Here is a 246234-nt window from a genome sequence, read left to right on the forward strand (position 1 = left end):
CAGGGAAATGGTCATGTTGTTTACACCTGATCAGGATCAAAGTGGTTTATTTATTTATTATTGACAAGTAAGTGATGAGCAACCACTGAAGCACATGTCTAGGACCAGTATCAGCAATACAACTGGCAAACCTCAGCACTGAAACAATGTAGATGAGCAGCTACACATTCCTGAAAACCCTTCCATCACAAATCCCAGGACATTTCAGTCCCTCACCATCACACAGTCTCCTTGGTGGTCCCCTAGGTGCATTAGGTGCATAGAATGCTTTCTTTATTTCAGTCTTTGCTTCAAGAACTCCCTCCCAGGACTCCTCAACCCTGGAGGGAGGAGAAAGAGTCTGGGAAGGGGAGGTCTCTCCCCTTGTTGACAAGGGAGTGGTTTGGGAGCGTCTGAGTGGGCTCAACGCACACAAATCCATGGGTCCTGATTGGATGCATCCACGTGTACTAAGGGAGTTGGCAGAGGTGATTGCCGAACCACTCTCTATCATCTTTGAAAGGTCCTGGAGAATAGGAGAGGTGCCTGAAGATTGGAGGATAGCCAATGTCACTTCTGTCTTCAAGAAGGGCAAGAAAGAGGATCCGGGAAATGACAGGCCAGTCAGTCTCACCTCTGTCCCTGGAAAGGTGTTGGAATAGCTTGTTCTGGATGCCATCTCCAAGCAATTGGAAGAGACGAAGGTTATGAAGAGTAGTCAGCATGGATTCTCCAAGGGGAAGTCGTGCTTGACCAACCTTATTGCCTTCTGTGATGGCATCACAAGCTGGGTAGATAAGGGGAGAGTAGTGCTTGTCTTTAGCAAGGCTTTCAATACTGTCTCCCATGACATCCTGATAGCAAAGCTAAGAAAGCGTGGGATAGAGAAGTGGACAGTAAGGTGGGTTGAGAACTGGCTGATTGGCCGAGCTCAGAGGGTGGTGATCGGCGGTGCAGAGTCAGTCTGGAGACCTGTGACTAGCGGTGTTCCCCAGGGGTCAGTGCTGGGTCCAGTCTTGTTCAACATCTTCATCGATGACCTTGATGAGGGAATAGTGTCTGCCCTCAGCAAGTACACTGATGACACATAGCTGGGAGGAGTGGCTGACACGCCAAAAGGCTGTGCTGCCATTCAGCGAGACCTGGACATGCTGGAGAGATGGGCAGGAAGAAACCAAGTGAGGTTTAATAAGATCAAGTGTAGAGTCCTGCACCTGGGAAGGAACAACCACATGTACCCGTACAGGCTGGGGGATGACCTGCTGGAGAGGAGCTCTGAGAAGAAGGACCTGGGGGTCCTGGTGGACGACAGGTTGACCATGAGCCAGCACTGTGCCCTTGTGGTCAAGAGGGCTAATGGGATCCTGGCGTGCATTAAAAGGAGTGTGGCCAGCAGGTCAAGGGAGGTGATCCTCCCCCTCTACTCTGCCCTGGTCAGGCCTCACCTGGAGTACTATGTCCAGTTCTGGGCTCCCTGGTACACGAAAGACAGGGATGTCCTGGAAAGAGTCCAGCAGATGGCTACAAAGATGATACGGGGCCTGGAGCATCTTCCTTATGAGGAAAGGCTGAAAGACCTGAATCTGTTCAGCCTGAAGAAAAGAAGACTGAGAGGGGATCTCCTCAATGTATATAAACACCTGAGGTGTGGGAGACAGAGGGATTTGGCCAACCTCTTTTCAGTGGTTTGCAGGGACAGGACAAAGGGGTAATGGTCACAAGATAGAGCACAGGAAGTTCCGCACCAACATGCGAAAGAACTTCTTCATGGTGAAGGTGACGGAGCACTGGGACAGGCTGCCCAGGGAGGTTGTGGAGTCTCCTTCTCTGGAGATATTCAAGGTCTGTCTGTATGCCTACTGGGGCAGCCTGCTGTAAGGAACCTGCTTTGGCAGGGGTGTTGGAGCCGATGACCCTTTGAAATCCCTTCCAACACCTTCAATTCTGTGATTCTGTGATCCCAGACCTGAGGGTAGCCCTGCTGCCCCCCTCAGCTTGCCCAGCTACAGAGGGAGCCCAAACTTCCCTGAGCAGCATTTTGGAAATGGCATTTCAACCCAGGGGATATCACATCTGAAGAGCCATTCGCCCCCTCCTGTTGGACAGGCTCGGCCTGACATAACCCCCGTGCAGTGCGGGGACATCTGATGTGCCCAAGTTCATATCCAGGCTTGGAAGCACAGCAGTTGAAAAGGCTGGCTTGGCCTCTCATTTTTCAGGAGGAATGTAAACTGCTCGAACTTCTATTTTTAATTGAATTTGTTCAGGATTTAGCTACTGCAGCTACAACAAAAGGCTTTTCCAGAACTGTCCTCTTCTGAGACTCGGAAATATTTGTCTAATTACCATCCTAAACATGTTCACAGCCACTTTCTACCCACTGGCTCTTGGACCAGTGACATTCATTACTCTGAATAACTGCTATTTTGCAGGCGGCAGCACAGGAGGCCTGGTAGGGAGCCCCCAAAACAAGACAGACTTGCGGGCATCCCAAATCCATTTTTCAAGGAACTCTTCAAGGATGGGGGAATGGCTGGGTAAGAGAGCTGCATGGAAGCCAGGCTCTCAGCTGGTGGAGAAAACTAGCAACAGTAGGAAAGATTTCTGGATGAAAACCAATAAATGCATTATTATACAGGATTTTACATGCAGTGGGACCCAGTTAGCTTCACTTGGGAGTGTAAGACTGATTTTCCTTGGCCATTATCATGTCTCCCACACCTGATGTAAGATGGTTTCCAAGGGAAGAAAGAAAATCTCCAGGAAAAAGTGGATTCTTCATCTGCAGATTTAAATAACAGTAACTTAGCATTAAAAAAAAAAAAAAGGGAGAAAGGAAGAAAGGAAGAAAGGAAGAAAAAGGAAGACAGAAAGAGAGAGAGAAAGAGAGAGAGAAAGGAAGGAAGGAAGGAAGGAAGGAAGGAAGGAAGGAAGGAAGGAAGGAAGGAAGGAAGGAAGGAAGGAAGGAAAGAAAGGGAGAAAGCTTATCACTTCATCTTGCATGCAAGAATTCTTAACTCAGCAAATTAGAAGCTAAATTCCCCCACAAGCACATTGCCTTCTCACTTGTCTTAATATATTCATCAGTTCTTAGCTGATGGAAAAATCTGATTTCCATGCATGGCCAGAATACAGTTGTTGGGCTTCTGGAGAGATATTTTCTTCCTTTTCATGACGTGTGGCTAAACTAAGTCTTCAGAGGCTTCCCTGGCACAAACAGTATTGAAACTAATGGTAACAACAATCTCTGATTTAATTGCCCCAACCTAAGGATACCATCTTGTTCAGGTATCTCCAAAATTTAGCGTAAGAATTCAAAATTAAGACACCATTTCTTATTATCACCCCCAGAGCTGTTGCTGCTCCTTCCAAACAACATAAACCTGGAGGTGCCTTCACAGATACGCCCTCCCCTCCCCATCTTGGACTCACAGTTTTTGTGTCCTATATTTCTGCTCATAGCATCTAATTTTGCCTGTATTTAACTACTTAACAAGTGGGTATTCTTCAACAGTTTTTCTACCTATACTCAGGCTAGTAAGTCATCTCTCTCTCTCTGACCTGGAGGGTAAAATTGTTTCCATAGTTTTTCAGCTTTCCAAAGCACATCAATAAACTATTTTGAAGATTGTTTTACTAAGTTTGTATAAAGTGCAAACACTCACGTCTAGTTTTGTTTTTAAGAATCGTCTTCTCAGAGTTTACTGATGATTTTCAGATACTTGGGAGCATGTTATGCCTCTGGCAGACTTCCTGGGAAATTTACGAGTGCAACAAGCCTCCAGTTCTTCAGGGGACTTTGAATAAACTTATACATCAGCAAAACAAGGACGAGCAGCAAGCTGCTGCTGGTAGTCACGGACATTAGAAGACTGCCCAGAGACAGGAGGTTTAGGAAATTAATAACCTTTACACTTTAAGTTCTGCTTTTAAAATGTAGAGGAGATGAAATGGTTGTTTGTGGATATGAAACCAGATCAAAAAGACTGAGCAGAACTCTTGGAAAAATATTTATTTGTATGGGTCATTTATCAGCTTGGGCAAAGCAAGTGAGCTGGATAATAAATAGTTTTACTTAAGTGCATACAGCAAAGTTAAGAGATGTTCCTGTTGAAGGCTGACTCCTACCATTTCAGATTCATATGGCAGGACTTGTGGTGCCAGGACTTTGTCTTAGAGGAATGGACCACTTGAGCTGGAAGGCCAGTTTTAAGAACAGAGATTTTATGCACATCTGAAGGCATGTCTCTTTCCAAAGTTCAGGAGCTGACTAATCTGTTATGTTTCAGGTTGCTGCATGTCACTGGTGGACATACTACAAGATGACCCATGCTGCTGGTGTATATTCTGTGTGCCAGATGGAGCCCGTGGCTGGACTTGCACTGGGAGTCATACATCCATGTGGGGTCGTATGATAAGGGTCTGACTGTGTGCTGTTGCTTTAAGGGGGAGGCAACATCACATTAGGCTGTTATTGAGAGCTAGGGTCTGAGATGAACTTGTTTTGAACACAGGGCTGTGCCAAAGACCCCAGACACTTCTGTGTATGGAATGACATAGCGAGGAAGCCTGGAACACAGCAGGAGGCAGAGCCCTTGTGGCGTAGTCACATGAAGTAGGAAGCACCTAGTCAACCCTCCCACTTGGCAGTGGCACCTGGCAAGCCTGGTACGAGGTGACCCCAAGACACCATGCTGCATCATGTGCAGTCCCATAAACCCCATTCTACAAAGGAGCAACACACAGCCATTATACAGACAGAGCCATATGCCTCCAGCCTCCCCTAAATTAAATCTTTTCCCAGCCTTGTCACTTTTCATAACACAGGAGCCAACAGGTATCACTGGGTTATGGGCATCTCCAGCACTGCTCTGTGGGGGAGGCTTTGGCAAGCACATTTCCAAATGTCCATGTACACCAGGATTTTCAAAAACACTCACTTCCTGCTGGAGATGAGGCTCTCCATGCCCACAACAGTGTGGCCTCAGGCTTTTCTCTGCAAGACCTTAAAGATTCTAGACTCGAAAGTCCTTCAGGCAATAACTGCCTTTTTGTGCATATTTTTATAACACCAAGGAGACCTGAGCTTAGTGGAAGCCATCAAATGGAAAGTACTGCTTTGGTATGGCTCACAAATAAAGAACAAAGGAAGACTCTTGGAGAGGAAGACTTCATCTGAAAACACGAAGATACTAAAATAATTATTATTTGGAGCCCAGGAAACTTGGATTTGCAAAGTTGGGGGTCATTTTAAAGTAAACTTACTTTAAAGTTTGTTTTAACTGTTTTTTTTTTTTTTTTTTTTTTTTTTTTTTTTTTTTTTTAACCATTCATCTCAGCAAAAGAACAGGTGGTCAGGGCTTTCATGTTTGGTAGTTCATATTGCATTTATGCTTACGTGCCCTGCAGTGCCCCACTTCAGAAGGAAACAGCACGGTAAAATAACAACAACAAAAAAAAAGAAACGTAAGCCTGCTTTTATGTTGCATTGCTGTTTTGACTATTGTTGCTAGCAGAGATTCACAGGAGAAGAGTAGCAATTAAAAACCGTTGGAGTGACTTCGGGTCATTTTTAATTATTTGTGACACTAGCAATGAAATGATAGTTCCAAGTCAGTGCAGCTAAGGCTTACCATCCCTGCAGAAACTCCTGCTAGCAGACTTCCAGCGATGTTATCACAGATCACAGAAATGGCACACTTTGTTGCTTCTGGGAAACTTAACACCCAAGGGGACACGATCAATGAAGGGGTGACTCGGACAATTGCACGTATGAAAGGAGAGGAAGCTTGGGCAAAGCAGGAGGCAGAACTGGACTTGGAGGGAATTGCATGGTAATGATCTGTAGGACACACCAGATTTGAAGATGGTGGGGAAGGATGAACAAGGGTCCATATCTGTTGATGGTGGCCTGGAGAGAGTCACTGTACATAATGTACAAGGGAGATGTAAGACCTTCTGAGCCCAACCAAAGGCAAGGAGAGACTTCTCACTGCTCCTCTGTCCGATGATGAGCTATTCACACTCCAAATCACCAAACTGGCTTCTAAAAAATTGCAAAGCAAATTGTGAAAAGGGAAGGGAAAAAATGTTTCTGAAATCCAGAGGCCATGCATTCAGTTCCTGAATAGACCTTGTCAAAGGTCCCTGGGTGCAGTGTAGTACTTTTAGGCCATTTGCTTTATTTTTAGATCAGACAGGTTTCTACCAGTTTGACCCATTCTTTATTCTACCTGATCAAAGTTAAAAGGCAAAAAGCTTTTCCCCTTCATGCCACGCAATGTGAGAGCTTTTATTCACCACAGCACAACTAACAGTATCAGAAAAGGGTTTTCTTCTACTTTGTAAAGTATTAAATATATAAAAAATATACTTATGTTAAATATTGTCATTACATGGAATAGAAATAACAATAATGGAAGTAGAAAACAAATACTTCTAACAAGAACATATTGATCAACACTGACAGATCTTGCTTGTATTGCTTAATACTCCAAGAGCCTAACAAAAAGACACAAACACTATTAAAGGATTTTTTCACTCAAGTATTTTAAAGTTTTCCTTGTAGCTGCTGCTGCAGATTTGACCATAAAAACAGAAGATTTACTATGCTGAGCCAAGCTAGGGATCCAATATCCTGTCTTTGGCAGAGAGCAATAACAGATGCTTAGAGAAAAAATGTAAGAAATAGTGCATTTATGGAGTGATCTTTCCCCTGGTATGCACTCGCCATTTCCAGCAATAACCATTTAAGAGTTTCCCAAGCCGGCTGTGGCATCCAAACCATCACGTTTAATGAAGGAGTCTTCTTGCTGGGCTGTCACCAGGTTGTTGTAATTAGGTACCAGGTAATTCTGTGCCAGCTGGAGCTGGGCAGCATCCAGACAGCTCCCAAAAAGGGCTCTGAGGGACAGTCCCAGGGGCAAACTTCCCACCTGGCACCCTTCCTCCCACAAACAGGGGGCCTGCCACTCCTCTGCGTGCGGCCTCACAGCCACCGGCACAGCATCCCTTGGATTCACCCCTGTGCAGGTGCCCTGGTCAGCGGTGGTGTTCCTGGGGGTGAAATGACAATTAAAAGAAAAAAGAAAGAAACATGGGCACTTTCAGAAGCCCTCACGGTAACTTTTGCTGCTAGAAAGCTGTAATTTTGTGTATGTTTCAGGAAAAAAGAAGTAAAGCCTGTACACACTTCCCCATGGTTTACTGAAGTAGTTTCCCAGTAACTGAGCATCCTTCTTTATGAATGTTTCAAATGACTAAATGACTGAGTCCTCCCTTAGGTCTAGGACACTACTTTCTAGAAGAAATTCAATAAATCCAATTTCAATAAATCCAAGTGTTCTTCTCCCCTCCCATTATTTTTCTCTCTGTGCTCAGACCTGCTAACAGCCTCGCTATATTTGCTTGTGAAAGTCCTCGCTACTCACTAAGGGTGTTATGGGTCCATTTAACCACTCACGTCCCAGAAATCCACTAGGGGTGTTGATCAGCTTTGATCTGAACATGGCATTGCTGGGTGCACTTGGACTATGCCCCTGTCCCCAGGAAAAAAAAAAAAAAAAAAAAAAAAAAAAAAAAAAAAGAGAGAGATCCAAAAAAAAAAACAGAGAAAAAAAGACAATGTCCCAAACAATTTACAAAAATATTTGTATTTTGGAGCCACGGACAAGCTGTATTTCACCTAAACAGCCTCTGGTCAGCCCCCATGGCAGCCTGTTACCGAGATATGCCTTTTTAAATTCAGTTTTTCCACTAGCTCGGACACACCATGCAACTCTGGGACAACACACCTCTCCACTCCTACTTTGTGTGATCCAGGATTTGTGAACTTGATCGCATCTGGTGGCCGTTGTTGCAGTAAATTTGCAAACTCTCACTCAGTTATTAGCTAGAAGCCTTAGAGTCCTGCATTACAGCAAAAAATATATCCATATAGATGCTGATGGGCCCAGTGCTTACAAACTGCATTTTGGGGAATGTCTAATTGTTTCAAGTGCAAGAGCCAAACAAAGCAGACACAGCTGGTGAGACCTTACTGGTCCCTCCTATCCCAGGTCTCAAACAACAGGCTGGTTCGGCCTAAGAAAGAAGCCCAACTGCAGTGGGGGTCACTTTGGTGAAGGGCTGGCTGTGTGACTGATGAGGTGTCTCAGACACCCCAGATAAGTTACTGTGCTGGATGCTGGTTGGTCACAAATGCAGCCTTGGGGGTTAGAAGCACATGAAGGGCAGAGCATTTGGAAATGTAATTTACATATAGACAAGTGCTCAGTGTCATAGAGTCATGGAAAAGTTTGGGTTGGAAGAAACCTTAAACTAGTTCCAAGCCCCCTGCCATGGGCAGGGACACCTCCCACCAGAGCAGGTCACCCAAAGCCCCATCCAGCCTGGCCTTGAACACCTCCAGAGATGGGGCATTCACAGCTTCTCTGGGCAACCTGCTCCAGTGCCTCACCACCCTCAGAGTGAAGAATTTCTTCCTTATATCTAATCTAAACCTTTCTTCTTTTAGTTTAAAGCCACTCACCCTTGACTTGTCACTACACTCCCTGACTGAGTCCCTCCCCAGCTTTCCTGTAGCCCCCTTTAGGTACTGGAAGGCTCCTGTAAAGTCTTCCTGGACCCTCCTCTTCTCCAGGCTGAACAATCCCAACTTTCTCAGCCTGTCTTCAAAGGAGAGGTGCTCCAGCCCTCTGATCATCTTCCTGACCCTCATCTGGACCCGACCTAACAGTTCCATGTTCATCTTGTGATGGGAGCCCCAGAAATGAATGCAGTGCTCCAGGTGGGGTCTCATGAGAGTAGCATAGAGAATAACCTCCTTTGGTCACAATCACCTGTGAAAATTTGCACAAAGGCAGACCATGGAAAATGGAAGGATTTGGAAGATCCTTCTTGGTCCTACTTTCAGGGCTAAGCAGGGAAAGCCACAGCAGGAAGCATACATGACAGCTACACAGGGAAGCTGTAAGTACTTTAGGTTAGGAAGCTGTCATATTAATGATTTTTTTTTTAATGATTTTTTTTTTTAATGATTTTTTTTTTTTTTTCCTGCTGCTTATGTTTTTAACAACTCCTTCTACCCACTGCTCAACAGAGAGCACTTTACCAGAAACCAGCCTCCTTCTTTTTACACTACCACAAAATGTCCTGGACTTCTCTTCTGCAGTGCTTGTGAACTGCTCCTCATCTGCCTGACCTTTCTTGACAGCAAGCTTGCAGAGCTTCAGCCAGGAGAGCACTTTTACCAAAGAGGCTGAAATAAAGCAGGGTGTCATTGTTCCAACTCTTGTTTTTATTAATGTCCTTGGCTTTGAAGCAGCCTGAGATACCATGCTACACCATCATTTGCAAGATATTTTTTTTTCTCTGTGAGCTCTGAGGAATTCCTTCTCCCTTTGACTATTAATTTTACAGTGTACTATACACGCACTTGCAGGTGTTAGTAGAGATAATTTTTGTGCCAATTAAAGGTCTGATTTGGCACAGAGATCATACAGCTTTGCAAGCTGCTTTTCTCCTGCTTGGAGAATTTGTTTCCTTCTTATTTCTACACCTCAGCTTTGGGGACAGTTCTGTACTAAACAGTGGCACAACCTGCCTTCCTGGGCTGCTCAGCATGATTTTGTACGGAATCTGCTGGCGACACATCTGAGACCACTACTGTCCCTGATTTCTCAGCCTTGCTAAGCTGATGTGGTGAACCTGCTCTTCATACTGAGAGTGTCCTTGCTGCCCCGAGGCTCTACTGACTGCATGATTCCAAGTCTGCAGCAGCCTACTTGTAGTTATTAGCAGGATGATGACAGAAATTGCCAGAATTTACTCCCTTAATTCCTTCCCACCCAACTAAATGTTGGGGTAAGATGGAAAAGAGCAATGGAAGGATTTTACTTTGATTTGTACCCTGATAGCATTATCCCACAGCACACAGGAAAGAAAATCTCTCTCTCTTGCATCCCCTGTCTTAGCACACAGAAGCTGAGCAGTGCAAGAGACATTTAACCATGAAGCTAAATGCCATATGCAGTCACCATAGTGAATGGCAACCATGCCCTCGCTGCAAGACAGCAGCAGTACGCTGTGTGCTCACAGGCTGTGTCAGTTCCCGAACATCACTTTGCAGTGCACATGCAGCGAATTTCAGATGTTGTGCATTGTGCAGTGGTGAATTTTTTTAACTAATTCATGTGCAGTTCGAGTCAGTTAATCCCTTGGTAAGACAGCTTACCTGGCAAATATTTCAACATGGCATAAAATCCTGTGGTTTGTGTTAGATGAATCCTTGAGGTAGAAGCCCTAAATAGCATAATTAGTAATGTTAAGCAAAGATGTGGGCACATAACCAAATGTGGGTGAACCACAGCTGATCAAATCAGTGCACGCAGCTGAGTATGCATGTGGGCATGTGTGTAGCCAGCCTGAAACTGTGAAATAAATCACATTAGCTTCAAGGGCCCATTAAGGAGAGGCACCACAGGATCATTGCAGCCATAGGGAAACTTCATGCTGGCTTCAATGGACATTGCATATAACCCTGTGCTTTTTCATTCCCTTTCCCTCTTGATGTAAAAACTGTTATGAAAAAATAACACCATTCTCTGTTTTTCACGTTAAAGCACAGAAAGAAAGCAGTGCTTCAAAATGTTTCTCCAAATGATTAACTATTAGTCAACAAATGTCATCTGTAATGGTATTTCTCATCCAACCTGTATTGGGTTTATGTGGTAAGGTTTTGGTAGCAGAGGGGCTGCAGGGGTGGCCTCTGTGAGCAGAGCCCAGCAGCTGCCCCATATCAGATCAGAGCCAGCTCCAGCTGGCTCCAAAAGGGGACCCACTGCTGGCCAGAGCAGAGACAATATGGGATATTGTTTGCACCTCTGGGAGAGCAGACTGAAGAAAGGGAAAACAACAACAACAAAATCCTGTTGTGTTACAGCAGCTGGGAGAGGGGAGTGAGAAGCAGCCCTGCAGCCCCCCAGGCCAGTGCAGTAGGAGGGCAGGAGGTGCTCCAGGTATGCAGCACCAGTTCCCCTGCGGCCTGTGGAGAGGCCCCTGGTGGAGCAGGCTGTCCCCCTGCAGCCCATGGATCCCACATGGAGCAGATCTCAACGCTGCGGCCCATGGAGAGCCCCCGCAGGAGCAGGCCCTGGGCTGGAGCTGCAGCCCATGGAGAGGAGCCCACGCAGGAGCAGGGGGTCTGGGAGGATCTGCCGCTCACCTGTGGGGGACCCGTGCTGGAGCAGTTTGCTCCTGGGGGATGGATGGACCCCATGGTACAGAGCTGTGTGGGAGCAGTTCTTGAAGAGCTGCTGCTTGTGGGCAGGCCAGGGGCTGAGAGTGGTCATGAAGGAGAGGTGGAGATGAAGCGTCAGGGAGTGACCACAGCCCCCATTACCCGTTCCCCGGCAATCAGGGGGAGGAGGTAGGAGTGGGTGGATGGGGGGAAGGTATTTTTAATTCTCTTTTAGTTTCTCACTGCTCTAGTCTGCTAGTGATAGGCAATAAATTATATTAATCTCCCTATGCTGAGTCTGTTTTGCCCATTACGATAATTGTTGAGTGATCTCCCTGCCCTTATCTCACCTCTTGAGCCCTTTCCATCGTATTTTCTCCCACTTTCCCTTTGAGGAGGGGGAGTGAGAGAGAGGTTGTGGTGGAGTTCAGCTGCCCAGCTGGGTAAAACCACCACATAACCATAGCTTGTAAATGAACATATGCTTAGAGTCAAGGAAAAAAAAAAAAAAAAAAAAAAAAAAAAAAAAAAAAAAAAGGACTTTCAGACATGGAAATCAGACATCATAAAAAGCAGGTGTCACAGTTCAAATTATTGAGCATAATTTGTCTCAAAAAGAAAAAAAAGAAAAAAGAAAAAAAAAAGTGTATTTAATTAATGGCATAAGATTTCTGACAGCTACTTGTTTCTTCAACTTGAGGTGCTAGATTTTGAAAATTATGTCACTCCTGAATTTTCCTTGGAGTCGAAATACGAAGATAAGCTCCACTTCAACCGACATGCAAATATTGCAATCACTGGAGACAGAAAAAATTAAATGCTATTGCTAATGCAATCTTCTATTACAAATTCCTTGCATATCATATACAGGTGGGAATGCAAACGTCATTAAGTTTCCCAAAAAGTCATGCTTCCACAAAAAACAAAAATAAAAGCATTTTTTTTCAGTATGTAACACAAGGTTAGTGAAAGATCCCTTGTTCTATAATCATGCTGAAAATTCCTTGGCATTGTGATATCTAAATGCTGTGCAAAACAGAAAAATAAAATTTTGCCACAGAGATGATCAACCTACTGATCTTGAATGTGTGTGTGTACGCACATGCAGACAGGCTGTGTAAAGCAGCGCTAGCCCTCTAGTGTTAGGAAAAAAAAAAAACCCTTCAAATTTGTTGTAGTTCTGAGATATCTTAAAAGATGGCTCAGCTATTGAAAATTGTTGAAATAGCCTATCTTTGGCATTTCTGACTGTCCAGCTCAGGAGCATTATAATGTTTGTTTAGAACTGTGTCTGACAGAACATCTATTAAAATATATCTCTGCAGCTGGATTGGCTCAGAAAACCAGTTGTACAGATTGTACTAAGAGATTTTTCTACTGAAAAGCACTGAAAACCACTTCAAAGAAGAAAGACCTTATAAAAGCAACCCAAGCCCAAGCTAGTAGCATTTGTACAAACTGTTTCTGAACAGCAAAGTAAGAAGGAGCCTGGTGTCCCTGGCTCCAATGGCATGTGGCAAGAGCTGCACGGCCACACTGCATGGGGAAGAGCCCTGTCACATCCATAAAATGAATATCCCTGAGCCATGTTTAGTGTTTATATGGCCCTCGTGAGCAGCTATCACATATTCTTTGCGTGCTTTGTTCATTACAGTTGTCTGGAATAAGGCAAGAGACATGTCGCACTGACCATAGCGTGAAGTTGAGAGGATAATGCCACATAGTGTATGCCATGGAAAGGGGCTTCTAGGGATGCCTGGGAGCACAAAGCTGCTCATGCCCTATCTGAGGGCTGTGCAAGGCAGAGGGAGAAACACACAGCATAATCTCATCCAGAATGTCTCCTGGGGGTGGGGTGGGGTGTTCCCAGAGGGAATTACCCAAACTGCCCAGCAATGCCTTGGAGCAAGGAGGCTAGGGTGGCCTGACACAGAGCTGGAGCTGAGCTTAGCCAGAGACCCAAAGAAAGATTTCCTCTGTACAAAGAATTTACAGCCATATAATTAAAGGTGAGGCTTTTAAAACCAGTTAAGATAGCTGATACATAGACCTGTGGGAGCCCTCTTGCTGTTAGAATAAAACCAAGGTTATTTGGGTTTTAACAAAGATCAATAGAAAAAAAAATCTTTAAAGTGAAATAAGCATTTCCACGGGTATGCAAACTGATTTAGTGAAATCAATTTGCTACAACAGGTTAAATTTAAACTGGTGCAACTTCCTCATGTAGATAAGCCCTTATAGATATACTTTGAATTGAAGTATGCATATGAAGCTGAAATACATTTATAGGCCAAGGTCAGAGATGCATTCTTGCTGTTGCTGATCCAATTAAGATGAAGGTTTTACTATTTGGCTTTTAAAACCAGGAGTACTTGGCAGGCCTTAGGAGTCGACGCAACTGGGTGAAGGATTAAACTGGCAAAGTTCAGGGCATTGTACTTCCCAGTGGGAGAAGAGCTGGACCTGGTTACAAGCGGCCATGTGTAAGAACTTCTTACTCACAGCAGCTAAAACCGTTCATGGGATCATGCCCCTAGGAGCATCCACAGCACAAGAGTGGATTACACACACACTTAACATCACAGATCTAAAAGTTTTGGCAGAAAAGCTCAGGTGAGCCTCACTGCACCCATTGCCTGCTCCACAGCACCCAAGCACCCACAGTACCCAAGCACCACAGTGCTGGAGGTTTCCCTTCCATGGTGGAGCAGTCAGCTGGACCCTGCATCTGCTCACCTTCTGTGGCCAGCATTTGGCAAAATCACTTCCAGCAAATAAAACAAAATGTTCTTCTTTCTTTCTCTCTTTCTCTCTTTCTCTCTTTCTCTCTTTCTCTTTCTCTCTCTTTCTCTCTCTTTCTCTTTCTCTCTCTCTCTCTTTCTTTATTTCTTTCTGCGACATACTGATAACAAAGGCAGCGGTCCTCTTTTTCTACTGTCAGTTTTCCATATGACATCCACTAAGCTATCATTTTATGAAATGCAATTTTGTAGGTGCCCAAGTAGTTTGCCCAAATTCCCTAGTGCAGGTATGCAAGGCAGATAAATGCACGAAGCCAGTAATGGTGCTGAGACACTTACCTGAGAAAGGAACCTGTGGAAGGGGGCTAAAATGCCACTGCCTGTACACTTAGCTCGCTGATGGGTTAATAACTCGGTGCTTAGAGGTTCGTCATTGAGAACAATGGGCAACAGCTGCTAATGGGGTCCGACACTAGCACCCTTGGGAAGAAGAGGAAGGTTAATTGAATTCTAGTGAGGCTTCCTTTGTATTGCAGAGCAATTGAAGAAAGCAGGGCAGCCAACTTCCCAGCATCATCAGCAAGTTCATCCTTGGTGTGATTAAAATGACTGCAGTAGAAGGGATGGATTAAGCCTTCTAAAACTAAAGTCAGTGAGACTGAGATAATCATATTGGAAACATTGACTGACAACTCAGGCCAGAGTTTATTTTCTTGTGTGGAAATGCTGTGGGAGGAGAAGAGCGGACATTCTGGATGGGAGGCTTAGCACAGATCTTGCTTGCTGGGGCTCCAAATGTACTGTTACAACAGTGCGAGCTCTTTTCCTGCTTTGGTTATTCATGGACATCCTTATCTGCACAATAACAAGAGCAGTGGGCATGTTGTGAATAACAGAAGAGAACAAAAAAGATTATTCTTACAAAGTCAGTCACTTGCTTTTGGCATCCAAAGCTCTGGCTTCTCAGAAGCTGTGATACTGGTCTTTGAATGTAGACAACACTGAACGTAAAGTTATTTGGAAGATATTTAAATCTGATTGGTCCTGATTAGTTAAAACAATGATGGTATTTTAGCTTGCCAGATAAAGTGCACTTTATGTTTTTAGCTCTTAATTCAGTTGGATATCATCCAGTAGCAAATGGTTTCAAGTTATTAATTTCTTCGTTCTAAATGTGATTGTCTGAAAAAGGACCTGACTTTGGAACGCTATTAAGATACAAGTCTGCTGCGTGTTCTCAGACTTCCCACAGGAACATTTTTCTTTGAGCAGTGACAACATGGACCACTCATTTTGCCCCAACCAAGCCATGAAGACTTTTACAACTTGCTTCCTATGGAAGAGAGCTCTCCTTGGGATGAAAAGAGGTCTAAGCACTTTATTCTTTTTATTTTTATGGGATAATACTGCATTTAATGCTATGAGCCAAGAGCGCTGCAGGTAGTGATATTCCCCTGGCAATTTTTTGTTTACCTTTGTCTAGGATCTGTTCTTGTTTGAACATTTCTCCAGGGCTGTCTGGACTGACTCTAATTTCCTAATGCAGTATTATTCCCTCCTTGTCTCTCTTCCATTGTTTGTGCATGTTGTTTTGAACTTTGCTTCTTCACCTTCATGTGCAAATGTGCGGTGGTTGCTCTGTGGTAAAGTAGGAGGTTATTAGTTCCTCTAGTTATGCCAGGGGTGCCATCCTAAGAAGATTTTCACCCTAATCTAGTCCCCTGGGTGCTCTGGTGTATATTATTTTCATGTCTATGTAATTGCATTTCACTTCCTATATTTTTACAAAAGCAAAGTGAGGGAGGCAGCAGGTGAGCACTGCTTTCTTAGAACCAGATTGCAGGTTAAATGAATGGTCCAGGGACCTCCAGTGTTTTGTAAAATGTTTGAAGGCAGCCTATAAAACCATCACACCCTTTCCACCACAAACTTACTCATCATACACACACACACAAGCATGTTCACATCTTGGAGCTAAACAAAGAAAAAGAGTTAAACAGAAATAAAAAATAAACAATCCTATATAGTCCCATTTTCTGAATGAGAAACCCTGTGGCAGTACTGCTGAGGTTAGTCACTGAAAGTCCCTCTAAAAAAAAAACAAAGGCCTTCCAATTAGAGGAATTTGAAAGCATCGCTTTAAGTGATCCTCTACAAACCACACACCTAGCCACTATGCAGCATTATCACAGATGAGCTAGATATAGCAAATGCAGTTAGAATGAAAGCCAGGGGGAGGAATATTGCTTAAAGCAACTCACTTTTATTGACAGAGTACTGTAAGGCAAGGAAAAAATGTCTGCCAGATTTTTTAAAAAGAAGATTTGCAGCAAGAATGGTTCAGAAAGATCTGCAGTTCAATATATTATTGAAATTTCAAAGATACCGTCTTTTATAAATCCAATATTTATCTTATTGTCATATATACAAAAGCTGAACTTAAAGAAGCACAGAATAGAACACAAAATCATGGATTTCTGTATGAGGTTTTGTTGATGGTTCATAATCTAGCCAGTAAACAAGAGAATGCACAGATTCTGTTACATATATAGAATCGACTAGATTTAAACTTAAATATATCCCAAAGCAAATAAAGTAACCACAAAATACAGATGTGTGCAATGTGACATTTTTTGGAAAAAAAAAAATCTAAACAATGTTCAACTGGATACCGAGAACAAAACACTGATAGATGCCAAGAAAACTGTATTTTATGGCCAAAGCTAATTTTGCATTTACAGTGAAGGCATCTGTGAAAACAATTCTGTATTCTGACCACCCTATGTTAATATTTTGGCCAGAAAACATCACAAAGCACTGTCTTTTGTCAGCTTTTTAAAGGATATATATTTTAAGTGGTGATATACATTAGCTGTGAGCCTCTTTCAAGATCTCACATCAGGCCATGTTAGAGCAACCTATCATTTCCATAGGAAACAATGGTAATGAAAAGTCCCATCTACGCTAAAAAACCCAGTCAGTGGCCAAGCTATAAAATGTACAATCTCGCAGTTCTTCCTCGAAGGAAGGGCAAATTTTAGCCCACATTTCTAGACACCCTAAATTCTGAGACTAATGTGTGCAATACTGCTCTCCTGTATTGTGTTGCTTTTCTTCTCCACCTCCATGTCGGTATAGCATTGGCCTTTCACTGGAAAAACTTATGAAAGGGACAGCTGCTTTTTCACCAGTGATAATTTAGCACTATTGGTGCTTCATAAAATAAAAGAATGCTAACATGTAATAATATTAAATATCAGGGTAAAAGGGACAAAGATACCTAACCACAGTACTATGTCATGCTTCAGCAGTGCACAGCTAATAGCATGAGTAGTATCATGGGTAAGTAAAATTCACTTCTACCTATACAGGATAAACTGAACCATATTTTTAAAAGCCATACAACACTGCTCTTTAAAGAGAACCCCCAACATGCTAATTTCTATTGCACAGACAAGAACAAAGTTATCTTATGGCTACACAAGGAAATGGGACCCAACTAACAGGAGAATAATGACATACATGACCAGCATAATACATATATGTAACCAGCATAATCTGAAAATGTAGCATAAATCATGTTTTTTCACATGGAAGTCTTTTGATGGATGATTAAATGCACAGTTTTCATGTCTTTTTTTTTTTTTCTTCTTTTTTTCTGTATGAAAATCAAGCTCTTCACATAATTAAACAAAACCCAAATATATTTACATTTTAAAAGCCAATCCTTCACCATCTGATTTTAAAATGAGTTATCTTGTATCTTGCATATTTTAAAAAAAGGTCCAGAAAAAGCTTAGATTTGTAATTCAGAATCTGCACTTTGTAAAAATACTTCCCTTTAACATGAAGTCAGTGCTGACCTCTTCAGGTCATTTGTGAATAATAAAATCTTTCTAAAGAAATCTTAATAAATAAGCTGAAGGAAAACACAAGAAGAAGAAATATATTACCTTTGTATTGTAAAGTGTTGCAATTTTAAAGTACAGTATAGGTTGAAGAAAAACACAGATGCGTATATCAAAATGCATTTCCATTATGTACTTGCAGAACATGAAATTTTTCAAAGCTCTGTAAAGGCAATACAGTCTCTCTGGCTTTATTAGTAGTGCTATTGTATACAGGTTTCTTAAAGTACAGTTAATACCTATAGAAGTGAACTCTAACATGTAAGTATGTGCTATGTTTCATATGGCAGAAGGATAAGCAATTGAAAGATTTTATGACACTGATTTTAAATAAATCATACATCACTTACAGTGTGTTCAATTCTAAACATAGAAAATTAGATTGTGTTTGAAGTGGTTGTTGTATATCTTACATAAGTCTTTCTCAGATATCAAGTAGGTCCTCTCCACTTTCATCGCTCTCCACAGTTAATTGTCTTGTCCACCACTTCTTGACTTCTGATCCACAAGATGCCGCATCAGACATGGGATTCATTTTGCATACAACAGATTTCATAGTTGAACGTCCACCAAAGCGAAGGTTTACTGAAGACACGGAATGGCTTATTGGTTTGGGGGCTATGAAAGTAAACAGAAGGCTCTGTATTAGAGTACATTTGCTTCTTGAACATTTCTGCTTAGAATTCAGGTGTACAGAACTAGCTGGACTGGGGTAGCTTTGAAGTGGTTTAGTGCAGAAACAGAAAGACTCTATCCCAATGATTTTTTCAGCTCCAGCTGCTCCCCCTACTCCCACTCATCTGCTGGTAGAGCAGTTTAACTAAGCAATGCCTGATTTCCTTTTGCTGGGATAGCTGAAGCAATAGGTCTCTTCTTACCTGGCTGATTGTAAACTAAATGATTTAGGTAGTACTTACTTGAGCTGATGTACTGGAAAAATGGTGAAAGTGTTACCACTTCAACCAGAAAAATGGAGGAAAAGAGCATTTCTATGCCTAGAAAGCGATACTTGACAACAGCCTTGGAGTAGAAACCAGTGCAAGGTGCTGGCATGGCTTTTAGAAAGCAGTAAAACAAATGTAAGTATATGAAAACCACAATTGATATTAATGATGTTATTCACAATCTTTGTTGGACTGGGAACAGAGTACTTACCACATGCCAGACTTTACTGTGCATGGGGGTGTCCCTCATTTGCTGTGCAGCATCGAACTGTCAGTATTCATGTGGTCAAGAGCAGTGCTAAGAAAGGGAACCCTGAACTCCTCATTCTTATTTGGAAAATGTATCCAGCTGGCTATAGCCCAATGATCCCTCCTTAGCATGTTCCCTATTTTACTGTTCCTCTCTGTTTTTCTCAGTGACACTTAAACGGAAAATGTGGACTGAAAGCTCTCTAGTAAGCTATTCCATTTCTTGGACAAGTACTCTGGTCACTAAAGTAGGGTTAATGGTATTCAGTGCATGATCACCTCTCTGACTTTATACGTGGCACCTTATACACTACATACACAACATAGTTACCTCTGAAGTGGACAGAATCATCTAGGTTGGAAGAGACCTCCAAGACCACCTAGTCCAACCTCTGACCTAACACTAACAGTCCTCCACTAAACCATATCACTAAGCTCTACATCAAAACGTCTTTTAAAGACCTCCAGGGATGGTGATTCAACCACTTCCCTGGGCAGCCTATTCCAATGCCTAACAACCCTTTCGGTAAAGAAATTTTTCCTAATATCCAACCTAAACCTCCCCTGGTGCAACTTTAGCCTGTTCCCCCACGTCCTGTAACCAGGCATGCGGGAGAATAGACTAATCCCCATCTCACTACAGCCTCCTTTAATGTACCATCTTCCAAACTTTCAGAATTGGCAGAAAGGGGAGAGATTGCTGTATTTCAGCACAGATGAGGGTTGAAAAAGTCTGATGTGAATGCAAGCTACAGACAGGAGGTAGAACTGTGAATTATGAAGCCTCTCCCTGGTGTTTGCTCTATGTTAGTGTAATGCTTTATACTTTTTTATGGTCTTATTACTGTACAGCAGGCACATGGAAACTCTACTGAAACACTTTTTTCACTTACCTGATGGCAAACGCCATTGTCCAAATTTCCGCTGAGGTTTCCCAGCATCTGCAGAGTCTTGTCGATAGCCACCTCTGTCAGAAAGCGTTGGGCTAAGGAGCTGCTGCTGGCTACTTGTCTGAACAGAGAAACAAGAACCTCAGTTAAAGTTCTGCATCACATGGGGATAATCCCAAGAAAGGCTATCTAACCTTTCTAGTCTACTTCCAAGTTTGTACACAAATCCAAACAAAATATATTGCCATTTGTTAAGGCAATATAGTTTCTATTCTTTACTGCCCCAAAACTCCACAACTGATATGAAAATAAAGACCGTTTGGGCTCAATTCAATTATGCAGTTGCATTGAAGGGTACAAAATTGTTCTCAGCCTTCTACACTAGAGTACCTTCTTCATTTCCTACTCTGGAAAAGCCCAGGAATCCTACTCACAGGACCCAGCATGCCCAGTGCTATCACTCCCAGTGTGAAAACAACTTGAGAATTCTGGAAAGGTAAACTTCATGTCCCTGAGCCTGTACACAGCTCATGCTAGTGCTGGAAGTTGGTGCTGAGTGTCATACAGCTGAGTTCACCCTACATAGTGTTAGCAAGGCAGCTAAATAAACTGGGGTATTCCTGCCATAGGTCATCTTGTCTTTACATCTAAAGGCAAAGAGAAAAGCAAAATAAAATATTGCTTTCAACTTTTCCAGGGAAAATGATATTTAAAAGAACAAATATGAAACACTGAATTTTATTTTATTTTTTAATTTGCTCTGAGTGCTGATAGTCTCCCAGTTAACATACCTCTGGCTGCGCGCTGTTATCTTGATTAATAGCATTCATATCTTCGCTTGGCTGTGTTGTCTCAATGCTGGGAGGATTCAGAAATCGGCTCAACTCCTGCTGTTGACTCTCTCGTAGACTATGGATAATGCTGCACGACTGCTGTTGTTTCTATCAAGGTACAATATGTGATGAAAATAATGTGTATCTCATTGGTGTATCTCAGTGTTTGATTATTTAAAAACAAAACAAAACAAAAATAAACCCATGAACTTTTAAATATTTAACCAAATAGTGAGTGCCAAATGTGGATTCCAGGTGCATCAATAAAGCCACATGTATCAGATGGCCATTATTTAAATAAAGTGACTACCAGCACATCTAGCCTTTATGTATAAACTGAAGGCTAGGACTTATAAACTACATTAAGTGGAAGACAAATTGCTCATAAAAACCTAGAGGTTAAAAATACACAAAGTTTTTAATTCATATGCTAACTTCTCTGCAAAAGAAGAAACAAGGAAATTGCTAGAGATACCATAAGATTTACATGAATGCAATGAAAAAAATCTGATTGTTTTCATGGACTTTGGAACAGACTTCCAAAAACAATGAATAAAACAGTAGAGGAAACCTTGGGACTGAGTATAGAATTACAGTACAAATAGAAAAACAAAACCACTACTATTATAATCATACAATCTAATTTGCTTTTAAATTAAAATAAACAGCCCTTAGGAAGGGTTTCACTTGCCTGGGTAGTTTTCACAAGCTCCCTCTTTAAAGACTAACAAGAGAATTTGAAAATACATCTTAACTTCCATAATTATATTCAGTTTATAAAGGGTTCATATAATGTGAAATGATCTGAACTGTATTAAGAGAATGAAATGAACAGCATATTTAACATAGTGTAATTCAATATCATAATGAAATGAACATCTGAGTTGAACAAACCCAGAACTGAGAGCTGAGATTAAATTTACTGTCATTGCTATTACGGAGATGGAACCAAAATGAAACTATTTATCTGAATATGCCTTGAACGCTCATGTTTCAGCTTGAATCTGCATTACATTCATATCGCCCAGTTATACTTTTTATAAATTTGCAAACAGGAAAGGCGAGATCCCATGATCACAGATGTTTATAGAAAACCTCCACACAAGAAATAAGCCTTTTTAAAAATAAAAAATAACAAAACCTGGACTCAGCCTTACAGCCACTGAAAAATCACTCATTAAGATAGCCAGGATAAAACTTTTTATATAAAGGATGATTTGTTTTTTGAAGAAAAGAGGAGAATAATTGCAAAGGCCAATTCAAATTTCCTGAAAATATTTAATACAAATTTCTTCCAAGACAAAGTTTGATCAGCAAATACTGAAGTTATGCTGAGCAAAGGCAAAAATGTTTCTGACAATCAGCAGCACTGTGTAAAGAGAATACAGAAGCACTGGCTGTATCTGTGCTAGTGAATTAAACAGACTGAGATTTCCTGCAGTGCTGAAGCCAAGCGGCAGGCCTTGCATGATCTGGCTGACCTCCTCTACAAGAAAGCTTCAAATTCACTGCTGACTGGGAACAGTCCCCACTCTACTTGCCCTGAACTGTGCCTCCTGTAGCAGTGATCTGGAAGGCAGCAGTCTGTGAGAGCAGGAACTTGCATGGACCAAAACCGGGCCAAGGAACGTGAGTATGGGTGATCCCTTGCCAGTCCTGGGCCAGTGACCTGGCCCTAGTTATCTACTGGCATAGACATGGCTACTGTGGGCCATGGTTTGTAGACCTGGTTTGCATGTACACATTGCTCATTTGCACACAATTAATCTCAAAACTTATTCCAATTATGAATCTTGATACTGATTCCATTTGAAGAGTCATATGCTGGTAGCTGTTAGTGGTATCTTGTGTCAACAGAGGCAAGGAAATAACACAATTGTATTTAGAGGCAGGACTAGGCTGAAGAGTTTTCATCAAATTACATTGTTTTTCCTTTATTCCTTTGACTTTGGTCTTTGCACATACATCTTCCTGATGTATTGAAAAGACAGATATATTTTTGTCAGGAAGATAGCTTTTTGCTTTCAAAAGATGATTATTTTTATAATGCTTTGAATTGATCTGTTGACTTTTTTTTTTGCTGAGTTAGCAACTGCTACATTCTTTTTCATATAAATATTATTGTGTCTCCAGAATAAATTAAGCATTGTGACAGCAAATTCCAGCTTTGTTGCAATTTACTGCAGCCATTTAGAATCTGTTTTAGCTTGACTTACTGCTCTAATTCGCTTTAAGCACTTCTTCAGCCACATGCGTATGGTCTGTTTGGCTACCTCCTCTTCTATGGTATATTCCAGTTGCTCCCTAGCAAGCAGCTCTTCCAATTGAAGACTTTTTCTGATATCCACAGACCTATATGAAAGCATGCTGGAAGAAACATACATATTGTCTTTTTTAAATGCTGATGTACAGCTAATTGAATTTAGAAAATCAAAACTCATAATTAATGAAAAACAAACCACAAATGCAATTTTGGCACATGCACTGAATTCATATCTGAAGCTAAAAAATGCTAAGATGATTCTAGAAGAGACTTTTGGTGCTTGAAACAAATGAAGAGCCTAGCAGCTGTATTAACAATCCAACAAAGGTGTTTCACTGAACTGTAAGCAACTAGAACATTTGTAGTTTTGGTGGTTTTTTCTTTTTTTCTTTTTTTTTGATAATTTTTTACATTTAGATAATTCTGTGATTCTGTAATGTTCTCATTTCTATTTTATTTCTAGTCAGATACACTGTCTGAGTACTTCATGTGTTAGAACAACTTTGCATTTCTTGGGATTCAAGGTCAATATAGGACTGTGGGTTAAGACAATTTGTCTCAGACAAAAATGTTAAAATCACTTACAGCTGATTCCCTAAGACCCATGTTTTCCATCATAAATATTTTTTTTCAGGAAAAAAGGGAAATCCAATTTTTGTATTACATTTTAAATGGCAGTGCCTCTGTGGCTATTGATCTTCCCTTTTCCCAAGATTAATGAATACCTTTTAGCCTAGCAAGAAATACAGGACATTATATGATTTCTACAAATTTAGAGAAAATCTCATAGTACCTCAGCACATCATGGAAAGTGACATCACCACCATTATGCAGCCGTTCCATTTCGTAGCACATGTGCTTGAACAACAGCTTGTCCTTGTCAAGATCCACCTCCAGCCTGCCACGCAGAAGCCTCAGCAGAAATTTAACTCGGAAGGTAGGAATTACTCCCTGGGTAAAATTGCATAATAGCTGGTATATTATTACAGTGATCTAACAACCAACTCAGGCATTCAACTTGATCAGTGAGAGAAATACTATTTCTCCAAAGATTCCATGTCAAACCTTGCAGCCAGCTCTTCAGCACAAGCACATCACTTGTAGTTCATGGAACTTTGCTGTTATTTGACTGATACATAATGAGATTCTGTGCTGTTCATTTTGTCAGAAATTTTCAGAAATTGCTTTGGGGATTTAGTTTCCCCATTTGCATTAATCTGAAATGAGTTATAACACCCAAAAAGCTGCCTTTGAAAAACTGAAATTAAATTACAGTTTAAACATTCACAGCCTGGCCTATATCTAGCTGTAAAACTCTCCCTTTCTGTGTGAATTTTTGGACAGGATAATGTTTGTAGTTCACTGTCTTTTCATAGGTCTTCTGCTCTAAGATTCAACCTAGCCTAACTGGAAGTATTTTTGCTGTTGTTGTATTGCTGTTCCACATCACAGAGAGATACTGTCAGTTCTGGGCATGACAGATGCACAACTCTCCACCTCCATCAGAATGGACTGCAGCTTCCAACACCATCACAGCCACCTGCCACCTGCAGACAACCAACTTCTGTCACCGTATATTCATAACTTAGTGATGACACTGGGGAGGAACAACCCAGCTGGGTAAAACCACCACATCAGTACTCCAGGTATGGCCTCTCCAATGTTGAAAACAAGGAAAGGATCACCTCCTTTGACCTGCTGGCAACACTCTCAAGGTAGCCTAGGATACCATTAGCCTTGTAAGCTGCTAGAGCACATTGCTGACTCATGTCCACCTTGGTGTCCAAAAGCAATCCCACATTCTTTCCTGCAAAGCTGCTTTCCAGCTGGGTCACCCCAGCATGTTCTGGTGCCTGGGGTTGTTCCTCCCCAGGTGCACAACTCTTTACCTCCCTTTGTTGAATTTCATGAGGTTCATCTCAGCCCATTTCTCCAGGCTGCCCATGTTCCTCTGGATGGCAGCATGACCCTCTGGTGCTGAGTTTTGTGTCATCTACAAACTTGCTGAGAGTGCACTCTGCCCCATTATCCAGACTGTTACTGGCCTCCCACTGGGCTTTGTGCCCCTGATCAGCACCCTCTGGGCCTGGCTATTCAGCTACTTTTCAATCCATCTTGATGTTTGCTCATCCAGCCCATACTTCATTTGCTTCACTATGAAGACCTTATTGGAGACAGTGCCAAAATCTCAGCAAAGCTCTTCTGAATATCAGACACATAAATGGTTGTGGGTCTGCAGACTGAAAAAAAAAACCACAGCTGTTGTGGAGCTGGGAGTACGAATGCGACTGTGTTGATACTATGAATATTTACGTCTGTTTTTAAAACTGCTGTTGTAAGTACTTCACAGTGGTAAAGACTACAGGTTAGTATTTGATGGATCATGAACAATGTTAGATCATGTTTACTGAGCTTTCAAAACCTGGAAAGTAATTATTCAGTGAGCTTTGTCAGCACACTTTTTTCCCATATGATTTTTCAATGAAAAATGTGGACTTACTGGATTTCAGTGCTCATGTTCAAGTTTCTTACCTCTCTCTTGTCATCAACCATGTTCCAAATAATTTGAAAATGCCTAAGATCATTATAACTTAAAAGTTGGTCTTCTTCAGTTGAATAAAACAATGAGAAATTCTCCACAATGATAGCTAAAAAACACAAAACCAAAATACACTGTAAAGAAAGCCTGTAGTAACATTCTAACTGATGAAATATAAGCAACAATGAATTTCAACAGAATGTGAATTCTGCTGTGCAAGCTTCACAGCCTATGGGCTGCTGCATAAATATTCATTGTGCTTTCTTTTAAAAAGCTGTGCTTAAATGCTAGAGAGATGCCTAATCAAACATTTTCTAAAATCAATTAGGAGAATTCCCATAGTATTGGAAAATGTTAACTGGAGGATAGGGAAGGTCAGAACATAATACATATATAATTACACACTATGAATACAACCCATCTCTGTTCAAAAAGCGTGTGTTCCCAAACTTCCTATGTTTTAGCATACACCACACTAGAGAAGTATCAAAAGCATGACATGTATATAAGGTAAAAGTGAAGGTACAAAGTAACTTCATACCGGAACAGCACAACAGAATAAAGTCTAATTAATACACTACATGCCAAGATGGACTGTTTTGTTATTTCATAATTTCACTTACCAACAAGCAAATTTAGCATGATGTATGCAATGATGACATAAAATGAACAGAAATACATAAGAGCACCAGCATAATTTCCACAGTCTGTTTTCCAGTAGGTGCTATTATCTGGTGTACAAAATGGAGGCTGAACCTTTAAAACAATGGAAAACAAAGTCAGTTATTCTTAAAAAGACAATCATTAATTTATCTGTAATCCATATTATGGCTTATGACTATCATTTTTTTAAAGCTTCATAATTAAGGAATAATGCTGAACATAAGATGTGGGGGACATTTCCCTTTATAGAAAAGAAGGAAAGATCTTTTTCATTGACTCTTGTGGGCATTTTTTTCTGGTTTCTTTAGTGGTCAGAGATCAGAAAAAGAAAGAGGCATGATTAAAAAAAAAATAGGCATGGATCTCACTAACACATGCAAGGCACTCTGCAGTTATACCATTGGAAAGGAACAAATTGGTGTTCTGAAACATGGCTTTCAAAAAGCTTCCTTGTGCATTAATTTTAAGAAGGAAGTGAAAAATTTGATTTTCATTGCAACAGAAACCACGGGCAGAAATTTATTTACGCCATGTAAAATGATTCAAGAACAAATTCTGAGGTCGTTAAGACCAGCATTCACTTGGAACGAACCACAGCACAGGCATTAAAGACAAAGTTTATTTGAAAGTCCCCTTGCCACAATCAAAGGAGAAATAACAGTGGAAAAGTGTTTTACCATGCTTCCAAATCTGAAAACACATTTTTATTTTAAAACCATTTAATAGGTTGGCCCCATGAAATATTACATTATGAGTCTGTGATTGAAACTGCAATTTTTATGTCATATTCTGAGGTTTACCAAACTAGGTCTCTTGAAGAGCTAAAAGCAAGCACATCACTCTTTGTACCACCTAAGGTACTGGAAACACAGTGAGATGCAAGAATGTTTCCCATTCCTTGCCTACTTTATCTCTGTTAGTGTATTTACCATGCAGTCATGCATAATTTTGTTCCAGTCTTCTCCAGTAACTATTCTGAAGAGTACAGTAATAGCCTTGCCAGCTGATGAAAAATTTGCATGTCTGTTTTAAACAAAAAGAGAGAGAGAGATCATTTTATGTCCCAGAACTAAATTATGGCAAGAAAAAAAAAGGAAAACCATTTCCATTTTCTACTGTTCTACTATTTTGAACTGAAATTAGTTACAGTATTATCTGAGTGAGTTCATTAAATTATTTATTCTGTGACTTAAGATACAACAACTAAAATTTAGCTCAGGCACAGGTTTGTATATTCAGGCTCATTCTTTTAAAGAGCAAAAGTAGACTCAAGGCCAGTTCCTTTCTCCTCTCTCTGTTCTCTTCTTGAAGTCTGATGACGATATTGATTGGGAAATCTGCTAATGCTAAGTTGACAGAATTGTTCCCTCTGTATCAATCTGGTATATAGATCCTGTTGCTGCATAACGCCAAGAGTATGTAGTAAGCACACTGTGTTTCTGCAGCTTGTGGCTAGTGCTTTGCTGCTCTGAAGTGCATTCCAGCTGGTATAATGAAGAGCAGATCTCAGTCTGCTCTGGGCTGGACTGGGTGTCATTTGGTCCAACGCACAAGGATCGGAAAGATGGCTCAGTGCTTCCTATCAGAAATCCTGTTCGGAGTGCTTCAGCTAGACCGGGGGACATGTCTGTTTTTTACCAGGGATAAGCTTCTAACAGAATGTGATTTTTTGGGGGTGCTTTTTAAGGAACATCCCCATGAGATAGTACATACTGTACCTATTAATGTTCTCTCCGTATTTCACTGTACCAAATAAAACCACTCCAGCAAAAGCGTAACAAAGGAGCAGTAAGAACATTCCCACTATGATGAAGAAACTCTTGTACATGCTGACAACTACAGTCAGGAGTAGCATTTTCAGTGTCACCTGGAAGGACAGAAAAAGCAATCCATCATGTCATTCAGGAAAGCAGAGATAAAAGTGAGAGCTATTGCAGTTGCCATTTTGACAACAAATTCTTTACACACATAAGTTAATGGAAGAACCCAGTGAAATGGTACATTATGAATCTGATTGGAACTGAACGTTTTGTGTCTTCCTTTGAAATTCAGTATGCCTTTTGCTCGTTGAAGATATCACCACATCCACCTAACAATGTCAAAATGTTGGTCCTCAAGCAGTATGTATAAGGTAATACCATATAGGATGATATAGCAACACTACCACATATGCTTTACTGTAATATTCTAGGATCAGCCAGGAGTACCAAAATTAGCATTGTACAAATGGTGGTACAGTAAACTACTTTGGGCTTATCTGAAGAAATGGGCTAATGTACAGAGAAGGGGATTTCCTTAAGATCAGCACAGATTGATTAACTAGTTAATTTCTCATGCAAGTTGGCCAAAGAGCTTAAGAAGAGACCATAATTCTGGAAATTACATATGCAATGGGTCTAGATAATAGACATTATTTTCCCATGCAGCCATATTGCACATTTATTACTCTAGATTGCCCTAACACCCTTAAACACTTTGGATGCTATATAAAATTGTCTTTAATGGGACTGAGATAGTGGTTTTCTATAGAATCATGCCAAACTGGTAAATCATACTGACTGTTAGGTATTGCATTGTATCACAGCAGATAAATTAATGAGACTGATGCAGCTCCTAACACAAAAGCACAAATGATTATGTTAAAGCTTTGAAAAAACTTCAGAATCAATCAGAAAGCTTTGAAGGCAATTACATGGTCTGGCTGCATTAGAAGAAGGAAGGATATTTCATTTGACTTCCAAGGCTCTACAGGCTCTGTGTAGTTTGATTGAAGGAAAAGTTTTTATCTTTACTCAACAAACTTTCTGGCTCACTGTTCTTAACCCTGGTGACCCACTGCAGCAATCTTTACTTTTTAATGCATTTACTTTAATATAACAGACTTCACAGAAAATGTTTGGATAATCTAAGTTCTACAGCAAGAGAATGCAGTGTCACCACTTGTTAAACAAATGTGTTTGTTCTCTGTCTATGCTTATTCTGCTAGTCTACTGTCAATTACATCAGAGTAAATACAAGCACGAAAGAAATGTAAACTTTAGAAATGACTTGCTTTGTAGCCATCCCAGTGCCTCCAGAAGAATATCTTGGCACATTTTTTTTTTTTCAAATTGAATATAAATCCTTTACTGTGGTAAGACATACAGTGCTAAAGACACAGACACAGACCTACATTCTAGAGGAAGAAATTTCTACGGCAGAACACAATCATAACAAGACGAGTGGGTCTTCCACCACTCCACTAGTTAAATAAAATACCTGGCATGCACATCACACCATACTGAAATGAAAAAGACTGAGAGTAGCACAGTATATGTTCAGAGCTTTAAAGAACATTTTAAAATGTAGAACTTTTATTTTTTTTAAGAAAGTGCAGCTTTTCCAGTAATTATAATATATTGTTATTATGCAATACCTAAAACTCTGACTTTTATAAGACGGCATGTAAAATTGGAGACTGCTGCTGGAAGTCTCCTTTGTTGGCATATAATATTGATCCCTATAGAATGTGCACTAGAGACACATAGCAACTACTCCTTTAGGCTACACATGAGCACTGCAATGGCTGTAGTAGCTAATTTATACTTACATGCTTCCCACAAATTGAGAAAAACCTGAAGACAATTACGCATGCCCCCATCATGTATGTGTATGCATTCTGGAACAGAAAGATGAAAGACTGAATACAGCACGTTCCCCCAGTGATCTCACAGAAAGATAAGGGTAATCTGTCTTTTAATAATGAAGTCACCATATAAAATAAGAGAAACCATGAACTAGGAGCACCAATATTCCAATAAGAATGATGGAACAGTAAGAAAATAACAGAAGATGCTCTACCTCTTCAAAAACACTAACCCAGCCTCCCCACACATAAAACAAAAATGCTTTCAGTCCTCCTATTAGCTGGGCAGTAATTATGTCCAGCTCCCCTGGTCTACTTGTCTAGGCGGCTGCTTGTTTAAAGAAACTGCTCAGGCCTTTCAAACTACTCTGCAGCAGGGAGCAAACTGAGGATGTCAGAGCAAAAGGACTAGCCACACTAAACAGGTTTTCCTCAAAACAGAGCTTAGGGCAAACAAGTGAAGCCCCAGCCGTTATATGGTGGTGACTTCCACAGCTGGTGATTAATGACAAGCATCAACAATCCCTCCTCCTTCCCTCATATATAAGGGAACTAGGGCTGTAGCCAACTTTAAAAAAAAAGAAAAAGAAAAAAAGATGAGATAGAGGGAAAGCTGTTTTCTTCCTCTCTCTTCCATGAATGATTTATTCTACTTTCTTGGATTAAACACAGCCTCTTAACCAACATCAGTGGGCCAGAAACACTGCTGGGTTTGGGACAGATTGTACCGTTCAGCAGTTTTGAACCTATGCCTTCTTTACTCCTATCTGGATTCTGTGCATGGTCTACTTCCTCGCTCCTCATGAGACTCCTGCTGACAAGAGCTCTCAGTCTTTCCAGGTTCCTTCCTCCTTTTCAGGTTCCTTCCCCTCCTCATTTACATTCCTCCTAAAGACTTCAATTTTCTACCATATTTACAGACACTACCTCATACCAGTCAGACAATTGTCTTACTTCATCATTGCCCAAGAGAAGGATTCCTTCTTAGCAACAAGCTTAATTTGTTTCATCCATATTTCAGCCTTTTACTTGTTAAACTACCAAGGGCTTATCTGGATGTAGCACAGTAGTGATCCTACTGCTGGTGCTTAACAGATAAAATTAAGCTTAAGCACTGGAACTGCATTTTGTAAATCTTACCAGCAAGGCAAAGTGAAGTATCACCCATATAACTCCAAGAGATGTCACCAAGAGATCATACCGATTTCTTCTGCTTTGCCAGAAGCCAGAAGGTGACATGGCAATAATCTTCATTGTGACCTATACATAAAAAACAAGTTTTCAGTTGTACTGAAGAAATTACTATTTCTTACTATAGAAACCTCTTCCATTCTCTAAAATGGTTGATGGAATACCAAAGGAGTGCAGGTGACCATGTCAGACTGAATAATTAATGTATAGATTACTGAATTAAATGTGGTTTTAAGATTTCATATAGTTAAGTTATGAAGTTAAAAATGATTATGCTGATAATATGTAGCTACAGGAGGTAGTAATATGCTATATAGCTGTCTAAACAAGTAGGCTAAAATCACATAATCATATTTGAATTCAAGAACACAGTTGTGTTCTGTAGATCCTGTATTTCAAATTAATTAAAAAGCATTCCCATATTGCAAATATTCATTTCTTTGAAGAATTGTCTGTACTCAGCACCATCTGTACTCAGCAGTGTATAAGAGAAGAAAGCTAACAACAGTAAAGGCAGTACATTTCAAAATGTTCCTGGTAAAAACTGCAGCGAAAGTGCTTGACATTTCCAATATAGGTAACAGAAGTGCAGACAGGAAGCTTAAGAAGAGATACTGGTAGGAAACTCACAACAAGTAACAGATATTGAAGTAGGGTGATGCATGCAGAAGGGACACCAGAGAGTTTGTCATACACAATTCACATCAAATCTCAAAGCAATTGAAGTGTTACTATATAAAGGGAATAATTGCCAGGCATTCATTACGTGATTTTTTTTTTTTCCATCCCAGCTTGCAACATTGCCTTTTAGCAGTATTCTTGAAATTTCTGAAAACTAAACTACATATAAAGGGACACTAGTTTGTAGCAAAAATCTGTTTCTTTGGTTAGTTTTCTAATGTATATTTTCTGAAGCCCATATAAAGAATATAGCCTCTGACTCTCTAATTAGCATTTGAGGTACCCAAGGGTGTCTTGCCTCACCTCTATCCAGTCAATTTAGATGCCCTAGAATATCAGAGAGAGCTGCATGGGGCTGTCAGGGATAACACATGACCTGCAAACAACCTTGCCCTCCTGTAGCAGCTTCTGGAGGCAAGGGGAGATCAGCTAGGCTATCCATAATAGCTCTTGATGCCTTCAGTTATTTAGGCAACTGAATCCCATATTACATCTCTCCTGATTACAGCAACAAATTGAACACCTACCTCATTTATATAATTTAAATAGCTAAGTTGGGGTGTCTATAGTCTTGAACTGAATATTACTCCCTGCAAATAAAAAATCACATCCTGCTTTATTCTGTGGTCATCAGTGTTGCAACAAAAGTGAGATCTCTGAGTTCTTCCTGTTCTTCTACACCGCATATAAGGATGTGAGCATTAGAGGTTTAGGACAGAACCAGGACTCATTAAACTGGACACAGGGCCATAAACAAGATAGAAAGGCTTGGCCTTCCTCAAGCACCATATCTGCTAGTGGTAGCAGACAACATACATAGCAGAGTCTGAAACATCATCCTGATGCATTAGGGAAGATCCTGGGCAGGAAGCTGCTTCCTATCTTCATAAATTGAGTGCACTTGTAATGTGATAGCTTGCCTGTTGAGACAGCCAACATTTTTTTCCTGGCTCTGAAAAAGTTCCTTTGAAATTCTAGAAGTGCATTTGTTTCCCCTGGCACTGTGAGAGGAAAAGTATTTATGAAGACATAGTTACTAGGTAAGTTAAAACCTGTCTATATATGATAAAAATCAAACTTTTCTGTGTTTGCTCAGTCTCTCAGGAGATATTGATTTCTCCTGGGCAGAGAAAAAAGAAGCAACAACATGGACATACTCTATCTACAGCTGCTACAAGGTATTTACTTCATTGTTTATTCATCACTGCTGGCAAAACCTATCACTGGAACATAGGAACTGTCATATTGGATTAGAGTGGTGGGAAATCTAGTCCACTGTCCTGTTTATGATAGTGGTCAGTATCAGATATTCAGAAGGGACTGAAAAGAAAGATACTCAACAACAAACTTATAAAATAATTCTGTATTAACAGAGGAAGCACCTTCTTTAACCTCATAAATGTGTGCTTTGCTATGCTATGGATATCCTTATATATAAAAATAATTAAAAAATACATTTTACAGTTTATAATTGCATTTTAAAATATATTTAGGTCCTTAGATTCCAGTCTTATGAAAGCAGGCTAACTGCAACTTGCTCAGTTGATTCTGATGACAATTTTGTCATAGATACAGAACAGTTACCATATTAGGATCCAGATCTATACAACAAAAGATAGCCAACATTGGAATTTGACATAGCTTATTGAAAGGTATTAAAATAAAATAATATTATTAATAATTTAAAAGGAAAAACAATAACAACTGTGAGAGGTTTGAGGATGTTACAGCTACACAACAGTGGGGATTAATGTCCTCTGTCTTGAAGGTTTAGGCAAAATATAAATGGATCAAGCAGAACTCCTGTGACAGACAGGCATTGTGTTGTAGAGTGAATTTAATTTGAGACGTTCTGTAAAAAAAAAAAGAGTTCACTGGGTTCACCAAAAACACAACTTGAAGTGATGAGAGCTGAACATATATAAAAACCCCCAAGCTCAAGGTGCCAGAACATTATGACTATAATAAATGAAAAGTTATTCTTATAATACATGTTTCAGGACAAACAACATGGAGAATCCCAAATGTACATATTATGAAATAAAACTAGGGAAGAATGAGACAGCATTCCTAAAACCAAAACAAAATATACACATACTATTCTTAATCTCGAGAAGACATAAAGTATATTACTTTACCTCAAGGACAAAAATGAAGGTGAAAACAACAGACATTGTTGCTAAAGGCACAGTCACTGGATCTGCAGCATCCCACTGAAATGCAAACAAAATCTGTTCATAGAAGAGTTGATGTTAAACAGAAATAAATGTCTATTCTTGCCTTAACTTTTCTTAGAAGAATTTATTAATGAATAGATTTCACTTTAAAACATATTCAGATAGGAACAGCATTGGGTGTATTCTTCTCTCATGGATTTACAGCTGAGCTGGAAAGTAAAAATAGTTGACCAGACTACAAAAAAAACAGAAATTGATTCAGCACCACAAGTTACAATTAATCTACAGCGATCTGTGCCAACTGAGATTTCTGTATCTAGAAATCATATGTTTCACTACATTCATCACAGTAATGGCTCAATTGATCGTTAATTGGTGTTAGGAAATGTGCAATACATTCTACATGACTATAATAAAACACTTAAAAAGAAACACAATTACCTTAACTGATAACAGCACTGACTGGGCCAGAACAAGCACAGCAATAGTTCTCTTAAAAAATGGATGCTGAGTTATATCATACATCTTAGCTCTAAAGCCATCGTTATCTGAAAGAGTTACAGGAGGAGAGTTAAAATACACAGTGGTATTCTTCCCTCTCCACTTCTTGACATATTTTCCATGTTCATTAGTGGCAACATAATCCTTGACCAGTTTTGAAATACATTTCTAATTTTCTGCTACAATTTCCCATATCAAATAGGTCTTCTGAACATATAATTTCAAATACTGAACACCAGTGTTGCATGAAGGCTTTGGTACTTGTAGGGCAAGTGCATCATTCAACTGCTGTCAGGTTAGTACATTCCATTCATATCATTAACAGCCAACTGCAAATATATTTCATTTAAAAATTCATTTTTTCATTAAGGCTTATCCTAAAACCATCGAAGCGCAACCTTTTTTGGGTTGATTTTAATAGCCTTACACAGAGATCTGTGGTTGCAGCCTGTTTCCACATTAACTTATGCACAACCTCCTAGTGGCCTCACGATTACAATTTTAATTTGAATCTTGGACTCCTGGGGAATTACGAACACTAGGGCTCAACATGAATAAAATCAAAATATCTTTGATACCCGGACGAGGTGGGAGATGAAGAGGTTGTGCTATCTTCAGTCTGCTTTTCAGATCTTCCCATCGTCTCTGATCTACAGTCAGTAAAGCTGTCCCCTTAATAAACAAAGAGAAGCGTATAAAGCTTTTGTCATATAAAAGCAAGAACGTTTAATGCTGTAAACATGAAAACAACATTCTCTTTGGTGTCTGAAATAAAGTTACATACACAACTCTCCTTAAATAACACGCAGCTTGGGTAAAGGAGTCAAAGTATCTGCCTGTACTCAAGAGGATTTCGGGATGCATTAGCCGTGAGTTTCTGGGACTCAACTCAGCAGGCACAGTTGTTGCTCTTTGTAGCAGCAGCCCAGTGTGGCCAGTGAAGCACTGTAGGATGTCTTCCATTTGACTGAACATCACTTGCCAGGAAGAGCTGTTTTAGAGTGGTCGATTTTGTCTGGACTTTGCTGCAAAAAATCCTGTGGCTTGTCAGTGCTGCTATAGTTTCTCAGGTAGTAAGCCTTCTAAGAGTCTGCTGCAGCTCTCCACAGCTCTTCTGCTGGGGTATAATTGAAATAAAGTAAATTCACAGTATACTGTGAATCTACAGGAGCTCTCCACAAAGGAAGAGCAAGAAGAGGTGGAGATACACACACCTTCAGGACAGGTTGTGGTAGATGGTAATGTGTTTTCGCAACATAGGAAAAAATATGCAAACCCTAAACAGAATTCAACATTATACAGAATGACCTTCAAAGCAAAATAGGGTCCTCATCACTTCAGAGAACTGTAAAATCTCAGGGAAAGAGTCTGGAGTTGCAGGCACAAGCGAGACCTTTTCAAGGTAAATGTCAGAGCCCCGTCGCCCTGACATGAGGCGACCTGCCCAGGTAGTACAAGGCCGCGCTAAGTCTGGGCTTCCCTCGGCATTGGCCTGTGTAGGCGCTGGAACCGCAGCCGGCTGTGCTGCTAATAAGGTCAGGAGAGCTCCCTCTGTAGCAGACATAATCTCTTTATGAAGCTGCATCCCCAAATGGCACCCTGGGAGCAGGTGCCTTCAAACATGATGCAGACAAAGCAACAGATACAAGGATACCTGTTATTTGTTTCAGGTCCCAAACTGTACTGCTTAGAAAAGCTTAAAGGCAACTCTTTCATACAAGTGTGTGTGTCCGTTTTATGTTCTTGGTGAGCTTTCACCACAAAGAAGACAAAAGGTGGCAAAAAAGTGAAACTCTATAAAATTTATAAACAGAGTTGACAAGTCAATCTGTTTCTCAAAAACTGTCACTCCACCAGCTGGATTGTTACAAAGGGTCACAAAGCACAGCTGGGTCTGTGAGTGGCTCTACTGTATGCTTGCATTCAGACCTCAGTTCAAAGCTGCTAGACAGTGTTTGAGTCAGACGCATCTTTGCTGCCAACTGGACACATGGCATGGCAAGCGATGCGTGGGGGCTGTGCAACAGAGGGGGCTTGGGGTGCTTTGGGCTGCAATGCTGGGATTGCTGGAGACCCAGCCCTGAGTCACCTGTGGTAGTTTCCAGTCCAACATCTCTAGGCCTGAAGCTCCTAGACATCCTGTGAAATACTATGGCATATCTGAAAATGTATTATTTCTTTCAGAAAATTGTTGCTTCTCATATAAAATAGTTTATTCAGCAATTGTCCAGCTCTGACCCTCCTCAACAATTCCTGGTACTATTTTAACCATGTATCAGCTATGAACTTTCTAAAGCCAGCACCTACTTAAAAAAACAATAGTTGGCCAAGTAATTAGTTTTAAGAAGATGAAAATTAACTTCACACTGTTACTCCCTTTCACTAACCTCAAACAGTCCCCACTGGACTGCTTTGCTCTATTCTTTTTGGACTAATTTCTATCCTTCTCTATGTGTTATTGCACTTTTTTTTTTTTTTTCAGTTCCTGTATTTTTTTCACTCTACTTGATCCTGCTTTTTTTTTTTTTTTTCTTTCTGCATAATCAACATATTAATCTTTTCAATTCAAATTTGAATTTTTGTTTTTCCTCATAGTAAATTCTACAGAATTAGTACATTACTACTCCTTAACTGCAGCTCATGATGCTGTACTTGCCCACACTGAAGAGAAGGTAGCGTGTTGCTCAGCTCCCTTGCAGAAGGAGTCAAGTGGTTTCCTCAAAGGGCACACCTGACAGTTGTGTTTGCTGCAGAGTTCAGGCCAGGGCCATAGCAGGGGCAATGCCAGCACCCAGTCTGTCTCCAGCTGTAGCTCACCAGGATGTCTTGCATCCCCAAGCCCCAGAGGACACAATGATCCTTTCCCTCCAGTACCATGAGTGATAAAAATATCACTCTACGTAGCTGTAGCACAGTCATCTCATTATTTTGGGGCATTGTGAACCGAAAGATAATAAAAATTACTAAGTATGTCTTGGTGTCACAGGAGCACCACTAGAGACTCAGAGAAAAAGGGACTGTTTTTTTCTACTTTTCAGGGTAATCCACAAAGGCCATTTAAATCACATTTTTTTTTCCTAGAATACTTTCTGTCTTTTTGTTGAGTGATGGACAATTAATTTTACAGTGTACTTTGCTCTCTGCCAGGAAAAAGCCATGTAGCTTTCTCTGGATCTGAAATACTACAATTGCAGGGCTATAATGAGACCCTCTAGTTGTAAAACATACAACATAGCATGACTTTTTACCTGCTACTGCATGTATGCCTGCATCAAACTAAAAGAGCAGACTCTGGAGCATTTGTAAATATAGTGTGCTTTAGGTTCAGTCTCCATCTGCCAATATGACTGCATCATAAATAAACTAAAAGAGCTTTGAAAGAGAATGTGATGGACTGCTATCATTCCAGGCTTGAGTTTTGTAGCTGATATAGATCAGGTGTGTCTGAGGCCATGCTTGTAGAATGTAAGACTAGTAAGTTCATCTTAAAGGCAGTCTTACACCACCAGCTAGTGTAGAATGTGTAAAATCACATTCAATATTTATTGCAGTGCTAGTTCTATACAAAATAAATCATCTCAACCAGTACCTTGTTTTCATTGAAATTAGCGATGACAACTCCAACAAAAAGGGTCAATCCAATCATGCAGCCAAGGAATACAAAAACATGTATATAGATTCCATGGATCTGAATAGAAGAAAAACATGATTAATTGTCCAAACAAATCAAAGTACTCGCTGTAGAATTCAAAGACTCTGATGCTTTTTCTTACCGGCCCAACGCGATGAATAATAACATCTCTGACTTCCACCCAGCCTTTTAATGAAAGAACTTCGAATAGTGCCAGCATTGCATTCCCAACATTATCAAAATTAAAATTCCGAGGATTTGCCCTGAAATGAGTATACAAATAGGTGTAAACTCCTGAAATGAGGCTGTTCTTTCTATTTGCTATCTTTATACTTTATAGTCTAACATTTAAATACCTTGCAAAGTTGGTGTGAAAGACCAAAAAATATAAGAAAAGTTGTCTCAAGAAATAATAAAACAATAGCAGCAGTAATAAATATGAATAACTTTGTTTTTCTTGATCCCTATGTATGTTTTATATTGTTATATATAATCTGATTCACAGTAATTAATCTATAACATGTTGCTGCATCTTGGTGTTTTTGTCAATAAAGCAAAACACAGTATTTGTGAAAAATGGATTTAATGCCACTGGCCAGATTCTCCTAAATTTACCTTAAGGAGATCAATCTCAAAGCCACATAAATGATTCAGACTTCTAAGTCAATGAGATAGTTTTGCAAATGTTATTCATAATTTCATTATCACCACAAACTGATGGTCTAAAGCAAAACATGCTAAAAGGAAATCACATCTTCTTGGCATTCCCATACCATATGCTCTGGCTTTGTCTATCATTTGTGATTCAAGAGGATTTTTCCAGCTGAACATTAAAAGTCCCCTCTATGGGCTAGGTTAACACATTGCTCTGCCTCTGCAATCTCAGATGAATACTCCAAGGAGCTGAATTAATTTTCAAAAACTTATAAATGCAAATAGTTGGATTCCAGAAGAATCTTTGAGTACTTGGTGCTTCTGAAAATCTAACCAGTCAGTGAAAAAGAGAGCTCCCAGATGTTGATATATATTTGTTTTTATGTGGCCTTTACTATTGCCCTTTTTGTAGCCCTCATGTGTCATCCAGCTCTTGAAAATCTAGCCAGACATGGCCAACAGGTGGCATGAATGTCCTTGAGGTAAAATCTTTTTCTACAATAACAAAACATTCCTCAAAGTTTACAGTTATGCTGATGAAGACAGTTTTTGCTTATTTCTGGATCAAGCTGAAGTGGATTGAATTTGCTTACTCGAGGAAGAATTTTGTCTGAAGCATACAGAAACAAAGACTTCTGCAGATGTCAGAGTTTCACTGACTGTTTGAATCACAGCATATTATTTCATTACTGTAGGATGGCTCTGAATATACCATTGCTGGTGCTTTCTTTACCCACATATATAGCCAATTAAAATAATTGTGGCTGTTAAGCTGAATTTGCAAAATGCCAATCAACTTAAAAATATAAACAATTAAAGAGAGGTTTTTTGCCTGTTCAGGTCTTAGGAAATATTAAGTGCACTGTATCAAAATATTAATCACAAGTATAATATTAGGTCTTAAAGAATTATCACTGCTCTGTTATGCCAGATAGACCCCAAACATTCCCTACATGGGACACAGGAAGCAGCTGGCAGCTGGCATAACTGAGGGCCATAGAAGGGAAAGGTTGGTTTCAGGCATGACTTGTTCACTGGTTCTAGTGGCACATTGATTTCCACTTCTTTTTCTTCCTAGCTTTTCCCATTTATTCTGATGTTCTGGTGATGAAGAATAGCTCCTAGAATGTCTTCATAACATCACTAAGCACAATGAAGTGACAATCCTGGTTCAAGCCAATTACTCCCACTGTAATAATAATAATATGTCTAATTCCTGAATACACAAACTATGCTTTTTTTTTCTTTTTTTTTCTTTTTTTTTTCTTTTCTTTTCTTTCTGCATTATGAATAGAACAGCTGGCTAAGACTGGAAAACTTTCACATGCCTTGTTTATTACTAAATATACCAGAATTCTTACCCTTATTACCTATAATGGTAAGATTATTCTTAGACATTTTACTTATAATAAACACCCTCCATTAGCAGTATAATGCCATGAGATTTGAGTCATACTCTACATCAATAGCTGAGATTTTGAAGAAAGACAGGCCAAGATGTAGCAACTCACCAGACTCGTGGCACCCAAAATCCAGGCTTTTTCTCTCCAGGTCTTAGCTTTAAATTGAGATTTTTGGAAACACTTACATTTATTCTGAAGATGCCATGACAATCTTCCTATAGTAAAATAAACCACAGAGATTAAATAATGGCCTGTGTGAGAGGTTATAATGCCAATATAAACAGCACATTTGCCACCACAGGGAACCAGTGTAAATGGAAATGACAGTTTTTTTTACCGTCCTGGGATTAATAGTCATGGACCTTTACCCAAAGGAAAAATGCAGCTTAGAAAGGATTCAAAAGACTCTCTTCCTTCCAGGGTTGAGAACGCTCTTCATTTTGCAAGCCCATCTAGCCTTTCACCTCTTTCCTACAGACCATTGTGTTCTTTAAGTGATTATGATATTTCTCCAAATTAAGTAAGAAACAGAATCACAGAATCACAGAATTTTCTAGGTTGGAAGAGACCTCAAGGTCATCGAGTTCAACCTCCAACCTAACGCTAACAGCCCTCCACTAAACCATATCCCTAAGCTCTACATCTAAGCGTCTTTTGAAGACTTCCAGGGATGGTGACTCCACCACTTCCCTGGGCAGCCTGTTCCAATGCCTCACAACCCTTTCAGTGAAGAAGTTCTTCCTAACATCTAACCTAAAACTCCCCTGGCTCAACTTAAGCCCATTCCCCCTCGTCCTGTCACCAGGCACGTGGGAGAACAGACCAACCCCCACCTCGCTACAGCCTCCCTTGAGGTACCTAAAAAGAGCGATAAGGTCACCCCTGAGCCTCCTCTTCTCCAGGCTGAACAAGCCCAGCTCCCTCAGCCGCTCCTCGTAGGACTTGTTCTCCAGGCCCCTCACCAGCTTCATCGCCCTTCTCTGCACCCGCTCAAGCACCTCGATGTCCTTCTTGTAGCGAGGGGCCCAAAACTGAACACAGTACTCGAGGTGCGGCCTCACCAGAGCTGAGTACAGGGGGACGATCACCTCCCTAGCCCTGCTGGTCACGCTGTTCCTGATACAAGCCAGGATGCCGTTGGCCTTCTTGGCCACCTGAGCACACTGCTGGCTCATATTCAGCCGACTATCCACCATCACTCCCAGGTCCTTCTCTGCCTGGCAGCTTTCCAACCATTCCTCTCCCAGCCTGTAGCTCTGCTTGGGGTTATTGCACCCCAGGTGCAGGACCCGGCACTTGGCCTTGTTAAACTTCATGCAGTTGACCTCAGCCCATCGGTGCAGCCTATCCAGATCCTCCTGCAGAGCTTTCCTACCCTCAAGCAGATCGACACACGCACCTAACTTGGTGTCATCTGCAAACTTACTGAGGGTGCACTCGATGCCCTCGTCCAGATCATCGATGAAGATATTAAAGAGGACCGGCCCCAGCACCGAGCCCTGGGGGACGCCACTAGTGACTGGCCTCCAACTGGACTTGGCTCCATTCACCATGACTCTTTGGGCCTGGCTATCCAGCCAGTTTCTAACCCAACGAAGCGTGCGCCAGTCCAAGCCAAGAGCAGCCAGTTTCTTGAGGAGAATGCTGTGGGAGACGGTGTCAAAAGCCTTGCTGAAGTCAAGGTAGACCACATCCACAGCCTTTCCCTCGTCCACCCAGCGCGTCACTCTGACACAGCTAACTTTCTTCATGGAACCTCTAGAACGTTCCCGGTACTTTTGATATCCAGCAGCCTAACCTATTTTTCAGCCACTGATTTAGGAATGCAAAGGTGCCATATTCCATGGTTAATTCCATGTGACATACAGTCTTTTCCAAATAACATGGAATGAATTCCACAGCTTTTTCAGACAGTCCCCAATATCTGGACTTACTTTCCTTTTTGACATGAAAACACAGCCTTACCCTCATTCATTTCTTCCTTTATCACGTTTCCCTCTGTCATCCTGCTTCTGAAACAGAAAGTGCCCAAGATCTCCATCTCTCATATGATTTCTCTGATTGCCCCACTTGCTTTCCCCAGCAGGCAGAAATGGCACAGCATACTATTATTTTGAAACAGGAAAGCAGTTCTTACCCTAGAGATGATGTGAGGATCATTGCATTTAGCCAGTTTTCCAGCAAATAGCTGTACTCCAAAGCTTGCAAAAACAAGCATTAATGTCAGCAAAAGAATAGAAACCTGTAAAGATGAAGTTAGACTTGTCAAGCTCTCCTGCTGCAGAGTTGAGAAAGGGGGTCAAATCTTTCAGTGAAATGCAGGAAGAATCATTTTGTTACATAAACCTGGAGATAAGGCTTTCATAACATGTATCTTCAGGTTCTTATCCAGTAACCAGGTGCTGTGTTATTATTAATATTATTAATATAGCATCTAAGAATTGTAGATAAGGATCAAAGCTTTCTTGCACTCAATGTACAACCTTGCTAAATTCTGCACACATAAGAATTTCCATTCTCTTTATAGAGAATTCTACAAGTACTTAAATATGTGCATCTTCTGCTTTGCTGAATCAGGCTTTACCAATTAATCTAAGTAAGCCATCGTTGGATACTTAATTCTAGTATATCTACAATAAAGATATGCATGAGCAAATTATGATGTAAATATCTTTAACAAGTTACAGCATCTATGAAATGCTAACTAGCTTTGTACTTTTTGTCGCTGCTCTCTTACTAACTGACTACAAATATCTTGTAGCTTAGCTTTTTGTAACAACCTGACCTAATACTGTTCCAGCACAAACTGCCTGTTATTTAGGCTGATACACACCACTTAGGAAAAGCTGGGTCCCAAGACAACAGATTAGGTTTTAAAAAAGCAGTCGAAGACTCCATTATAATCATTACTTTTACTATAACTGTGTATTCATGAACATTTATAGTAACAACGACATCATAATGAGATCCAGATCTATGATAAGCAACTGTATTGTCTCTGGTTGCCTTCTGAGAAAAATTAGAGTTATAGACCTTCAGCTCAGAGACCAGGTTAATTTTTTTCTTGAAGAGCTGTCATACCCTACTTTTCATCTTCCTTCCCCAGACAGACCAGTGAAAAGGGGGTAGATTTCCTTTTAGTAGTCTTTCTATGTAATTATGGCCAAATGTATGCTAAAAAATATCATTTGAAAATAATTATTACAGTAGCTTTATTCAGTATAAATGAAAACGAGTTATTTATATTCCTAATTTTTAACCTGTTCTGTGCTCATCTGTAGTGGTAGCTACAATGAGATTTAAACAGACAGCAATGGATATTAAATAACATGAACAATATAGAGAAATGGTTATCTTATTACTCCTCTACATCTGTTTTTTAAAACAAGAAAAAAAAATAACCAGGACATACCAAAAAGATTTCCTTAAATCCACTAAACAGCTCTCGTACAACTTTCCTCATCTGAGGGACCAGTTTGAATATTCGAAGGGGTCGGAGGCAGCGGAGTACCATTAAGAGCTGAGCTCCAGATTTGGCAGGGACATTTTGAGGCATCCAGCACAGGAATATCAAGCTCACCTTGAAAAGACAGAGCAGAAAAGGCAAAGAAGGACCAGGATTACAATGTTTTACCTGACATAAAACAGTATAGAAGATCAATAAATGCTTCCCTTCCTTAAAGGGAAGATTAAGGGAAAAAAAAAGACTAATTTAGAAAGAGGACTCGGATCTGTAGCCTGGCTGATTGTCCTAACTAATGGGCACCAGCCTCAGCCTCTGTCTTCCCCTTTGACTCAAAATCTATTTTATTCTTTTCAGCAGATGGAACAGTTCCAAAAGAAGAAATCAAATTGGTTGATTCAGAGGAGGGACATGAACTCTTTTCCTGGACCAGGGAGTATCATCTCTCCCTCCTCTTCTCATTTCAGAGACTCTGTCCTGAAATCGAAATATCCTCACCTTGAAAGTGTTAACAGTTTCCTCACCAGTTCTTCCCACCACTTTGTTACAAGTATAGGTAGCATTGTCATTCTGTGGTTTTATCATATGAATAATATGCATTCCAAAGTGTAGCTATGTTTTGTAGCCTGAACAATCTCTGATAGGTAGATATTTATTAGAAAGTTTGTTAATTACTTCTGTGTTTTTTTTTTTTTTTTTTAATAAGCATTTATAAAGCCGGTGTTATTACAGGGGGACAGAGGTGAGAGTGTTACACAGAGGTACGTGCATGAAAAAATGACGGATCAACCTGATACCACCAGTATGATTTAAAACTTAACAGGATTTGTTAAAAAAAAACAGTGTTAAGAGACAGACACTCTTAACAAAACAAAAACGTTTGCCAGTGCTTTCGACTTTCTTTCATATTGTTTTAAAATCACAGGCACGTCTAGAATAACCAAGGTACACTGCTTAATTTTTTCTTCAAACAAACAAAGGGATTCAGAGGGATTTCAAGAGACTAAGGCACTTACTGATTATGCATACTACAGTAGAAGCTTTGTGTAAGTATGCATATTTTTATTTATGGTAACAATGGAATCTTTGATACAAATTGATCGTGACAAATTTTATGCAGCACATCTGTCTGGTGGATTAATCTCTAAAAGATTTAATCTAAATCCATCAAAGCAATTTTACTTAGTAATTTCTTCAGTTATAAAATATTTCATACTGTATTATACCGAGCACTGGTTTTGACACATTCTCTGGTATTTATTGTCATATATGAAGAGGAAATGGAAGCTCTTCTCTTAAATTTAAGAGGAATGCAAGAAATTTCTGGGGAACAATTTAAGAACAGTTTTTGATAGGTATGCAATAACAGAACGACTGCTTTGTTTTCCTTCTGCTACAGCAACACCAACAACAAGGATATGTCCTTCTGTCAAATAGCGGAGGCTTTTGAAATATCTTCTATAAAGCAGAAGAACTGTCAAGAGGGGAGGAAGCAATGAATGACAAAGAAATAGATACGCAGATTCTCCTGCATAAAAATGCTAAAGCAAGGTCAGAGATCTTGAGCTTACATTGGAATGAAATGAGATCTAATACTTAAAACAGATCAACAAATAAACACTTAAAAGGGACCATAAAATGTAAAACCTACACTGAGTTGCCAGACACTTAACAAATGTCTGGGTATTCTTAAATATCTGAACAAATATTTGTACACATAACTGACAGTATTGCAGATGAATACAGTTGTGTTTGTACACAAAGTACACTACTGCATTTGCACCAGGGTGCTGAGCCAAACCTTTTAACACTCGTCAACATTTATATATGCAAAGAGATCAAAATTAAGAATGCTACATAAAACTCCCATAAATATAAAAACTTACGAGATATATGAATATGTCCATAACTCCTCCAAAGTCTCTTATGACAGCTGTTGGTGTAAAAAACAGGCCATCTGCCATAATCTTGAGATTAAGCTCAATGCTCATGAATATTACAAAAACATATTCAGCAATCTGAAAATCAAAGCAGAGAAATTATAATTTAGCAAAAGCAGTGAAGAAACACAGGGTGGCTGTGCTTCATTAGAGGTAATATGATTCATTGTCAGTACCTGGAGTGTTGGAGCATGCATAACTCTTCTAAACGGGGATTCAAACATCATGGAAATGCAGGAGCATATAGTAACAATGATCATGACCCAGTCCAGGTAAGTAACCAAACCCAGCAAGTCACTGTTAAAAATACATAAGGATAGGCAGTACAGAAAGGCTGAATACTATGTCATTTGTGTTTTGTCTATACCACAGTTAAACAATTCCCTATGAAAAGTAAATTAAACCGAGAAATGTCAAAGGTTTCACTATTTCACAAATATGTAGTAGAACTAGGGAAATTACAAACAACTAAAGAAAGAAGACTGATAAAAAATAATCCTCTTCCTATTCATCTTCCTCCCCATACAAATCCATGGAGAGAAAAACCTTTCTGGGGAAAGAAGAGATATACATATGTGCATGCACACATACACACACACATGCATGTGTGTGCTCACTTATATTGCAGGCTTATGTGACCAAGCAAAGTTACTTTTGCAGTGCTTACTAAAGCTGATGGTATTTGGTATTTTTCACAGCTCCAGTAACAGGATCTGTTTTAGAACTATAAAAAGAAGAAAAGATACAGTCATTTACATTTTATTTTCATCAGCATTGCCATTATACCATGAATCCATCACCTCAACATAATTCATAACCAAAATCAAGGACACATTTTATATTGGCTTAATTTCAAATGTCTGTATAAGTTTTGTTTAATTCTACACAATTTTAGTCATATTGTCAACATAGCTGGTACCAATTCATGGTCTACATGTAATTTCTGTAATGACTGTTTAGCTGGCTAATTTTTTAGGTCTTGTTTTTGTAACAAAGGACTTAATTTTCTCTTTTGCTTGGGGGTGACCTGCTACTGAATTTTATGTTCCAAAGCGCTTCCTCAGGAGTTCTTTCCTTTTACCTCAAAACCTATTGGACTTGACATAAAATTTCTTCCACAAGCCTCATTTCTTTTATTACCCATTCAGTCATTTCCTGATTAATATTTCTAGACTTTCCACATCTGATTTTTTCCTCCAAAATTGTCTTGCTTCACCTACAATATCCAAACACCCATTAGGCAGCCTCAGAGGGTAAGAACTGCTCTGTATGTAATAACGTATCTAGGTGACATGAGTTAAGATCTTGTTCCAGCATTTATTTAGGCTTTTTATATAACGCAGAATGGCTTCAGCAGGAGAAGCTGTAAGAATCCTATACAAGAATTCTCCTCTGTCCCAGTTGTTAAGGGCACTTTTTACATATCTTTCAAATCCTTGTAGCAAATCATGCAGAGAAAGGATCTGCACTGAGGAATCCTATATCCCATGTGAGGGCTCTAGGCATTGGGATGTGAAATTGCCATCACTTCCTCACTGAGCTTAAAGTGAAAAAAGGACTGACCTGACTTGAGGCATTACCACTAGAAGAGATTTCATGGTTATGGATTGCAAGATAGCAAGATGCATACAAGGAGAACAAGTCGTATCTTCCACAGACAGGCTCAGCCACTTGCACACTTCAGTATACAGAATATACTTGTTTTGGTGCCTTGTCAATGAACCCACTGATTTTTGTGATTTCTTAAGCTCATACCTCTTTCCCACTTTATATACAATGGCATTCCTCAGCCTTTTTTACTAGAAAAAAAGTATGTACCTTATCAGTTTGAAAAGATCTCTAAGAGTATCTTGCTTGGCAAGCTGGGTGTGGCAATTAATAAATTAGGCATGATTTAAACAAACAAAAATTGTTTAACAAAATCATATTTTCTCACATAATTACAACCATTTTAATTAAACTGCTGTTAATATAAATATCCTGTTACCTTTAGGCAGTCCAGAATTCTAGCAGGAACAGACATGTATTTCAGATGTGTGTTTGTGCATTTGGTTTTGCTTTTTCAATTTGCAAGTGCTTCATGGGCCAGTGGACCACAATGAAGTTAGTGGCTGCATGGAAACGCTAGGCATCTTACTCAAGGATGTCCTGCATAAATGGCAGAACACTTAAATATAGATACTGTAAAGCTGAGTATCTAACCTTCCTGTTCTACCTAAAAGTAATTTGTTGAAGGGCACAGAGAAAAATCTCAAATCTCTTCGAAGCGCCAAGCTCATGTCCTTGAGTTATCTTCTGTCTCACACTTTATTGGTAAGATGATGTGCATTAACCCCTTTAAGATTATGTGCACCCTCAACAGGGGTGCTAGCCACAGACAGAAGTTCAAAAGAAGAGTTGTAAGATAACTTTGTATCATGCTACTTGTACACCTGTTCCTTGTGGACTGAGTGTGGACTCACATACACCTACAGTTTAGGTACTGAATATTCCTGGTTTTCAGCTGGTTTCTGCTTTTCTGCTTCTATCTCCCACAGCTGAACACCTCCCCCATCCCATTCTCAGTCTCTAGGCTAAGGAGTCTCAGGTGAGCACAGGTGGGATTCATTTATCTTCACTTTTTTCTACTCTGTGAATAACTGTTGGTGTTACTTCTTGCCTTATAATGAGGACAGGAACAGAACAGCAAATTGGTTCACCAAGGCCTAAAAATGGAAGTATAAAACACTACCCTGCAGTTTCCCCACAGTCTTCTTCCATCTCTGCATTGCAGACTACTCAAGTGTGTTTATCCTTACACAGCATTTTACTGGTTCCTGTCCTCCAGAGCAAGGCTACCCCCAAAGGCAACTGGCTGCCAGCTGTTGTTGTGACCACATGGTAGGCAGTTTCCCTTTCAAAAGAAAAGTTATGCCTAGATTTCAGAGAACATGAAAGAACGCAAACACTCGTCTGACCCAACTGTTGATATGAAATAAACTTACGCATTAAAGCGAGCTCGTACAACAACCCGGCAGAAATTCCTGAATCTGTGCTCACGACCAACTATGAAAAGTGGTTTGTCGAAATATGGATGATTCTCTCGAAGCTCCTCTTCTTGGACTTTCCTTTTAAAATACAGAGTAATTACTAAGTGATATGCATTATACCTGGCAAAAAATATTCTTTTTTTTTTTCATCAATACTTTTTCCTTCATATAGAAAATACTTAATGCAGAAAAGTGTGCACTTAGACTGTTGATTTTTAAATACCTTTTCATTTCAGCTTGTTCTTTTTTTTCTTGGATCATCTTTATCTCACTGTCTTCTCTCTGTGCATTTCTGTATCTCACTGTGTTGGAGTGCTAGAAAGAAAATGATCCCTTTTCAATGAGGTTCATGGATTATTGTTTTTTAATGTTTCAGATGAAAGTAAGATATGGTATTTTACATAGGAATATTCTAATGAAAAATCTTTCTTTCCAGATACACAGCACATCAACTCAGCCAATCATCTCGTGCAGTATTTTCTATCTACAGAACAAGGTTGTTTTTATTTTCAGCAAGGTTCATTTCAGTTTTAATTTCATGTGAGAAGTCCTGCAACTATTAACATTAAAACCAAAGGTTCTGGAAACACAGTTGATGTGTCCAAACTAGAATGAATACCATCAAAGCTACCAAGGACAGCAGTTGGGAAGGATAAGGCTTTAACCACACTTTTGCTTTCTAGAGCCTGCTACATCAATGAGGAGCTGGGGGTCAGCCTCTTCTTGCAGATAACTAGCCATAAGACTAGAGGGAATGGCCTCAAGTTGCACCAGGGGAAGTTCAGGTTAGAATTAGGAAATCATTTCTTCTCAGAAGGAGTTTGTAGGCATTGGAATGGGTTGCCCAGAGAGGTGGTGGAGTCACCATTCCTGGAGCTGTTAAAGGAAAGGTTGGACATAGTGCTAAGGGACATGGTTTAGTGGGTGATATTGGTGGTAGGAGGATGGTTGGACCAGATAGTCTTGGGAGACCTTTTCCAACCTTAATGATTCTATCATTCTCTGATTAACTGCTGGACAAAACAAAGGAAGACAGCAAGTTGTGCACAACACCCAGGGAGTGACCGCACAGACACACAGAAGGGGGAAGCTGAGTGAAGATGGTAGCCTAAGCTCATCAAATGGAGGGTACAATATTACTGCTCAGAGTTAAATGATTCTTTGGACCACTTCTGGAGTGGTAATGTTGGGTGTCCTTTCAGGCACAGTCAAAGCCACACCCTGGTTTAAAATATTAGATACCTACAACTTTCTACCACTATGGGGAGTAAGTCAACAATTACTTTTTAGGCAGTTGTTTTTAAGTATGAAAATGGCTGTCATAGTTTGCAAATGGAGAGACAAAAATCTCCCCTTGACATAAGGTCCCCTGGGAAACTGCTCTTGAAGGCCTCGATGTCCACCAGTGCTGGTCATTCTTTAAGCGATGCCTCCTAGAAGCACAAGATCAGGCAATTCCTAAATATCGCAAGTCAGGCAGGCGGGGCAGGAGGCCGGCGTGGCTGACCAGGAACATTCTAATGGAGATTAGGCGGAAACAGAGAGTGTTTCGCTACTGGAAGGAGGGCCAGGTGTCATGGAAAGAATACAGGGATGCTGTTCGTGTTTGTAGGGAGAAAGTTCGAGTGGCCAAAGCACACCTAGAGTTGAAGCTGGCTGTGTCTGTGAGAGAAAATAAAAAGTTTTTTTTTAGATATGTGAACGGAAAAAGGAGAACTAAAGAATACATAGGGCCGCTCCTTGATAGGGAAGGTCTCCTCACAGACAATGACATAGGCAAAGCAGAGACGCTTAATGCCTTCTTTGCCTCTGTCTTCAATGCCGATGATGGGCTTCGGGACCCAGGGTGCCCTGAGCTGGAGGACTGGGACGGTGGGGATGACAAACTCCCAACCGACCCTGAACGTGTGCGGGATTTGCTACTCCACCTAGATCCCTACAAGTCCATGGGTCCGGATGGGATTCATCCCCGGGTGCTGAAAGAGCTGGCGGACGTCATCGCGGAACCTCTCTCAATTATTTTTCAACGATCCTGGGAATTTGGAGAGGTCCCGGTAGACTGGAAGCTGGCAAATGTTGTGCCGATTTTCAAGAAGGGTCAGAAAGAAGACCCTAGCAATTACAGGCCTGTCAGTCTCACGTCAGTGCCTGGTAAAATCATGGAGAAGATGGTTCTCGAACTTATTGAGGCGTTCCTGGGGGACAAAGCAGTCATTGGTCCCAGCCAGCATGGGTTTGTGAAGGGTAGGTCCTGCCTAACTAACCTGATTTCCTTTTATGATAAGATCACCCGTATGGTGGACCAAGGGAAACCAGCTGATGTGATTTTTTTGGACTTCAGCAAGGCTTTTGACACGGTTTCCCATAGGATCCTACTGGACAAAATGTCCACCATACAGCTAAATAAAAACATCATACAATGGGTGAGCAATTGGCTAACGGGCAGGGCCCAAAGGGTTATGGTAAATGGGGCTGCGTCAGGCTGGCGGGCGGTCACCAGTGGGGTCCCTCAAGGCTCCATTTTAGGGCCGGTACTTTTCAATATTTTTATAAATGATCTGGATGTAGGAATAGAAGGTATTTTGAGCAAGTTTGCTGATGACACCAAACTTGGAGGAGTTGTGGACTTGAATGAGGGTGGAAAGGCCTTGCAGAGGGATCTGGATAGGTTGGAGAGCTGGGCGATCACCAACCGCATGAAGTTCAATAAGAGCAAGTGCCGGGTCCTGCACCTGGGACGGGGAAACCCTGGCTGCACGTACAGACTGGGCGATGAGACGCTGGAGAGCAGCCTAGAAGAGAGGGATCTGGGGGTCGTGGTAGACAGCAAGTTGAATATGAGCCAGCAGTGTGCCCTGGCAGCCAGGAGGGCCAACCGTGTCCTGGGGTGCATCAAGCACGGCATCGCTAGTAGGTCAAGGGAGGTGATTGTCCCGCTCTACTCTGCGCTGGTGCGGCCTCACCTCGAGTACTGTGTGCAGTTCTGGGCACCACAGTATAAAAAGGACATGAAACTGTTGGAGAGTGTCCAGAGGAGGGCTACGAAGATGGTGAAAGGCCTGGAGGGGAAGACGTACGAAGAACGGCTGAGGTCACTGGGCCTGTTCAGCCTGGAGAAGAGGAGGCTGAGGGGAGACCTCATCGCAGTCTACAACTTCCTCGTAAGGGGGTGTCGAGAGGCAGGAGACCTTTTCTCCATTAACACTAGTGACAGGACCCGCGGGAACGGGGTTAAGCTGAGGCAGGGGAAATTTAGGCTTGACGTCAGGAGGGGGTTCTTCACAGAGAGGGTGGTTGCACACTGGAACAGGCTCCCCAGGGAAGTGGTCACTGCACCGAGCCTGTCTGAATTTAAGAAGAGATTGGACTGTGCACTTAGTCACATGGTCTGAACTTTTGGGTAGACCTGTGCGGTGTCGAGAGTTGGACTTGATGATCCTTAAGGGTCCCTTCCAACTCAGGATATTCTATGATTCTATGATTCTATGATAATCACAGAGATCCACATAATATCATTATGAATTAGCATGAGTGAAAATGCACTTAACTGTGTGAAACTATAGCACAGTGAAAACCTTGATTACCATTCTCCCTTTTAGTCTTTGTCCTTTTGTCTGACAGTTCATGTGTTTAGAAAATATTGTTAAGCTTTCACTGTGAATTTTGAAGTGTTTTTTGCCATGCTGAATTATTTGTGTAATTCTAGATTAAGGCCTTTTAAGGTGTCCCGCATAGCGATTTTTGTGTTCCTAATGTAGTGTCTACAGCTTCAGCAAATCTATCTCAGCAAGTGCCCCAAAACCAATAAGCCTATCAGTGATAAAACCTTGGCAATTTTTCTGAGGATAATATAAATGCAATTACAGTATTTGTTTTGTGATTTCAAGATCTCAAAAGACAAACTGTAAGCAAGATCACAGATAAAATATTAGCCTTATACAAGCATTTACTATCTAGTACATATTCATATTTCTTGTATTCCCAAGTTGAAACCATTTTTTTTGTGAGGACTTACATCTTGAGTCAATGTTTCAAGAGACTTTCCTCTACTGATTCGCTGGCTGTTGGAACCATGTCTTAGTGACCTGAAACAATCATAATCAATTTAACGATATATCTCAAGATGAAACTTTGACCTTTATAGGATGGCCATTATAAAGCACTGTTCTCCAGCCATACAATATCTCATATTCTTATCATTTTTTTTTCTTGCTAACATCAGAAGCTTATATGTACTTCAATTGTTTTCAATCTGGTCTAACATAAGCCAATTTCTTTCCTTCTGATCTTTAAATTGATAGCTTTGTTGTCAGCAAAGGAAATGACATTTGAAATAAAAAGGCTTTTTTTCCATTTATACACTACAATGAATTTCATTACATTTACAGTGAAGAATGTAGAATTCAGCTCTCTGTACATGTAATTCATTTCATTTTTACACATGCCAGGTATTGCTCAAATTTAACTCTGTTCATCACCCTCATGTTAAGAACATTTTTAAACCATTCTTTCTGTCTGTTTTTACCTGCGTTCTTGTCGTATATGATGCTGGACACTAAGAATGGACCTTTCCTTTGCAGGCTGCCCCTCAAAGGATCCGCTCAGCATGCGTTGCCTAGTGCAGGCCCTATGAAGAAATATGTTGGTGATGGCATAGAATTTTCAGCATATATGATAATTTCTGAGGTAGTGCGTTCAGACAAGTCAGATTGGCTTTCTGGGAAAAAAGAGCATGATTTAAGAGACAAAAACGATAAAACAGCAACAGATTTTCCATTAAAATATGTTATTTCCAAGGTAATGACTCCCACTCTGCACCATAACCAGTTATTTGGTGAGCCTCTTCCATGTTTTAGCAAGACTTATCTTTGAAGTATTTTTTCAGTTTTCTGTAGAATTTATGTTCCCACAAGACTTAATTCTCTAAGTGTGCAAAGATCAAGCAATGCACCAATCAACAGTAAGTAATACCAGCTTCTCTGCAACAGGGATGGGGAAAGTACAAGTGCAGCTGTCACTTTTGGGTACTTTCCTTCCAGGGCTGTACTAAGCAAAATATTTATGTACATGCTCCAGACTTACAGCATGTCTTTGAGTGGTCTTCCATGTAACAGGGACCAAATACGGTTTGAAATGAAACACTGCACACTGCTGACATCCTGTAATATGCAACATCTGCTTTCCAGGAAGGCACTGAACTTGCAGCATTTTGGTGTTTTGTTTTGTTTTGTTTTGTTTTTTTTTTACTTGTTTGCTCATTTGTTTCAGTTTGCTTTTACTGAATTTTGGCAACCACATATGGTACATTATTTTGCCAGAAATTAGTACTTAATTTAATTCAGAGATTTGGTTAGTAAGTGTGCTATAGCTAAACACAGCAACCATATCTTTCTTTCACTGGCTAGAAGATTTCCATTAAGATAGTTGACAGAACTCCTCTGATGACTGAGAAATGGAATTTCAACCTTGGAAAAATATTTTCACTTTCCAAGGGTATTGCAATTCTAAGTTGACACAGTGCGTGACTTATTGCTCATTCTCTGCTATGCAAATGATTACTCGGAGAAGCTCACACAAGACCCAGCTGGTGATATTTCATATTTTCTAATGAATTTAATCTCCTTTTTTTTTTTTTTTTTTTTTTTAAAAACACAAAAAACCCATATGCTATTGGAGGGACCACTCTATTCACCATTCTGCTCTACCTATGGTTGGATAAATGCTATTCTTGACAGCATGGCATCATCTTGCAAAAGGCTGTCTACTTTCCCCACTATTACTCTGTTTTTCACTCTTCTCTGGTATTTTTCCTTCTTTTTAATTAAGACACCTAAATAATAGGAGTATAGATCAAAAGTGAGATCTGGAACAAAAATGAGAAGCTTAGAATGCTTTTCAGTGCCATCACCTTCAATCATACTGTCATACTAGAAAAATACTTTGTGCTACATGTGTTAGAGAGTTTTGTATTCTCATTGTCGTCCCTGCCTTGCTGTTTCAGCATTTCTTCTACCAGTTGTTAGAATAATTATTATTTCCCTTGGGTTACAGAAGAGAATTATAGAAGAATTGATAGAATCAACTGAGCAGAAGGAATCTCAAGGGGTTAACTAATTTATCATCTCTCTCAAAGCAGAATGGATGGTATCTACACTATTTGGGGCAGATGTTTAGCTAACTTGCTTTGCAATACCTGCAGCCTTCACAGCCCACTAGCCCAATGTCACCACAATGCTATTTATCACAGTGATCTATAATATGGTGGGTCTATCACTTGGCACTAAAAACATAAATCAGGGTAACTTCTTTCCAATGGATATATGCATCCCGGTATTTCTTTCTGCTTGTGTTTACAGAAGAAATCCTGTGATGTCATATGCTCATGGAGATTTAAGAAGGTAGTGACTAAATCTGGATGTTGTACCTCATGACAATCATCATCATCTGAGCTTAACTAGATTATTTGTCCTGAGAAATGCATAGTATTAAAGCCTGGCAGTTAGGAAGAATGAAATCACACACTTAAGACAAAATGTAAATTATATGCAGAGGAACTTCTCGTAAGTGATTTAGAACTGATAAACACGAGGAATAGACATCAAAAGCTTCAGTAGGTTTGACAAGGAAACGTGCAACATTTCACACCTTGTGCAGAATACCTCCATGCATCCATGTGGGCTGTGGAATGACTGGCTAAGGAAAAGGATCTGGGAGTTACACTGTGCACTGTGTCTGGCTGGGATGGAGCTAACTGGATGTACATTGAATATGTTCCTACCATGAATAAGGCGAACTGCCTACTATATTAAGGAGGAGTGTAGTCAGCAGATGGAGGGAAGTTATTATTTCTCCTTTAGTTTGAGCTGGAGATGCTGCACCTGGGGGACAGTTCGGGATACTCCAAGAGGGATGCTGAAACACTGGAGCATGTACACTGGGGTTACCCAATTGGCAGGTGGCCAATACAGGGAGACTACCAAAGAACATTGAGGGAGTTGGGCTTCTTTATATTGGTAAAGAGGATGTTAAAGCATGGAGCTAAGCTCTTGTTAATCAAAGATGACAGAAAAGTCAACACTGGCCAGAAACTGTGGGTTGCAGGGTTCAGACCGGACATAGGGAAAACCTTTCTCAAGAGTAGGGTAATGAAGTACTGTAAAAATGTAAAAATGGAAAATGTAAAACTGAATCAAGGTTAGCAGTAGACCTACTTCAAGTGGGTGGTTAGACAACATAGCTTTAAAGTTCCCTTCCAACCAATACGTCTGTGTTTTTGTGATAAACAAACTAATGATAAATGTTTGCTCAGACCCTTATGGGAGGAGGTGTATTATATCACTCTATTACTGTCTATTTATTCATAGATTAATTTTATAACTTTCCTAGAAGCACACTGAAAGTCATTTTTTGCTTGCTTCATTGTTCAGAAAAAATCACTGTATTTTAATGATATATTTGTATGAACACAGCCTGGATTAAATATCTTGTACCATATTATCAAATTAGCAGAACTGGATATTTAATTCAAGCAATTCTTTGTTTTTCTTTCCCTTAGAAGCACTCATGGCAGTTTCAGTTTCAGACATATGATAAATTCACTTCACTGAATTAGCTGTTTGTGAAACTTAAGCACTTAGGCATAAGTTGTGTTATTCCCTCAGGCCCAGTAAAAGCATCAGACAAACTTTGACCAGAACAGTGAAAATCCTGTTGCAGATGCCTAGCACCAGTTTACAGTTTCACTATATATAGCATCAGCTATAACGGAAAGCAAATAAAAAGCTACTTGTCTAAAAAATGCTAGTTTCCAAACCTGTCACAATATATTTTATAATACACTGAATTTTGGTGATTTTAGTGAGTTTGATTTCCTTATCAACAGACCATAAAACTTTCAAGTTATTCCTTGTGTTTTAGAAAACATGGGCATAAGCCCGTACATGAGAGTGACTGATCACTGGCACAGGTTGCCCAGAGAGGTTGTCGAGTTTCCCTCCTCAGAGATCTTCAAAAGCCAGATGGACATGGTCCAGGGAAAACAGCTTTTGGTTGGCCTTGTTTGAGCACAGGGCCTGGGGGGCTTGATAGGATGTCCTTCAGAGGTCCCTTCCAACCTCAACTACTCTATGATTCTATGAAGTATGGTTTAATAGACACCAGAATCATGTTCTGCACCACTATGGATACTTTGATTATATTTTGACCTATGTGAGACTACTGTTAATTTGCTCAGTTTCCCCACTGTTCTACTTCATTCACAATTTATCCTTAGCACTGTAAATAATAGATTACTTTATAGATAAGATTTCAACTGGATCTTCTCCACATCCACCACTTCAAAAAGCCAGTGGGAAAAATCAAGAACTAGACACTCATTTTTAGATGATAATCCCACAAGGAATGAAGGTCAAAAGAACTGTATGCACAGAATTTGCTTTTAAGATAATGTCCTGGTTTCAGTTAGAACAGTGAACATATCAAGAGAGACTGATAAAACGTGGGAAACACTGAAGATACACAGGAGGAATGAAATTTGCTAGAAGTGGCTATTGCTGCTGAGGAAAATGCATCTTCATTTTTGGGAAAAAATGGAGCTGGTTGTAATTCATACTAAATGTGATCTTGTTTTGAAAAAGTTATGCTAACTGGCTATAACTCACTTTTATATTCCTTCATTTTCCTCAGAAGGGTTAAGCTCTTGATTTATGTGAAGAATCAGGCTGCTCTGTGCTCTGATACTGTCAGAGGTGACTCTGCTTCCAGGGCTGACTGCACCAAGACCTCAAGAGGAAAAAGTGAAGGCTTGTTTGCAAGCAAGACTCTTCAGAAAATAGGTGGTTCACCTGAAATAGAGTAAGAAACTTACAGGATAATGGAAAGACCTGAGGTAGCCTCTACTTTGAGGGACTTGCAGTCCCTTTTGTTGCATAATGTAAGAATAGATGAGCAGGTGAGACACTTAGAATTGAATGTATGAACCGTAACTCTGCATAGTTAGGACAGTTTATGCCCTTCTTCTTCCTCTTGGGGGAAGATGTCAAGCAGCAGTTCAGTGTTTCACACAAGGAGAAAAACAAACTTTGGATAGAGGAAGATGCACAAGAGAAGAGTAACCATACCTCTTTTCCTCCTACTTGGTTATGTTGAAACCTGTAGAATTCAATTAAAATGTAATTTTTCCAGGTTTAAAAACTAAGGGGAAAAAGGTAAGAGGTGGGCTTAAGCCAGAACAGACTTAAAATGCTCTTTTTATTACAGCAATCTGATCAAGTTGAAGTTGCCTGTAGGCAGCTTTACCTTGAAGAGGCATTGCTTTAGATAAATGATACTTAATTCAGGTAGACAAAAACTAAAAAGACTTTTAGAAGGAATCTTTTCAGAAGGGATGACTTGAATTTTCTCTTATTGTTCTTGGCATAAATGTCATTTCTTCTTTTGTCAGATATTCAGAATGGCCGAGGTTCAGAGTATATAGCTTTTATGATGAAAGTAAAAATGAGAAAAAGAATCTCCCATCTCTTGCACATTTGGGTTTTCCTGTGTTCCTTGAGCTGAATCCAAATTTTCAGGTGTAAAGATTATCCTTTTTTATCACTTCTTTTTCTGTTTATAAAGCTCCCCTGCACTATTATCATGGAAAAACTGGCAGTGCTCAGCACCAGCATGCCCATCATTGGCAATGCTCTCTACCAGCACGCCCACCAAATAGATATACCATGAACACAACCTTTTTATGCTGGAACATGCAGTGGATATGTCACAGTTCAGATCCTACTTTACAATTCTGAGGCGAATAAACGATTCTGAGGAGATTAAAGACTGTTTCTTTGTAAGTGATTTACGTGCAGCCCTATAAAGCACTGGAGGACATACGATCCCACATTTTGCTTAGTTGACAGAAGTTCTCTCCTTTTCTCCATGTTCCTCGAAAATTCATCAATCATGACACAGGAAGTAGATGGGAAAGTACATTAAATGTAGATTAAATTATCAATTTAAATAGAATAATTAAAATAATAGTTTAACAAATTATTAGATTAAAACTTTCTTCTTCTGCCTCTGAATCTTTTCTTCAGAAGAATTCAGAGATGAATTGATGAGAAGTCCTCCTTGATAAATAGATTTGGCAGAAGCCAGGCTCTAAAGGACCAAGAGGAAGTCAGTGGGACTGAAATTGGAGGGACTGATTTCTGATTCTGTCCTGGTACCTCTGAAAACCTTGTGAAGTTCAAACAAAGGTTCATTTGGATTCTCCTCCCACTCTGCTTCAGACTTCTCCTGAAAAGGAGGCAGTTCAGGGCTGATGGAAGAACTCACCAGAAATTGAGCCCCTACAGATGTGACAGTTTAAATAAACAATATATATGTATATATAAAGTGAGGTATTCTCTCTGTCCATGTTTTCTCTGTGGTATAGTGTAAGGAAAATGCCAAAGAAACTGAAATTTGTGTAACCCTAGAAGCATTAATACAATTTTGATAATGTAATAATATATAACATAATAGCAAAGAACATATGTATAAATATATATAACTTAATATCAAAGAATATAGCAAAGAATTTTATTATGAATTCTTTACTGAAACACTGCCATGAAGTGTTTCAGTAAAACCATATTTTTAAAGCTTTTTGATTAAGACAAAAAAACAGGTATTCATTCATCCGTAACAGCGATGCCCATAAAATCTAAGTATATTCACAGACTTGAAATGCTCATAAAGAGAGCCCTAAGTTTTCTTAAAAATTAATACTTATGGCCTTTCAGTTATATTTCTTGTTAATATTTTGACAAAGAGCATTCACTTGAATTTGTAATTGTTTGTGTTTTCATTACAATGGGTTTCAAGACAGATAAAGTTGCACGCTGATTTCTACAGTTCTCTCTGTGCTGTATTCTTACAGAATACTAAAAGAACTGAAGAGCTGTAATATTTCTCAAATAGCATGTAAGTAGAAGGCATTTTTCAAACAACACAATTCAGAACTCACACTGAATTCTTAGTGCACTGCTTCCCATAAAACACTGCCATACTTCATCTAATCCCACAGCTGTACTTCTCAAATCAGTTATTCGTGCTTATACTGATTATTTCCCTGGGACAAGTCATTTCCCAGTCACAGCATTCTAGAAAGGAACCTGCTTTGGTGACAATGTGAATATAAAATACAAATGATCTATAATTTGTTGACATTGCTAATACATATTGTATCAATGATAATCATTCTAAAGTGAAACAGACAGTGGCATGAAAAACTGCAGCATGGCATTACACAGACAATAGCTTTAAACTTGGGTCTTAGAGACTTGGGAGTGTGTTATTTCCTTACAGTACTGAGTATTTACTTTTTATGGAGTACCAAAATGAGTGATTATTATTAAAACATTCATGGATATCTTCTACAGAAGTCACAGTTTTAAAGTCTTTTTCATTGTATGTCTCCTACTTGGAATATGATTATCTGAAGTCTATGCTTTCAAGTGCACAATCCCTATGAATATTTATTTGCATGTCTACACAAGAACTAGGTTGGAATTCTTTAGGCAAAGTAGCATTGCCTCTGAAGAGATATGTTTGGGTTAATTTTGAAGGAAGAAGTGAAAGGAACTGAAACACAATCCTTCTACACAGCACAGAGTTGAAGAAATCTCTCTCTCCTTGCTGTTCAAACACATTATATACCCAAAGAGCAATTTATCATTGATAATGAAGACAACAGATGTACTACAAAGGGACAGGTTATCATAAATATTGTACATGCAGTAATATTAATGAGAAGCAAAGTTAGGAGAAATTAGTTGACATTCAAGACAACACCAAATCACTGCTGATTCCTACCTTAAAATTTTATTGATTGCTGTCTCTTTTTCAAGAAGATTTCTTGCTCTGATGCTGAAAACAGATTTACGGAGCTATAAAATTAAGAAAAAAGTGTATTTTTTAATTGCCATAAAACAGCATGCACACTGACAGACCAATGAAACATTGTGTTGAGTGTATATAAAATTAAACACATAATGTTGTCTGTCATACAGATATTTTTCACAGTTTGTGGCACTGGTATTTTTTTTAGTTAGTGGAAAAAGATCAAAATGGTCATACAGAGCAAATTTCTTGAGGAATATGTAAAATCCTAGTCTTATCTTGCAGCTTTTGGCCTTCCTATGCCAATCCTTAGCTGGTTCTGGGTGCAAAGAAGCAGATAGTTTTGTTGATTAGCATTAATATTATTCCCTTTATTACAAATTCATTTTCTTCCCCAGTTGGCCAAGTCACTACTTTGTCTTAATCCTTACTATGCTTCCCCCTGACTGCCTCTGGTCATGATCATCATTTTAAGCATCTACTTGCGAACATTGTTTGGGAATTCCTGGACATTAAATGAAAGGACTGGGCTAGAAGAAAAGCAAACAATTCTTGAGAAAGTGATAACAAACATGGCAAATCAAAGAACAAATCACAGCTGAAGAATTTAGCTGAAGAATTGGACCTGTGATGACCAGAAAGCCTCTGGTACCTTAGAAGACATAATTCTGTCAACTGTTTGGAGATTATTATCTTGAAACATATGTTTGAGACAGATATTAGGAGCTTCTAGCAAAATGTGCACTTTTCAAATAAATCAATCTGAAATGGAATCTTTAAGCATGTTTCTTTAAAACTGTTTATTATAACTATTCAATTTATTTAATTTGTGTGCATCTGACTTAAGGATGTAAGTATTACTTACAGAAGTATTACTTACAGATTTCTAAAAAGATACCACAAGTCCAGAGTCATTCAACAAACAATTTTGCTAGAACTCTCAAGACTTAGATCAACTCTGATTCATGGTAGGATGTCCACAGTGGAGAAAAGTAGAAGCCTAAAAATTACCTTAAAACTTGTTACTTATTCTGGCTGTCCTTAATGTAATGGCTACTGACTTTTAAGTCACACTTGTAACAGCAAACTACAATCTCTTTCCTAACACCTGCCTTTTTAAAGTGTGATCCCTTTCACCCTTCTAACTCAGTCCTAACTGAGTCCTAACTGAGTCCTAACTCATCTCTGTATAGACTGTGGAAGTAAGAACATGGATGAATTGAAAATACCACTATTCTTGGAATTCTAGGGTTTTCTTAAAAAAATCTTGCAGCTTGAAAACTGAAAAAAGGTACGGAACACTTCAGAATGTAGTTTAGAAAATAAGATATTGGCATGTCAGGAACTATTCCAGAAATACTAACAGCACTGTTAGTATAGTATAACTAACGTAATATGTTAGTATAATATAGGACATAATAAAAAATTGTTCTGTTATCAGGATATCGTTAACATCAAGATAAACTGAAAATCACAGTACGATATAAACCACTTAAATGCTGTGTAGGAGTAAATATTTCATATCCCAAAAAATATTTCAGTACTTTTACACTTATTTACAGTACCTCAGCATGGTACCTTACTATGGATTTAGATATAACTCATACTGGTGAATACAAGGGCAATGTTTTCACATCTTTTTTCTTCTAATGTCAGTGATTAGAAGCTGAAATCCCAGATGATTAATTTTTTCATGTATAAAACTCCAAACCTCAGGAGTACCTATCCTTTTGTGAGATGTTAGCTTTTTTTTTTTTTTTAAAGGCTTAATTAAAAATCTTAAAATTTAGGCAATAATGAAAATGGAAAAAAAGCTTTTTTGATTTTTTTTTTCTTTTATAAATAATTGTCTTAGTATAATTACAACTGCATCAAACATCAGGGGGAAAAAGGGTACTTCCTCCTAGTGTAATCCATTTATTTTTAATGTCAATTACTTGCTTGTTGACGTGTCTTAGAAATGTAAAATATTTCAAATACTGAAAACATTAATTTCCTTCCAAATCCAGATTTTATTCATCCAATTTCAGAAAAAAAGCTGAGTCAAATAATTTTTCCTGAAAATTTCTACAGCTTGCTATCTGCCATAGATGACTTATTTTAGGTGTTTAAAACAGATGCCAGAACACCTTGGCATTAATCATGTGGTCCAAGAAGGAAAATTCACCCAGCCTGTCAACAAGGGAAGGTGCCCTGGAAAAGTGGGAGTTCATAGGGAGGCTGGGCACATGTGCAGATACATTTAGTGCCTTCCAAGCCATCAAGTGCCAGCAAGTAATAACATCTCAAGAAAAGCTGCTAACAGGTCTAGACTGAGGACTACATACATCTGGCACGCTAGGCTTCTAGGGACTTCTGTATCCTTTCTCTAGACAGTGTGGTTAACAAAAGAATAGATGTGAAACTCACCCCTGAAGCAGTATGTACTTGGGCATTAACTGGTCTAAGCATACTGATGGACTGATTCCAAAATGGAACTGATAATACCTACAACTCAGGCACTTCCACGGATTGCACCTTTAGAAGATGACGGTCCTCATTGCTTTTAAGACTTAGGAGTCCTTGCTTAAGCCAGACGAAGCAATATGAGACAGTATTTTTAAATGTGTACAAATGATCCATTTATCATATTTAAAGGATTCAGCAGTAAATCAAATAGCAACATGTTTAAGAAAATCAAACATCAATATAGATTTTAGTGCCCTTAGTTCTAAGATAAAGAAAAAAAACTGCTTCCCATTTAATTTCCAAAATTTGCATTGCACACCAGGCAAATGCAATGGAACTGTAAAAACAGCAAATGGGGTTGATGATCACTGTTTTGTTTAATAATGCCTGGATACAGCATGCTGGTGTAGGAGGCTGGCAATTAAAAACTTGTGGTACCTGCCGAGTTCTTGAATGTTGCAGAGGAAATTACTGGCAGTGCTAATGTGGAAAACACATTACTTGATCAGATGATACAAAATTAAATAAGTATACAATACCAAGGTTATTTTATTGTATATCCATGTAGCCTGCTGATTTTTTTTTTATTATAGATTGTGATGTACTGAGGATACCCTCAGTGTATCATCATTAACCTTTATTTATTTATTCACTTATTTATGCAGGCTATAAGTACACTTAGTGCATAAATAACAATGCCATCTAATGTTCTGTTATAAAGCATTTTTTCTTAGCACAAGACACTGTCCTCAAATCGCCTAACATTATTTGTTACTGTTAAATATGTTTTCAACAACACGTTTAAGGAACTCCTGCAGGTTACCTGGATCTGTAAGGAACAGCTGTGACAGGTCAGCAAGCTACCAATAATACTTCCTGGATGAAAATATTTTAGATAGGATGTGTGTACTCCTATCAAAACATGAATAAAACAGCATGGTTCCCATATTCCTTTCAGTTTATTTATACAAGTATGCCTGTGGACACAGAATTAGGAAGTCTGTTTGTAGTGCTTCTTCCACAAGCACTGGTATCTTTCATTGCTGCTGTTGGTAGGACAGACTTCAGGCAGAGAAAATGACTCATTCCTGTTAGTATGAACTTGATCTGAGTTCTGCATTCCTATGCAATTTGTCCAAAATGACAAGGACAAAGCAATAAACCACTATAACCATTGCAAAGGCAGCTAAAGCTCAGAACATTGTTGCTCTGCAAGTGCCACCCGCTGCTTCTAAAAGGTACTGCAGACATTTTAAATGAAAATCTTTATTGAGTAGTCTGTGTAAAATTCCTAGGCTTTCTATCCTGGAAAAAAGAAAATTCTTTGTCGAAGTTTTAAAGGAAAGCAGCACAACACAGTACCATTGCTAGATGACTGCTAATGATTGCGGATCGGTCCCACAACCTAGGTGTACTGGCACAGCACTGCTGACTTCAGGGAGATCTGCGATAAGTCATAACAGTTAAGATATATCTCATTAGTTTTAAGTTTTGAGAAATGCTATTCATTGTCAAGGTTTTGATATATTTTGCAAGTGACATGTTTGTGGTGCACAACAGCAGCCAGCACTGCATAAATCAATTAATTTCAACTTGAATTTGACATAAAATAGCATGTTATCAAGAGGTTAAACTGTGGTGAGGTAGTGTATTATTTTTATATCAGGTGCAGAGCTGACAGAAGAGACAAGTGCTAGGTGTTCTGCAACACAAGGGGAGACTAAGTCCCAAGGAAAATAATGAAATATAAATATCTGAAATGTTTAGGTGACAACAGAAAAAAAAAAAAAAAAGTGAACACAACATACTTTTCTAAGTCAATCCCTCAAGTGTTATAAGAACATTAGAATTTTAGCTTAGTGCTGCTAATAACAAGCTTTTATAGGTAATTGCAGGACCATACAGGAATAGTCTTCTGTACCATGACAGAAATTCCAAGCAAAGTGAAAAAAATCATCCCAAGCTCCTGTTTCAATTTGGAATTTGTTGGACATCAATTGATGGTTTATGTAGAGCTGCTGAATGAACAGATTGTTAGGTATGATATCATTATTTAAACATGTACAGCTTCTACGGAAAATATGAAGAGTCACTACAGTAAATGATATTTTAGAAGTACTTATTAGAAACAGTGAGGAGATGTTTATTTGGGCTGAATCTATTAAAGATTTGAGCATTCCATTAAATACTAGATATTTTGGGCCCAAATGAATTTGATATGTAGCCTCTCAAATACATACATAATCATTTGTTCGACAACATCCTGTCTATGCATCTTCAGCTTGAAGAGATCAGACTGTATCAAAATGAATGTGACAGAAACCTGAAGAGTGATGGAAGACCAAACTGCAAGACTGCAAGTTGTTGGTAGGCACCTAACAACATTTTCAAATAATTGGTGCAGGTTAATGTTTAAATCATATGGAAATCAGTGGGAAATTTCTACAGCTCTTTTGAAAACTTTGCCTAATACTTACAGAATCATAAAGGATGTAATTATGGATCTCTAGAGATCCATATCCCTATCTCAAAGTAGAACTAATTATTTTCATTTTGACTTTGAAAATCTGGCCCTTGGCAAGATTGTCCTACATAAGAAACAGGCTCACAGAACAGTCAAGAAAGTGGCCTACCATTATCTAAGTGCCACAAGGAGTCAAGGGCTGTCCCTTTTGATCAGAAGGCTTCAGTGAGAATTGGGCATTATCTCCTTAACTCTCTTGAGCCATTGACCTGAAATAGTCTTAATTCCTTTTGTAGACCTTAATTGCTGCCTATTTCTTAAGGAAAGACATGCTCTTCTAATTAGCTGATTACTGGTCTGGAAAATCTACATGGTCTTTCATAACCAGGAACACTTTTCAGTTAAGTCTGAGAATGTGGAGAGGGCTAATATCGACATAGTCATAAAACCCCCAGAGACTTAAAGAGGATGCTAATAGTCCATCTCAGGCACACAGGGGAGCAGCTCCAGGAAGTGAGAAGAATCCCTTTCTTTAACATTTTGTCATAATATGGTTGGATTTCTGTCTTCGACATATCTGAGCTTTTTACTTTCACTGCTTTCTTTTGTTTTCTTCTGTTTTCCATCTTTACACCAGACAGAAGACAGGGAAAGCAGGGGAAAAGCCAGTAAGGAGGGCTGGGTAGATTACTGATGGCGGCCAAAAGAAGGGTGAAAAGTGAGGATTTCTGGCCAACCCGATATGGGGTTGTGATATGCTCTGCTGGTGTACAGCAATGAGGCTGGAGGCCCCACTCCACACCTTCACTTCTAGGTAAGAAGATACTGCTAGTGTGGGCTGGACTGGGAACAGAAGAAGACTGAGATAGAGTGAGAGTTTCAAGTTTGGGGTAACCTGGGTTGGGGGAATAAGAAAGAACATTGCTTCTGGTTGTACAAGCATATAATTCCCTTCACTAGAAAAAAGTGATAAAGACTATATTTAATCAGTTTTTGTAAATGAGTATTATAAGTGGGTAACAGATCAAAGGGCTTAGAGAAGGAGATCTGGATATTCAGTAGGATCACGGAAAGGGAGAGTAAAGGCTCTACTGGAAAGGCTTGTCTGTAACCTAGTCCCTCATCAGCTCTTCCTTCATTCCATATTTATGTATGCTCTTATCTGTTAGAATCCATCAGCCCTAAAAATTTTGCCATGTATGAATTTTTGTTGATTGAAGAAACAAGAGGGGTATGATCAGCCCCCTGCGTTTTCCCAGACTTTGCATCAAAACCTTGCAATCTGTAAAGTGGAAACAAAAAAAAACAAAAACAAAACAAACAAAAAAAAAAGTGATGAAAATAGAAAGCTAATACCAGAAAGAAGTGCTGAATTTTGGCACTTTGAAAATGGCAGAGTACCCAATCCCCATTTTCCTTTGTTTCAGAATGTAATTGAAAATTGTTCTTTTCCAGGCAGAATTTTGAGCACACTATGTAGAGGCAAGAATGCCAATTCAAAATCATCAGTAGCTAGAGACAGACCATAACAAGAACAGTGCCTTCCTATTCTTGCAGTTTTATCTTCTCTGCTCTGAAACATGGTCACAAAAGTAAAATATTAACAAATGAAATGTGTATGTGGTAAAACGCTTTATGAGAATGTACTTCATAAGTTTTTCTTTTCCTTTAAATTTATTATTTCAACATAGGGACATTGTTACATTTCTGTTTTATCTGAAAATAAACAAAATATCTGAAAAATGCAAAATAGACAAAGAGGCCTCCTGATTAATTTTCAAAAAACCTGAAATGCATCAATGTATTTCCATATATTAACTTCATTAGAAAGATCTCGATAAGAGTAGACATGGGACAAAAATCATCTCCTTTGAAAATCAAGGCTGTAATGACCAAGAAAATGATAAGTTCATAAGCCACTCTTATTCTATCAGGTAGATTGTTTTAATGGCTTTTCTGAATGTTATAACTAGACAGATTTTGGCAATATCCTGTGAATGACATAAATAGGTAAGACTGAAGCACTTGGCTGTGTTTAATTAACAAGAGGTACCAGGAAACTGAAATTGTGAGTGGGGATCTACTCAGATACTCAGTAAGGGTAGAAAAAGTCTGAGTGATTTTTGTTGATACTTAATCACAGAGTTCTGCAAAAAAATACTTTAGAAAAAAATGTACTCTTAGTGTTTAGAAATAAGTACCCTTTTGTGCTTGGAATTCATGTGCAATTACACTTTATTAGCTTCTGTTGTATTCAAAAGTAGTGTGATATAGTCATTCTTTCAAATTACATAGGGAAAAGAAGAACCAGGAACACAACAGAATGTTATTGTACTTTTTGTGCCCATGTTCTGTTTTGCACAATACAATAGCCAAAGAAAAGTTCAGAAGAGGCTGATTAACTTGGGACGTGAGTTCATTAGCATAAGAAGTACAAATTCACCTCTGGAAATGAGGATTTATGAATAAATATTCTACCCTTGTTTCTTTTCTAAGAAAAAATAGGAATAAAGTTTATAAGCATGTCTTCACGCCTGATGATTTTCTGAAAAATATCTTAGGACACCCTGTTTTTGATTCTAAAAGTAATTTCAGTTCTAACAATTACAAACACCTTGTGCAAGAACTCCTTTCAGAATACTCTCAGAATACATATGGTTCTTTCTGCCAAAAAAAAACAAACCACAACAAAACACAAAATAGTTAATGAAAGGACAGGCCACTAAAAGACATGCTGGAACAAATTTCCACATTAAACAACAACATCTTATCAAGAATAGGTGGCATGTCTCAGCAGCTCACAAATGAAGCATCTATGATGCTAACCAAACATGCATTAACAGTTGTGGTCAATCTTGTGTGTTCAATGTGTGTTTGAAATAGTGAACAGATAAAAATAAAACCTTTCCCTGAGGTGTTGAAAACCACTAATTTCTACATAAACCAAGGGGACTTAATTTCCAAGGGAGTACTCAGACCCTTCCAGGATGAGGCTTGTAATTGGGTTGATGTTTTTGTCCCATTCCATCTAGCTTTAACAGATACCAGAAGGATCACATCTGGGGATGAAGCCAAATAGCCTATAAAAAAGCAGATGCAAAGCTCAGCAGCCCACCTGCTAGGTAACACAGGTCATCATGAACACATCACCTTAGTGCTCTGTTCTGTGCATTGACTCCCCAAAGAATGCAGAATCCAGAACGAGGTCTGATGCTTAATATTCATTGTCCTCCATGGTAATGGCTGTGGCTACCTTTGAGATCAGCATTCCCTTTTTGACCATCACCTCCTGTCATACGGCCGCTGCTGTAACTAGGAAATCAGTGGGAGAGGCATATGGTGTGGGAGGATGAGCTTCCATGAGAGCTAGACCTCAATTATGGATGTTGGTCCCACAGGAAAAAGGAATAGCTATGAACTTCAATGCTTGCAGAACTAAAAACAAAACTCATACAAGTAAAAGGAAACAGGATGATAAAGGGGATGGAAAAGAGAAAATACATTTGCTACTATCCAGTTAATCTTAAAAATGCAGAAATAAAGGCACTAGCTTGTTTATAATATTTCAACTAAATGGAAGATGCTAAAAATCTGAGCTATAAACAATGTGGATATATTGAAAACTCTTTTGTTTTGTTTTGTAATTCAGTCCTGCTGTGCCACAGCTGTAGACATGCACATGGGCATATCTACATAATGAGCCACAGGCATTTTTAAAGTTCATCTCATAAGCCTGTCAGATTTGAAATATAATTTAACAGTGATGTGCTGTGTTGTGTGGTCAAAGATAAGTAACCTGTTCAGGAGCGTCCTCCTTGCAACATTTTTTAGCATGGCTTACTAAACATTTTATGTCTCTTATGAAAGTGCTCTGAGGTGTTTGTGCCTTCCTCTGATTCTCGTCTTGAAGTTAAGAACCCAAGTCCAATGCTCAACAGCCAACTCAACTGTATTTTACTAGACACCTGATTTGTTGTAAATCTTACAGCTTATTCGCTTTTGTCCCTTACAACTGGCTGTGACTGTCCCTGAGGCTCTTGTGAGAGCCATCACAGTGAGATGTCTTCATTTTCTGACAACTTCCTTTCTTCTCATCCACCCACTCACACAAAAATTATCCGTGTACACATATTTCATCCTGTTCTAAGAATTCACTGAAATATTGGTTAGCTAAGGAATTTCCCATCATATTGTGAATAATTTTCATACGACTGTGGAAGTATAAAAGAACTTTTCCCTCTGCCTTTGAAAAACTCCCCTTCTCCAACATCTACAATATTCATGTGATGCCATAATTCCCTATTTTTATTTTTTAACCCCTTCCTTCAACTTGTGGCCTGCAGGCCACATCAGAGAAGTCTAGAGGAGATCTGTGGCAGGATCAATGGGTTTAAGAAAGTTTGCTCAGCACAGCTCAAGGAAGGAGCAAAGGATGACCATCCTCCATTTCCAGCAGTGTTAATTTCAGAGAACCCCAGTCTTGCACATAATGTCACATATAGTCATAAACAGCTCAACAAAAGCATCATGGAGAAGCTGCCTACCAAGTGTCTGTAACTGAGACAGCCCAAATGTAGTTGGCATGTGATGTGTAAGAATGAATGTGGTGTGGTCTGTCCTCACACATCCACTCATGCATTTAACTTAACCTAACCACACACAGTGAGAGAGAAATCTTAGGGGAGGTATACAACTTTAAGGGCATTAAGGTACCCAGAAGCCATTTTTTCTATTATTTTTTGTTAGTTTATTTCTTTGATATTGGTTTATAAATTTGGAGGAGTTAGAAAAACTTCTGGAACTCACAGACTTGACTAGAAAAAGGCACTACAGATGCCTGTTTTTCAAAACTGTTCTTTTGATTTGGCATAGATGAAAATAATTTCAAACTGTTTTTCATTTTGGTTATGGGTAACAAATAAATACTATTATTTTGAGAAGATAAATGAAAATCCACTCCCCACTTACAACTTAAAGCTGCTTTTCAAGGAAGTAGGTAATTACAATTCTGAAAAGACTTACTAAAGCTGTTATATAATAGAACATAGAACGATTTGCTTTACTGATAATGACAAATTATAGGTCAGATTGATTTTGAATGAAAAAAAAAATACCATAAATATAGTTGCACATTTTTGGAGAGAGAAAAAAAGAACATTCATGAAGTGGAAGTAAGGGAACATATGCATCATATACACTTCCAATCACTTCAGCAGATATGCAATGCAGAAATGCTATCTACATCCAGAAGACATTGGAGGAGCCAGCCATATTTCAGGCACCTCAAAGGAAGCAAAGAGTCAAATCTGCCAGCAGAATCCCACCTTTTGATTCTACCTTTTTTTTTTTTTTTTTTTTTTTAGCAACTACAATATAAATGAGACATGAAAAAATTTCTGAAGCCACTGTCATCATGAGCAGTGGGAGAGCATCCTAGTATGAAATGGTATCAGTAAAATATTTTTTCAGGTTTCTTTTTTTACATACATGTAAGGTTTACATTTAAATGCAACCAGTCATTCCAATCTTGTTTTAAGGATAAGATATTTTTAAGAAGATTTGTCCATACAAAAGTAAGGTTGCTTTGGCAACTGTAACTATAGGAAGCCATAGTAATTACTTTCACAAAATCCTACCTAGTGCTTTCTCCCTCTTAATAGGAAAGTGTAAATACCTCATTTTAAGCTACATTTATCAGAAATATTACTCATCATTAATCCTACCTTTGAGCCATGGAAATACAAAAGTACATACTAAAAGCAGGTTGAATAGTGCAAAAACAATTTGTAAAAACTTGTTTCAATTAAAAAAGTGAAGTCAGATCATGCATATTTGCTCTTAAAGGGAAGTGAAAAATTGAAAAAAATGTAACTTTCCATTTTCATATTTCAAAATATCATTGAATAAAGCAAGCCATTTATTCACGTATCTTAAAAGACAATCAACAATGATTCACTTTTGTGAACAGCAGGCAGAAGAAATTAAAACTCCAATTTAATATACTTCAGCTATATATTAATGTGAACAGATTGATTCCTTCCCATGGACTTGTTTTCTGAATAATATTGCATCAGAGACCTCCCTCTCAGGCTGTGCTGTTCAGCTTTGGCTTACTGATGGCATAGACTACATTGGCCACAGGGGTGAGTTCTTGCACTGCATTAGGAGTGAAAATTAACAGTTTGTAAATAGGCTCTTTACATACACTATCAGATGAGTATTGCTTTCCCTAACTCTGCTTCCTGCCTGTATGAATGCTATCCTGAGTTTTAGTTGCAAACCATGTACTTCCATGGTACACACTGAGTTTTTTTCTGACCCTGCAGTTTTGCAAGGTGCCAGAAGCCACACACATTTATTCATGCTGCTGCACTGTTGTCATCATCATTCCAAGCAGTCCTGATATTTTTCAAACCCAACATTTATGCCAGTCCAGCTGGGAGACTATCACCATGTAACATAACGAGTTTCAAAACTGTATGTTTATCACCTGTTTCCTAGGAATTCCCAGGCCTATGCAGAGGTTAATGCCCTCTAAGTAACTAGAATAATTCTTAGATTTTTACATATCTCCACTGATTACACTTTACCTTGCTTCAGTGAGTGTATAAAGCACTGTAAAAGTAGCAAGACACTCAGAAATCCACTCTGATATTCATAAATTTTAATTTTCTACTAGCTTTGCAGTGATTAACAGCAAGACCATTTAAAAGAAAAAATAGGTTCATAAGATGGATGCTTTGAACAAAACTATGTATCACATCCTAAATTTTGAAGTCAAAGGAGAGAGAATTCAAACAAAATAAGGCTCTACTATGATGTCAGTTTTAGGATACCTAAATTAAGTATAGCATTTTATTCTGTGTTCAGTTGCCCTAGCTTGTGTTTGCTTTTATGTAATTTGACAAACTGAATAATCTGAGGTCTCTCCTCACAATACTCAAGGATAGACATATACTGCTGTGAATTCTTGATTTACCTTTTGGTCGATATATTTGTTTTCTTCAATTGCTGATCTTTTAGAGTGGTCACATGAGGAAGAAGATGCTGAAGGAAGCCTTCGCAGCAGACAGCTGGTATCTTGTTGCTGGCGATCAATAAACTGCTTCATAAAACTTTCCCTTGTGAACAAACAAAGGATATTGATAGATTAAAAACCCAGGAACAGTTATTTGCTTTCCTTTACAATGTGTCACAACCCATTAGTGCTAAGATAAACTGTGAGAAACGGATGTACTGACCTATAGATGTATAAATGGACAGAATGAAGAAAAAACAACTGATAAAACTTACATTCAGTTTATTAAAAGAATCTACAGCTGAATTGAGACCTGTGTGGCTTGCATGTAGCTTTGAAGAAAATAGCTTCACTCCATTTTATAATAACCATTTTATTTATTTATTTACCAAATAAAGTGCTAAATATTTGAAGTGCCTTTTGCAGTTTTTGGCTCTTTTGAGCTCATTACACAGTGAGTTGTTATTGCAATATAAATCAAATGCTGGTATAATCCAAAGGAAACATACTTCCTGCAAGAAATTGTTTCTTCAAGATTTCAAACAACATCTGTTCGTATAACTGCTTTGAATGCCAGTATTAAGGCACTTCAGCAATTCTGTGGCTCGCATATGCTACGTTTAAAAAGTATTTCTGTTTACAAGAAACATACATTTATCTTGCTGTCTTTTAAATTTAATATCACTGCCCTGTTTTAAGCGTAAATTGACTATGTTGTAACTAATTTTTATCTGGAGAGGTAGTTTCATATAGTACAATAGCTTCATATTTAAAGATTTAGCATGATCACATTTAGAGGGTACTGGGAAAAAAACATAGCTAAAAAGAAATTAAAAAAAGAAAAAAGAGGGAGACTGGGACAGCACACTCAATATATAACTAAGCAGTATTTTGGTACTAAGAACAAAGTTATCTGTGACTGTTTCCTTGAGGTTTGGAACTCTTTTTCCTGACCCTGTTCACCAACATTATTCTTTGCATTCATATAAGATGGTACAAACAGATCAAATCAGTTGTACTAGTATCCTTGTGAATTTAATCAGAATGTAATGTAATTTCAGAAGACAAATAAGAATGACAGCCATCTTTCACAGCATCCTGTCTCCAAGCATGTGCTCATTGGGGAGACTGGGATACCTACTCGGCCAGCCTGTGCTGTTTCAGCAGTCTCATCAGCCTGTATCTGCAGCAACAGCCCTTAGACTTCTGTAATACTTCTCTTTTCTTGGTACCACACCAATTAAAACAGTATTACTAATTGATGATCCGGTAGCCAACTGGGGGAAAGATCCTTTGTTAAGGTGAGTTTTACAGGAAAGTAGTAACAAGTGCACATCCAAACAGGGGACAAGGTCATCACAATGAAACTGCTGTTCGATGGCCTGCATTATCCACTCTTAATGATTTGCTGCCAGTTGATCTCATCTTTAAAAAGCCACATGAGAATTGATTAGACTTCTAGCTGTCCATTTCAGCCAAGAACCTAAAACCCAAATGGGAAGGGAGGAACAACAATGTAGTTTTCAATCATATTTTATTTGTGTTGGTTTCAGTCAATCTAGTTCCTTTCATGAATGTTATAATGAGTGCTAGGATTTTATTTTTTTTAAGTAAAAGTAAGATAAAAATAGAATGTCAGCTCCTTTCAACTCTGTTAATGCTGTTTCAGTTCTGATTTTCTGAAGTATCTGCTTCATCCATAAGCAAAACAGTTAAATATTTTTGGAACTCTGTGGCACCAGACCAGCAATGGGAATATTTCAATACCTTATTTTTGGAACTGTGAAATCTGAAGGAAGCTTGGAGATTTTCACCATTTGTGGCCTGTTTGGAAATTTTTCAAAGATGCGTAGACGCAGTGGAAGCTTCTCTTTTGTATCTGCATTTGCTTCACTTTGCTTCAGCTAAAAACACGGAAATGAAAAAAAAAAAAAAAAAGAAAAGAAAAGAAAAGAAAAGAAAAAAAATTGCTCTGTAATATTGCAGCCTTGTTTTTCATAATTCAAATAATAACAGCAATTATATAAAGAAACAGAAGATGGCAGCAAAGAACTACAGAGGATAAATTTGGTACTCGGGTTTATTGGTCTGCTTGTGCTAGAAGCTGACAAATTCCAAACAATATCATGCCTTTGACTGAAAGTCATAAAATGGGAGGATTGCTAATAATTTTAATTTTAAAATATGAAACATATTAATGCCCTATTCAATATGGTTGTTTCTATGTTTCCTTCACAGTTCCCTAACACTTTATCAAGGAAATAAACATCCATGCTCTTTTCTTATTAGTCACATCTTTCTGTATTTCTTGACAGCCCTAAAATATTCCAATAGAAAACAGCATTTATAAAGGGAGTAATTTTAAAGAAATCCAGCTTTCAGAACATGGAAGTAACAGGAAAATTGCATTTAGATGAGTATTAAAAATAATATCAAAAGACTCAAAAGAATCCATCTATGTCAGCAATTCTGATACTGAGCTGCAGCAAATCTAATAATGAACATTGCACTTGTAAATATCCACAAACAGTTATGCCAAGGAATACCACACATTTAAATACAGATAAGGCAGATACACCGATGTGGACAGATAATGGATACATCTAATGATATAAGATAAAATAGATTTGATATGGAGATATGAATTGTAAATTGTGATTCCTGAATTGTGATTACTGCATTTGCAACTCAACTGTGTCATAACAACAAAATACCAAGTCAGAAGGATTCAGTGAAACATGGTTGTTTTTATGTTTATATTAAATGGGAATTTAAACGTTAAATTTCTATCTAGTTCTATATATTCAAATATCATGTACCATTTCAGTTAGCACACGTCTAATTGAGATTATTTAGATACGAAGTTTAATTCTTCTTCCCATGCCAGCTTGTGAGCACAAGCTTAGGAGCTTATACTTTAAAACAGAGATGCCCAATCAGCACCTGCAGGGAATACTGCTGATAGGTATCAGCTATACATTTTTACCATGGTGAACTGCCCAGGAAGTTGAATGAAGTTTTAACTCCTATTTGCACTGCCTTGTGTAATCCATGCTTCCACCGCATGCTATAGAAGAACAACTGCTCTGCTGCACTGTCATGCTATCAGCAACATCACCACTTCCAGCCACAGGACAGCTTAAACTGAAAATCGATTCATATTCGGCTGGATACAAGTTGTCATGTGGACAGAAAACTGTATGAAGTGCTACAAACAAAGATTAATGATTAATGGTAAAGCACAGGGTCAGAAGAGAAGGGGAATGGAATATTGTATAAATCTGTATTATGTTCGGTCCTACTTAATTGCTTCATTAATGATCCTTAAAAGGAAGAAATTATGACATTAATGAAATTCAGTTGATATTAAAATGTGGAGTAAAATACCACGGTGGAGAAAAAAGAGGACAGATTTAGAAGTAGGGGCAGGAAATAACAAAGACTGAAAATAATTCTAGAGCAAGAATAAGAGCAGAAACTAAACCAGAACTTGTACTTCAATACAGCATCAAAAGGGCAATTCGGGCACCAATTATGTTACCAGCCAAAGGTTGGTTATGCATTATACAGTCTTAGAAAATTGTACAGAAGTTCACAGCTCCTCCCTCTGCTGCTTTGAGGAGCCTGTACCAGGGTAAGCATTCTATTCTGAAGCCCATTTCAGCAGTCTCACACGGACAAGCCAAAACCGTGCAGAAGAGAGACATGAAAAAAAGGAGAGAGCTACAGAAACCAACTGGAGTGGGAGAGAAAAAAGGAGTGAAAGACTAAAGGGGACAGATATTTATATTTCAGCAACCACACCTGATAGTAAAAGAAGGGGAGGAGATGTAAAATTGTGGAAGAAATATTTGAAAACATATTATTTCAAGAATATGATAGCGTGACCCAAGTATAGGAATTAAAGGATGAAAATAGGGATTTTTTAGGCTGAGAATAAAGATTAATATAGTTACAAAGAAATCTAGGAGTGTTCAGAAAGGTCTCTGGAGGGAAGTGCCTCATCATTCCAGATTCAGGTGAGACAGAACCCTTGAAATGCCAGCGTACCACAGAAAGAAATCCTTCACTGTCACGGAAATGAATCAAATTATCTACCAGGGCTTTTCTGCTACATTGTGCTGTTGAAAAGCTTTGGGAGGGAGTAATTTTTAGAAGAATAAAGAGTTTTGAGTTTCTGCTAGTTTGCTTTAGTGAGAAATCACTGTATAAATAGGCAGATTCTGGCACGGACAAATAATGTCCCTTGCAGCTATGGACTCCCATTCACAGAAGTCAGTGTACGCAGAATAGAGCACACACCACAGATTGCAATGTTGCCTGAAGTCTCAGTGCAGAACAGATCAGGGAGAGCTTGGAAACAGGGAACTGTACAGCTGAAGTGATAAGCAAGGGAACAGAAATATCCCCCTCCTAACAAGGAGAATGATCCAAGATAGACTTTAAAATAACCTAAAGTCAGAGCAGTTCTACCGAATCTCTCTCCAATTACTCATGCTGTGATAATATTACATGTTGGGGAGCGTGAAGCATTTAGCTTCACTGAATTCTTCTCTACACATTTAGGGTGTAATTGTTGCTCTGCATGACACACATCCCATTTTGTATTGCTGCTTAAATCCTTTACATTTCAACTTTCTTTAACACATAACAAACACATATATTTTTAAAGGTACAGGGTTTTAAAGGTACAGGATTATGTTGAAATATGGTGATGGTGGTGCAGAATGTTTCTAGCAACAGCTAAACCCAAAATAAAATACCAGGACTTTGTTTCTATGATTTTTATTTTTTTATTTTTTTAGTTATTATTATTATTATAATTAGCAAGGAAATGTGCATGGTCTTGATTGGTACTGCTTGGCTCTTGTCTCCAGCTCCTAAGAGCCTATTGGAAGCAGTTCAATGACATTTTGTCAGCCTGGGTTGGCAAAATTCTCGTGTGCCTGCTAGAACAATTCCTGTAAAGCCACAGAAGGAATTTATGTCTATTTTCACTATTTCCATGGTGCTAAAGTTTATAAGGGCAGATTTAATGGCACAATGCATACAGTACTACTGTCTGTTCTGACCCTAGATCAGAAGTTATTAAAACATCACCTAAATGGTAGGGAGTGATGGAGAGGAAATCTTAAATTGGGATTCCACTGGATAATAGCAGTTGAATAACACATTCAGATACAGGCCCAAGGCACCAAGATATCTAGATCTGGTTCACGTAACTATCTCAGATGAGTACAAAAGGCAGCTGACAGAAAGGTACACTTATTGATGGTGTTTAGATTTATTTTTATTTTTTCCAGAAAGACATGATGGCCACACCTCCATTTGGTTCAGAGCAGTTTGAAGTGAATCCCCAACTATCTTTACTTGCTATTTGGTGATTTTGTGAGTTGTGTTGGTAAGCAAAACAGATTATTTTTGGAGGAAACAGAACTGCAAGCTCCACTGCACCCTTGTTGAATACAAATGCAATCCCAATCACTAAGACTGATGGAAGGATCAGAACAAATGGCTGCTTGTTAGGGTAGCTTCAAACCCTTTGTGTAATGGGGCATTTAGTGCAGTGTTACACCAAATCAATTATTTAGCAAACACACATACAAACACCCTGAACTGCATCTCCTGTAACTGTGGTGCATCAGCTGCTGCATTGTTGGTATTCTCTCCCATGACACAGTTCAGGGCATTAATGGGAGATGACTTCATTCATAATACTACATAATACTACAAAATATTTATTTGTGTCTTCAAGGCTTCTTTATAAAAGGGCGACTGTTAAAATCACCAAGACCTGGGCCCTTAAAACCAAAGAGAACCTGTAAGAAGTTGTTCTAAACACATAAAGTATGGTGGTGAAAATGGAAGAAGAAGGTAGAGGCAGGGGGAATAAAAGAGACATCAGGTAGTGACTAGTGAGAAATAGGGGCAGGGTCAGCTCTTTAGCACATACCCACACCAGTTATGGTCAAACATGTGAGCTGGGATGGTCAACAAAGCAATTGCCCAGCTGGAGATAACAGCCTTCCCAGCAGGATGCTGGCATCTCCCACATAATCATGCTAGTCCAGCCAGGCCAACAGAGCCACAGCACAAGACCATCCCTCCTACCTGCCAGCTACAAAGACTCTCTCATCCATGCCTTAGAAACTCAAGTGATGACATTTAAACTTTTGTATAATATGCTGTATTAAAGTAATCAAGTCACACACTATACACTGTTATATTGAACCTGAATAGACCAGTAAAGCAACAAATGGTGCATCTAAATTTTTTTTTTTCTGTCTTAAAGGACTGTAGTACTATAATCTCACAGATCTCAATCACCAAAATTGTGCTTGGGGCAAAAGTAGCAAGTTCTTTTCAAGTGTGTACTGCGGCTTCTTTGATAGGCAGGAGCTAACAGCCTGGGACATTGAAGTGCTCTGGGGTCAGGTAATATAAATGTGATGACTTTAACAGTTCAAAGAGCTAAGGTGAGTATCTGTTCATATCACCAATTTGCATTTAGAGACAGAAACATCCTTAAAAGTAATGTTCTTGGCAAGGCAAACTGAAAGCTCAAATTTAATACAGTCATTGAGTTTCTAGGACATTGACACATTGGTGGGAACATGCCAGAGGAAAAACAGAGTTAATCATATCCAAAGGGATAAGATCTACCCTTCCTAACTTTTATTTGTTTCTCTATTCAGTTAATTCTGATTGTGGAAGAAGAGCTAGTAACATGCAAAACATAAAGAATGAAAGATGTGCTTTTCATGTAGTCTGTGAAATTCACTTAAATATTGCATAAATATCTCAATGAAATTAAATAATTATGAGAAATGTACTGCGTTGCTCAAACTCTTGTCATTTCAGTTGACAGTTTTCATAACAGGCTGAGATCAATCATGTTCAAAATTAAAAGCTGTGCAACTGATGTACACACAGTTTATTTAGGAACTGGCCAGCTGCCCAGAGTACTTTCATGGTGAGTGTGGAAAGTTCAAGCTGTTGGAGAAAGTTCAGGGGGTCTCTCTACAGGATAGCTTTAAATTAATATTGCTTGGTACATTAGAGTGCACTGCTATATATCATTTTTTCACTGGAAATATCCTCTAGGGGCTATATTTGAAGCATACAGTTGCTATACACTATCTGTGCTACCCTCTTAGTAGGATATGCTCTGTGCTTCTGCACCACACAATTTGAGCATGATACAAACACAGGAGGGGATGAACAACATTAAAGACTGATACCAGCACCTATCCAACAGTTTTCCAGATTTTTTTTTCTCATCCAAATTTTCGTATTTATCAACACCTGATTTGTCAACAGCAACTTTGAAATGAAATCCAAGTAATTAGTAATGCTAATTATAGCATTAAATGACACATTAAATTAAACAATTAAAAATCAGAACGGTGGGTTAAATGAGCTGCTTTTTCCCCTTCTGTTATTACTCTGAAGCCATATAGATCTGGTAAATTTCTGGACATGAATGAGAGCTGAGACAAGAAAACATGTATGTGGGTAAGCTTTCATAGCCCAGACTCAGCTCTGGCATAAATTTGTGCCAACACATTGTACCTATATTGGATTCAGATTCAAGAGAAATCAAAAGTTGTAATGTAATGTAAGAACTACTACTATTTACACCTGTAATTCCAATAAAAATGAAGAAGCAGCTCAATTTTGTTTGAGCAAACTGCAACATGAAAATAGAAAGGCAAAAAATGATCTGAAAATTAAGGTAAAAAATACTGACAAAATGCAGTAGTTTGAATTTGGGTAAAAGTAACACTTTCAACACAAAAAAAAAAAAAAAGAAAAAGAAAAAAAAACACAGCACTTATGACATGTAGATCCTATTAGGTTTGTCTGTAGTGCTAAATAAAAGGCTACCAAGGGCCTAACCTTTGCCTAGAGTCCTGCCAGCTGACTTCAATCATACTTCATAATATTTGGCTCTTGGTTTCTCTGGGTCCCTTGGGATGACCTTGAGACATAATTACAGTAGTTACATTTCTATGCATTTTCCAGTTCTTCAAGGCACCTGAAATAAAGTGATAGTTTTTATGTGCAATTCAGCTGAGTCACATTTCTGTGTTATGAAATTTGGGTTGTGAACTGCCTACTCTAAGAGAGACAAGAACTTGCGAGTTTGCCTGAAAGCATGAGGCTTGCTGGGAGAGCGTGACAAGGACTGAGTGGCTTAGAGGTGATAAACCTGGTGAAAGCTTGTCCATGCTTCCTTTGAAAGCAGTCCCTCAAGTAAACTATTCCCTAAACTACTCCCAACGCATTGTCTGGGAGAAAGTCCAGGAAATCCAGATGGAGGCCCAAGACAGAGCCAGCCATGAGCAAACAGTTAAGCAGAATGCATAGACAAGGGCTCTGTGTTTCAGCTTGCTCTAGCTGTCTTGTCCTCTTTTAGTTAACAATCTAGATGTACCAACTCTGCATTTTGCCCTTTGGGCTCACCTAAACAAATGGGGACATTGCAGGCAATAAAAAATTCTCCCATGTAGCAACTATAAAACAGAACCTAAATTGATTTTAACCACATTCTGTGGTGCCTTGGGGAATTTTCACTGAAATGTACCAAAAAATATGATTACAGTGGTGCTAGCATTCACAGCAGAGACTGCACTGTTGATAATCAAAGGGTAAAATAAACTGAAAAAGTTCCTAGCTTATGGAGGAACAAGATTGCACATGTATTTCTCATATGCACAAGATTATTTTTTTTTTAATAAACAACTTTTATGTGTCACAGGGTTTATATGCTGTGTGTAGCATGATTGGATGCTGTGATTGCTATTTCCCAATTGTTCATTTAAGTAACTTTTTCCTCAATTTTGCATGAAGTCTCCCAAATTAATAAGATATTGAGGAAAGTATCACAAATGTGTTTTCTTAATAACTTCCTTTCAGTAATTGTAACTCCTATCGGTTCTTCACGAACAAATGCTGCTGAAAAGATGTGATTGCAATTCAAATGGCATAAAACTCCTCTGGCAAAACTCGGCTAAGATTTAGTCCATTTATTTAATAGAGGACAGGAATCCAGTGTGTCAGAAAGTTTCCCTTTGATTGAGATAAATGATTTTTCCAGAGCTATTACTTCATATTCTCTACAAGCTTGGACAAACATTGCTATGTTGATTAAAATTCAGCTGTTCTTCCATTTTTTTACCCTATCTTTTGGTGACAAGAATTGTATTTAATCAAAGAAATGAAATCTGTGATTCTGCATAGTCAGTGACCAGATTCAAGGCCTACGAATGTGCTTACCAGACCAGATTCAACCTCCATGCCTTCAGACTGAAGTACCTACCTCAGTTAATTGCATTCTGGTTGTTTTAGTCTCTCTTTACAGCCAAAAGACACAAGGACACACTTCTTAGAGGTCAGTTCAGATATTGGGTTTGCTATGTCTTTCAGCCATGCTTATCTTTTTTCATCAACTAAACAGGGAACTTAAATCCAGTATGTTCTTTAAGTCACATGTGTGATGCCCAGTGAAATAGACAATGGAAATGAAACATACATTTAATGCTAACATGCTAACTGTTCTTTTAATAGCTTTTTCACATATAAATTGCATCTTTGCCACTTACATATTAATAGGGCAATTTCTTTTGTGATAAGTAGCAGAAATATCTGTTTCCATACAAAGGTTACTGAGTCACAGAAGAATATCCATTATAATAAAAACATGCATTACATGGTCCGTTTCATCAGAAGAAACTGCTTGAGTCCACCAAAACTAGGCAACATTATTTGTTATGAACTATATGTCCTGATAAATAAGCAACTAATACATTCTCAAGTGAACAAATGCACAAGATGTATGATTTCTGCTCTTGTACAAACAGAATCATTCAATATTGACTAGGTACAATGTATTAATCTTCCAAGACATATGGCAAGATTAATTACAATCTGAACAGGTGCTTCTGTCTAGGAAGCAAAGGAGGTAGCATTGCAGGGAAATTCAGAGACTCTTAATGTTTGCTTACCTATTCCAGACCCTGCACAAAGGAAGATTCATGGAGGTAGCTCTGTAAATGGTGCTTACCAACATGTCAAGACATACAAATTCATCTGCCCTGCTGGGTTCACAGAAAAATAGGGCCAATCTGGGAAATGATAATTACAGACAGACTTTCAAAGGTTCTCACCACAGGCAGCTCCCATTTAGTTAAAAAGGAGCTGAAGAGAACTGGGCTGTGATTGACCAAGGAAGTCATCATCTTGACCTCCTATCAAGGTACAGACAGTGAGAAGCATAAAAAATGCAGAATGGTACTGAGGTCACATGGATAAAAGACTCAGTCTGCAGGGAATCTGTGTGTCTCTGCTCACAGCCTGACAAAAAAAAAAAAAAAAAAAGTAACTTTCGATACCAAATTAGAGGAAGACTGGAATTTGATGCAAAAATTGTATTCCTTGTAATTCATATAGGCTGATTAATTCATTGTCCTGGGAATTACACAGAATGGATCATGAGTAAACTGGTGTGGAAATACAGCATATCCAACTTGATATATTCCAGAAGCCCTGGGCTTCTCTATGATTCTATTTTTGGTGATAGTTATCTGACCCAAAACCATTCTTCAATTGCCTTCAACTTCACTGTTTTATGCCTGCATCTGCCATCTCCTGATAACTTGTACTTTCATTCAAACCATTACTGGGCTCTGTTAGATTCTTTGAGAGGGCAATTTATATAACTTAGATTTAAGCTAGTATTTGCAATCAACATGGTGAACCAAGTTCTGCAATTGGACATCCATAACACCGAGCAAAAATAACTGAAGTTGAGAAAAAAGTCATCGCTGAAGCTTGAGGCCAGAATACAGTATATTTCTTTAAACAAGAACGACTTCGTCTTTGCACAAATGAGCTGCCCCTTGCTTTTTCAGTGGTTTCTTTGTTTTTAATCAGAGGCAGTACATTTTACTTGACACAGCTGCCCTGAGTTTTAGATTCATTGCAGTTTTACAGTATTTCTCCAGTACAGAAATTTACACAGAAAATCAATTTAAACAAAGGACATGAAGAAGCAAACCTATATGAGTAATGATGGGAAGGCCACAGAGGCTGATGCAAGCTACTTCAGAAACCTTGGCTGGACTAGATGAAAAGATAGTTTGGTGTTACTAGCTGGCCTTTCTACCATACAAGTTTGCTGATGAAATTTTAGCTGGGGCTGGAATTATGCATCCTGCTTTTCCCTTTCACTGGCAGTGGGAATGGTTCTATTTGTGTTAATGTGATGATGGATTGCATCTTTGGAGAGGAAGATATGGCATGAATTCTCCCTTAATTCTGAAATAGTGCTCCCATTTGTTGGATATTATGCAGCAAAAACTGTGTGTGCTTCCTCATTTTCTGTCATGTTTTTAAAAGATTGCCTGATTCATTCTTGAGGAGCTGTAAAGAGAAGTCCTCTGAATTCTAAGTGGAAAATAAGTGACTTACACTCAGGAACCTAAAAATCTCAACAAAAAAAGTAATGAATTCACCCTTCTAAGCAGCTAGCTTTTTTAGTTAGTGAGCAAAGAATTAAATCTCATGCAAAGCCTCCAGTTTTGTAAGGATTATAGAATCGCAGAATCACAGAATCATATAAGGTTTTAGATTGGAAAGGACATTAAAGATCATCTAATTCCACTCCTCCTGCTGTAGGCAGGGACACCTCCCACCAGACCAGGTTGCCCAAAGCCCCATCCAGCCTGGCTTTGAACACCTCTAGGGATTGGGCAGCCACAGCTTCTCTGGACAACCTGTGCCATTGCCTCACCACCCTCAGAGTAAAGAATTTCTTCCTTACAGCTTATTTAAATCTACCCTTTTTTATTTTAAAACCACTACTCCTTGTCCTACCACTACACTCCCTGACAGAGTCCCTCCCCAGCTTTCCTGTAGCCTCCCTTTTAGGTAGTGGAAAATTGTTATAAGGTCTCCCCAGAGCCTTCTCTTCTTCAGGCAGAACAACCCCAACTCCTTCAGCCTGTTTTCAAAAGAGAGGTGCTCCAGCCCTCTGATCATATTTGTGACCCTCCTCTAAACTCATTCTGAGATGTCCATGTCCTTCTTGTGCTGGGGGCCTCAGAGCTGAAGGCAGCACCCCAGGTGGGGTCTCACGAGAGCAGAGGGGGTAAATCATCTCCCTTGACCAGCTGGCCACTCTGCTTTTGATGCAGCCCTGGACATGGTTGGCGTTCTGGGCTGCAAGTGCACAAAGGATACAAAGGCTGTTGTGTACAGTGTTTACAGAAGTACACAGATCCACAAGCTCCTATGGGCCTAAGACACAGTTCAGAAAAGGCAATGCAAACTTGCATGACACAAATGAACGCCAAAGAAAATACAGCATGGATTTGCAATTGCCATCAAAATAATGAGTAATGCTATATAAGCCCTCTCCTTCCTTCCAAAGACCAACAGGATTGTTCCTTGCTTCAGAGGAAGAAGCATCTAGAATCACTATGTGCACTTGCATTTTTTTCTTAGGTATCAATGAAATAAAACAAAAAATAAAGATTAGATGGTGATATAAAAGCCAGGTAAATATTTCCTTCCCTACTGATATAAAATGAAGCAGCAGCAACTTACATTTATACTTTTGTTACTGCTATTCACACATTCATAGCCAATTGAACTCCCATCTCTCCTCCTTGAAAAGTGTGTGCTTTGACTATGATCATTGACTAGAATTTTCAAACGTCCTTATTTGATACAATAAAACCTTCCTCCAAGAGAAACCCTCTTGAATCAAATGTGTGTTCTTGATAAATAATACAGTACTGCAAACACCAGGGAGTGGCAACTTCTGAATTAACATTCAGATGTTTATTTTACCACTGGGCATAAATATATAAGCCAGAATTTATGATCCAGTTATACTGTTTTGTTTTTTTTTTAAAAGGATGGTAGATAAGGTAAGAGGTGGAATAAACAAAGGTGGAAGCTACAACCTTCAGGGAGACTTTCAAAATTTTTTTAGTTACTCAAAAGTAAAGACTCTGGCACAAGTAGTTTTCCAGCTGACCACATTTTTCAGTTTTGGAAGGACAGCTTGTTTTCTAGAAATGGAAACATTCTCTGTTAAGTTTTAAAATAGCAATGCTTTAAATACTCTGTATATGGCCTGTGAATGGAGGACCAACATGTGTTTTTGAACTTCCTAGTATCTTCCCTCTATGATGAAAAGATGGATTTCATCCATATTATGTAGTACTTAAAATTCAGTTTGGAACCATTATTGCACTTTCCATTTGTTAATAAAATGTGCTCAACACTTATCTTTCCTACCAATTGTTAAAAATCCATTTACATGGCATCAGATATAATGGAAAGGTAATTTTTCATTTTTATTCTATTTTGTAGTTATTTCCCATTTGGAATTACCTTAAGCACTATCCTCAGAATAATAATACTCTGGAGGCAAGAGTAACTAGGCTTTAAAAAGCTCCTTGATTTTCACACACACACTCCATTATATATATATAATGTCTTGCCAAGAGTGTGTTTAAATTAGATATACCAATTATAACACCTTGTTCACACAATATGTTCACAAAAAAAAAATATCCATATGCTGAAACTCCTACTTCAGTGATGAAACCTCAGCACCCAAAATTTGGAAGTGGCAAGTTCGATGCTACTGCTGAAACTGTCATTGGCATCTTCCTAGAACTGCTGAGTGCCTGGTGGTGCTTGGGGAAAGGCATTAGGATCAGGCTCTGTGCTCTGACCAGCCCAGCCCTATCAGGGCTGGATTAGGAGTACCTCGATTTTTTGCGTTTTAGCTCTTCACTGGATCCTAAGGAAGGAGAGGAGAGGAGAGGAGAGGAGAGGAGAGGAGAGGAGAGGAGAGGAGAGGAGAGGAGAGGAGAGGAGAGGAGAGGAGAGGAGAGGAGAGGAGAGGAGAGGAGAGGAGAGGAGAGGAGAGGAGAGGAGATAAACTAAAAAGAAAAAAGGAAAAAAGGAAAAAGGAGAAAAAAAGAAACAAGAAAGATAAAAAGGAAAAAGAAAAAAAAAAAGAAAAAAGGAAAAGGAAAAAGAAAAAAAAAAACAACACAAACAACAACAACAACAACAAAAAAAAAGAAAACAAAAAAGAAAACTCCCTTAACACTTAAAGTGTTAACCATATTCACACTTGGGTCACCAAGTGTGAACATGGTTTTGCTCCTCACTGAATAAAGGAGTTGTTAATAGTTCTGCTAAAATGATGCTTGCATTGCCAGGATAGTGACACTCCTTAGTATTAACAGGAGTAAGGTCAAAACTGAATGAATAATGACTGTGTCTGGATGGTCTGGACTTCCCCTAGAAACAGCGTGCTTTCAAATACTAAGCTGCTTCGCCAGAAATACATCTGAGGAGTGGAAATGGAGACATAGAGGAGGCAAAAAGATGGACTCCCTAGAAAACAGCAAGCTGAATGCAGGGAGGCAGGACTTTGATTATTTCAGACTGTCTTGCTAATATATATTTTTTTCTGTTATTGACAAGATGTTTGTATTTCTTGTTGAAAAAATGCATTTTCCAGGAAGTGGTGTTATAGAAATTCTATCCTATGCTTAGAAAAATCTTAGAGGTTTTGCAATGGATATTAAATATGACTTATTCCAAGATGTGTTAGTTAAACTGACAAATGTTCTTGCAAATGCAGAACACTTTAAATAGGCTTACCCAGTGAACTGAAAGTTTGGTTTGATTGTAAAGCTGTATATATAGTTATACAAAAAGAGAATACAGTGGAAGTAATAACAGGCACCTCAGGAAGGAGAGAGCACTGAGGAATTGTTTGACTGGAATGACTACACTTTGTAAGGGGCATTGTAGTCAAGTGGCAGATTCATAAATATCTCTTCACATAATGCATAGTAAAATTTATCGTTGCTACTGCACACTGTAAATGGTGAAATGTACATAGATTTGAAGATAGATTTAACAAATACATGTATGTGCAAGAACTACTAAACAAAAATACACCATGTTAGGCACAGAAGTTCCCAAGCCACATATGCCTGGAGAAAGTGAGTATCACTGAAGTATGAAATATCACTGGAGAATGAAATATTACTCACTGTGTGCCTTCGCTGTTCTTCTACTATTCCCCACACATCTTTATTGGCCACTGCCAGAGACTGGATATTGAACCAGAACGATATTTTTTTCCCCCCATTACAGCTGTTGTTACATTCTGAACCTACAGGTTCTTCCTTGGAAGAACCTTCATAATAACCTTTTTCTCATTATGAACCTTCTCATAATAGACATTTAAGCACAATAGTGGCGTTACTTTTTTACCAGAAATATTGCTAGTGAAATTGTATCAGTCATTGGTCAGAAGAAACCTTCAAGTGACTGTCTGACTTTCCTTTCCTGGTTTTCCTTTCAGATGACTGCAATGTTGGTACCAATCTAACTAGAGCTAACAGGGAGACATGGGTTACCAGGAACTACCCTTGCCTCAGAAATAGGGGTTCCTAAGGGAAAGGGCTGCAGAAGGCTTCCCTCTGATGTCAGTGACCATCATCTTGCAGGAATAACATCAAGCAAAATCGTACTCAAGAGCAGTAGTTTTAGGGTAGAGGCACAGCATGACTTATATTTGAACTTGGTATAGTTGGGTGACCAAAATAAATTATTTTAATGATAACTTTTTCTCTAAGGACAGTCCACTGCCATTATAAACAAGAGATGCATGTAAGTACCACACACCATTCTGTTACCGACAATAGATAAAATAATCTTGTGGAATTACAACATGCCTGGTGAAAAAAAAAAAAAAAACAAGAAAAAAAAAAGTACTAAACACAAGAAAGCTCATTAGAGGTGCTGTGTTATATATGGCACCATAGGAGCTGTTAAAACTCGAGAATTTTTGTTGTTGTTGTTTTGTTTTGTTATTTTAAGAAGCAGCATTCTTATAAGGCATGCATACAAACTTTCAAGCTTTGGGAATACGTTCAGCACTTACATAAAATTGACCTGATTTTGAAAGGGATCTGTTGTCATTCTGCAACCTGCAAAAATCGGGGCACTTTGAAAAATTCTGTATATTTGACAAGTTTACTGTGTGTGTGTGGGTGTGCACACCTGCATTCACATATGCATACATAAGGAAGGTATTTGTAGGAGCAGAAATGAAGGAAAACTTTAATGATTCTGCAACAATCTGTGCATATGTGCCAGTAAATTCAAAATCATATAAGCTGCTAGTATGTTTATACGTTTGAAAGAAAAAATATATATTACATTTTTATGGTTCCACAGGAAAGCAGACACAAAATATACATTTAGGATACGATAATCAGATGCCTAGAACAGAAAAACATGCATCTGCAAAAACACTTAGGAGGTCTTCGTATTCTTTACTCTTTTCAAATAGCATAAAAACAACTGCAAAAACAAGAGCTTGTCCTGACATTTTGATCAGTGCTTTTTTGCCCCGAACATAACTGCTTCCACCACTGCCCAGAGGGTACCTCATCTTCCCAGAACTCGCATGTTATTTTTAGTTCAGAATGGAATGTAGCACACTATAAGCATTCTACCTGCCCCAAGGCACTGCTGGTATAACCAAAAAATATCTGTTTCAGAGTCTTTTTTGAATGGTTTTAAAGACAAATATTAAGACTCTTTACCTTTTTTGACATTTTTTTTCCATTTTTTTTAAAAAACTGTGTGTGATATTTTAAACAAGACTGAAGTACGTTTCTTTTCAGAAGGATATGGTCAATGCAAGTGACAGTTTGCCTCTCCATTCTTCGTTGTGACCGCATTGTACCTTTTCTACTAATTCCTTGTGTTAGTCTGCTCTCCCATCCTAGTTTTTAGCCTGATGCCTGGAACCCTCTGGTCTGTAAGTTAGTGAAATCAATTGCTATTTGCTTGTATGTTTAATAGCTGTACTTCTACAAACATATTGCTTCAATATATAGGGACATTATATGAACCTAAAGTGACTGAATTTTGAATTATTTCTCCAGTAAAAGTTGCTCTGTGACACTAAATTAATTTCTGTCAACTGTAAGCAATTAATTAAGTAACCTACCTTAGGTACGTGAACTCTAGCTGCAGGAAACAATGAGATGGAGAAAAAGAGAAATCTGAAAAAGACAGTTTAGGATACCTAAGATCTCACGCTGTCTCTGGGGAAGTCTATTCCTCTCTGTTGCTCACAGAATGGAGGCAAAAGCTATATTGACAAGGCCAGAAGTTAGAGACTGTGAACCCAAGCCTTAAAAGTCAGCTCCTATAGGACTAGTGTCAGTGAGTTTTATCAAGATTTGGGCTTTAACATTTAAATGATTAGCTGTGAGCATTTATAACTTAAAATTCTGTATACCATTTTATGATGGCTTTTATTTAGTTTAAGTATTTACATGACCGGCTCAATCTAGTAGATATGTCACTGGTTTTAAGGTAAGATAGGTAAGGATTACACTACCTCTAGCAGTGTAAAATAGAAATTTGTTTGTTTGTTTTTTTGTTTGTTTTTTTTCTATCAGGAAAAAGAAACACCTTGAAAGGTTTCTAGAATAGCTTGCAGAGCCAAACCAGTATCATTTCACTATGCTGAGTTAGTGGCACTGTTCCTACTATGGCAGTATAAACCCATTAACTGAGATCTACTTTTTTGCCTACTGCTTTCAAAGGAGCTGGGCAACCACCAACAATATAAAGTTTAATGAGAGCAGGTGACAGATTCTGCACCTTGGAAAAGGCAACCCTGAATATCAGACACATGGTCTGATTTTTGGGTGGTCTTGTGCAGAGTCAGGAGCTGGACTTGATCTTTGTGGGTCCCTTCTAACTCAGGATATTCTATGATTCTATTCATAAAAATGTAAATTATATTACCTGGTTATGTGAGGGTAAAATTCAATCTGCATGTATCATGCACCTTTTTCTTCAGCACACAGTCATCACAATCTAAACACTTATGCAAAGAAGGAGAAAGTATGTGGACCCCTTTTCTCTGCTATCTCCTAGCAAAAGCCCTCACCAGCATCTATTAATTATTACAGATATTCCAACAGTGTTTAGAGATTTCAGCAGAGCCTGGGACCACACTGTGCCAGACTTTATCTGTATCAACACACTTTAAACATGCCTTGTCTGTCTTCATGATGTTAGAATTTGAATTCACCGAGACACAGGAAGATTGGACTGTAAGAATTTCTGTTATCCGTTCGGCAAAAGGCTAGCATTTCACTCATATTGAACTTGTTTTATTCTTTAAAGTGATAATAAGAAGCCTCCATAGAAATAGAGAATGGTCCTTAGTGACCTGTCCAAATTAGCAAAGGAAGCTAGGTTTCAACTAAATAAAGCCTTTCCCCCCCGTGCACGTTTTCACAAGGACACTGAAAGACTTATGGAGCTCAGGAATGAAAAAAGTAGTGGGTGGGGAATGAAAGAAATGAATGTCCAAAAAGATTAAATCAGGCCTAAGGTCACTTGTGCTATTTGAAATCATGCAAGAGATCACTTCTGCTCAGTTGGGCATGACATCGTGAGGACAGTCCTGAAAAATGGCAGTGATAATGATGATGCAACATTGACCTAAGTTTATACTTGACATAAAAAATCAGCAACCAGATAGCTGGTAATGCAATTCAGAAATCTCAGCTGCTGCTTGACCATTTTGTGGAAGTTTTATTGACACATTTCACCAATAGGAATTCATCATCATTGCACTGTGATGACCAATAGACAGTAAGTGTTACCATGGCTATGTCTCATTTTTCTAGATTTTGTTTTCTCTGGTGGATAGGAAACTCCATTTTCAAGTACATTCATTTCAGCTGCCAACAGGAGACCTTGAACTAGCAGATTTGATTTCCACATGAAGTGATTCTGAGTGGAGATGATGGTCATTATCTAGGTTGTACTGCAGTTCACCTTGGCTTTATGTATCTTGATTCTGTTGAAGTCAATGTTGAAGCCCCTGCCACTTGCACCAGTAAGTCAGCTTTACTATTTTGCAGTGGCAGATATAACTGTTTTTTTTGGTAGTAGGGTTCTTAACAGAAAAAAATGTAGCAGACATGTTTGTGTGTCTGTGCACATATGCATGTTTAACACAGAGGAGGTTTGAGAGAACAATATCATACAAAGCAAGAGTATATGCTATTCTTTTTCAAAGTAACTCTAACAAGACAAGGAACATTTAGTTGTTATACATTGGAAAATAGAAAGCAATGGCCACCTCATTGTAAAGGCCTTTATAACCTTCTCCTGCACACCCCTGCTCATGCTGAACCCAAATTGCCATGTTCCTGTGAGCTTACGGGAAGCCAGTGAAGTCCTCACACAAATGCACAGAACATGCATTCTCTGTATCACATCAAGTGTGGATAAAAGGTATCTGCTGAAAGTTTTACCATCTCTAAGTAATTAAAATTTTCAACAGGTTTCCATGGGTAATATTCTACTTTTTTTTTTTTTTTTTTTAATATGAAATCTTAAATGCATTAAAGACTGTCACATCAGATTTTCTAGACAGACACATTTTGAAAGAAAGGAAAATAAAAGTGGTGTCAAATGTAAATGAAGATCACATTAAGGCACTCATGGAGAAAGTCTAGTAACAATTTGTTACCACTCCTATATAACTATAAACTCCAATATAAGATACGGATTCAGTAAATGAAATAGGAGAAGTCTTCTTTCCTAGAACTGAACCAGAAAATAATTTTTACACATCATATAAAATAGAAAAATACTGTAAGAATTTTGAGAGAGATTCACTGAGTTTTTAAAGGAGAAGAACAAAAAGAGGAAGAGGATGAGGGATAGTCCAGAACCATAGAGATAAAGTACTGTTTTACACCATGTGGGATTTCATCCTGTATCCTATGTATCCCATCAAAATTTATTGTCCATTGCTTTTTGAAAGACTTTAATGTAAGCCTATGATATCTTGACATAATGTGGTATATGGATAAAAGCTGACACTGAAAGTCTTTTTAGAGAAGCTTTATGCATATCTGTTGATATCACAATTCAAAGATTAAAAATGACAGCTAGCTTTAGTTCCTACAGTAGCTTTGGCAAGTCTTTAAAATTACTTGCAGCTACTGCTAGCAGCTTGTTTTCTCCAAGCTCATCTACATCTTTTCATGATTTCAAAATTACTTGATACACATCAGAAACTTACCTAAGATACAGACTGAACAAATGAATGCATTGTATTTTTCTCATCTGTTATCCATATGAGTATACAGATCCAAAAGGCTAAGGCATATAAGGCACAGGGAGCATTCTAAAATGACAGGCTGTTGAATATAGCTATGTTGTTTGATACAACCTTTGTTGTTGTTAATGCTGTTAAAACTGCCAATTGCTTAAAGCTTCACAGTTGCAAATGTTCTGGTTTCAGAATAATGCAGATGCTTGCACTCTAAATACACATTCACAGATAGTTTGGGCTGCAGATAGCCGTGTACCTGTGCAGTGTTCTGAAACCTGAATTGTTTATGCTTTGGTTTTCATAATAAGGTGAAAGGGAGGATGAAGGACTCTTCCAAATCATTATTTTCTTTTCCTTAGAGTGCTTTTAAAAATGGCTTGTGTTCCAAAGAGTTATTTCCCTCCAAAAAAAGGAAAGTACTTTGCTTTTAACAAACCATGCATGCTAGTGTGGCAAGCAGTTCACAGAATACTGGCTAGCTGGCATGTGAACGTCTTCGGTAGGAAAGCAAGGTTCTACATAGAGAAAACAAGCCCTGTAGAGCCTTAGTTGGTTTATGTGTTTTCTTTTTAACAGAGATGAAAATCATTGTTTTCTAGAGCTTTTTTTACAGTATGTAACTCGAGTTTCTCAATTCCCAAATCCACATTAAGGAAACCTTTTAATTTTTGTATTGTTTCAAGAATCCCATTTCAATTATCCCTGATGCCAGACAATCTAGATTTCCTTCTCCTTTTGGAACCAAGTTTAGGAAGAAGAACTTCTCAGCCTTACTCACTGTACTACACCACTCAGGCTTCAGTTTGGCTGACGGTCAGATTGTGACTTATCTTCTCTTTATAACCAATTCTGCTGAATAAATTACTTTGTTAGCCCTTACCTCTGTAAAGTTATCAGAGGGGTTTAATTATGAAGATTTATTGACAAAAACATAGCAAAGATCAATGTAAAATATTTAATCTTAGAAGTTCACAATGAAAAGTTAAAGGAAAATAAGCAGGGGACTAAGTTCAGGTTAGTTTCTTCATTTGTTCTATAGACAATCATACAGAAAGACAGCAGCAGGAGTGTCTAGCAGAAGCTATAAAAATAGCATGTATTTTCACTAGCGAGAAAACCAATGTGCTGTTTCAGTTGTTAGAACTGCTTTACATAGAGATGATGAGTATCTGGAGGGCAAAAGCATATGGAAACCAAATTCCGTATCTTAGTATCTAGGAACAGTTACAAAGCAAACAAAACCTAGAAAGGTTTAAATACACTGATAAATAGTCTCAGCAAACATCGTGTGCTTCATCAAAACAAAAGTTATCATGTGATTCAGGTCAGTGGCAGTACCCTGGCTTTTTCTTTCTGTTCATTTGACTTCAACAGAAAACACAACAACAACAAAAAAAAATAACCCAAGCCTGAAAATGAGTTAAAATTTGTAACCTTCCCCAGCACTGACAGTAGAAACATGCTGTATGTGAGACAGAGAAAAAGCATGCTAATGGAAGACTAAGTTGCAGAATGGACTTTTGTGTTTAGCTCTGGGAAAGATCAGTGTACTGCTCATTTTTATCTCTTTGCCAGTGTGACTCCCATATCGGAAACCTGGTTTGAGTGAAAGCTTTTTCTCACATCACAAACTTCAGCAATAACTACACGCTTTGGACACAGAAACACTGAGCATCAAACGTCAGTAGGAATTTTTTGTTCAAGACAGCAGTGATCATTCCCAGAGCAACAGCCAAGTTCAGAAAGGAGAGAAACCATGAAAGACTGCAAGGAAACCAGTGCTGCATTTTTGAATTTTTGGAGGCTCTCTTAATAAAGAGATGTCTGTTTTGCAAATTTTCAGTGATGGAAGGATGGACAAATTCCTTCAACAATGAGTGGGGAGAAGTGAATACAGTCAGATGTGAACATATGAACTAATGTAAACAAAAGACTATCCTTATTGCATCTAGATATGAAAGAAAAAGAAACGACAGGTGGAAAAATGAGAACCATAATGATGGTGCTGAGCATATTGACAAGAAGAAGAATGAAGTACTATAGGAAATAAAAAATATATATATATATATATATATATAAAAAATCCCAGAATCCTGCAGAATCCTGGCATTGATGTAGCAACACAAGCTAATGTGTCAGTGCAGGGAATATAAGATGGATATCCTCAACATCATTGGTGGTACAGTTAGAGCTTTATTCTCTGGGGAAGCAATTATTTGTGCCTTTGCCTTTCAAGACCAAATATAACTAAAAAAACTTAGTGGGATACATTAAGACCCATGACAGCCACATTTCTGACATATTCCCATGGCAAACAATGAATATCTGGTTTCACACAGACCATCCCATCTTTTTTTTCTGTGGATAGCTTTTGCTCTTCAATTGAGTAAGGTCTGTATTTCCTTCTGTGCCCATCAAGATGGAAGTTGGGAAACTGCAAAAATCCTATCGGATTCTTGCAACACCTTTAGAAAACTAACTGAAGTGCCAAAGCCAGGAACCTTTATGAAGCTAAGTTCGCAAACTACTAACTCTCTCTCTGCTGCAAATGGAGAGAGATAAGCAGCTTTAAATGTTGACTTTTGTGCTTCTTTCTTTCTATTAACAAGTGAGTGCCTAACCTAAATTAGGATCCCAACCAAGAAACTTCTGTAAGATACTTAACATTACAGGTGGTGATTTTGGGCCTCAGAAATGTAGAAGCACCCATACTATTAAATGTCAGTGAAACATGGTTCCCAATGTTGGAGATTCATGTCATTAAACTTTATCCATTGGAAGTCAGACACTGCCTAATTAGTTGTCTAGACTCCCTCTGTAATAAATAGAAAAAGTGAGCACCCATTTTGGAAGGTATGAATCATTACTCAGAGGGTGACTATGACTACAGGGGAAGCAGAGATGACTAGTTTAGACTAATGTCTAACTTTTTGCATGGCTAACAAGATAACATGAATTTTGTCCTTTGACATTTTAGAAAATTGTAACCTTTATCTAAAAGAGTAAGAATTTGTTCTCTTGGTACATAATTGTTCTAAAACTTGAGGATAATAGCTTCTAAAATTCTGAGTGTTAGATAAACTACAAAGGCATGAAAGTGTTTTGTTACGCTGCTTACTGCATAAGCACAGAGAATTCTAAGGATTTATTTATTTACTTATTCAGTGTGTATTTAGAGTAGAGTAGAGTAGAACAGAATAGAACAGAACAGAACAGAACAGAACAGAACAGAACAGAACAGAATAGAATAGAATAGAATAGGTTTCAGTTGGAAGAGACCTACAAAAATCAAATATCAGAGTACTCTGGGACTGATTTGAAGTTAAAACACATCATCAAGAGCATTATCCAAATGCCTCTCTAACACAGGCAGGCACATCAATCACCTCTTTAGCAAGCCTGTCCCAACTTCTTTACTCTTGGTAAAGAAGTTTATCCATGTTCTCTTGGTAAAGAAGTTTATCCATGCCTAGTCTGAAACTCCTCTGATGCAGCTCTGATGCATTCCAAAGTGTCCTGACACTAGATGCCAGGGAAAAAAGACGAGCACCTCCCTCTCCACTTCCCTTCCTCAGGAAGTTGTAGAGAGCAATGAGGTTGCCTCTCAACCTCCTTTCCTTTAAACTAGACAAACCTAGTGTCCTCTGCTTCTCCTGAATAGAAGATATGCTGTTACTTTTGTCTCAAAAATAAATCTATCTTTTTAAGTGCACGAAGTTTCTTTTTATTCTTTGGAGATCTCTTTTACAGGAGTTCAAAACATGTATTTAATCGATCTAAGTTAGATATGAAATGCCCATGGAAATATTTTTATCTGCATAAAAATAATAACTGTAAAATCAACAACTAGTGGGATTCTGCAGAGCTCAATTTTAAGGCCAGCTCTGTTTAATGTATTCATGCTGACTTGGACACAGGACCTGAAGGTATACTATGCAATTTTGCATATGACTCTAAATTGGGAGGAATGGTTGACTCTGTCAAGAGGCCTTGCAGAGAGATCTTGACAAATTGAAGGGCTGGACAATCACCAATAATAAAAAGTTTAACAAAAGCAAGTAGATAAGGGGTAATCCTGAATGAGTACAAGACTGGGGGACAAGAGGCTGGAGAGCAGCACTGCAGAAAGGAATTGTGGTGTTTTGGCCGATGGCAAGTTGAATATGAGCCACCAGTAGCCAGCAGCTAGGAGGGCCAACCACATCCTGGGGAGCATCAGGTTCTCCATTGCAAGCTGGTTGAGGGACTGGATTGTTCTGCTCTGCTCTGCACTGGTGTAGTCTCCCCTCGAGAACCATGTGCAGTTTTGGGTGCCACAGTATAAGAAAGACATAAAGCTGTTAGAGAGTGTCCAAAGGAGGGCCAGAAAAGATGGTGAAGGGCCTAGAGGGGAAGATGTATAAGGAGAGGCTGAGCTCACTTAGTTTGTTCAGTGCAGAGCAGGCTAAGGGGAGGCCTCATGGCGGCCTGCAGCTCCTTCATGAGGGGAGCGGAGGGGCAGGTGCTGAGCTCTGCTCTCTTGGGACAGCAACAGGACCCGGGAGAATGGTATGGAGCTGGGACAGGGGAAGTTCAGGCTGGCTATAAGAAAAAGGTTCTGCATCCAGAGGGTGGTTGGGCACTGAGACAGGCTCCCCAAGGAAGAGGTCATAGCACCAAGACTGCCAGAGTTCAAGAAGAATTTGGACAATGCTCTGGGACACACTATCTGATTTTTGGGTGGTCCTGTGCAGAGGCAGGAGCTGGACTTGATGATCCATGTGGGTTCCTTCCAACTCAGCATAGTCTATGATTCTTTGAACTGATTGCATGTGAACTTAAGATCAAAGGTATACATTTTGCTTTTTTTTCTCCAGCTTACAGACAAACAAACCTGAAAACTATGGCAATCACAGAAAGGAAATTTTATATTTGTTCTTGGGATGTAAGTTGGAATTCTCTGGCATGTGAGTGCTGCTATTAGTTGAATAAAAATTACAACTCTACAAGCAACTAAGTTCCAGTAACCCTCTTAAAATCAAAGAGATGCTATGGTGATCAGAATCCTACAATATTGAAGAACTACTTTATCCTACTTAGTATAAATCTTTGATTTGAGTCTTTTATTTGAATTAGTTCTACTTTAGAGAATAATGTGGAAGGACTAAGCGCAATTTTTTAAAGACTAACTTACCCTGTCTTCACTGACATTAACCAAAATTTTATGTATGCATTCTTGCATGAAAAGGGATCAGTAACAAAATCATTTTTAGAATATTGTCCCCAGAAATATGTTGTATAATGTTCAGTAAACACCAGGTACTCTTCTTTTACATAGTAGGAGGCCAAAATTGTCATTATAAATTGGGGATTTTCTAACCTTAGTACCAAGCAGAATAGTGAAGGAACAGAAGTAACTGCTTAGTGAGAAAAAAAGAAGTGTTAATTGCTCTGTTTCCCTAACAACAAAACTAGAAAAAAATCAAAGAAAAACCAAGGCAGATTTTAAGACTAAATGGATTAACACTTAAAACTTTTTTTTTTTTTCTTCTTTTGTTTATTTTTAAAGACATCTGTACCCTTCTGGTGCTGTACTGTAGTTCTGGATGATCAGGTGGTAGTGGATTCTAGTAGCAGTACCTCCCTACTCCTTATGCCCCCATCACTACCACCACCAAAAACGACAGCAAGGAGTACTACAGAACCAGATGCCATCATCAAATGGATGGTACCCAAGTCTTGATTAACTTTATTCTGCTACAATTGCTCCTTCTTATCAAACAGAGTACCTAATGGTTTCTTTCTTGTCTTTCACTATGAAAGTCCTGTCAAGAATACTGATGTTTCTTGAACTGTTTCATTCTGGAAAGCTTCTAAGCATTTTAAAACCTGACCCTAAGTCACTGACGTCAAATTGAGCTGTTCAGACATTAACTGTTGCCAAAACAAAGAATCTATCACAAAAGACAAAACAAACAAAGAAGCTATCTTTATCTCCAGGCTTCTCTGTTTATGAAAGTTTCTGTTTTCAACATCAAAGAGTTAACATTGAGATTTTAAAAAAGAGAAACTAAACATAGTAAACAACTGCTGTTTTTAAAAGCACAGAGGCAAAAATAATGCATTTGTAAAGGCAGGATTTGTTAAAAATATACACTATATATATATATTTATACACATCTTTGCATCCTCCTGCATATACTGCTTAGATATGGATTCAGGGGAAAAAAACTTGTATCAACTTTATGGTATGGAGCAGAAGGGGAGGGAAAGGAGAATGTATATCTGGTATATCTGTATATCTGGTGAGAATAAAAATTTCATTAAGTTGGAAGAAAAATGTCCTTACTGCATATTCCTAATCACTCCTCCAAGAATTTCTGTTGCTAGGTAGTAATGCATGTATTGAGAAAATATTTTTAGTAATGAATGCAATCTGTACTCATGTTTAAATGCACACAAGAGAGCAAAGACAGCATCTGTGTGATGGTATGACAGAAATCTGACCTTCCCTAAGGGAATATTCCTTTGAAGCAGCAGGACTACACTTATGTGTGACTTCAGTAATTGAAAGTAGATGGATATTCCTGTCTGACTTGAGGGGCCTAGGCACTGGAGGGACTTTGTTCTCCTCCTCTCCGTGTATGAAAATCCAGATGTTGTGAAATTATATATGAACCCAAAGATGACACTTCAGCTTTGATTCTCTAGTTCTAAAATAGGGACACAACAATCTCATCTGATACAAGCCTTAAAATGAACCCTTCAAAGTTAGTAAGGTAAGCAGGGGTTGTTATCATAAGTATAAAGCGTATCAAGAATATTTTATCTTCTACTACTGTTGAAATTACATCTATTTTAACTATGGAGTTCCAGAAAATAGGATTACAGAAGTAGGATAACATGGCCAAAGAAGTTAGGCAACTGCTTACATTTAGAGATGCTTGAGAAGCTTGCTCTTTCCCTTGTGGAAACACAACACACTTAAATGGTACATTGTTTTAATCATCAATGAGCTCTATGACTTTAGTTCTTCATTGTGCTACCTGCAAATTGCTTCTGAAATCCCATTCAGATTATGGAAAATTAGAGGTTTAAAAATGATTGCACTGGGTTGGATCAAAGGTCCATCTCACCAGTGTCCAGTCTCTGATATGACCAGCAGAAGATGTCTAGGAAATGAGTATAAGAACAGATCAAGTACAAAGCAATTATGTTTACTGCATACTCTCTCAGCTTTGACAACCTCTGGGGCTGAAACCTGTAAGCAGTAAATATGTGGAAAATATAACGGGAAAAGTTAACAGAGCTGTTGTGAAGGAAAGTTATGCTTCACAATCTGTTAAGAGTTCTTTGAAGTAGTCAAACAACACCTGGATTATAACTCACACAATGCAACTGAATATCCAAAAAGAAAAGTCCAAAAATTGGCTTTCAAAGAAATCCTTTCAGCTTCTTAAATTTTAAGCAACAGTTTATGGACGGGGGCAGAAGAAAGGAATAAAAGGGGAGGAAAGAGAGACTGTAGCTGATAGATTTCTTGTTCCTTAGATCCTTGTCATCTGCATAACTGAACACTGAACACCACAGAAGAGGGCATCACTGGAGGATGAGCAGGATCAACCTCGTATCTGAAGATGAGCTAACGTGTTAGGGTCAGTCTGTATTGCAGCAAAGGATCAAGTTTATTGTACAGACAGCTAGTGAACATGAGCTATTGTACAACCCCTTTTCACTTGACATGAGCTATCAAGGCAAACAAAGCCAAGATGAGACATGTGGCAGGGGCTGGGAGACATATTGTGAATGAAACACAGAGCTGTAAGAATACGAAGAATGATTCTGTTCCTAAACCAACTGAATGGCGTCTTAGAAAAATAGATTCTATTCCTATGTACACCTGTGAAGCTAAGTAAATCACTTAAATCAATCTTTTACAAGTGTTATTTTTGGTCTAGATACTTATGAAGAGCACCATAGAAAGTCAGGAAGGCGATTAATAGTTTTGTCTTCACAGCAAAGCTTGAATACTGTGCCATAAATAATACACACATCACACATTGTACAATAAAGAGAAAAAATATCAGCTAGTTGCTTGTTAAAGTGAGTTGTATGTGTTCTTTGCCCTATACGAGGTTAGACTTTTGGAAAGAATATTATATAGTGATCTAATTGAAAACTGAATCATGATGTATATCCTTAAATAAATTGAGGATATAAATTCACACAGGTACATTTAATTCTAAAAGTTTACTAGCTTTTAATTACATTATTTTACAATCTTACTTATAATCTCCTACTTGTGTAATGTATTCTTTGCTTGGATTTATTCATATGTAAACACATTTACTGAACCAACACGAATACCAAGTGTTTATATATCACTTTACATTTTAGAGTACATTGCAAATATTAGCTAATTAGTCCCTTCTCAATAATCTGAAAGATAAGTAATAATATTTCTGTTATCAAGATCAAGAAAATAAGTTATAATTAAGAAGTATACATCCCAAATGGATTATTAGCTAGGTGTCATATTCTCCCTCCTTCCTTGAAAATCATCCAGTACTTCATAATTTGAAAATGCCCCCAAGTTAACAGCCATTAAGTGTAGAGAAAAAAAAATGCAAACACGAGGACAGAAATATTTCTGAAAGCGTTATAGTTTGACCATTTTTAACAAATCCATGTCTTTTACATTAACAGTTTGAATGATTGATTTATCCCTTGGCACCATTGAGCTTTGAATTATAGATGTCAAAAAACTTCCTTTGCAGTGATACAGATCTGTTCCTTATAGAAATGGTCTTGATTAAAACATAACAGTTACCTCACAATCTTCCTTCTTCTTATAGTTTATTTTTAGTGGAGAATTCAAAATATCATTGAATTAAAAACTCTTCCTGCTTTATCTTCTGAGATAAGACAACCAATATTTCAGTATAATAGTGCACAGCCACTATCAGCATTGAGCCTGTGATACCATCACATTTACCCCACAGGAAACCTTTTCTATTCTAGTCACTTAGTCAGGTGTGCAATCATTCCAATAATTCCCTGTGATTCAGCTCTGAGAACCGATCTCTTACTTTCTTTCATCTTAAGCATTTTTAAACCATAACACTCATTTCATATGAATTTGTTTGGATGAAACACCAGAAGAGAATATATTCGGTAGTATTGAGCAATAGTCAAGAAGAGGCTACTGTGTAAAGCAATATTTCAAAGCATGAATACAAGGGAATCGCTGTCAGCCAACCTGGACATGTTCATACGTCAAAATGGTGTATAATGAACGCACCATTATGCCAGAGTAAACCAAACTGGCATGTCCAATGGCAAAGTGCAGACTTTTTCCTTAAATACTGGCTTGGTCACAGAAATAAAATGTACTGTGCGTGAAGTGATGGTGCCACACTGCAATGCAGCTAGAAAGTTTGGCAGCTAGGTCTGCTCATTTGGGCATCTGTTTTACTATGGCCTAGCATCCAACCTGTGTAGTTGTGCTGCTGCCACTCTCAAAGTTATGAAATTTAGGGACTTTTTCCAATAATTATATTTATGTCTTTTAATAGAGTGTGGTCTATTTATAGTTATTATGGAGACAGGATTCCTACCTCGCTAAGAAGATTTTGGGCTAACACAGTGGCAAGCACTGCAAGTGGTGCTGCTTCCATGGACATGGCCAAACATTGCTCATTGATGGGAAGTAGAAAATATTTTTTCCCCCTCTTTGCTTCTGTGTGTCCTTTGCTCATTTTTCCTCCCTTTTCCCTTCCTTTGATTAAACTTAAACTATCCTTATCTCAACCCATGAGCTTTTTTTTTTTTTTTTTTTGATTTCCATCATACTTTCTTCTCTCCCTCATCTTTTGAGGAAGGGAAGTGAGAGAGCAGTTGTGGAGTTTAGCTGCCCAGCTGGGTAAAACCACCATAGCCTCTCATCATTGCTTTTTGTTCACCAGTTTCAAAGGGGTGCACCTAAAACACAAAGTCATGTTGCTGTCATCTCATAAGCAAAGGTGTAGATTTATAAGTGGTTTATGAATCAAAGAAGTTAAGTGTCACAGGAAAGCCACAGGATTTTACGTCTCAAGCTGTTCACTTGAGAAAGTTGATTCGTGCTCCTAATTCATGCAGACATTATGAAAATTTTCCTGTAAGATTATCAGTATGATATCACATTGCTTATCGTATATCTGAGTCATTTTCATTTCAGATCATTTTACCTCTTGAGACTGGTAAGGAGCAAAATGACTAAACTTGATTTGGTCTATTCAATTTGCAAACTCAAGATTGTCTGGCCATCCCAGAATCTACTATAAGATCTCTCATTTCACATATGTGAGCTGATTAACTGATACCCAGTATTTATATTTCTTTGTGCCAGAAAATGCCTACTCTTCTAACTCACTGCATTTGCAGTATACACTGATATTCAATACTGCAGCAGCAAATGCTGTAATGATTTTTAGATTGAATTATATAATGAAGATCTTAAAGTGCCTATATTTTTATTTTGTAGTGCCCTGAATATTAGAATTTTGGGAAGGAATAGTAGTTTGACACATTGCTATTATTCAGTGAGCATACATGAAACATACCATCCTTAAATCCACATTTAACATTTTTAGAGAAATGGGAAATTTGTAGAAAATAAGCACAACCAATACAAACATAATAAATGAAGAAATGCATAACTTTAGTTTTAAAACTAAAAGAGAAATAATATGGATGGAAAAATAAGGGAAAGTTAATTTGGCACATTGGCTTCAGTGCAAAATAAGTAAATTGTATGGGAGATTATTTTTCAAGGATTAAAAGAATAAAATTCTACACCAATTGCTGATGCACATTTAAGAAAAACAACACCAACAAATGATGGGTGAAAGAAGGCTACAACCCAAATATTTCAAAAGCACTTTCGACACATTAAGCTCTCAGTATGCTATCTCACACATGAAATAAGCAAATGCTTATTAGTTTGCATCTCTGCACAAATAAAATCACACCTGTGTATTTACGTAAAACATAGAGACACCTTCCTCTGTGGTGATTTGCTCACAAGGTCAGAATGGCCAACATGAACCCACTAGTTATATTCATTTTATGTGATTTTCATTCTGGGGTTCAAGCTGGTGACAGTGGCTTCTAGGTAATCTTGATTCTCAAATCTGGAGAATCAAGCAAGCATGGTAACTTTGACAAGTGTCTTTAGGACTCACCCAACACATTCAACGAAGGCCCCTCTATCACTTCCTGTCTGTCAGCTCTTGCCAGTACTCTCACTTGCAGTGGTTCCACAGTGTGCTCATATATTGCCATATGGCTCACAGCATTTTAACATTTGAGGCCTAAAGTCAGGGAGATTGTCTGCCTTGCTGTGAATCAAGTATTTTTACTTAATTTTACTTACAAAAGGCTATGGGAACTACATCTTAGAAAAGTTTACCCTCTGCAGAAATGGGTCCATGGTTTGCTAATGCTTCATATCCTACTCATGTCTGATGTGGTATAGGGGAAACACTGTATTTTCACTTTTCTTCATAGTGGAGTGCAAATACAGACCTATAACCACTTAGGCTGAAGTACAGCAGTCACATGGTAGAACCTTTGTGAACACAAAAATAAGCTAAACAACATTTTATCAATAAGTAGATTATAAGCAAAAAGATTACCTAGCTATGATTTTTACATCATTTCAAATATATGACAATCTGGGGGGTTGGAGTTAGATGATCTTTAAGTTCCCCTCCAACCTGAACCATTCTATGATTCTATGATGTAAGCTATTTTCTAAATCTTTTTTTTTTTTTTTTTCTTCTAATAATCTCTTAATTTCTACCTTATATTGTGTAATGACCAACTATGCATCAAAGTATGGCTATTTTTTTCAACATCTGTTTTCTTCATACTCATGAAATGTCTCACATATTTTGCCATAAGAACAACGGTAGAGAAATGTTTTACTAAAAATACTTTCAAGCACAGAAAAAACATGTTCTTACTTGTTTAAGTTTCTTCAGATCTTCATCAAGTTCCAAATTGTCCAGAATAACAGCAACAAACAAACTGAGTAGAATCTACAAAACAATTACAAATTATTTTTTAAAGCTTGCCTTATATTTCTCAAGAAATACTATTAAATACAGTGGAAAAATGAGGGTGCTATTCATGTAAAAGGGGGTACTGCCTTCGACATTTGTTGAACTAATATTGCTTGCCTATATATGCCTGCTAGTCATTTTGTAAGTAGTAAATTGTTTCTGGCTTATTTGACTTGCTTAACGCTCACGATGTCTCTGTGCAAAGTAGCTAACTCCACTTGGAAAGAGAAGTAAATTTGTGTCATTGTTTGCATCAGGAGCCACAATGTTGGAAACACATGCATTTTCATTTATTGTCCATTAAATATTGTGTAGATATGCCTTTAGGAGGAAGAATCACAGAAAAAGAAAGTATGTGTATATCAGATTATATTTTCCTTTAAAGGTAGTGACTAGAGGCCAAAGAAGGGGAAAATTTCACAGATATAGCTGTGAAGGAGACAGAACAGGCAGAGAATGGATATAGGTGGGGGAGGATACCTCCATTCAGCATCTCTCTTCAGATTACTTAAGTCTTAAAGCAGCAAATGCATACAGATGTAGCTTTACAGCTACTGCCAAGGTTTTAGTCTCCGAGGATCAAGGGAAATGTTTACAAACATATCAAGCTTCTACAGGCAAGCGCCAATTTCCTAGGGATATCAGTAAGAATTTCATCTCTTTTACAGGTGTTACAGGTCTAAAATATTTCTTTGGTTTTGAACCACTGACTGACAACCAGAGCAGACAATTGTATCTGTTCACCACTGTTGATGTTTGCTGTCATTCAAGCATACTGGGAAGAAGACAAAGAAAGGACTTTCACTCATAAACTTATAAAATACCAGTCTTCAGAAAAGTGTTTTTTTTTTTTTTTTTTTTTTTTTCTTTTCTTTTTTTTTTAAATAGGGAACGGTCTTTGGCAATATTTAGAATTTCCTGCAGTTGTTAGAAAACACATATTAAATATGCCACATACTTAAACAGGACTTCAAACTGTTTTTGATGATCTGATTACTATGAACTGTGAAAGTTAAGATGGCCTTCAGAATGCAAAAACAGGACAGAGTTCTGATAAAATACTTAATCCGTGGTACAAAGCACTTTGATCCCTAATTGCTAATGAAAGGTTTTGCTATCATTCTGTCAGGATTTTACAGTATGGTCTTTTTCTTCTTCAGATACTTTATACAGCCTATGATAGTCTAGTACCTGAGCTCAGTGAATTAAGGAAAGTTAAGGAAATTTATTTTACGTTCCACATGACAAAAAAAAATGCAGTACTCGTTAAATATATCACTGCTTACAGCTGCTTCATGCACAGATTTGTATCAAGGCATCAAGACATTCATTAACTCCATTTTCACTTTCTTCAACAAGAACCGAAGACCTCGTACCACAAAAGAAAAGTTAAATGCAAACTTATTATTTGTTTAACTTCCTCCACTGCCATCTCATCTAATAACAGTCTTCACTTCCAAGAGAGGTTTTGTTTTTTGAGCTTCAACTTTTCGTTGCTTCCTCATGTGAAACCTATTCATTTCTTTCCAAAGCTCTATAGTCTGTTTTGCCAAATGCCGGCAATTATCACTTCTCAATTCTAATCCTCCCCCTTCTTCTGGCTGGTGAAAGTTATTTCTCCATTTGACTTCATTTTTGTTTTTCACTTAGGGCTGTTTATTCTTAGATCTCTTCTTTTTGGTTTCAGGAGCAGCCCAACTGTTTTTATGCTACTTTACCAATTCCATGATATTTTCTTTCTTTAAGCCTGTCTTTTGCCTCTAGACAACTTTGTCCTACATAGCTTTTCTCTTCCAAGGTCTGAGTAAAATATTAGAAGTGAAGCTAACAATTTCATAAGGCCAGATAGTTTTGCAAAGTGCTCTTAAAAAATAGTTTCTTCATCCATATAAAATTTGCACAGGTGAATTAGAAGTATATACTTATGGAACAAAGCAAGGACTGTTGACTTAAAATGTGAATGCCCTGGAAAAGGACTGAAGGACGGTGTACAGACAGGTGACTTAGCTCCTAGCAAAATAAGTAGTTTGAGTAAACAAATGTAAGAGTCCCAGATAATTCTTTCAAAACATAACACATAAAGCAGAATACTAAAAATTTCTTACAGCTAAGTTATTTTACAATTAAGATATGAATTTTTAGCACAGAGGCCATCTGACACTACTTTATTACTTGTTTAATGCTTATCTAAGAGGAAAAAAACAAAACAGATTCCAGATCATACTGGAAAAAAAAGCAGTAAGATTCTTTAACTAGTAACTTCTTGAAAATTCATGACCAAATTCCTCTTCCTTCTTGCTTTTTTTCCCCATTTCCCATGGAGTTTTAAAGTTTTCTTTGGCATAAGAAGTTACTTTTCTAGACCCAATACGCCTTACAAGTATAAGTTCCATGTAACTGCTGACAATGTACCTTTGCTCTGATTATATTCTAATTTGGTTAAGGGGCTCCAAGAGAACTGAATTCCCTTTACTGCCACTTATTGAGGATTTCAACCCATGTGAAGAAATCTGCACCCACAATTACAGTCTGATCAGTCAGTCATTATGTGTGAAGCAGAACACATAATAAAGTAAAAATGTAACAGGAAACTGATGGAGATAGTATAAATACAATTAGCACCTCAACTAAGTAGGCAACTGAGAAAAAAAAGGAAATGAAGAAAATGAAACTATGAATAAGTATATCAAAAACTGCAGTGAATGCAAAATACAAAATGTAGAAGTGAAATAAAAGTGGATAAAATGGTTATTCCCCTGAGTGTGGTATTTTCTCTGGGTTGGTATTCAAAATATGGTGCCAAGCCCGTATTGATATAGGATTTCCAAAACCATGTTTTCCATACCATTGTCTCTACTGAAAAATGTAATCATCTCACTTGAAATGCATACACAAAAAACATCTTTTTATATATAATACCCGTTTTCATACACATGCAGGAACCGCTTCATTAATTCTCATCCTTTTATTGCCTGATATACTATATCACATATTTTCTATGCATTGATTTTGCATCAGACAACAGGAAAGCACTGCTTTATAGTTAGGAGTTTGCATGCTAAGGCTTAACACTTCTGACTTTAATTACAGCTGCAAAGAGACTGCAATGGAAATTGAGAGGACCATTTCAACATGATAAATAAAAGCGCTTGCTTCACTCTGCAATCATCAGAACTGTGAAGGCACAAGACAGTTAACAATTATATTATTAGTCTACCAGTGTGACTTGGATCTTAGGAAGAACAACTCACACCAGAACAAAGGCTCCCCACTTATGCCACATGGCTGTAGGGTAAATTCTACTACATCAAAGAACTAAAGCAAAAGCCCCCTATGCTGAAAATTAGCATCACAATTAGTTTTAACTAGATGAGGAAAGCATTGAATAGGTATGGGAGTAATTTAAAACAAAGAAAAGCACAGTGTATTTGCAAGTCAAAACTTACCAGTGTAGCAAAAAGATGATATAGTATAAAATAAATGGCAACTACTGGTGCCCACATATGTCCTACAGCATTCAGTGTCTGATCCATGACATCTACCCATCCTTCCTGTGTGAGAATCTGAAACATTGACATGAACGCCTGCAAGAAAAAAAAAAACACACACACATAAATATTAACAATTCATGAACTATATAAATATGTTTTTATAGACATATTCCTCAAGTTGATTTAACAGAGCAAAACATTTTTTTTCTTTTAAAATCTTAATAAATTAGTGTATTTCAATATGTAAGGTCAGGTGAAATGCTATTTCAGAGCACAAGCAGAAAGAAATAGCTTAACCTCTGACTGCATTGTAATCTGCAACTTGTAAGTATAGTCTTGTCTCCATTAGCCCATATAAAAACTTTTTTGGTTGCCTTGTGGGGTAACAAAATTGGAAGGATAACCTCAGCATCACAGCTCATTGTTTACAATACAACACTATTGTAATTCTTTGTTTATACACATTCTTCAGGGTTGCCTCTCTATAAATATGCCTACAATAAAATGTAAAAGTTAAATGAGATCATACATTTATGTTATTTTAACAGCAGAAGCACTTTAGGCATCCTACTTGATGAAACTAAGCAATATAAAACAAGGTCCCAGTTCTTCCATCTGTTTCAGTCAGTCATACCCTTTCCCTACACTTTTTATAGAATCACAGAATCATTAGGGTTGGAAAAGCCCTCCAAGATCATCTGGTCCAACTACCCCCCTACCACCAATGTCACCCACTAAACCATGTCCCCAAGCACCATGACCAACCTTTCCTTGAACACCCTCAGGGACAGTGACTCCACCACCTCCCTGGGCAACCCGTTCCAATGCATAACCAAGTTTTGGCAGTAGCATTCTTTGTACACTTGTTTCTGTAACATTTTCAAATTCCTTCAGACCAGGGGTGCATGTCAAAAACAGAAGGAATAAATGAAATGTTTTCCTATCTTTGGTAACAGGATATGAATCCAGATGAGCCCTAGAACCCAGATATCTCAAAACTTTGAAACCCCATATGCACACAGATCAAAATGCAAGCACTAAGCAGTGTAAAGCACAAGACAAGTTACATCCCAATCCATGAAGGGTAGGATGACCGTAAGATGCCAATGAGATGCCAAAACTATTATCCTTTTATGGCGCAGATCAGTGGTCACTATCCATTAATGCAGCCTAACTGCTGGAGGTGTGTTAAAAGCCTTCCAGGTCAGAATATGGAAACAGGCTCAGAGAGATAAAAATGAATGATGCCAAAGGTGGTACCTGACACACACACTCTCAAAATGAGCCCTCTGGGACAAGCTGAGACACCTCCGTTTTACCGAAGGACTGATTGCTCATGGAACTGGGGATCACCAGGAAAAAAACAGAGCCTGAGTCAGGGGTAGGATTTATTGGATCAGATTCAGCCACAATCATTACAGACTTTTACATGCATTCACTAAATGCTTGCTTAACATAAATAGCTAAAGCAGATTCATCACCCTCTGTCTCCATCTCATCATTGACTGTAAAGGTATGGCGGAACCCATAGATCCAGAGGTTTACATAGTCACTGGCTGAAGGTAGGTGAGCTAATGGCATCCGTAGACCATGGCACAGACCAGAATCTAACTCAGTATGACAAACCCATGAGCATGAAACGTACATCATACACAGGCACTGACGACTGCTCTGCCTCAGTCACAGAAGTTTGACTACAGAGTAGGAATGATGTGTGGATCCTTATGGATCTTTCAACAATGACAAACCATCACACAAGTTTCCTTTGCTTTTGCCTGGCATCAGAGGTACTGTCTTTCCAGACAGCAAAGATCAAAGCTGAGATCTTACTAAAGTATAATACATACCAAAAAAGTGCTAGAAATTGAAGATGTTACACCCATGAAAAAACTTTATCTGGAGAGCCTTTCATATCAACTTATCCTAAGCCCAAATGCATGTGGAAAAAGATGAAAATATGTAGATGCAAACTTTTTCACTTGAAAAACAATGAAATGGGTTCTCTGAAGCAAACAGAAGCATAAGCAGTCAGGCTAAGACCATGGAGTTTGAGTGAGGCAGCTATTTTGACAGTTGTTTTTCAGAATTAAATCACACTAACCAAATTTTCAGAGATGATTAGGCCTACATGTCCAAATCACTCATAAGAAGGGAAGCTAAGGTGCACAAGGAATAAATCAAAGCATCCAAGTGAGCAATTGCACACACTGGGGGATGACGTTTAACTTATGACTGCAATTTCTGTGTCAGCAACATCTTGACCAAATGTCATGTCCCAGCTTTTCCTTTCAACACATAGAACAAAGGCTAGTATAAACTAGAAAACTGTTCACAATTACCTTTCTATACATCCGTTATGTCAGCTAAAATCTTTTCTATGTCATGTGTTAGAAGAGCCCTAATACAGACTGGAATTTGCACAGTGCCCTCTACTTGCACGTTCCTGCCCGTAGGCTAGGTGTTAACCAGCATGCTGCAGGCCTGTGCCCAGGTCCTTCCACAGGCACAACGCCTTTGAACTCGTGTCCCCTCCCAGCCACAACTGCAGACTCCTTGCATGGTGCCAAGACAGAATCCTATTAGTGATTCTTTTCCTCACAAAAAAAATCATGCTGAGAATCCTGCAAAAAAACAGACACAAAACTAACCCCTGACCCTGCCAAAATACCAACCAGTGTTATCTAGCTTTGTGAAATCCCTGAAGTCCCTCCCTGCGCAAAACATAGAGAAGGAGACATCTGGGACCTGTGGCTGTGGACAGGCTGTAGACAGGGGTGCATATTTGAAACAAACAGGACATTCAGCCTCCTTTATATCAGCCAGTGGTCCTTACAGACAAGAAGACAATGACCCCATCAGTGCACAGCACCGGTTCTCAGCCTCCTGTTATGAAGTGCAGATAAAGCTAAAAGAAACAATTGCTGTTTCACTGTGCTCAGAGCATCTCTGGAGACAGTGGTGGCCATACCTGATGGGTGTGATGCTCTTATGTGAAATATAAGATAGGGGGATACTACATTAAGTAATACATCCCCACTGCTGGCTTTAAAAACACCTGGGTTACTTGGTAATTGAACCAGTGCTGTATTCTTCATTCTGAATCATATTAAAATATTACATCTCATTGCTTTTTAAAAACATGTATTTTAATTTATTCTTTAGGTATAAAAATACCTCCAATTCTCTGTTGTGGACCCCATATTAGTACAGGCACTATATTAATTTGGAAAAAGCCCACTTTTAACAAATTTTTTAATCTTTTAATAAAGATTAATCTTCCATCTAAATCAGCTGTCCATAAAGCATGTAGCTATTTAAAGTGGCCTTTCAATCTAATTTAAATATTTAATTATCATGTTAAATTCCAGTATACCAAAAAATGTTAGTTTTAAGAAAACACGGCAGTGCACAATGAGTTTGTTTTGCACCCAGCAATCTCCTTCAGAGCAAGCTATTTTTAGCTGAAAGGTGCTCTTCCCACTGTTTATTTTAAAATGAATTTGAAATGCAACTATCTAGCTGACAGAATCAACATCTGTGAAGATGAGACTTAGAGATTTATGCAAATGGTGACTTTCTGAATTAATTTATGTTATAGAAAAGGCTGTCAATTTCTTTGAGTATTTATGCCCTATTACTTAATTAGCTGTTTTGATGATGGAAGTCAAACTACCTTTTTATTTTTAGTGAAAGACTGCGAATGTTTGGTGGTATGTACAAGCAAAAGTGCCAGGTCTGACAGCCTGTCCATCTATTTTGGGGTGGTGCCACGCAAAGAACTACTTTCAGCTATAATGTACTTGATTAGTAACTTCTGCTTTGTCTAGAAAATTATGGACCAAATCCCTGAGGAATTTGGTAATCAGTTCCCAAATTCCTTAATTCATGGAAGCTGTCCTGCAATCAGTGGGATTACTTCTGCAAATGAAAATAACAGGATGTACGCCAATGCTGTGCAATGCTTGTACTGCATCTACCCACATTGAACTATCCTTTTTCTCCTGACACGTTAATGAGTGCTCCATGACACTCTGTGAGAAGAGCAGCTACCCTCCAAAAACATGTCCACAGCACTAAGATTGTAACTGCATCAGAGAATTAAGACTATGTGGTTTAGCTTTTTTAAGGGAACTTAAAATTATATTGAACTAATAAGTCACAAACGGAGTTTCCTCCAAGCTCAAGACTAGGTCCTGGTTTTACTGAAGATGGTGGGATTGTTGCTGTTGGGATATGGTGGGCCTGGATTTCATTTTGTATTGACCCATTTAACAGAAGAACAGTGTTCCTGGCTTTGCCATTTATCTGAGAAACTGGGTAGTCGAATACATGGCCCCAGACTTCAAGAGAAACTGGGGCATGGAAGTCAGAGGCACTAACAATATATTTTGTTGTCTACACAGTGAATGCTTAAATTTCTTAGCAGCCATCTTATGCTGCTGTCTTTGAACAGAACTCCCCCTCTCATTTCTTCTTCATTTAGGGCCCAACACTCAGCCACCCTCTTTTTTATTTCCCTTCATGGCTTGATATGTGCAGCCAAAGAAGACACGCAAAAATAGAGATGGCGGGTCAGTTAGAAACAGGAGAGCAAACATCTATATTTTTATACTTTAGTATTAGAGAGAAAGCCAGTCCATTTGGAAAGTTGCAATGGGCAAAAGAAGAGTGAAATTTGTAACCATGGCAACACCGAGCCTGTGCCTATTGACTGTTGTCAGGAAACCATGTGAAAACATGCAATTTATAGGCATTAGTGAAAGGAGGAGGTCTCCTTGTTCCAAAACCCATACTGTGCCTTCTTATAAAGCACTTAACAGCTTCAAAAATGATTTTACGTTTTGTCTGTCTCACTGTGGAAGGCACTTCAAAGTAAAAACTCCAAATTTAACCTCTGGTGCCACCACTTTGTTAGTGTACTTGTCCTCTGCATATCCAGATGTGAAAGAAGCCCACAGCAATAGTGCTGGCCATTTGGGGTTTGCTCTTATTTGGGGGTAAGCCCCTAAAAATTCATTGTCACAAATTCTGCTGATGCAGACCTCATATTGTCTCCTCCGCTATATAGTAATGCAAGCATTTCTTCAGTACATTATGAAAAGAATATGTTCCAGGCAAACCCAGAGCTGCATGTTTTATTACTGCCTTATTGCAAACTCGTCTTACTTGTCTTGCATTATTTGTCTTATTCTGTGCTCTTTATTCAGAGCAGACAACATTAGAGGTAATCCCCCAGCCTTTAGTAGGAAGACACACTTTAGAGGGGCATTGTCAGTCAAAATTTCTTTAGTACAAAATTTCCGCTGACTCTATTGAACTATTAAAAACTGCTTCACTAGAAAATTACAGAAAGAAAACATACTGTAGATTAGATTTCTGTATCATTTATGACTAGCTGAATATGTATACAAATAAACAATATGTAAAAAACAAGCAGCCACTCTTACTGTAGGCTATCATACAAAAACTATTGAAAATTTTTCAATTCATTACTAGTGGAACACTCCTTTATTATCAGTAACTGGCCTTGCATTTTTTTTTCCCAGAAAATTCTATCAGAAGATAGAAAACGACCTTGGATTTTTTTTGTTGTTGTTGTTGTTTGTTTGTTTTTAAATGTATAATTTACTGGAGAAAATATTTTCTCACTCTTCAAATGTATTTTGGTATATACATATATGTGTTAAAATTCAATACACTGAAAGTTCATATTAAGTCCTAACTGGCCTCAGATTGAACACCCCAAATCATTTAAAACTTTCCTAACATCCTGATATACCTTGGCAACATTTTACTGCAAATCAATCTTTCTCAGATATTTATACCAGTTAATCTAGTTAAAATACACACATTGTGAATGTCTCCTATTTTAACTATACTACAATAACTCCTTCAGGACTGTCATCACCATTTTGCCTAAAAAACAAAGCAATACTAAAACTAAATTCTATGGCACTTTCAACCTTCTGCAGCTGGAATTTTTTAATCAGAAGTTATGCATTGGACTTGGACATAGAATACGATAGTAATATCACTCACTTTAGAGACAGAGGCCTGATTTCATAAGTAAAGTTTAAGTTATATTATCTTATTTTTGCTTTCTTCAGCATTTCAAAAATGAATTATACTGAATTCTTTATGATCCTACTGGCTGTTTTTCTAAGCACATTTTCTAAACTAGAAAGCATGGCGTTACTTTATTCCCTGTGGGTAGGTATTTTTTCTCTTACATTCGATGGCTAGCATCCCGTAAATCAAATCCAGGTTGATAATTACAAATTGTTGCCTAGCCATTTTGTTTGCTAAATGCATGATCCTTGAGGCTGTCTTGTTAATTGTTGTTTAATTGTTCCCACCAATGCACTTTCACCAAAATAGATACATTGAATAACCAAGCTGTAATGACAGAAACAAATAAATTGTGACTGGAACCAATCCATGTACATTCAGTCTAATACATTATTAAAGAAATGGCAGTATTTTCATTCAGAACAGTGTTCTTCAATAAATACATTAGCTCCAATTTCCACTGATTTTCAGTGTTCTGTTCTGAATTAACGTAATGCTCATAAATATCCACTATTTATACCCAAAAGGCAAACACTTATTTTCTCAATGCGGACAGGTTTTATAACCCAGTGTAAAACAAGCATTCCAATACGAATCAAGATCAACCATTTCACAATATGTAGATATACATGTAAATCACATGAAGACATTTTACATAAATTTTGTGGATAATACCTATGATTATGAGATCGATTTTTTTTTTTTGGCATGCTAGACTACTGTTAAGCCATATGCTTTGTTTTATCATCATCCATGTCCACACATAAAAAATTATCCATATTCCCTGAACAACAGAAATAGAACACAATACTCAACCAAAATGCAAACTTCACTACTGAAGGAGTAGTGGAAGACTATTACACATGGCGAATTATTTTCTCTCTACTTAAGTTGATCCTGCTCCATGGTTCTTAGAAGAAAAGGCAAACTGGTCATGTAATAATTAATATAAGAAAATAATAATACAAAGTATCAATGCGTCTTATACTTGCCCGTGGAAAGGTTGTAAATCTATCCAGTTCTTCCACAAAGCAAAACATCTGTAAACTGATCGCTGACATTACAATCAGAAGGCTGGCAGTGAATACAACCAAACTTCCAAGTTTTTTTCCCGGTCCAAATATCTTATACACAAAATCCTCCAAAGCAGGAGAAATCTTTATAAGCCGAACTACCCTAAGAACCTGTAAAGAAAGAGAAAATACAACTGCATTAATTATTTGATTACTATGTTAACCAACAACTTTTCAGGAGACTTCAAGGCAAGAGGAACCTGTCAGGCTTTGTACTCATCTAGACATGCCTTCAGCTTTGTTTTAGCTAGTAACAGCAGTTACCTAATGATCAGGTGACTGGTCATTATTTTGTCTATTTTGTCTTTTGCATAGCCTTTTAAAATTGTGTGCTGTAATGCTTATTGTTCCATATATCTTTTGCATCTAATATATTGTAATAAAAAGCTGAAATTTTGCATAGAATAAGTTATGTATGGTCCTTTCATAAAATGCAGCATCAAGGTGTACAGGCATGGTATGACAGCAGAGGTCTTGAAAGTATAGGCACAGGAGTATAATGAAGGCCCCAGTGCTAAAATCAACTCACCAGTGACTCATGGTCATCACAGAAATGCAGCTGGGGCTTTTTTAGGGGTAAAAAACGGAACAAAAACATATGCAAAACATATTATAGATAGTAAATCTGGATGTAATGAGGAATTCCAGAATAATAAGAATGGTCTCCAGCAAAGGACAAAATAATATGTCTTGATATAGCAACTGAGAATTGATTGCAATGCTAGGTAAATTGCTCCAAAGCTTATTTATCATCACAGTTAAAAAATCACACTTATTTTAAATGGACAAGGTCCTGAACAGTCTTTGAAGAATGCTCTGCTTTGAGCAGCAGGCTGAACAAGATGATATTAAAAGGCTACTTTGAACCTAAACTTTTCTGTGATTCTGTTATTTGTTACTGCAGGTTACATATCTGCATGAAAACTGCCAAATCTTCTTCCACAGGTCATCTTTCCATTTCAGTGACCCAAAGTGAAATTGCTTGGCATTGCGTACAGTATAAACTACCAAGTTTGGTAATAAACACATAATAAACACGCTGCTATTTCATACTCTAAACAACAAGGGAATTTGGGGTGGTATTTCTCAATATCAGAGGAAACAGCACTGGGGGCCACTGATGTATTTGACATATTTTACACCTCCCAGTGTTATTAGTGGCAGCAGAACTGTTGTGTGTGTGGGACGCCTGACCCATTCACTGTTGAATCTACCTTGGGAAAGCTGGTGAAAGCTCTGATCCTTCCATGTAGATCAAAAAACTGTGGCAGAAACAGTGACATGAATGTTAATATCAACAGGAGGCAGTGGCAAACCACAGCAGTTGCTGGAGACAACTGACAGGATTCTATGACTCTGATTCTTTGTGGGGCAAATGACATTTGGCAGTTCCTAAAAAAAATGATTCTCCAGCCCAAGTTATAGCCCATAACTCCACACGAATCACATTGAAACTGAAAGGTAGGAATTACAGTGCAATTAGAGACTGACCCTATGTGCAAGTCAAATACAATTACTGTGCTCTTTTGGATAGAAAATAAGGTTGACAGAAGGATATGGCAGTTGTTCACAGAAAGACTTCACTGTACCTTGTAGGTTGCTAATATTGTACACCTTTGTATTTTACATGCAATTTATCTCCCTACCTATCCGTCAGGTACCCAGAATATGCTCTAATGTCTGGCAGGACTCCAAATAGGCTTTACTGTCAAAGCGGAGATGGAAAGTTAACATCAGAGAGCAACTTATTCCAAACATACCAAACCCCTAATGTGAGATGGGGGAGCCTTCACTGCCTTCAATATTTAAGACAGCTTAAATTTCACATTGTTAGAATAAGGTGAGATACTTAAACACGTTGGTAATGTATTCACATTACAAATAATCTAAGTACATAAAACTGGTTACTAAGACAGTGACAGCCAAAGACATTAGTGAGATTTCTAACTACTATGAACATTTAAACATGGTGTCTTTACTTACAAGATCTACCTGCAGTGTAAATGCTAGCATATCTACTTTGTGTGTAAATGTTCTTCAGTACTAGTGTTAACACTTACCCCAGTGGAGTGAAGATTTCATGCTAGTCTGTATTCTGAACTGTTTTAGATAAACTTTACTAACTGCCTTATTTTTTTCCCTTCCTTTGGGGAACTTTAATTGACCTTTAAGCAACACACTGATCTTATTGATACTGTATTTTTCATTTATTTTCATTAGGCAACAAATTAAATCTAGCAAAAGTACATTGTAATGAACATTTTATTCATTCCACGTAGTTGGGTGGCAAGCTGTATTAAATATGAAAGATGCAGAAGGCACCTTATCTGGATTAAATGTAAAAATATGTAAAAACTGAATCAAGAAGAAAACTACAAGAGAAACCACTGCTCTGTCCCAAATAATAGCTGCATTTCCTAAAAGTGATATTTATTCAGAAAATGACTCAGCAATATTTTCCCAGACACAAATACTCTCTTCAATACAGTGTAGGTCAAATTCTGTTTAAATCTCTAATAAACTGGCATAAGAATGCCAGTTTATTACAGATATCTGCAATAATATGCAAATTCTGCCATTTGTCCACTGATGAGATGTTCTACAGATAATGGCCACAGAATGGTGCTTTGCCGTAACTCATAGACATTTTCTTTCACAGACAGCTTTGCAAAGTGCTTTGAATGAACATACAGCGAGTATGTTGTATGTTGTAAGAAAGACAGGTGGGAAGCTGGACAGTAGCCAATGTGGTGAAGAGCAAATGATGTGCTGGCAAAAGGTAATGAATGATGAAAGCCAATGAATAATGCAGACTGAAATATATGCTAAGGAAGACTAGACAAGGAAAATAATATGTCTGCTTACTATCTTGGAATGTGTCAAATAAGACTTGTGTTTTCAGTAACCTGTTTTGTTGGCTGACAAGGAACACATTTAACCTGTCATTATTAATATCTAAAGGCCTGGAAATCTGCCTACCATCAAGATTTATCCAAGTGAAAAATACTTTTTGACCTTGGATGATGTGAAAATGTGTTATCTAGTTTGCCAAGAAGCTTAGTTGCTGGAGAATATGGTGTGTACTTCCTTTACACACTGACATCAAAGGTAAAGTATTTTCCAACCTTACTGTCATCCGCCTCTTTGGGGATTTGGATTGCAAAAGACAACCTAAATCGTTCATCATAGCAACTGTTTCTGCTTGTAAAATGTATGTCTCTTATACACATGTATTTTGATAAAAATCATATCCTGAAATTTTCTGTCAGAAAAGTAAGTACTTAGAGAAGAAAAAAACAACCAACCAAAAAAAAAAAAAAAAAAAAAAAAAGAAAGAAAGAAAGGGAAACTACTTAAAATCATTAGAAATAAATAACTTCTTTTATGATTTTATTACCAACATCTGGCTACATTTTAATTATACTTTCAGTCCTATGATTTAGTGATAATATTATGTATTTAGTCCAAAGTGCCCATAATTTATACTTTAAAATTCTAGAAAGAAATCAACAAATGTGAGCGGGCCCTGCCCTAGTAACTATGTACCAATGTGTTAACTAAGTGGCTAACTAATATAACTGAAAGCTCCCAGTTAGGTTTCCTGGGTGCTTTTGCACAGGAGTACAAAGGCATTCTCCTGCACATGCATCCTTTCTTATATGTTAGGAATATCATGCCAAGTTTGAATAATAAAAAAAAAAAAATTTAAAAAATCACATATTTGGACAGCAAAAAAAAGTATAGCCATGTAAAAGCCTTCAAATGGTTCTAGGTGAAAGAAAAATAGAATTTGAAATTCTGAAATCCTTCTTGAGCAGGTTTGTAGAACCGTTTAGAAAGAATACAAGATGGGATTTGCAGAAGTCTGAAAAGGCCATTATGTTTCAACTCACACCTGGGGAGAGTGCCACCCTCATAGTGTACTCACTTGATTACTGGGTGTTGCTGGAGCTAATCACATATATCAACAGGATTCTGTCAGGCCATTCATTCTTTGCCTTTACTTATTATTAATATTTCATCATGACAATCCACTGCTAAATAACGGACAAACATGACGCGTATCCTTTATTTTTTTTTTATTTTTATTAAAGAAAATCACTTTCTTCAGCAGTGTAGAATATAGCACATTATAATGAATCTTAACACCTTCTTCAACAACTGGCGCAACCCTAAGCACTCTGATGAGGCTGATCAGGGAATTGGTTGTATTGGTTTGCAGAAGAAAAACTCAGAAGTCTAATTAATCAGTCTTTCCCTGTCTCTATTCCCTACTCTTCCCCAAAGTAAAAATGTGTGAAGAGCCTCAACACACTTTCCCTCTCAATTAGGAATGGTCAGAGAGCTATAAATCAAACTCTAAAATGGTTCTGGAGAAAACCCACAATGACTGGAGTGAAGACTTGTCTTGGTTAGAGATGTGGCTGCTGTAGACATTAAGATTTGGAGGAGCAACAGCATGTTTGTCGAGGTGTCAGAGATGGAAACCAGGAAAGCAGTGGTGGACTCTATAGGAAGGTGATAAATAAGCAGCTGTATGCAAGGTCAAAGCTGAATGAAGGACGAGGAATAAACTAATCCAGAACCTACTGAACAGTGCAGCCTAGATAAGAAATGTGAGTTACTGAAAACAGAAAGGTGCAGGACTGCTAGACAAAGTTAGAATTAATCCTCTTTCTGTAAATCCACACAAGAAACATAGTTAAAAACAGACTTAGTTGGTATTTTAAAGACATTTTCAACAAGAGTCAATATTGTGAGAACATCAGTAATCTGAGAATATAAGTAAATGACAGTGAAATATATACTCCTTTTGATGGATAATGTTTTTAATTGGTATTTAGGGTAAAATGTGAACACAGATGATCGTACCTGGAAATATGTAAACTGAGAGTGATAGAGGTCTGGATAAATGTGAAGAGTGGTTCCAATTACAAGTAGTAACTCAAACTTGTGAAGAGATGAGCTGATGTATCCCGTAAAACCCAAACACCAGATCTTCAGGAGAGCTTCTAAATCAAACAAAACTGTAAAAGCAACCTAGACGAATACATAAAAGGAGAGAGATATGTTCAAACCACTGAGTTCAATTAAAACTTTCTATGTCATAACATCCATAAAGGTTTTGTTTGGTAAAAATAAAGATCTTCATTGTATTAGGAAAAACAATCATTCTCTAAACATAATAAACAATGAATAATAGATTTTTTTAAATTTCTGTGATTGCATGGCACTTATTTGTTCATTGGTCAACTATGAATAATATAGAACTGAAATGAATTTTTACATTTTCAGAAAAATTTACAGAAATTGTTATATTTTGGAAGCTTTCTGTGAATACACTTATTGATAAATAACCATTAAAATGATTTTTTAATTGATAATATAATGAAAATAAACTTTTGACAAATCATGTATATACTATTCCTTTAAATAATTACATAATTACATCCGTGGTGCCAAAAAACTAGTCAAATTCTTTATTCAGCTTCCCTTATAAATAGTTCAAAATTTGACTTACTCATAGAAACAGTTGTACAATCTGACACCTAAGTTTTCAAGAGTTCTATGCTCAAATTGTAAATTTGTTGATTAATACCACAATGTTAAATTTAGATCAGACTTCTTTTATATATTATGTTGTCTTTTCATGTTTGTTTTGCCCATATCATTCCTTAAAATGTACACTTTGTGAAAATTTCTGATGTCCTAACACCCAGACATGTAGATGTCACAATTTGGAGGGTATGAAATAATAGACAGATCCAATTAACTTTTCACTTTGTGTACATGTACAAGAAGGAAAACCTGAAGAGATTTTTTTTCAAAATGTGAAGCAACATATATAAGCTGTCTGAAAAAAATTAGGAGATCTAAGAAACCAAAGTTAGAAGGTGTCTTGTTTGAAAACTACAGAATCCTAGAATGGCTGAGGTTGGAAGGGACCTCTGGAGATCATATAGTCCAATCCCCGCTGCTCAAGCAGGGTCACCTAGAAGATCACGTCCAGGTGGGTTTTGAGTATCTCAAGAGAATGAGACACCAGAATCTCTCTGGGAAACCTGTTCCAGTGCTGTCACCCTCACAGTACAGAACGTTTTTTCTTCATATTCAGATGGAACTTCCTGTATTTCTGTTTGTGCCCGATGCTTCTTGTCCTATGATGGGGCACCAGTGAAAAGAGTCTGCCCCCATCGTGTTAACAACCTCCCTTAAGATATGTATATACATTGGTAAGATCAAAATTGCTACTTCAAATTTTCAAAAACTTCCATAGTAATAAAACAACTGAAACAGGTTAAAAAAAAAGGATGATGGGACTTAATCATTAAAACAAAAACAAAAAAGAGGAAATTCAAGCTCAATCCAGAATTGGCATATTTTTTTCACAATTTTAAAAAAGAGATGATATAAAAGAAGCTGAGCAGAGGGATAGGATAAAAAAAAAAAAAAAAGGATAACCCGTGGGGTTCTTACAGAGGCCTTTCCTGAAATAGTTACACAGTGAAATGCATGATATTCAAAAAAGTGAGACAATTCTGTATAGATTTATATCTTCAAAACTTACTCTCTTTCTTCTCTCATTAACAAAAACCATCCTGGCTAGACACATTTCTTTCTCACTTGTTTTCTTCATTTACTTCTCTACATACTCTGAGATATTCTCTCCCTCATTTCCCAGCAGCCAAGAAACCCAAGACGGAAAAGATGTTTTTCCTTCTCTCAGCAGCTTTGCTCTCTGACCCTTAACACGCTTCGGGGCATAAAGGAGCCATTAAAATAACATTAGGTGGTATCTATATACAACTAATAATTTACAAGTGCTGTGCAAACATTAACAAAGTACAGCTCAAGCCTTCTTTGAGCTAAAGTATTATTAGTCTTTTTTATTACAGAATGTTATGGCAAAAGATGGAGAGATTAACTGATCGCATTGAGGCTTATTGGATTTGGTAGGTGGTAACAAAATTAGAGACTAATATTTGAATTCTGAATCTGACAGTCACAGTCTCTGGGATTCTGCCTTATGTACTTACATTATTTAAAATCAGTCCATCAAAAATACATTTATCAACATGAAAGATGTTGTTTTTGAGACAGATAATTAAAAATGTACATATTTTATGTGTACAGGACTATCACAAGAAGGAATAATGATGGAAATCAAACACTGAAGTGTATGTCCTATGCTAATTCCTCTAGACCATATAGCTGTTTATGGGTGGTGCTACCATCTATACTTACATGGCTTTCTCAAGGCATTCAAAACAATTACCAGTCTTCAAATATCCTCTGAATGATTAAATCAAGGCAAAATGCTTCATAGCCCTCCAAACCTTTCATTAAATTAGGAAACAACTGTTGCAAATAAATATTTGTGTGATTTCATATATACACACATTAGTGTACACAAGATGCTCATATTCTTGAATGTATCTACCTATTTTTTCAGCCTTTATAGTTCTAAGAGCTCCAGGAGAATAATATGCCAAATCTGAAGAAACTACTCCTCCACATGAAAATCCCAATCTAAAACACAAGGAAAATGCTATATCAAAAATTTTAAAATGAAAGCTCATTTCTAAAGTAAAACAGATCTAATTAAGTCTTAAAAGAGTAAGGGGGGCAAATTAGGAATGGGGAGTAGAAAGCTGCTGGAATTCACTTTCAGAGCAGGTGGAATAACAATACTATTTAAATACACCATACATACTTCAGAGTACATAGCCTTCCCATTAGGGACAAGACTAACAAATATGATGTTAAGTGTATTTTAATTTATTCTAAAAATGTGTGGGCGGGATCATTTGCATTTTACATGCTTGTCAAACGAATTCAAACCACTAGCACTTAAAAATGTATCAAATGGTTTGCATAACATCTGATTACATTTATACACCTGTCTTCCTGCTGACAGAGCTTGTATTTTTTTTTCCTTCCTTGTAATTAATTACAGGAGAAGATTGAGAATATCTGAGTAGAACTTTTTCTTAGGTGTGAAATGCAATGCAATTTTACAGACATTTTTAAAAACTGAAATCACTCCTTCCATTGCTGTAGAGACAGGGGAAAAGCAGATTCACCTTAGACACCAGAACAGACCTGCACAGGAAAAACAGGTGTAACACATGAGTGGCCACCCTCCACCAGTTTACAAACTTTGCCAAAACGCCTGGTTGTCCTTGCTCTGAATGATGAAATAAGGGTGGAAGGCAAGTGAGGCAACAGAGGAACGACCTGGCTGCTCTCTGAGGGCTGCCTCCCACCCAGCCACCTGGAAGCTTTATGGTGTTAATGCATCAATTTTCAGGCCCTTTAAAACAGTACTTGTAGGAATCCCACCTGTGCCTGGTAAGACTTCTAATGTGTAGCCTCCGTTGATGGAACATGCAGTTTATGCAGTGGCATAAAGACAAATATTCAGCACTATTCTGTCTAGGTGCTGAGCAGGTAAAGTCAACATCCTCAGCCACAACTACTAAAATGAGTTTGGAGTTCTATTCTTTCCAAGTTCTCACATACTATGTTGTTTTCTTGACTCATCCTGTTAAAAGTCTCTCTTTGTTTTCCTTGCAGGGCTGATGTATCTAAGTTGAAATGCATCCCAAATTCTTATTTATTACTGAATATACTAAATCATGCAACCAATGGGACCTGGGTTTAGAACTCATTTCTACCCTCTTTTTGCCTCACCTTTGCCTTGCTTTCTTTTGAGACTGTCTTTTTCCAACAACAACAAAAAAGCAGGATTTTTTTCTTGGTACTGAATATCTCAATAACTTAACTTAGGCTTGTCTGTTTAGTTTAAATGGACATAGTAGTGCATTTATAGGCCACTACAACTTGTGACCATGAGAATGAATCTACTTTTTTAGACCGCATCTGCTCCTTAAGCCAGCAGCTTCCAGGATGACTTCTGGAAAAGGCATCTGCTGGATGTGTTTGCTTTAACTTGTCTGGCTATTTCCTTAAGCAAAGGGAATCCTCACTGCTGTTGGCTGCTCTGGTGAGCTGTCTCTGAAGGGAAAGTGTTCTCCAGACCAGTTTAATGAAAAATATAAAGCAACAGCAGTGCATCCTGCACGAACCAGTCTCCCTCACCAAGGAAACAACACAGCCACTGTGGAATAGTCTGCATTCTTTGAGTATGCAGCCTTTTTAAGGCTCTTAAAAACAATTTATTTGTACACACTGTGCTGTGAATAATAAGATTCACAATAACTGAGTAGGAAATGAAACCACCTTATCAGTTTCTCCTGTTTCTTAGGATTTTTTAGGCTCTTCTGATGCTGCATTTTATACCACCTGCCATAAAATACTAGGGGGTTGTTATTTGATTTTTATAGGTTCTATAGTGAAAGAATCACAGGTTAAAAAACAAACAACAAAAGAAACAAAAGCCAAATGGACAACAAACAAGTATGCCTTACAGATCAGCAGAATACCTTTCCCTATTCCAGACTACTTTAGCTTATAGAAAAGTAAACACGTAGAATATAAGCAAATTATTTTTCTGACAGCTTCCTCACTAATAAATTGGTATTCTGATCAATCTAAGCTATGCAGAGACAGAAAAATGTATCCTTAAAGAAAATGAGACATTGTTCATAGGTCAGAAATTTAGTACACTAATCTACACAATACACTCATTTTGAAGTATAAAACCCTGGCAAGTATTTCTATCAAAAAAAAAGCCCAAAACCTAGACTTCAAATAGACGTGGAAGAGAGTATTTCTAGCACTGATTAATAAAAGCATAATTATACTATATATTCAGTGCCAAAATAGAAATAGCACATGCAGCGTTTCCTATTTTGAATATAAATAGAATTAAAGTTATTTTGTTAAGAATCCAGACTCCACTTGCTGTATCCTGGGCATAAAGAAAAAATGCCTTCCATGAAAAGTTCATGGTCTCAGGCTTTAATGCTGATTTAATTACTCGTTTTGTCCTGGAGATTAAAATGAGTTTCACTGTCTTCACTTCTATGAAGTGAAAATATTGTCAACCCTGCAGGGGTTATCATAAGAGAATCCAGACTTTGTTGGTTTTATTCCAACATCTTATTCCCAGGATCATATTCTTTCACATTCATGTTGTTTTTAGAATATGCTCAGAACTCAAGATAAAATAAAGATAATACATTAACACATTTCACAATTATTCTTTCTATGACAACTGTCTAAAAGTTGAGATAATTTCAGTATGTTAAATGTGTGGGCTTTTCTTAAGAACTTGTTTAATGTCTGGAACAAAGTAGTTTCATAACTCTTTGGGAGGAGGTTGTTTAGTCTTGATTATAATTTGAAAATATGAAGCCACCACTTAGCTACCTTCTGACTGGTATTCTGGTTCTAAACAGTGAAACTAAGCCAGAACTTGTTTTTCTGAGATGTAGGGTGAATCCCATATTTGAGATCTGATGAGTCCTACCGTTTGCTGATCAGCAGTATGGGATATACTGCTGAAATGGTTCAGTACTGATGCAACCTGCACTCTTTTGAGGGCTTGGACTCTGGTGCTACCTTTAATTTTTCCTTGTTTTCATGTTTTTGTCTCAGAATTGGTGGTTTCTGCTTTGTAGGACCTTAAGAGATCACACACAAATTCTAAAACTAACAGAAATTTAAAAATGAGTACCAACTCAACCTCCCTTAAAACAATGAGATGCATTAAGCACCATAATGTTAAGCACTACCAGGTTTAAAGTTGAGCACTTGAGCGTGAGTCACAAGTCTATTTAGACATTTAAAACCCCAGGAGTACAAGCCATCAAACTTCTCGACTTGCAATTCTTCTGCCATTGTCATTGTCAGCCTTGAAGGCAATACCAGAGGCAGCAGAATCACAAGTCAAAACATGCTGTCAAGTGCACTAGCCTAAGAATGTCAGCCCCAGGAAGCGAGGCCATAAATTACTCTCAGGGCGTCTTCTTTTCAACTGGACCCTCTGGCTCCAAAGGACGGTGTAATAATTATTGAAGTCAGGGGAACTGCAGTAACCACACAGCTAGACATGTACAATCCAGGCAACAGTGATCAGCATCTTCAGAGAACCCATCTCAGTGAATTTCAGCAGTGGTAGCTTTATCTTCAGATAAAGTGACAATTCATAGTGCTCATGGAATTAAGTATTGTTGATAAGGAATGCTACAGTACTGATTTCACTCTTGATTTGGGAAAAAAATGTATTTGAAACTATACCTATATATTACTACCACATAATTCAAAACTTTTATTTATTTATTTATTTATTTTGATAACTGAACTAAACTAAAAAACTAAAAAGTCATGTAAGCAATGTTCTAGGCACTTTAGCACATGCTCTACAGCAATATCTTTGACAAACTAAAGAGTCAAGCAGGCTCTCAGCCAAAACGCCACGTAAAAAGAAACTGTTTTCCTCTGCTACACTGGTTCAGGAGCACATCCTTCTCCTTCACTGAATTTAAGACTGAATAAATGTTCCTTTGCATTGTGCTCTTGAGGTTACTGAAGCTAGGCTACTCGCAACACTATTCTGGTTATGCTCAAGGACCATCTTGAAGACACATATATGTCAAATAAAGATGATTTAGAAAGAAATACAATATTTAAAGACAGAGTTTTGCCATTTTTTAAAGTTAAATTCTTACGGATGTTACAGTCCTGGTGCAAAAAGATAGCAACTCAGCAGCCATGCATTGCCTGCAAATGTTATACTTAAGCCTCAGCTCATTACCACTGACATTTTGTTTGAGGAAATTACCTTTCAAAAGGTTGTAAAATAGGGCTGTCAGACATTGTCAGACAGAGGAACTTGAACAAGTTAGCAAAGAATTCTTGGAATGCTTAAGGGAATAAAAAAATTACGTACTTAAATGTGCTTGACATTCACATTTTCTACTTTAGCTTATCTTGAAAAACATCTAGATAGTTGTTTCAGCATACTCACCTCAGCTAGGTAAAATTCATCATACTGTCTCTTGAAATTTTCTCCTTTGTAGTAGTTACTAGCAGCAACAATCACATCTACAGCCACCATGCTTAGTATGAACATATGAAACACTGATGACCTCATCATTTTCTGCAAAAGAAAAAGAAAATTTTATCATCAAAGTGACTCAACCACATGCAATATAAAGCTTTATTATACTGTCAAAATACAATCAGCTATAATAATATGTTTTATATAGCTTTTTTACACAATTCTAAATTATTAATCTTTAAAAATATTCCAATATATTGCTTCAGCTGGTTTATGTATGCAAGATTATATATATATATTTACTTTTCAGTTTGTTATTTGCCAACTGACTTCTTACTGGAGGTTTATGATGTAATGTGATATATATTACTTTAGTAAGTTTAAAGCCTAAACCATATTTCTAACTACTCAGTTCCCCTTGGTTACTACTCCATTTTGATTTCTTCATGCAGATCTTACTGACTTGTTGTTCAGGATCAAGTAACATAAATTCTATCTTCATCACCGCCTTTACTCCAAGAAAGACAAGTGACATGGGATTTTCCCACAGTATTCTCCTGGAGAAGCTGGCAGCCCATGGCCTGTACAGGTACACTCTCTGCTGGGTTAAAAACTGTCTGGACGTCTGGGCCCAGAGAGTGGTGGTGAATAGAGTGAAAGCCAGCTGGCTCTACCTTCTTTGCATTCTCCCTTCAGGTATGTATAGACATTCAAGAGATTCCACAAGTCTTCTCTTTTCCAAGCTGAGTCTCAGCTCTCTCAGCCTTTCCTCACAGGAGAGGTGTTGCAGTCACTTAATCATTTTTGTGGCCCTCTGCTGGACTCTCTCCAGTATGTCCACATCTCTCTTGTACTGAGGTGCCCAGAACTGGACCCAGCACTCCAAGTGTGGCCTCACCAGTGCTGAGTAGAAGGGAAGGATCACCTCCTTCAATCTGCTGGCAACACTTTTCCTAATGTTGCCCAGAGAGCTGTTCGCTTTCTTTGTGGCACATCGCTGACTCGTTCAACCTGTCCCTTCAAACTTGCAAGGACTTTTCTGCTAAGCTGCTCTCCAGCTGATTGGTCTTAAGCCTATACTGGTTTATTCCTTCTTCAGTGCAGGGCTTTGCACTTCCCCTTGTTGAATATCTTGAGGTTTCTGTTGGGTCAGTTCTCCAACCTAACAAGGACCTTTTGAATGGCAAAATGGCAACACAACCATCTGTTGATCAGCCACTCATCCCAGTTTTCTATTATTTGCAGAGTTGCTGAAAGTGCACTCTGTGCCATCATCCAAGTCATTAAAGACGATGTTAATGAACGAAGCATGGCCTTGCAAGAACATTGTCCAGATCCCTCAGTAATCATGCGTGTATCCCATCAGATTGCATGGACTTCTGTATGTCCATTTTGTTTAGATGTTTCTTAACCCGATCCTCTTCCACTAATGGTTTCAAACTTTCTCATGGGTTTCAGGAGTTGGTTTTCCTGAAGGTCAGTCTTACCCATCAAGACTGAGGTGAAGAAGGCACAAAGTATCTCATCTGTTTCCATGTCACCAGCTTCCCTAACCCATTCAGCAGCAGGCCCACATTTTCCCTAGTCCTTCTTTAGCTGCTGTTGTACCCATGGAAGCCCTTCATGTTCCAGATTCAACTCCACGTGGGCTTTGACTCCCATCTCTGCCCAATAGTAGCAGTACCCCATCTCTGCTCAGACAGCAGCTCTGTATTCCTCATGGGATACCTGGTCCAGCTTCCACCTCAAGTGTGCTTCCTTTTATGTATGAGTTTTGACAGCTGCTACTTGTTCATCCACGTGGGACTTCTGCCACATTTGCTTGATTTCCCACATCTGGGGATGAAACATTTTGAAACTTGCAGAAGATCCCTGAAAATCAGCCAGCTGTTCTAGACTCTCTTCTCCTCAGGACTGTATCTCACAGAATTCTTCCAAGCAGATACCCAAACAGAGTAAGTTTCTCCTGAACTCCAGGGTTGTGGCCTTGCTTTTAGCTTTATTCTCTCATTGCAGAACCCTGAACTCCAACATCTCGTGGTCACTGTAGCCAAGGCTGCTCTGACCCTCACAACCCAACCAGTTCCTCTTCGTTTGTAAGAGGTCCAGCCAGAACACCTGCCATCATCATCTCCTTAGCCTGTGTGTTAGCAAGTTACCACCACAGCACTCCAGAAATCTACTGCATTGTTTGCTCCCTGCTGTGTTGCACCTCCTACAAATATCAGGGAGCTTAAAATGCCCCAGAAAAAAATATGGGGGTCTGTGAATGTGAAAATGTTATAGTAGAAGTAAGTAACATATACATTTACATTTGTAAGGATATATTAACTGTTAGAAGACTTCTACACATATTTGTAAAATACTAACTCGGTCTTCAGTGAGCTGAGGCTATGTTGACAAAGACATATTTACATTTTATGTTTAACCCTGCCAGGAGCTTAAGGTCTTGACTTAACTACAGTCCTACTGTGTTTTACCTACTGTTTTGTTTGTTTGTTTGTTTTTGGTGGTCAAATTAGAACACAGTACAGTATATATGGAAGACTGCAAGGACCAGCAGTTGTTCAGAGTTTTAGCAGACTTGCTAAAATTCATTCTCTTTGGATCCCACTTAAATTGCAGTGGAGTGGAGAATTTGCACAGTTGCATGCATTCAGCTAACAGGAGTGCCTCTTGCCATCTTAACATCTGGATTTAATCTGTGATTCACTGTTAACATTGGAGACGGAGGACAGTTCAACACTAATTCCAACTGGCTTTCTTTAGACCCTAGTGGCACAAAAAATGCTTATGTATTCCCACCAAGAAAGGGAGGCTTAGGAGATAAAGCCTGACAGGCAGAAATGTACATAACAAGCCTTGGCTAATAACAATGCCTGAAGTGCAGTGAAGTCTCTAAAACTCGAGTGGCTAAATGAGGTCTTGCTTTTATTTTTAAAGCACAAGGCATGCTATCAGGATAAGATAATAAAAGACATGACTACTGGTTTCAAGCATGCATTTTTTTAAGTGTATGATTCAAAACAGGTAGCATCTTATCTGTTACATTTCTATTTCACACAAGTTCTAAACAGCTAGTCTCTCTGCATATTTTACACTGTATTTTTAATAAGTGTCAAAATTTCCTTCATAGTAACAAAAAGTATGCTGTCTCAATTGTGACAGGACTTGCTAAAAAAAATAGTAGATCAGGCTGTAAAATGCACTTTTCTCTCCCTTTGTAAAAGCAAAAACAAAATCAGGAAAGAAAAATGGTACTAGAAGAAGAATAAACATACATAAACCACTTTGGTATTGGTATACATGTATAATCATGTATATTTTCTCATTACAGTCTGCAGTCTGTATCTTGGGATACTCATAAAAAGGTTTTCCAGTGCTATATTTAATTCTGGAAAAAAAAAATGCAAAAATGTAAATAATATGCTAACAGTAGTATAATAAGCTCAGTAACATTCAATAAAGCTTCTTGTCAGTTACTAAATGCTGCCTTCCCCTCTCAGCTAAACTGAAAGTAGACAATTTAGATAACAGTATTATGTTTGCATATCACAATTTAGCACCAAGATAATAATGAAAGAGGTCCAGACAGGATACAAGCTATGCACTGGCTATATAAAGGCAGCAACACCTGGATGAGGCAGGAGATTAGGAGATGGCTGTGGCAGGCAATGTCAGAAGCAGCCTGTTGCTAGCAGAAAGACAGAAAGCCCAAAGGGCCTGCAAGACGCAAGTATGTGAGCACACGCACAGCAAAAACACTATGCTGAGGAGACCCAAACCAGAAACTCATTACTTTTAAATCCCAGGACTGGGCTGCTCATGGGCACCATATATGCATCCTGTGGCTTCATATTCTATTATAACTTTTTGGTATCAAAGGTGAATATAAGCTCATTATATACAAGCACAAAATATTCTTCCTGGAGGAACAAATAACTGGATTTACATTAGCTGTGTGACCCTTTATGACATATTTATTACTGTGCCTTGAAACATTGAATGGGCTACTTTCTTATTTTTTTCTTTAGCACTGCAAAATCTAGCTGCTCACCTGTCATGAACACCATACATGATAAGCTTCCTTCCTGCTGGCCTCTCAGCAACAGACTGCAATATCCTTAGGAGATCAATGTAGCCCACACACCTACTGTGCCCAGCTTCCCCCCTACTTTCATCTGTCTTATTTTGTTCTTTTTGCATCACAGAATTTAATTTGGATTTGTACCCTTGAAGTGGCTCAGCTGCACCTCTATTGTAATGTTTGACCACAAGTCTTCACTGTCTCTTTACAAATTTCTGTAGGACATTTGGAATGAAGTGTAAGAAAAAGCTGAATTTAGCCCACAGCACTTACCCAAGCCTTAAAAATTATTTTGGATCACCAGATTAGCAGTGTGTCATTTGGAGTACAGCCCTTTTCAGAGCACACAGCCATGGAAAATTCTCTTTGCAAACTTGAAAGAGACATAATGCCAGGTTTTGTTCTTGTTTAATTTACTGACCTTTTTCAGCCCTTGGATGTACGTTTCTTAAACTGTGCAGGAATAAGATGAGAGAAATGTTCTGATGTTGCTGTCAGCCCATTGCATGACGGGAAAATTGAGTCTAATATTGAATTGGACGTACGATTAGCTGTGCTGAAGCAGTCTCAAGTGAAATGTCCTGTTGCTGCCATCAATCAGCTACAGCAGTGAAGAATTTCTTACATCTACTGTGAGTCACTTCTAATGCCAGCATCTGGCTTCATGCAGGATGACGGTTCTCAGTGTCCAGGACAACAGTGTGATAAATGTGGATGGCACAGGGCATTAATACTTCCAGGGCCCTCAAAACCAGTGTAGGACAACCCTTTGGCAATCCAAACTCTTTCAGTGTTTGGAAACACACAAGGGAGTTGAACATTTGCTTTGTGAGTAGACTGGAATTTCATGAGAGCAGAAAAGCCTTCTAAAATTCTACATTTTTCTTTTTCTTTGCATTAAGAATGTGTTTATTACAGCTGAGGCACTCTAAATGAAAACAAACAAAACAAATCCCCCCCCTCCCCCAGATATTTAACATTGCAGATTCACCCAAAAGATCAAGTAAGCAATGAAATGAATTGCTGACTAGAGAATAATACCTGAGTCACTTAGTCTGACAGAGCTTTACCACACGTGGGCCTAAAGCAGGCTTTTGTCACTCCAGCAGTGTCAGAACATAGTACACTGCTCTAATACTCCTTCCAGCTTCCTACATGGCAGAGGGAGGATGAGTGACACAAATTGGCCTTTGCCAGCTCTCTCGTGGAGGATATCCACAGCAACTGCCACCTTACACAGCTAGAGCCATATACGCCCTGAGTTAGGAAAGCAGCACTCCATGCAAAATGCAGTCACAATCCAAACTAGAATAACTAAATGAAATGGAAGTATATTTTCCTGATGCTAAACACCTTTTGGGGGCTCTACTTGTATCAGGTCATTCCTTATACCACCATCCTTTACATCTCATTTTTATTTCAAGTCTATAACAGACCTTACTTACCAAGTGAAGAGGTATGCATTGCAAACTTCTAGGGTCTGACTGACCTACTAGTAACATGTGGGCTATTTTACCCTGATGTTACTAGCTCTAAACTGGCCAAGCCGGTAATGCTCAATATTATCATGTGAAACCTTGAAAGAGGTGTCTTCAGAGGGGGCAATGGTTTTAGTTCAGATTTATGGAAATTCATACTGCATTTGACAATAATTAACTCTTGGTGATGACCTAAGGAAAAAACACTGATGACAAATTGGCTTGAAGAATAAACAAAATACGTACAAAATCCTTACATTTATTACTACTAAGCAAGACATGGTGACAATTTCATACACAGAAAAAGTTCTGCTTGTTTTGGCCATTTAATGTGTTAAAAGTTCAGAGGACGTAATTGTCAGACTGGCAGCTCTTAAAAGTAACAGATAAATTAATGAGCAGTGTAAACATCATTTAACTAAAATACTTTGATAACTTTCTGTATGGATATGCAGTCTTTTTCCTAACTTAGTACTCTCAAAGGTTGTATCCATCAACAGGAAAAATACAGTTCTACCTTTGTATTTTAGATATACTTTAACATTTCCTAAAACATCAGCATCTCCTCCTCCCATGTTTTAATAGGATGGCTTGGGCAAGCTGTTTACTCCCTTTTCGTCTTCATTAGCTTTTGCCATTTACTTAAGGAAGCTAGGTCCTGCTAAAATACTCCAGCAAAGCTTGCAGGTATGGCTATCAAAAGACTTTACATGAGCTACATGATTATTGTGATTAATTTTGCACCTATCACTACAGTGGCATTGTGGATTATTTGTACTAATGTCTACACACGCCTATTGGAACACAACCCATTCAGGTAGCTGGAATAACTTTTGGCTTATGAAAGTTGTTATTTACATGTGGACAAAAGAGTTTCTATTTTTATATTTTAAAATAGTTATTGTGATTGAAAAGGTTACATTTATGCTACTCCAATCTTTTTTGCTCACAGGCCTGTTGCAGCCTAGATTGCGCTAATGCAGTGGCATGAAGGCAGTATGACTTCTAGCTCATTTCCATGTGCAGCACCACTGGAAACTTGTGGTGCCATTAGAATTTGTAACTGCTCTTTAAGTCTTATGGTACCTGGTACTTTTCTTAGAGCACCACTATCTGGAGTTACGTGAGTATCACAGAATACAAAAGCCTTGTTCAGAAAAGCTAACAGAACATTACTCAAGTTCGTTACGGCAGCACAGAAAACAGTAAGTCAAAAAAAAAAAAAAAAAAAAAAAAAAGCATTATCAGTGAATTCTCATACTTTTTGGCATCCTCCTCAGAGCTTGACCCACAACACCAAAATACATATAGAGGGATCATGTGTTTTGTACAATAGGGACAGGTTAAGATGTATGTGCAAAATTAAGAAAGGAACATGAGAAATAGTCATTCAAGATGCTAGCAAATTTTGGTTTGATATTGGCAGCAGGAGACATAATATGCCTCAGAGTCTATTATAAGGTACAGGTCCTGCAAGAAGTCTAGACATAACAAAAAGAAAGCTTGACTTTTAGGATTCTATGCAACATGATTTCTAAGAGTAGCTGAGTAAAGACTCCATCTTGGCCTAAAGAAAAAAACAAGGTTTGATCCTGTACAGGTTTATTATACTTGTGGTGTTTATTTAATCTTTTTCTTTCTTTTTTTTTTTTTTTCTTTCTTTTCTCTCTCTCTCTTTTTTTTTTTTTTTTTTTTTAATGAAGTGCTGGAAGGTACCTTGTCTATGAAAGGAGCTTTAGAAAATCACATTCTATACACTGCTAATCATAGATAATTCATAGCATGAATAGGATAAATTTGATTTTCATCTTGTTGGTTAATGGCCATCTGAGCAAGTACAAAATTGTGAAATTGCAGGAAATTTTCCCTTTTGTTTGCAGAATATTGTAGAGCATTTTACAAGCTGTGTAACTAATTTTCTATAAACCATTTTGCTTTCAACCTACTTTATGACTGCCTGACAAAGATATGCTTGTAAGGAGAATTTAGCAAATTATTCTCATGCTCTGCAATCTGTACATTTATGGGAATTATTAAGCATTAACCACAAATTTTAAGGGAACAGACTTCTTAATATCTTACATGGATGCAGTTATATATCAATGTAGGGCGTTATAAACCACTGTAGATCTGAAATATCATCTGTATTGCAGAGGAACTTCAAAGTGCTAGAGAAATTCAAGTAATCTAACTTCATTGATGAAACAAGGTGAAAGGTGAATTTGAAAGACACTGAGAGGGATGGCTTATAGACAGTGCAAAGAAAATCTCAGCTCAGACATTCACAACTTCGGTGAAAGCAGGGAGGTAGTCCCTCCTTTCAAATACAAGCTGCCTGTCCCAGTGAAGTGAGAATTGAACAATTCCTCACCGGTTTAGGCAACGGAAATGGTTGCTTTAGCATTCTTCATGAAGGCAGAGGACTTTTCAGGGCAGTGAGATGGATATAAAGACCCTTTCAGGTACAATAGTCTAATGGCAAATCTCCTTGAAAACTCTAGTAACGTAAAGATGATCTTGTACATCATGGAGAACCTTTGTTCCCAGTCGTAGGAGATAATGCAGAAGATGTGGAGATATTCAAGGAAGGACAAAATCCCACAGAACAAGTAATAACTTTAGAATATGCCGTCAGAAACCTTTCCATAAACACTATATATCTGGCTGCTGCAGAGGTGACTCTAGTCTGGCAGAAAGAACAGTGTAGACAGAAAACTGCCCTGGCTTGAAAAATATTATATGCATTTCACTTTACCGTGCTTCTCTTTTCCACCTTCTACCTTATCTGATCAGCATGTAACGGTTGAGGATCTATTTGTTTTTACATGGTGTACTACTTCTGGGGCCTCAAAATAAGCTGCAAATGGGAGTATTATTGAATAATGGCATCATATCAGAACAGGACAATATGACATACCAGAAGATGCAAATATGTGCTCCAATATGCAAGCGCAGTCCTGCTTTTCATGCTATCATAATACATTTTTTAAGGCAACACATATCACTTTCAGATTATTTGTAGCTAAAATTACACAAAATTCAGCAGTTGTCAAGGTCTATCTTCCAATAATCAAAATGGATTTTAATATAAGCAATTCACTGAATTGTTTGAAAATACAAGCAGTTCATGAATCTGTCATATTGTACCAGACCTTCCTGTCTTCTTTTGCTCAGCAAATTTTGATGAAAATAAAAATGTACTTAAAAAGAAGAGAACAGAATTCTAGTCAAAGAAACAAAGTAAAGTCAGTAAAACAAGAAGAAAGAGAATATGCACTTAGGAAGTAAATGAATGGAAGTAATGGCGGAAAGCTTATTGAAGAGAAATGGAAACCTGTAAGATATGACTTACAATTAACCAAACTTTAAAGGGAAAAGTTTCTGTCAGAAATTATATACTCTTTTCCTCCACATTCTAGATTCGATAGCCAAAGCCTTATTTTTGCTACAGGGCAAAAGAGTGTTGCATATGCCTTTTTCAGACAAGCTGCATTCTGTTAATTCCTGTAATAACAGAGTAAAGCAGTAGTATAGATATTCTACCACTAACAGTAGCCACTTTTCTCCTTCCACAAACTTCCAAGAGAACAGTCAATAAGAGAAATGGTGACTCTTCTGCCCTAAAAATCCATGAAATAATGGCTTCTTTGAAACTAAATGAACCTCCTCCTCCTCACCAGTTTATAAATCAGCTAGCGCAGATATGTCATTTTCTTTGCAAAAGATACAGAGGAAGTAAGCAGCCTTTCAGTGCCTGCAATCTGACTTAGAGAAATGGAAAGCTGCAGCTGCAACATAAAAGAAACCTAAAAATACTACTTAAATTGTTCATGACAACAATAATGCATAAGGATTGTTACCTTCCTCTCAGATTTTAAAACTCTTAGTAAGTCTATCATCACCTCACCAGTAATTTTCTTAAAGCTCTGAAATTCAAAACAGAACTGACAGAAGATGAATAGAAATTTAACTCTTTTTTTTTCTAAACATTGCAACACTGTTCAATTCAGCAAACACAATGAGTCAAAAGAATTATTTTATAAAAAATAAAACAAAACAGGCCAAAATAATTTTTGGTTTATTACCAGTCTCTTCATCTAAGCTGTAGGAATGAAGAGGACCCTGTACTTTACCAAGATATAATTAATCGCCCATCTGTCCTATGTGAATTCATATGATTCCTAGCACCATAGTACTTTCAGAAATAAAGCCTTCAGCTTCTTTTCCTTTCAAAATAATAATAATAAAAAAAAAATCTACATTTTCAAATTATCACTGCTCTCTTAACAGTAGCTTAGATATCTGAATTAGTTTAAAAGCACAGTGGTAAATGCACTTAATGTCAGATGCAGGAAGAGGTAAAGACCCAACCTAACACTCCCACCACGTTACATTATGGATTAATACACCATATGTGCACATAAATGTGTTTTGAAAAGTATGTACACACATCTCTATATGTGTGTCTGTATATATATACACACTTAGAGAGTAGGCCAAATTTCTAGCTAATTTTTGATGCTGTGCTCTGTTGGCCGTGTTATAATGGATGCATTTCACATTCTTAATCTACATTTTCTAATTTTCTCTGAAACCTCAAGTTGCTTCAGAATCTGCTATACAACATTGTATTTACATATTGTTTCTGAATCCTCTACATATCATGAATCATAGAATAGTTTGGATTGGAAAGCACTTTAAAGACCACCCAGTTCCAACCCCCTGCCATAGACAGGGACACCTCCCACTACATCAGGTTGTCCAAAGCGCCATCCAGCCTGGCCTTGAACACCTTCAGGGATGGGGCATCCACAGCTTCTCTGGACAACCTGTGCCAGTGCCTCACCACCATTTTTTTCTCATAGGAAAAAAAATAATCTTCCTAATATCTAATCTAAATTTCTTACCCTTTTTTAGTTTAAAACCAGTACTCCTTTTCCTATCACTACACTCCCTGACAAAGCTTTCCTCTCCTGCTTTCTTTTAGGTCCTCTTTAGGTACTTTAAGAGCACTCTTTAGGTACTATTTCACGCACATCAATAATGTTGACAATTCCTATTTTTGTATACTTTTATTTTGAAAATATTTTAACCACAAAGAGGAAAACAACAACAACATAAAAATGTCTTGTTTACTATGCAGGACAGCTCCATCTCTAAGACTAAATCTATTTGCCATTATTCAAAAGCTGTACCATAGGCAAGCAGTAGTACATAAAATGTTGATCACTCCTATGGCAACATATCAACTCTCACTTTGACTAGTAATTGATTATCACATGTGCTTCAACTTTCCTCCAAATTGCAGGGGTGATGAGTGAGTAGGTAAGGAATTTGGAACCCACCTGTTCTGTGGTGAAGTGATGATGAAAAAGCAGAAATAATACCCAAATGTTTCAAAGGCTGTCTAATATAGGAACAGCAATAAATATGTCCCTCTGAATAACTTCTTTTCCAGTATCAAAATATGTGTGTTTATGCATTTAGTTCCCCCTTCAGAGATCTTGCTGCCATAATTTCCAAACAGTATAAAAATGAGCTTCTTAGAAAGCAGATCCTCAAGGAACTTTTTTTAAGTTGGTTTTCTTTTTACTACTATTGAATTATGCTATTTGAATTTCCCAGACAAAGACTGGGAATCCCATCCTTTATGGAAAAGTGCCAAACTGAAGTAGAGTTACTTATCTTCTCATAGGTCTTATTACAGTTTTTTATCTTACTACAACACTTATAGCATGAGTGTTTTGAAATTCTTTAATGAGCTAAATTTCAGTGCTTTTTCATAGCTCTTAGATGGTCAAGCTGTTTAAAACTTACAGAAGTACTTGGACAGCACTAGCAGTACAAGAATACTTCAGTTCTTTGAGAACTTCTCTTCCTAACCAAAAACTACCAAATTTGCGCAATTCTACCCAGAATTAATGAAAATCTTTTCCTGGGTTGTGCTGCTCATTTGTACTGATTACTGATTTCAGATTTCAATGCCCTGCCTAACAGTTAATTAATCTTCTGGGTTGCTATATTTACTTGTCTTAGGAACACAGAGTACTATATAGTTTGGACAGGCAATAGTTACCTTTCTTAAAACGCTTCAGGTTCTGGTCTCTATCACCTTTATATAACAGTGTTTATGTGCCCAAATGAAGCAATAAAACTTCACACTGTGGGAGAAGTTTTTGTGTCGGGAAATTGGTAATTGAATTAAATTCAGCACACAGTGGATATGTTTCAAAACACACATGCATCTGCTTCATACAAAAAGGTTTAGAACATTCAGAAGTAGTTACTCAGGTATGGGAGGGGAAAAATAGAGAACATATCCATAGCAGCATGCTACTGAAAATCTCATTTTTAGAAAATAATGTTTTTCTAAAATGAGTTACTTGGCTGTATAAATAAATATAAAACATTTTGATGGAATTTCCACCTTTTGATTAGAACAGTTTTTCTTTGCATTTTCCTTGCATAATTTAATTACCACACTCTTCTCAAAAACTTGTGATTTACATATAAAAGCAGAGATTACTTTGAAATAAATCAAATGCTCCATTAAAGAAGTGATCAGATGAATAATTAGAATGAAATAAGAATTTGCACTCAGACTCAAAACCTACTTTCTAATAAAGCAGCTTGCATTCAAACAAAATATAACTCACAGAAGAGTCACTGGAGTATTTTCACCAAACTGGAGTAGTGTGGGAAACTGCTGACTACTTATAGGCTCTGTCACCTTTAGTCAGGGGACAGCAGAGCTAATCAGAGATTTTGACTGCCATTAATTTGTAGGGCAAGAGGCAGTGACTGCCTATGCCCTTTCCTTTTTCTTAAAAGGAATCCATTCTCCACGTCCACCTGCTACACCCACTACTGAGCTACAGCTATGAAATCTGTCTTCCCTTCACTAATGTAGAACTGGAGGTGTAGGCATGGAAAGGCAACTCAAACTAATGTGGCCTTGATGAAATACAACAGCATTTCAGAATAAAAATATGTTAAATCTACGCTAATGGAATTAAGGTTGGATTTGGACTGGGCCACACAGGAATCTTGATGAGGCGAGAATCATAAGACATGGGAGACTGCAGCTTTCTGGTTATTTTGTAGTTCATCATTACAAATTTAGTTCAATATCCACACAAAAATAGTTTGGTAATTGAATGAGTTGCACAATAGCTCCTCATTTTTGTAACGATACACAGAAGTGACTTATAATGGTCATTTTCAATGTTGCTGTCTTCTATAGTGTTTATTTTAATAATTTTATTTAAAGAAAAGAGAGAAAAGACGTTAAGATTGTCTCAAGCCTAATAATCTAAACCATCATTAATCCAAATTTCAGTCCTCTTTGAAAATCATTCTGCTACCTCCCCCCCCCTCCCCCAAAAAAAGAAAAATAGTATTTCCCAAACCTGCATATTATTCCCATGTTTCTTACTGTTTTTCCAAATAGGATTAAGAAGAGTTAAAAATGTAGATGACATATGAAAAGAGAGAAACATACCACACAGTGTCATAACTATGGTCATACTTATTGCAGAAAACCCAGTAGGTCCTTCAAAAGGCAAATCAACAGATGGATCAAATGGAGGTAAGTCTTGTTTCAAAGGCTGGGAGACCATTTTTAGGGGTGTACAATTCCATTTTTTGGACTCTTTTCACCATCGCAACTTGTTGGAACTGTATTTGCCTCTTCTAGTTTGCTGAGCACAGGTTCTGCATGTCTGCTTAGCTGCAGATAGACCCTATTTGCAACAATGTCAGTTTTACCTAGTTAAGAGCCGCTTTGCAGAATGCTGCTAGAAATGGATGAGATTACAGTAAAATAAGTGGGATTGAGAAAGCAGTAAAGACACCCAAGGTAATGTGTGATTTTGTATGAAAATAATAAATTTTGTGGGTGTACCCTCAATACACAAAAACAACATGGATAGGAAAAAGCTGTTTAAGTAAAAAGAAAATACATAAAAAATACAAAATAGCTCTTATGATGCTCTTCTCCCTAAAACCCATCCTTTAAAAAATTATTCCCATATGTCCTTCATGAATTGTCATTGCACAAATATTTACCTGGTGTGAGAGTACATGGGGTGGAACGTAAAAAATCTCATCCTCACTTCATGTGAAGGACAGGAAAGCAGAACTGAAGCAAAGGAGAACAAAGCTTTCAGAACCATAGTGAGCTTGTTAAGAGTACTGATGTAACCTTGATGGCAATGATACAGGAACTGCCATTTGTGGACAGTGTAACTCATTCCAGGATAAGAATTTACATGAGACTTCTTGCTTTTCAGCTGGTGAGTGTACTGTTCGCTTAAACATGCAGAATGTTAAATCAAGGTGGGAATTGAAAAGAAAAGAAATTAAATAAAAGAGAAAGGCAGGTTGAAAGTTTGGCATCAGCACATACACAGCTGTTTTAAAAAGTTTAATTAAAAAATAATCTATAATTGTGAATTGATTTTGATATATACTAAATCAAAATGAAGGAGCTAATTAGTAAACTAAATCTCTTCTAGTTTGAATGGTAAGAGTTTCCATTGAAGTTAACTTCAAAGGGTTTCTTTAAAAATGTTAGCATCAAACATTTTTGGAGCAACAAAGGAATATCCTTTGATAGGAAAATTCTGTTGTCCTATATTTGTAGCATATAATTCTTATTTGATAATTCTCAATGGAATTATAAGGTATCTCATAAGACTTGAGGAAAGAGGAAGTATGCTGTAATTAAATGATAAAACAAGCTAATAACATAAATCTGACAATATTGCTGCAAGTTCTGCAAATTTATGTTTTCTCATTTGAAAATCATTCAGTTGATTTTATTTTTCCAAGGAAGAAGATCTACAGCTCTTTTATAAAAGGTCACACTGATATATACAATACAATAGTATTTCCATGTATACAGTCATCTCTGAAAAACAGGAAAATATAGAAATTCAAGCTATTTCATAAGCATGTATTTTATATGATTTTGATTATATCAGGTATTAAGAAAGCTATTTTGTCTTTACCAAAACCGAAGGCCACTGAAATACATGCAAAATTGAAGAACTGTTTGTAAGACATCATGAAATACACACTCCCAGTGTACTTTTAGCCTCTACAAATTATTTAGAGGGAATTGCTGTCACTGTCATATTGTAGCATGCTGAGCTAATATGCCATTCTAAATACCTATGAATTACAGACTATACAGACATATGTGTCCAATTTTCAGCTTTGGCAAACTATAGCTTTATTTCTAACAGATGAAATTTTGTGTGCCTGCAAATTAGAATATGCTCAAAAACTTGTTGTTAATATATGAAGAGTAAGGCCCAGTGAAAATGTGTCGGCTCAGTACGTGGTTCAGTATTTGAAGAGTGAATATGGCTGGAACTTCAAATCACCTTTAAATCACCTGGAATTTGAGCTGTTATCAATTACTATCTTCAAATTATATGAATCACCTTCCATAGATTTCTTTCTGCTAATGATAAGAGTGCCTAAGGTGATCAAGTCTGATCAGTACATTTAATTGTCAGAAAATTGGCAAAAAAAACCTCCATTCCCTTCTATGTCAACCTTTGTTGTACAACCTTTGTATCAACATAAATATCTATCCATAAATATCTATCCTTGCCCCCATTCCCACCCATATGACTTTTAAGTAATTTTAAAATTAATTTTCAGTTAATGTTGCTAATTTACAATTTCAAATAATGTTATCCCACCCACAACCTTTTGTAAACCACAGTTAAATTCTATTGTTCACTCTTTGCATAACAAAGCTTATTCTTCTCTTAAACAGCCAGTAGGGTTAATCTTACTCGCTATATAGTCATGATTAATAATGAATAGAAACAAAGTATACATTTACAATTTATTTTTTTTTCCATTCTGTGCCTAAGGAACCTAAGTGTTCGTATTATTACAGACAATTTTCCAAATGATTTGTGAGACTAACTACACTGTTTCATATATACCCACTGGTATTACTGGCCTTTAATTTAAATGATGATGCAAGTTCCTAATGTTTTTAGCTTAAGACATTTGCATAATCACAATCCACCGAAAAGAGTTTGTAGCATTTACTATGTCTTCTGTATGTCCACTAAAATGTCTCATCATAAGCTTCTTACTGGTTTATGAAAACACAGCAGACTCACATCTGGAATAGTCTTAGAGATCAAGATTTTCAAACAGCCAGAGGATTTAAGCATGTAAGTTCCTCTGAAGAAATTAAGTAAGTACAAAACAATTCTTGGAATCGCTAAAGTACAGAACATCATTAATTCCAAGAACTAGACAGTACTGTAGAAATGTGTTCAAGATTAAGGATATGCAGGAAAATGAATTTCTTATAGCTACAGTAAATTTAAGGAACTTCCTTTTTTCATCATATTTATAGCTGGGAGAAATAAATAGCTAGTTTCTCCCATATCCCCCTAGAGCACGTCCCTTTTGCCTCACGGGTTTATGGCATTTTTATTGTTTTCAAGACTGTCTGATATCTGATTTATTCCAATCTATTTCAACCAATTTTTAATGACTGCCAAAACAATACTGTATATTCAGAACATTAGAGATGAAATCCTTCTCCACTGCAACTGGTGGCACAGCTCTTGCTGTGTCTGATAATGCCAGGGTTCTACTATTTATCTTCTGCGCTTCTCCCAAATGGAAAGAGAGAAAATTTGGAGGAAGAGAGGGTGGAAAAAACTGCACTGGCCACACACCCTGTCCTCCTCAGTGGATGTTCTTCTCTGAGGGATAGGGTAGGAATAGGTAGAACAAGGTCTCTAAACACTGTCACTTGGCTCTATTTAGCATGGCAAAACACTGAGAATTCCCCACCAATTTCCTTTCAGAAATCCAGACCAAAAGCAGTGAATCATCCTCTTTTGCAGCTTGTTCAGTGAATAACAACCTGCTTCAGAACACTCAAATGAAAGACCTGCAAGCCAAAGTTGATGTCTTTGTACCTGTTTTTTAATTTTTCTTACCGTAGAATAGTTTCCAGATGAAGCTGATTTGGGGATAGAATTTTGAACAGAGAATGAAAGCTGTTTCTAATAAAAAATATTGTATATTATTCTTACAAAGTTTAGTTTGAAGCTAAACTGCTTTACTTCATTCTTTAAAATAATGTTCACTTGAGGTAATCCTAGAGCTCTTTGTATTCTGTATCAGTTTTCTCTTTAAAGGGTTTGTTGACTGACTCCAAGTCAGTACTCCTTTTGTGATGGATCTACTCAGACCTTTTCCTTAGAGAAATCTGCCCTAAAAAGACCAAAAAGCTTTTAAGCAATACTACCATCAATGACAAAAAAAAAAAAAAAAAAAAAAAAAGTCTGTATTTTACTTGAAAGAAAAGTAGAAAGTTAACTCTTTAAAAAAGGAAAAATGAAACAAAACAAAACACAAAACAACTTGATTAGAAATCATAGGAATTCAAAAGGCTCTTAGATGGCTCTCTCCTTGTCCAAGTGTCCTTGTAGACAGATCATTGTTCCAGGCTTTGTTTTAGTGAACTCAATGACATTCTCAATTGCAATAAACTCTGCTCAGCCTGCTCTATTCCCCAGGAAATTTCTTATCACCTCTCTGAGGATTCTTGCTCACTGCCACCTCCAAGTCTCATGGCATAAGTTGCAAGATCCTAATGCTTTAATGGAATGATGCCTTGCCTGACATTATCCACATCCTTTGCAACCATTTCCATTTGAAGCGTGCTCTGTGGCATCCTTGAAAACAGGTCAGTGCTCTCCTCTCAGGGGAATCCTTCTCACTCGAAGCACACAAATAAAACAAATATGCCACAAAAAAAAAAAATAATACAAAATAAGACATAGTGTAAGACATAGTGTAAGCCAGTCTCCCATCCATGCCTGCATGCTTACCTTTCCACAAACAATCCCAATGGCATCAATAAGAGGACTAGGGTACAAAATCTTTACACGTTTCAAAGGCTTTAATGAGATTCAAACATATGCCTATGTTTGCTAAACTGAATTTTTGCTGAATAAACTACACATATTCAGGAGACAAAATAAGGACCTTGTCCTGGTTTCAGTTAGAACAGAGTTAATTTTCTTCCTAGTAGCTGGTAGAATGCTATGTTTTGGTTTAGGATGAGAAGAGTGCTGATAACACCCCAATGTTTTAATTGTTGCAGAGCAGTGCTTATACCAAGCCAAGGACATCTCAGCTTCTTGCTCTGTCCTGCCAACGGGCAGGCTGGGGGTGCAGCAAGAGCTGGGAGGGGACAGGCCCAGGACAGGTGACCCAAACTAGCCAAAGGGGTATTCCATACCATCTGACATCATGTTAAACAATATATAGGGGTGGCTAGCCGGGGGAGGGTGGCCGGACTGCTCAGGGTTAGGCTGGGCATCAGTCAGCGGGTGGTGAGCAATTGCATTGTGCATCACTTGTTTGTACACATTATTAGTAGTAGTACTATTATCATCATTGTATTACTATTATTATTATTATTATTAATTATTATTGTTATTATTATTTTCCTGTCTTATTAAACTGTCTTTATCTCAACTCACGGGCTTCACTTTCCATTTCTCTCCCCCGTCCCAGAGAGGGAGCGGGGAGGGTGAGCGAACGGCTGTGTGGTGTTTAGCTGCTGGCCAGGTTAAACCATGACAGACCTATATGCTCAATAGGTTTCGTTGAAATTTTCTTCCTGTTAAAATTAAACCTGGGAACAACAGAACAGTATTAAATCTCCAAAGATATAAAGTTATAAAATGGTGGAATTAAGATCGTGTACGTCTGGTGTGTGCATGCTATAACTCAATCTTTAACGACATGGTCACTAAAGCGCTGAACAAAGTTTCCAAACTTTTCAGTGAACTTGAATGAGCTGTATGATCCACCTCAGTAAATGAAAACCCCTGTAAAACGTGGTGGAGTGAGGCAGAGAATGGCATAACCAGAAGGATGGCTTCAAACTAAGGCAGCCAATACTTTCTTAGAGAACTGTATTCAATGTCTGCATCTGCTGAAACTCTGTGATGCTAACCAAGCTGCCAGAAACTTTTTCTAGCCTGTCATTACTACTGTGTTCCACATTTTATAAGTATCTGACTCAATAGGGTGAAAATATGAATTGCTAGTGTGTTGCCTGCCATGTCCTGCCACACTTTTCCAAAGTAGAGCTGAGTAGTGAGTTACAGGTGGCTGTGCATTATGGTTATGCCTTACTAGTGCCATAGCACCTTTCTTTTTCTCTTACCCTCTCTTTAATTCAGTGCTACTGGAAATATTCTGCTGTCATGGTCGGGTCATGGCAGAAATTGCTGCTGCTCCTTAGGCGTTACTGCTGTTTCTTAAACAAGTCCCTGGAGGGGAGGTGGCTTGTATTTTTTTTATTTTTTTTTTTTGTCTTTTACAGAAGGCAGCCTTGCAACAGCTCTGGTTTATAGACTAGCCATGCCATGCAAATAGTTGAGTGGGGCATTTAGTTAAATTGCTTTGGTGAATTTCAATCTTTTGTTCAACAAAGTAATTTTATTGAACTGAGAGAAACTCAGAAAGAAACTGAGCAATGCTCAGAAAAGTGGGAAGTTTACTTAAAGGAGTTAATGTACAAATATAGGAAAAACAGTTTGGTTTGCAGAATTTATCGTTGCTAAATTTTCCCTTTCAAATAAGCTTATCTTTGAGTGTGCTTAGTAGAATGATTGCTATTAGAGTGTAATGGTACAACAACAAGCAAACGGTGCTGAGATAACAGCTGTATTCTGACCTTATACTACAGGTAGGTAGGGCTAAAGTCTACTCAATACCTAGCAGCAAACAAAATACTGTTTGATTTAATAGGAAAGGGTTAATCAATACAAAAAAGAGTACAGTATAGTAGTAGTACAGAAGCTATTCTGGCTCCATGAAGCATACAACTAGCCTGCACACAGTGAAAAATAAAGACGCCCAGAACAAATGATTCAGATTATCCTCCAGAGGTGGAGCATGGAACTGCTCATCCATAATGGAGTTGCTCAGTTGCTTTGTTAAAGTTGCTTTATTTCTGCCCTGTTTCAGTAACTGTTTTCAGTAAAAGAGTGAAGCATGTACAACTTTAAGACTTCAGCTTGAGTGGCAGCAACTAAATGGATGAGGGAAAGTAGGTCTGAACAGTGAAGGCTTATCAGACTTGGTTAAGGACAGCCAGTATAGACTGAAGGCTATGGGAAAAAAAGAGAGATTAAGGATTGGTGGATGGATTTACTGGTGGTGGCTTCTAAGCTCTGTAGAACCAGAAAATCTTACTTTGGGCATGGGATGACATTGACTGACTTAGGGTAAAAATAGTAAGGCTTCTCTTACAAACAACTATGAGTAGTTAGTGAGAGGCAGTTTCTGAGCAGAAGAGAAAAGGCTTAGAAGATATCTTAGAAAACTGAGAAGATATCCAAGACGATAGCTCTGAGCCAACAGAATAACAGACTGGATGGCAAAAGTGTATGCAGATAAAGATAGCATGAAGGAGAGAATTGAGTGTACAGTCAGCTTTCACTAATTAGTGTTCCAGTTCCTCCTCTGAATATGTAGGATCCTACAGAGGAAAGTGGAGGCCAGAAATAAAGGAGCACAGCACACATACTGCCAACTCTGCTATATTAGCAGAGATTAGCAGAGACAGATTCTGAAATCAAGCCTGCTAGTGTATGTATCTGCTTTCCTGAGTCTAACTTTTCTGAAAAGTCTGTGCTAGAGCAAATGGTATGATTTGAACATACTTTGAGCACAGTGCAATTAATAAAATGTCAACACATACATTATAAATAACAGGTGGCATTAATAGCAAAATAATGTATTGCACTTAAAGTACGAAGTCTCAGGCTTTATTCAATTATTCAAAGTGGAATTTCCTTAGGAAACTTATCATGGCTACCAGGCAAACCTGGGGAAAAAAAATCCAACATAATTGAGTGCCACTTTTTTTTGTGATTCATTTCTATCTTTCTTATCTTATAAGAAAGTAAAAGAATTTTCCATTGTATCAAACCTTTATCCCTACCAATGAAGAATTATTTTCTAGCCTTTTTTCCAGCCTGGCCTGACAAGAATCATAGGAGGGCATTTCCCTATTACCACACAAACTCTTTCAGACAGCCTACAACATTAATTGTTTACCATACATTTTCTGTTTCCTAATTACTCTTAGTCATACATCCTTCGTATCATATATTGTACACTCTGCTCTACCCTAGAATAGCTTTATGTCTTCTCTACTCACTCCTTTTAAATACTCAGCATTAACAACCAGGCATTCTTGTTTTCCATGCCTAAGTGTTATGCTTTATCCTACCCATGTCATGAAAGAGTTTGTTAAAAAGCTTTCATCTGAGGAAAATTAATTCTCTAGTACCAGCTGGTGCTTTTGCTGTATGAAATGGAAGAAAGCCAAGACACAACTTCAAAAACTGACCACCATGACCAGCATGCTTAATTGTTAGCTGGCTGCATGGCTCTGGTTCAGGCCTCTTCAGTTAGCTCTCTTTGAGAGCAACCATGGCTCCCTCCATTCTGTTCAATCTTCTGTTGTCACAGAAATCTTCAGTTTTGACCCACCTCCCTCACCCCAATACCAAACCTACTGGTACGTGGTGCCTGATCTCAGCATCAGACCACAGAATTACCATTCTGGTGAGCTGCAACATAACCTTCCTAACATCTTAGACACTCAGAAATGAAAAACGCATGGAGAAACACTTGCACCAGAAGGACAGAAGGATGCCACAGGGTTCAGAAAAGAACAAGGGCCAAGTACAGTGTACAGTGGACATGACTACACTGTTCTAGAGAAGCAAGTGTGAAAGGCACAGTCCAGATAGCCTCTGGGCTAGGTATCCATCCTTACTGTGACATCCTTATTGCACTCCTATTGTGACAGTTGAGTTTTATAAATTTTCCAAAACCTCTGAGATGAGAACATAAACTATATATTTTTTTAATATGAAAGAATTAAATTAACAGACAATAAAAAAGACCTCAGACTGCAGAATACCCTGAACATCAAACTAAATCTCAGGCTAGAAGTCAAAGTACATCTATACCAAATCATGGCTGCAAACACTTGCTCTCAGTTTACATACAGTAAACACCAAGCAAGTCAGCCTTCCTCCATATGCCACATTCCCATTGCCTCCTGGACCTCAAAGCCCCTCTTTTCAAAGATCTGAGGTAAGTGTAGGAGGGAAGGGGAATCCTAGGAAGGGAAAACAAATCTGTGAGGGAATCAGCTCGAAGATCTGAATTTACTACACTGAACTGCAGCTTTCTAGCTTGTAAAAATGCATAGGTCAGCTGAAGATGCTTCTCTCCAGCTGGTGAACTTCAAGATTAACAAAGCATAAAGGATATAGACTTTACCATGATATGACTGTGCAAATACTTCTCTATATAATAACTGCATTCATGTCAATGAAATCACACATATAAAAAAGATTCTCAAAGCTCTAGGTACCTTTTACTGTTTTCAGTAGGATTTAATAGGTGCAAAATACATATGAAAATTCAGTAGGCATGCTTCCAGAAACAAGACTCGATTTTGCTTTAAATCTGCATATAAAATAAAATAAATATGTAAAACCGTAGATGCATTTAGGTTGGAAAGGACCTTCAATATCATCAAGTCCAACCATCAACCTGACCTACCAATTTACATCACTAAACCACACCCCTTATGATGATCTTGATGTGTTTGAAGCAACATCTTTAAAGAACCAATGCATTCGCACTGCTCAGTGGTAATTAAGCTGTCCCCTCTAAAAAAAAAAAAAAAAAAAAAAAAAAAGAAAAACAAGACAGGACTGTATATTATAAAAGCTTATTTGTGAGATAGAGCTTGAAATAGTAACTTTTTTTTTTTTTCTAAGAAAAAGCTTTTCTGCTTTTGCACTATATAAATTTTACTAAGCTTCCAAGGACACACAGACTCTAAAAACAGATTATTATGAAGTACTGGAGAAAATGGAGGTACAGACTTTGGCTTTACAGATTTATCCTAAAACCACTGGCACACCCAGAATAGGAAAGTAAAGCCCTTCCACTTGGATGCAGTCTGTAGAGCAATGGACACCACCAGAGTCAGATCCTCAGGTGCCCTCTGGCAATGCCCATTTTCCTCCACTGGCTGTATGAGGACCCTGTACCTCTATGATCGTAACAAAGGCACCTGCTAAGGGTTTAAGGACATGGGGGATGAATCAGGACCCTGCTGGCTCTCAGAGAATTTACAGTCAGTGTTCAGAATACTAAGAATATGATAAGGCAAAAACTTTTTCTCATAAAAATACTTATGAGAAGTGTGGTTATGAGGTTAGATATGTTTAGGAAACCTTGAAGATAATTTTTGTCATATGAATATGAAATAGACACTTAGATATTTCAGGATTTACCAAGAGCTGTTTGCTTAGCTCAGATTCACCCGAATTACTCATAGGAGCTAAGAAGGCCACTCAGTTCATGTAACCTCTCTGTAGAAATGAAGAGGCAAGAAGAAGACAATACAAGAGGCAATTCAGCACCCCCAGCATGTGTATAGAAAATTCACTTTTGGATTCATGATACGAATCACTCTCTTCACTGACTACTGAGTAACCCAACAATAATAAAAAGACACTGCAGAGATATTTTTTAAAGTTTCAAAATTCTATAAAGAACCCAGATTTTAAATCTACCAATTTATAGAGCCGTAGTACCCAATGTTCTATGCAGTCCTAGTGAAAACAGACCTTTCTTTGAGAAATATGGAAAATAATGGGGCAAAAACAACTCTTATGAAAAAAAAAAAAAAAATCCCTGCTAATTTTATTCTAACACTCTGCAGTCTTCCACTTTGCTCAGATTTGTCATCTGAGTTACAGCTCTAAAGGAAGTCATGCCGCTGCTGCTGCTGCTTCCAACAATTTGATTGCTGTAATTGTGCTAAACACAAAAAAGCTACATGACAATTTAAATACCTGTTTTCAATTTGATGGGATTTGAAACACTGGACATATTTAACCCCAGAAATATTTTTTTCTAAAGGAAACTCAGCTGAACTTTAATTTTAGTGGCATTACTGAATAGCTTCTATAATCTACTGACACTGATGTGCCCCTCAAATTGTAAGTGCAAATTATGACTACAGGCTGTATTGAAGTCCATCACTGAAAAGAACGCGAAAAAAAATGGTCCCCCTCTGCCTGCTCAAATAACAGCAAAAATACTCGTGTTAAAAAAAGAAGCATACACCCAGAGCAGTCTTTTAAAAAATATTATAACAACTTGCATATCTTTAGCATGTGAGATTTCTTGCTAGTTAATTTGACCACAGCATTGGAAGGGCTGAATGTCACTACCTAATGCCACTTTATGGGTGAACTGTCAATGCCTATGCAAAAGAGAGTCAAAATTTATATATATATATAAAATGATCTTTTCATTGCAGCATACAGTTTTTCTGGGGCCCCATTTGAAATCAGGGTTACGCAAAAGGTTCTACTCTCAGATTTTCCAAAAATAAGGAGAAGTTCAGAGATCTTGACTGATTGTAAGTGTCAGCCAAAGCTTTCTTAAGTCTGTGATACCAAGATTTTTAAAACATACTGCCTCAGAGAAATTCCAAATACTCCATTTTAAATCTCCCAAGCAGATGCCAAGGGCCTCATGTGACCATGTCTTCTGCTGCAGCAGGCCCTCCTCTAATAAAGAATCCTGCCAAGGAAAACCATTATCCTTTCATAAGCCTAAATCATAGTTTAACTCCTATCTGTTTTGTATTTGTGATGGGATTCTGATACTCTAAGTCTGCAGGAAAATTACACGTCCAAGCTGAGGAATTCATGTTCATGAAATCTATCTGTTCAAATGTAGAACAGGGAAATCAGTAATGTGTTTTCCTTCTTTCTGTTTATTTTCTGCAGTTAGATTGCTACGAACTGTGGCTGGTGATTTACTTCAGTTGCAATGAACAAGAACAGACAGGTGAAGTAAATGGAAAACTAAGGAGAAGAAACTAAGAACAAAGAAGAACTATGTCTCTAAGTCATTGTTAATGTGCTTAGTTATAATGGTTACAAAGGAAAAGAAGGCAAGCAGGCAGGGAAGAAAAAAGAAAAATAGAAAAGAGAGAGAGAAGACAGGCAGGGAAAGAAGGAAGGAAGGAAGGAAGGAGGAAGGAAGGAAGGAAGGAAGGAAGGAAGGAAGGGAGGGAGGGAGGGAGGGAGGGAGGGAGGGAGGGAGGAAGGAAGGAAGGAAGGAAGGAAGGAAGGAAGGAAGGAAGGAAGGAAGGAAGGAAGGAAGGAAGGAAGGAAGGAAGGAAGGAAGGAAGGAAGGAAGGGAATTTCAAATACTTAATTTCATAGAAAAAAATAAATAGCATCAATCTCAAAATTACAAACAATAATGTTTGTACTAAAATTTTTCTATTTCTGAGTAATCTCAGGAAAATCAAATTCCTCAATTGTAATCAACTGAAATGCTATATAGTTACTTTATGTAGCTTATTCCTGCAAGTTGTTCTGGAGGCCAAAACGATAAATGGGTTCAAAAAAAGGCTGGGCAAATTTATAACCGACAAATCCATCAATGGATACTAAATATAATGGCCTAAATTTAACATCCACTCCAGGAAGTCCCTAAATGAATGATTGCTGAAGTCCAAGACAGAGAATGAGGGCATAAATGGGTATCCAGAAGCTCAGAGAAGGATGATCTGTATATGCCTATTTCTAGTAATGGCGATTGTTGAAGATAAGACGAATGCATTGTTTGTCTGTTAGTTTTATGAGCACTTGAATACCTACATTATGAGGCTTATTATTTTTCAGATTCCTTTTAGTCAAAAATGGCAAACTTAACCATGCAAAAACTGTATTTGGGCAAAACTGTTTGATCCTCCAGTGCTATTGGATTTTCTTTAAAGATGTTGCTTAAAAATGGGATCCTCAATCTTTCTGAATATGTGAAAGGTCCCCGTTTTGTAGCACTGAAGGACAAGGTTTAGTGAGGGGACTCAGTAGGTCAGGCAGACAGTTGGATTTGATGATCTTGAAGGTCCTTTCCAATCTAAAAGACATTATGATTCCATGAATTCATATTAGAAAATAATAGTGGTTCTCAACAGCATAGCAGTTAATTTACATTATAGTTGGCCTGTCCAGTCCTTCCTTCCTCCGGTTAAATGGACTGTCTGAATTTCAGCTGTCTGAATTCATAACTTCTTTCAATAACGGAAACTGGATAATGCCAGTTTACATTCCTAGATGAGACAGTGAACTGTGGTATAAACCTGGATAAAACTCACTGCCTCTTTAGTAGCCATTGCTACTGTGATTACCCTGGAAAAAGAGGGAGCAGGCAGCAGAGGATGGCCACAGCTTGAACTTCTCATGTGTCATGTCATAAAGTTGAAACTGAGCACACATTGAACACTTTTTTTGTGTTTTTTTTGTTTTGTTTTGTTTTGTTTTGTTTTGTGAATTCTCAACCAGAGTCTGAGAGTTAGCCAGATGATAGAATTTCTATCCCTCTGCTCCACAGTTTCATATCTTCTTCCCACACTCTATGAACAAATGGGGAATACTTGGAGTCTCTTTTTTACATAAAGCCCAGGATTTACTATCTTCCTACATGCAGCTGAAGGTAGGATGGTACTGTGGGACTGGACTTTATTTGTGCATGTTCTGTTGCCAAAATCTTTAGTTTCCCCACAGTCTTACATTCCATCTCATTTTTTCCCTGTTTTACCTCACCAGAATGTTAATGGCTTACTTTTACGTTGCACTTTGCATGTTCTGCTCCTGAGTCTCCCCTGTAAAACTAATATGGCTATTTTTCACTGCTGTTTCAGTGCCAAGCACATCACCAAACTATTGAAGCTTCTGTTAATTGATGCATTCTCTAGATTTTCTAAGCAAGAATAAGGCATAGAAAAAGGTAGATTATTTCTTTTTTAATGAAGAGTTTCAGCAGTTTAGGATTTGGAATCAATTAAATCAGCACCTGAATAAGTTAATGAACTCAATCAAATCAAAAGTTCATTTTATCCAACTGAAGGAGAACATTTTTCTTCCACTCTAAGACAGGACTTCAGTTAATTGAAGGAAAGTCATTTATATATGCATTTTGTGAATAAGAAGAGAATAGGAGTGAGTAGGCATACCTTTTACTGGATCCCAAAGTTACAGTAAAGGGCAGATTAGTACATAAATAGACTAACATGCTTTTCTGGTTCACCAAGAATTACGTCCCATAAAAGAGAAGAGGAGAAAACCCATTTGTGCTTTTCTTCTTACTCCAGCAGTGAAAATCCCTAAATACTGTTTTGTCTCACTTTTCTCTCACATTTATCCATTATGAAACTGCTAAAAGACTCAGTTCCTGCTTTTCTAATCATGTCTTCTCCACCCTCCATATGTTTTCTGTCTTCCTATATTACTTTTGATTTCTTTGTCCACCCCTTCAAGGTTCTCCAAACTTCTGTAATATATACAACCATCCTGATAAAAACACACAGCATAAAGGAATAACTTTTTTGAGGGAAAAAGACATGATTAAATTTCTGACATTAATCATACGTTCAAGAGCACTGTAATCATAATAATGCCCCTTGCTTGTTCAGATCATAGCTTTGTGACCTTCTACTTCCCTAGACAGTGCCTATGATTAAAAGTGAATAAGCTATCTTTAATTTGTGAAAGATTTTACTATCACAATATAAGTGCACACACAGCTTGTGAGTAGGTGACCATTTCCATTCATGCTTACACATTACACACAGTGCTCCCTGGCGTTTTCTAAATGGCATTCAATTTCCAGCTGTCTTTCATTTCTGTTGGACAGAATACCCCCAAATATTAGCACAAACATGGAACTATTGTCTTTCTCATTGTTTTCCACAGGAACCACATTTCCAGACTTTCTCTGTTTATTACAAATCCAAGTACCGAGAAGACAGAAGACGTCATTTATTGGTACTACAATACCAACCAGTTTCATGGAACAACATGTGAGTTGAAATTTCCCAGTTCTTTAAATCAGTATACATACACAAGTCTCTGGGGACTTAGAAGAGAGCGAAGGAATAATAAAAACTTCAAGAACCTCTAAAACAAGCAGGAAAAAAATAATAAAATCATAATAATAAAAAAACAACATGTGCCTTTAACATGATATTAAAGGGTAAATACATCTCCAAAGATTTTTAGTGCTTTTTTTTGGAACCTGGTACTCAGTTTTTCTTTGTTTGTGAACTGAGAGCTTCCTACCGTGCTCGTAGGAGTAAATCATGGTAGGCAGGAAGTTCTAACACACTGCAATGTGTTAAAGTAATATCAACAACGGCAAAATAATGTGGCAATGTGGGAGCCTCAGCATGCATTCATGCCAAATGGTACATGTTGAAATGGAAAACACAAAGATTTTTTTTCAGTGACAAAAGAAAATCAATATTTAAAATCAATGACAGTCTTGGGGAGCAGTGAGAACAAGCAACAAAAGACCACAAAGCACCTTTGGGAACACTTGAAAGAAAAATGCAATAAATAAATTAAAAAAAAAAAAAAACAACACAACACATTATACTGAAATAAATGCCTTTTTGCCCCACATTAGGTTAGATTTGTAAATCAAAATCAGGAACATTACTGTTACTGACTTCTCATGTTTCTACTTCCAGGCAGTTCTAAAAAACTACAGAAAACTTAGCAGATATGTGTCTGAGTTAAAGGTTCTTCTAAAATACAAGATTAATACCCATCTTTTCTGCCCATCTCTCATGGTTTAGTCTTACCACTTTTAACTGCTATGCTCCTGTATCCAAGTGCACATTCCAGATCTATACATACATGCTGTTTCTGTTCTGCCTGTATGCCATTCAACCACCAGAGAGGAAGATGGCCTCTCTCAAAAGTTGCCTGAAATCCTCTTTTTGCAGATCAGTGGTGATAGAAGTATAAAGACTGATGATTTCATTTTACCTAATTGGGCAATTTGGTTCAATAATGACACGTTTGAGTGAGATGAAGCAAGTTACAATAGCTCTGCATGGTCTTTCTGTCTGAATTATTATTAGATCAAGAATAGCACCAGACCTGTGTTGGTCTACATGCCATTGTAATGTTATACCTAAGATAGCAAGGCCTGCCAGGCTGAAACACCTGAACTGGTCTTTGAGAGTAAGCATGGCTGTACAAAAGTAAAACTACTAAAACCTGACAGATCCAACTAGTGCACGTAAAGTGACTTGTAAAAGCTGTATTAGAAAGGTTTTATGATACTTAAAGCACGCACATCACATCATTCTTTCTCCCATCACTCACAGCTTTAGAGAGCTGGCTCTATCCATTTACCTACCTAGATGGCACATCCCCTCTTATTGAAGTGCCTCTCAAATAGTCAGTATGTTTAAACACCACAGTAGCCAAACCTGGGATGGATACACTTTACCACTTTAACAAACGTGAAGCAAAGCAATGACACCTACTGAATAACTTTCTCAAGGTCTACAGGAAATTTGTGCTTGGCCAATAAACTAAACCCAGATCTCCAGAGTCCTGCTCCTTTTCCTGAGCTGCTAGGGTACTTCCTCTCCCAATGCACAATATAGTTTGTTGAAGCAGTAAATTCTAAATTACTGAATACATCGAATAAGTAGAGTTTCTCCAAAGCACAGACCAACACCCATATTAAAAGAGAACTTTTAATAGCATACCCTTATACATTTTGGGCAGTAATACTTAAAGAGCCCAGAGAGGAATTAATAAAATCAAGCTTACTAAGAAATTTAATTAAAATGATATAGAACTATAGAATCCCGAGTACCTTTTTCTGGGAATTCCATCCTTCACAGGATATTGGATGACAACATACTTAACTAATAAAGATCAGAAGAATGCATATGAATTGAATGTAAGCCAAAGGCAGGACTTATATTCTCCAATCTGATTAACTCTTTCCCAGATTCAAATTTATATATCATGTTCCCCTTAAGGAGCAAAAGCCACCCAAACCCATAAAAAATAACAACCACATCTCTCAGAAAGGACTTCATGCACCCAGTAAGGACTTCAGAACACCTACAAAATACTGCAAAGACTTTAAATACGTGGATTTTTTAGAAAGCTTATTTTCTTTTTACTTTTGGACTGATAGAACTAAAAGAATAACACATGGTGAGATGCATAAAGGCGTGTATGTTTATCTAGACTTTGAGATTTTGCTTTCTTTGCTCTGTATTTTTGTCTTTGTTTCATTAAAATAAAGCATTTGGGGGGTACTATCCTAATAAAATAGTATTTTAAGGCATCATTTTCCTTTGACTGTCACTCACATCCAGCAAGGTCCTAGATTACTGGAAAGCCTTCAGATGTTGACAAAGGTAAGAAGGATGAGAACTGTGAGCTGAGTTGCAAGAATACTGTTACAGCACCCACTAATGCAGGAGGTTTACATTTCCTGGAACACACTTTACCATGCATTCACATGATACCCCAAAGGGGTGCAAATGCAATACAATGGGCAAAGGAAGACCAGGTAAGTCAGAATGCTATCCTAACATTCATCATCAAACATTTGTTTGCCCAGAGAAGGTGTGGATAACCCATCCCTGGAGGTGCTCAAGGCCAGGTTGGATGGGGCTTTGGGCAGCCTGGTCTGGTAGGAGGTATTCCTGCCCATGGCAGGGGGTTGGAAATGGGAGATCTTTAAGGTCCCTTCCAACCCAAACCATTCTATGTTTCTGTGATTCTAACTGGAGGAGTTTTCATTGTGAGCTACATTTTATCTACATACCTGAGACTGTTACTTGAGAATGATATTTCTGTTGCTTTCAAAAACAAGAATTAAACTTGCGAAAAGGAGTCATCAGTTAAAACATATGCTATAATTAAATATATGCCAGTAGTTTGACAAAACAGAGAAATTTGAGAATGAACAGCTTGTGGAGTGAATGAAACATACGTGAAAGCTTACCGTTCAGCAGAGTACATGCTGCCAACATGTACATGTATTTTAGTTTACATGTTAAACCAAACATAACCAAAACTGCCATCAACCATCAAGCTATCATGTTGCTAGAGTAGGTTTGGTTTTCTACTCTGAAGCAAGTTTGTTTAATTCAAAAGTGTCATTATTTAACATGCAAATAAAAATTTGAGCTACTGTACAATGTGTTCTAATAAAAATGGATATATAAAAACATTACCTATATTAGTCTAGAATTATTTAAAAAATGAGGACACATTTTTATAAATTCATCCATATCCAAGTGATAATATTAGATCTCAAAGTCTGAAACATTGTATGGCGTACTACCTACATGCATCTTCCCCTACTTCAGTAAGTCTATTTTCAAGAGGAATGAAGGAATTCTGTTTTTAATGTGATCAGTCAGGCTTCTTGTTCTATGTTATTGTATTTCGTAATTACTAAACAAGCATTTCTGTTGAGAATAACCTGGGAGTGAACTTGGTTTGTACCTAAATTTTGATAGGTAAAGGAGGATTACTTATGTTACTTTAAATTAAATATATATATATATATAATTTTTCTCTTATGAGGACACAACGCTCTGAGTACAGACCATTTATAAGGAACACATTTTTCTAATCTTCTCACTTTGGGTGTGGTACATCTTTTTTTTTGCCAATCTGTGATTTTGAAGAACAAGCCTACACTGCTGAAAGCAATAGATTTAAAACAATTTATGACTATAAATATTGTAGCTGCTATTTCTCACCACAGTCTCCTTATGCCAACATTTGAGTGGTGCTGGTTACACACAGTGATTTATTAAAAAGCAATGTCATACCTGTAGACATGCAGGAGCTCTGCCCTGGGGTTTATTCACATCAACAGCCACAAGCTGCCAACCTCCAGCAGCATCTTCATGAAACATCTTGAAAAGGAAAATAGTTGTCAGAAATGTTGTACTGATAAATACTGTTGAAGTCTAATATATTCCCCTTACGGGCCTCCATACATTTTGATCATAGTTAATTTAAAATAAAAGGGGAAAAGATTTTTTTTTTTTTTTCTGCAGAAGAAAAGACACGTGCTCTTTTTCCCAACATAAATAGATTCTGAATTTTACACAGATAACATCAAACACAATGTCTCTGTTAGTCCTAACATAGAAACTAATTCAATTCAACTCTGATCAGTATCATTAGATGGTGGTACTTGTTCAGAATAAATTTCTTACTCAGTAAACTTATCCTAAGGAAACACAAACACATTGTGACCTACAGGTATGTTTCATGGTGCATTTGCAAACAAGAGACAACCCTCATCTTTTTTACTGCCAAAATTATTTTACTCCAAGGATCAGACTTTGCTTTTCTTGCACTGATGCATATCAACAGTAGCTGTTCAGTTCTTCTGTACTGTTATCCAAAGCTCTTAATTGCTGTAAATATTTGAATGATATGCCAGCTCTAAATGATGTAAATGGAAAAAAAATCTCATAAACACAGCGGTACTCAAATTTTACTAATTCTGTTGTTTGTTTGTTTGTTTGTTTTTCCTTCCAGAAATTAGGACATAAAACATGTAGACTGCTGGGCTTAAGGAAGGGTGAGAAATCATATCTGGAAGTAATTAACACTGTCCTTGAAGGTGTCCTTGAAAGAAAATGAACAGCTCTACCATTTTTAAATGTCACCTGAGAGTCTGCATGTACTATGTAATGAAGTGTGGAGAAGTTCCCGTCTTACTCCCACCTTTTTCCTGATACCCAACACCAAAAAAGTTACTTCTACACAGTAACACAGCCACCACAGCAAGGCTAAATCTTAAAAACCCTTCAGAGAGAAGTGCTCATTAAACTGAGGGCAATGTCACACAACTATAGTTGTGATGCTGCTAAGTCCTTACATAGCACTAGGAAGAGTTGCTAACTCAGATCAGCACTGAGTTATTCTTCTTTGTACCATGCTTTAGTGTGCAGTGCTGGAGGGCTTTCCAAGAACCTTTTTTCTATCCTTCTCTAGAGCCCCCTTCTTTGACTCTCAGACCTTTTCCATAGGACTAAGTTTTGGGACTAGATCAATGATTTATGAAGTGGGAAAACAAGATCCCGTTGCTCTTTCTAAAGGTTATTTCATGCACAAAATAGTCAAGGTTTTTAACTTGCATCTGGTGCTTTGGACAAGAAATTCTGTGAGAAATTTTCTGCCCTTCTTAATACAGAAAAAGATATATTTTTTTTTATATTTTTTTTTGTAGTTCAGTAGGCTGGACTCTTTTATGTCTCTTTAAGCCAGTGACTCAAGAAGCAAAGTAACCATTTACTTCTCCCGCATACATACCATTTTTATTTCACATGATTCTATTTATATTCAACATGTTCATATTGTTCAGCATAATGACATTATTATGGGAATTTCTCTTATTCTTGGAATTCTTTAGCATTGGCTGCTTCTTGAATTTCCATATATAGACCAGCTCCTCATTCAGAGTATGTAGGTTAAGCCTATATGATTGAGGTATTTGTCCCATGACATAAACATAACATCCCTGGGGTAAAGTATGTATGATGTGGAAAAGTCCTTTTTTTATGTGGCATTAAGTTGGTATCACCAAGCCTGCTTTGAAAAAGCAGTAGGTAGAGTAGAAATGATTGCCACAAAGTCTATTTGAGGCCAAAAATGTAGCAGCAAGTAGAAAGGGAATAGATTTACACAAGGTTTACAACAATATCCAAAGGTATATCAGAAAATATTTAATAAATATTTTTGAAGGTGCTTAAATCCCCTGGTTTAAGAAAACAAATAATCTCTAGCTACAGTGGTTATAACAGTTTTCCTCATTCGTATATCACCTATCTAGCTTCCTAAGGGCTTTTTGCAGGTAGTTTGTACTGGTCCCTCACAGATGGCAAACAGCACCTGCCTGGAAAAGCCTGACCACCTGTACACTCAGGATACCTAATATGATTTTCAGAATAATAAGTGAGAGAGTTAACATCTCAACAAGTTAGCCCACCTTTTTTTTTTGTAGTGGGTCTTTCACAGTACACAATCCAAGCTTCCTGTCATAGCTTCTTCCCACCCATTATCTTATAACCAGGTTCTCAAATGCAGGTTGAGGTTGGCAACCTCAAATCTCAGCACTGCTCTTTCATTGCCTTAACACCTCATTCCTCTTTGCTCTCAACATGATCTTCTCAGTTCCAGGACTCACTTCCCCAGACACTTCAGCTACACTCTGACCTCTCTTCTTCTAGATACAGTTTGTGATTTCAGCTCTTTTTCTTTAGCACAGAAAGTGATATTCACTAACAACCCTAATTCCAAACCCTCCAATGACATGAGGGAAAAAAAAAAAAAGAAAAAGAAAAACAACAACAACAAAAAACTTTATCTTAATTAAAAGAAAATAGAAACTCTTCCATATCATACCCAGACACCCAGAGAACCACTTTAAAGTCTTTACCATTCTTGTTTTTTTTTGTTTGTTTGTTTGTTTTTTTTTTAAGTCTAGTAGGATAAAATCCCCCAGAACAGAATTTTATATGAAAATACATATATCAACTTTAAAATATAAGTGGTAACAGGTAAAGTGAAGTAAAATTGAACCTAGTGGGATGAAACAATAATTCACAGGAATTTTTGGCTTATTATTAATTCCTAAACTAAAACCAATCAAGCTCCCAAAGAAGCTCAGTATTTGGGTACTTCACCTGGGTGGTGGCAGTTGAAGTGGTACTGCTTCTGGATCCCCACATCTGCTGAAACTGCACTCTAATTTCTGCAAATGTTTCAATGATAACTGCGATGAAAACATTCTATAAAAAGGAAAAGAAAGAATGGCTGACGTAAAGCTCGGCAAGCAGAAAAGAGAAGAAATTCATTCAGATCTGCTTTTCAGATAGTTTTAAAAGAAGAAATTTTTCAGTACCTTCACAAGCCAGGCCAGAAAGAAAATTAAGGTGATGAAATAGAAATATGAACGCCATCGGGGAAAGCTGTCGATTGCTCGATACATAAGGAACACCCAGCCTTCCTGAGAAGCAGCTTCATAAACAGTAAATATGCTTGTGCCTAAGGAAAAATGAAAATGTTTGCCATTAAGCCCCTTGAACTTTTTCAATATTAAAAAACAATCATCTTTTATCTATTTTTCTTTTCTCGGAAGGATATCAGCCCTCCTCTCCCCACTTCAAAGAGAAGATTTCAGGTGCATTTCTACGTTTCTTCTTTCTGCAATTGTATATGAATTGATTTTATATCAGACCAGACTCCATTCTCTCCCTGGACACACATACATAATCCCTTAGATGGGTTCATTGGGACTATGCAAATGTCTCCAAAGGTAGAATTTCTCCCCTCTTGTGATTTCAGCAGCACCTGTGAGAAAAGGCAGATTTAATTAAAACTATCAGGATCAACATTCAGTAGGTGAAAGGAATCACTATTAATACAAGCAAGATTGAACAAGCAGCAATACACCAAAATGGTGCTTGATACTAGTCAGTGCCATTAAGTGTCTGCAAGAAGCTACTGAATGATGTTGAAGCTTGGGCAGGTAGCCATGACAGTTGCATTAACATAGATGTTCTGTGTTAAAAGCTGTTAAAGTATTTTTAAGTTGATCTTACTATAACATTCTGGAAAGGGGGAAGAAAAGTTATGAGGGGTTTATGTGTGTGGAAACCACTGTAAGGTCTGTACAGATACTCTGCAAAGTGCAGGGCAGACTATAGAGCAGATTTAAGTATGCTGAGTGATGCACGTCTCTCTCAGTTCCACCACTAGCTGTAATTTGGCTCAACAAACATTATGCTTAGCAAAATAAGAGCTAGTTACCTGTATTGGATGGGATGCTAAAATGCTTGTGCCTGTGCAATAACTGTGCAATAAATGCTTGTGCCTAGTTCACAATAACAACGCAAAGAGAAATTTTCTCCACTCAAAGGGAGCTGGGCTGCTCAGACTTAGATGGCCTTTTGGTATGGGCACCAGGGTGTGCAAACCGAATGGTGAGTCTTAACTGCAGCACGCTTGGACATGCACTCAGCTGGCAGCACCCACACACAGCTACACTTGCCACCAGGGGATAATGCATCTGGTCTCCTTGTTTTATTATTCCAAAGACTACGTAGACAACATCAGACCTTCAGCCCTTTATTCTATAGAAATGGATGCTGGATTGATGAAAATGAAGTATCTGTTTATTTTTTATGCTTTGGGGTTGCAGAGACTAGAGGCTGCGATTTGTTGGCAGCCACAACGCAACTCCCATCTAAGTTGACAACATTTTTTACACAACAGCTAAATTTAAGCACTTCTGATTTTGATTTCATCCCTTCCATCAGTTAGCTATTGGCAAGTCTATAAGACACAAAAGGTTTGAGAAGGGGTAGGTCTCAAAATCTCAAATACATAAAAATAAAATAAAATAAAGAAATGCCACATACTGCTCATCCTCCTCTCTGTTTTTGCCACCTAAAAGGAACAGAATAATAGGTCTATTACATTAGTCTATATTAGTCTATAAAAGATAGAAATTAGGGAAATATGCAGAAATAAATGGAGAGTAGAGATTTTCATAGCTTTTTTTTATAAGAAATAATATTCTGATATGATTGAAAACACTTGTTGGAGATCACTTTTCTTACCTATTAATTTTTCCCTATGTGAAGCCAGTAAGAGATGATAGATCAGCTTCGCTTTACTGAAAACAGAGATACTTAAAAAGTCTCAGTAATTGGAAAGTGCTAAATCTGCTAATACACTCTAAAGTGAGTGTCTCCAAAATTCAATGATAAATTTGTCATGAGTTACAATGAGAAAGAGTTTGGTCCTCTTTAAGTACAGAAAATTGGACTGTTTGCACAACTGTTATATATAATTGATTTCCTTCCTCTCACTATGTAGTCCTGGAAATAAATGCGTAATAATAAATAAAGACAAGTAAATAAATAATGTAGCTAGTGTTACAGAGAATCATGGTTAGACCTAAATTGGACCAAATACATGACCTGCATTTAAATAGATCTTGCCAATGGATGTCTGTCTATACAACACTGATTCTTCCTGTGCCAGGCAAGATGGGGGAGAATGCACCTTCTTTGTTTTCAGAGCTCTTTGTGGAATTACTGGAGAGCTCCAGCATGGACCTCTGCAGAAATTAGAAGTATTCTTTGACAGGTAAAGGAAACAAGCAAGCTAAGGCAAAAGAAAGAGGAGACTGCTTAAAAGAAAAAGTCTATGTGATACGGTAATTATTTTGAAGGGAAAAGATTAGGAATGAAAATTTCTAGTCTTGATTTACCCTACTGGCACAGAAACAATACAGCAGTGACTTTCTAACTTGATGCTAACATCTAATGCCTCGAGCAGACAAGCATCCTTTCCTTCCTTTACAGCTAGACCAAATTTCCTTCACCCTGGTTTCTCATATGATATATCTATTCCTAGAGGGTTGCATTGTTTCCATGTTGAGTACCAATTTGATTATGCTTCGCACACTATCTGACCCATCTGAGCATTTCCTCCTCTCATACCTGTCCTCATCACAGCACTCATGCTCATCTTGTACTCCTACTCCTCAACATTTCAGGCAGGTCTTGTCTTGTGCACATCCTGAGAACAGCATGTATATGGTGGAGCAGAGGTGAAAGGAGAGAATGAGACAGGAGTGGAGCAGGCCAAAGCATTCACCATTTGAATGAAATGTCATCAAAATTAGTGTTTTCCAAAGCCACAATGCTTGTCAGAGCTGTATCTGATTCTGTGGAGGTCCTTTAAAAGCAGGAGACTCTTCCAGGAACAAGAGTTTTTATTCAATATGACTGGCACAGAATGGAGTTAAAGGCACAATTTCTCTCCAACTGCAGAGTTCTGGCATGAAATCTCCTTCAATTTTAGGTAGACACGCGATGTGAACGGCAGTAATCCAGTGTCCCACATGGAAACAATCAGGTCGGAAACAATCAGGTCTTAATCCAAAACTGGATTTTTAGCTCTATTCCATTTACGTACATTTTAAATCTCTTGGTTTTACCCTGAGAAGGAACAAAATTAAACTGTGAAATTAAACTGTGAAATCTCACAAACTGCTGTGAAATTGCAGAATTGTCCTACAGTCACCTTTTAACTCTGCTCCATGCTTCATTTCATGAACAATCCTTCATAAAAGAGAGAAGAACAGCTTGAGGAGTGCTGCCCTTAGCAAAACACAGCAGCTGCTAGCGACATGGAGATATTGAGCAGGAACCAGCTGACTTCTCGATCCCTCTACATTTGTACCATCCACATATTGATGTGGATCCCACACACAGGTGGGACGAACCTGGAAGTATTTTTCCCTTAGGGAGTCTCCTTTATGGATGGATCTTAACTGAAAAGAGGAGACAAGGCTGAATGGAATCTCTTTGTAAACACTTGCTAGTTTGATCTATAGGTGTAGAGTGGTTGATATAGTCACAGTGGGTAGGCAAAAATGTTAATCCAGTCTATTAATTCCTTTGGTTATTGAATTCCTTCCTATTTATTGCATGTGCTTCTCAGGACCAATGGACAGAAATAAATAATAATAATAAAAAAAAAAAAAATGAAGAGGAAAGAAAAAGCAATCAAGCATATATAGCAAAACTATTCCAGATTCTTCAGAAAAGAGTATGGTCTCTATCAATACTGAAATATTCATCAGTGATCACTTCATGGGTATTTTGCATTTCAAAAATTCAGAAAGTAATGGTTCAATTATCTAATATTATACTGTTGCTGAACTGATTAAATTATTGAACAAAACAGTGCTGTTAAGGACAGGCAGAGATTAAGAAAAAAAAAGAAATCTATTAAAAGTTGCTGGCTAGGAAACTGTAATTAGTCATTACCAATGGGAAAGTCACAGTGAAGATTAGTAAAATAGCGGGGATGTCATGCAAAGTATTTATAACACACACACTGGGCCATCTGCCACAGTAAGGCAACACAGTGAATGGACAAAAATGCAAAATTAACCCATTTGAAATGATGTGTTTATATATGACATTAGAGTAATAGCATACCTTGTATGTACCTGGTACAGGTGTTCTTAAGGCAATCCTTCCACATATTTGTATGTGGAATAAAACACTTCCTTTAACCATTATAATGCAATTGCCCCTAAGAAGACACATTCTTACTTAATGTGTGTGACTAGAAAGAAACATTGCTTTCAAAATCAATGCCAAGAATCATGCTGCTAATTACCTCTAAAAATGCTGTTTCATCTGGATGTAGAATAAAGGCATGACAGTAAGGGATCCAAAACAATGAAATATTTTGCTTTCAAAAGTGTTTTTTTGTTTGTTTGTTTGTTTTTTTCCTTTGGTTAACAACTTCATTACTGCATGTTCTTTGCTCTTCTAAAAGTTACATCCATTTAAAGACAGTCAGCAACAAACTCTGTTCTTTGTGAGTCTCTAGACTTCTTCTCCCAAAGCAAATGCATAAGCTATTGAAAAGATTCTCCTTTCGTGGCAGCTCTGTTCTTCTCACTATGAGTTTTAAGTGACAGTAGGATACATCACAAAACAACCTGAGGTGGCAATGCAGCCATTTGTGAAACTTAACTTATGCCTCAGATCAAACAGCAAAATTCTCCGTTTCCATAGGTGTCAGTATTTGTCAGTATTTGTCAGTATTTGTCAGTATTCTGTCCATCAGTGACACAATGTCTTCCTCTACTAGTTCAGAGGGCTTAAGCCCTGACCACATAGTGCTAGAAGTCCCATGGTTAAGGCACATGAGAATGGAGGACTTCGTGTAGTTGTGCAAGTCAAGAAGGAATATGGGCATCAGGGCTTGGAAAACCTGCAGAGCCTAGCCATTTGAATACACAACAGGCCCCATTTACTGTAAAATATGGCCATCCCTTGTCAACGTTCTAGACATTTAATCAAGATTAATCTAATCTAACTATAGGTGTCAGTGAGACATTTCAGTCATTAAAATGCTTTGGGCCATAAAGATCACAAAATCAGAGAAACGTTAAGGTTGGAAAAGACCTCCAAGATCATCTGGTCCAACCATCCCTCTACCACCAATATCACCCTCTAAAGATGGTTAAACACAAGACTGTAATGGCACAGTTAAGGCATGCAGGCATGGGTAACACCAAATTTGGGACTAGGAATTCAACAGCTGCATCTACAATATTGTTAAATATTAGTAAACAAAAATATTGACAAAATATTTAGGATAATTTTCCTATTGTGTGTCTCAGTAGATGGCTAAAACTTGGTGGCAAGAAAGATTAAAGTCATTTATGAGGAACTTTCTGATGAGAACAGAGGTGAAATAAAGGAATATGCTTGGAAATTTCTGGTTTAGTGATTTTGTTTGAACTCATCCAATACATTCCACATTTTTACGTTACAATAAAATACTTCCTTTAACCAAGTTGGATGGTTCATCAAAACAAGGAAGGAAAACATTTCTCAATACACGGATCCAAATAAATACATCAATATCACAATCTGTGTCAGACTCAAAAGACTGCTTTTATACAACCAATACATATGTCTACCTTGGGAAATGTTCTACAACTGCACATGGTTATTATCAAAAAGAAAAGAAAAGGTCCAGAAAATGAAAGATTTAATGAAGTATGGGGAAAAAAAAAAAAAAGAATCTTGCTCAACTTGTGCAAAGTTTTCATTTGTTTCATAACTTAAAGAAGAAAGACAGTAATCAGGAGGAAAAACTGTATCACTACTAGTTATGCTCATTTAGGTATATAAGCATTCAGCACTGAAATGTAGGGAGCTTATGCCTTCTTCATACATAAGTTTCTTTCAAATCCACCAGCTGGGAGCATTAGCCTGAAGGGGCATGGAGAAAGAATTGTTGCTTTACCACCCAAAGGACAAATGATTATAATGACTACAAATTATTATAATTGAAGAAAATTTTACTGGTTTTCATGCCTAACAGAGTGCAAAGTTGCCTGGCTCTTCCATGCTACGCAGATGAATAGTGTACTGGGGAGAAAAAAAAAAAAAAAAAAAGAAAAAGGAATTAAAATTACAAGTGCACATGGTTGATGATTTTCAAATACCTAAGGAAAAGTTATTTATGGAAAAAAAACAAAACTTGACAGAAGAGAACAATAGCATCATTATGCAGGGATTCTATTCTATACAGTATATTTTATACTTATATATATTTTACAAAAATACAGGTTTTCCTACTCTCTTTTGAGCCTCTGTGACACCACCACAATCTGTGACATCAGATCTTGCTATAATCAGCTCATCCTGTGCATGGACATCAGCAAAAAGGGAGTGCACTAAGGCTGTCACTTCGAGACTACAGAATTAAAGGAGCCGAACTAAAACGTCATATGCAAAATTTACCAGATCTGAAACACAACACTTTCCTCCTAACTCTATTCTATGTTCTTGTTTCAAGATTCAAAACTTCATGTTATAAGGGAAAAGAATAAACTGTGTCAAGATGTAGTCCTTTATTAATACCTATGCCCTATGGCATTTGTAGCCACTCCAGGTGGAAAACAAAAACAAAGCCTAATATATGGAACACCACTAGCTCCAGCATTTTCTGCGTATGTATTCTATGTTTACTGGCTGTGTTGGATCACTACATCAGGGTTTTCTCAGTTCTGCTGTGCCTTGCTGTGAAGCTGCTGAGAAAGAAAATGTACAGGGGAGGCCACCCGCACCAACTGGGTGAACTTCCGTGAGACAAACCTCTAGTGGTCTGGGTAGCCTCTAGCAGGAGACTCCTATATTGCATGGTTAGGAAAAACAAAAGGATATAAAACATTCACCATTCCTTTAAGACAGATGCAAGAACAGTTCAGTTTTGAAAAAAAAAAATGGTAAAGGTTTTATTTTGTATTTTTTTCTTTTTAATGAGGAATCTGTAGGCAAGTAAAAATGCATACTTTTTATTAAAAGCTTACAATACTACATGTTTTCACCCGTGAAACGCCCGTGTCCAGATAGGAACACGCTCGTTTTCGTCGTGTTATAATATCCACTAGATGGCGATCATGCACCTCGAGCACATCTGGAACATCAGGCAGCAGCTAAGCTGCCACCCCAGACCGTGTAGGCTGATAACCTCCCATTGAGCTAGCAAAAGGATTGATTTTTCTATTTCCCGGCAAAACGAAGCAACCTTCTGGTGCTAATTTATCTCTGCTGTGCTGAATCCTGAAAGGTATCCTTCCTTAGGATGGTTTTGTGCCCATAAAGAACAACCTCTCTCCTAGCTACAGAAATGTTACCAACGTGGTTTCTGTCCCTGCTCACTTTCACTGATGAAATCATGAAGCTGAATGGTCCTAAAATGAACACGTGGATATTCCCACTGACCAGCCAGCTTTTAGTTTATGTGTCATCCTTCAGCATTAACATATTTGTAAAGCATTGCATGCAGTCAGGATTTTCCAGCTATCTTACCCTATTGCTTTGGTGAAATTAGGAGTAAAAATCGCCCAGAAATGCAATGACAAAATTTTTTGCACTTCTGGGAAGCAGACAGTAGATATGACTGACACTGTGAAAAAGATCAAATCCTGTACGGCTTAATGGGGTTTCTTGCTTGTCTCTGAGTGAGCCATCCGGACCTTTTTACTCTCCCAAACCAACTTGTATCAGGTAGTTTGCCAGCCAGTAGAGATGAGGAGGAATGGAAGAAAAACAAACTATACCAACACCCAGCTCCTCCTTTGAAACCTCAAGCCCACTGTGATTTATGTGTGACTGAGCTGTGGCAAAGATGGCAAAACAGAACCTGTACAGAGCACTGATTTGCAATAGAAGGAAAAAACAAACAAACAAACAAACAAACAACAACAACAACAACAAAACCCACACCATTCCCAGTCTGAACGCAGTATTTAACCCATGGAAGTGCAGTAACTTTGAATTACTGGTGTTTATTCTTGATGTTATTGATTCTTCAAATAAGGAGATGAAACACTGCAAATGTAAGTGCTAGAATCAACGTGATTTGTTCTACAGACCTGGTGATGGAAAGATAGAAAGTCAGACAATTTTCAGCAAAAGTTTTGATGGACAGACTTAGACAATTACACAGCACATGCAAATACAACTTTGTTCACTATTGCAAAGTGTTAGCTTGCTAATATTAATGTAGTAATGTTTGCATATATATTGGCAGCACAGGGTAAATAGGAGCTTTGCAGTTCATACTTACTTGTACCATTAATATCTTACATGTGATAGTGTCTGTGCTCCCTGCTTTAATATTTTATGTTTTAAAATCTACTTTACATTTGTAAACAAGTCCATGGTGTAAATCAGACAATCATTTTTCAAAATGACTTTAGGTGTGAATATTTATGGATATTTAACCAGACTAGCATTCATATTTGCTTTTCTTTAACACTTTTTTAATTAAAATGCTCCTCATCTAAATGGTCATGAAGAAACTGGCAAATAGAGATCCAGAATGTCAGCAAAGCTCAAAAGCTGGTTTTATGTGCATAAGTACAGTCTGCTTTCCCCTTTTTGCAGTCACACAGCTGTAGTGCTAATATACACTCTCATAGAATCACAGCTTTTTTGTGTGTGGCAACTTTCAAAAATGTACTGGCAGTTGATGAGGATCAAGGAAATGCTGAACTGTGAATTGCTCACACCTCGCACACCACTACCTGGAAGCTTTGCAGTACAGTCAACAACTCCCACCTCTCCTTCTCCCTAGAGAGTCTTTTTAAGGAGGCAGCTTCTCCCAGATCCCTACGCTCCCATCCTCAGCAGCACTGGCAGAACTTGAGGCTGAAGCCTAGAAGTAGGACACTGCCGTAGCTGTGCTTTGACTGAGGGCTCGACTCACCTGTCCCTGACAGGCATCCAGTGCTACCTGAAACCCAAGGCAGAGTCCACCTGGCCTCCAGGCTCTGGTCCTTTAGGGTTTTTGAAATCCAGGAGAGTAGTCTAGAGCTAAGCACGGTGAAATTATGCCAAATGCAAAACCCATCCTCCTCTCAGGAGAAACATCTGTTGTGCAGTATTAAGATGGAACAGTTTCAAGGTGGACATATAACTGGGTGTGCTATCCTGATAAACCCCATGGAATATCACAGAGGAGTCAGGGTCACCAGCAAAGACCAGGCACTCCAAGGCACATGCTTGGACAAGCAGCTTGGACTGGATTCATGCAGCTGGCTTCAGGGAGTACTAAAACTGAATATGTTTTTTCCCTATCAAACACTAATAAAAATCACTTTCAGACCTAGAAAGCAAGAATACAGAAAACCCTAGGCCTTGCTTTTAAAACTGACAAATTCTGTGAAGATGGGCCTGCCACCACCTCAGTCTTTCTAATGAAATGCCTCTGATTTAAAGTACAGTCACAGAAGAGAAAATGACTGCTACAGTAAATGTTATGACAAAATAGTATAACATAAAACATGTTAAACAGAAGAAGCTCTATAATTTATATTAACTTATTCCTTTGAAAATGTGCCATCTTTTTATAGGACTGTTTTTTCTTCTTTTAAAATACATTATGTATGTAGATGCCTCTAAAACTGTACAGTAAAAGTGACAGTCCAAAACCCAAGCATTCAGAAAATCACACATTGTTACATTTAAAATTTAAGAAACACATAAAGGGTTATCATATTAAACCTGAAAATTCAAAGAATGCTCATGCTACAGACATTATGTATTTGGATTGTCATTCAGTCATATATTAAATATTAGGAATGTCTATTAAAATCAAGATAGTGATGGATTCCTTTGTTAGAGAGAAAACTAAGTATGCAAATCTTTCTTGACATAAGGCATGTAAATTCAGCATTTACTTTCATACTGTCAATCAAAACCATTCACTTTTTGCATTATTTTTTTTTTCCAATAGTCAGAGTAATCCAACTCATTTTAAGAGCAGTCATGAAACAGCAAAGATAGCATGTATCATAGCGTCAACTAATTTGCTTAACTAATAAAAAATGCACCTGCTTTGTAAGCAGAAAGAAGTCACGTATTGAAGTGTGGAAGAATGAGACCGCAGAACACATATTATAGAAATATTTCCATATCTAGCGTGACCACGATTATGTTTTACTCAAAAGCAGAGTTAAATAAGAATCATGACTGTACATTTTACATATGAGTAATTATTTCATCGTGTCTTCAGGCTGGCCAACTGATAGCAACTGTCTTGAAAGCATGAAAATGGATGAAAGCAGAAAAAGTTCACTAAAAGAAAAAATGTAGGAGCTACTGAAAACATGCTTAAGTGATTCAGCTGAACAGAATAATAACTGGGGGTGCTTGTGACGCACAGAGTGCATAAAATTGTGTGCATGTTTGGGAAATAAGGCTTACAAGAAGTTACTTGACCTAAGTGGAGCATTAACAATGTAGTATTTACATTAACAATAACTGAAGAATCAGAGAAGCTCAAGACAAAAGGCCTTATAGAAGAAGTAGGCTGGTATGGAAGAGAAGAAAAGAAGATCATGTCTATGAGGTGCTATAAAAGCTCTTGCAAGTGATTTTGAAACTTACTGCAGTGTATTTTATTTGACCTCCATGACAACATGTTTCATTATTTCCAGTGGCAGTGCAACTCCTTTATCCTGAAGTTTCGAACTGTCCAACCAATCATCAATTTAAAAAGAAAAAAAAAAAACACCCACAACAGTACAAATATTTAACAAAGGAAACAACCTCCACACACCCAGCAGAGGCTGAAAGAGACAAAGGTGAACCAAAGAGAGCTTTTAATTTACTATACAAGAACCCATACTTTTGATTGTGTGTGGGAAGTGGTTGCTCAGTCTGATAATAAGTAACAGCAGGTTAAGTACACAGGACGGTATTCAAGGACAAAATTCCACAGTGTATCATTTCAATAGCTTTGAAGGCTATATTATTTATTTTATCATAGAGCAGGAGACTCAACAATTTAAAGGAATCTAGACAAACAAATCTATGACTCTGCCCTAAAGCTCTCTTTCAGTGTCATTCAGTGATTCCTCTGGGCATTGCTTATGAATTGTACATGTATGCATTTCTCTGATGATATAATCAGAGATATAATGAAAAGATCAGCCCCTTCCTCTTTCAAAGATAACATTTTCAAAAGCAGTTGCATGAAATTCAGTCCATCCTCCAATCAGTGATAGAACAGCCATCATCTTAAATCAGATATGAATCAGGCCAATGCTGAATGTGTTTGAAGATGCTTCCCCATAGCATCCTAATTTAATTGCATCTCCCCCTTGCTGTAGGTATAGTGTATGTCCGAACAAGTCTTTCTTTCTTTCTTTTTTTTTTTTTTTTTTTTATTTTCATAAGTTTCACCTGAGAATAATGACAACAGTAGAAGAGCCCAACTAGCAAGATCTGCTGAATACTCACTATTGAGTATATATATACATATATATATATATATATATACACACACACTACTGGTGGCTAGAAATAAGACAGTAGTAATACTTAGCTCAGTGCATTTCTGTAAGGAAAAACAAAACAAAACAAACAAAAAAACAACAGTAAAGCTTGTAAAGAGGCTTGAAAGCCAAGGAGGCATTATAAAACAGATACATGTTAGAAATCTCATTAGCCTCCACACATCCGAGTAACAGGAACAAATATACAGTGCTAAATGCATCTTAAAAGACTAGTGTTATCTGAGGAGACAAAATATTCAAACGGCAGAAAGGAGCTCTGTGACTGTTACAAAAAACAAACAAACAAACAAACAAACAAACAAACAAAAAAAACCACAACAAAAGAGTCATTCAATGACCCATTTAGCCATTGAAGAGTATTCCCTGGTATCTGCTATATGCCACTGGAGGTAAAAGAATTTACTCTGCTGATGTGAGAGAAAGAAGCTTGTCCACTAGTCTAACGTGTTAAGGAGGAGGAGGAGCAGACAGGGAGAAGTGTTTTAGTATGCTGCTAGCTCACTGAACCCCACAGCACCTCTGTGAGCTAAGTGTAGTTTTAATCCCATTTCAGAGATGGATATAATAATTTAGAGACTCTAAGATCTTCCTCAGAAAACCGGAGGAATGTTTAAAATGGGATTGTAACTTAAAGGTTTCTGATTTTAAAAGAGGGATTAGATTTTCAAAATTTTTGTTCTTTAGCTGGATGTTCAAAGAGAATGAGCCCAAATTTATTTAATAAAAAATATACACAGATGCCAGCAAGAATAGACAACTATTTTTTAGATCTCCTTCAGAAAATGAAAAGTTAACTTGAAAAGAAGAATAATTCATGTAACATTTCACTCCTTTTATTCTTGACTGTCTTAAATAGAGTGTTTGCATGACCAGAGATCTACTGGTTATCAAAAGAATTCTTGCAAGACTAGCACTAATAGACTAAGCAGCTACCAGTTTTATTTGGAGATGAAAATCAAAACCTTTTGGCAAGAATAGCTCTATAAACTGCCAGGTATTTGGGAAGAGAGAGAACATTCAAAATTTTAATACACTCTGTTTAAACCTTGTTTTCAATATTATCTCCTTCTGCAGAAACCCTTTTTGATGTTTATGCACTACTGGAGATAGTTCAACACACCCATAAGAGAAATTTCCTGAACTTTTCACTGTCAAATCAATGATTTTTTTTTTTTTTTTTTCTCAGATATGCCTTCTCTTTTTTCTCAGCATAAAGTTTTGCTGGAAAGATGTTTATTCTCTGTGTATATGCGTGTCAGCTCTGTGCTTTGACTCAAAGACGCTTTAATATCTTGTAGACCTATGATATTTAACATATTTTTCTTCAAAGCTTTTTGCTAAAGAGGAAAACATGGCATTTTGTACTGAGCCACATGAACACGTGGTTTGAAAAAAAGGGACTGTGTGTGGAAAAAAATGAGTTTTGGCATTGCTCAGTGAAAGAGTTTTCCAAGAAATACAGATCAGACCTACCCCCAACAACGTTTTATCAATAGATGAGCTAAACAGACCTCATTCTCCATGTGAAAGCAATTTTCAGTTGGTGCAATGAAATTAGGGCTTTTGGACATGAAGGCACAAACAAGTGACGTGTAAATCCGGGGATGATGTTCTAAATGTCATTTTCTTTTCTGTGACTACTTTTTTTCCCCACTTTGACCTGAAAAAGATGTCTAGAAGTCTACCCACTCCCTTCACTGAACTCTAAGGCACCTCTAATTATCTATCATTTACTTTGGAGTAAAAGCATACATGAGAACAGCTACTGCTGGCATTTATAATCAACACAGCTTGTTATCCTCAGTAATTTGTCTGCAGGTCCTACCATGGCTTGGATAGGGTTTTATGTTGTTATGTTCCCATGTTTTTCAGAACAGGAAACAAATCCTGATCCTAACTTGGAAGCTCTGCCAACAAACCTGTGTGTTTTTTTTTTTTTTAAAGAGAAACCTATGTTCACAACTTTAGAATTGCACTGCCCAAAGTCAGGCATGTGAGCTGATGTTCCGATAACTAAAACTAGTCTGATTCTTTGAGATGCTGATGGAGACAAGTTCTAAATTTTTAGTCCTGGCCCAAATGCCAGTGCTTGAAGCCAGGTGGAATTTTAGCATTCCTTTTGTAAAGACAGGATTAGATCTCTGGTTCTGCAATTCAACAACTGAAGTCCCTGGAAAACACAAAAGATGTTGGGGAAATAGTAGATTGATCAATATGTTGTTTTCAAATAACTTATTAAATTGCCTGCCACATTAAAAATAAAGCTAGAGATTGATTCTGTAAGATGCAATCAGAGAAGAAAGCACGACTGTTTCCAGACCCATTTATTTTACAGCATCTGGGAGATGGGCTTCCTAAATGAAGATGAATGCAACAGAAAATCTCAAAAAAAGTGTGCTTTCAAAACTGACCATTAGGCAGATCTGTCTTGTTCTGGCATTAAAACCTTTTTCTTCAACTTTCCCTAGGAACTTGCAGAAGTACCAATTAAATGCTTTTAGCAGGATTAACATGCCTGGGTCAGAAATAGAGAGGAAAAACTGCTAGTAGTTAATAGCAAACACTGAAATAACTGAGAGAACTGTAGAATTCGTCTGGAAAGAGCTGTTTAAAAGCAGATGAGATAAGTATCTGTAAAGAGTGATGGTAAGTAGAGGTGACTTAATCTTGGAGAGGCCACGTAACGAGCTGGACCCTCAAATAGATTTGAGGCTCAAAGTAGCTTTCTTCATTTATTTATTTATTTATATATTTTTTTTCTTCAGCATTAAAGATTTCTGTTTCACAAAGAACATCTGGGACTGAGGCCCCTTTACCTGCAACTATTGTCTTCCTCGATCAGAGGTTGGACTCGATGATCTTGAGGTCTCTTCCAACCTAGAAATTCTGTGATTCTGTGATTCTGTGATAAAGCTAGTTAAAATCAAATTTGTTCCTAGCCAGGTCTCATACTCAATCCTGACAGCAACATTCAAAACAAAAAGAAAAGTATTTACTTCCAGTCACCTGATAATATTGTAAATTATTATCTGTACAATGAACGAAAGATGGAAAAGGCATGTAATGAAACCTGCATCTGTGGGGAATTCAAATGATAAAGAACTTTGCTGACTAAAAATTTTCAAAAATTATTATTATTTTTCTTAACTGTTATAGTTAATGGCTTCAAACAGCTATCCAGCTTCTCTCTATAGTGCTGACAATTCAAATTATTTGGCCTAGCAAGCATATGGCTTCCTTGTCTAACATACCATGATTTGCCATAACAGCAAAGGAAGCTTTGCAAGGCCATTTTCTACTGATCTATCATAAACAAACAAACAAAAAAAAACCACTATGGAAACTAAGGCTGGAAAAGGAAAAGAAAGGTAATCCTCTCAAGTTTTTCATAGCCACGTAAACCCAGAACAAAGTCTCATCTTCAGTAATTATAAAAAAGTGATATTAATGTGCATAAAGAAAATTGAGTTTGTTCAGGACTGGTCCAATGAGGTCTTTTTCTTTGAGTGGGAGCATAGTATAAGAAAAATAATACGTAGCAATAGTAAGTAAAGAAAAATAAAATAAAAAAATAGAAGTGGCAAATATTAGTATTGTTACATTATTCTCTAAATTGTAGTTGTAAACAACTAAGATTCCTACAAAGAAATAAAAATTGCCACATATAAATCTATGCAGTTGCATAACAAAAAACTATCTTGCTCATTGCCTTTTCATCAAAATCTGCATGTTGACCATGACCATAAGCATGTCGTATTCTTTACAAGACAAAAAAAAAGTAATTTTCAAAATATTTTTGTTGGGAAGCTAACAGAATGAAACTTAATCTGCTTTCTGACAGGTAATAAAATAAAATAAAATAAAATAAAATAAAATAAAATAAAATAAAATAAAATAAAATAAAATGAACAACAACAAAAATCAAGCCTCTCTTGACTTTAAAATGAATTGTTTGACCCTAATCATCAGGTGTTGACATAGCCCTTCATATGCTTGGATTTCTCCAAATGCTGCACATAAAGCCTACAAATTAAAGCAGAGTACAAAGTGCAAAAAGCAGCTTGTATTTACATTTCATCTGGAAAACAGTTGTAGGAGTGATGGCATAGAGCCAAGTTCCACTACTTCTAAACTGGCTAAATCATATTCTTCAGTAAGTATCCCCTTCTTTTTTTTCTTTCCTATGGGAAGCATTCATGAGTCATGGGTTGTAGATCTGACTTCTGCTGAAAACACTCATGTGAATCCCATTTCTAACAGTGAATCATCTGGCAGAAGCGAAGTGTTAAGCTTACAAAGGAACCTTATTTTTCTTACACAGGTTAGGGCGCAGGAATGTAAAGTAACACTGTGAATAAATAAAATGCCACTCAGACCGTGATTTGGTGATTTAATCTGTCTGTAAGGCTCTGAATACTATGGTAAAAGCACCATGATGTAAGGTACTGCCAGTTAAAAAAATACTAATTTTTGATGGTTTCATTTTGAAATGAAAGCTTGCACACTGCAACATGTATTGTCTGTTGGTACCTCAATTTCAGCCAGAGTAGGTATTGTCTGGTCTCTTACTTCCCACATAGAGGTATTAAGCTGGTGTAAATTCAGTACCACGTACCTCTGTGACTCTGACAGTAAGACATTCACGTACCCTGCCTCATCTTAAACAATCTGTACTATGAGTCATAACAGAAGTCAAACCACAGCCTCAGTGTGTTGCAAACCAGCACTTCTGACAGCACTTATGTTGTCAAATAATGTGGCTCCTGTTCCCTGATGTGTTCCCATGGATGTGCCTGTACTCTGTGTAGCTCCCTCCAGCCTATACATACCCTTAGCACAATTCCAAATAAGCTCACATCTTCAACATCCTCCATAGGCTGGCATTTCCTCATGCAATATATACCTTCAATACTGGATTATGAAACCACAACCCTGGTGGGCTATGGCAACATGAAAGCGACACAATGTTCACAGGAACTTGTCACTGAACAATTCCATAAAATGTTTTAGTTATGTCTTGGGGCCATAAAGATGACTCATAAAGATGGCCCAGTGGGGATCAAAACCAACCACTGTACAAGTGGATACACAACCATTCTGCTCTAGGAGGCACTAGGCCTGAGCAGTTTGAACATGAGTCAGTCAATATGGGAAGAGTCTACTGGAAGAGTGTTGCCATCAGGTTGATGAAGGTGATCCTTCCCCTCTACTCAGCCCTGGTAAGGCTACATCTGGAGTACTGTGTCCAGTTCTGGGCTCCACAGTACACGAAGGACATGGAGCCTGTAGAGAGTGCAGTGGAGGGCTAAGAGCTGGGCCTGTTTAGCCTGGAGAAGAGAATGCTGAGACGGGAACTTATCAATGTGCACAAATACCTTAAGGGGGATGTCAAGAAGATGGGGCCAGACACTTTTCATTAGTACCCACCAACAGAAAAGGCAACAGGCACAAACAGAAACACAGGAAGTTTCACATGAATGTGAGAAAAAACTTCTTTACTTTGAGGGTGACAGAGCACTGGAACAGGTTGCCCAGAGAGGTTGTGGTGTGTCCTTCCCTGGATATGCTCAAAACCCACTTGGACGTGATCCTGTGCAATGTGCTCTAGGTGACCCTGCTTGAGCAGGGGGCTTGGACCAGATGGTATCTAGAGGTCCCTTCAACCTCAACCCCTCTGTGACTGTGACTCTGTGACTATATTGTGTTATTTGTGGACCAAAAATCAACACCAAATAGATTATTTTTGTTAGTGTAAATCCTGTCTCTGTCTGAATTCTACAGTTCACACATTGTCACATTGTATGGCTCACCTGTGCTACACATCCGAATGACATATGGCTAAGTACCTAAAGACAAATACAACCTCTAGTAAATAGTAGGAAGTTCCCAATTTCAGGTTGCCATAATACAGAAGATACAGAGGGAAAGTATCACTACACACTTGTCTCCAGCCATAGTAAGAAGTGTAAAAGGCAATATTGGCATTAGAACAAGTGGCCATGAATATGAGATAAGTGTATTGCAGGTGTTTTCTAATCACTAAGGAAATGAAGTCCTGAAAGTGTTTTTCATTTGTTTTGCCTCTTCCATTCCTAAGTTTTCCAGCTGAGACTTGACATTTTTATGAACAATGCTTATTTGGCACAGTTCCCTGTAGTCTTGAGAAGGAGTGGACAATAGCATTACCCACCAAGGGTCCTTCCAGTTGTGCTGCACTGTCATGAAAAGCGATGTTTTTCATATCAGTAAGTGTGATGATATAAATCCCAAAGAAAAATCCTCTGAGTTCAACAGCCATGTTTTGTTTATTTGTTTTGTTTTATTTTATATTTTCCAAATTAATGCAGGCCTAACCCTTAATTAGCAAATAATACAAAAATGTTAATTATTTCACTTTCATTGGCTTCATGACAGGGGAAATTTCTAAGAATGCATCTAATTAGATTCTGCAGGAAGGATTAACACTATGCTCTGTTGTGGAGGTTCTCAGCAATGGGGCTGGTACTACACAACAGCTAGAGAAGGTCACTCTTTGGTACTGGAAATGATGTTGTTACAAAATACCCGTTTACTCTGAACTGCACTGAAATTCTCCAGAGTAAATTTTTCCTAAATCACACATTCCCCATTGTGCCTGAGGACACTGTGGACACAGCTGCAATCCTGCATCTTTCACAGTACACGAATTACTTTAAAAAGTAATACTATCTCCCATGTTTTAGTCAAGAATGTTCACTACAGCAGCCCTAACCATTTGAACACTTATTAGTCGCAAAACTGCGGTCAGCATAGTGGGTAAAATCTATTGCTGATTATAATATTTAACTGAAATGAAGGACTGCTTAAGGACCAGAAGGAACTAAACATAAATTTAGAAAAAAAAAAAAAAATCATAGCTCTTGGAGATACCAAGAGTTTCCATATCCCTAAAAGCATATGTGTTACGGATTTCATAGCATTTCTAAGGAATGATTGAAATCAGAAAGCATCTGGAGAAAGACAAGCTGATGCAGACTAACTAGTGTAGTATGATAACATAAAGCATCATATTTGACAAATCTGGCAAAATATTTGAGAAGAGAAAAGACAGAAAGCAGATAGGTGTGAAGCAGCTAACATAGTCTATTTTGATTAGGATTAAGATGCTTGTGAAATTACTGTAGAGCAGGTTAACCAGCTTTGCACAGCAGAAACAGCATTCTTCACTGGATAAAAGATTGACCAGGTAAAAGACTGCAAAGACTAATCTGATTGTGAAATAAATGAATCCTACAAGATTTCAAGAGCAACTATTTAAAAACAGTACTCTCCCTCAGTACTCCAAACTTTCTTCAGAATTTCTCTGTGAGAATTTAGCACCCCAATTACCTCAGTCACCAACCTTAGCTATTTCCAGACCATTTATCATCTTGATATGTGAATGTCAGTGGGATACATATCCATGTCTATGCTATGATAATCGTAGAAAGATGACTTATTAAATGGCTTCCATAATATGCAATTTCCATTCACTGCTGCTACTCCTCTATGAATCACCATTATTGGTCCATTGTTCTATATAAGATACTGAGGAGAGAAAGAAAAAAAATACAGGCAATGGCAGAACTGTGATTATATATGAACTGCAAAAAAAAAAAAAAAAAAAATGAAAAATAAAACAAAAATAGAGGTTGTTCCAGAGAAGAGGATTAAATACAACTGAATTTTTTGTTGTTTGAGAGACGATAATAAACATATTTAATTAATTGTAAATTAGCCTCGGAATTGTAAGTGCAATGCCTAAAAATACAGAAATGTCAGATGAAAAGCAAATGTAAGAAAAATATTATGTCTAGGGTGTAGCAAAGTTGACTAATACAGAAAGATATGTAAGTAGTACACATACCGCTATAAAAAAACAAACAAACAAACAAACAAAAAAACTGCCACAGGCAGGTAATTAAAAGAAAATAATACCACAGTTTATCAGAAGAGACATATAGAAGTCCTGTTGTGACTAATCTATTTTACTTAAATTTGTAAGCCCCTGGGTAACTTCTGCCAAGATGAATCAGTGCTGTATAGTCAGCTCCTCTAGAAATAGAATAGTTTACTGAAGGTTTTTCTCCTGTACACATTGACATAGCATCTGTGCTGTATGTATGACCATGCCCCACTGGTGACCGACAGGGTCTTCTGACAGGAAATTTGCTGTTTTCACTTCTTTTGAAATATCTGCAATAAATTATTTTAATTCTTCCAGTCTCATTAATTATAAAAGTATATAACTTAGCTGGAAACCTGTGCCACGTATTGCAGCTGTTTAAATTAAGTGCCAAAATTCTGAGCTTAGTTACTGCAATTTTCACAAAGGAAATAAAAAGGTGATAATATTGTGTGGTTTACTCCTTTTCAGATGTGAAATAAGATTCTTAAGTGAAGGGTTCACAATAATTATGTATTTTTAGTAGGCATAAACTGTGGTCTAAAATGAGGCAAAGTGCTGCTCATTATGGTAACCCTCTATGTGGCAGTAGTGCAGTTCTGATGGAAAAGTAGAAGACAACCTTTTAAAGGAGTGTTTAGATGAGAGTGGAAAATGCTGATTACAGTATGGGAGTAGAAGCATCTTGACACTTTCCAAGGTGACCTGTCCCACCTTTGGTGGAGGTGGAATAGCATGTCTTCAAAAAGTCTTCAATACTGCTAAGTACTAGGGAGAACATCCAAAGCTGCCTGTGCCACTGAAACCCTGACCATTGAAAATGACTACAGAGATTTTAGGAAGAATAACAACTATTTGCATATCCAAACAATTCACAGCACAAAAATGTCCCTGTGGCAAAGAAATCAAGATCTATTTCCCAGCACTGTGCCCCAAATACAGAAAAATAGAGAAGTGGCAATTTTTCATTAGATTAAATTTTTCATTAGATGTGTTACGTATTTATTCAGATCACCTACTAGATTTTGCAAGATCTATCTCCCAGTTTGATCACAACCAGAATTTATGATCAATGTAAAGAATACATACAGTATGTAATGTTCTTAGTTCACATGCTTTTATTCTTTCAAGTGATTTCTATTCTATTTCAATTCCTATGAGGACAGGAACTGGAATTGCAGTCTTACAGTTATTTGAAGTAGTATTTCAGAATACTACTATTTTCAGAATATTACAGAATATCCATTTTCACAATGGATACAAAGTATTATACTAATCTTTTAGCTTGCAACCAAGGTCTTCTCTGAATACAGTGCATAATAGATATTGTGCAAGAATTTATTCACAGGACATCTTAATGACAGTTTGTACAGTACGATACAGGAGCTACTGAAGGTAACCAAGAACAGTAGGGAAAAGACACTTAGGAAAAGAAACATATGATCTTTAGATATTGAGTTACAGAGTAACAAATTGAGATTGTGCACTATTTACTGAAAAAAGGTATTTTTCAGTAAATAGACACATTTGCCACAGGGCAATACAGAGTGGCAGCACGTGAAGCCAGTTATCACAGATGTGCTGAAGATTCACACCTAAACTTCTGCTATCTCTGTGCTACCCCCTCTAGAGTGACCATCTGTGATCCAGATTTTCTGGAATTGCATTATTCCCCCTTATTCCCTAGCAGAAGTGAGAAAGCCAAGTGCAATCTGGCCCTGTGTTATCAAATCTTAAATCAAAGATGATTTGGTAAATCACTCTAATTACAATAGCAGAGGGGAATGTTGCATGACTATCACATTGTATTCACAGTGAGTTTTTGCTTATTTCAATCAGCTTCACAAAAATGCTGTTTAGGATAAAATAATCAAATCTCAGAAGGCAAAGTAAAACAACATTTCCCATGCTTTATGCAAGTGTTGAAGGTCAAAGCTTGTAAAGTGGTCACATACTGAAGCTCTTGTCTGAAAGTGAAAATCTTCCACTGAGAAAACAATTACCTCTATTACCCAGTAACTGCAGCTTTCATTATGCAGAGCTATATTGTCTTAATGGCATGGACTGATAATTACACTGATAGGATCTAATTTTCTTGGTATGGAATGACAGGTTTCTAATTGCCTAACTCCACGCTTTGCCCATTGGCTAAGAGTTTTCTGCTCCATACTGCGGCTGAAATCAGTCATGCCTTGGGTTTCAGGGCAGTGCACACTGCTGTTACACCTGTAACTCCTTTATTTTCTCCTGTTGTTCTCTTTCCTTGCCAGACTGTGAGCTGTTGAGCAGCTATCCATGCACAAACAGCTACTGGTTGACACAAGTCTTTCTTAAATTCCCATGCATAGTGTATGAGTGAGAACTCATGCACTGATGGGACAGAAGGTCTGTTTTGCTTTGAAAAAGCTATTTCTATTAATTTTCTTAGTAAATCCTCATTAAGAAGATGTGTATTTATTTCCCTTTGACCACAACATGCCTATCATGCATGCTCCCAGATTGCTTTATTTAGCTTCTCAAAGTTACCTGACCCTTTGGTTAGCATTCTGCATTACAGGAACAAGAAATGTCACTGTAGATAATAGACTTGAGTGTTTAACTTATGGTTCCCATAGGAATTATAAGTAAACCATAGCAGCAGTACAAAAGCAAATATCCTCCTCTGCCTTCACAGAGTACATATCATCTCAGAATCACACTGGGAGGCTTTGCTGTGCTGGAGCAGGAGCAGCAGAAAGTAAACATGAGGTGGGCATCTGTGGAAACAGTATTTGCACTACATTTAACTCCTAACTGGCACTAGTGGGTACTAACACACAGAAGACTCTCAGGCAGCACAATGTGAAGGCTTCCTAGAGGCTCCCTTTGGGAGCCTGGGTCCAGCCAGTTACAATGTCACCAGCACCACATTCCCCAGCAGTCTCCATTCCAGGACTCCTTAAAACCATATGCTGTAGCAAATAAGCCCTCTTGAGACACAAAGCCATAGGGCAGCAGGGGAAGGGATAGCTAGCTTAGTAAGAAGCCAGCACTACTGCTGGTACAAGTGATCTCTACTGAATTGTATGTGTTCTCATTATTATACTCCACGTTGCATGAAGAAATGCAGTTCAGTGTCATAAAGCTGGATAGGAAGAGATTTCCTTCCACTAAGTGGACTGAGATGGATGTCATCATAGTTTACATGCTTATTGGAGAAGGAATGAACTGTGAAATTCTGCAGAACATCAATGAACTTTCTTAAGAGATTTAAGATAGGACCCGAGGGAAAGGAATGGAGCTATCAGGAGAGGGTCAGGCTAGGTGTTAAGGAAAGGTTCTGCACCCAGAGGGTGCTCAGGCACTGCGATAGGCTCCCCAGGGCTGTGGTCACAGCCCTGAGCTTCAGGAGTTCAAGAAGTATTTGGACAGTGCTCTCAGACATAGGGTCTGATTTTTGTGTGGTCCTGTGTGGACCCAGGAGTTGGATTCCATGATCCTTTTGGGTCCCTTCCAACTTGAGATATTCTATGATTCTATGATTCTACTTGTGGTCTCCTTGTAATCACAGGGAAAAAGTTACTTACACAGAATTTAAGCTTATACTGTTTGAGATACATTAAGAAACAGTGCATGAAGTTCCATGTCAATAAGGGATTGATAAGAGGTGATTGATATAAGTTACAGTGGAAAGAGTTACTTTCATTTTCTTAAAACCTTCTCATAAGACTTCTCTCTTCCATCCCTTCACCTTATGACCAGTGACGGTTTATGGTCTTCAACTTAACATCAGCAAGTATGTTTTTTTAACTCCACCATCCCTGTCACACAAATATTTATCAGAAGGCATATTAGAAAGAAAACTTAAAAACAACTACTTTCAAAATGAAAACTAACCAAAACATTTTGGTTCACTGTGCAAACCATTCTCTCATCCTTCCCAGGTACAAAAGAGAATAAAAGAAAGAACAAGGCACAGAGCACAGGTGTGCCATGTACGGTACTATTATATTGACATGAGTGATATATCAAACTATACATAGCAGAATAGGATGGACACCAGCAAAGATCCATGGTTACAAACAAAATTGAGATCAGAATAATAAAAAAAAAAAAAGTACATTTTTCTGGAAAGTCTTTCTGGAAAGTTGTTTTATCCCCTTACAAAGCCAACTACTTGGCTGTTGAAACTAACACCTAATACCCTGGAATGCCAGGGGAAGTGTGTTCCAGCAAATTCTCTTAGCAGCAGTAAAGTTTTCTTCGACTGTCAGTACAAGACAACTGTACTAATCTATTCACATTAGTTTCACCTGACTGCCTGGTTTAATGCAGGACTCAATTACTGTGGGATTAACACAGCAATAAATTAAAATTCTGGAGGATTGATCAAATTACTTTTAAGTTCCCAAAACTCTTACGACTTCCCACAAACCATTTGTTAGTGTAACAGAACTATTATTTGTGCTATTTGTTGTGTGTCTATGAGCCATTAATTAAAAAAAAAAAAAAAAGTAGAAAAGGTCTTAATTAATGAGACAACTAAAATGGCATCACTGAGGAAAGTGGCAAGTACACAGAAACACTGAATGGCTAATAGAGTTAGCTGGAGCATCCCACTATATATTTTTTTTACTCCAAATTCAGGCCACTTATTTACTTGTAGGGTATTTAAGATACAGTCCTTTCTAATCAGCTGAAACTTCCTCATGAAAGGCTCTTTACTAGCATATTCCTTGATAAAACTTAATCTACATCACACACAAAACATTTCAGAGCCTGGAAGAGACTGAAAATTTTCAAGAAACACACTCCCAGATAAGAGTCTGATCTTTGGCATTGTGTTCCCTTCAAGTGAAAAATGACTGGCTTTCTCCTTTCCACATGCATCTATAATCCATGCAATTTAACTGACCTACATTAGAGAACCTCTATTTTAAAAGGACACTGCCTGTTTAAAGTGGAATTGTCATACTAAAGAACAAAATTGAAATAAACTGAAGATTTGTTGCAAAGTATACCTCTTCTGTGGAAGGCTCATCAAGCCCTCGGGTTTGAAAGGCATTTTCAGTCCTTCTATAGCAATAACAATTTTGCTATGTGTCTCAGAATTTTTGCTAAACACAGCTAATGATCCCTCACCTTAGACCCACTATTAGCCCCCATATACTTTGTAACTGATATATCTCATCTCTGTCAAGAAGAAATAGTGAATTACATGTACTTGTCTACTTTTCATAAGCCTCAGTACATATATTTTCAAAGCATAATGTCCAGAGATATTCATTTATGTAGATAGCTTACAGAAGGTATTTAACCCTGTCCTGTCAGACTGCAGGAGCAAGTCATTTTCAAAGGACAACCAACCCAATTATGACCAAAGGAAGTCAACCAGTATGGGCCAATCACTCTGTGTCTGCTCAGGAGAAAGCTCCATATAGACGCTATCTGTATTTCTAAAACTAGTCTGCTTCTAGCCAGTCATCTTGAAACTGAGAAATGACTTAAAATTTGGTATTTTGATTATAAGGGCTACAAACATAATATCTGAACAAAACAGAGACCTCCTTTCAGAGCTGGGCTAAAATACAGGTAGCAATAAACCATAACCATTCATTTAAGGGGGACAAGTGACTAGTATAAGGATATCCTTCCACTGGAAGACCACCACAGCACTACTCAACAACACAGCCATGAGAAGTATAGGATTGGTGACCTGCTTGGAGATTTTTGTGGCTAATTTTAATATTCTTGCTAATATTTCTCATTCAAAATGGGAAGAAATGGGATTAATATATAACGTTCACTTTGCAGAATGTGGAGATGGGTGGAGGGAAAAAGCTTATTGCTGTCATCTGCAGGGTGCTGTTTGTTACACTGTGCTTTACTGTGCAATGTGACATAAAAGTATGAGAAGCAGTACATGAACAAGGCATCAAAACTGTCACGACTTGGCAAACAGAATAAAAAAATCTGAAGTTCTGAGAAAAAACATCAAGGAAAATATACCTCAATAACTTTGGATCATGACAAGATTCCCTAAAATGCTATCTGGACGTGACATAGCAAGATTTCTGGGAGAGGAAAACTTGATCTAGAAGATACTATGTATCCTGTAGTCTGTATAAAGATATAATATTAACAAAGAACACAAAACAGCATAAAATAAGATTAACGGAGATTCTGACACTTTCAGAATCTCACTCATATGATGGCTAGAATTACACATTCTGCTGAAGAGCATAATGCAATAGCATGTTAGTGGGCAAAATCCTTGTAGAAAGAAGGTCATTATTGCACTTTCTGAAGCCAAGACTCTATGGAAACTCAGTTTGGACCCTCAGTAAGGGGAAGAGTGGCTAAACAGTGAATGGCATTAAAGGTGATCATGAAGAGAGAGGAGTGTTGTGTCAAAAAGTGTTATTTCATATTTTGTAAAAACTGAATATAATGTACATATACATTTTCTTTAAAATGCAGGAAGGAAGAACAGGCTTAGAATCATTAAGAAATATTTGGAGAACAGAAAAAAATGTATACTTAAGAGTAAAGTCAAACAGCACTCACGAATATAAGTGCTAAAATACAGCACAGATATTTATAATGAAATAAAACGCTACCGATGACCATGGTTGCTTGGTATTATTTATCTTCTGTTATCTTTTGTTTAGAGAATAAAAGTGTCAGAATAACTAGGGGAAAATAAAGCAAAGGACAATGACCGTTCCTCCTATACTATGACTGGAGGTTATTAATTTCTTAGCAACACACAGGACTTAGACAAAACTGTCCAGCTAAATAATATATAGACCCAAAGATACTTCTGAGATGATTTAATTCAGAACTAAACTAGAAGAATTTAATATTAATTTGCATAGAAAGAAAAAAAAAAAAAAAGGCTGAGATTTTCATCAAGTAATTCCTGTGCCAAAACAAGTACATTCTGCTTGGGCTTTGGCATGGGTTTAGGAAAGATACCAAGTGTTTTCACTTCAGGACTTCCTGGTGGTCATTTCTATAGGTAGTGAAAATTAGTGATAAAAAAAACTTCGTTTTCTTAAATTACATTTGTTTATGTTCAACTTACAGTCACTGTATTGCATAAATACTTTTCCTGCTAAATAAAAAGAAACCCCAGAACAAAAATGAAACCCCTAAGGCCTTCTATCATTAAACTCTTTCTGATGGGAAACTAAAGATGGCCTTAGTATGCAAGTCCTTAAGAAGCTGTATGCAGTGAAAACACTGTTGTGCCTTAGGCCTACAGAGGGATTTATTAGTTTACTCCCTTTCACCTTGTTTGTTTTACCTAAGGAACAACCTGAACTTGTTTACCTCATTTACACAGCCATGGCTCCTTGCCCACAGTGCTCACATCCTTGTAACTCAAATCATTTCCCAAGAGGAAAAGTACAACAAGGAATCTAAACTGTTCTGATCTTGTGTACACAGGACAATCAAACCACTTTCCTTAGTCCTTCGTGGTCACCAAAAAGATGTATCATCTGCTAAAGCTGCCTATTCAAAGGCAGTCTAAGTCTAAAATAGGTTTATTTACATGCCAGGGTTTAGCTAGGTAGCAGTGTCTGCAGGGCTTGTGGCAGCAGGCGGCACGCAAGAGCATGGCCACCCCTGAAAGCTCATTCTGAAGCAGAGGACATGCATAAAGAAGGAACAACAGAAGAACAGTACAAAACAAAGAGAGGCAAGAAAGAAGCTACTCTGAATCCATAATCTGAATCAGTGCCCCCCCTCACCTCACATGCGGTGAAAGCAGGGGCTGGGGACAAGGATGTTGGCCCGAGAGGTGTGCTGACTGAAGCTGAGACAGGAGAAGGAGGGAAGGTATTTTCCCTTCTCTAAGTGTCTTTTTCGCTTCTCAATACCTAAATCAGTGATAAGAAATTTACGGCAATGAAATGGGAATAAGAAATTAAATGAAATTCCTTGAGCAAAGGCTGTTTTGTGCACAACAGTGCCTCACCTGGGATCAGGGCCCTATTGCTCTCTGCAAGGTAGGTCTAGGTAGGAAATCCAGTAAGAAAAACAAAAACCTACCACCATATTTAAAATAATGGTTTTCACAGGTTTCTCAGTCAGTGGACTATTGGGGCATGCTTTAAGTCATTTGGGTTCACCTTTAGAAAATACGACTTTTATCTCTAAGCCCTCTATAGCTTCCCTAACTACATTCTGGCACCTTTATACATTAGCATCGTTACCACTTGTCATGTTACCACACAATAATCACACAGGTCACAGTCATGGATGAAGGCCTCATTATTAGGCTCTTCACATGCAAGCACTTGAATCAAAGAGCCATATAAATGGAATGGCATTAGACTTGTTTATCAAAGTATTTAATAGTGTGATGCACTTGCTTGGATAAAATGGAGCACTAAGAATCAATACATACTATCAAATGTACACATTATCTATAGAATAAAAGTCTGACCCCAGGTTTTGATGAAATCATTACTGAGCCAGTGGTTTTCCTAAAAGCTCTGCCTTTGACTGGTACAATTAAGTGGAGACTCTGACTTAATTACATCCACTCATTGCTTTTTATTATCCCAGATACCAACAGACTCAGAGCCAAGGGATTCAGGCTGCGGTGGTGATACTGCTCTGCATTTCTGGCCCTCTATGCCTGTCTAAAACAATGCTGCTCTCATTCAAGCTGGGTTGCTGGTGTGAAAGCACAGTGTGGGAGGAAAGCGGCTTAGGCGGCTGAAAACACCCTTGTAATCCTTTTGACTATCGAAATTTCCTACTTTGAACAAATAACCCACAAATATTTTTACTCTGTTCATTAACTTGAGGTTAACCATTCCTCACAGACCTGAAAAGCTCAAAGTGGGCAAAATAAGTAGTGGCCCAAGACTACACTCATAATCAGCTGACTCCTTCATCTATGTCAGGAAAGACCAAGCAGTTGCTAATACCTCCCCCAACAGACAAGATGGCTTCGTCAGGTGGGTGAGTGATGGAGAAAAGAAAACATCAGCCTCTGTCACCAGTAACAGGCTCTGTTCCTCATCCAGTGTCAGCAGGAATAGCAAGTTGGATTTTTCAATATTTTCTTTTATGTTGCTGAATCTTGTTAGCATTCAGCCTCCTAAATGTTGAAGGTGCTTTTAAACCACTTTCAGTGGAGAAAAACTGGACGTAACTCCAGGAAAGAATGACAAAAAGCAGGTCTTTATAGTAATCCCTCTAGTCACTGTGTCTTTGTTCCTCACTTTCCTCAGTTTTCTGCACCCAAATTTATGATATAGGTGTCCACACAAGCAAATGGACTTGTAGCTTTTAATGTTTGTTGTTTCCAGGAGTACCTAAGTGGAGATTTGGGCTGACTTCAGCTTTTCTTCCAGGCTGGTTTGAGCCTTTCCTCCCTTTCCAGTTTGGCTTTCATGTGAACATCACACCTCACCACCCAAGACACAACTCAGCCTCTAGGAATTCCAACCCTACAGACAGACACACAACCTTTCAGAAACATGAAATATCTCATGGAAAATATATTTAATTGATTGTGGCAGAGTGAGGTGCAAAAGCCAGATTCATGGCATATTATCTTAACCCTAATTCCTTCCTTCTGAATGGTAGAACTAATGGCACCCTACTCTTCTTCCATTTTAAGTGCTGTGCCTTTTTAATTTAAACCTGTTACACACTCTCTAACTCACTCTAAGAGGTCCACATTTTTCTTGTGCTGGGAGCCCCAGACCTGGACACAGCACTCCAGGTTGGGCTTCATGAGGGCAGAGCAGAGGGGGACAATCACCTCCCTCGACCTGCTGGTCACACCTCAAACTAGTGTAACTCCATCATTTGGTGAATAAAATTCCAATTAATGGCTAAACAGAAAGCTATTTTGATCCTTTTACAAGTCTTTTATTAAAACTATAGCTGTAAGTGAATGGAGGAAGTTGATTTCAGCCCCACAATGATATTTCCATTAACAAATATTAAATTAGGTTCACTTTTAAGCTATTCATGGCAGACATTTTTCACAATGACATATATTTCTCCTAATTACCAATTTAAAAAAAAGACTACTGTTGGCAAGACAAGAATATGTAAATTCTGGGTCACATATTATAAGGGAAAAGTCCTTATAATACGAATGTGAAATATCTGAGACCTAAAGCTCTGTTGCTGTTTTATAGCCCATGAAATGAGACGATTTTGCTGGCTCATTGTACCATCAAACAGTGTTCATTGTTACTGTGAGTAATGTTTAATTCAGGTTTAACTTTCTTATGTGTGCTTTGAAGCACTCCTTACCATTGAAATTTTATTATTTGTCTCCGAGATGCAACATGTATGTGTTTATCTCCTATCCGTAAAATGGACATTAATATGGTAGTCTTGGCAAACACTCTCCACAGGTAATGGAGGTAATTATTATCATTTGGTAGGGTATTGGCCCTAGCAAATAACAAATAGGCTGTTGGTGCTAGAGTATAGAATAAGATCTGATTCTCTCCTCAGAATGATCTTTCATAGCATAAAACTTCTTTCCCTTCCTTCGCAGAGTATTTTTTAACTTCTAGGCATCTCTGAAATTTCTTTTCCTTTTGAGAATATGTTAAGCACTGTAAATCATGAGAAAGTAAGTCCCTAGGATTATGTGAAGAGTAAAATTGGTAATGTAGCTGCAAGTGTACATCTGTAGATGATTACAGATGATTGCACCCATGAGACATGTGAAATGATCACTAGCCAGATTTTACAAAAATCTGAATGCAAAAGGATCTGCATTGTATGGAAAGCATAGCTAAGGATAAAAACTGCCCAAGATCCAGCAACAGGGTAGGGCCTGGTACTTTTCTGCTTATACAGCACCTTTTCCAGCAGCATCCAAGCAGACAACCATACCAATTTTCTTAGCATGGCCCTGACAGCAATTCCTGCTGTAATTGACTGAATGTAGACACACACTCAGACAGTGACATGGAAGGCAGAATTACTTGTCATAGTTCCCCAACTGCCAAGTCTTCCATGCTCTTATCTAACTCAACAATTATATTTATGCTTTTGAGATATATCAGGTGAAAATACTTGCACAAATACGATCACGTGCCCAATGAATTGTACAGTAACTGGGATTTATTCATAGAACAAAGGTCATTTTTCTGAATATTTACCCCAAGACTTTTGAACACTTCATGGTACTGTCATGGTATGGTCATTTTTCTGAATATTTACCCCAAGATTTTTGAACACTTCATGGTACTGTCATGCTGTCAGCTACACCCTATGGGATTAAACATTGCTAAGAAAAACACAGACAAGAAGAGAGTAAAATCAGAAAGAAGAAACAGGCCAACTGTGAATGCACCTGATGCTCTCAGTGGGAGTCAAGGCTGAATGCTGCACTAATGTGAAGCAAACGTCAACCTTTTTATAGCAGCCTGAATCAAAAGCAGCTAATAAGTCTGAGAAAGAGAAGAGCTTGACAGTACTATACAGGTATAGTCAGTAGTAAGGAGTTTTGCCTCCCACATCCACACAGTCAGCCAAGCCTTTCATTCATACCCTTTCTTTTACTCCCACTCAGCCCCACAGGTAGTATTCAAAAAACATTTCAGGCATCCTGACGGATAAAAGACTTAATTTAACATGAAGGTTCCCATTGCATAGGAGCAACACCTACTTAAAAAGTCAAGTTGTGTGTCAAATTGTTGGAAAGAGTATTCGGTTTTCTACTGAGTTCCTGAGCAACTTCCTATAAGAAAGCAGTAACTCCTTGTAGCCTCCCATCAGCTGGAACCTTATGTATCTCAAACCATCTTACCTAGGGGGCAGATTACTCTTTCTCTGCTGTTACTTCCTCCTGTCTCAGAACTTCAGAGTAAGGGACTTTGGGTACTGAGGCCTTAACTAATCGATTTTCTGCTCCATGTTTCATTCATTGCTGGTTTCATAAACAGGTCTAAAACATACCTCCATGACTGTTGCCTGTAACTTTTCTAGAGGTGTAGCCAAACAGAACTGCCCCGATTTTTAATAACTTCACTCTCATTAGAGGTTACACTTGTAAATTCATCAAAACCGATCAGTGCTTTTAATTTCCTTCTACATCCTAACTAGAAATACGTATTTTGAAGAAAAACAGAGGCATTAGCTGTAGATACATGCTGATGTGGCCCATGTTTGAAAAATTATCACAAACATCAGGCCTAAGCATTATAATATTAATACACGTTGACGTTTTGTAGGCACTGGAGAACTTATGGCACAAATCTTACTGTATTACTGCTATACAAACACAAAACGGAAGCAGTTTTTATAAACAGAGGAGAAGCATTCAGTCCTCTGCATCTTCATTTTAAAAGGTTTTTTAAAACACCTCTTAAAGAAGAGAAGGCTCTGGGGTGACCTCATTGTGGCTTTTCCATACTTAAAGGGAACTTACAAAAAAAAAAAAAGGAGAGCAACTCTTCGCTCAATCAGATAATGACTGGACAAGGGGAATGGTTTTAAACTAGAAGAGGGGAGATTTAGATTAGATGTTAGGAGGAAATTCTGCAGAGGGTGGTGAGGCACTGGAACAGGTTGCCCAGAGAAGCCGTGGATGCCCCATCCCTGGAGGTGTTCAAGACCATGTTAGATGGGGCCCTGGGCAACCTGATCTAGTGGGTGCCATCCCTGACTATGACAGGGGGGTTGGAACTGGGTGATCTTTGAGGTCCCTTCCAAACCGGGCCATTCCATGATTCTATGATTGTCTCACTATGACAACATACAGAAACATGGCTAGGTGAAACTAACTGTTCTGTGATGGGTGCAAAACCCTTTGCTAAGCAACCTTATAAGCAGCTACTAATGACACATTGTCAGAATGGAAGACTATCAAATGAGGTTCCATCAGTCTGTTCTTGATCTGGGTTATTTACTTTTTTTACTTTTGATCAAGTTGATAAATTATAGAAAAATAAATAAATTATAAGCATCAGTGTTCAGATAAAAATAGACTTAAGAGGTACAGAAAGTATTCAGGAGGAAAGAGTTAAAACTCAAAAAGATCTTAGCAAACTGAAGAAATAGTATGAAAAAAGAAAGTATTCAACAGAGTACAAGTGCAAGGTTCTACATTAAAAAAAAAAAAAAAAAGTAAATATACAGGATGGGAAACAGTGATGGCAGCTTTTACGAAAGGACACAAGGGCTGTAACAAACCAGAAAAACACATGAATCACCCACATCATGCTGTTGTGAACATGGAAAACATCTCACTGGGATGTAGAATCTGTAATAAAGCTTAAAAATACATGAAGTAAAGGCTTTACTGGAATATTCTGCCAGTACTGCACTTCAGCAAAGAGGTGAATCAGCTGGAGAAAGTCTTGTAGAAGGCCAACAAGAATAATTTAATGCATAATATTTAAGTCATATAGCAAAAGTCCAAAACATGTAAAACTACATTGCCTATGTTTCCGTAGAGGGTAGAAGAGGCATAATGATAGTCTTCAGACATGCAGAAAATATTTTTTGACGTTTTATCTATGTCCATACTGAATAAAATGAAAAATTACAATCTTAAGGCACAGAAAGAAAGATTCAGGTTAGACTTTAGGAAACTCTTCCTATGAGTATAGACAATGAAACAGTGCAATAGATTGCCTGGAAAGATTGTCTGCTTCAGAAAGAAAGCAGATAGACTAGATTATCTTGACAAGATGACTTCAAGTACTATTTATTAATAATCTATAACTATGTTCTTCCTTAAAAAATACATGTATGCAAACAAGTATACATAAAACAGATAAATATAACATGTCAAAATCAAATATAGAAAACCTGGAAACTCTGAAGTACCAAAACTTATGCTATCTTTCCAACTTTCATCTCTTTAAAGCCGAGGTATTTGTAAAAGTGGGAACAGAGTATGGCGAAAATTCAGGGATTTTCCAAATATATTACTTACTTGGCATATCCTTACAGTATAAAAAACTCTTAAATTAACTTATATCTAATAAGGACAGTGTGGTTTTCACCCCATAATAAAATTGTAAAAAAGCTTTCCCTTTCTGTTTAAAGAAGAGAAATTTTCAAATATTCATAACTTGTACTTATATACTGCAAATTAAGTGGCACTAATTATACAGTAGCTGCCAAACTGCTATGCTCTTGTGATTTTTGTAATGATATATTTCAGGAACCAACAGGACAGGCTGCATATAATAATATGCAGAAATAAAACATCAATGAATGTACACAATAAAATACTGTAATTACACAGGAAAGATCTACTTCATTACTTACCTGTTAACTACATATAAAGGTACATCACAAAATGGAGATTTATAAAATATTGATAAACTTGCTGGTTATTAACATGTTTTTAACATTCCTAATTTAAGGAGGCTTATTTTTGTGGCAAAGCTGCTGTAAATTACCCAGTATTTTAAAGTTTAGCAATCAGCTTTCAATTGTCAATTTCTGACTACTGTACTGAGAGGCGTTTATCTCCTGATTAGCAACATCTAGACAAAAACAGTGTATTAATGACAATTTTCCTACATCTATTAGCAACCTTTGGGCTTTCAAACACAGCAGTCAGAATGACTATCAATAAAGCACAGGACTATGCCTCAGGAGAATGGAGTTTCAGCCACTTTTTAAACCTGTTTTATCAATCAAGGCACTGTTGGACAAATTATTTCACCTGTCTTTGCCAACCTTTGGTTTCCTTTGGATGCCTTGCCATCATTAAAAAATGTTTATTAAGCACTCAGCCTTGTTCAAATCATCCATATAACTAAGCTTATCTAAGGTGTTGCAACTATTTTCCCTAGTGACCAGGTAGGCAGCTAGAATAACAGCCTTCAATGCCACAACTGATTTTGTACATCAAGATAAGAAGGGTGATTTCAATCTATCTAAGGCATAATTCTTCTGGTGATATACTAGAACTAGAGAACTTGCACATGGATGTTTTTAGCTTCTAGTGTAAACTCAGCTCATATTTACCCAGGCATGGCACTATGACTTAAGAATCTGATGGTTGACTGACAGATCAGACAAGGTTGTCCTTTGCGATCCACTGAAGAAAAATTTCATACAAAAGGTAGGTACTACAGGTACTGCTATACAGCTAGCAGTACTGGTACAACTGTTACACTTATGGCTTCTGGAAGAAACAAAATACAACTTTGTTGAAATCATTTTTTTTTTTTTTTTCTCCTCAGAAAGGGATAAAAAAAAAAAAGAGGACAGAAATGGCAGTTTCTCTTCAGAAATTCTTTGGTATCACAGAGTACCTGTCATAATAGGAGACTACTTCTTTTAAGTCTCTGGCTCATTGTGTACATTAAGTGGCCTGGGAAACAACTGAAGTAATTTCAGCTGCAAGGGCTTTCAGTTCTCAAAAAAATCCTTTTGGATTGTAGTCATTCCATCAGTAAACCTTTTCATTACCTTCAAGTTCATCTGAGGCCACGATAACAGTCTACTGTCTAGAGCTCAAGCCAGGAAAAATGAAGTATAAGCTTATCAGTAAGAGAGAGGCATCAGAAAGAATATGGCCTGTAGGCACGCTTTTTCATTTGAAAGGAACTCCCTACCTGTACTCATGAAAATGTTCAGCTGCAGGCTCCTGTTGGACCTTTGTCTGTTAAATAAATGTGAGATAACCACAATTTTCTGATAGGGTAACCTGCACATTTTCCATTCGGATATGAATCCTGCCACAGATGCCTGTACTGTTGCCACCTTTCTTGAATTACTGCTCTGTGTTCCCTGTGGGGATGGCACGACGCGTGCCAACTAGCAGAGTGCATTGTGCTGGTCATTCTGAGGTATTTCTCACAGGAGAAAAATTGCACTGGTAGTACAATATCTATCTGTCTGACTCTCAGTCATTTTACTGAATGCTATTCTGACTTAATGCAGTTTGGATCCAGGTTGTCACAGACAAATATGATCTCACTTTCTCCCCCTCCTCCTTAGGACTGAGAGGATAACTTTAGTACCAAGTAATTCTGTGTGTTTTTCCTTTTTCCTTTTTTTTTTTCCTTCTTTTCGTCTTTTTTTTGCATAGGAATTACTACTAAAATTAGACAAATAAGGTGAAATATATACTCTAAAATGGATCATAAATAAATCACAGTAATTAGTCATCGCATTTGCATATTGGTGATAATCAACAGCTGACTCTTTTTAAATAAAGACATTGTTTTAAAGTTATTTAAATCCTGGGAACCCAAGCAATGTAAAAATAGATAACTTCATCATTCCAAATCAAATAGCACAGCTTCTCTTTCTGGCATGTGCTCTACTTGAGCAGAATACTGATTGCATTTGATATCTTTTCAGCACAGACATGAGCTATCTGTTCTACTCATTTCATAAACATTTTTAAATGGATACTGAAATGGATTTTACCAGTAGGACAGACCTATCTCATTAAAGCCACTGTAGCCCAGCTCTTGCCTGCTTAGTCCCAGATCTTCAAGGTCCATGCATTTAAATCCAGGTGGGCACTGGTAACCTTCTTCTAGCTCTCTGGAACAGTGGGTGTCGGGGATAGCTAAATTATTCCAGGTTACATTTCTGTGAAAAATACAAAATTACGGTGTTACATAAATTCAGCTCAGAGCAATACTAAATGCTTGAAAGCAAGAGGGCTAAAGTGACTTCAGACCTATAAAATGACAGTACAAATATAAACAGAAGTTTCATACTAATACTTAGAGACCTCAACAAAAATGGAGAGTCTTCAAGACATACAAAAGTTAACATAAGAGCTGTTCCAACTGTGTTTTCATGTAATTTGGACACTTAACTGCTTCAGACACCTTTGGAAATCCTGAGAATGTGTTCAAATCTAGGGAAAAATGTGATTTTGAGTTCCACAGACACTAGCTGAGCTAGCTTTGACATCTTTTAACAGGATCATTGTGAATGACTTGTCTTCCATGTAAGAATGTGTTAGCTTCTTGTACCTTGGTTGGGCCAGGGTTCTACCACAGATAGTTAAATCCTTCATATTGCACACATATAGCCATGATCACAGAAAAAGTCAAATCATTACACATCTAGTGTAAGTACTGATGCGACTGAAACAGATGTGATTCACAACACCAATAATGGTTTGGTAAAACAGGTGGAAAAATAAAAAAAATATTCAAACTGGTTCAAACTGATTTTTGCTGGTAAATATAACACTGAAAAATGGAAAGACAGCACTGCAACACAGTGTGCTAGCCAGTGAGAGGCCTCCCATTTTTCACTGTTGCCAGATGCTGAGCATCACTTGTCTTCCCTGCTCCTCTGGCACATTGTGTGAGCTATTGAAGAGGCTCTGTCAAGCTGCACTACAATGGGATTTTAGGTAGTTCCAGTGCAAGCAGACTTTGAAGTTAAAAGGTGAGGGAGGACAAATTTGTGGCTCCCTGGTCTGTATCTGTGGCATATACACAAGTATATACACAAGTACTCACAAACTTCTGTAAGGAGAAGCTCAGGCTCCTCATAGGCATTCACAGCACACCATTGATAATGGCAGTAAATATGGAAGAGAGAGAATTAAAACCTGCTCATCCCATTTCCCAAGAAGCGGTTTAGTTAAAAGGTACACCTTAGCAATGAAAATTCATTCTGAGCAGGTTTCTGCTAGGGCCCACAAAGCAGCACAGCACATAAGTAAGGATTCACGTTACTTGTGCTACGAGCCAACTGGGTAAACCAAAGAGAAGTAAGGTTGCAATATGACAGCTCCAACTGCATTGAACAGGCACACAAGCGAGCAACATCATTTTTCTCCCTGCTTGTACTTTCTCTTCCAACAAATGGAAATCCTGATTTTTGGCTCAGTCCCAGAGCAATTTTGAATCAGACTTGGAAAGCTAATCAGGGAGAGTTCCGGTCTGAGGAAAAAAACAGTCTGTAGCATTTCTCCATTCATGTTCAGGCTGATTTTGACTTTCTAGTCACAGCACAGACTTTTGATATAAAAACACTTAAAATGAATTACTGAAAGTTACAGAGAAAATCTTGTAGTATTCACCCCGTTATCCTGAGGCTCCAGACCAATGCCTTAAAATTCATCACTTTAATTAATCTTATTTGTCCACAGAACAGGTGAAATTTATAGCCTGCCTTTTAGTATAATTAGCATTTTATTGTTGTTTTATTGAAAGTCCTCTTCCTTTAATCTAACTCACAGATGCATTTTGACAGCTAAATTGGGTGAACAGGAGTCATAATTACTTTATTTTTCTTGCCTTTATGCACTGCATGCGATAGCAATAGATTACTATAAACCTGTCAGTGTGAAACTAAAGCTTCCTACACAATTTTTCCTAGGCAATTACAAATACAGAGAACAGTGGCTGCACCCATTCTGTAGCTATTTCTTCATGATGCCTGAGAGCCACACATATCTGCATAGATGAACACACAGACACATAAACGCCTCCAGCCAGCACTATAAAGGACTCCCCAAAAATTTTGCTATCTGCTTAACTAGAAAGACAGATAGATATACAGGCACATGTGTACCCATTTCCATTTTTGTAAACATGTTTAGCATACATCACTCAAGGATTCAGAACTTCTTCTGGGCACCTTAATTTTTTTATACTAGAATGTGTTAATTCATACCCATTTGTATGCTTTAAATACTTCAGGTTTGTGATACAAAAGCCATTATAATATAGGATTATCATAAGACAACATTTTATGAATATTATCAGAAATGTAAATTAATTCATTGGCTCAGGCAGATGCAGAGCCCAGGCTACTGGTACCTAATGAATTTTATATTATGGTTTGCATTAGAAAATCCCTCAGATTCAAAAGGCTAGCTGTGTGAGGGCTTATTATTAAAAGTATTGCTGGCTCCATCATTACAATGCAAAGCACTCGTTTTAAGGGGTTCATTTAAACCAAGTTCATAGAATCACAGAATGGTTTGGGTTGGAAGGGATCTTAAAGATCACCCAGTTCCAACCCCCTGCCATGGGCAGGGACACCTCCCAGCAGACCAGGTTGCCCAAAGCCCCATCCAGCCTGGCCTTGAACACCTCCAGGGATGGTGTTATCCACAGCTTCTCTGGGCAACCTATGCCAGTGCCTGACTACCCTGAAAGTCACTTTTGTATGGTTTTCAAGTCACTTTTTGTATTTTGTTTTCAAATCTCCAGAAAAAAAATGGTTTCCATGCACCAGATATGACTTATACTAAAAAGGAGGAATCTCTGATTATAGTACCTGTACCTATACAGGTATAGGCTTGTTAGAAAAAGTGTCACTAGGCAGTTTATGTTGTGGTTCAGGATAGCAATAAGAATAGATTAGTCTACATGGAATAGACAGCATTAGACTGCTAATCTAGAACTGGCTATAATATCATCAGTCATTTCCAATACAACATGATTTAAAATATTTTACACCTTCATAGACCATACTTGACATTAACTAAAGACTGACGTGCTGATTCAGCACATAACTAGCATCAAGCATCTGAGAAGTTCTGCTAGGCAATGTACTTAAATACCTTGCTGAATAGGGTGCCTAGATAAAATTATATATACTTGCAATGTGAAGAAACAATTAGTCCTAATATACTGAGTACTTCTCTGCATGGTATTCAACGTGTGTGGAGTACAGCATCAATCCAATAGATGAGCTGAGAAAGTAGTTCAGCACAGGAATGCAAAGTACACACCAGGAGATAATTGACTCCACATTGCTTGATCAGAATCCATCAATACCAAGATTGTTGCCAAAGACATGAGAGCACTTCTCTGATATGCTTTTAACTGCCTGAAGAGCTTCCTGACTACATATGCACTGCATATGGTGTACATATCTCAAGAAGAACTTGAGGCAGTACATGTGCCCCTTTTCTATGGCATCTATTCAACAGAAATTGAGAAGAAAAAAAAAAAGAAAAAAAAAAAGAAAAAAAAGTCTTTTGTTTATTCTGGTATTTTATTATTTTTTAAAGATATCACCAGAAAGCTAATTGAAATTACCAACTTACTCATGCAGTTTCCAGACCCAGAAAATTACAGAAAAAAAAAAATTATTGATAAGGTATAAAAATATTGCTCCAAACAGTGAATTAGGTAAAGAGTTCAATAATTAAATATGAATTACCTGCAGCTGAACGATCTTCTGTGTTAGACAAGAACAATTCTCTCCACACTAAAAACAGGCATTTCAAGGCTGCAGGCTAAAGGGTACCCCAGGTTTCAACATGGAGTACCCCAAGGGTCAATACTGGGTCCAGTCCTGAATGACTACAGATGGATAACTGCTTCAAACCCTTCAAAGTCAAAAAATGATGGTTCCTATGGTCAATAAACCAACTCATCAGTCTTGGTTTGTTTTACCCTTATATCATCCTCCAGTTTTAGATCACAGAGCCTAGTTTTCTACTCAAGAGACTTTCCTTAAAGAAGGTAAATTATAGAAAAAAAATACTCCTGGTATACCTATAATTAATGGCTGTAATCTTATAAAAATCAGGAAATTTGAGATTAAGGTTCCTATGACCAATTTATACCAGTAACACTTCATAGAAAGAACACTTATATGAACTTTTCTGCTTAGAATATGTCCCGTTAAAAGGTCAGACAGCTCAAGCCAATGTACAGTTGCTGTTATCACTAGGCAGTTAAAATATTTCTTTGATATTCTAAGTTATTTTTGTTTTCAGAGACTCTGGGAATTTGAAAGATAGGAAACCTAAAAGGATAAGTGCTTGCTTTTTAGCTGTCTCCTTGTGAAAAAAAATAAAGGAGAAAAGGGTTAAGTTTTTTGTTTGTTTGTTTTGTTTTTCTTGGTGACCATGAAAAGAATCTAAGTACCTACTACAAAAGCCAAAAGCCCCCTTTCATCCCTTCAGTTTGCCCTTTTAAATGTAACTTGTTTCCCAAATCCATACCTGAATTCTTACTGTGCTAACCCAATCAATTCCATTTCCTCCAGTGGGAGCTCTGAACACACAACTGCTATTAACAGATGGTTCCTAGACTACTTCCTTACACCACTGCTCTTTTTATGGAAGGACCAAACAATAACATCAGCACTCCTGCACAGTAGTTAGAGTAATAATATTTTGTAACAATATTTATAAATTATTTATTATTTTATAAGAATTTTGTTTCTATCATGAAGTTTTCTCTTGACCGCTTTCATAGCTTTTATCACACTATGGCCTCTGCTTAACAAGGTAGATATTAATATATAGATCAGTAATATTGATATTTCTAACATTCACAGTTGTAGTTTACGATTATTATTGAGCATATCTTTTCAAAGTACACTCACTGTCAGCTAACCCGTCTGTCACCAAAGTCAGAGACATATATAACCATTAACTTCAAAAGCAGGGAGTCATGCTGTAATCAATTTCTACTGAAAATCTTATTCACTAGATCTTCCTGTTTCTGCAGAAAAAGATTGCAGCTTAGAACAACGCTGCTGCTGGAGTCATTTCAGGTTCTAGATAATCCACTTACAGTATCATCCAAAATCACTGGTGAGAGATAAAGAAATTTTAGAGAGTACCCTGCTGGCTTTAAGGATTACACATATGTCTAGGCACTATCCCTCTGATATTTTATGACCTTCCCAAGGGTAATTTTTTAATGTTACGTTTTACTTTCAGGCAAACTCAGGTCTAAAGTCATCATGAACCATATTTACAGAACCAGTTTCCCGTTTTTAATCAGAGAACAAAATCTGTTTTATATTTTAAACTGTAAGTGTGAAAACATCATCCATATTTAATGTTTCTCATAATTATATCTGTAATTATAACCATAAAGCTCTCTAAGCTGTCTGGTAACAGATTGTCTCTGATATTTATTTATTATTTTTATTACATTAAAAAATAAAATAGTGCATGCTTCAAGGACTCATGACTTTAGGGACAGTATAAGCACAACGTTTCAGCTTTGGCAACATGCCATATTTTTACATTTTAACTTGGCAAACACAGATTTCACTTCTCAAGATTTAGTAACTGAGGAGAATATTAGATAGCATCTGCTAGGGATAATTATATTCAAATCAACAGGCCCAAATAACTGAGGGCATCTCTCATCTCCCTATTAATTTTTAATAAAACTTGAAATAGCAGGGGAATCCCTGAAGAATGCTAATATGCCATTAAAGGACAAGCAGCATGACTGGCTAGCCTGACATCAACTGAGACAAAAGAAAGAATGAGCTGTTACACAGTCTAATTGATAAAGAGTAAAGAACTTGAATGTAATTAAAGGCAAGCACCATCAAATACAGAAAATAATTATCATCATACTAGCATGATTTTGATAAGACTGCAAATTTGCCCAATGAAATTGTCTAGCTTAGACTTTGTAAAGTGATTAATTCAATAACACAACTGGTTAAAAAGTTGGCATTATATAGTATTGATAAAACACAGGATAAAGGGGCTGAAAAATGATTAATCAACATCTTAAGAAATACTTGCTATTGAAATGATCACCATGATCTACCATAATCAATGAGGGAGAAATAGGTATAAAATCAAGAAGAGGCATAGAAAACATAAATTACGATAAGGACAAGGCAATACGGTTATTGGGATCACTTGGTTACCTGAATCCAATAAAACAAAATGTGATTTAGTACAGACAAATACAAAGCTACACAGGAAGGATCACAGACAGCAAATGTTAGGTCTTATAACCTACAGAATAAAGAGGATAAAAGAGGATAGGAATGCTATGTTATAGAATATAGATGCTATGTGAGAGTTTAAAACAAGGGGATATAATAGGGCATCCTCTCATAATTTTTAATAATACATCACTTCTGATATTATTTTATCAATATTTTTTTTATCCACTGCACTGGTGGATAGAGGAAGATCAACTGACATCACCTACCTGGACTTGGACATTTGACACTGTTCCCCATGGTATCCTTGTCTCTAAATTGGAGAGATATGGATTTGATGGATGGACCACTCAGCGGGTAAGGAATTGGCTGGCTGGTCAAACTCAAAGAGTCGCAGTCAATGGCTCAGTGACCAGGTGGAGATAGTAATAAGTGGTGTTCCTCGGGGTCAGTGTTGGGACTGGCACTATTTAACATCTTTGTTGGTGACAGTGGGATAGAGTGCACCCTCAGCAACTGTGCTAATGACACCAAGCTGTACTGTGTGATCAACAAGCTGGAGGGAAAGGATGCCATCCAGAGGGACCTGGACAGGCTTGAGAGGGAGGCCTGTGTGGACCTTGTGAAGTTCAACAAGGACAAGTGCAAGGCCCTGCATCTGGGCTGAAGCAATCCCAAGCACAAATACAGGCTGGGTGGAGAATGGATTGAGAGCAGCCCTGAGGAGAAAGACCTGGGGGTGCTAGTTGATGAGAGCCATCAGTATGTGCTTCCAGCCCAGAAAGCCAACCACATCCTGGGCTGCATCAAAAGAATTGTAGCCAGCAGGTCAAGGGAGGTGATTCTTCCCCTCTACTCTGCTCTCCAGAGACCTCACATGGAGCACTGCATTCAGATCTGGGAACCCCAGTACATGGAAGTATTAATAATGAGTCCAGAGGGCCACAAAGATAATCTGAAGGGCTGGAGCACCTCTCCCAGGAAGACAGGCTGAGGGAGTCGGGGTTGTTCAGCCTGGAGAAGAGAAGGCTCTGGGGAGACCTCATGGTGGCCTTGCAGTACCTAACGGGGGCCTCCAGAAAGGCTGGAGAGGGACTCTCTGTCAGGGAGTGTAGTGATAAGACAAGGCGGAATGGCTTTACACTGAAAGAGGGCAGATTTATATTAGATATTTGGAAGAAATTCTTCACTGTGAGGGTGGTGAGGCACTGGCACAGGTTGCCCAGAGAAGCTGCAGATACTCCATCCCTGGAGGTGTTCAAGGCCAGGCTGGATGGGGCTTTGGGCAGCCTGGTCTGGTGGGAGGTCAAACCTCAATCAGTTGATCTCCTACTCTAGTGGCATGGAACTCTAGTTCCATGGCAGGGGCATTGGAACTGTGTGATCTTTAAAGTGCCTTCCAACCCAAACTGTTCCACAATTCTACGATCATGGCAAGAAAGAGCCAGTGTTTCCCAGGCTGTACAATCAGAACAATAATGAATTAATATATCTCTCTGCATTGCACTCACACCAATTATGATCAATATTGTGCTCAGTTTTTTTGTTTATATTCTTTTTTTTTTTTTTAAATTAAAGGGAAGAGTATAGAAATATGAAAATGAGAGAAAAGAACATGCTTAGCAGCAACAGAGTTAAAGAGCTACATAATGCTTGTTCATTAAAAAGCATACTGAAGGGTGCCTAAATTATTTTGTGTAAGTGGATTCACACAGGGAAAGTACTGGGAATTACAGTTCTGTGTAATCTAGCATAAAGAGGTGTAACATGAATAGAAAGCTAACAGCTGAAACCAGACAAATTAAGATGATGAATTAGGAACATAGTTTTTAACGGTGGAACAGTTTCTGATATAAACTAAAAAGTTCCCTTGCTTATAAAGCATTCTTCTGCTCCTACTCTAACCAAGAATAGATGCCTACCTACAAGCCACACACTAGAATCAGATGCAAGCTATAAAGCTCCCTTCAGGAGAAACATAATGAAATCAGACTAGATGATCCAATAATTTCTTCTGACTATAAATTTGAAGTATAGATACTGTAATATTTCACCCCTGCTAATACATTGTCTTTCAGTATATTTACCCCACAATACATAGATTTTTATATCTTGTCATTCAGTTCTGATTTTTTATTGATTTTTTTCCATGTTCAGTTTCAGGTTTCGTTATCTTTTGGTAGTTTTCACATAGTCTGCTAGTGTCAAAGCTTGAATCTTTATAGACAAAACTGGTAGTTTATTTTGCTTCTTTGGTCAACTTTTCAAGAAAAAATAAATGGTTTATGTTTATTTCATAAATTAACTTAAATACTGATTTTATTCCCTTTCTCTTCCACCCATAATCAGTCATAAGGTACGATTAAATCAAACTGCCTACTACATAAAGCAATACTACTAGTTAAACACTGATTTGATTGGGCTTGTTGCTTTTTTCATTTCATACATGACCTAAGTAAGGGTGTACAAACTGTGTCGTTGATGTTATCTATTACTATTCACTTCACGTGAGTTTTGAAGAGACTGAAACACACCTCCAAGGGTTTGGAGGCTGGTGGGTTCCATAATATTCCAGAAGTACCTCTCTCTCTCCACAAGCCAGAAAGGGAATTCAAGGCATTTAGGTTCCTAACACTGGTGCTGACATCAAAACCAGATGACTCTGTACTTATGACAGATCTCTTACATTATCCAAAGCCAACACTGTCACCATGTGAATGAGAACAGAATGATTGCAGCTACTTAAAAGCTTTGCCAGTCCATTGGTTTGATCACTTGTTACCAAAATTAGAGAAAATCTCATTCAATTCACTTCATCCTTACCCTTCAGACTAACAAGGCCACCAAAGTTAGCCACAGAAAAGTCATTAAAAGAAGAACTCTTTCCTATGGACACTGCTGTACACTCAGTCTTGAGAAAGCAGAGCTTAAAAACGACAATGCAAACGTTCCAGTGTGGATTTTTTCATGTGTAGTATGCATGGATCAGTACTTATACTGAAATTTTACCAAATGCCATATGGCATAACAACTCTGTGATGGCACATCTTTGTGGCTGCTACAATCATTCAAGAGGGAACTGAATTCAAATAGCAATTGCAAGGTACATATGTTAATGCAAGACATTTCATAGGAATTAAAACAACATGAATAAATGGAATTCACACAACAAAGAAGGCTATCAATATTAGTGCTAATAGAAATGAAGAGTTAACAACAAATCTATCTAGCTTGCATGAATCTGCACTTCAACAAAGGGAATCAAATTAGACTTATTTACATGTTTAATGTTTAAGTGATCTCCTCCTTTAATGTTTAAGTGATGCCCTCAGGTGGAAGAAGAAGGAGCACTTCCCCACAACTTAGTGTTGTCTGCAAACTTATTGAAGGTGCACTCAATTCCCTCATCCAAGTCATCAATAAAGATATTAAAGAGAATGGAGCCCCAACATTGACCCCTGGGAACACCACTGGTGACTGGTCTCTGGGCCTGGCCGTCCAGCCAGTTTTTAAACCAGCAAAGAGTGTACCTGTCCAAGCCATGGGCTGCCAGCTTCTGCAGGAGAACACTGTGGGAGACTGTGTCAAAGGCCTTGCTGTAGTCTAGGTAGACTACGTCAACAGCCTTTCCCTCATCCGCCAGGCAGGTCACCCAGTCATAGAAGGAAATGAGGTTAGTCAGGCAGGATTTGCCTTTCATGAACCCACACTGACTGGACCTGATCCCCTGGTCGTCCCGCGTACATTGCATTCAAGATGACCTGTTCCTGGCACCTTGTTCCTGTCACCTTTTCTGGCACCGAGGTCAGGCTGATTGGCCTGTAGTTCCCTGGCTCCTCCTTACGACCCTTCTTGTAGATGGGCGTAACATTAGCAAGTCTCCAGTCATCTGGGACCTCTCCAGATGACCATGACCGCTGACTTATGATGGAAAGTGGCTTGGCAATCACCTCTGCCAGCACCCTTGGGTGGATCCCATCTGGCCCCATAGACTTCTGACAGTCCAGGTGGAGCAGCAGGTCTCTTAACTGTTTCTACCTGAACTATGAGGGGTTTCATCTGCTCCTTGTCCCAGACTTCCAGGTCAGGAGGATGAGTACCCTGAAGATATGCAGTCTGGCTAGTAAAGAAAGATGTAAAGAAGGTGTTAAGATCCTCAGCCATTTTTTTATCCTCTGTCGTCATGAACCCCACTGCATCCAGTAAAGAATGGAGATTCTCTTTGGCCCTCCTCTTTCCATTAATATATTTATAAAAACATTTTTTGTTATCCTTGACCACTGTGGTCAGGTTGAGCTTGTGCTGGGCTTTGGCCTTCCTGATTTTTCCTCTTCATATCCTGGCAACCTCCTTGTACTCTCCCTGAGTTGCCCGTCCCTTCTTCCACTGAACATAAACTCTCTTTTTCTCCCAAATACAGAGCAAAAGTTCCCTGTTCAGCCACACTGGTCTTCTTCCCTGCTGGCTCATCTTATGGCATGCAGGGACAGCCTGCTCCTGAGCCTTTAAGACTTCCTTCTTGAGGAGCGTCCAGCCTTCCTGGACCCCTCTGCCCTTCAGGACTGACTCCCAAGGGACCCTCCCTAACAGCATCCTGAACAGTTTGAAGTCTGCCCTCTGGAAGTCCAAGGTAGCAGTTTTACTGACAACCCTCCTGACTTCATGAAGAATGGAGAACTCTACCATGTCATGGTCACTCTGCATAAGACAGCTCCCTACTACCACATCTCCCACCAGTCCTTCTCTGTTCATGAACAGCAGGTCTAGCGGGATCTACCCTCTGGTAGGCTCAGGTGGAGCTGGACAAACAGAAGCTCTGGGAAGCCTATATGAAAGAAATCAAAGTTCAATTGCTTTGGATAACTATCTATTCAACTGTTCTGGTCAAAATCAGGACTTGTGCTCAGAAATCATGCGCCCTTTGAAAATGAGGATGAAGACAACTTTTCTTGGGTTTCTATACTGGCCGTCACCTTAACATTGTCTTCCACCTTTTGATAGGATCCCATCTGAATAGGATTAGTTCTGTTTTAGTCTGATGCTGTATTTGTCTTGATTTTGGTTAGGGTCTAAATAACATCTGGCCTGGAAAAAACAAGATTTCTTCCAGTTTTCTTTTCCCTGAGGAAATGCCAGACATATTACCATTACAAAGATTCTCAATAAACCCCAAACACAATAATAAAGTAGTGCTGGTTGTTTAATTTGCACCAACAAATTAATATGCCCTGTTAAAGAAGTCTTGTTATGTTGTTTTTTCAAGTTTGGCTTTTGCTTTTTCCCCTTTCTCCAAAACTCAATTGCTTACTCATACTTATTTTCCCACTGCTGATGTAAGACATTATCCCAAATCCGTTTTGTTCTTTTTAAACATATTTATTTCTTCTATTAGATATTGTGGTAAGCTTTAAGCTCCAGTGTCTTTGAAGCTGTTTTCTGACATTTTGGGGGGGTTGGTGGCTATCGATAGATAGAGGGAAAGATGACAAGAACCTCTTAGATCTTTTTATTACTTGGTAATTATTTTTCTTATCTGTTTTCCTGGTCAGTTCTTACTTTGAACCTTGCATGAAGGATTTTAAATTGACTGCCATGGTGACAAGGCAGACAGGTCTACAGCAATACTCATCCCATATCCTACTGGTAGTATAAATAAAGGACCTTAAAGAGTGAGTTTGGAGAATTAGGTAATTTAGGTATGTTTTATGTTTTTTAGCCATGCTAACCTCCTTCCTTTCACTGAGGGAAAGCTTTCTTTCCCCTATAAAAAGGAAAATACGCTGTTGTGGAATAAATATAATCTAATCATACATTACAAAAGTATTTTTGTGTAGTCAAACATAACTTGGTAATAAAAATAAAGAAAACACTTAGTAGTATGTCTGTGAAGATTTATAAACCTCTCTAAAAGAGCCAAAGAAAAGGTTTTGAAATAATTTCTCTAACATGTTCTTGTGGAAGTACCTTTTGTACACTGAAGGTGCCCAAGAATAAAATAGGGTAGATTTGGGAAAACAACCTACTTTCCCCACATTTGTTCACTTCTTTGAAACTAGTTGCAGATATAACAAAAAGACCTGTCAAACTGCTTATAATGTATCAAATTATATAGATAATTGTCTATATATTACATTACAACCATACTGTATGTCTTTCAAGAAACAATCATAGAATCATAGAATGGCTTGAGTTGGAAAGGACCTTAAAGACCACCCAGTTCCAACCCCCCTGACATGGGCAGAGACACCTGCCACTAGAGTAGGAGATCAGCTGATTGAAGACTGACCTCCCACCAGACCAGGTTGCCCAAAGCCCCATCCAGCCTGACCTTGAACACCTCCAGGGATGGGGCATCCACAGCTTCTCTGGGCAACCTGTGCCAGTGTCTCACTGCCCTCACAGTAAAGAATTTCTTCCCAACATCTAATCTAAATCTCCCCTCTTTTAGTTTAAAACTATTCCCCATTGTCCTATCACTATTTGCTGATGTAAAAAGTCCCCCTCCATCTTTTTTTATAAGCTCCTTTTAAGTACTGAAAGGCTCAATGAAGCCGCTCTTGAGCTTTCTTATTTCCAGGCTGAACATCCCCAGCTCTCTCAGCCTTCCTTCACAGGAGAGGTGCTCCAGCCTTCTGATCAGTTTCATGGCCCTCTTCTGGACCTGCTCTAACAGCCCCACATCCTTCTTGTGCTGGGCCCCCAGCCCTGGACGCAGCACTCCAGGTGGGGCCTCACCAGGGCAGAGCAGAGGGGCACAACCCCCTCTCTCCCCTGCTGGCTACCCCTCTGGTGGTGCAGCCCAGGACGCAGTTGGCCTGCTGGGCTGAACCAGCCTATGCACCACTGGCTTGTGTTGAGCCTTTCATCCTCCAGAATCCCAAATTCTTTCTCTGCAGAGCTTCTCTCAGTGAGTTCTTCTCCCAGGCTGTGCTCAGGTCTGGGACTGCCCCCAAAGAAGATGTGTGATAAGGAAGTCTACGCAGTATAGCACTCCTTGGCAGAAAACAGATACACCAGTCAGAGAAATCATCAGGAAAAAGCTGTAACAGAAGAGCTTTAAAAAAGATAAGTAATAATCACAACGGGAACACTGAGTTAGAGAGTTGCCTAGGAAGGTGACAGTGTTCCCCATATAGAAAAGTAAGTCAGGAAAAATAAAGAAGATCACACAAATGAGGGAAAAAAAGGACTTATAAAATGAACAAACAAAAAAACTTTTCAGCCTTTGGAAGGAAGTCGGATTTTGCTGATTTCACAGATGGAATGAAAAACTTAAGACTGCAGTTAGCTCACTCCAGTATTTCTGTTTGTCAGAGTTAACATTAGAAACTGACTGAGGAGGTGGAGAGACAGGAGGTCAGGGAGTGTGGGCGTCAAGAGGGATGGAAAGATAAAAGAACTTGCAGCAGTCAAAGAGGCAATGAGTGTCTGATGAGGCTGCCACGTCCTTTCAAATAGGAAGGAATAGCAAGATTTTAAGATGCCATTTGCAGGAGATGCTTGTCTCCTGTATAAATCAGAAGGCTTACTAAGACTGCTTTCTAAAATGGATGAGTCTTGACCTCAGTAATTAGATTTTACCCTTGCTTTTCTTGCCATACAATTCTGCTTAGTACGAGATAAATTACACGAAATGTAAGTTCTCAAAGGTGGCCACTAATTGTGTGCTTTTCATTTTCAAAGCTTGACTTGGGAGCCTCAGATCTGGCTTGCAGAAATACTGAGTGTTTACAGCTGTGACTCATTAGGGGCTATGCTTTAGTCTCTGAAGTTATTCAATGCCAAGTACAGTCAGCACTGGCCATTCTCCATGGCGTGGAACAGAACCACCTGAGGTAGAGAGACACAGACAGCCAGACTCAAATTTTGAGGGAAGCCTTACTATGAAGTTGAGAAACTGAACCTCAAAGACAGAAGTCAGATTTTTCTTGGTAATTTTCATGCTTTTGTGCTCTACTACATCAAAGCTAATAAACTCTCCTCTGTTGAGAGGTGGAGTGATGCCTTCTTTCTAAGAACATTCTGGACACCAGTGCCAGCCTCCAACTTGTCCTCTTTTGGCAGTACAACTGTTACTTCTTTTTATTTTTCCAGTCCACGGAAAAGTTATGCAGGCAGTTCTGCTAGGGCCAGTCCTGACTTATGTGAAGAGGGGATAGACTAACTCCACCCAGAGTTCCTGCCTGGCATTCCTTAGAATGAAAAACAATCACATATGTTTAAGCGTTCACAAAGCATAATGATGAATTTTACAGAAAGAAGAAGAAATAAGTGTTTTCAGAGTAGGAATGAGCAGTGTGTCACAAGTAAGGTGTGAATCCACATGTCAGGGAGAAAAGAAAAAAAGATATTGTTCATTGTGTGAGCATCCTTCATCTGTCAGAGTAAATCAAGGGAAAAAGTGGTTTTCAATGTAACTGTACTCCTCATACACAAACATAGGAGCCATTTAAAGTTAGAAGTCAGTTTTGGAAAAGGCAAAAGGGATTAATTACTTTCTGAAGATGCCTATCCTAGGTATCTAAAATAGAACTTATTTTAGATGCCTAACTTATAAAGAGCTAAAAATAAATACACGATGATACTGAAAGAACAAGGAGTTAAGTCTAGACTTGATGTTCAACTTCAGGTCTCACATTTCTTTATTTCTGCATACTTCACTTTTACATCTTTAACACATTTTAGACTGGCTCCTATTATTATTATTTATTTTCTGTACTGGATATTTGACCATTTTAACCTTTTCCTGTAATTCATCTTTTCAACAACCTAAAATTGAACCATAACCACTTTCCCATTATTTTTCAATAATGCAGTATTCAGAGAGCAACCCAGTACATACAGAAGAAACTAAAATTATGGGCAACCTTAAAATTACAGACTCATTATTTTGTATCAAAACCACACCTTATAATGTCCCATTTTATCTTTTTCAATTGAATTCAATGAAAGGCTACATTCTCTGATAGAAGCAATAAGATCATAGAATCATAGAATATCCTGAGTTGGAAGGGACCCTTAAGGATCATCAAGTCCAACTCTTGACACCGCACAGGTCTACCCAAAAGTTCAGACCATGTGCCTAAGTGCACAGTCCAATCTCTTCTTAAATTCAGACAGGCTCGGTGCAGTGACCACTTCCCTGGGGAGCCTGTTCCAGTGTGCAACCACCCTCTCTGTGAAGAACCCCCTCCTGATGTCAAGCCTGTATCTCAAGATGTATGATATTTCCTGTATTATCAACCCTATTTCCTGTTTTCCCAAACTACATAGGTAAATCACAGAATCACAGATATTACAAATACATTTTTCACAAAGATTTTTTCCCATGTCTATGGGAAACTAAAAAAAAAAAAAAAAAAAGTGCTATAAAGATTTTCTTTTAAAAATGAGAAAAAGTCAGAATAAAATATCTCATTTTCTAAGTGAAAAACAACCATACATTGTAACACTCAATGCATAAGAAAATATCCAAAATACAATCACCTCTTTAACAAAGCATCATGTAACGTCTAACATGTTCACAAGTAATTTTGTAACCTTTTTTATATTTGCCACTTTTAATAATATCATTTTGAATTTGATAGTTTATAGATCCTAGTTCAGAAAAATCTTTAACATGCTATTTTGTAACAGTCTGATTTTTTATTCAGCACAGTAGCAGATTAAGCAGTGTTTTGAGTTTCTTATAATGTCTATTCTATTTATTTTACTTTCTGACAAATTCAATACAGAAATAAGAGGATACACTTTTGACTAATGCAAAGGCTTCAACTCCAGAGCTAACATTTCCCTATCCAAAGAAGGAGAAGCAACAAAGAAATAGATGCAATAGAACAACGGTGGTCAAGCATACATCCAAGCCGTCAACTCAACAGGACGAAGAAGCATATACTTAACTGTAATCCTATGAGGCATCCCAATGACAAGAGGCTACATATACTGTGCTTCAAGTTGCCCTTTTGTTTAAGTATGTGCTGAATCAAAAACATGATGTACATTTGATAACCAGTGTAAAATACTAATTGCACTTTTGAAAGGCTGGGTAGAAAGGATCTTTAGCTTTACATCTGAGTATCAGGTCCCAGTAACCTCTCATCCCAACAAGGGTGTGAGATTCTGTGGAAAGTTCTGCCCTTTACCTTAAGTCTTGCCCCATTCCCAGACATTCTGGGAAAAGATAGGAGAATACAGCAAAAGCTGATGAAACATCATTGACTTGACTCAGCCACAAACAGCAATGCTCCTCCTAAAGGTCCTCCTACTGTCTTGATCTCTCTCACTTATACTCTAACCACACACATCCCCACGCACTCATCCCCTAAATCAGACTGGTGTTCAAAACCATTTGTCATCTTTGTTCCATTTTAAATTCATGTTGTTTGTTTGTTTGTTTGTGTTTTTTATTTATTTTATTTTTTTTTCAAAAAAAATCCTGGGGAATTGATTTTGGTGGACCATTTTTAGCCTGTTAATTCCATTTTACACACAATGATGCTAACTAAAAATACACATATGCACTGAAAGAACGGCCTCACATTATGCCTACCCAGGCCAACTTACCCTCGCTGTGTGTCATCAGTCACGCAGTGGTACGTAAAAGTTCCAAACATCTGCACCCCCAGGATTCCATACAGGAGGAGAAAAAAGAGAAGGAAAATTGAAACGCTCCAGATTTGCTCTCCAGAACGCCTGGCAAAAAGAGAAACAGCACACTGAGTGCCCAGGAAATGTGAAGACACCTCTGAAAAACTGCGGAATAGAAAGTATGATCACACACAGAGGAGTATTTCAGCCCACAGAAAATTTGTCCTCAAAACTGATCTCTTGCTCTGTGCCAGAGCTGTGTCAAAAAAAAAAAAAAAAAAAAAAAAAAAAAGCCACATTTTTTTCTAAACTAAGTTAGAGTAATTAAAACAGCTGTAAACTACAAAGAACAGAATAAAAATAAGTAAGTAAATCAAATGTAGAAAGTCTAGGTTTCGTAAAATAGTATCTAATGAATTGCACAGGCAAGATGAGATGACGAAGTTGACATCAAATAAATAGAAGAAACCCTTTCACATTACCATTAAGTGTTTTTTACCATTATATGCTGGACAGAATATACTTATGAGTGTATGCTTGTATGTGTCTGTATACATACACCAATACAACTACATGGCTGTTCACCTTGATTATTATATGCTCACACTAATTGAAGAGAATTTACTCCAACTGGTTGAAAATTGCTGGCTACAATTATTAGCAAAATGATTTAAGATTTATTTAAATACCTGTCATTTTTGATCACTTTATAGAAACCTGATCATTCCTTAAATATAGAAAAGAGCAAGATTTTTTTTGCCAGAACTACAACTCGGGTGCACATTAAGCATTAAGAGTTGTTCTCTGAGCTTCTTATTCAGTGTTCTAAGTCTGTGGTTCTTTAGATAACAGCCTTACTTACTTTAAAATATTTGTTATCCTGGTTCTTGGCAGCTCAAAACGAAAATATATCCGGAATGCTCGAATCATAATGAGTGGTCTTGGAATCCGCAACATGCCCCAAGGTGACATCTGATCAACTATTTCAGCAATTTCAAACACCTACCAAAGAAAAGAAGCATGTTTTTTTTTGACAACTCTGTCCTGTTCCTCTTGGTACTTACACAATTTTTAAAACTACGAACACTATATATGATTTTTATTTTCATTTTCATTTTCAATCATCTCTTGGTACACTTTATGATTCATTTTAAACATGTTTTTTAAAAGAAAAGTATTAATAAATCCTTTAATCCATTTCTAAGTTATCCTAATGAAATTCTAAAAATATACTCTGCCTACGTTCATAATGCTTCTATCTCAAATAACTCAAGAACAGCATGCAACTTCGTGTAAACTGCATGCATGTGTGCTAGTGCTACCTCACAGATTTCCCACAACTTTATTAAAAGTGAATAATTTACATTTTCCATTATGGAAATCAGTATCTGATAATGAGGCACACCACCAAGGCTTTTCGTATTACATAAAAGTAGATACATTCTGATTGCCTTACACATTGCTATACACTTTTTAATTCTCCATTTAATTCCAAGAGCATGAGAAAACTGCACATGTTCTCCTATGGCTCTACTTAGGACACAAATTTCTCAGCCAAGCCACAGATTAGGGAAACATTTCCTTAACACTTTGACAGGGCAGGCACTCCAGAAGGACTATTTATCTTAATGATTGGGTAAAAATGTCTTTTCTTTACCCTTGTCTCCATTCTGAGAGTTACTGCTTAATTTAGTATTTGTTCAAAATACTAAGAAAATGGAGGGGGAACCTGACAATGCAGAGGTTGGGTAACCTGTGGTGCTTATCTGTAACAGCCTATCTTGACTGTACACATATACACGACGTACCAAAGTCTTCACTATGTATAAAGCAGAAAATGACAACGTGTCTTAATTTTTTTCAGAAATGGCTAAGCTTTGTCTAATGGCAATCTCAATGGGCCTTTTACAGTCCTTATATTATTAAAGGCCAAATCTCACTGTCCTTGATCTATTCTCATTCAAAAAATTGGCTTAAGGACCAATTTTTTTATGGGACACAATTTGACCTGTACCTTAACAGGCCATACATTTTTTTGCAACAAGTTTGAGTTCATTACTTTATGGAAACTTATCACATTGTTTCCAAATGTATTTTTTATATTTTTTGTTATATTTTTATATTTATCTTCTATTATGGAAAAGGTTTTGTTGGGTGTGACCCAACCTCCACTTACCCAGTCAATATGCCTACAAAATCGCAAATATCTGCCATACGAATCAGTCTCCCTTTAGCTCCCTATGTTACTCATCATTACATCCAACCCAACTCAATGGAAGGAGATGAGCACAACTGTCATAACGTGTAAGGGACAAATGGCTCTCTGAAGATACTTCTCTCTCCTTTTTGATTATGCAGAGTTTATGGTAGCAAGCTTCAGATTGTTAATGACTTCTCAGTGATAAAAATTAATCAAGATAAATACTAAAAGATAAATTCTACTGTTACTGTAGATATGCTGCAATGTGCAATTACGGTGTTATTGAATTCAACATTCAACATCAAAAATAATTTGACCCCTATACACCCATTCTTCCACAGCTCATAATTATTTGTCTGTGCCACATATTTTCCATAATCAAATACCTATTCATTGAAAAAGGTAACTGAAATAAGTACCTGTAAAACCAGGGACACCCAAAGACAAAAGACCATGAATCCATCAAACACACACCAACGATCCTTTACATAGGAGCTATCACCCTACGAGAGAGAAAAAAGCTGAGAGGTTTATTGTTGTTGTTTGACTGTCAGGATTTACTAATACCACAAATTAAAGTTCTTGGAAGAAAGAAAAGTCTTCTCTGTACCATTTTTAAAATGCCACTTTTGACAGACTCCAAAAGCCCAGTGTTAGTAAAAACATATAAATACACCTAGTGAGTAAAAATAAATGGTAGGTTCAGTCTTGTGCAGCACTTCTCTTCAGCTTGTGTCAAAAAGAACTTATTAAGAAACCTTTTATTTGTACTTCAACATACATCAAAAAACACACACAAAAATGAACACAGGACTCGCTTTTCCACCGTCTTGCCTAATAAGTGATGCTTGCACAGGAAGGTAAAATGTACAATCTAGTACAATCTGTACAATACAATCTAGTATTATGCCATTCAGTTACTTCAGTATTTTTCGAAAGCTTCAATCAATTCAGTATAATTTTACATTCATTTCTCATAAGTTTTAAAATATTTTTCATGCTCTAGACTTTTCTAGTCCCACCATTTACAAAACACTAGAAAGTAATCACTATCTCATCACAATGTAGGCTTTCAATTTTTTTTCAGACTCTTGAGAAGCTCCATATTATCTCTAAATGATAAATCATTCTTTTAACTTCAGTAAGAAGCTGCACGTTGAACTTTTTATCATTGATATTATCAGCACTCCAATTATTGTCTAGCACAAGGTATTCAGAGTATATATACCTTTGCACCACTGAATAGAAGAGACTCAGGACAGAAAACTGAGCACTGCATCCTCAATCACCCATATGCCTTCCTACCCATTCTCTGTCTCTGTTTTATACTTCTTCAGTCAGCTCTCTAAAATAAGACCATAGCCTGGTTTTGGAGATAGTTCGATCCAGAGACCACTCCTAAAAGGCAGCACGGATAATACTGCAGCAAAGCTCAGTTTCTTCTATACTGCACTGCTCCAGTTTGAACAGGTATGGGGATACCTATTTGCTTAGGTATCCCGACATCTCACTTCACTCCCAAAGACATACAGCACACTCTCTCCACCACATAATATAAAAACACTGCTAATGGCTCACACTTTATTTCAAACACTGAACTGAAACAAACAAACAAACAAAAAACTACACTTTTAGGTAGATTTTGTCTGAAGGTTATAGAGCTCTGTGTACCACCCAGAGCATAGAAGAAATTGTAGAGCAAATGCATTCAGATGCAGCTTGCTAAAAAAGAGGTAAGATGAGACTAGACCTAAGGAATGTGAATAATCCAGTTTTATGTTACATAGCAGTAAAAATGTATGCAGAGACATTGGTAGTATACCTCAGGGCACATGAACACCATGTTCCTGTTCCACTTTCCAAATCAGGTTTCTCACAACGGATTGAACATGCCCTCCTCTGCCTTATACACTCTCTGGTTTCTTTCTTTATTTTGTGTTCTTCCAGGTACAGTGTTTTGCATCCACTTGTCACAGATATAACTGAAAGAAAATGATCTGTCAGGTCTCAAAAATCTTGAAGACATTACTGGACTTTTGCCTGTTCTGTGATTCCTGGCTTGATATGCATTGTTTCCTATCTGAGAGATAGCTATTTCAGTAAACCTGTGCTTGCTTTTAAATGTCTCAGCATTTTCATCAATTCTAAAAGCGCGGACAAGAAGTTTTGTTTTAATGTAATATTTTCAATGTCATACACTCTCCTAAAAAGGATTTATCATTCCTTGCAGTAGGTGACAGCAAGATGTATTGTGTAAATAGAGATAAAATATGTTTTCTTTGTTTGTTTTATCTCAGTTGCAAAAATTATTTAAGGCAGAAGTGAACAAAAGGAAAGGTATGAGAATAATACAGTACATTATTTTCAAATCAGAAATAAAGGACGGAGAACCTTAATGCTTTTCAGATAGGTTTTCTAGCAAATAAGGACCTTAAAGTTCTCCTCCACCTAAGAATTATGAGAAGACTCCAAATCAGGAAATAACAGAATTTGTGCATCATAATTTTAACCTGTCCTTCCTGAAGAGAGTACTTAGTTCCCTGGTAAATTCTGAACAAAGAAACTCTTCACTTGGGGCTGAACAAACGTAGCTGTTTCAGCTGCTATGTTCAGTAACAACGAAGCGGACACAAGCTATCCCTGTTCCCACTTACTACACAAATCCCCGGTGGTGTTTCAGCATGCAGCCTGAGTCCTTCGGTTGCACCTATGAACAAAGATGCTGATTGGTCTTTCTCTAGCTGAAGAACTCTTTGAAACTTGCTTGTCTTCTCTTCAGCACCATTTGTGTAAAGCAAGAAGTTTTACCTGAGTTATGCTATACAGATCTTAGCAGGAACTTAGTTCCTGTATTCACCCTCCTCTGAATAATCCCTCAAGCACTCACTAAAAGCCAAATCTTTTTTTAGAAATTGCTTTTTCTCTCCACAATACATGTGGCATGATTGAATCGGCTCTGATCCTTTTCCTTACAAAGGAGGATGTCATGACCCTTTTCAGTCTTCTCACTACTCACACTGCTTCTCCACCTTGCTTCTCAGTGCCAGTTCAGGCCAGCTTCCCCCCCAACACATCCTCCCATTGAGCTGGGCTTTCACTGGATCACCCACAGAAACTTATGGCATCTGAATTACATTTACAGAGACTACTCATTTTTGGAGAGGTTCAGGTCCTATTTGCTTTACATGCCTTGACTAAACCCTTTTCACGTTTGTCATCTGGCTGACAGTGGACATGTTGGGGAATATTTAATTAGATTATTCTGTGTATAGGTCTATGGTTTGTTTGTTATTTGCTGTTGAAGCTATTTTTAAAACAGGATCATAACATGCTTAATACGAAAATCAGAATATACTTTTTACTATGAATCTGGATACTAACTTCTGGTGCTACTTAGTTCCATGAAAATCTAATTCAGATTAAACACAGGCTAATACTCATGTATTAATAGCATTGAACAGTGAGATTCATTCACTCTGTTCCACCTTTGTTATTGGGTTCAAATACCACACTCATGAAGACAATAGCATTCTGTTCCAGGAAAGGAATACATATATAGGAAATTTAAATACATGTGGTTACCTCTCACCTAAGATTGTGTTAATTCCTCACCCTTTTTTCATCATGCCTGCTGCACTGCTGCAGTCTGAAAATTATTTGTAAGGTAGTTTTAGCATTTTTCTGTGAATGCGCTATTGTATACTATTTACATCACGGTTTGTAAGCCTTTGAAATGTGGTACAAATATTTGCAAAAGATGAAGAATTAGTACTGTAGGCTAAAACCTCATGCTGAGACTATTTCAAACCTCTTAAAGCCATTAAAGTTGCTGGCTCCCTATTGCTTGCAGTGGACATTGGATTCTTTAATGCACACAGCAAGTAATGAAAGCTTCTCCAGCACACTTACAGACAAAAAAAATCCCTCCTGACAGAGCAGTGGATGCAAGTTCACTTACACAGTCCATGACCACAGGCTTGGGACAGCCTTTAGAAGGCTTTTGTGCAGTAAGCCATGCCCTCACTTAATGTCTCTGCCAGGCAAACTAAGGGGTGCCACTTGAACTCAGTGGACTAGCTAACAGCTAGCTTAATAGCTAACACCTATTAAACACAAAGCATTTTAAGATCCTCAAAAAATCTCAAGTCCAAAGTAGCAATAAAGCTTAGCTAGATGGATCAATCTAATTCTTTCTAATTAAAGGCCTATTCATTACTTTGCAAGCACCCTTCCTGGTCTTCCCAAACAGTTTCTCCTAATAACACTACCAGCTTCTCCCTCAGCATTTATTTACGCCAGTGCCGCTGTGAGGCTAGTACACAACCATGTAAATGGTATTCTTGGTAAACACTCCATGTGGAATGAATCAGAGGTTTGCTTCTCTCTCAGAGATGCTCATCTGAATTAATCTGAAATTTGACATCCCAAAAGAACAGGCAAGCTTGACATAACAGTCTGTAATTGCAATATTCTCTGCCCTGTAAGAATGTAAATGAGTCCTACCATGTCAATGCTGCCTTAACTAAGGAAGAATACCTCAAATTCAGCATAAGGTCTTAGGGTTCCTTTAAGTATTTGAAAATAGAATAAAGAAACAGATCCCCTCCCTACACTCTCCTTTTTTTCACCACTTTTTGACCAATTTTAGCATCTTTACATCAAGGGAGTACAACATATTAGCTCATTTCTTCATTTTTGATTTTCACTCGGTATACTGATAAACTAATGACAGCATGGAGATACAGAAAGACACACTTTCTCAGTTGTAACCACCACATTGCAGATAAAGTAGCAACTGACATTATTATGTGCCCTAAACAGCAGTTAAACACATTCACCGAAGAAAACCCCACACTTTATTAGATCCACCTCATCAGAAATGTAAGCCAATATAAAATACTGATAGAACCATAGCCAGGATCAATATCACACTTGAGAAAATCATACCATGAAAGCCGTTGCATTTTAGTGTCCACCAGTAGGGAAGATTGGCCAGACTGCTGTTTTGTTAATAAAAGTTTATTGTGTTGTCAACCTTGCAGAAGACAAATTGCTCTATGAAATCAACATCTGAATTGCTCAAAACAGCCTCCCAGAAGATTGATTAGGCCTGCTGATTTTGTTAAGCAATTTCAGGACCTGAGTGGCAAAGGAGACAGCTTAGCTAGATTATAGAGCAGTCTATCGCCTAGGTCACTTCTGCCCTGCTTCTCTTTTAACATCTCAGGAAGGCTGCAGGACAAATCACTGCAAGTGAAATGCCTCCTCTGCCTCTCTGCTTGCCTTTGGGAATTTCTTTTTCTCTCTCATCACTGCTACAACCTGTTCTCTGAATCCTCTCCTCCTGCCTCTTCCAGCTGCCTCTGTGGGAAAGCGAAACAAAAAAGAAGTGACTTGACATTTGCTCTGATAGTAATCAGATTTATCATCATCTGCTCTGGAAAGCAGTTCTGTAGTCTTGGCTCTGTCATTAGCAGAACCTTATTCTCCCACTTTTCCTCACAGTCTCTGACACAGGACAGCTGAAAGATGGCACAAATGCAACAAGACCAGCAAGCTCAGTAAAAACCAGCTAGCTTGCTATTCTATCATGGTTGCTGGATCCTGCATGTTTTGGCAATAAATAAAACACATCAAGAACACTAGCAAATTTTTCAGATCACCCTGCGGGCTACTTTGTGTAGCACTACAAATAAGCATTAAGGGATGGAAGCTGACATTTACTGGCATTTTAGGAGCAGCATAAATACACAGGAGGAAATAGAAGGTATAGAGGTAATGAGAAAATGGGAGCATCGTTTTTCCCCCCTCCACTGTGCTCATTATAACACAAAAAGAGCAAGCCAGAACAGAGGGCAGAGCTGAGTCAGGGACAGAAGAATCATCTTCCCTCCCTGTTTCCTCACTGTACACAAGCACTTGTAGGACAATGAAGAGGGAATGGGACAGAGAAAGAAAACAGATCTCAAGGGATCATCTTGCATAACCTCTCTCCCCCCTGCAGAGGCAAATAAAAATACACACATGCAGGGTATCGAACTCCAATTCCTACTCCACCATGTGCACACATATACCCCTTATGTCTCTGGCTCAAATCCAAACTTCTCCCCTTTTGTTAAAACCTGCTGCTCACAGGTTTGTTTAGTAGCAGAATGATGTGGACAAACCCAGCCCAGCCCCTAGACTTACGCATACTTCCAATGTTGCCCTTACACAGATGAGAAAATGAAGAGATAAAGCCTAGCGAAGAAGGAAAGCTGTCTCTGAGTTCTGTTCTCAATTCTCCTCTCCTGTCCCCCAAATAAAATGACTTCTCCAGTCAGCTCATGTGTCAAACATCAGCCCCCTTCTCTCTTCTTCAGAGCTTTGCAGTTCCTAAACTGCCCTGGCTTAGGCGGTAATGCAGACAAGCATATGACTCCCAGATCCACTACCCACTCAAAGCCCAGCCTCTACTCTGTTTTTACTCTGTGTTTTGAAAAAAAAGAAAAAAAAGAAAAAAAAAAAATTTACTATGTAAAAACTAGCAAATTATGTACTAGTCATCCTTTAACACAAAGTACTTGTGGAACTCTAAAATGATGGTCCATGCAGGAAAGGAAAGAAATTGAGAATGATTGCTTATCTGTGTTGACAACCAATGAAAGCCTGGCTTATTTTTAAATGGGTGGTCACTTCCAATTTATCCCTCTGCAATAGTGATAGTATCACTTCCGAACAAACCAAAATCTATTTTTAAAAAGTCTGTATTTGAGTAAAGAAGAAACAATAAAAGATGAGGCCACCACTTCTTATTTGTGTATGTCTTTTTCTAAGAAAAAAAGTCTTCATTACCCAAGGCAGGAACTTCTTTAAAATATATCCTAAAATACATTCACATAACAGCTGCTCATCTGGACCAGCCAATAAAATTAGAATTGTGAAATGTAACTCTAAATGTTTATAGTGGGTGTAGTATTACTTTATCATCATGGAGTTACACAAGTTCAATTTGTACCTACTTGTGTATTGCACTGAATTACTCCATCATCAAATGCTTCCAACACATCACTTAGTGCATGATTTACCTCTGTGATAACACGTATTGTACTATGTACAGTAATCTTGTATTCTATACTAGAAAAATCTTGGAAAAAATGTGTTGATGTTACAACAAACAAAACAAAGCTACTCTATTTATAAAAAATGGAAGCACAGCTCTTGCTGTCCTTTGAATTACAAGGTGACTCTATATATGTTACAGACATAGAACGCACACAGTTCCAATCTACGATTACAAAAAAAAAAAAAAAAAAAAGCTATAATCACTACAGAAAGACTACTTCATCATTTGCCATAAAATAAAATAAATAATTTTTAAAAAGATATAAAGGGGATTAGTTGAGATTTTCTGATTATTTCAGATATTACCCATGAAAATGTAAGACCAATTCATTCATTAAAAAAGTCTCAGATGCATTTTTAAGGTTTGAATTTTGTTAATTTATGTAATTAATTTCACCAAACTTAGTACTTCACTTTTTATATTGTAATGGGAGGTTTTTGAGCTCTACCATTCATCATCTCACTTGCTGCTACTGACAGCCAAAATAAAAATAAAAACAATAAAACAAAACAAAAGAAAAAAAATAATTGGAAATAGAATTTTTATTGGGTTGTTCAGAGAAAGACAATAAAAAATGCAGTTCAGTTTCATTTGAATCAGTGACCTATGTCATGAACAAATGGCAATAGGGAATTTGCAAAAGCAAGAAACAATACATGTATGTATAGTGAACTAAGAAACAAGACTTTCAAATACACACACAAGGACCATTTTGCTTGCTAAAAATCCTGTAACCATATTTGCTGTAAAACAAACAAAAACCTGAGAGGAGTTAACAAATGCTGTTTTAAAACAAAACTGATGATGAAAATTTAAAAACACAACACAGAAACAGACATGAAAACATTACACAATGCTCTTTTTCTCAAGTACAAAAGGCTTCAAAGCGACTGACCATTTCCACAGAACAATCATAGAATCACAGAATCATTAAGGTTGGAAAAGACCTCCAAGACCATCTGGTCCAACCATTCTCCTACCACCAACGTCACCCACTGAACCATGTCCTTAAGCACCATGTCCAACCTTTCCTTGAACACCCCCAGGGACTCCCTGGGCAACCCATCCCAATGCCTGACTGCTCTTTCTGAGAAGAAATGTCTCCTCATTTCCAAGCTAAACCTCCCCCAGTGCAACTTGAGACTAATCCTTCTAGTCCTATAGCTAGCTAGCTGTGAGAAGAGGCTGACCTCCAGCTCCGCCTAGCTTCCTCTCAGATAGCTGTAGAGAGCAATGAGGTCTCCCCTGAGCCTCCTCTTCTCCAGACCAAACCACTCCAGTTCCCTCAGCTACTCCTCACAAGACTTGTGTTCCAGGTCCTTCACCAGCTTCATGACCCTTCTCTGGACATGCTCCAGGGCCTTGATGTCCTTTTACTGAGGAACCCAAAGCTGAACACAGGACTTGAGGTGCTGCCTCACCAGAGCAGAGTACAGGGGGACAATCACCTCCTTGGTCCTGCTGGCTACACTATTCCTGATACAAGCCAGGATGCCGTTGGCCTTCTTGGCCACCTCAGCACACTGCCGGCTCATGTTTAGGTAGGCACTGATCAGCACCCCCAGTTCCTTTTGGAAAGAAATAGCCCAACACACCTCCCTCATAAACAAAATCAGCAGATGGCACCTCAATTCAGCTGAAGGATAAGTAATTCAGAGAGTCCAACATCCAGAACTGCCAGGCACTGTCATACCATATAGTCACAGAGGACTAACATGTTCCTATCAATGCCCAACAGCAGGTATGGCTACAGAACATGTAGGAGCTCCACAGGTGTATTACACGGCTGCTTTCTCAGGACACCACTCCACCACAGCTGTTGAGTGCTAACATGCCCTGCAGAGAGATTTCATGGGTTACTACACAGAAAGCCTGAATTTCATTTCCCTCTCCATCTGCTCATTAGCGAACTGTATCCAGTGCCGTAAGTATGGCCTTACGAGCTGATTCGGCTCCCTTGGATGTCTTAATGGTTCACCAACTCTGAAAGTGGGTAATCAGGAGCAGTATTAATACAATTCCCCTTCAATGGAACTGCAATCACTGTTTCCAGGAAGTACATAGGAAAAAAAATCTACACTGTGAGAATGATTAAACGTTGGAACAGGCTGCCCAGATGTGTGCTAGCACTCCCCTTCCTGGAAATATTCAAGACAGTTTCACAGGCCCCTGGAAAATACAACTGAAGGCCCTGCTTTCAGTTGGAGGTTGCTGCAATCTCCATAGGTCCTTTCCAGTTCAGACTTGGCTCTGACTCTGTGCCTCTAGGACAACCTCCTCAAGATGCCAGTTCTTTGGGGCAGACTCCAGTTCTACATCCAGCTCCACGTGCGTGTTTGGAAGCACTCTGAAGCCTTGAGAGGGTGATGAGTGTTAAATGCTCTTGTGCTGAAGTGTTTGGTAACAAGACAGCTGCTTTAGCCAGCAGGATCCTGCCCTCCCACAGCTCCCAGTTCACAGTGGATGCAATGTGCCGGTTTGGATGCGACGTTTCAAGGTGAAAGCTCACACTTTGAATCATCAGATATTGCTGGGACATTGTGCCAAGAGACTTGATATGCAAATGGTCTGATCTCACATCACAAAACCCACATTTATAGCCATCATTCGCAGATCTCCCTCAACAAAAAAGAACCACAATGATGAAAGCTGGGGTAGATAAGGAGGAGGCAATTTTCAGACAGAGGATTTTATTATTCGGTAATTAACATTATTAAAAGCTGATGAAGCCATTTTATGCTAAAAGACCAGAAAAAGTTTACGGAAATGATAATCTTAGTATAGCCATAAGAAAGCAGTATTTTCAAAATTCTCATTAGTGGCAGTGAACACTATACTCTGAAATGATTTTTTTTTTTTCATTCAGCTTACTACCTTAAAACCCTCCCATTTTTTTTAATTTTTTTTTTTTAATGGAAGTACAGCTTCACAGAAATGGTCTTATTCACTTCCATAGGGATTTGGATGCCATTATGATTTTTCTTGATGGCTTCTTTTATTCCCTCGAATTAAAGACAGAAATGTGCATAAAATAATAATAAAAAAGATATTGTTTAATTATAGCACATTTCTCTGAAAATGCAAGTTGCAACACAGAATGGCACATTAGGGATAAAGTTCACTTTCATCTGACCTGAATACATAAAATGTTAATCAGTATGCTGATTTCACTGCTATCCCCGTATTTGTATCATTCTATCCTGATATGAACTGATAGACTAGCAGCGTGCCTTGATGATAGCTGCTTTCATGAATAAAAAGAGTAAAATAATCCTCGAGATTGCTATAAAAAAGGGAAAAAAATAACATCACTGAAAAGTAAAGTTTTGTAGTTTTGTCCATCTAATTGGTCTGTATATTGAAAGAGCATTTCAAAATATATTATGAAAGTTAGTTTTTTTGTTTTTTGTTTTTTTTTAGCAACTTCGAAGTTAAATTATGATCATTGTGGCAAGTCACTAAATACACTGGACATGTATGTTAATCCATACTCCCAAATAATTTCTCACTAAAAATTTCTGTCACCCATTGACTGGTTCGAGAATTTGCCATTTTTATTTTAGAAATACTGCCCTTGTAAGTTCAGCAAGTAATTTAAATGCCTTTGATTTTCTAATACTCAAACGTAAAAATTGTGCAAAAAGCCCCACTGTGTAATGAGTCATTATGTTCCTGTAATAAACACTCCGACAAAAACAGGCACAAGTAACCATAGAAACAGGTGCGTATATTCTAGAGCAGTGGTCTCTACCCTTCCCTGGCCCACAAGCAGTGACACTGACCTGGCAGCATGCTGCAGGCAACTTCTTATTTGTTTTCCTCATGATAATCAGTTTTAATTTTTTTAATTTCCTGTGACTGGAAACAGCATCAGGGCATTTTGCTAGCAACAGGATCCCAATAGACTGGGAACTGATGTCCTTGCAATGGACAGACGTGCTTAGCAAGACAGCAACGGATGAACACAGGACTGAAAGTCTTATTCTAGTAATGGATATCAAAAGTGTCATGAAATAACATTTGAGGACTATTGATCACAGCTGCCACAGATGTTTAACTGGATATTCCAGTATTTTTAATGCTAAGACAATTTGCAATAATATACAGTTTGCCAGAACAGACTAACATAGGACCTGTACTACACATCTAGGTTTCCAACAGCATTATACATAGTACTGAATTCTGATTTTTAATATACATCTGTAAAATAATTTATTCTTAAGGACAAATAATATTCAACTTATAGTCCCAAGTCATAGAGTCAAAGGGGAAACTCAAATCTCAGGTTAACTGGATCTTTCTTTCATGTTTGCTTTGTGAGATTTTTTACTGTGAAGGGCAAGCAGTTCTCTCTATTTTTTCCCCTCTGCCGAATTACACTTTAATCAAAGCATCTCAGCATTTTCTCATCCCCACCAGTGATTTCACTGGTTGTATCCCTGTCTTCCAGGTTGAGCTTTTGCTCCCATTTGTGATGTGCACGTCCTGCGACTGAGCTCTCACCACCAGGCATCACAAGCCATCAGAGTGTGCTGACACGGGATGACAGGAACCTTATCTTCTGTTTTATTACCTGACCTTTGAAAATGACACAACTTCCCGATCCTCAACTCATTTGTATGCCATGGAGTATACAGCTTATCTAAAGACACAGAGAACATTAATTTTGGAATTTCCATCTTCTGTTTTCAGTCTGTAACACAGCACAGACTGACCTGACCAAGTTATTAAAAGCTGGTGAGCAAGCTGACAGTGTTTCACTATAATTCAATCAGCATTTCCATCATTTATCAGAAGGATTACATTCATTTTGTAATCTCTCCATTCTTGTTAGCTGAAGGTGGATTGCTTAATATTAGAAATACTGAAAAGAAGGTTAAAAAAGGTCCTTGCAATAAGGTATAGTACACATAAGTAATCCATAACTCAAAAACTTCTGAATGAGGATGATTATGGAAGAAACTCATTTAAGCATAAATGAGTTAATGGCATGGAGTTAAAGAAGAAGCTGGCACCCAGCTGTCTGGATATTTTCTGTAGTGCCCTTTGTCCATTAACAACAAATCTCTAAATAATGAGTTACATTAACCCCTCACTGTGAGATACCTAAAGGCTAGGTGCTACCATCCAGACTTGTTACCCTTAAGCTTCCTTTATAGTCAATGGAGAAAAACAGGTCAGATGAATTACCTTTCAGAAGAGTCTATTTTGGACACAAACAGCTAATTACTGCAGACCCTCAAATTAGCTTTGACGAGTCCTACTAAATGTGTTTCTATTTTAAGCCCTAAAACTAAGAAGTGAAAACTATTTCATGCAAGCAAAGATGATGGAAAAAAGGAAAGAGTGGGCAAGTGGCCATCAGCTGCCCCTGGAAACCATGGCAGATCCCAGCTTTGATCATGGCAACCAGAGTATTTCATTACCTTGTGGAAGTGCCTGCTCCACCTCACGCTGCCTGTACTGGAGGAGGAAAGCTGTGTGTTTGCAGAGAACCAAATATAACAGCGAGTCCACACGGCTCAGATAAGGCTCCAGCCAGCTCTGTCCATGCTTTTCTCACCTGGAGCTGACAGATAGCAACTACAGCAACCAAAGCACCCGTCAGAAAAATGATGACGAAAACGTGCTGTCCTCACAGAGCTAATGCTGCCTGGGAACATGTGACATGCTGAAAGCCATTGATTTCAGTTAAGGAGGGATCCTGGCTGTACTACTTAACAAGGGAAACAGCTCCAGCCTATCTGTGATGGAGCTGGGAGAAGATCAGGCTTTGTTTAAGCTCCTGTATGAATTTGCAGTGCTGAAAGCTAATGATGCAACTATTTCCTTCAAACTCTTGCAAGAATACTGAAGTCGGTGAATGGCATCCATTGCTACTGAAACAAAGTCTGACAAATCCAATTTGCAACTTCTTTAGTCAGTACAAAAGTTTTGCTGTGAATGTAATTGATTTAACAATAGGGAAAATGTCATGGACCATTACTTCCGACTCTCTATAATCTCCTTTGCTAGCTGGCATGTGTCACAAGTACACAGCAAAAAGAAAGACGTTTCTATTAAATTCTGTATAAGATTTCTTATTTTCAGCATGATGGTACTAAATTAGGTGACAACTACACTTTTTTAACAGACAGAAGAGAGAGAACTCTCACACCTTCTATTTCGAAGTGTTACTCTTTTAGCAGAGGGACAGAGTAAACCATGCCTGCTTGTCACAACAAGATTTCAGCGTAGATTTTGTAATACCATTGTGATTGCAATTAGAAATTGCAGTGAGTATGGGATATAGTGAAGATAATTCCACATACCCTTACAGTGTCCATGGAGTGAAACCATCTCCATTCGTCTCTTGTTCCCTAAAGGCAGAACTGTCAGCAGAGACATCTGTTCCTTGGTTTCTTTTTCTTGCCATGGACATGAATTCTTCTGCAACCTAGACAGTTTCCTCGAACCTTCTCAGACTTTGGCACATTTTCCTCTTTGGTAATTTAAAATGCCAACAGGGTAATTATGTCTAATGCAAGCAGTCTACCTGAAGTATTTTTCTCTCTCTTCATACAAAGTCTGAAAGTAAAAACTTCTAATAAAGAAAATATACCTTTAAAGTAAGGTATCCCTACCTTGCTCATTCCCATGTGATATGACTTTTGGAAGACAGTTTATTCGAAAGCAAAAGATAATTTTTGTATCACACATTAAAAGAAATACCAAGTCCTTCCATCTGAGGTTAGGGTTCCTGCTTTCTTTTCTAAGAGTAATGCTGAGCCAATACCACGTCTGTTTAATGTTTCAGACTTACCTTTCAATTCTCTATCTACAATTCCACCCCACCTCCTTTTCCAATGTGCAGATCATTTTGGAAACTTTTCCTGAACCAGTGAACAGACCTATGTAATGCACATACAGCCATATTCATAAGTGATATTTGAGCAGCATATAAAATGTGAGCTTCATTTCGACAGGACTGCAAGTCTTGTCAGTGAGTTTACAAGTTCATTCACAAACTATTTTCAGCAGCTACAAACATTAGTGAATTCATGGTGCTCTCAGAATCCTGCCAATCAATCAGTAAGTTACAAAGAAGACACAAACTACGTATAATGGGGAGCACAATTCAAAACTTATTCAAGATACAGTGGGGGAGACTGATCTGCTTTCTTTTAAACAGTTTTAATATTCCTTGACACAGCTGATTTATAGCAGGGCTCTTTCTGACCAAGGAGCCTGAGACACAAAATAAATCAGAACCAAAGAACCACTGAACAATACTTACAGTCTGAGAAATAAAACTCAAAATCTATGATCAATTGAAGGAAGTGTAATTCTGAATTTAAGAGATGTGAAATTGAATTCAGTAACTTTTACTATTGCACTAAATTTATTACATTTTATACATTAATACATAGTGTGGGAATATGGTGGCAAAAAAATGCCTTTATTCGTTAGAAAACTAATTTCACTCACAGAAAAAAAAATATATATATATATTATGGTAGCGCACAATGTTTAATTTCTGGATTTTTTATACAAATCTAAATCAGTGGTTGCAGAAAATAAGATAATTTTCAGCTCATTGTAACAGTCCCAGTTTCTTGATTCCAACAGATCAGAGGTTAGTCACTTACCCCAATTTACCTAGGTCTGCAAATCTGCATAATCTGGATATTCTGGCAATCACCTTATTTTATGTGTCCTGATAAACTCCAATTAACATCGAGTAACATTTCTGATCAAATAAAATGCTACTTAGAACATAAAAAGCTGATTGCCAAAGAAGTAAATGAATTCTGTGAGAGTCTGATTGATAACAAAACCTATCACTGTTCACTGTACCATCATAAAAGACATCCCTGACTTCTGCTAAATCTCTGATAAGACAGAGTGTTACTTGGCCACCTGAGTACTAATGGAACTTTGTGTTTCAGGAGACTATGATTTAGCCTGTATTTTTTCTGAGCAGATGTACCTAAGCGTAGCTGTGGAAAACATTTCACCATGAAGACGATCTTAAATGAGAGGATCAGAACCAAAATTTAATTAAGCAATCTCTTGAAACACGTCTGAATTCTTCACTGAGCTGACCGAACGATGAGGTTGGACACCATGAGACTGGGAAACCTTCTGTCCATGACAGTGATAGCTACTGTTTTGACTCTATTGACAGCAATGATTACAAAGAGAAGTTTGATTTCATTCAATTAAAACATTCCTATTCCTAAAATTCACATTCATCTGATTTTGTTAAATTCCATGGATTCTATGCTTTAACACCCTGTCTTTGCTTGCATATCACATTTTTATGTTTTAACAAGTCAAAGAGATATCCTGGCCCTAATTTTTACTTTCAGTCACCCCTGAAGCAGAGCTGTCCTTTATATTAATGTTTCTAGATTTGAGATAAAGAAGTAATATGTATGTACTAACTGTAAAAGAACGGTATTCACAGTTTTATAAAAATGTCCCTTTTGGTTCACACAATCCGTAGCTTTTTTAATGTGTAGAATGTCTGTGATATTTACCATTAATATTTTTCATCTCTTCAATGACTTTCAAAGAAATCAGAATTTTTAAATTCTAAAATATTAGGTCTTTTTAGAACATGTTACAATTTGGTGGGCATCTGCTAACATATTTCCTTTGTTATTTCTACAAAAATATTCATGTGGGTAAGTCACATCTATTAATTCACAGAATTTACATTACTTTAAAATCTTTAAAATGTGAGATTTACACATAAAGTTTGCACAAAAAAGAATCTTTAAATATGAAAACATGCATATCTAGGAAGACAATACTTTTTTAAAAACAATATTCAAATATTCTTGTATTTATTACAACAAATTTTCATGACTGAAATCCACCTTAAAAATTATTTGCTCATAAAACCTTAATAGGTTATGCATAAATCAAAACAGTGAGTGACCATACTTTCTTTTTAAACTATTTGAATAACTTACTTGACTAAGTAATCAACACCTATCTTCTAATGTCATCAAAATATTTAGCTGGAGGCCAGGCATTATACCTGAAAGTTATTCTCTAGTCTCTATTTCAAATCTATCTGAAATAGATTTAATACTGTGTACACGGTATTTTCCTGAAGTTTCATATTATTTGACAGAGATTTCTAACATAGACCTTCATCCTTCAGTTTAGAACATAATTTAGAATACAAGTATCAAAGTATATTGTAAAAAAAAAACAACAACAACAACAAAAAAAAAACAAAACACAAAAACAAAAACAAACAAAAAAAAACTGTTTTGGTCTAATTCTTACAAACCATTACAAGCTGGTTTGATGTTTGTGCATATATTTTATTAATGTTGGCTGGCCGCATTATAGAAGACTATCCTAGAATTTTGTGTTTTAGAAGACCTCAGTTAGTAAGAAATTATGTCCTGTATTTCATTTTTCAGAGGTGAATTTCTACGGTAAAGACAGACATGTTATTAGCATCTGTTTAAAATTATGACAAGTAGAAATAGCCTATTATCCCCCAAACTATAACATGAATATCATCTCAAGCCCTTCAGTCATTTCTTCCCAAGTATTGCCTATATACAGAATACAATCCATTAGACTGCACCTTTATGCCCATTTTAATTCTTCTAAAAGAGTCAATCTAGTGTAACACCAATTAGAAGCAAATACTGTATAATAGTGGTAATAAATATCTATATGCTCTTTTGAAAAAAAAAAAAAAAGCACCTCAGATCCTATAGCATATATTTCCTATACTATCATCTTCTGGTTTCTTTAATGTCTGTATTTCATGCCCCTTGCCTAAATGCATGTCAGTGTATATTTTCTTTGTAAGTGGTGGATATCAATATGAGCAGTGCCTTTGTAATTCAGAAAGTCCCCTGACTGAATCAATTGTCTTGTCAAACGGAACAAGCAACAACCATTACTCACAAGGTATAGGCAGCCCTAAATTTAAATAGACTTTGCTAGCACACTAAGAATTATTCAGGAGGAAACAAGAGTAATAAAAGGCACAATGTCACAGCAACATTTCAGTTTAACTTTCCTTTTGGGGTAATAAAGCACTTTGATGGATGTATCACTTTATTTTGCCACTTAGTTCACATAGGTAAAGAGAAACTTTTTACAGAGGAAAGGCTAGATTTCTCAGAAACTACTTTCTTTTTCTAAAACCCCCTGGGAATCAGAGGAAGGAAATTTAAAACTTCTCCTCAGAAGGTGTTAATTAGACATGACTTAATATTTTCAAAAATCTTCTTAGCTCAGCTATACTCACATTGTTATTAATTGAGACTTAAGTGGGTAGTACCTACCTTCTCCATAAATTAGATTTCTCTCTGGACTAAAATTTTGCATTAGTCAAGGTTCAAAAGTTTGTTAGCATTTCAAACCCAAGGGCCTTTACAGCAATCCTGATTGATGGTAAAATTCAGTAGAATCACATAGCAGTGCATGATTCTTTAACCTAAAATTACTAGAAGTGTTCAAGACCAAGTGGGAGGTGTTCAAGTCTGGTAGGAGGTGTCCCTGCCCATGGCAGAGGAGTTGGAACTAGATGATCTTTAAGGTCCCTTCCAAACCAAACCATTCTGTGATTCTATGAAAAGTATTGAGTGCACTTAAATTAGAACCACAGTTCATAAACAAATTCCCTTTTATAAAGACGTTTCATATACAAATATCTTTAACAAATGTTAATAGGCTTTTAAATAGTGCCGTATTTTACTTTGATTGCTACTATCTTTGTAAGTCCATGGATCATTACTTTCTTGGTAGAATTACAATACTAACAATAGAACCAACATTTTCCTTAGAATCAATAACCCCAAGAGCGAGTCAAATAATTCACTAAAAATGGATTATTCATTGATTAGCATTCAAAGAAACACTCGGATAGCATGTTCAAAAAGTTCTAATTTGACAGTTGAAACAAGTTAAGGCTAATCCTATTCTATTACCGTTTTATGAAGTTTACTGTACATAATACAAGCCCAAATTGTTCTCCTACAGTTAGGCTCTACTCACATTAATAGCATAGGCAGCAGGTCTGGTGAAGTCATCCTTTCCCTTTAATCAGCACTTCTAAGACCACATCCACAACTCCAGTTTTGAGCTAAGTCCAGGTTTGGGCTCCCCAGTGCAAGAAACACAGAAAGGAAATTGTGCTAGTCCAGCAGAGGACCACCAAAGAGGTTGGGGAGCTGGAGCACATGATGCAGGAGTAGAGGGTGAAAGACACTGTTCAGACTTCAAAAGAGAAGGTGAGTGGGAGACCTTGCTGCTGTCCACAGCTGCATCATCAAAATACAAAGATGGACCCAAACTCTTCTTGGAGGTACAAAATGGTAACACAAGAAGCAATACAGCAAGTTGAAACTCAGAAAATTCTGGTTAGTTATCAGGAAAAAATATTTCTTGCATGAGGATGATCAAATCTGGAGCAGACTGCCTAAAGAGCTTGTGGAAGCTCCATCCCTGGAGGAGTTTGAGATTCATGTGGACACAGCCGTGGGCAATGTCATCTAACTGGACCTGCTCTGGGCAGCAGGCTGGTCTAGATGACTTCTGGTAGCCATTGCCCATAGGTGCTTACTGTGACTGAAGCTGGTATTTCCATACACAAAGACTAAGAAATCAACTCTGTACAAAATTTACACTGCTGGCTGTCCCTTCCTCTCTCTGCTCTAGTATTCACATGCCCATTTCTTTGCAAAGCCTGTACCAGCTGTAATAATAACTCATTACTCTTGCACTGTTCAAATGCTCACAGTGGTCACTACCTCCCTATTTGTGAGCTTATGTGTCCTTGTACTCACCTGCTTAAAGGACATCTCTGGATAAGAGAGTACAGGTTGTGGCCAGAAGTACTACTTCACAACACCAGAAATACCACTTCACAAAGGATTGCTTTGGCTTTTAAACAACTTGAGAATATTTTCTTAGAATCATCTTATTTCAGTAATTTCCTAAATACTAACATTAATGTCGCTTTAACTTTGGCTATTAATATTCATTATATATGATGATATAACAGCCTAGTTTGTCAGTTATCATATATATAGTTATAAGTTTTAATATAGTTATTATAAAATGCCACCCACTAACTAAGAATGAAGTGGAACCCAAGATGTCTCTAGAGTCATCAAGACCTTTCAGTAGTGAAAGGGAAAGATAACACTGATTATCTACTCTGTGCAGTAGTTACAAAATTATATTGTTGATAAGCACCACAGATGTTTTTTTCTATATGTAAGCCAAATTCATATTTTTTCACTAAAGACTGGAAACAATCAGCAAAGTAATACTGCATAATGATGACCACTGAAAAACTCTGCAGGTTGATATTCTATTGTATCATATTTACTAATAAAAGTTAGTCCAATATCAACAGTAAACATATGACAAGAGAAATATTTGTTTACCAGTGTTCTTTATATTAAGGAAAAAAATGTGGAAAAGCAAGATAGCTTTTTCATTCAGCTCACTGTTAAAACATATTTTCTTCTTTAAACAAAGTAACCACACAACAAAACATTCAGGCTTGCGAAATTAAAATCAGTCATATATCCAAATATGCATCTCCAGACATTTACAAAAGATCCTTATTAATGTATATGCAGTTCATTTTGCTTTTCGTTTTTTTTATAATAATACAGTGAAAATGTATGTTTCTGAACATACATGAACATACATGAACACACATTCTGAACTGAATGTGAAACATTCCTTAGAAGGAAAACATTATTATGAATGTTGGTAATAAATTTAGGGGGGATTAAATAGGTAGCAAAGCTGCATCTTTCTCATCCTGTCTTTTCTGTTTATATGCCATGGCATTGCCTGCCATTAAAAACAATCATAAAAAGAAAAGTAAGAAGTTAACAAAGATCAAATGTCACTAGAACATATTCAGATCCATTTTCTTGAGCACATGTAGAATATTTTTAAAATGCTTACCTTAACTATGCCACGGATATGCATTTTTGCTATCATCTCTGCAGTATAAAGGAACATCAATAGAGTATCAAGAGCAAATGTCACATACTGGAGAGGAGGATAATGCTCGAAGGTCTTTGGAGTGTTCATACAAACAGAAATAACACTGATTATGGCACAGATTCGTAGTAATGAGTGTACCCACTGGAAAAAAAAAACACAACAACAACACAAGAAAACCAAGACATTGCAAGATTGTTTTAATTTTCAAAAACAGCTCAAATATTTAGCCTTCGTAACTTGTACGGGCACTTTTTGTAAACACTCTTTTGCAGTTTTCTTTTACATAATAATCCATGTATTTAAGGTCTTCATCTCAAAAATAAGCTCTCATGATTTTATGAAACAAAAAATAAATTATTCGTTAATTTGGGAGGTTGCATAATTCATAAACCAAGTTTCAAGAGCCAGGAAACTGAGAGTCAGGATACTATCCTTCCTACTTTGCAGTTTTTGCAGTCCAATTTATTTTCAAATGACAACTTGTTGTATTTTATATTTTATGCAGACAATAAGTAGAATTAGTTGATGTTATAAATTGGGGGAATATATTAAATGAAAATATCTGTGGAAAAAAAAAATTCACATTTAGATGAACTGATTTTTCATTTACTTATTTTATATTTAACTTTTTTTTTTTTTTTTTTAGTTCACAATTCAAAAAATGAAGAGAGGCACGGGGATTAAAATCATCCTTCCATTTATGAAATGAATAAATATAAAAAGACTATGTCAAAGAAAGCTACTTCTTAATATCAGGATTCCCTTTTGTTCCAAAGAAGTTTTGTTGCTGTAAGAGAACAGTTCATTTCTATGACTATTTAGGTCTCAATCTCAAAACAGTCTTTATTAATAAGGCTATATTCAGTGCCAGGCACAGTGGGAGGTCTAATGAGAAGGTAGAATGTATCAGTACCTGGGTTTAGCATTGGATTTTTTTCTCTTTTATATCAAAACACCACTGAAACATCTTTAAAGCCAGACAAGTGTAATGAATCAGAGCTGATAAGGTCATGTCTATTGTAAAAAAAAAAAAAAAAAAATTCAGCAAGCAAAAAAAAATAAAATTCATCAAACAAAAAAAAATTATACACTCATTTACACCAACTCGAACATTTCAATATGAAGAAGCCGTAAGAAAACCCACCTGTTTTAACACTCACCATATGCTCACCTAAATGTAATGAAATTTGACCTAAACTGAATAGCTCTACTGTTTCTCAGCCCAAATTAATAATTTGGAAGTGGAAGGCATGTGATGTATTGTTTCTTATGTCCCTTTTATACCCGCCTTGTTTCAAACCTTGTTTAAACTGAAAAGAAATAACATCAGTAGTAAAGTGTGGCTTATAGATAAATGTGTTGTCTGCCATAGTTAAATGTTAATATTATACTTGCTAAGCAATATGCAACTATTATACCAGCATGACAAGAAAAAAAATGATTCCATCCAAAAGCTGAATGCTGTGCACTGAGAAACATATGTAAATAACTCAGCGTATCTTTCTGCAATGACATTTTGAGCTAATTACAACATTCAATAGGAACATTCTATTTTAAATTATTTAGCATGAATAATTAATTCATGGGTGTTGTCTTGTAAATGATTTAGGTGTTAAAACTCAGAAGCGAATCTTAGAGATCTGGGATTCATACTGCAAATGAGATGATAGTTGAATTAAACGAATGCCATGCCAATAACATGTATTAATTTATTTCAGAATATTTGACTTTTTGCTTTCACAAAGTAAAGAATTCTGCTCTCCTTTGAGAGAAGAACAAAAATGCCTTCTCTACAAAACCATGAATCATTCAAAACACAGGAATCCCGGATGCTCACTGACAGCTGAATATGTGATTTAATCATAACAACCATCTTTACGTGGTAAAGGTATCTTCTTAATACAGCACATTCTGTTAATAACTCTGTTCCCAATGAAACAATCTCCAGTTTCAAGTTGACAGACACTTCTTCACCTATCTATTGCTTTAGGGCACATTGTAGGTGAAATGATACTAGAAAAATATGAGCTGAACTTGAAACTAAACAACCAAAATACACTTTTATGTTCATAAGGGATGTAAAAAGGGAGATTTGAAAGTAAAAACTTTCAAGTCAAAATGAAACTGCTGGCCAGTGCTTTAGCAATGAAGTGCTCTTTTTGACATTCTCTTCAAAAGTTCACTTTACAAACTTCTAATTTCAATAAACGTTAGGAAACAGATACATTGAAAGGATAGCTACTTAATAAAAAAGCAGTCAGTAGATGAATGTTGAAAAACACTGCCTGATCATCCCCATCACTTTGTAACAACCAAAAACCACCTTTGTATTTAGTTTTGGACTTTTTGTTAGAAATGAACTGGTAGATCAGCAACTACAGCTTGGTATTTGTCTCTGACAAACACCTATTTCATAACCATTCTTAGAAGTCATATTTCAACATCAGAAATTACATTTAACTTACAATTAGCGACTACAGGAAGAGATACGTACTGGTTTGTTAATCCACAGAATATCTGCATTGTCTGACAAAGATTCATCAGGACCAAAATCTGTAACTGGTTGGGCTTCCACCCTTGAACTCTGTTTTCTCTTTAGCATCCTGAAGTTAACTTTTGTTATCTATGATCATGAAACCACCTTGGGAGAAAAAAAAAAAAAAAGAGAAAAGACATTAATTCACTGAAACCATTTTATAATGCCCTTTTGAACAGCTTTATAAATAACCTAAAGCATTCAGGGTTTATGGCAAAGGGACTTGGTATTTATTAACAGGATCTTCATTTTATTAAAAAGCCTTGCCTATATAAATCACTGACATGACTCTCAGTTTACAACAATTTACATAAAGGTATACAACCCAATTACTACAATTTAGCAGCACTGGCAGAAAATTTTGACCAATATGCGAAGGCAGCTATTGCTGTGAACTTAAACTGAAAGAAATCATTGGATGGATTTCCTGAAGCCATTTAATTTAATGGTGACATTTCAATTTATTATATTAGGCTAATATAAAGCCCAATAAGCCAAAGGCAAACAGGCAATGCCAAGTAGCCAACAGATTTTATTGTTCTTTACTGAAATTGGAAGTCTTTTTGCTACTTACTTCTACTATTAACATTCATTTTTTCTAATACCTTTCTTTAATGTCAGTAATTATCTATCCAACGGTGGGACAGTTGGTTTTCTCTGGGGCTTTTGTTGGCACATGGGAGCACAAAGGAAAATGTGCTGTTTCCCCAAGATTAGGTTGAGTTTCAACATTGCTGGCACAGAGGCTGAGCCTTCTGCACACCTCAGTACTCAAAGCAGCAACCACCAGATGCACTACGAGAGCTAAGGTGAGCTAAATATTAGCATCAACTTTCCCCCAAACACAGGGCAAGAGTCTCAGAATCAAAATAAATGCAAAGAGATGAATATGCGCAGGGAGTAACAGCACAGCAGGGAGCACTGGACTTGCACAAGAACTGTCTTTCATGAAATGCAGTCTCTTAGGGATGCTTTTTTTTCAGGAAGGTGAGGGGGAAGGAGAAAGCAGGATCTTGGGCCTTGTCATGAACCTTTACCCTGGACCAAGTCTGGTTCATAGGTGATACTATATTTCCAAAAAGTTTGTCAAAACTAGTACAAAATACTTGAAAGCTACAAGTTGACCATCAGGTATCTCAAGGCATGGTGATGACTGCAGCATGAGTGACAGAAAGACTGTCCTTGGAAGAAGCAGGAGGTTCAAGAGTATGGAAGTGCCCAGGTGCTTTGTCTCAACTGGCCTTTCCACCACACCAGCCACTGCTTCAAGTCCACTCTGCACCTATTCATCCCTGGCTGTCTTTTCTTTAAGCTATCATGACAAACAACCTATTCATGCTATTCCAACTCCCTCGGAGTCTACTGCCACTCTATTTTCCCTCTTTCAGATTCAAGAGGTCAGCTCCTATCTCAGTAATTCCCTTGCTCTATTTTCAGAAGAGTGCTTTCTCCCATGGTGTCTCTCCATACGTAAAGGCCTCCTTTCAAGCTTCTGTGACGTTTTTGGATTTTCCTCTTTCAAATCTGTCAGTAAATTAAAACTCCTGAGCATGATGTTTGTGTCATCATCATGACTTGAATGCACGCACCTTTCTCCTATCTGCTGCCTAATATTTAAAAGCCAAGTCTGGACCATTGGTCTGAGTCTGGACAGACCCAAAAGCAATAGGGTTGAGGTCCTACACTGACAATCCCAGCTGAAGGAGCTGAAGTTACACAGTATTTTATTTTTTTTAAAGAAACACAAATGATATAAAGGCACAAAATAAGGGGCAACTTCTGACACCTTTATTTGTGTTGGACAGTGAATCACAGCACCAAGTGGAAGTGGAACTGATAAGGTAACACTAAATATATGCAAATATTGTAAAATGAACATTATAGATTAATATTCTAGCAAATGAGGGGTTGCAAACATACCCATACAAGCCATATGCCCCTTCAACTCATGCTTGAGCTCCATGCTCCCACTTCCTTCCCATAAATGATTTCATCACTCAGTTCTCTTGATCAGTTTTTACTGCTTTCTCCTATTTATTTCCAAGCCTAATGTACCGACCCATTTTCTCTATTTGGACCAAATCATAACTAGAAACTCTCAAAGCCTTGGAGCTGTTGGTATTTTTTTGAGGTCACGAAGATTTAAAATGGCTACATTTAGTAAAGTGGTAAGTTTACTGCAATTTCTTGGGAGCTGCATTTTTTGAGACCTTGGAAAACAAAATCTAAAATGTTTCCTGCACATATGTTCGTTTGTAAACTGTTACTCAAAAGCTATTCAATCAATAAAATATTAATTTTATGCTTCCATTTTCTGCATTTCCTAATAAACTCTTAAGAAAATACACAAAAATAAATAGAGGTTGAATAAGGTAAGTACAAACAATAAGAGAATTATGAAAAAAGTCTCAGAAGTCTCAGGATATGAAACATAGACAAGCCACTACTGTTTGTTGTTGTTTTTTGTTTGTTTCTTTCTTTGTTTTTGGTTTAAGATGACACTTTAACAAGCTTTTGGGGTAGAGAGTAGACAATTACCAAATAATTGCTTATTTATACATCTGATAGGTGGGAAGGTGAGCCTTCCAATGAAATTCACATCTACCCTTCTATCCAGTGACACCAACTTTTTTATTTTTGGAATTGATATGGACACATGAACTTTAGCTGTTAATAATGGATTCAGTTCACATTCCTAAGTGTTGCAACTAAAGAGATCAGAATTCTTCCTTTTATGCAGTAGCCTTGAATGAATTGCCATACATATAAATCTAACAGAAGAGAATAAACATTTATGGAATACAAGAACCACCTTGTTTATTTCTCTACTTGAAATGCACAGAAATGCCCATGAAACAAACAGACAAACACACCACAATAAAGACCACAAGTCAAGAATCTTCTGAAAATGGTCTTTAGCAAGATTATTATTCAAAAGTATAATAAGGTTGCTCTGAAGCTTTTATGCATTTTGTTGTTGTTGTTGTTGTTGTTGTTCACACTGCTTACATTTTTCCAGGGAACCCACAGCTTTACATGTGTCTGTTACAGCAGAACACAAGGCCTGGTGCTTTGCACTCTGGTCCATATACTTGAAGAAGTTTAACGTGTGGCCTACAACCCCTTTTGCACCTTTTTTTTTAAGAGGGAACTAGCTGAAAGACGAACGGGAGGAAGGGAGCTGTGCAGGCACTCCTTGCAGCATGTGACGTGCAGCGAGCACCACACCAAGCTGTGCTAATGGGGAGGCTGCAGTCCTCCCTAACCCTGACTATAAATCCACCCCTGCAGTTCCCACATTGATTCCGACATACATCGTTAGGTCTTTCTTTGATCACAACCTGTTATTAACATGAAAGGCTTAATGCATTCCCTAGGATATATTTCTAGCTCCGGAGTTTTTAAGAAATACTGGGTGCGGGACAAAGACAGGTTTTGAGACAAGAAAATACCATGGAGTTTTAAGGGCTACACCCACATCACTTTTCTTTGGAGCATTTTCTTTACAATAGCAATGAAAATCTATAGCACAGGTGTCAACCTACTCAGGCAGGAAAGTAGCCTCTTTGCTTTTAAAACTCTCCCCTATTTTAAGATGTAAAAAAAAATAATAAAAAAATACAGGAAGAAAACAGAATATGAATCATGCACTGTGCCCCTTCTGATCCATTTTTTGGTCAGCCTGCTCTCCCTCTCTTCCTCTGAACTTCAACATGTTCAACAACTACTACACTATCTCAGAACTAAACTTTTAGACAATAAACTAGATCACTACAATATCAGCATCACAATACATTTTCAGCTTATGGTTAAATGTGAGTATTGTTCAAGCACAATAACTGGTAAACTCAAGTCCCACTGTGCACTTAAGGGAAAGAAAAAGTCTGAAGAAAGTCTAATCCCAGTTTGTGAGATCTAGAATAGACACACTAGCCATTACGACACTTCTGCTAATGGAAGTTTGCACTTCCTACAAAAATCAAAAGACAAATTAAAAAAAAAAAAAAAAAAAAAAGTAGCTGATCCTACACAACATCAAAACCTGAGAAATCTGTGTGTTGTCTGTAAAAAAAAAAAAAAGAAAAAAAGAAAAAAGAAATTCACTGCATACAGCATATTCTGCTCAAGCATTCTCTATTACAAACTCAAGAAAATGTGCTTATAAATTCTGGTAGATTAAGAAAGCAGTAGAAAAATGACTTTACCAAAAAAAAAAAAAAAAATAAAGAGAAAAATAAAGTAGATATACCCATCTAAGTTTTATGGAGAGAGTTCAAAAATTAGACAAATCCTTTGCATCAGCTATGTCTGGTTTCCAACATATTTCTGTCTCAGTCTGTTGACTTTGTCACCTGAGATTGTGTGAGCACTGACTGAAGGTCCTCCCATGGCTGGCCACCTACAAGAACTCCCTTCAATGCAAATTCTCTCTTGTCTGAAAATGTCAGCTCCAATTCCAACTCTTCCCAGAGCTGGGACACACGAAGCGACTCCTAAAATTGTTAGAAAATTATTAGCTTTGAACTTTTTACTGTCTATAAAATCTAAAGCCTGCCAAATATATAATGAGTGGCAGAGGGAGGGCATTGACACACATTCAAATAGCATGATGATGTTAAGGAAGAAATTGCTCTTCACTGTACTACAGTTATAGGAAAAATATAAATTCTCCTTCTTTTATCTCAATAGCCTTTTTCCTTTCCCTCTTAGCAAACTGTCCCTGTTGCTGTACCAACTTTTACTTCCATCCCTCCTTTTTGGTGTATTTATATGTGCAAGGTATTTCAGGATTTGCTTTCATGTACCAGAACATTTGAAGTGAGCAAATTATAGACATGATAGTACAGATATATTTAAGTTTATAAGGGTAAAGACAGGATTCCAATTGATACAATCACATGGCACATACCACTATGGATGTTATTAACTCATAACTAGTTTCAAAGAAAAGCTTATGTCAATAATTTTTCTCTTCATGTTGTATTGTTATTTCATCTGATAAAATGCCCTAAAAGATCTCCCTCACTAATTTAAATACAACTTACACCTAATAGCTGATCAAACTTCAGTACTTATTAAAAACAAACAGCATTTTTCACAAAGAAGGTCTACTGAAAGAAATACCCTAGTAAGTAGTTGCATTCACAATTTCAAATCATCTGGATACAAGTAGGAAAGAACAGCTGGTGACAGCTTGTTTATACTAACAGGACCCCTGGCCAAAAAGATCATACTGGGGTTCAACAGCCAGGGAAAGCTTAATGTTTGCTGATGGCCACCAGTGTTCAGAGCATCTAGTGTGAAAACAGACAGGTGTTCAGGCTTTAGTTCTTTGCTCCCAACATGTCTTGTATTATTTGCAGCTAAGGACAGTGTCACACCATATTTACTTCTTATGAAGTTCTTCCTCTCAGACCTAGTGAAAATGATTCAGGCCTAATCAGCAGGCAGAATCAAGTATCAAATTGCATGTAAAGGCAGAGCTCTCATGAACAAGATATACAGACTACCACTACTACCACACAATGTCATGGGACAAATCCGTTTAAGCCTTTCCACAACCACAAGACACAAGTTTGAAGAACCTATGCATGCTCACAGTATTGTGATAAAGACAGATAATGAACTTCATATCTTTATACAAAGTTTGGTGTTTTAACATTTTTCAATTAAGAAATTGCATTAAAAACAAACAAATAGGGAGGCCACCTACCTATCACTTGCTACATTATGACTAATCTACTGCAATGTTGTCTATATGAAAATCCTTAAAAGCTGACGAAGAAATGCATCAATGAGCTTAGTAAGAACCATGCTAGAAAAACTACAAGAACAATATTCTGGGATTAGCTTTTGTGGTCTACTCATCGCGAAGTGGCAACTGTAGCCCCCAGTGAAAGCAAGAGAAGACCAATCTTCAAGAGGATTCAGTGAGCAACCCACCCTTTTTAAAAGATCCCACATTCTTTAACCTCCCATGAATGCTTCAGGAGATACAGTTTGCAGGATTTTAAAGCAAGGGTTGAGGGCACCCTTCCCAGAAAGACGAAAGGGTGGAAAGGAGCATCTCTGTAGGCAGATGCCTGCTTAAGTGATTATTTTAATGTTGCTGGGATTTTGTTGTACTACTAATTACACACTACAGTGCCTAGAACCTTGTATACACATTTTTTTCAGAGTTTAAATTGATACATTAAAAAATAAAATAAACAGTGATTATTTACTTTTAGCCTTGTTACAATTTTACTAAAGTAATTATTTAAAAAAATTGAATATTCTAGATGATTTTCCTTTTCCAAATTCTTCTGTTTATATATACTACTTTAAGAATTTCCAGAGAAACTGTTAATACCCATGTATTTTAAGCTGGAAATCCTTAAAACACAATCAGGACTCTTCCTTCTCATCTTCTTTTCTTAAAAAAAAAAAAAAAAAAAAAAAAAAAAAAAAAAAAGTTGGCCTGTGATACAGACTCTCATTGTTGCAGGACAGTTCCCACAAGTTGCAGCCACAACCTTTGGTATTGTACTGCTATCTCCATAAACACAACACTGAATGTAATGGCCAAGAACAAAAGGCCAAACTTTGGGAAAGTTTTTTGGGAAAAATTATACTGGAAAACTGAGAACATAGAATCACAGACTGACTCAGAAGGTCTTTAGTTCAATCTCCTGCCCAAGGGTGCTCGAGTCAGATGTCAGACAAGCCTACAGTTTACTCAGGTTACTCCAGTCTGGTCCTGAAAACCACCAAGAACGGAGATTGTACAATTTCTCTGGGCATCTTGTTCCACTGCCTGAGTATTCTCACAGTAGGGAAAAATATCAGGGATGAAAGACGAAAAGATCATAGAAAATAAAGGAAAACAAAAAGAAACAAGTAGTAACAATGTAATTTGCAAGCATCGTCTAGAGGTAGTATCATCAAAAATAAGACATTTACTAGTACTTAACCTGATACATGGAACTTCAAATGGAGGTTCAAATAAAACGAAGAACAGAAAAAGACTGAAAAGGAATTAAAATGTGATTTGACATATAACTGGCATATTTGGCTGATTTTGCTTTTTACTTCAAAAAAAGATTTCATGCTCAAAATCTACAGGAAA

General features: G+C 37.8%; 1 protein-coding gene across 2 annotated transcripts; it reads right to left on the minus strand.

The window, feature by feature from the left end:
• Positions 1 to 18291: 18291 nt before the first annotated feature.
• NALCN (sodium leak channel, non-selective) lies at positions 18292 to 239192 on the minus strand (the record flags this gene model as incomplete). Of its 2 annotated transcripts, XM_082751956.1 has the most annotated exons (43): positions 18292 to 18485; positions 19954 to 20071; positions 20742 to 20891; positions 23000 to 23150; positions 23840 to 23997; positions 25579 to 25694; positions 26209 to 26341; positions 27178 to 27271; positions 27967 to 28115; positions 29838 to 29906; positions 31014 to 31133; positions 33884 to 33958; positions 34364 to 34470; positions 35002 to 35095; positions 38013 to 38111; positions 38197 to 38317; positions 40220 to 40326; positions 42249 to 42353; positions 43524 to 43691; positions 45461 to 45592; positions 45691 to 45811; positions 46182 to 46238; positions 48499 to 48621; positions 48767 to 48858; positions 52559 to 52628; positions 53069 to 53170; positions 60382 to 60455; positions 72300 to 72441; positions 74106 to 74242; positions 104535 to 104609; positions 108080 to 108217; positions 115186 to 115377; positions 120139 to 120306; positions 127202 to 127333; positions 158595 to 158681; positions 161466 to 161570; positions 161684 to 161826; positions 197509 to 197663; positions 214272 to 214400; positions 215158 to 215297; positions 216915 to 216998; positions 236549 to 236731; positions 239085 to 239192. In XM_082751956.1, 43 exons carry the CDS (start codon positions 239190 to 239192, stop codon positions 18292 to 18294), a joined length of 5217 nt encoding a protein of 1738 aa, XP_082608082.1. The 2 variants fall into 2 exon arrangements, with proteins under 2 accessions (XP_082608082.1, XP_082608083.1); XM_082751957.1 differs by lacking the exon at positions 158595 to 158681.
• Between the last annotated feature and the right edge of the window lie 7042 nt (positions 239193 to 246234).

Source organism: Aythya marila (assembly GCF_965140915.1).
Source record: "Aythya marila genome assembly, chromosome: 1".
Classification (NCBI taxonomy): Eukaryota; Metazoa; Chordata; class Aves; order Anseriformes; family Anatidae; genus Aythya; species Aythya marila.